Source organism: Ornithorhynchus anatinus, chromosome 1 (assembly GCF_004115215.2).
Source record: "Ornithorhynchus anatinus isolate Pmale09 chromosome 1, mOrnAna1.pri.v4, whole genome shotgun sequence".
Lineage (NCBI taxonomy): Eukaryota > Metazoa > Chordata > Mammalia > Monotremata > Ornithorhynchidae > Ornithorhynchus > Ornithorhynchus anatinus.
The window spans coordinates 62,450,505-62,738,862 of record NC_041728.1 but is presented as its reverse complement, the minus strand read 5'-3'; the positions used below and the strand labels follow the sequence as shown (position 1 = coordinate 62,738,862).

The following is a 288,358-nucleotide window of genomic DNA, read 5'->3' as shown; positions in this document are numbered from 1 at the left end:
GTTTTCCTAGAAAAGAGGGTTGAGTGCTCTTTAAAGTATATTTGATTTTTTTTTCCTTCCAGCTCTACAAACTATGTCAGTAGTGCCCAAGCAGTGAGTTTCCAAGTCATACCATTTAAGAAAATTTCAGTATTGTTTGCAGTTTTGTCTCTCAGGGTGTTAACGTGCACCTTGTGTTCAACACAGACCTTGTGCCAAGAGGGAAATGCTTCTTAGAGTCAGGTTCAGTGCCATCTCAAGGTGTCTAGTCTTCCCTAAATAAGTCCTAGTCCTCCAGAATCCTAGCTCGGTTCCAGGGATCCCCCAGCCATTTTGGAATACTCTTGAGGGGGCCCTGGGAACCCATGGTTTAGTCCGGGATTGATCTGTACCACAATGGAGTCAGACAATAACTCCCACCCCCTCCCCCCAACCCAAGCTTGGGAATATATGGGTGGATTTTGGGCTAAACTAGAGCCCCATACCATACTATGCCAGATTTAAGCCTCAAACATAGCCTGTTTAGAAGCAGACTAAGATGAGTCCAAGGTCAGAAACTCCAATATAAAAATCAGGAACTCAGGCTTGTCTTAATTCAGAGATATTCTGCCTTGTTTTTGCTCCAAACAAATAGTTGAAGAAATTCATCATTAGTACTGTTGTATTAAGCATGCATTATGTGTTAAGCCCTGGGTTAATGGCTGGGGTAGATAGAAGATAATCAGATCAGCCATGGTGCCCGTACCGTATGGGGCTCATGGTCCCATAGGTTTTTCCCCTTGTAAACAAAATTTATAATTCTGTGATCGACTAGTGGTATTTCTTGAGCGCTTACTGTGTGCATAACTGAACTCACCCCTTGGGAGCTTCCAGTACAATACAACAGAGTTGACAGACACATTCCCTGCTCACAAGGAGTTTACAGTTTAGAGGGGGAAGACCGACATTAAAAGAAATTACAAATAGGAACACAAGTGCTGTGGGGCTGAGGGTGGGGTGAATATCAAATGCTTGTAACAGCATAGGTGATGCAGAAGGAAGAGGGTGTAGGGGAAATGAGGCTTTATTTGAGGAAGACATTTTGGAGGAGGTGTGTTTTTGTTCAGCTTTGTAGGTGGGCAGAGTGGTGGTCTGGCGTTTGCCCTTCTGTTTGCCTCTGGACTGGCCAGGCGACTGCTTGGTTGAGGTCTGACATTTGTGTCTTTTAATCCCTCTTTACCCCCTGTATAAAAGGAAATATAGACCAACGTAAAAAATATTTTTGTTTTTTTTTTTGTCTTTAGCTCAGACACCTTGGCAGTTTTTCTTAATGGCCTGTTAAAACCCATTGTGACCTCAGAAGTGTCAACTTTCCTGATATTGTTTGTGTTCTCACTTTTTTGTCCAGAGAGGCTTAACACTCCCTAAAAGGTGTGTTTAAGAGCCTGCTCCAGTGGTGCAGTGGGGGATGCCACTAAATACCACCCTGAAGATTGGGAATAGTCAGCATTTTGAAATGTAGGCATTCTTTTCACAGTGAGGAGTGGTTTTAAAGCCTCCTGGCTTATCAATTTGGAAGTTTTCCCCAATAATAAGTATACTCTGAGTTTTGTAACTTTAGTGAAGAGGCTCAAAATTTATGTGCAAATATTGTTCCAGCCAAGGAGCATCCAAAGAAAAGGTTCCCCATTTCTATACCCGTTTACCCTCTTATGAGACAAGTTACAGAGTTGCTAGGATTTTCTGGTTCAATAGTATAGGAGTCTAATAAATGCAAATTCATCTTTTCTTGGTCTTTGGGATTTAATCCAAATATGCTTACTCATCTTCTAATTGAAATTAGAAATTTGAGTTTGGCAAAACGGCTGCTTGATATACTTCTAAAACAATGAACAGAAAATGTTTCGCGAGTAGCCATTTGTTATATTTTGCAACATAGAAAAATTGTCTGGTATACAAAATTTCTGGCTTCAGTTTTCACCAATATTTGGATCAGCTCCTGACTGGGTTTTGATACTCATTTTCCCAGCTTGAGAGATTTTTCATTCACTGACTACCTGCCTTGTATTTCGTAGATACCATTCCTAATGTTTACTGGTGAAATCCATAGGTCTATTTTTCTGGGCATAGCATTCCATCAGAAGCCTAATGTAGAACTTCCATTCATTATCTCCGGATTCTGAATGATTAAACATCCATCAGTGGCTTCTTACTGAGCAGATTATTAATCTAAAATAAAGTGTTAACTTTCACCCTATTTTAACTGTCAAAAACAATCCATGTAATACTAATAGAGTTCTGTTTTTACAATGCAGATATGTATTTGGAATACATGTAGTTCTTGTAACTGTTTCATTAAAATAGAGTTAAAGGAATGAACCAACATTCATTTTCTAGGTTGCAGTTGTTAAAATGAAGAGCACTGAACGCATTTATGCAATGAAGATCCTAAACAAATGGGAAATGCTTAAAAGAGCGGAGGTGAGTACTGTATCCTAAGTTTTAAACATGTTCCTAAGGAAAAATTATAGAGACATACAAATGGTTGACTGTTTTGGCTTCATTTTTAGAAATAAATGAGCTTCTTTTAATGCAGTCAATTTGGACAGTCCCTTCCAGGCATTAAGGAGTATTCATTTACCAGACAGTCTGCCCTAGATTTTACTCTGAATTATATTGGTCAGATGTTTGTGTACTATAAAGGCAGATCCATGGAAACCTCGGATTTCTGTTATTGTGAACAATATGCAAAAAGGAGTATGGAAAATGGGTAGTTGATCCTTTCATTTGAAAACTATAAAGACATATACTTGTTTTAAAATTTCATAAATCTAATCTAATAATTGTATGTGATAAATATAATCAGTTGTTGAACAGAATTTCACAATTTTGAATTAATCTACAAATTTAGAAGTGAAAGTGGGAGCAGTTTTCTCTCATCTTAAAAAATGATTATTGCTGAAATTCTGAAACAGAAAAACACTTAAAAATGAACTGGTTATATTCCTGTGCTTGAAAATAATGGCATAAAGTATCAAACAACATCTGGGATTTTTGTTCACCTCAGAAGTTTATGCCTACATAGTAATTGCTGTGAAATGGCAAGTCTGTAAATCAAATGAGCTTTAGCATTTTTTAAACCTGAACAGCATGACTAAATGTAAACTCAAATTGTATAATCAGATATAATGTATTTTCAAGAATCGTAAAGGTCTTTGTAGAGATTGTTTTTATGCTGCTGTATGTCTCCAGTATATTTCCTTCAGCCCTTTCCACTTCTTCGCTGGAGCTCATGTTTTCTTTGGCGTATATAGTAGTTTTATTTAATGTGGAGCAGTAGAGAATTCTCTTTGGCACATTCAGACAAATCGTAGCGTATCTGTTATCCAGATTATCCAGAGAAAGTCAGCCCTGTGTTTTGTTATTTTATATTCCATTTATTTAATGAATCTGTGAAGTTATATTTTACAAACAATAATAGTAGTTTATGTAAAAGATTGGAGGTGGAGAGGGAATCAACATTAAGTAAACAAGGGTGGAGTAGTAGGAAAGTTGCTAGCCGGCCTCGGTTCTCACTTGAAAATAGATTTGTTAGACAAGACCAGGCGTGTCCATTTATCCATTGTTTTGTAGATTTAAAATTTAAGAATCTATTTCTGGCAGTTTAGTGCAGTGGGATAGTGTTTTTCAAAGAGCAAATCAAACTGTAATTGTAAACATCTTAATCTCTTAACCCACATGTTTGGAAACATTCACATTTTCAGCACTGAGTTATGGTAAAAAAAAAAAAAAGCAAGTGTGTGAAGCCAAATCCATTTTGGGTTCCATTATTTTAGGCACTTTAATTTTATTGGCTTGTCTAGTTTTTTTCTCTCGGAATTAGTCTCGGTTTAGCTAACTAGTCAACACGGAAAACTGGCATTTGGGTAATTGATTTGGATTTTGAAAATCTGGGTTGTGTGCTTCTTGTCCGTTGATCCACAGAAGTGGATGAAGCAGTTACGAAACTGTAAAATCCCAAAAGGCCACCATCCACCCGCATGCCAAATGAATCCAGTCGTATATTTTGGACTGGGAAAGATTTGCTTGTTCAGGTTTGCTTACTGGGCTGCAGCAAAGCTAACTTTCCTCTCCCCCTTCTTTACAGACAGCTTGTTTCCGAGAAGAGAGAGATGTATTGGTGAATGGTGATTGCCAGTGGATCACTACATTACACTACGCCTTTCAAGACGAAAACTATCTGGTAAGTTTGAATCATAAAATCTAACCTTAAAGTTATATTAAAATCATTCTTAATACTGACATAAGATCTTATTTTTAAGAAGATTGATATAACGTTGAGTAACCTTTTAGCTTTTCTGTTGCATTTTGTTCTTTGAGAGGTTCAACATGCTTGATAGAAATGCTTTCTCCCAACCTAAGAATCCAAGAAATCCCTTTTTCGAAGCAGATTAATGGTTCATCCCATCCAGTACTCAGTGGATGGCATATTTTTGGAGGAGCCTCGTGATGGTGGTTCTTTTTGACATGGATCCTAAAATTTAGGGATGTATCCCCTCACATCTCTTCTTAATAGTAATATAGACTACCTATCCTTGTTTTTATCCAATATTTCTTTCTCTAGGGCTTTAAAACCAGAAAATGAATATTCTTTTTTCCTTCCAATCTTAGACAAGCCAATAATATCTAAAGTAATCATATTTCTCTATTGTACTTTAAAGTTAGTTTCAGTAAAGTGTTTGTAATATTTTTCATACTTACACCCAACCATATCCAGAGTGCAGAATCATTAATCAGTGAAAATTAAGACATTACCAGAGAATAGGGTTTGTATTTGTATAACTTCCTTTGTTCAGAGCAGTGGACATGAGGTTGGTTGATAAATGGGTTTCTATGATAAATACTAATATGTGTCTTTATTTTGTTATATATTTGAGTTGAGTTGTCTGCACTTCCGAGTGGGTTTTTTTAAAATTCTTTAATAAGTAATTTTTCTCTCCTAAAGTGCTGTTAATGCCTAAATTCTATCCCTTATACTTGGTTCTCGTTGTCTTTTTCACTGGCACCTTAATTCTCTGTGACTTTGTTGTTTTCAAAGTTTTCCTTTGTGAAAACTCTTGTTAGTGGCTATGGGAATGAAATTCAGTTTTGAGCACCCAATTTTAATGGATAAATGATTTTTAATTAATTTCTGGTCCATCTGCACATCCACAATGTGTGTGGGGGGGGCACGTACACATACATGTGCTATATCTGTACACTCAGTGTGTATGTGAGTGCATGTGCTGTATATGTACCCTCACCAATTATAGTGTTATAATACGGTGTTTTTGTATTCATGTTTACCTACTTAAAATGGAAGGACTTTTTGTCTCTAGTGTGCATCAGATTTGCAGAAAACGCAAATCATTAGCAAATACCTATCGCACTTAGTTTTAATAAATAATGATTTTCCTCTATTTCTAGAGGAAAGCTTCCCAATGCCCCGGCAGTTAGAACAAAGAGACACTAACCGACCATCTGTTAGAGTTGTCCTTCGCTCCAGAGACAAAGCTGATGATAGGGAGACTGCAGAAGTGGTTGTATCGTAGAGAATTCCTAGGACACACTGTTCTTGAAATTGCAGCAGAGCCCTTTTTTTTTTTTAAGCCCTGCCCATTTGGGGGAGCACTGTTCATCTCCAGTGCTTAAGAGGGGAAAGGTATGGCCAGTCACCAATAGGCATGTTGTTTGGGCAGTATTGCATTGAGCTTTCTACGCTCTATGCGGATATGGCTTGGCAGCGGGCATCGCGAAACAGCTAATAGAGAGCGCGGGTGCACTTGGTATTATGAAACAGAGTATCTTTGAGATCTCAACTAGCTGCACTGTGCTCTTGCCTGTTTAAATTGCTAGGTATGTTACTCAGAGTGACTTGGGAACGGCCGAGGGCTCTTCTACTTCCTTGTAACAAGAGAGAGAAACAAGAGCGATGAAAAAAATCTGAAAAACTACAAAGTCTAGGCCAATGGCAAGGATTAAGTGGGTTTGGGGATTAAAGCACCTTTATAAACCACAGGCAGTTTCTTCCAGTCGGGGTTGAGACCCACAAATCAGGTATTGCGAGGAAAGTAGTTCCCGTGAGGATAGATAAATCTTCAGTTTGGAGCTGCCTATTTGTAAATAGGCAGTTATTTACAGTGAGGGGAGGGAAAGAGAAAAACTAGAGAAGTGTACTCAGAGTACATCAATAGTCCATTTACGACTGGAGAGTAGTACCCATCTGGCTTGGAGCAGAAAACCTTCCTGAGTATCGCGTTTTTTCTAGATTCGCCATTGATACCACCTGACAAGTAAATCCTCTCTCAGGATTCTACCTGTGCACCCCCAAACTTGGGGCTCGGTATTAAATTCAAACCGGTTCCACTAGTAACTCAGAGGGTGTTGCCTGATTCTGGGTTGCATGACAGAGGAAATGTTCGGTCTCTAGGACATTGAGTTCATTATTTCAAAAATGAGTTTCCACTTGCCTTTGTTTTAGGAGGCTTCATAGTGTGGTATTTCTAAATATATGATCATTTTCCAGGCGGTTATCATATATATTCAGAATCAAACTGAATCTGTCTCTTAGATATTCTTAAGGACAGATGAGGAGCCACTCATCAACAGGAACTCATTATGGAATGGGGCTGTTTATTACACTGTTGAGTAAAAAAAATCCCAGCAACTTTCCCCCCAGTATTTATTTCAGATTTAATGAGAAGCAGTGTAGCCTAGTGGAAAGAGCACGGGCCTAGGAGTAAGAGGACATGGGTTCTAATCCCGGTTCAGCTATCTGTGTGCTGTGTGACCTTGAGCAAGTCACTTCACTTCTACATGCCTCAGTCACCTTATATGTAAAATGGAGATTGTCTGTCAGCCATATCTGGGACGTGGACTGTGTCTAACCTGATTAGTTTGTTTCTACTCCAGCGCTCAGTACAGTGCCTGGCACATGGTAAGCATTTTGCAAGTACAATTAAAAAAGAAATTAGACATTCAATTTAGGAATCAACAGTAATTAGGGGTAGGAAGAATAGTATTAGTTGGGACCCTAAAAATGGGACCTGAAGGGGTCTGGGCACGTGAGTGGTCATTTCCAAGTGTCTTCAGCATTTTCCCTCACTGCAACAGATTGTGCTTTTCAATCACTGCCTGGTATTGGGAAGGGAGGACATGGTGTTAGTTTCCTTGGAAAGAAAAGGAAGGCTCATCCCTGACCCGAGGCTCCAGGTGGGGCACGTCGAATTGTAATACTAGAATAAAAGGGTGGTGTGATGGGGTGTTCACTCTCCCCCTGCTCTGCAGGTGAGTAGGTGGATGGAATTGGGGGAAGTGTCTAGCTGGCTTTGGGCTAGACCTATTGGTTTCTTCTCCCTTCCCCCCACCTTTTTTTTTTTGAGATTGATTTAAAATGCAGCAGAAGACTGTGAAGAAATGTGCAGAGGTTTAAAATTGGTAGATTTTTGGAGGAGGACCATATGTGTGGTTTTTGGTGCTGTGCTTTTAATTTATCAAATGTGCCTGGGACTGTGGAGCCTGGTTTAAATAATAACGATGGTATTTGTTAAGCGCTCACTGTGTGCCAAGCACTGTTTTAAGCAGTGGGGTAGATAACGTTATCAGGTTGTCCCACGTGGGGCTCACAGTCTTAGTCCCCGTTTTACAGATGAGGTAATTGAGGCACAGAGAAGTTAAGTGACTTGCCCCAAATCGCAGAGCCAGGATTCGAACCCATGACCTCTGACTCCCAAGCCCATGCTCTTTCCACTGAACCACGCTGGTTATAGTCAGCAGGGAAGCCTTTCGGCACCAGGGTTCAGGCGCAGGACCAGTTCCAGGGCTCCCAAAATAGGTACTTGGGTCAGCCCAGAACAGTTATGAAGGAGATGGGCTAGTAAAGGAAGTGGCTGGAGCCACAGCCCTTGGGGCTACTGAGCCAACAACCAAGGTAACTCCGTGACAGAAAGAAGGACCCAGCCTCTCCAGACAGACAACAGGCACAGCACTTCTGAAGGATGGTGAAGCGGCGAGTCTAAATCCGTGGATTTCTTGCATTTGCAGGTTTAGCTGTTCCATTGCAGGCTATGCACTCTGATAATCTAAGCCATTTTAAACAAAAATTCCCAATGTAAAAATAAGCTCTCTCCTAGCAATGGCTACAGTCCACAGAAACTCAGAAGCAAAATTCAGAAACTTTCATTGAGTTCCTTTTTTTAAAAATTGGGATTTGTTCAGCATTTACTAAATGCCAAGCACTCTAATGAACCCTGGTTGATATGGGTAGATGCAGACTATATGGGGCTCACAGTTTTAATCCCCGTTTTGCAGGTGAGGTAACTGAGGCACAAAGAAGTTAAGAGACTTGCCCAAGGTCACACAGCAGACAAGTGGCAGGGCCGGAATTATTATTATTATCATTATTATTATTAAGCACTTACTAAGTGCCAGGCAATTTACCAAGCGCTGGGGTGGATGCAAGCCAATTGAGTTGGACACAGTCCCTGTCCCTCATGGGGCTCTCAGTTTAAATCCCCATTTTCCAGATGAGGTAACTGAGGCCCAGAGAAGTGAAGTGACTTAGCCAGGGTCACACAGCAGACAAGTGACAGAGCTGGGATTAGAAACCAGGTCCTTCTGACTCCCAGGCATGTCCTCTGTCCATTAGGCCCCACTCTTTCTCAGCCATTGTTAAATGGCCGTTCCCCATTCTTATGGACCGTTAGCCCAGGATCTGGAAAAATGTGAAGGTGAAGTAAGCTCTAAATGGGAGAGACAAGTTGCACCTCAGAGTATCGACTCCTTCCTAAAACAGTGCCACGATAGTTTTTCGCTAATCACGGCTACTGGGGTCACTTGTCCAGCCGTCACACCACTGTTGAGAACTCTTATTCTTGTTGATAGTTCAGGGGTTTATTCAGTGTTGGATTTCTGTTCAGGATGTATTTGTTTCCAGATCTGACCCATCTGGAATTTTATTTCTTGCTTGTTCCTTTTAGCAGATTACAAATCAGACTAGTTCAGATCTTCTCATTGATTTTTCTAGGGAGCTCTCTCTGTAATTTAGCGTTACTAGGAATGCAGTGGTGATCACTGCAGCTGGCTTTTCAATAACTCCCTGAAGTCCTTACGTTCCTCGGTATGTCACTTGTCTTCAGGTGAAGGCAGTTTTCGCTATCGATAACATTTATATAGTGGGGACTGTAGCCAAGTGTTGTTTGGTTATCTGACCCATAGTGGCAAAAGAAACGTTAAGCTGGAAATTGATGGAGCTCAAAGGTATCTACTTTCAATTCTATCCAAAGTACCTTTTTCATAAACAGAATTTTTGTTTCTAGTAGCTTATTTAGCGTCGTGTATTTATCTCTTAATTGCCAGGCGTGGTTCTTGTGCGTGACTAAATCTTGCAATGTTTTTCTTCCCCTCTGCTATTTGTAGTATTTAGTAATGGACTACTATGTGGGTGGTGATTTACTGACCCTCCTCAGTAAGTTCGAGGACAAACTTCCCGAAGATATGGCAAGATTCTACATTGGCGAAATGGTGCTGGCCATACATTCCATTCATCAGTTGCATTATGTGCACAGGTAATGACCTCACTGCTGTCTCTGGAATAAGTGAATGTGCAGAATATGGGTTAAAAGGCTCCTTGTAGAACACTGAAGTCCACCGGGCAGGAAGGGACCTTGGAAGGTCATCAAGATCAGAACTTTCCCACATGCGTAAACCATCTCATTCAGAACAATGTTTGACCTGTTCCAAATAAATCATAGGAAGGGGATTCCACCTTTTGGTAGTCCGTTTCACACTCTTGGGCCCTTAGGATCAAAGGTTTTCTGTATTTATACCGTCCTCACTATCAAATTTTTAATAATTATACTCTTATCCTGCCTAAGGACCCATTAGGATATACTTAGAGCATGCTGTTCATCACATTAATGGATCTTAATATTAAAATAAGATAAGCTTCAAAATTTTTTTTTAATGCTATGATCTGAAGAATGACAAATCTGGGCCTTTTCAGATCAATGTAGGAAGGACATTCCAGATATGGGGACAGTTGATGGAAAACACCCTTTACACTTTTCCTTCTTTTTCCTTTGGTTTGATCTTCAGGCCCCGTTTCTGTCATCACTTCTGTCAAGGCTTATGCTCAGTTAGCTTTCCTGTTATTTTCCCCCTTCTTAATATGGATGTCCTATTTCTCCTTCTTTTCTTCTATCATTTGTTTTATTGGCCATGATTCCTGTTCATCTTGTGTATTGTCATTCTTTATTTTATTTATGCTAATTTTCTCACTTTCTTTCTGAAATTCCCTGCCTTCAGAGCCATTAGCGGACTTGAGTGTTTGTCTAGCAATGTCTAGCTTTTGCTTCCGAAACAGGTGGTTTTACTGTGACTCTGCAACTGGCTGAAATCCAGCCATCAAAGACATTTTTAACTTCCAGTTGCAGTTTAGACACAACAGAAACAGCCAATTCATTTTGAATTGGAGTGATTTTATCAGGGAACACAGGAAACATTTCAAGTGAAAAAAGTTAGTTGCAGAAACTGCCAGGTTTGGATCTAATTTTGAACAATGTTTTATTCAGTCCCCAATGGAGGTGGTCCCCATGGCATATGTCTTTCATATACAGTGTCCTGGAGATTACACCTAGGTAGATCACCCACCCAGAAGCTAAAATGTCTTAGCATGGATTTTGAAGTATAATATCTTTTTGGTCTTCGGTATCTTTCCGATCTTTTCAAAAAGATCACTGTCCATGGTGTAGTTGGTAGTCTCTTGTGAAACAAATACCACACAGAGTAACTCAGATTTCTTTTCAAGACCCCGAGTCTAGCTGTCCTTCATGGTGTTGGCCCTCAACAGGGTCGACAACCTTTTGATGTAGAAAAGCCTAACAGATGAATCGTTTGTGGAGTTGATGCCCAAAAGCCAGTCATGCCATTTAACTTACTTCATTGTGAATCTAAAAATTTTAAATGCTTCGTTCCCCCAGTCCACCCCGGTACGTTGCCCGTCCCAGGTGATATGTGGAAACTTTAAATCATGGTACGCAAAATGTAATGTGATGACACTGAGCCTCATGGCTGCTTCTTAGCAGCAACTGTTGCTGCCAGCGAGGAAGAGCAGAAGGTAGGGACAGGAAAGAAAGGAGAAGAGAAAGGGGTGGAGGAGAAGGAAAGGAAGGGAAGAGGAAGGTAGGAGCAATGTGATGAACTGTTTAGACTGTGAGCCTGTCATTAGGCAGGGATTGTCTCTTTCTGATGCCGAATTGTACATTCCAAGCGCCTAGTACAGTGCTCTGCACATAGTAAGCGCTCAGTAAATACTATTGAATGAATGAACTGGCAGAATTTAGCCTCTTTCTCCTCCCCTCTCCTCGACCCCACCTCCCTCCATCCTTTCCAACCTCTGAAGAGCAGCCAACCCAGTGGAAATCTCCAGAGAAGGCAGGGACCCCTTCCATGAAGGGCCAGGAATTCCCTCCTGGGTGGAACGAGGTGAGGATTCCCCGGTCCAAATGGTGCAGGTTGGGTGGTCCGAGCAATGTGGCTTGACCCCAGAGACAGCCAGGTTTATTGCGGCCCCCTGAAACCCCCAAGGTAGGGTCCCACAGCCATCCAGGTAGGCATTGACTTCCTCTGCCCCAGGTAGCAGTGGATTGGACGGTGGAGCCCAATGGCCTCGTGCCGTCTGCCACCAATTTAGGAAGGGTGCTGTAGAAATGCCTTATGTAGTAGCGCCATATGTTGAGGAGTGTTCAGGAGGGCATAATAATAATGATGGTATTTATTAAGCGCTTACTATATGCCAAGCACTGTTCTAAACACTGGGGTAGATACAAGGTAATCAGGTTGTCCCACACGGGGCTCAGTCTTATTCCCCATTTTACAGATGAGGTAACCAAGGCACAGAGAAGTTAAGTGATTTGCCCAAAGACTTTGGGAGAGAGGTGGCCCTCTCTCCCCTGACACCCTTTAGCCCAAGGCCCCGCGTGGCATCATCTAACACCTTGCCCTCCTCCTTAGCCCCAGAGCCCCATTTGATTCCAGGTTGGGCTCTCAAATCATAAATTGTAACCCCCAGCTCCCGAAAACGAGTTTCAGACTTTTAAACAGTGAATAGATAGTGCTTCTCCAGGGCTGGAATCATGTCTACTTACTGTACTGTCCCAAGCCCTCGGTACAATGCCTTGCGCACAGTAAGTGCTTGATAAATACCACTGAGGTTAAGACAAAAGTCTAATTAGAGTGAAATTTATGATCCTGTTGTCCTACTCGGTCTTCACAAGAAACCTGACACCGTCGCGCCTCTCACCTTTGCAAAGTCCAATAGAATCGTACCAGATGGGCATTTCTAAAGTGCATTTTCCAACTAGTTCAAATCTCCCTCCTCTCTTACGTTTCTTCTTCAGATCCCCTCTCCTAGACTTTGGATAGGAACTGAGTTGATAGGGCCACAGGGCTCTGTGTAGGGGAAAGGTAGAAACCTGACCAGGGAACAGTGTCCCCGGGGAGGTGAGTGATCTCAGACTAGGCGTTGCCATCTTTCAGAGGATGAGAAATGTTTGGCCTTCTTCTGCTTGACCCTTATTGGTCTTATTTTTGAGGAGGGGAATCCGTTAATTCATCAGCAAAAATGTTTCTGAAGGGTAGAGACTCCATTAAGCTCGTCCTCTAGACTGTAAACTCATTGTGGGCAGCAAATGTGTCTGTTATTTTGTCATATCATACTCTCCCAAGTGCTTAATAGAGTGCTTAGCACAAAGTAAGCACTAAATAAATCCCACTGATTGATATGATAGTGTCCCAATTAGAAAAGGGCAGGTATATGCAGTTTTTTGGGGTGTAGTAGCTTTTTCCAAATAACTTTAAACATCCAAAATGCTTCTGCAGCAAACCAGTTCTCACTCTAAAACCTTCCTTCCTCTCAAAGCCTGGGAGGAAATTACTCAGGAAGCAAAAGTACACTTTGTACATTTTTTTTTTAAAGAAAAAAAGTGCTTGGGCTACACTTAGAAATGTTTCTTGCAAAACACAGAACAAACAGGAGTGTGGTTAGGAAATAATACTCTTGTTTTTCTCAAAGTATGAATAATAAGGGCATAGTTTTTCCATTGGCTTTTCAGGCAGGAGGATTACATAGTTTAAAATGATAAATATAGATTCAGAAAGTCTTTGCCATGTTGTATTTTTATCCATATGTTTTGCTGAATTCTGGCATTCTCTGTAAGCTGATGTGGAGGACAGGGTGAATTTAAATTCCTGTGCCCTATCCAGGATGGATACGAGAGAAGTAATAGAGGGGACTGCCAACCTGGTACATCATATTTGTGGTAGCTGGTAACCCCATCCTTCAGCCTTCCCTACCACTGCAGATCCTGACAACTTCGAGGTGGGATTTTAGCCCCTCCATTTCCAGCCTCGATTCCCGGTGCTTCACTTGTAACGCAGTGGAACTCGTATACCATTATTCTTTCCTCTCTTCTGCTCCAATCCAAGACATTTACCTTAAGTGCCCCGAATACCATTTTTAGTGCCCATCTAGCGCCGAGAGCCCTCAGGGCAGAGGCTTTTCTGACCTCTGGTCCCCAGAGTTTTCAGGCCAGAGCAAAGAAGGAAAATTTGAATCCCCCTGTGGGCACATCCACTTATACCCCACTTTTCCAGAAGTAAGATAAGAATGCAGGGATGATCCTTGCCTCGTTCCCATTCAGGACTTCAGTTTGTATATTCTTGGTAGATTACCAAGCACCTATTACCGTGCCGGGACAAAGTAGATACTTAATCAACAGTAGTGGCCACCCCCAACCCAAGTATGTGGGATCAGCTTTGTGAACCCTGGCAAGCCCACTCTGAATCCCAGCTGGTCACTAATCCCTGACATGGTGTACTCTAGGGAGGAAAAGGTGCCTAGAAACTTTCCCACTAGAAGCAGCTTCACTTGGCTAATCAAGGATTTTTTTAAATCAATCAGTAGTATTTGAATGCTGTTTTATACTTACTCTCCATTTATATCCCTGAGTATTTTCAATGTGTTGCAGATAGTGTCCCAATTAGAAAAGAGGTATCCTATGTGATTTTTGGGGGGTGTAGTAGTTATTTCCAAATAGCTTTAAACATTTAAAATGCTTAAAATCTTGTGGATTTAAACAATCATTGTTCTATTTTTATGTGAATCAGTAGAATCGTTTTAGGATTGCCAGTTTTCAGTATCTAGAGCTGTCAGCATTAACACATACCGAAAGTTTCTATTTACGTCACTTGTTAAGGGAAAATACAAGCCAAACCAAATGAAGCAATGTCTTAAAATTGTTTTCTTTACATAGGTTTCTAAAATTTTCACCAAATTATATTAGCAACTCTTCAACAGATCAGTTACTGAATAAATGTTTTGACTTTAAGTTGTTTGTAGTGAACTGAATTGATTAATGTTTTTGAATCCACAGAGATATTAAACCTGACAACGTACTTTTGGACATGAATGGTCATATTCGCCTTGCAGACTTCGGATCTTGCTTGAAGATGAATGATGATGGCACTGTATGTAATTTGGTTGGAAATTTTCTGTTTTTTTTTTTCTTCTTGGGATGTTAGGGGAATTTGAATTTTGCAAAGTAAATGATTTTAGTGCAAGAAATTATTTTTTTAATCATAAGTAGGAGTGATCTAAAATCTACATAGGGGTATTAAGATCCATCAGAAGTACCTCCAAAATTCCAACACAATGAAACCATTGCTTACCAGGACTACCTTTTCTGGCAGGAATCCAGCATTAATCTTTGTTTTGTTGGGTTTTTTTCCCCCACAGGATTTCCTTAAAGGACAAAAATTTTGCAGTTCCCTAGAAACACTAAAAATGCACATTACAAAGCTTTACTATATATTTTATTCTTAATCATTTATGTCAAAGACAGCTCCTGTCACTGAAGACAATTTACTACTTATGTGACAGCTAAATGTGTCGATTTTGGTATTCAGACTCTTTAGCAGGTTACCATATATAAATGCAAGTGATTCTTTTATAGTTTCAAGACCCAGAAGGCAGGGCATTTGGTCATCCCGTAGGGGTTAATGCTCAGACTCTTAAAACACAAAATGATACCCTCCACACTTGTGCAAGACCTCCAAGTACACTTATGTCTTCTCTTATGCAGGGGTTGGATTATATTTTTAAATTTGTAAAATTAACTTGTGATACAGTACTCGGGCCTTGACTGGCACAACTGCTTCTTCCAGCATTGAATCTGCATTGACATTATCTGAAGAATTCTTCCTTGTGTCCCAAGTGCATGCAGTTCAAAGCACCCATTATGGGAAAACCGTGTACCACAAACCACACCAGCATGGTCCTTTTTATATAGAAATGCAGACTTTTGTCCAGCTACTTGTTACGAGTTTAATGCATGTTTTCAAAGGCAGATTTCAACCCTGTTAGTTTGGAAAGCAAGACCTTCCAAATTCAGAAGGGCCTTTTTTCATCCTCTTCCATTTGTCTAAAAATAATAATTTAGAAAACCGAAGCCTACCTCTTCCAGATTAGCTGTTCTTGAGTTTTTAATTCTGCTACTGGTATGTTGTAGTTGACATCCATAAGGCAAATGAATTCTGTTTTATAATTAATGTACTTTCAGAGCAGTATCATCCCTTTTCTCTGGTACATCCTGAATTTTAAAGGATCTGTAGAACCCCATATTCACTTCCAACAGTTTATCACATTTAACTTTTAAAACTGAGTAAAGGATTCATGACTGTCAATTCTTTCCTCCCCACCCTGGCTCCAGTAGCCCTTTAAAAAGTCCTGTGTACGCAACTCTCTTTGAATCTTGTGATGTGTGTACTTTTGATTGCATCACTGGTCAAGGCTGAGTCTAGAGGAAAGTTTCTATTACTCAAATTAACTTTTAATATAATGACAGATAAATGTTAGAGACCACATGTTTTACTTTGCTGTGAGATAAGGTTGATCAAATTAAAAATCATCCTTTGGTCAACTAATATCTGCTATGTAATATATTCCTGAATACCTAAGATTTACATTTTTCATATACTCTATGCTTTTAATGCTTTTTGAAATCAGAACCTGGAAAGAGGTTGGAGCTTTTGATAGTTTTTGTTTTTTAATAGTAAAAATGTGTATCCGGGGAATTGAACAAAGTTGATTTATTCTAGTTACGTTTTATTAACATGATCATTAGTTAATTTTAGGGCATGCTTAATGTTTCTTTTCCCTTTTATATAAGCAAACATTTCCTCCTGCCCCTCTTTGCCAGAAAGTAGCAGAATTGTGTAAAGAATGTTGAGTAAAATTGGAGGCTTTCCAAGGATTATCTGTAAATGTTTTTTAGGTTTTTTTTTTTTAACCCACACACTTGTTTCCCATAGGTTCAGTCCTCTGTGGCAGTGGGTACCCCTGACTACATCTCCCCTGAGATTCTACAAGCAATGGAGGATGGCATGGGGAAATATGGCCCTGAATGTGACTGGTGGTCTCTCGGGGTCTGCATGTATGAAATGCTTTATGGAGAAACACCATTTTATGCAGAATCTTTAGTGGAAACTTATGGAAAGATCATGAATCATGAAGTAAGATATTTGCACCTTCGTCTTATTCTGTAGAGTGTGTTTGTGGCAGAACCAGTAATGTCGTATTTATTTTTAGTGACTGCCTAACTTCAGGGAACTATATTTGGAGGAGGGGGAGGATTTATCGATGATGATGATGATGGCATTTGTTAAGTGCTTACTATGTACGAAGCACTGTTCTAAGCACTGGAGAGGATACAAGGTGATCAGGTTGTCCCACATGGGGCTCACAGTCTTAATCCCCATTTTACAGATGAGGTAATTGAGGCACAGAGAATGTAAGTGACTTGCTCAAAGTCACACAGCTGACAAGCGGCTGAGCCAGGATTTGAACCCATGACCTCTGACTTCCAAGCCTGTGCTCTTTCCACTGAGCTACACTGCTTCTCTAATCTCTAACTATTAATCAATCAGTCAGTGATTGATATTTATTGAGCAGGTTCTTAGGAGAATACAATACAGTCGAGTTGGTAGACATGATCCCTAAAAAAGGGCCATTTTCCTAATCCGATCAGCGAACAGAATATTTCTAATCCCAAATTCGTTCAAAGTCTCCCTGGATCATAGTTCGATCAAAGTCTCCCTGGATCAAGGTTTGGTCATTTGGGAAATGCCTTAACTTTTTCAGGCCCTCAGAATCCAATTTAGTGCCCCACAGAAATTAGTAGTGTACCAGTGACCTGAAACAGTTACGCTCCAAGAGATCCAAATTTTGCTTAAGGGCTAGCGTAGCCTAGGTTCTGGTTGATTTTTATATGTTTTTGATAGTGTGGTGAACTTAAGATGTCTTCATTTGTTAAATGTTCAGTATTCAAAGATGGGATTGGAAGCAATTTCCTGGGCTCTTTGGCAGGGGCAACATGGCGAAGTGGGTAGAGAACAGGCCTGGAGTCAGAAGGTACTGAGTTCTAATTCCAGATCTGCCGCTTGTCTGCTGTGGGACCTTGGGCAAGTCACTTCACTTCTGTACCTCAGTTTCCTCATCTGTAAAAAGGGGATTGAGACTGTGAGCTACATGTGGGACAGGGACTGTCCACCCCGATTTGCTTGTATCCACCCCAGCACTTAGTACAGTGCCTGGCACACAGTAAGCGCTTAATAAATACCAGAATTATTATTTTTTGTTGCATGCCGCCATCCTTGATAAGGTAAAATGTTTTGTGCTCTGTTTTAACCTTATATATTAAAAAATAAGCCTTCTGAATAGAGACATGTTTAAAATGTGTTCTTTAGTTTTCTTGGAAAAAAACTGTTTGCTAGCTCTTTTGAAAGAGAATGTAGCTTTATTGGGAAAAATCTAAAACCATGTTTCTCAAAGGGGTCCAGTACCAGGCTACTTTACAAGGACTAAAAGTCCTTCAGGCTACGTACCTTCAAAGTACACTTTCACCTGTGGCGGGTGGGTGATGCATCAGCTAACCTGCCCTGGAGATTTTTTTTACCTCTTGGGAGAAAAAAGGGGTAGGGAAGGTCATTCTTTGCACCACTGCACTGTTTCTTTGCCCAGATTTCCCCCCGATATCTCACACTTCTCCCAGCCAACAGTCTAATCTCCTGGATAGGGATGGAACTGGGGGAGGAGAAGGATTGAAAACCACAAATGGGGGGAAGAGCAAGGCAATAAGAAACAGACAGATCACTCTTTCCCATTCCGCTCTTCATCCTCACTCGCCTGAATCGCTTCCCTCCCTCTTCCTCCCCTCTTGGATTCACCCTCCCCTGCTCCTGAGCCTAATCCTCCACCCGTGAGTTCTCTCTCCCTCTCCCCCATTGTTCATCCAGACTCCTTCCTGCCCTTTCCTCCAAGGCTTTCTTCGGTCTTCACCTGCCGCTCCCTCCCTTTCTTTTGCTATCTCCTAGCCCTCCCAGGTTAATTTTACTTCTGCCCCCTTGGACTCATTTCTCTATAAAACTGAACTCCTCAAGGGCAGATGTTTTCCTTATTACTCCCACGTATTCCTTCTCACCCAGAGAAGGTACCCAGTTAATGCCGTTAATGTTGTCAGTGGCATCTTGCCCCTTTTTCCTCCCACAGCTTGCCTCCCTTCATGCTATGCCACTCCCCCGATTCACTTTCTTCTCTTACCCTGATCCTTTCCTGATTCAGCCCCAAAGTTTTGGTCTGGATTCCAGTCCTCCCCTGACTCTCTGGTCCTGCTTTTCTCCAACCTTTAGCCCTTGGCAGATTGGGTCTTACGGGCCCTCCCTTCTCTATGCCAGTCCCTTCCCCGCAGCTCCCCGACCCATTCTTCCACTTTGTGTCTGCTGCCCAGCCCTTGGCCCTCCAGCTTCTCTTTCCGGCAGTTGGAATTGCCAAGGCAGGTCTGTTGGATCGGCTAGAGTTGCACCTGTCTAGGAGAGAGAGCCAGCCTCCATTCGCCTTCATCTCTCAAAGAGGCAACAGCTGCAAGGGAAGGAAAGACAGGAGAACAAATAGCACCAAGGGTTTTCTGGGGACCACGATTAATCTGCTCCCCCTACTTTGAGAAATCTTTGTCTCAGGCAAGTAAAAACTGGTTTGGGAGCATAATGGCCAACACCAAGAATAATGGACTAATTGTATTAAAATTAGAGCTTTGGCTTTGGTGCTTAGGAGCACGTTGAGTAAATTCCTTGCTGAATCCAGCATTTTGAACTCGATCTCTTTTTAGGAGCGATTTCAGTTTCCATCCCATGTCACAGATGTATCAGAAGAAGCAAAAGACCTCATTCAGAGACTGATCTGTAGTAGAGAACGCCGTCTGGGACAGAATGGAATCGAGGATTTCAAAGCTCATGCGTTTTTTGAAGGACTCAATTGGGAAAACATACGCAATTTAGAAGCACCTTACATTCCAGATGTCAGCAGTCCTTCCGACACATCAAACTTCGACGTGGATGATGATGTCTTGAGAAATCCTGTAAGTGTAAAGACTGCTTTATTGGGAACAAGTTTGTGGAATTTTGGATTATGGACTATTCTGTTCCTACTGCTTATAGAAATCTGCGTATTGAAGAAAATCCCAAAATGCTTGGGATTTTCCAAGGATTATATTGGAAAATCAGAGTTTGACTTGACCACACCTTACTTTGGCCCTTAGCTTCCTCTGAAATAGTATGGATTCTCCTTGCACAGTCCCCTAAGTCCTGCAAAACTGTAATTGCTACTGAGCCTTCTAAAACCAAGCCCACATTTGACAAGACTTTGAGGTTTCAAAGATGTGGAACTGCATGTCAGATATGAAATGTGTTTCCTGGGGTGTTTTTCCATTGTGCATGCCAGGGGGAGGCCAATATGCCCAATAGAGCACATTCATGTATGTCCCCAGATCTGGGCCAACTGTTGTTATTGAATGCCCAGGAGGTGTGTGACCTCACCCATGACAGAAATGAAATAGCAACAAGTAACATAATGGTATGTGCTTTGAGCCCTTGGAGGAAAGGCTAAAGGTTTTGAGGCCAAATAGAAAATATATCCTTAATCTTCAAAGCAGGTCATCATTGAAACATACACCTATGTGTGTACCCTCATCTAGCCATCACCTGCTTGCACTTTTAGCTTTGAGAGACCTTTCCCCCCGATTTCAAGTAGTCTCTTATAATCAAAGTAGACGAGACTGTTCTCTTTGAAATGCCAAGAGAGTGCTCGCGGTACGTTTATAACGCGGGGGTCGCTTTTCTGTAAAGCCTCATGTTAAAGAAAACCGACGCTGTAATGGTCTTGGGTGCCAGACCGTTTCTTCGGAGACTGACTCGCTTTCTCCAAAGAGACCGCTGAGCAACATTCTAGCATAATTGCAGAGTGTAAATATACATTATGACAAAGTGAGTGTATTATTGTTTTGGGGGGGGTGAATTTTTAAGTTCCATGGCACCCTGGTGATATGGAGGAAGCGTACTACAAGGCAGGTATTAAAAATTACTTCTCTTCATTAATTTCAAACATGATTCTTGGTGTTTTGTGAATGCAGGAAATGGTACCTCCTGGTTCTCATACTGGCTTTTCTGGATTACATTTACCATTCATTGGTTTTACATTCACAACTGAAAGGTAAGTTTTGATTTGTCTGTAGTCATATATTGAGAATTCATAGTCGGGTCATTTCTTCAGGATTAAATAAAAAATTGTTCCTTGAATGGACCCAAAACACGCATTAATTTATGGACATGACGTGAACAATGGAATGTTTTCACTGATTGATATTGTTTCTCCTGCAGTGGAGAATTAGATAGGACTGTTATCTTTGGCAGTAGCCAACAAATTTCAGATTGCTTTCCTGAATTTCTCTTGGAACTAGATTACCCCTCCGTTAATTCTTCAAACTCTCCAGCTTCTCACAGCAACTCTCGAAGGCAAGCCATTAAGCGGATTAGGTCCCCTAAGAAAAAAATCAAGCTGTCAGAGCAAAAAAGTGGAAACCATCTTGGCGACCGCAACTGTTTCAAAGAATACATACTTTAGAACCTCCAGTGGCTGCCCGTCCACTGTTACGTTGGGTTGAAAGCACTCAGTCAACTCGTCCCCTCTTTCCTTGCCTCATTTCCTACTACAATCCAGGCCACTCAGTTTGCTCCTCTGTCTACTTGCCCACTACGCCTTGATCTCAGCTCTCTGGCCTGGAAGTTGCTCCCCACCATATATGACGGGCCGCCATTCTCCCCACCTTCAAAGCCGTATTAAAGTCACATCACCTCCCAGGAGGCTTTCCCCAATGAAGACCTCCTTTCTCCTATTCCCTTGCCCTTCTATGTCCCCTCTGAGTTTGGATCTGTAGCCTTGAAGCACTTGATAGTCACCCCACCACCTTCAGCCCCACAGCACTTATGTACATAGCCATAATTGATTTTTAATGCATGTGTCCCTCTCTAGACTATAAGCTCCTTGGGGGCAGGGAACCAACTGGGTGGTACTCTCCCAAGTGCTTAGTACAGTTCTCTGCACATGGTAAGCACTCAAGAAATACATTGGTTATTCGGCTGCGTATCAAAAGAATTGCACAATTCCCAAATCTGAGGCTCTTCCTTAGGAGAAGCAGCGTGGCCTGGGATCAGAAGGGCCTGGGTTCTAATCCCAGTTCTGCCGTGCCATGCGTCTGCTTTATGACCTTGGGCAATTCACTTTACTTGTCCGTGCCTCAGTTACCTCATCTGTAAAATGAGGGTTAAGACTGAGCCCAGTGTGGGACAGGGACTGTGTCTGACCTGATTACCTTGTATCTACCCCAGCACTTAGTACAGTGCCTGGCACATAGTAAGTGCTTAACAAATACCACAGTTACTATTACTTGTTATTATTCTTCACCTTCTGTTGCCCAAAATCTTTTGTCTCGTTTCCTCAAAAAGGATGGGAAGGGAGGATAAAGAGCCCTGCCTTGCAGTTTGCCCAGAGGAAAGCCCGCAGACCAGTGGCTGGCTCCCAGATAGATATCTGGTGGTGCCTGAGCTGATGAGGAGAGGAAGAGAGGGGAGAGAGGCTCTCCTACTTGTGGGGCCAACCCTCATTCCTTCCTTTGGGTGAATCAAAAAAAATCACTGGGGAAGAACTTGAGCAATGAGGCATCTGCCCTGGAGGGGTTACAGCACATTCTTTCTGGGAGAAACCGAGTGAGAATTTCAGTAGCTCTTTCTCTTTTGATGCTCTGATGCCCCTAGGCTCTGGAATTCTCTCTGCAGAGCCCAAGATGTGTCTCCCTCTTTTCCGAGTCAAGGATGAAAATACAGTGAAGGGGAGATGACCTGGGGGTGCAGAGGGAATAGGGTAGAGAGCCATCAGTTTAATAGGAAAACGAAGGATTCCCCGCTCACTAGTGACCAAGCGAAGGAGTTGAGTTTTAGGCTTCTAGTCAGTCCCAGTGAACATTTCTCCCCACAACCCTGCCATTTTGCTGCGGGTTTTGGCATATGCACACGTATACACTCACAAATGGAAATTTAGAAATGGAAGTGGTCGTTTCCATGGCTACTCTATTTGTGTTAGCACCCGACTGTCACCCTGATCCCAGCAGTGAAATGCACCATCTCAGGCTTCCCTCAGATTTCTAATAATCAGCAATAAGGAAATGTATTGTAAAAATTTGGCTCTATAAACAATAAACTCTTTGAGAAGTGTTTTTGTTTGCCAGTTTAAAATGGCATTTTTTTTCTAACTGGAATATTTTAAATGCTGAGAAAAGAACCGACTAAATCTTCAACATGTCAAAAAACCTCTTGTATTTTGCAGCTGTTTTTCTGATCGAGGCTCTCTGAAGAGCATAACGCAGTCAAATGCTGTAACCAAAGATGCGGATGTGCAGCGTGATTTAGAGAACAGCTTGCAGATTGAAGCTTATGAAAGAAGAATCCGAAGATTGGAGCAGGAAAAACTAGAATTAAGTCGAAAATTGCAGGGTTAGTTGTGGAAATTTTTCTGGATCAAGAGCACATTAATAAACATGATTAATTTTGTTTCGGATTAAGAACTTTTCTTTTCTCCTCCCTTAAAGAATCTACACAGACTGTGCAGTCCCTTCATAGTTCAACTCGTGCAGCAGGAAACACAAACCGAGATAAAGAAATCAAAAAATTAAATGAAGAAGTGGAACGTTTGAAAAACAAAATAGCAGGTACATGTTTTAATTTATAAGAAAGCTGTTCAGTTTTATATCTGGGCTGAACACTAGAATGCTGGATATTAACTATCTCAGTGAAGAAGCATTGCCAATAGAGTTTGGATAAATGAGAATGCAAAAGGAAACTTTAGCAATTCTGTTTGTAAAGTAGAGCGGTATTTGTCAGTGCACTTAAAAAAAAATTCCCATCTCAAACTCTCTTGGTTTGAATGACTTGGAATAAAAAATTCTGCCTCTTCCATTAAAATCTCAGAAAACTATATTTTGTTTTTGTTATTATAGCCCAAAAAGATTTGCCTTTCTGTAGCTCTGTCTTTGGGAAAGTTCAGTCAGAGGCTGTGACTATGAGACATTTAAAATATATACATACACACATGTATAAAATAGTTGTCTTCTCCAGCCATCTTTATTTCATGGCTTCCTCCTAAACTATAGCTAGGCCCAAAATGAAAAGCAATTTTCTGTTTATAACTAGTTTCTAAAAGAGGACAAAGATTTGGATCTTTTATTAGGACATCCATGGTATTTGACCCTGGCTCCACTTCATTCAGATGAATATCATCAAGAAAACCACAAATGGAAACAGGGAGCTACTTTTAAATAAATACCAGATAAGCCTATGTTAGGCAGGCTATACCAAGCTCATCTTAAGTAGCTGTTACTCTCCAGAACTGGAAGGACGGGGGTTGGTGGGGGGAGTCCTTAGGACAACTGACTTATCCAACTCTTGAACCATCTGGGATTTTGTATCAACCACATCGTTACTACTGATTTTCAGTCATCTAGTAAAATTTTCCAGTAGAGGCGTTTATGACGTTGATTTTCCACACGGTTTCAAACTCCTGTTTTCCTCTGCCTTTTCTTGTACCGATTCAAGTTCCATATTCTAAATATCTCCATCCTTCCCCCACCCCCAGCCCTGGGTTGGACCAAAATTCAACAAAACCAGTCAGTCAATCAGTGGTATTTATTGAGCGCTTATTGTGTGTGGAACACTGTACTAAGCACTTGGAAGAGTACAGTTCAGAAGAGTTTGTTAAAAAAAAAAAAAAATGTTCCCAGCCCACAGGGTGATACGGGGCTGAGGATGGGGTAAATAGAGAGTGCTTCAAGCATACAGATTCAAGTGCATAGGGGATGCAGAAGGACAGGGAGTAAGGAAAATGAGGGCTTAGTCAGGAAAGGCCTTTCAGAGGTTGATTTTAATAAGGCTCTGAAGATGGGTAGAATGGTTGGCTGTTGTATATGAAGTGGGGGGAGTTCCAGGCCAGAGGGAGGACCTGGGCGAGGGGTCGGTGGTGAGATAGATGAGGTTGAGGTACAGCAAGTAGGTTGGTGCTGGAAGGAGCAGACTGGGCCGACTGGTTTGTACTGATACTTGGTGTCGAATGTTAGTTTTTGGATCAATGCCATGTAATTACATTTTTCGTTGTTGTTTTTATTTTCTTAAAGCTGACAGATTTGCTCCCCTCTCCAGCCTCCAAAAAGGTTCTTTTGATGCTCATTATGGGCAGGGAATGGATCTGCTAATTCTGTTGAATTGTACTCTCCCAAACACTTAGTACAGTGCTCTGCACGTAGTAGACACTCAATACAATTGATTTATTCAGCAGTGATTTATAAAGCACAGAGCTAGAGAAACCTTTATTAGTGAGACTGGGCATACTTCCTGCCCAAGTTGGTGGGTTCGAGATTTCAATTGGTTTAAATTCAGAAATCCAGGATTATCAGTCTCCTACTGGGGGCTGGATGAGAACTTGATCTAATTGATCTTGATACTGGCTCAGTTTTTCCTTAATTTTTCTGAACAATAAGATAAGGCAGGGAAGACTTAGTTACATTGATTTTTCTGGAATGTGTCTGAAACTCCCAAATTTTCTAGTCTGAAAAATCTGCACCAATAATAGCGTCTGGTCCCGAGAAGAGAAATCTTAACGTAGACACTGATTTGTTCAGGGGAGTGTATTTGTTCATCTAGTTAGCTCACACAAAGGAGAAATGAATTAACTTTGATTTTCACCTAGATTCTAATAGGTTAGAGCGACAGCTTGAGGATGCTGTAACACTCCGCCAAGAACATGAAGACTCAACCCATAGATTGAAAGGACTGGAAAAACAATATCGAGTACTAAGACAAGAGAAAGAAGACTTTCATAAGGTTGGCAAGCTTCTGGTGACTGATACACTGTAGTAGTAATAACAACAATAATAATAATAATAATATTTAAGCGCTTGCTATGTGCCAAGCACTGGGGCAGATACAAGGTAATCAGATGGTCCCAAGTGGGGCTCCCAGTCTTAATCCCATTTTACAGATGAAATAACAGGCACAGAGAAGTTAAGCGACTTGCCCAAAGTCACACAGCTGATAAGTAGCAGTGCCGGGATTAGAACCCACGAAAGCTCACTTGGGCAGAGAACGTGTCTGTCCACTCGGTTGTATTCTCTCTACGCACCGTAAATGCTCAATAAATATGACTGATGGACTGATGAAGTGGGATGGGGGTAGTTGAACAGTCATTGGAGCCCTACGTTCCGAGGCCCTCCTGGCTCTGGTTGAGGCGGAGCGACTGATACTGATCCCAGTTGGGACACCTCCCCTGGGACTTGCCACTTCCCTCGGAGCCTCTAAACCCACCCCAGAGACCAACGGACTAGCGACCTCAGGGAAATGGGTTGATCAGGCGGCCTCCCCAGCAACTCGATCCAGGGCTGCTACTCAAGGGAGTCGTTGGGCTCGTCACCCACCTCGGGAACTCCTGGCTGGAACAGTCTCAACCTGGACCTAAGGGATGGGAACACACATAGACCAACCTTAGTAATGCATCCAATTGAACAACAGCTCGACCTACTGCAGGCAGCATATTCCGACTCCTGGTTTTTAGTCTTTACAAGTGGGACGTAAATGGTTACTAGCCACTCGAGATTGAATTTTTGCAATTCTCACCAACCATTTTTAAAACTTTTCTAGTTTATTATTTAATCTCATTTATCACCATTTTTGATAATCAGTTATGATCAGCGCCTGTGTACATGACATTATTATTACTGTTATTGCTAGCAGTTTGGCTCACTGGAAAGAGCGCGGTCTTGGGAGTCAGAGGTCATGGTTCGAATCCCGGCTCTGCTCCTTGTCAGCTGTGTGACTGGGCGAGTCACTTAACTTCTCTGTGCCTCCGTGACCTCATCTGTAAAATGGGGATTAAGACTGTGAGCCTCACGTGGGACAACCTGATTACCCTGTATCTACCTCAGCGCTTAGAACGGTGCTCTGCACATAGTAAGTGCTTAACAAATACCAACATTATTATTATTAGAATTATTGCGGTATGAAGTGCTTACTATATGTCAAGCACTGTTCTAAGCAGTGGGGTACATACAACTTAATCAGGTCAGACATAGTCCCTGTCCTTCATGGGGCTCACGGTCTAAGTAGGAGAGAGGACAAACATTAACTCCATTTTACAGAGGAGGAATATGAGGCACAGAGAAATTAAGTGACTTGTCCAAGGTCACACAGCAGACAAGTGGCAGAGCAGGGATTAGAACCCAGGTCCTGTGACTCCCAGGCCTGTGCGCTTTCCACCAAGCCACGCTGCTCCTCAGAGCCCTGTACTGGTTATTACATTTTAGCTGTCGTCCTGCTCTCCCGCTTTGGCCAAATGGCTCAGTCCCAATGCTGAGCAAGCACTCCCCACGGAGCACAGTTCTGAGTTCCCCCGGGCTCTGAAGGACATCAGGAGTTAGAGCCAATTTCCCTGTCCATTTCCTTCCCTACCACCCGCCTGCACTGAGTTTTTTCAAAGTGTGAAGGCCATGTTGCTGATCACTCAATCAGTATTATTTATTGAGCACCGTACTTGTGTAAGTAGAGCACTGGTTTTAGCACCAGTGGGAGAGGACAGTAGAGTACACAGGCAGAGTCCTTGCCTTCGGGGAATTTCTTGATTTATCAGGAGAGAGAGGCGGTGAAGGAAGCTGGCAGTTAAATTGTGGGTTAATCCCGACAGTATTGCCGCCATGAAGATTCCTTTTCAATTCTGCTTGTGATAAACAGCGTTCTGCTTGACCATATACTTATGCTTCCTTGGAAAATGGGGATTCAATTCACTAGGGATTCTCCCTCCCCTTTAGATGGTGAGCCCCATGTTGAACAGGAACTGGGTCCAACCTGATTAGCTTGTATCTTCCCCAGTGCTTGGCACATAGTCAGCACTTAACAAGTGCCGTACTTATAATTATTGCTGTTATATACTAATGCTGCTATTACTTTTACACAGAGAAGCAGCATGGCTCAGTGGAAAGAGCCCGGGCTTTGGAGTCAGAGGTCATGGGTTCGAATCCTGGCTCTGCCACTTGTCAGCTGTGTGACTGTGGGCAAGTTACTTAACTTCTCTGTGCCTCAGTTACCTCATCTGTAAAATGGGGATTAAGACTGTGAGCCCCACGTGGGACAACCTGATTCCCCTGTGTCTACCCCAGCGCTTAGAACAGTGCTGTGCACATAGTAAGCGCTTAACAAATACCAACATTATTATTACTTTTATTTGAAGTTAGAGAATGGGGGCTTGGACCTAAACACTCAAATAGTTAACCCATCTCTTCAGTCAGCAGTTGATGGGTGTACGGTTTTCATTTTCATAAAATCCCAGTTGAACATTTAAAAAATGAACTCGTTTTCTTAGCCAGTCTTCAATCAGTCTTATTTATTGAGCGCTTACTGTGTACAGAGCACGGTTCTAAGCGCTTGGACAAGTACAATATAAGAGTTGGTAGATCCATACCATGTCCACAGTGAGCTTACAGTCTTGGCCAGTAAGTACAGTACGATTCAGCTAAATAGTTTAGCAAATATGGGGTATTGCTGACTTCCATTCCTTTTCTGGAGCCCTTCTGTGCACGCATTCACCTTGTGCCTCTCTTCTCACTTCCAATAATGATGTTGGTATTTGTTAAGTGCTTACTATATGCAGAGCACTATTCTAAGCGCTGGGCAAGATACAGGGTAATCTGGTTGTTCCACATGAGACTCACAGTCTTAATTCCCATTTTACAGATGAGGGAACTGAGGCCCAGAGAAGCAAAGTGACTTGCCCACATTCACACAGCTGACAAGTGGCAGAGCCGGGATTCAAACCCATGACCTCTGACTCCCAAGCGCGGGCTCTTTCCACTGAGCCACGCTGCTTCTCTAAATCTCCTCTTCACTGTTCTCTTGCCACCTCTTGAGAATAGTAGGCCTGGGTGATTGGTACCTCTGGAGAGACTCCACATACAGTAAGCGCCCAATGAATACCAATGATTGATTTCATTCATTCAATAGTATTTATTGAGCGCTTACCATGTGGAGAGCAGTGTACTAAGTGCTTGGAGTGACAATTCGGCAGCAGATAGAGACAATCCCTACCCAGTGATTGGCTCACAGTCTAATTGGGGGAGTCAGATGAGAGAAGCAGAACAGAACGAAACAAAAGTAAGACAACATTATCATGATAAATAGAATTTATAAATACAATTTATCGTGATTGATTTGATATGTATATTTTGACTGGAAGGCCAATGTTGGGTCACAGCTTGGGCCAAGGAATCCTCTGTCGGGTCCCAAACTGAAAAGGTTTAAGAACCACTTCTTGAGCAGAAAATTTATTGTGTAATTTCACAATGGATCAGTGAGGGGTTTAAGGATTTATTTCCCCCCCAGTTGCTAATGCTCTCTTACTCTTATTGTGATGGTGGAATTATTAACTGCTGGATTTTCCCAGTTTTCCCCTTTGGGTTTGTCCTCCTCTGTTTAGATTGGGAGTCCCCGTTGACTAGTAACTGCATCTGCCATGGAGAAATAGTGTCCCAGGGCAGCGCTTCCTACATCTTAAGCACTTAGTACTAAGGAGAACAGTAAGCCGAGCGAAGTATAGTTTTCACCCTTCCAAATCATATTTCCTGTTGGTTCAAAGAACGTAAAACATGAATTTTTTCCCTTCCTTTCTTCAGCAACTAGTTGAAACTTCAGAGAGATTAAAATCCCAGACGAAAGAACTGAAGGATGCCCATCAGCAACGAAAGCTGGCTATGCAAGAGTTTTCAGAGCTCAATGACCGGATGGCAGACCTCCGCTCTCAGAAGCAAAAGATCTCTCGACAGCTCCGTGACAAAGAGGAAGAGGTGGAAGTGGTCATGCAGAAAATTGACTCGATGAGACAGGAAATCCGTAAATCTGAGAAGGCTAGAAAAGAGGTAAACCGGCAGGATGTTTCAGGAAACGCTTTGCTGTTGCCGCTTGCATGTGGAAGTTTTATATGCTCTGTAATAAAACATTTATGACAAACCAAGAATTCTAAGCACCGATGCCTTAAAAATGTGCTTGGTTTTCCCAGCAAGCAAGGTAAATTGGCCTTGCTTGGCCAATTATTGGCCAAAATAAATATAATCATTTGCGATTCACTTCTGTAAAACATATTTTTTTAAATGGAATTTAAGCACTTAGAATGTTCAGGCACCATACTAAGCTCTGGGGTAGGTACCCGATAATCAGGTTGGACACAGGTCATGTCTCACAGAGGGCTCACAATCTTAATCCTCATTTTACAGATGAGGTAACTGAGGCACAGAGAGGTGAAGTGACTGGCCCAAGGTCACAGAGCAGACAAATGACGAAACTGGGATTAGGACCCAGGTCCTTCTGACTCCCAAGCCTGGGCTCTACTAGGCCATGCTGCTTTTCAGTAGTTTTTTATCCTGCCATTAACCTTAGAGGTGGTGGCTCCTAAGTACTTCAAGGTTCAGTAAGTTGTTTCAAGAAATAAGAGGTACAAATTTAAACTGTAAGGCTAAAGCCATTTCCAGTCCGGTTAAATGAAGTAATCGGAATAAACAGAAGTCTTGAAGTTAGTGTATAATTTCCAGAAATGGTGTCCAAGTGATGTGAAGTGAGTTGGCTTCTTATTTCTCATCAGGTGCAACCTCAGTTAGCAGCAGTGGTGATCCTCCAGATTTTTGACGAAGCACCCCAGGACACTCCTTTTCCTCCTCTCCTTTGATTCTGTGCCTTTTCTGTGGCAGTAAATTTCAACTTTAAATACTTACTTTTTCCTCAGTTCAGATTTTAGTTTAAAAATCTCCTAATCAAGTTTAGTGAGACACTGAGCCACCAAGCAAGTCCCACCAGAAACCCTGGGTTAAGAATCCTATTCTCTGGCACTGAGGGCAGGTTGTGGTTTTCCTGAACTCTAATGCTTCTCTGAAACCTAAATAGTAATCAAATTTTTGATTTTAAAATTATAATCCCCCAGTGGATTCCACTGTTGGTCCGCCTTTCGGGATGAAAGGAGGTTGTTTGATTCATGATTTTTGGCTTTTGCCAAGTTTGGGAGAGGGAAAAAGAATTTCAAGATTGTCATTACTTCAAGGATTCCTGAGAGCGAACGAACTAGAATCACCAGGATTGTTTGGCGAGGATTACTAATGTGTGTGTGTGTGTGTGTTTTTTTAATAATTTTATTTTGCAGCTGGAATCTCAACTGGAGGATGCAGTGGCTGAAGCATCAAAGGAACGCAAGCTTCGAGAACACAGTGAAAGTTTTTCTAAGCAGCTGGAAAATGAACTGGAAGTCCTTAAGGTGGTGGTTGTTTGGGGGGTGTTTTGTGTGTTAATGACTTTTTCTTTTCTTGTTCATTTGCAATAAAACAGATGATTATATCAGTCAATGCTAGCAACATGACAACAGGCCTGCTAGGTAGCACCTCCTATTGGGCAAATTCAATTAAAGAAATCTAGTCACAATTTTATTTTCTTGGACAGTTTTCTGCAACCGTGTGTCTCTTCTAGGAGACGTAATCATTGCATCTGGAAAACTAGAAGATGTTTGTATGATCTCTATTGTGTTTCTTTTCCAGATAAAGCAAGGAGGTCGTGGACTAAGTGCCACATTAGAGCATCAGCAGGAAATTTCCAAAATCAAATCGGAACTTGAGAAGAAGGTCTTGTTTTATGAAGAGGAATTGGTCAGGCGTGAGGCCTGCCATGTCTTGGAAGTGAAGAATGTGAAAAAGGAGGTGCATGATTCAGAAAGCCTCCAGTTAGCCCTGCAAAAAGAGATCATGATGTTAAAAGATAAATTAGAAAAGTCGAAACGAGAAAGGTAACCTTCTGAAAGCTGACTACTGCATCAGCCTCCTCTCTGACCTATCCGTCTCCTGTCACTCCCCACTCCAGTCCATACTTCACTCTGCTGCCCAGATCATTTTTCCGAAGAAAATGTTCAGCCGATGCCTCCCCGCTCCTTAAGAACCTTCAGTGGTTGTCCATCCGCCTCCACATCAAACTCCTTACCCTTAGTTTTAAAGCATTCAGTTAGCTCACCTCCTACTTCAACTTACTGATTTTCTACTACAACCCAACCCACACACTTGGCTCCTTTAACACCAACTTACTGTACCTTGGTCTCACTTATCTCACCGCCAACCCTTCCCCTATCCTCCCTCTGGCCTGGGGCTCCTCCTTCCTCCATATACACCAGACCACCACTCCCCCCACCTTATTAAAATCACGTCTCCCCCAAGAGGGCTTCCCCAGTTAAGCCCTCCTTTCCCCTCCTCCCTTTCCCTTCTTCATCACTTATGCCCTTGAAGCATTTGATATTCACCCCACCCTCAGCCCCACAGTACAGAGCCATCAGTGGTATTTAGTGAGTGCTTACTATGTGCAGAACATTGTACTAGGGTCTTGGGAGAGTACAGTACAGCAGAATTACCTGATACGTTCCCTGCCAATAATGAGTTTACAGTCTAGAGAATGAACTTATTTATACCGATGCCTCTTCCCCCCTTTAAAGTGTAACCTCCTTGTGGGTAGGGAACGTGTCTACAACTCTCTTGTATTATACTCTCCCAAGTGCATAGTACCATGCTTTGCCCACAGTTAGCACTCTATAAATACCATTGATTTATTAATTGAATAGAGTGGTATAATTTGAAAACATGATTCTCTAAAAGCATGGGCTTACATTTTGACGGAATTCCTATTGTGAGCCTTGTTCCCCTCTCTTATTCCGTAGGCACAGTGAAATGGAGGAAGCAGTGGGCACAATAAAAGACAAATATGAGCGAGAGAGAACTATGCTATTTGAGGAAAACAAGAAATTAACCACTGAAACTGAAAGGGTAATTATATAACCATTTGCGCATAATTACTTTTCATGGAAATTAATCATTTGAGTGAGTGTTTGAAATTTAATGGGCTCAATTTTCTTCTTTCTAAAGGACTTGCTCTGTGTAATTGTCGAGCGAGCATCAAAGGACCTAGCCTTTGAAAAAGAGAAATTATCTTTCTATCAGGAATAATTCTGGTGATCCTACTGAAGAGTTAAAATAAGGGAAACATAAAATCAAGTTTCACGTTGTAGTTTGAACTGGAAAATAAAGTTTTGTCTTTCATGAATCGGTGGGAGGGTTAGAACCTTGGATCGTGGAGGTCAAGGGGAGTTCTGTGTCTAAAATGTATCAGATGGGCAGGTGACATAGTAAAACACTTTTTTATTACAGCTTTGCTCCTTTGTGGATAAACTGACAGCACAAAACAGGCAACTGGAAGACGAGCTTCAAGATTTAGCAGCGAAGAAGGAGTCTGTTGCCCACTGGGAGGCTCAGATTGCAGAAATTATTCAGTGGTATGTGGTAGGCAGAAACTTCAGATCAACCAAACAGGCTTTCTCCATCACTAAAAATGATCATTATGAACTTAGTCTAAGTACTTAATAAGCCTTCTAGGCTTTATTTGCTCCTGTTTAAGCTTTATCTCTCTAAGTAAATTCATCCAATGCCATCTACTCTTTGCAGCCCTAGTTGCATCTTTAAAATAGTGGGCTATAAATCTCTCTCCAACTTTCGCCATAGCTGTTTAATTGGAAGTTGTCTGAGTATCGTGGTCCAGCATTTAGTGCCCTGAGCTCTGTCCCAATTCTGATTTGCTAAATGGTCTGGATCGAGCTCCATATGCTGGCCTTCAATCCCTCCATCTGTACGGAGGTGATGATAGCTTTTCTCTACCCACCCCACATAATGATGTGGGAAATGTCGTGTCTTGGCACCTTTGGGTGACTACTTGGGTTGGCAGTGTCGATCAATAATGCCTCTTTTGGATGTCCTGCTAGGGTAAGTGACGAAAAAGACGCTCGTGGATATCTACAAGCTCTAGCTTCCAAGATGACAGAAGAACTTGAGTCACTTAGAAGTTGTAGCCTTGGATCAAGAACACTGGTAAGCTTTTCTACATCAGTCAGTCACTCTGAGTGGAGAACACTAGATTTCAGTCACTTCAGTTTTCCCCAAGAACTGTTTCGTAACAAGGGTGTAATTCACTTACTTATGAATCCCAGGTGAAATCTTCCTCTAGTGGTTGCGCTCTGGCATTTTGCCAAGTCCTTGGTTTTATTAGGAGCGATGACTGCTAACTGTAGATTGAAAATGAAGCAAAGGAAGCACTTTCATTATTTAATGAGAATCTGATCAGGTCTTAACAATGATGACTTGGTTGGATTCTGAAATTCGGAATTGATACAATTTTAGTTTTCTTTGTCTCATTAAAGCCATAGCTTATAACGATCAAATTTGATAATACTCCAAATTTATCAAATTATTTTAAGGTACTTCACACCCAAATTACAAATTAGAAGGCTGCTAACATATTATCCAATGTGTTTTTAAATCATCCGTAACTGTTCAAACCAATTTCTCTTTTACCCTCTTTAAAAATGTAAAATGGAAGCAGCAAAAGAGCAATTTCATTCAATTTCCAGGAGATGGGTTCCGAATCTAAAAATCGCACCTTTGAAGTTGACTCTTGCAAGTGAAAGATAGGGAAATTTAATATGAAAATGGTAATAGTAATTGTCATGGTTAAGTGCTTACTATGTGTAAAGCACTGTATTAAGTGCTGTGGTTGATATCAGACACAGTCTCTGTCTCACCTGGGGCTGTCAGTCTGAGTGGGAGGGAAAACAGGTATTGAAGCCCTTTTTTTCAGATGAGGAGACCGAGGCATAGAGAAAGTAAATGACTTGCCCAAGGTCACATGGCCGGCAAGTGTCAGAGCCAGAATAGAACCCAGGTCTTCTGACTCTCAAGCCCATCTTCCACTTACTAGGCCACACTGCTTCATTGATACTCTGGAAATATAGTTGTGTGGTTTCCAGTACTTTGACTTTATTAATTTTTAAAAAAAGATCTTATCCATGGGTTAAGCTTTGTTATTTTAAGTGAATTTTCTCATGAATTCCACAAAGAATATACATTTTTCACTCCACAAAGAATATATTTTTTGAGTGTGCAGAGCGCTGTGCTAAGCCCTCGGTATGGATCTGCTAATTCTGTTGTACTCCCCCAGTCACTTAGTTCAGTGCTTGGCACATATAGCGAGTGTTCAGTAAATACCACTGAGTGATTGACTGATTTGGGAGAGTTAATAATAATAATAATGTTGGTATTTGTTAAGCGCTTACTATGTGCCGCGCACTGTTCTAAGCGCTGGGGTAGACATAGGGGAATCAGGTTGTCCCACGTGGGGCTCACAGTCTTAATCCCCATTTTACAGATGAGGGAACTGAGGCACAGAGAAGTTAAGTGACTTGCCCACAGTCACACAGCCGACAAGTGGCAGAGCTGGGATTCGAACTCATGAGCCCTGACTCCAAAGCCCGTGCTCTTTCCACTGAGCCATGCTGCTCAAACAGGAGAGTTGGCAGATGCTCCCTACCCTCAAGGAGTTTCCAATCTCGTCAAGGAGCTTATAATATCATTTGATACTTTTCACAATCAAATGCATAATCAATGTTGTCTGTTGATTGCTTACTCTGGGCAGAGCACTGTACTAAGCACTTGGGAGAGTACAAAACAACAGAGTTGGCAGACACTTTCCCTGCCTACAAGGAGCTTAAAGTCTAGCCCGAAAGTGGGAATTATAGTATTAAATCGGTGGTATTTGAGTGCTTACTGTGTGCAGAGCACTGTACTAAGTGCTTGGGAGAGTACAAAACAACAGCGTTAGGCACGTTACCTGCCTACATTTAATTTGCAATTTAGAGAATTGTCAGTGACATTTGTTTTAATTTATTGCCACAGGATCCACTGTGGAAAGTGCGACGAAGTCAGAAGCTGGATATGTCAGCCAGACTTGAGTTGCAGTCTGCTCTTGATGCAGAGATACGCGCCAAACAGCTTGTTCAAGAGGAGCTAAGGAAGGTCAAAGACACAAACCTGTCCTTTGAGAGGTACCAGATATTAAATCCCTGTTTTCTTTTTCTGTTTTTATTCACGTGAAGTCAGTAATGTTTTGTATATTTTAGCAACTTAAAAGCATGAGAGTCTTTTGTAACTGTATTTAATTTATTGGGCTGTTTTATAAGGTGTCAATTTAGTTTGCAGTAGCATGTAAGTCACATATTTCATGTTGACCATAGCAAGAGCCTGCAGCAGCGTTCTCATCTTTTTCCTACATGTGGAATACACCCAGTGATTTTTGCAATACTTGGGACTCCTTTTATGTCATGCTGCCGCACACCAGGATTTTTTTATAGGGTTGTTGTTTTTTTAATTTGCCCTCGTGCACCTATAAAAAAATCAAATCTGAAAATGCAAGCTGAACATGATCAGGTCTTTCCCCAAAGATTTTTTCCTCAGAACTTCAAACGACCATTTTTTTTGGTTGGTTTAGGATGGGATAATGGTAGGTAGAAAGAAAAACCCAGGTGCAGCTATCAATCCATACTGGGGTCCAGATCCATCACTCACTCTGTGCCAAGCATTGTGTTAAGCCCTGGGGTAGATACAAGCTGATCAGGTTGGACACAGTCCGTCTCACATGGAGCTCACGGTCTTATTCCCCCTTTTATAGATGAAGTAACTGAGGCCTAGAGAAGTGAAGTGCTTGCCCAAGGTCACACAGCAGACAAGTGGCTGAGCAGGGATTAGCACCAGGTCCTTCTCACTCCCAGGCCCGGGCTCCGTGTGGTGAAAGCTGGGCCTCCTAACAGCAGGAGAGGATCTAGAAGAGGTAGTGGCGGTGACAGGACGTTCACCCATCCCCCGTCGTCCACTGCCAGTTCCAGTTGCCTCCAGGCCCGTTTCCTTCCTTAATGCTGATCCCCGCAGTTCTGCCTTGGAAAAAATAAACTGCCATCTTGCTACTTGCACTTTACCCCCCTCCAGGAAGCAGAAGGCAAAGGCTGGGGGAAACAGCCTTGCATCTGGCTGGCACTCACGGAGGAACCCGGCACGGGCTCGGCTCAGCTCGGCTCCCGGGAGTCGGGTGGGGGCTGAGAAAAGCTTGGTACAGTTGAGCCAACCCTGATCCGGCAGCCCCCTAAGCCCCTCCTCTGCCACATCTGTTAGGACCAGTTGTCGACTGGACCTGGCCCGTGGTCCCTCAGGAGCCACAACTGTGGGGGGTCAGGTTAAGACACCCCTGACCTGAACCAGTTCCCTTTCTCGGCCCCAGCTTCCTAACCCCTAGCACCTGGAAAGGGAAAGATTACATGGAAATTTCAAATAGGCTCCTTTGTTTTGGCCTCACCTCCTTTAGGGTCAGTGTTGGGGAGTGGGCACACAGGAGAGGGGAGGTGTATCCCCTGACTTAAACTAGGGAGGACTTATCCACATGCAAGTGTCTTGCCGTGGTTATGAGAGAGTTAAGTTAAGGCCTTTCTGCCTCCTCAGCCACAGGTACTATAACATTTAAAGGGCCACACCCTCTTTAATATAGTATGTTGGCCCTGCAGCCAAGAAAGTCTTCTATAGTCTTGATGTCTGGGTGGGCTAGAGTCCAAATGTTTTAATCCCTTTCTGGTTTGGGCTTCATTGGGCCCGGACCTAAGACTCCAACCCATCAGGGCTGGCTATTGTCACTGGCCAAAATCTTGTTGTCTAGATGGCAGGATTGCAGTACATCATTCATTCAATCATATTTATTGAGCACTTACTGTGTGTAGAGCACTGTACTAAGCGCTTGGAATGTACAGTTCGGCAACAGATAGAGACAATCCCTGCCCAACAACGGGCTCACATCCCTCAGTATTTCCTAGTATCCGGCACGAGGGAGAGATTGAAAGGTGCTGGATAAGTCTTTACATCACCATTACATCGTCGTCATCATCGTGGATAGCACCCCCATCTTGAAAAGTAGAATTTGATCAGAGAGCCAGCACACTGTGAATTAAGGGGACATGTGGTTTTAAAATTTGAGTTTTAGGTGGGCCAAACCCCAGGCTTTACATTTTCCATCTTAGGCAGTCGAAGTTCATCCCTCAAATTTAGACTCTTACGGCATGAGGATGACAAATGAGGAAGGACTCTTCTCTGTTTTTTGTTTCTCCCCTTATGGTGTTTCTGGTGAAGTAGCCCGAAGCAAGATGGAATGGAGCCCTTTCCCTCAGAATGCTAAGCTGTGAATTTTGTGCCTTTCCACTAAATCGTCTAAGTATAGTTTGATAGGCTTGACCCAGTGTAGTCTGGCACTACCTGTGTCGGGTCACTGAATCAAAAGTGGCCAGAAACTCACTTGAGCGAGCGGAATGCTCCCAGGCCGAGTATGGTTTCCTGTCTGCCCAGTTAGTCCATGGAGGCTCAGGTTCACTGGGATGTGTGAGTCTCTTCAAGTCCACCCCAGGACTGTATTGTGCCACATGACTTTACTTTGCCAATAACAGGGGGTAAGAGGTACTGATTTACGTTATGGCGTTATTACGTGAAGTAATATTTAAGCCGAATTTGTTCAGTCAAATTTAAAATGTATCTAAGTGTCTGAGACAAATTGGCAGTGTACAGAGTCAGTCATCCTTCACTGGCAAAGCCACTGTACATCGAGGGTCTTAGTCACAGAATCCCTAAGAACTTTTTTGTATCGTTTTAGTAAACTAAGGGAATCTGAAGCAAAAAACCGAGAACTATTAGAAGAGATGGAAAATTTGAAGAAAAAGATGGAAGAAAAATTTAGGACAGATGCAGGTAAATGAAACAATAGCCCCAAATCCCAAATTATTAAAAATCAGCCTGTCATTATCTAGTCATTAATTCTGGTCATTATTTTTCTCTCCTCTTAGGTCTCAAACTTCCAGATTTTCAGGATTCTATTTTTGAGTATTTCAACACTTCACCTCTGGCGCATGATCTGACATTTAGAGTAAGTGCCTAAGCTGACTGGTTCGACTGCAAAAATAAGTGACAGAAGGCTTTTAAGTTTGAAGTATTATGATGGAATAACCTAAGGTTATCTGTGGAAAAGATCAGCAAATTAACATCCCCACAGAGGTGGGCAGCATATATTTACCCCCATAGCACTGATTTGTAGCTTAGAGTTAAACATTTATAGCATTACAGGGTGCTTGAAAAATATTTCAGAACTAAATCTCTTTAAAGTAAATGGAGATAGATTGAGATCATGCTTTCTTTCACAAGCAGAAATTGACTATCCACCTCAGAATTTATGATGCCTGAAAGAAAGAAAAATACACCTCCATTTAAAAAAGATGGTAAATTATACTAGCCAAGGGAAAATGCCTCAAGTCAAACAAGTGATTCATCTAGCCAATTAAGATTAACCATTTTCTTTGAAATTGGTTAGCCATGTTCATTTGAGGAGAGAAGCGAAAGTACTCCTGTACTAATGCTGTCTTGCGATTTTCTTCGGCTATAATTGATACTTGGCTGTGACGAGGAGGTTTTGTAATTTTATTAACTTGGGTTATGTTGGTTTCACCACTATTGGGGTTTCCCTGCTTGACTCGAACCAGGAAGTAATGGATTGATCATGAGATGTGAAGGAACAAGGAAGGTTGGGAAGGGGGTGTGGGAAGGCAGGAATGGTGAGTACTTGGAAAATCTCATGGAGCTTTTTGGATTGGATTGGGACCCTGATGAAACATCCCTTTTCGTTGAAATAAATAAATCATGTAAGTAACTCAGAGGAAGCTTTCCAGTGTTAATAGATGGCACATCCACTGAGGAAGCAGCTGCTAGGTCTGAACATGAATCACACTTCCTTACTTTATATGCGGGAGTTTCTTAATGGATTTACATGGAGTGGTACATGGTTTTCGTACATGTTTCTCTCCCCATCTCCCTCCCAACATTTAAAAGGCCCCTGAAGAACAAGAGGTGACAAGCCACAAAAAAATTGAACATTACCCATCTGGAAACAAACCTTATTCATGGGGACTTGGGGTCAATTTTTCCTGTCAAGCCCCATTCTGGACACCGTTAATCGTGGCATTTGCTAGGAGTTTACTGTGTGTCAATCATTGTTCTAAGCACTGGGGTAGATACAAGATAAAGAGATCAGACCCGGCCCATGTCCCACATGGGGCTCACAGTGAAACAGGAGGTAGAAGAGGTATCGACTCTCCATTTTTTCACCTGAGAAAACTGAGGCACAAAAAAGTTAATTGCCTTACCTAAGGTCATGTAAGAGACTAATGGCATAGCCAGGATTTAGTAGCCAGGTCTTCTGACTCCGAGGCTCCTTTTCTTTCCACTAGGCCCCATTGCTTCCCTCATTGGGATGTGCTTTTCTAAAACGATAGGCTCTACAGAATAAAAAGTCTCATGACTTACCATTGGATGTAAGCCCTAGGAGGTGGCATGGTGAAACGCCAAATTGGGTTCCAAACCCTTTGGACTGGGCACTTGGAGACCACCAGGTGAGTTCGTGGCAGCCACGGGCACCTGATCCTGCTCCCAGGCACTGCTGGACCTGCCATCCATTCCAAGGAAACCTGAGGGACTTGAGTGGTCCCAGGTTTAGAGGTTAAGGCGCTTAGTCACGGGCTTTGGGATATGTAGTCACCTAAACCAGGGCGCTACCCACCAGGACAGCTGCAAAACTTCCCCAGCTACAGGAGAGTCCCTGAACCAGGAGTCACTCCAGCTCAGAGCAGGTCAGCTCAGAGCAGGTCATTGCCGTAAACCTCTATTGTTCTGGGCGTCCCCCAAGATGCCACAGGGTTTGTACCTTGTCCATGGATTTATTTAACACTGCATAATGAATGGTGTGCCCCTCCCTCTCCCTCCATTACTGGCAACTGTGTGAGAAAGGAATGGGAGGGAAATTGCCTAGAAAGTGAGACTTGAAAAACCTAGATTGTCAACACGGGGCAGATTGTTAATCTCGGGGGCGGGAGGGCGCTTTTATTCACAATCACTAAAGGAAACTTTAGAACTCTCTTCAGTCATGGGTCAATTAGTGAACTTTACAGTGTCAGTAGCTTTGAGTGAAGTACTTAGTCTGTGCCTGCGCTGTACTCCCCACTGACTGCCCTGCTTCCAGTCTCTTTCCCCCCTTCGCCCCATTCTCTGCTTTGCCTCAGTAATTTTTGTAGAACACGGTTCCACACACATCTCCTCACTTCTCAAACGCCTCCAAGCCTTGTCCATTCCCTTCCTCTCCCCATCAGACATAATCTTTCGACCCTTTGGTTTTTGAGGCACTCTATCAGCCGCCTCCCCCCACCCCCGCCCCACCCTATTTAATCTCTTTTCCACTACACCCCCACTTGTGTATCTCGTTACTCTCAAACCTGTCTCTCCCTGTGCCTCGTTCTTGTCTCTCCACCATGACCCTCTTGCTCGTACCCTCCTTCACATCCAGCGGACCACTTCTATACCCGTCTTCAGAGTCCTTCCAAAATCATCGCCTCCAGGAGGTCTTCCCCTGTTACCACCATTTGAATACTTTCACAGCAAATAAACACTTGGATAATCACACACTACTCTCCGCAGTCCCTGGCTCCTTGGATGATTTTTTTTTTCCCTTTCTACTTCTAGTGCTGATACTGAGTCTGAATTGAAGTAGATGGGTGGGAAGTTTCTATTACTTTAAAAAAAAACATTTGACAGCAGCCTGTAAATATGATAGTATGTTTACAGAAATTTAGAGCATGTTTTCCAAAACATCTCCATTTCATGTGCCCCCTTCTAAAATTTGTCAGACTGCAAAATGAATCATTATCGAATTTGCTACGAGGCCCTCTTTGAGAAAGTTCTTTGTGTAGATAAATGATCATTTTTATCCCTCCTATTTTGTTACCGCCAAGGATTCTGTTTCTTCTTCGTCTGCGTCTTCTCTACTAGCCTTTTGGGAAGAAGTAAGTCTCTGCTGATAGTTTATGCTTCCCTAAGCTTTCTGCCTGTATTAGTAAAACTATTATCCTAAACTAGTGAATTTCCTGCTCCTTAATTTTTATCCCTTTTGTAAATTAATCCATTAAATATAACAAGCACTCTTCTACCTAAATTAAATCATGTAATAGTCTTTTGTGGTTTAGTCATTTGAAAATAGAGCACCTTAATGATTTTAACGAACTTGATGTTTAGAAGAAAATTCCCACTTTAGCCGTAAAATGTCTAACAATCTGCCACTCTCCATCTGAATCTGTGACTCTTAGATATGTACGTGATCATATATTGAGTTACTTTTGCCATCGTCTGCAGTAAATTTGGGTCCTGTTCAGGAACCTTGTCAATGACCACAGTTTTAAACCATTGAACTGGTTGTGTTGCCTTCATGTTTTCCAGAGAGTCGTTTCATTTTGGAATATCCTTGCCTAGCTGTTGGCAGTGTCATTTTGGAATTGTTGCGTACTACCTCTGTGTGTTAATTAGTACTCAATTAGTATTGTAGAAGTAGCCTATCAATTATAATACTAAATATTTGGGATGGAGTACTCCCTTTCCCAGATTAGTAGAAACATTAAATATAGCAGACTGAGGTGGTTTGGGGATTTTCATAAAATTAAGGACAATTCAATACCAATTTAGCTTAAATGGGTGAAGAAAAACAAGTGGCTACCCTGTTCCGTACACTTTCCTTGAACTTGGGAACTGGCAGTTAATGGTATTCAGTGGGGCCACTTCTTCCATCAGTTTTTCTCCCGGGCGCTCATGCCTGGTTCCCAAGCAGGGAGGGTACGGCAGAGGCGAGGAGGGGTGGGTTCTCTTTGTTGCCCTCAGGCACCTTTTAGAGCTCAGCCTTGCCAGGGCGGGAGAGAGGTTTCCCAAGCCAGTTTAGCATAGTGAAAAAATTTCATCTAGGCACCTCCCCTCCCCCCCCCCCCCCCCCCCCGGCTTCCTCCCAACCACACCCCTAAGTAAGATATAGGTAACCATGGCTGGGGCTCTCCAGCAACAAGAGGGTCCGAATGATGGGTTCAGTTACTTGGGGACCAGGCCACACAGCCTGTGCCTTCAAGCCATTTGCTGTTTACGGCTAGTAGTTCCCTGGCAAGTTACAAAAATGAAATACTCTGAATGAGTTTCATGGAAAGGTCCCTTTTCCTGCTTTTCGGCTTGAATTGAATTTTTGAAAAGCCATTTCTACCCATATAGATTGGTCGTCATTGCCTGGTCATCTTTCATTGCTTGCAGAGTTTTAAAATGATCTCTTGGTAACCTTTAGTCATAATCCTTTCATCATTAAGCTCTGTCTCTTGGTAGACCGTTTGAGAGCACTCTACCTTCCCAGGGTCCATCCCCAGTGGAATTCACTCATTCAGTCGTATTTATTGAGCGTTTACTGTGTGCAGAGCACTGTACCAAGTGCTTGGAAAGTACAGTTTGGCAACAGGTTGAGACAATCCCTACCCAACAATGGGCTCACAGTCTAGAAGGGGGCGACAGACAACAAAACAAGTAGACAGGCATCAATAACATCTAAATAGATAAATAGAATTATAGATATATACAAATCATTAATAAAATAAATAATAAATATGTACAAATAAACACAAATGCTGTGGAGCAGGGAGGGGGGTAGAGCACAGGGAGGGAGTCGGGATGATGGGGAGGGGAGGAGGAGCAGAGGAAGAGAGGGACTCAGTCTGGGAAGGCCTCTTGAAGGAGGTGAGAACTCAGTAGGGCTTTGAAGGGGAGAAGAGAGCTATTTTGGCAGATGTGAGGAGGGTGAGCATTGCAGGACAGAGGTAGGTGGGCCAGGAGTTGACGGTAGGACAGGCGAGAATGAGGCCCAGTGAAGAGGTTAGAGGCGGCAGAGGAGCGAAGTGTGCGGGCTGAGCTGTAGAAGGAACGAAGGGAGGTGAGGTAGGACGGGCCAAGGGGATGGAGAGCTTTGAAGCCAAGATTGAGGAGTTTTTGTTTCATGCGAAGGTTGATAGGCAACCACTGGAGGTTTTTGAGAAGGGGAGTGACAGGCCCAGAGTGTTTCTGCAGGAAAATGATCCAGGCAGCAGAGTGAAGTATGGACTGAAGCGGAAAGAGACAGGAGGTTGGGAGATCAGAAAGGAAGGAAGGGAAGGTGGGGAAAAAAACACTGATGAGGGCTCCTTGGATCTCCCAGGCCCAAGGAGGGGTGTACATTCTTGAATTGTGAACCCATACTTTAGGAGTCAGGAGTCCTGGCATAGTGCTCTTCACAACTTTGTTTCTCACTCTTTTCTCAGACCAGCTCGACCAGTGAGCAAGAAACCCCGGGTCCCAGACCCGAAGTCTCACCCTCCACCTCCGTGTCTCTCAGTGCAGAGCAGCAAGAAGTAAGACAGTTGGCATTTTCTTATTCTGGGAAATTCCCCTGAGCCTCTTTGCCCAACTGGTGGGTGGTAGATGTTTATTGCCGCCAGAGTCCTTGTCGAAGAGAGGCCCAGTCATATTATTGGCAGATCTACTTCATGCCTCTAAGAACAGTCTGCATATGAAACTCTTTCCCAGCCTTTCTTTAATGAGCGTATTGACGTACTTGATCTTTGTACTAGATTTTGACCTGCTCGGCATGACCTGTGAAATGTTGATGAGTGCTTTGAGAAGGGTATCTACGGGTGTAGTGAATCCAGAGTGAAAGTGGAGTTGAAAGTGACTCATTATCTTGATAGACTTTGCAAGGAAATCTATCTTAGTCAGTTCAGAAAATTAAAAGGAAAACGCACAGACCCCAGCCTCACTAATCTTGTAATTTACTGAAATCCAGGGAACGACTCGACTTCAGCAGAGGGTGCCTGCTACTCCTTCCCCCGTCATTCAGTCCATTTCACTAGCTGTACCAAAGGTGAGCTCTTACTAAATTTTGTGACTTACAGTGTTGTTTGGGGGGACAGGGAGAGAGAGAATGTACTTAATGCATTACTGAACTTCTGTATAGAGTTGCAATAAATCCTCATTAATCCAATATCAGTTTATTCAAGAAAATGCATCATTTGAAGCCGTTTCTGTTTAGTAAATTGGGAAAAGTTTTATTGTTAAAAAAAAAATCCCAACTTGGTTCATTGAAATATTTTTTTCTGAGCTCCTGATTTTCCAGTGAACAAAACTTTTTTCCAGACTTTAGGTTTATCAAGTTTTGAGTCTTTCCTCTTTCAGTGTTCCCAAGTGAAAGCACTTAATACTTGATGAGGAAATATAATCTAAGTATAAATATAGGTGATAAAGATTTGTGCAGTTCATTTGCAGGTGAGTTTTTTAGGCTAGGTCAGGGCTGGAAACCTATGGCTCTTTTTTTTGTTTGTTTTAAATTTCTTTAAGTGCTTATTGTGTGCCAGGCACTGTATTAAGCACTTGGGTAGCTACAAGCCAATCAGGTTGGACACAGTCCATGTCTCACATGGGGCTCACAGTCTTGATCCTCATTTTACAAATGAGGTAACAGAGGCCCAGAGAAGTGAAGTGACTTGCCCAAGATCACCCAGCAGACAAGTGGCAGAGCTGGGATTAGAATCCAGGTCCTCTGGCTCCCAGGCCCATGCTCTTTCCACTAGGCCACCCTGTTCTTCCTTGATACCAAATGTGGTTTTGAGCATAGGTGCCCACTCCGTAGACTGGGCACCCTGAAAGAAATGCTATCAGCTCTGTCCACATACCTCCCGGGGCAGGATGTAACTGGCCCATTCCTGCCCCTTTGAGCCAGGAAGGGGCCGAGGTAGAGCTAAGATGGTGGCTCGACTCCTTTACCCTTTGCCTGCTGGAGGCAATCTCACCTGGTCTGGGGATCACTGGAGTTCCCATTGTCCTCATTGGATGGTAGGCAGAACTGCACACCAGCCAGGGGCAAGAATAGACCCTGTGCCAAGGATCACACATATGTGTCTTGGCTCCTATGGTAGGAGGAAAGTCACCCCATGGTAAAGGGCAGTGGTGTAGAAGGAGAGGAGGAGAAGGTGGTGGTGAGTGAGACGGTGATGAATCCTCTGTCTCCTGTCCTCCTCCCTTCCCACAGGAATAAGTTTGTTCTTTCTCTTTGTCTCTCACCCCTTCTCTTTGCTCCTCTCCCTCTTTCTCTTGCTGTCCTTTCTCCTCCTCCTCTGCCTCTTTTCTCTCTCTCCCTCTTACTTTTCTCTTCTATAGCAATGTAAGTACAACATTCACTTTGTTATTCTTTGAATCATTTCACACATCACAGTGATGTAAACTACATTTCCGTGTGTCGGTAAAAGCATTCGGCTCTCTGCACGCCAACCTCTCGGGTGACGTTTCATTTGGCTCTTGCACCAAAAGACAACTGATCCCTGGGTTAGATAATGGCTTGTTATTTTGATCTAGACTTAGAAGTGTTAATCTGGTCTTGACGTTACTCTTAAACTTGTCTGCAAGTAAGTTGATCGATATCTTTTCTGTTTCAGCCTAAAGCTCACCAATTCAGTATCAAGTCCTTTTCAAGCCCAACTCAGTGTAGTCACTGCACTTCCCTCATGGTGGGATTAGTCCGACAAGGCTATGCCTGTGAGGGTGAGTAATTTGGATTTGGGTTGTTTTTGAGACCACGTAAAAGGAGTTCATTACTCTGAATAGCCTCTTTAATAGTTTTAAATAAGAGCATCCTTTTTAACTATGGTGAGGCGTTTCCATCCCACACGCTCACCACAGCATGCCTGGGGAGCACAGAGGAGGGATGAGAGTGCATGAAGTGGAGGAGAAAGTGCTTTAAATGAGCAAGACTGGCCAGAAGCCCGAGCACAAAGCCAAATGCCTGGGACATACGGTCGTCTTATATGGTCTTTTGAAACATTCAAAAAAAGATTTTTAAAAACCAGCAGGAAGAACCTGAGACACATCAAAGCCCTTAGAGAGAAACTCAGTGGGATTGGGCTTGGAGTTTGAAGACCAAAATAAGACACGGATATTGCTAGAGTGGAGAACCGAGACAAGGATCTAGCAAATCAGGGAACTGTCCATTGCTGACACATCTCAGAGGCTTGGGGGAAACCGGGAGAGACGGAGGTTTGATTGAGGCAGCCCCAGAGATAAGAGAAAGAAACCTCAAGAGCCTTTGGAATTGCTGGGTGATGGAAACCAGGAGGGACAAGAAGTGGGGCAGACAGCCCAAAGACACCATCAGAAGAGGAGATAAGAAACAGATATAACTGGCGTATGGCCGACTCCTCGGTAAACCAGTGAGACATGGGGTTGGAGCAAGAAATCCTTAAGAGAAACAGGGAAAAGCTTCTTTAATCCTTCTTAGTCTTTGATGGTTCTCAAAGAGGCCACAAGTTCACGTGGCTCAACTCATCACATCCAGACATCCAAACTACCTCGAAACAGTCCACGGAGTTGTCGTCAGACCGGATATTGGTGATGTTAGTTTTTGGGAGAAGTGGCCATTTCCAGTGGCTGATGCTGACCTGTCTCGGGCTGATACTGACTTGTTTCGGATACCGTTAGCTAACATTTTGTCAGAGGGTCACCAGCTAGGAACCCTTAGCTAAGGATCACAGAGGTACCACCGCTTTGATTTTTGATATTTTTTTCAATTTTTTGCACAGTGAAAAAGAAGAGAATTTCCATTGGCATTGCATATTTTTTACAAGTGAGAAATTTAACCACAGGACCTTAGCAATAAGAGTGAAATACAACTGACTTTTTCAGTCTGGTGGCACCAAAGCATTTTGGCTGGCTTGTCATTGTTATTGGGGATGAATACTAATTACAACCCTCTATTCTAAATGACAGAAAGAGGATCTTTTTAAACACTCCTCCGATCATCCTCTTTGAGGGGTTTTCTTGCTTTCTGCTGGGGCAGGCGGGACGAGGGAGTGAGTGTGGTTGGCTCCTTGCAAACCAGGTCCGCTACTGGGAAATCGGTTAAAGCACGTGACCTATGAAGAATGAGATTCCTCCTACTCTTAAACCAAAGTTCTCCGGAAGTCTTGGTAGCTTGAGATATTGTTTGGGGGATCGATTATGAGGGAGCAGCATAAGGCCTTGGGTGCCTGAGCTGCCCTAGTGAGGGGTGGATTGCTCTCCCTAAATGGGTAAGGTGGCTAGAAAAGGTGCCCTAGACATTTGCCTGTCTCCCCCACCTCAGTATTTGCATGCAGAGATGTGACCTCATTGTTAATCACATCTTCTTCAAATAGAAGAAATATTTGTAGATGTTGTACATATTTTTGTAGTGTGCATTTCGTACAGCGTTCTGCACCCAGTCAGCACTCAATACCATTAACGATGATGAGGACAGTGACGGTATGTATGCCGTAGTCCCTCTTGGTCCAAAGGGAAGAGCACAGGACACCTGGGTCCTAGAACTGGTTCCGCCTGTTACTACTGGCTAATGTGGGTGAAATTCTTGTGTGCACTTGGCATTGTATTACACTCCTTCCTGCCTATGTGCCTGTTGCACTCTCCACCCAAGCAGGAACAAGAGACAAGAGAGTCTGAATGGTAATATGCAAACCCCTAACACTAGAATTAATTCTTCTGGTGGTTTTTGGTTCTGGGGATCTTCTGATTAAGTTCTCATCCATCATTCCAGATGATAAACTCCATATATGTATGTATGTGTGACAACGGCATTTTTTATGTGTGTATTTCCAGTGTGTTCATTTGCATGCCACGTTTCCTGCAAAGAAAGTGCACCTCAAGTCTGTCCTATACCTCCTGAACAAGCTAAAAGACCTCTTGGAGTAGATGTGCAGCGAGGGATAGGAACTGCCTACAAAGGTTATGTCAAGGTAAGCCTCTTAACAGTCAGTCGTATTTATTGAGCAGCTCCTGTTTTCAGAGCACGGAATTAAAACCTTGTGAGAGTACAGTAGAGTTGAGACGCAGCCCCTGCCCTCAAGCCATAACGTGGCAGGGAAGACAGGCATAGGAAGAGTAATAATAATTATGACATTTATTAGGGCATTTCTATATGCTAAGCATCAGGGTAAGTACAAGGTAATCCGATGGGGCACAATCTCTGTGTCCCACACAGCATTCAGTAAGCGGAAGGGAGGGAGTGCTCAAATAGAGGAATGAAAACATAGGATCTCTTTCTTCCCAGCGAATCACAAAAAGGCCTATTGAGGCATCATTAAAAATGAGTTGTTCTTAACCTCACTGAATTCTAGCCTTCTGGATCTTTTGTGTAAATGTAAACTGAGAAGCAAAATGAAAAGGATTTGTTGTTATTTTCACAGGAGGATTCACATTGGAAAATGAGAATCAGAAAATGTACTGTCTGTGGTCCAAATATGCATTATAAGTAAACCTTAAAATATGTAATCAAATATTTCTGAGCAGGTTCCAAAACCTACAGGGGTGAAGAAAGGATGGCAGAGAGCATATGCAGTTGTCTGTGACTGTAAACTCTTCTTATATGATTTACCCGAAGGAAAATCTACCCAGCCTGGAGTTGTTGCAAGCCAAGTTTTAGATCTCAGGTTTGTTTTCTTAATTGCTTAAAAATATTATAGTATTTATTAAGCACTGTGTGCTAAGCCCTGGGGTAGATTCAAGATAAATCAGATTGGATACCATCCCTGTCCCACATGAGGCTCGTAGTGTTTAAGAGAAAGAGAGAATAGATTTTTTTTTTATAATCCCCATTTGCAAATGAGGAAACCGAGGTGCAGAAGAGTTAAATGACATGCCCAGTGTCACACAACCGGCAAATGGCAGGCCCAGGATGAGAGAAACTCAAATACAAATGCTGTTTTTGTTTATACAGATAATTTTCTAATCAAAATGGGAAATTATTACTTGGCGGCAGCCATATTCTGTCATTTCATATTTATTTTTTGTAATTGTAAACAAAAAAGATTAAAACTCCATCATTTAAAATTTATAGCTTCTCTTCCTCAAATGCTTTTGGGGGAGAAATGACCAGATGAACATGTGGAAAAGAGTTCTCTGCAGGCAAGAAACCAGAGGAAGTGATGTAAAGAAGTGGGCTGAACTTACTGAAATGAGAACGTTATGCTTGTCCAGTTGCTCTAAGGATAAAGAGAGCATTTTTTCCCTCAAAATAGAGATTCTGGAGTATCCATATCTTGATCCAGGTCTACCTCTGAGGTAGGGCAGTGGAAGGAACTGTCGGCCCCAGATACTTGACCTGGGAAGTTAGCAGTTATCGAAACCTCCCTCCCCTTGCCTTTTCCTAGCCCAGGTGTTTGCTCTCCTATTTGGTCAGTTGGATGCAATTCTCCCACGCGTGTCCTAGAATGCCCTGTGCCTGCCAGAGATACAGACCCAATGGGTATTTGGTGGTTAGCTCATAATGGAGTAGTTAAGGGCTGCTTGGAATAGAATGTGTCCAAAACATCCATGAAGCAACAGCTTGGATGTCATTTATTGCCAATTTATGCTTAAACTGACAAGAGTTTACCTCTTCTAGTATATTCTGTGGGTTCAAAAAATAAATGACCCTTTCCAGAAAAGAAAGTAAAGTACATAAAAATAATCAGAAAGAGAATGTGCCTCCTCTTTCCCGAGAAAGTCAAATTGTCCTACTTTTCTGTTTCTTGCAGAGATGAAGATTTTTCTGTAAGCTCTGTCCTAGCATCAGATGTAATACATGCTACCCGCCGGGACATCCCTTGTATATTCAGGGTATGGTCATTATACTTTCTTCTGATTTTAAGAGATAGTTCCAAGTGTGATTCTTTTTCTCACTGTAGAAAGTGATCACAGACTGGCTGACAAATGTACATTTTAGAAGCTTTTTCCAGAAGTTTTCTAACAAGAGAAGGTGTTTCAACACATTTCTAAACAGTTATGTTTTCTCCAACTTGGGAAATGTGATTAAACCCACCTCATTGAAGTTTTGGCATTTTAATGCTTCATTTATTGCTTTGTTAAAAGAGATCTGATTTTCCAACCTTCCTTTCTTGCTCCAGATTCCTTGTGCACCTTGCGTGTGTCCATCCCGCTTTCCATCATCACCACCATCACCAACACCACCACCTAGCAGCCGCTTCCTCTCTCTTTTCTCACAGCCTTATCACTGTTGGTGTGGAACCTTCTGTGCAGCTCCCGGCATCTGAAGCAAACCTCCATTTCGCCACCTCACAGCTCCTCTTGTCTCTTTTCAAATCACTCCTGTACACCACTTTCCTACGTGGTTTGCATCTCAGATTACTCTGTGCTTTCTCCTTATTTGACCTTTCATTGAGCATTTCGTTCTGAAAGAAATCTGGGGATGGGGTTGACACTTTTCTTTCTTTAACAATTAGAGCATTTTGCCATACTTCACAGTGTGATTTTTTTTCAACTCAGTCGAGTGCCAAATTTGCCAACGAAGTCTCTGAATCACGTTTGGTATCGAATCCCTTTTCTCCATTCAGAGACCACTAAAGTCCCTAATGCAGAAAGCGAATTGTAATCATTTCACAACTAAACAGCAAGCAAAACGATCCAGGTTCTCATAATGAGTGCTTAGGGAAGATTTCACCCCATTGGCAATATCGTTTGAATTGAAATTAAGTGCTTCTCCATAAAGAGTATTGTCTCCCTTGACAGAATCTGAGACTCCGTTACCACTGCTTTCACCGAAATAAACATTCTCAAAATATGCTACCACACCAAATTCACAAGGAACCTAAATGCTAGTGAATTAATGGGATTTCTCACAGCCGTGTCTGGGTTAATGTTGTAGTTACCTTGTTATGTATTTGGTATGAAAACCTGAGGGGAAGGCTTGAAGGAAAGTGGCCTAGGAGACTTCATTTTTGCCAAACCCTTGACTAAAAAGGAAAAAAAAAATTAAAATGGCATTTTAGCTCAAAGTAGAAAAGGGTCGTATTCTACAGAACGTAGTTGGATCCGTTTGTGCCGCTTGGGGAAAAATAAGATTTCTGCTCTTTGGAAATGATCCACTGTCAAATCAAATACTTTTTTTGTAGTAGGACCTTTTAGCTTGTCTGTATTCAGTCTAATTTGATGTCTTATAAGCTGGTTTTTTGTTTTGTTCTTTTTAAGGTGACAACCTCTCTCTTAGGATCACCTTCTAAGACTAGTTCACTGCTGATCCTGACAGAAAACGAGAACGAAAAGAGGAAGTGGGTTGGAATCCTAGAGGGGCTACAGTCAATTCTGCAGAAAAACAGACTGAAAAACCAAGTTGTACATATTCCACAAGAAGCCTATGACAGCACATTGCCTCTGATTAAAACTATTGTAACTGCTGCTATAATCGGTATGCTTATGGGGAAGACTGTTTAAACCAGTGCGTGCTTTCATACAGCTTTGCGTGGTTTGGTCAGGACGGTCTGTCCGGGATCAGCCTCTGCAGCCAAACTCAGCCCCCGTGGGTGTGCGTCAACACCGAAGCGTCTCCTGCAAACCCCAAGGATGGTGCTGTACACAGCCACACATACCTACATCTGCAAAGCAGAATGTTTGCCACTGCTGTAACACGTAGACCTTTATTTGAAAAAAAGAAAGCCAATCGTTAGGAAAGCACAAGCTATTTTAGACCTTAAGTTACTTTTGCCTAGGCTTCGTGGTAATCTGACCAAAAGCCAACATTTTGGTTTTTAACGTACAGTCCCCGTTTTTCACGGTTCTTCTCATTCGTCACCCTCTTCTTTTATCCAGATCGGGATAGGATAGCTGTCGGTACAGAAGAAGGGCTGTATGTGATAGAAGTGACCCGTGACGGTATGTTGCTGGCGGCGGTCGGGGGCGTGGTGTGGGGGAAGGAAGGGGGGTTTATTTAGCTCATGCTTGAATGGTTATTTCTCAGACAGATTTGGGATAGAAAGCGCCTGTATTCACACACACACACACACACACACACACACACACACACACACTCTCCCTCCCTCCCTCCCTCCCTCACTCACTCACTCTGAACTAGGGGGACTTTTAAGGACCATCTATTCAAGTGAGTAACCAATACCCTAGGCCTGAGAGGAAAGTCAGGCTACTGGAAAGCATGCAAGAGCGTTTCAGTGCTCCTCTTGCCCAAAGCCCTCCTCTTAACTAAGTGGAAGGTGAGAACTTCCCCATTTCACCCCCAGACTTTACCTGAGCCAATAAAGGAATAGTCCTTGAGGTGCCCACCCAGTCAGATAACATGAAATAGCTTCTGGTAGGATTGCACGGTTCAGTTGCCGGCTCAATTATTCTGTCTCGGTCAGCCCTGTGCTATCATACAGGCTTTCTCAAAATCAGTCTTCCTTTCCTGTTTGCTCTTTTGACCCAGTTGGGTTAGGAGAAATCCGAGAGCGTCCCCGTCTCAGCCTGAGTTATCTCATTCTTCCCTGAGAAGAAAGTCAAGTGTTTCTCCCCTGTACTGTTTGGTGGACTGCATGTGAGCATGTGAAAAATCCCCAAACAAAATTGGTTTGGGTTCCTTCCTTGAGGGAGGTGGCAGGGTTCTGTGTGTGTAGTGAGTTAGCCTCCACCCCAGAATGAACAAGAACATCTTTCTGGACTGAGTAGCTTCAGATTGTATTTCCTTTCACTTTGCTGTACAAACCCCAGTGGTTTAGCCCAGAGTTGGGGAGCACCACAGAATCGATTTCAGCAAGGCCTGTTGCCATACCCCGGCCTTGCCCCTTCACAATCCATTCTGCCCTGGTTTCAGCCACGGAGCAGTGGCCTGAAAGTCGCCTTGGGTCGTGCCCGAGCCAGAAAACCTGGGGATCTTGGAGCAAAGCTAGGGCCCGTCAGCGTAGGCCTGGAACTGCTACTTAGCCCTTGGGAATGGGGAGGAGCCACACCAGAACCACTCCTAGACCCTCTCCAGACCAAACATCCACAGTAACTGCAGTATGAGGTCACTGCAGAGTTCTTCTTGGTTGTTTCCCTGAGCCCTGACTGAGGGGCCCCAAGCATAGCTCTCCTGCAGGCACTCTCCCAGGGCTAGAGAAATGTCTGACTATTTTTTGCTGGGGATTTTAGAAGCCCTTGGCCTCAGACTTTACATTACAAAGGGCCTTTAATGTGCTTGTCATATCTGCCCAGGGAGCCTGTGGATTCTGTACGAAGGTCTCCAGTTTGTAGTTGAACCCACCCTCCCTCTGGCTCTCTGCCAACCTTCTCACTGTACCTCGGATCTCATCTGTCTCACAGCTAACCTCTCGCTCTCGTGTCCTGCTTCTGGGTCGGAATGCCCTCCTTCTTCATATCCGACAGAGAGTTAGTTACTCTCCCCACCTTCAAAGCATCTTTGAAGGCCTGCCTCCTCCAAGAGGCCTTCCCTGACTAAGCTCTTTTTTCCTTTTCTTCCACTCCCTTCTGCATCACCCTGACTTGCTCCCTTTATTCATCCTCTCTCCCTTCCCCCCAGTATTTATGTTCATATCTGTAATTTATTTATATTGTCTGTCTCCGCCTCTAAACTGTAAGCTTAATGTGGGCAGGGAATGTCTGCCGTGCTCTCCCACGAGCTTAGTACAGTGCGTTGCACACAGTAAACATTCAGTAAGTACGACTGACGGACTGACTCTCTGGCTAGCTGCAAATGGGCATGACGGTCGGATGCTGCTTCTCTCCCCTCTCCCACCCCCCAAGGGGACAGTTGCCAGTGAGATTTTAAAGGGCAGTTGACTGTTGGCTGTTGACTGCATTTGGGGGTGGAGAAGAAAGAAAATCTGGATTTCCATGCCTGCATTACATATCTAACGGGTTGGAATTTGATACGTTTCCACAGCTTTTGTCAACCCACCCCGCCCCAAGAACAGGGACTTTGTCCAATTCCCACCTGTGTTTTCTCTCTCCACGCTTAGTACAGTGCTCTGCACACAGGAAGCATTTAATGAATATCGTTAGCCCTTTATTGTGTTTACCTCAGAAAAGGAGAGCAGTCCGAAGAAGGCTCTTCTTTTCCGGCCTTCTGTCCCCAGGGTAATTTGGGATTAATGTAACTAGGAATCATTTAGACGCTAAGCAGTCCCTGCGCGTTCTCTTTCAGTAATCGTCCGAGCTGCTGATTGCAAGAAGGTGTACCAGATAGAGCTTGCTCCCAGAGAGAAAATCATCATTCTCGCCTGTGGGCGGAACCATCAAGTTCACCTGTATCCGTGGTCGTCCTTCGACGGATCCGAAGGCAACTTTGACATTAAGCTTCCGGAAACTAAAGGCTGCCAGTTTATAATCACCGCAACCCCGAAGAAGAGCGCCTCAACGTGTCTGTTCGTGGCAGTAAAGCGACTGGTTCTTTGCTATGAAATTCACAGAACTAAACCTTTCCACAAAAAGTTCACGGAGATTCTGACCCCAGGAAATGTACAATGGATGGCAGTGTTCAAGGACAAGCTCTGTGTTGGCCACCCATCTGGGTTCTCTCTGTTGAACATCCAGGGAGATGGACAATCTCTGAACCTGGTAAATCCTAATGACCCCTCGCTTATGTTCCTCTCACAGCAGTCTTTTGATGCCCTCTGTGCTGTGGAGCTCAGTAATGAGGAATACCTGCTTTGCTTCAGCCATATGGGATTGTACGTGGATTCACAAGGTCGGAGGTCACGCATGCAGGAGCTAATGTGGCCTGCAACTCCTGTTGCCTGTAGTATGTATATGTTTTTCTGTTGCCATATCCCTGTTGCTGCTTTTCTCATCAAAAAATCAGCATGTGTTCTCTATTCTGCTCTGGTTTGTCTTACAGTTTCTCCAGTTCAGGTTGAAACGCCAAGATCGGTTTCTCCTCTTCCCTGCGCAGTAGAAGTTCCTGCTGGTAGAGATGTGGGGTAGAAAGGAGAGCACAGCTCTGCCCATCCTTTTCTTGAGGCGCGGGGCAAGTCACTCTGAGCCTCACGCTCCTCGGGGTCACGGGCCTCTCTTCCACATCCTGCAAGAACCCCTCCTGCCGGAGATTTTCAGCAGAAGTCGGCTGGAGGTTTATTCTTCTCACGTAGAGAACAGTTGCCCAGTGATTTATTTTTTTTAATAGAGATACGAAACAGCCAGAAATATTTGAGGAATGTAAAAGTCAGCTCTCTAGATTTTTAAAGGACTCATTCCGAAGGGAGGTAGCCAAAGCCCTTCTCCTCAATGTTCATCTTTCTCCCAGTGATTGTATGTGTGTTGACTTCTGGATAGTTGAACTGATTATTTTTGAATTTGATGATGATGATGATGATGTTTGTTAAGCGTTTACAATGTGCCGAGCACTGTTCTAAGCGCTGGGGTAGATACAAGCTAATCAGGTTGTCCCACGTGGGGTTTGCAATCTTAATCTCCATTTTATAGATGAGGTAACTGAGGCATGGAGAGGTGAAGTGGCTTGCCCAAGGTCGCACAGTAGACAAGTGGCAGAGTGGGTTTCAGACTCCCAAGCCCTTGCTCTTTCCATTAAGCCATTCTGCCTCTCTATTTGAATTTGGTTCAAAGGGATTAATTAACATATCAATGTTTTGCTTTAGGGAGGAAGTATATTGTTTGAGAGCCAGTTCCAAGCTTGTGATGAATAAAAAGAGGCTCTAATAGGATAGCCCATGAGTGGATTCATTAGTTTATGAGGCTCTGCTGCACAGTCTGCTATATAATAAAACTTTAAATTGTTTGCTTATTTAGCAATGAGAGTGGCATACTGAAAGAGCCATAATTTTTAGGACAATGGTACTAAATGAATAGAAAATGAGAGCATTTGCTGTTAAGGACCTTAAATTAATAACTTGATTAGCTGCGAGTTCATTTCAGGTTTTTGAAACCGGAGAGCCAAAAAACATTTAGGCTCGATTCCATTGTTAGTTTTACTGGGTCGATGCAGCACCTAAGGGTTCGAAGCAGGAACCGAGAGCCGGTGTATTCACCCCGCTTCTAAAATGCCTTTAATTTCCTTTATTCCCTCATACAACTCTACCTACATACTCAACCAGTCAGATGTGGGGGTTTGTTGGAGTGCTCTTTGGTGTTTTTGAGAATTAGGTGCACATTCTAAACTGAAAATAGCTATGGTGAGGGTGTGGGCGCGAGGAAAAACTGGTTCTCTACTTGGTTTTGATAAATGTACTTTTAATGTACTCTTTAATCAGCCTGCCAACAGCACTGTGTTCAGATCATCACCATGCTAGTGCTGCTTGATCCTAATAGCGAGACCCACTTTTTTCAGGGTACCAACCTCTGGAACTTCCCATTTTAAGAAGTTCAGAGTTTGGAGAGGTAATCCGCCTCTCAGGTCGGCCCAGGTTCTCCACACTCCTCCAACAGCCATTAGTGGTCCAGTCAGGGTTTCTGATGCCTCTGGATGTTCTCCCACCCTCTCTTCCTCCTCCTCGTCCTGCCCCCCACCCCCAAGGGGTTTGTCCTCTTCCTTGTTGCTGCTCATAATATCAAGTCGGGGGTCTGAGAAATAGCTAAGAAGCACGTCCCTCGGTGTCCTCAAGTGCTGCCCTTAAAGCAGTTTATAGAGCCACATCTTGTGGCTTCGTCTGCAGTGACTGGGTTGGGTGAGTTGGGGAACATATAAAAGGATACAGTCTCTCTCTGACTGGAAGCTCTGTGGGCAGGGAACGTGTCTACTAACTTCGTTTTATAGTCCTCTCCCAGGTGCTTAGAACAGTGCTGTGCACCCCATAAGCACTCAGTAAACACCCTCGATTGAAGGAGAAACGTTCCAATAGAAAACCCATAAAATGACACCCTTTAAAGAGCAGCCAGAATTGGCTGGAAAACCCTGACCTTGTCCAAGCAGGGCCCCTGACCACGGTATCCGAATCGGGTCCAGGTCCAGAGGGCACCCGAGAGAGGTCAGCCAGGCCAGGCGAGGACCCGAGCCTCAGGTGCAGCGATTTCTGTTGCCAGTGGTTACTCCGGAAGGCACTCAGTAGTCTGGCGGGCTACTGTGCAGTTGTGAAAGCCTCACAGGAGGAGCCCAGCATCACCACAGGTACCAAAACCACAAGCTTCACCCCATGGTCAGGAGCGGATTAAGAGGGACTGTAGGAGTAGCCAAACCAAGCAGGGCTGGGCCACAGACTCTAAACTGGGGACTAGGACTAGGGCCGGCTTCAGGCGTCGGCCACCCTGGGCTGGGGAAAAAATTCACCAGGTCCTCCTGCTCCTTATGAAGGCCGCTTGGTCCAGAGCCCTTGGGTTCCCCTCCCAAGTCCCTGCTCGTGCAGGAGCGGAGGGAGGCTGGAAGCTGTTCCATTTGGAACTAGTGTCTCCCTCTCTAATGGGTTGCCCTCGAGCGGCTGCTTCGCTCGCTTAGCATCTGCACCCAGCGGTGCAGGGGCTGTCACTTCAAGAAGCCATAATGAAGTTTTAACTGAAATGGCCTGAGAGCAGAGATCACAGCCATATTCCGGAGGGAATTTCCCCCCAGAAAATGGAAATCCAGGGTAGATCAGGGTCCCGTTCTCCTGGAAGGCACCCTTCTGCCTGGGAATGCCTTTTCAGTAAATTTCGTTTCCAAGAGCTCCCACCACGACTTCTCAGTGACTGGGTCGGAAAAGCTTTGAAAGTCTGTTGTGACTTCTGTAAATGCCTCCCCCTCCACCCCACCCCGCCTCCGCCAATTTGACTGACTTGTGATCGAAACGTAATTTCACTTTCTGAAGAGTTTACCTCAGGTTTGCTTATGCACAGCCAGTAGCACCGCCCCTGCCCATTGGAAATGAATTCCGTTGGAAGTGTTTTGCCTAGATAATTGATGTTCCCTCTTCAAAAGAAAGTTGGCTAGTCCTGGGAAGGAAAGTTCTCTTCGGTGGGCAGAGATCTGAATAATGGAAGTGAAATTTTCACCTAGAAGAAGAAAGTTGAAAAAATGAAAACAAAAACTGAGCCATACCCTTAGGCCTTTGACTCATTCCTGAAAGTGCCTGCACTGCCTGTGCCTGATTAACAGGATAAGGCACAAGATATGGTACACTCCCTGCCCAACCCAACCACTGTAGGATTGGCAGGACATTTAAAATTCATTTTCCTGCCTTAAGCACTTTTCACTTCTTTTTATCTAGTTCTCTTTTCTTTCCCTTTTTTTTTCTGAGAATGTCAATTTTTGGAAAGCGGAAAATTGCTCCTGTCTTTCCCTGGATTGCCAGGTTCAGACTTAGCTTAACTTGAGCAGTTAGCTTTTTCAGGAGAATCTTACCAAGGGCCTCGATGATGTTTAAAGTATGGGTTCTGTCTTTGAGGAAAATCCTCAGGGAGGTAGAGATTTGTGGCAGCAATTTTTCTTTCACTGCCTGAGTGAATGAGCATTTTTACAGTGTGCAGTTAGGATTGAACTTAAGGAGCTGCTCCAGTTCTGAAGAGGGGTGAGGAGGAGTGTGTATCTTTTGAAAACCGTTTTTCACGCCGATCAGCTCCTTCCAAATATACTAATCTGAGGAGCTCCCACTCTGATTTCTAGCTCCCGAGTCTCCCACTGTCATCTCTGAAGGCTTCCAAATTTTGAACAAAAAAATTTTGGCTATTCATCTTCGCTGTTTCTCAAGTTTCTGCCGTATTTAAATCCTGTCACATCTTGACTTCTTTTGGTTTTGTCCTTATCAGGCTGCAACTCTTCCTATGTCACAGTGTACAGTGAGTATGGCGTGGATGTCTTTGATGTTAATTCAATGGAATGGGTTCAGACTATTGGTCTCCGCAGGGTAAGGAATCCCACTCTCCTTTAGAGATTAGCTGAATCGATTTGCCGAGGTTTGGAAAATGGACGGCGTAACGGACGTTGCCCTTTTATTTCCAATCCAGATCCGACCACTAAACGTAGAAGGCACACTGAATCTCCTTAACTGTGAGCCTACCCGACTAATATACTTCAAGAACAAGTTTTCAGGTAAGCAGTCTTGGGGAAGAGGGCAAAAGAATGCAGGAAGACCTGTAGTCCTCTGTTCGCTTTAGGACCTCATTTAAGGTATTGTGATTGAACCCATTCGATTCAAACCAATGCCAGAGATGCTGTGGGGTGCCATTTTGAGTGCACACTCTAGCTGGTAATTACTCTGCATTATTTATTTTTCCTGTAGGAGCTGTGCTCAGTGTGCCCGAAACTTCTGATAATAGCAAGAAGCAAATGCTTCGAACCAGAAGTAAAAGACGATTTGTCTTTAAGGTTCCCGAGGAAGAGCGGTTACAGCAGAGGAGGCAAGAATCTAGACATCCGTAAAGCGGGGTTGGGCTGATTTCAACGGACCGGGCCAGAATATGGAGTTTCAAGTAGTTGACTGCGTTTTCTTTTTTCCCAGAGAGATGCTGAGAGACCCAGAACTACGATCAAAAATGATATCGAACCCAACGAACTTTAATCACGTGGCTCATATGGGACCAGGAGATGGGATGCAAGTTCTGATGGACCTCCCTCTGGTAAAATAAAGCCACGACGGTCTGTGTGCCTGCGTGTCTGTCTGTGAGAGAGCATGTGCTGCAGGGAGCCTCTATCCAGTAAACCCAGCCCGTCTGGCACGCATCTCCACAGCTTGCCCCTTATCTGACCATGCATAGAAGAAAGGAGCTGTAAATGTACAGTGCTTGCTGCTCTGAATCCTCCTCAAGGAGGATTTCCCTTTTCAAATGGAAAGCTGCTTCTGAAAAGATAGGGAAATGTGCACTGCCTGGCGCTGGATAGGGCTTTATAAATAACCTGTCTCTCTCCTTCCTTCTCTTGTTTGTCTAAGTAGAATAACAGAATGAATTTCCTTCCCCCTCATCCTCTGACACTCGGCTCTGATACCTCCTTCCACAAGCTTTGAGCAGCCTATCTCACTCCCCTAGCTTTACTGAAACCTTTCTCCAGAATGACCATTTCTCTCTCCAAGGCCTCCCTCTGCTTTCTTCCTCTTCCTGCCTCTCCGCCATTTCCGGAGCAGGCCTAGGAATAGCTGTTAACCTTTAGAGATTAGTCTGCTGGGCAGAAGAAGCTCTTTGCCTTCAGTGTCCATCAGAAAGAAAATTAGCACCTGTTTCTTCCCATTTTTTGTCTGTGACCACATCATCATCAGTGGTATTTATTGAATGCTCACTATGTGCAGAGCACTCTCCTGAGCGCTTGAGAGAGTCCAATACCACAGAGTTGGCAGACCTGTTCCCTGCCTACCAACTAGAGAAGAGCACATGAGAAGCAGTGCAGCTTAGTCGAAAGAGCACGGGCTTGGGAGTCGCAGGTCGTAGGTTCTAATCCTGACTCCGCCACAAATCAGCTGTGTGACTCTGGGCCAGTCACTTAACCTCTGTAAAATTAAAAAATAAAAAAATAAAATAAAAAATGGGGATTAAGGCTGGGAGTCCTATGTGGGACAACCTGATTACCTTGTATCTACCCCAGTGCTTAGAAAAGTGCTTGGCACATAGTAAGCACCTAACAAATACCATCATTATTATTAAGTATATTCAGATTTGCAGTTATTGTCTTGTTAATATCAGTACTTCCCAACAAAAACGAAATGGGACTCATAATTTTTTTCCTAAATGGAAGTTCCATATAAATGAATATGATTGTTTCTTTGCCCTCCCTTTCTTTAACAACAACAAAAAAAATCCGTGGAATTTGAATGCACCTTTAACAGGGAGAGAAAACAATCTTGCCTTTCCTCACTTGTCAATAACAGTAACCTTGGTCTTGCTGATAAGAAGGGAATAAATTGCTCCTGTTGTAGAGAGACCTTTTAGCTGCTGTGGTCCTCCGAGCCCCCTATAGTAATAAATAACCTTTTGAAAAGGCAGTGCTTGCTCGGGGGCAGGGCCGCCATCAGTAGCCCTGGTACTGGTGGGCCTAGTGGTCAGCAGCCCCGAAACCTGTAGCCCGGCCAGTCCCGAGCCCCATCGTTTCCGAGCTCGCCATTTCACATTACGAGGCCGGAGCCTTTCACCGTTGCTTACTGTGAGCCCAGGCAACTTTTTTAATTACCGATTCAACACTGAATTTGCTCCATTGTCACCGGTGGGAATGGCCAGTAAGGTAGCCATTAACAAATGGCCCTGCAAAGGCTTTGGACGCGTTAACAGGATTGCCTCTCCTTCCCGCAGAGCGTTTTGCCTTCCTCGCAAGACGAAAAGACCGGCCCTCCCCCGACCAACCTCTCCCGACAACCGCCGTCAAGGAACAAAACCTACATTTCGTGGCCCTCTTCAGGTACCAGCTGAAATGCTGCAGCTCTTGTGAGTTCGGGTCATGTCAGTGTTTCTGCTGTGAAGTGCTAACCTGTCCTTGTCCTCTAGGGCCTGGGGATTTGGGAGTGGCCATGCCTTTAAGAAGTATGTCAGATCCCGACCAGGATGGCGATAGAGAGGTAAAAAGGGGTCTCGTTCACCACACGTACATAATGGGGGGGACGGGGAGGAGGGGTTACAATGTACAGTCTTATAAAAGTAATCATAACGATGGTATTTACTACCTCCTAACTCTGTGCTAAGCATTGGGGTAGATAAAATATAGAACAGGCAAAGCATGATCTGGATAAATAAGGTAATTTTATAGAAAGATGGTTCCCCTATATATGCCCTGGAGAGGGTCTTTTCCAGCAAGGGGTTGTTTGCAAAGCCGAAAGGCCTCAGCCTCAGCTGCAGCAAGGGGGCTTCAAGGAAGATTATACGGTGGTGAGGGATTGATTGCTGAACTGACTGAAGACTGCTAGGCAGATGACCATGGGCCCATCAGGGGTGGGAGGTAGCCTGCTGCTCCAGGGTGGAGCCACGAAGCCCATCGACCACTCTTGCGGCAACCTCGATCACCAAAATTCACGAGTCTCGTGAAATTCAAAAGCTCCAGTTTTAACTCCAAATGACATGGCTGGCTAGTTTCATTCAAAAAAAAAACACAAAAAAAACAACCAAAACAAAACTGCCTGTTATGGATCACCAGATACTCCTTTTATGGTTTCTGGTAAGAAGTTCTTACCCTAACATGGCGCCTCTTGGCATTTTACTCATCTTTGCCATCCAGGACTCCCAATTCCCTACCGACCCAATATTATCAGCCCTCCAAGGTAGTGACAATTGGCCACAAACCAAACTACTAAGGAGGGATGGAGTGGATAGGTAGTGGCGACTCGGTCCAGCAGCAGCTGCACCACCTGCTTGTCAGTCAGTCGTATTTATTAAGCACTTACTGTGTGCAGAGCACTGTACTAAGCACTTGGGAGAGTACAATATGATAATAAACAGATACATTTCCTGCCCACAGTGAACTTGAGCCTCCAGCTCCCTGCTGCCTGCTGGTGCTCGGCCCTGCCACTGATTAGTGATGGTCTTGCCCCTTCAGAGTTTTCCACCCAGTTTTCCTCTCGGCCACCAGGCCCCCGTCTAAACCCCGGGTCAGCCATTTCTCAGGGTTGCCATCTTTCCTTAAGCCAGCCAGAAAATCGGGTACTTTTTTGTGATAGAATTGCAACTGTGGCTTTACAGAAATATTCTACTGGAAACTTTCTAAATGTTTCTAAGGAAACATCACTTCTGTTGAGTTTGCATAAGTGCCAGGGGACCTGACCCTTGGAGATACTTGGTTATCTCCAGAGCACAAGGCCTCCAATCCCCAGGGCTGGGTGTGAATGTGCTTCTTCGCAAAGTGGGAGGCAGCTCCCTGGCCTAGGACTCCACTCCCATGAGGAGAGAGGCCCGGGAGTGTCTGTGCAGGCTTCTGGCCAGGAGAGGAAAGGAGGGGGAAACACATCCAAAGCCTGCCCTTCCTGTGAGGGATGCCCGTACCCGAAAAGGGAAGGAAACTTTCTGCCGCGGGGCGTTCCTTCCTCCGATGGGTTTCAGGGAGGGCCCCCTCACCCAAGTTCTCCAAGGGTCCTGGGGCCGCCATCGGCGACAGAGTCCTGGACGGGCTGGGCTAGGAGGCGTCAACCATAACGTGGGGTTCTGAAGTGGGTCCTTTCTACTTCCCCCACCCCGCGGCCATGGGGTCAGGTCCTGGCCTTTGGTATTCCTTGCAAGGAATCCAGCAAACTATCATCTCTCCCTGCTAACGTTGATTCTCTTTCTTTTCCCAGCCCGATTCGGATTCCACCAAACACTCGACTCCGTCTAACAGCTCCAACCCGAGTGGTCCCCCCAGCCCCAACTCCCCCCATAGGAGTCAGCTCACACTAGACGGGCTGGATCAGTCGAGCTGTGACGCATAACCCTCCAGCCGGCGCCAGCTTCTCCTCCGCACCTCCCCGTCCCGCCCCAGGCGGGGCCGGCCCAACTCCTGCAATAGGGCCCAGCCGCCCGCTTGACCCCACTCTAGTGTTGCACAAGACCAGCTGTAGATCCAGACTCTTAGATGAGAGATTCGGGAAACGATCACGGGAGCCGCGGGCTGGTAGGCAACGTCGCTCAGTGGTGATGCATTCATTTCTACCTGGCTGCGATAGGTGAAACGTTAAAGGCCACCAAGAAATAATCCGGTTCGTATGCTGAGAGATCCAGAGTTGCTGGTAGCATTAATGCTAAACGGTATCCGCGATGTTATTTTTCTATAGAATGAGGTAATGTCTCGTGAGCAGGAAATCCTTTTAGACAGAATACCGACCCCTGCGTAGGAAGTGCAGGCAGGTCCGGTTACATCCTCAGCTGAATGTCCTTGTCCCCGTTTCCTAAGACCGTAGGAGAATGAGAGGAAGCTCGCCGTTGCTCCCGGCATCACCAGAACCGGGCAGTCGGATGAAAGCTGGGGTTTGTTTGTGGCCTTTTTACTCATTTAGCCATTACGCATCCGGCTGCAAAGAACAACCGTCTAGCAACTTTGTAGTCCTGTATATAGGCCGTACCGGAAACGCTCCCCCGTCCCCTCTTCCCTAACCCCGCTAATCTGCTGCTTCGTCCTCTTCGATCGTGACCCACGGTCAGGGCTTTTTAGACATCAGTAACTACTACTGTGAAAACCGGTTTTACTCTCTGTGTCCTGCTTCCCTCAGCGGAGAAATGGCTTTACGTCTTTTGACGTAAAGATACACTACACTTTTATCTAGCCAGGTTCCTCGCAGCCCATAACGGATGGGGCAACGGCCTCATGCTAACGGTCGGTCGGTTTCTCAGCTTCCCAAGTGGAATGGGAGGGAATCTGTCAGCGAGGGTGCTGCTTTCTCCTTCGTTGTATCCTCACCTGCATGAAGACCCCATGATTATGAAGTGTTGATCATGTAGAAAGATGCCACCACACACTCCTGTATATTTCCCTTGGGACCGCGTGTATATTTAATCTCATGCTTCCATGTATTATACGTTTAGTAATCAAAGATTTGTGACCACGTTTCATTAAAAGCTTGTAATTAATTCCATGGCTGGCCTATCCAGTTTGTCGTTGTCACCCTAGTGTGCCTTGTGGGCCAACTTGTTGGATGACAGTCGGATGTCACTTATTTAAAATTTGGTTTTCACGGGCTAAGAACGATCCAACCATGGTTAATGTTCTTTTCTGAAACACTGTATAGGACGTGCACTTATTTTTAGTTTAAACGGAGGGTTCTCGTCAACGTTTAATCCCGTTCCATTAAGCGTTCGCCCCGGGCGTGCGCGTTGCTCAGATTATCGATAAGGGGGTGGGGGGCTCAGATGGAGCCGGACACTACTGCTTGGGGGGGGAGGGGGGTGGTTCTGGTTTTTACTTTTTTAATGTAAGTCTGAGTCTTTGTAATTATTGATTTGTGAGAACATTTTTGAACAATTTACCTGTCAATAAAGCAGAAGAGGGAGGTTTTAAAATTCAAAGTGGTCTGTCGTGACATGTGGAAACTATGTCCCTGACTGTCTATGGATGACCCGACTACCTTGGACGAACCCTTCCTCAAGAGCAGAGGGAAAACCGGGTAAAAAAGCATCTTGTCCCTTTTCTGTTCTGTTCTGATCCTTTCATGCCGAGGGCCTGGGCGGGATAGGATATTTATAAAGATGAGGAGTCTGGGATGGGTCACTAGAGGGGACAGGTGTGCAAGCTTTGGGTGTTCTATCCCTAACCCCTGGGGGTGGGAAGGGAGGGGTCCAGGGAGGGTGACCAACACAGGACACCACCCCTCTGGGCCCAAACCCCGGGCCTGACCTAGGATGGGGGTGGGTGGATCCCGGGCTTTTTGTCCCTCTAGCCTGTAAACTCACCTTCTAGGCTGTAAACTCGTTGTGGGCGGGGAATGTAGCTCTTTATTGTTATACTATACTCTGTCAAGCATTTCAGACAGTGCTCTGCACACAGTAAGCACTCGGTAAATAGAATTGATTTAGAAGGGAGAGTTCAATCTGAGGAGTGGGGTGCCTGGTGGTAGTTCTGAAGTGAGGCAGGGAGGAAAATTAGGGAATCTTAGCAAGGCAATTGCAGACTGCCCAGAAATGGAACCAGGGGTTTTTAGGTGGAAAAGGTCTGGGGAATTTTCAACCTGAAATAAAGGACGGCTCAAAGTTGAATCTGACACCACGATGCAGACGTTGCACTGACCTGAGGCTGACTGTGCAGGTCACCTTCGCGCAGCTCTGCCTTTGCCAGGGAATCCGAACTTAACTCGGACCTGAGCGCAGAAGCGATGCCGTGGGGATTTCCGTCTCCCCAGATTTGCTCTGGCCCAGGCAGCCGATAGGAAGGTGAGCCCCCATAGGTGGCCAAAGGACAAGTTAGTGTCGGTTCTTACCTGACCTCAGCTCTGCATCTCATTACCCAGCAAGAGAGAGGTGGGAGGGTGGAGGATGAGGGCGTGGGGAAGGTTACCAGACTAATGGCAACAGACAGATTAGCCTGAGGGATGGTAAAACTTCCCCCTCTCTGCTGCAAGCTTTCTAGATCGAGTTTTCGGCATCTCTGACTGGTCCTGAAACTCCAAAACCCACCTGTTAACCGGGAGCACAGACCACACGTGCTTCCCCCTTAGCTCACCCATCTGGGCTGGAGGTATAATTCCCTGATTTAGAAGTCCTTGCTGCTATTACATTGTCTGAGGCAAGAATTCAATCCCAGGAAACTAGCTCCATCTACTCTATCTGGCCTGGGTTAGAACTCGGCACGTGCCACTGGGAGAAGGCTTCGCTTCCTTCATGACAGAAAGAGGGCTGCTTCCAGAGAATGGGAGACTCTTTCCAGGCTGGAGGTGAGGAGGGTCCCTTTCCCATTGGGAGCTTAAAAAAAACCTTCCCCACTCCTCTACCTCCCAGCTCTCGGGGGCCCAGGCCACTGAAGCTGTAACTCCTTGTTACTTACTGTCGCATACTGGGGGTTCCACATACCCCCGATCACCAATCACTCATCCAGGAGGGGGTCTAGAAGGAAATTCAACTTTATTGGAAAGCTGGCTCCGGCTCCCAGGGAAACATCTGGCTCAGCCCCACTGGCGGCTGCTCCAACTGGACAGAGGGAGAGGAGCTGGCTTTCTCAATGGATAGGCCTGGGGAAGAGGGGGAGTCCAACACAGCCTCCAATGCTCTTCTCCCTTCACCTCTTCCCCCTCCCCACCCCCCCATCTTCCCTCCACTGAACAGTGACTAGGTTTGCGGTTGCTGTGCTGAAGGGTATGGAAAATGTGGCCTACAGAAAGAGCAAGTGCTTGGGAGTCAAGAGACTTATCCTAACTGCTGCTGGGTGACCTTGGGCAAGCCGCTTCACTTCTCTGGGCCTCGATTTTCGGAGCTGTAAAATAAGGATAAGCGCTCAGCTGTCTGGATTATGAGCCCTGTGAGGGACTAAATCGATGGTCTTGTATTTACCCATGTAATCATAATAATGGTGGTATTTGTTAAGCACTTACTATGTGCAAAGCACTGTTCTAAGCACTTGGGGCATACAAGGTGATCAGGTTGCCCCTCGTGGGGCTCACAGTCTTCATCCCCATTTTACAGATAAGGGAACTGAGGTGCAGAGAAGTTAAGTGACTTGCCCAAAGTCACGCAGCTGGCAAGCGGCAGAGCTGGGATTACAACCCATGACCTCTGACTCCCAAGCCCGGGCTCTTTCCATTGAGCCACACAGCTTCTCAGTGCTTGTACATAGTACTTATCAGTGCTTGGCACATAGTAAGTGCTTAACAAATTCCATCATCATCATCATTATCAAACACTTAGAAGGAGGCCCAGCCAGGACAAGAGAGGAAAAGTGAAAAGCAGGGATAGAGACAGTGAAGCCAAGAGCCACCTGATGCTGCATCTCTGACCACTGCACCACCCCTACCAGCACCGGCTACACGCCGCATCTCCCTTTGGCAATAAAGAAAAGCTTCTCTCCCTGCTCCCTCCCATCACATCCCCCGTGCCTTACTGGGGTGGGAGCCTGTTGTGACTGAAGACTGGTCCTCTCCCTTACACTTCTAGCTCTGTGACATCAAACACAGGGTTAACAAAGTAGCAGCCGCTCTCCCTTGCCCCCTGAGGCTCCTGGGAGACCGGATCCAGTTCTGACACCTGCAGAGAGAAGAGTGGGAGAGAACAGTGCTTGGCACATAGTAAGCGCTTACCAAATACCATAATTATAAAGTCAGGGAGCACATGCTCAAGGAAGCAACATCCCAGCCAAGGGCCCTGCTTCCCCCGGCCTGCTTTTCCCTCCCCACGCCCCGTCCACCACCAGCCCCCACCCACCCCAAAGCTTCACGGAGTCAATGCCAGCCCCCTCGTGGATCAGAGAGGGTGGTGGGTGCTACTTACGGCCAGCGGTGGCGTGTCAAACATTGGGTTGTCGAAGCCTTTAACCACAGTATCTGCCAGGGTAGAGGCCCGGCGGCCCCAGGCCATAGAGGTGGGCAGGCTCGGGATCCTAGGAGAAAGTCAGTGCCCCAGGGAGACTATACAGTTACCAGTCTACATAGAGGGGCCTGGGGGAAACGGGAGGTCTTGGTTCATTCCATCGTATTTATTGAGCGCTTACTGGGTGCAGAGCACTGTTCAAAGCGCTTGGTCCCCCCTGAACCTAGGTTGATTCCCATCCCACCCCTGCCTGACCCAAGCCCTTCTCCTGCGGGAAGCCTTCTGGGGACTCCCGTTACGGATGTACAAGGGAGTGCGTAAGAGTGGACAAGTGCCTGTGACCGAGTATCCCGGCAGCCGCACGATTCCCAACTAGGAAGGGCTGCAGGGGAGGGAACAGGTCGTAAGAAGCGGCGGGGGCCTAGTGGTGAGAGCCCAGGCAAGACAGGAAAGGATTGGCAGAAGGGGAGGGGGTCAGTGACCTGATCAGCCCCTTCCTCTGCAGCAGCAGGAGCAGGCCGCCCCCGACAAGCAGCAGGCCCAGGAGCAGCCCCGCCGAGATCCCGGCCACCAGTCCCGCCGGGCGGGCCCTGTGCCCCTCAGCCATCTGGCTGCCCGAAGAAGTCTGCGCCTGCCCGGACGCGATCCCGAAGGCCTCCCCTGGAAAACAGGAAAGACAAGGACAGTCAGCCGTCCCTCCCCCACTGCCTTCAAACTGTGCCCCCCCCAACCACCTCCTCCAGGAAGTCTTTCCAGATCAACCCCACCTGACTCCCGCAGTGCCTGCCCTTCTGTCACCCATTGGCCATGATGAATTTCAGCCAATAGTCTTTACGCCGCTGGTCTGGGCCTTCTGGCATAGTGGATAGGGCCTGGGCCTGGGAGTTCTAATCCCAGCTCTGCTACTTAGCTGCTGTGTGACCTTGGGCAAGTCACTTCACTTCTCGATGCCTCAATTACCTCATCTGAAAAATGGGGATTGAGATTGCGAGCCCCATGTGGGACAGGGTCTGGTGTCCAACCGATTTGCTTGTATCCGCAACAGTGCTTATTATCATGCCTGGCACATGATAAGCACTTAAATACTGTAATAATTATTATAATTATTTCCCATGCAGGTCTGTCTCTCTCGGTGCATCCAGTTTCCCCATGCTGCCTGGCAGCCCCTTGAGGGCAGGGCTGAGTGACCCCCCCCCCATTCCCTTCCCCGGCTCCAGCCTAGTATCCAGAAGCAGCCGGGGCCCGGTCACCGTGCTGGGCGATGTCTCCCAGGAGATCCTGGCCTAGCCGCTCGGCCGCTCGGCCCGCCTCTGGCCCGACGAGGGCGTCCGCTAGCACGATCTGGATCTCGGGCTCTGGCTGGTGGCTGCGGGGCTCCAGCGTGGCAGGGGGTCTCTGCACCTTGGAGATGGCCATCTGCACCCCGGCGTGCTGCGGCTGCCGGGACACGGGGGACCCCAAAGCTACTCCAGGCCGGGGCTGGAAACGGGCAGGCCTAGTCTGGCCACCCTGGCCTTGCGGGCAGGGAACACATCTACCAAATTACGCTGTCCTCTCTCAAACACCCTTAATACAGTGCTCTGCTTAGTACTTAGTGCTTAGGACAGTGCTCTGCACACAGTAAGCACTCAAAAAACACGATCGAATGAATGAAAAAACAGGTTCCTCAGCTCCTTGAGGGTTGCTTTAGAGGGGCGTGTATGCAGGTAGGTACACGTGCGTGCATACACACGCACAGTCCCCCAGGTCAAGGTTCAGCATCCCAGCCAAACTGTGGTCATTCATATGGCAACCCGGAGTGACCTCTGACTTCTGAGTGCCCGGGTCATCCCAGAGGCAGAGCTGCGGCCTTAACCCTCCCTCCCTCTCCCCTTTCTCCATCCCTCCTCTGCCTCTCCCTCCCCTAGAGGGTAAATCTGTAGGGACAGCAGTCTTTCCTCACTCTTTCTGGGCCCTGGAGGGAAAGTAGGTCAGGCCACTGTCAGAGAGCAGGAGATGATAGGACTGGGCTGAAACCCTCCTGCTCCCAGCTGCCCCTGCCCCCTCCCTGCCACGAGAGTCCTGACTCTGCCCCAGGACAAAACCAAGGGCCCTTCCCAGCCTGGAAGACCTTACCAGGTTCAGGAAGGTGTGGAGGAGGCGGGCCCGGTATCTCTCCAGGTCAAAATCCGTTGTGTACTCCAGGGTGAGCACAGCACCTGTTGGGAGGAGAGGAATGAGGCTGGCAGAGCCTATGGGGCCCTGCAACTGGGCAAGGCCTGAGGTCACCTGTGCCAGCCCCCTGCATCTCGGCAGGGGCATGACTACTGTGGGGCTCTGTTCTCTCCTCAGGGACCTGCAGCTTCCCACTGGCCACCAGGACCGGGGCCGCTGTGGATCAGGTTGGGCCCTGACATAAATCTCAGTGGTCGTGCGGGGTGGAGAAGGGGGAGCATGGACGGACAACCAGACGGCAACCGGACCTGCTCGGCTCTGGGACTGTCCAAACAGCCACCCCCATTCCTTCAGAGGGACCCACTCCCAACTCCCCCTCCCCAGGCACAGCAACCTCCACCCCCAGTGAGGTCTGGATCACTCCCACTTTCCCCTTTGAGATTCTGGAGCAGCACGGGCCCGGTCAGTCTGGGGGTGTCCACTGGGTGGGGGGGCACTGGGGGAGGCCTGATGAGGTGCTGCAGGCAGCCTGGGCCTCTGCCGAACCAGAAGGTAGAGGTGGAAACATCCAATCTGACCTCTTCCCTGGGGGCGGACCAGGGCCCCCAAAGATCAAATAATCTTGTCCCGGGTAGGGTCCCTCACCCCCACTCGTGACCTGCCAGGAATGAGGGGCTCCTCGATCCTGGCAGAGACAGCGCAGGATGGGTCTTCCTCCCGCCTACCATCCCTCCCCCGGCAAGGCCCACCAGCTGCCCCTCAGCAGACGGGGGTCCTGGACCCCCCTCCTAACCCCTTCCTCACAACCTGCCGGTGGGGGGACCAGCTTCCGGTCAGTTCTCCTCCGGAAGCGGTCCCCCCCGGAAGAGCAAAACAAGACCAGGTGAGGCGGGGGGCGGGGAGGGAAGAGAGGTCCCTCCCCAGGCCGGGTAGACTCACCACACATCTCGCAGCACTGGCCCACTGGCATCAGAGGCACCTGGCAGCTGAGTCGAGGGCAGGGACCCCCAGCATTGGATTGGAGTAGGGCCGCACAGATCTGGGGGCGAAGCTGGAGGGGAAGCACCCGGTCAGAGACCCCACAGCCCTCTCCCTTTCCAACTCACCGACCTTCAACCTTCCCTTCGCCCTGCCTTCGACCCGGGCCTCCTCTCCAAGCCCCGACAGGCCACTGGAATCCCAGCCGGGCAAGGACTGGCCCGGGGCCAAATCAGGGTGACGGGCTGGTGGTGAGCAGGGTGACGGTACCACAGGACTCCAGCCTTTCCTCATTATCATCAGTGGTATTTACTGAGCGCTCACCTCGTGCAGAACACTATACTACGTGCTTGGGAGAGTACAATACAACAGAGTCGGCAGACACATTAATAATAATTGTGGTATTTGTTAAGTGCTTACTAAGTGCCAAGCACTGTACTAAGCATGGGTTGGATACAAGCAAATCAGACTGGACTCAGTCCCTGGCCCACATGGGGTTCACAGTCTCAATCCCCATTTTACAGATGAGGTAACTGAGGCACGGAAAAGCAAACTGACTTGCCCAAGGTCACACAGCAGACGTGGTGGAGCTGGGATTAGAACCCATGACCTTCTGACTCCCGGGCCTGTGCTCTATCCACTATGCCATGCTGCACATTCCTTGCCCACAACAAGCTTACACTCCTGATCTGTTTCCTCCCTCTGCAGAGACCGGGATTCGAAAGTTCACAAGCCATCCCTAGCGCCAGCGCCTTGGGTCCGTTTTTCATCTTCTCCTTCTCCCCCTTGCTTTTCAATCAGAGCACTGTAAAGAGCACTCAGGAGAGCGCAATAAAGCTATAAACATGTTCTCTGGCCTAAAGGAGCTTACTACCTGAGGGAAGGAGGAAGGGGCAAGACAGATACTAAAATAAATCCCAGGTAGGGGAAAGGATCTGGGTATAAAGCTCCATAAATAAATGCCGATGAGGGGGATTGTGAGTACTTAGTTGCTTAGGTGACACTGAAGTGCTGGCATGGGAGTTGGGGGATAATAAGCGGGGGCCACTAGTAATAATTTGGGGAAGGCCCCCTGGAGGAGATGAGGTTTCTAACGGGTTTACCCTCTTCCTCTGCTTTGTCTCAGAATTTCTCTCTGTCTTTGCTTATCTTTCTGCCCTCTAGACTGTAAGCTCTTCCTCTAGGCTGTAAACTCGTTGTGGGCAGGGAATGTGTCTGTTATCTTGTTCTATTGTACTCTCCCAAGTGCTTAGTACAGTGTCCTGCACACAGTAAGCGCTCAATAAATAGGATTGATCGACTTACCCGACTCTGAACCGGACTCCCTGAAGCCAGGCCGCCTGGTTTCCCTTTGTCTTAAAACTCCTCTGCTAAATTGTCAGCTTTTTGAGGGCAGGGTCAGTCTATTTTATTACTTTCTCCCTCCTACCTTACCTCACTGATTTCCTCCTACTACCCAGTCTACCCACTTGGTTCCTCTAATGCCAACCTACTGCCTGTACCTCGATCTCATCTGTCTAACCGCGGACCTTTGCCCACATCCTCCCTCTGTCCTGGAACTTCCTCCCTCTTCATAACCAACAAACCACCACTCTCCCCATCTTCATAGCCCTTCTAAAATAGCATCTCCTCCACGAGGCCCTCCCTAAATCCTCACTTCCCCTATTCATCCTCCATTCTGCATCACCTATGTGCTTGGATCTCTGTGCCTCAGTTCCCTCATCTGTAAAATGAGGATTAAGATTGTGAGCCTCTCGTGGGACAAACTGATAACCTTGTATCTACCCCAGCAATTAGAATGGTGCTCTGCACATAGTAAGCACTTAACAAATACCAACATTATTATTATTATCTATAACCCTTAAACGCTTGGATATTCTCAGCCCCACAGCTCTTCTGTACTTCTCCTTACCCTCTGCCATGTTTCCTATCTGTAACTTCTTTTCATGTCTGTCTCCCTCTGTCCCAGGTGACCCTGGGGTACCGACCATCTCGTGACCTCCTGAGCCAGCAGGCAGAACTCGGAAGTGAGGGTGGGATACCGCCCCCACAACCCAAACTGCCAGATTGACAGCCCAAGCTGGGAATACAGAAGGTGCCCCTTGCCCCCATGCCAATCAAATTAGGAATGGAGGAGGGGGGAGGGCAGAGATTGGATAAACTGAGGCTGGAAGCTGGAATGGCCTAAGGGCACAGGTGATAAATACCTGCCGCCTCTAACCTTCTGTGCAGAGGAATGGGACTCGCAGCAGCCGGCTGCAGGTCCCCTCCGTCCAGAGCTCGAGAAGGCGGCTCTGCCTGCACCATGTGAGGACCCGTGGGATGGGTGAGTGTCCTCTCCTGCTGAGAGCTCGTGGGGTTGGAAGCCAGATGCTTCACCATGGGTACGTAACGTTTGAAATGGATTTGATGTTTAAGTGGCTGCCTCCCCAGGGGGACGTGAACAGGGTGGGAGCTAGCCGTCTCACCGAGTGCAGAGTAGCACATAAGTGGATTTGATGTCTAAGTGGGTGCCTCCCGAGTGGGACGTGAACAGGGTGGGAGCTAGCCGCCTCACCAAGTGCCAGTAACCATAACTGGGTAATGCATAACTGGGTTTAACGCATAAGTGTATGTAACTCATATGTGTATGTAACTCATTAGTGTTTAACGCATAAGTGTATTTAACGCAAAGGTGGATTCCTCCTGGGTGGGGCGAGCACATGGGTGGGAGCCAGCCGCCTCACCACGTTGTGAGTAAATCATAAGTGGGCCCTGGTGTTCGCCCACACACGAGTAACATATCAGTGTATTCCCCCCGTTAGGGAAGCTCTTAACACCATATTCTTCCCAGAGGGGAAGCTTTAACACCATATTTCCCCCAAAAGGGAAGGCAGATTGTCGCGTCTAAATAATTAGTCAATCCAATTCGCCCTGTGGAATAAATTCTATACAAAACTCAGTTTTTCCATCCCCGGCCTCTCTTTCTCTCGCCATGCCGATTCCAAAAGAACCTGTCCCCGGCGACGGGTGACACCCTCTCTAGACTGAACACTCACTGTAGGCAGGGATCGTGTCTACGTGAGCCCCAAGTGGGACTACCTGATTACCTTATATCTACCCCACCGCTTAGAACAGTGCTTGGTGCTTAACAAATACGGCAGCCTGGCTCGGTGGAAAGACCCCAGGCTTGGAAGCCAGAAGTCATGGTTTCGAATCCCGGCTCTGCCACTTGTCAGCTGTGTGACTGTGGGCAAGTCACTTCACTTCTCTGGGCCGCAGTTACCTCATCTGGAAAATGGGGATTAAGACTGTGAGCCTCATGTGGGACAACCTGATTACCCTGTGTAGCCCAGCGCTTAGAACAGTGCTCTGCACATAGTAAGTGCTTAACAAATACCAACATTATTATTATTATTATTACCAACTCTATTGTATTGTACTCTCCCAATGCATAGTACAGTGCTCTGTACCCAGTAAGCACTCAATTATCCCCCTTTATTCATTCAATCATATTTATTGAATACTGAGCACTTATTGTGTTGCAGAGCACTGTATTAAGTACTTGGGAGAGCACAATATGACAATAAGAGTACAATATAACAAGAGTACAGTTTAACAGGCGTACAGTATAACAATAAGAGTACAATATAAGCTTGTTATGAGGAAGGAACCTGCCTTCCTTTTCTGTTTTACTGTACTCTCTCAAGCACTTAGTACTGTGCTCTGCACATAGTAAGCCCTCAGCAAATACTGTTGATTGAATAAGCAGCGTGGCTTAGTGGAAAGAGCCTGGGCTTGAGAGTCAGGGGATATGGGTTCTAATCCCAGCTCTTCCACGTCTGCTGTGTGACCTTGGGCAAGCCACTTAACTTCTCTGTGCCTCAGTTGCCTCATCAGTAAAATGGGAATTACGACTGTGAGCCCCATGTGGGACAACCTGATTACCTTGCATCTACCCCAGCACTTAGAACAGTGCTTGGCACATAGTAAGTACTTAGCCAATACTGTAATTATTATTACCATTTACTGATTGACTTGATTAGTACAATGCTCTGTAAAGAGCAAGTGCTTAAGACCATTATTGAGAAGCTTTGCCTCTCGAGTGGGAAAAACACAGACCTAGGATCCTGGAGACCCATAATCTAATCCTGATTCTACCACTTTGCTGCTTGACCTTAACTTCTCTGTGACTCAGTTTCCCCATCTATAACAAGGAGGATAAAATACCTGTTCTTTCTCTTAGACTATGAGCCCCATGTAAGACAGAGACCTTGTCCAATCTGCTTACATGGTATCTACCCTAGCACTTAGCATGGTTCTTGGCAAACCCAGTAAGAGCTCAATAAATACCACCATTCATTAATTATTTAATTCATTCATTCAATCTTATTTATTGAGCACTTAGCGTGTGCAAAGCACCATACTGAGCGCTTAGGAGAGTACAAAAACAAAAACCACAATTATTTACAATATAAAAATAGACACATCCCCTGCCCACAACAAGCTTATAGTCTAGAGATTGATTGATTGATTATAGACAGATGGGCCCCCCCACCCTGGGAAATGTTTGGGGGCTCAGCTCCTGGGTCCCGTCAGCACTGACCTCGGTGTTCCCGCACAGGCAGCCGGACGGGTCGGAGCAGGGGGTGGGATCCACGCGCAGGGACCCGCCTCCCCAGAACTGCAGTCTCCCAGAGCTGGTCCCCAGGTACTCGCTCAGGTCTTCCTCCCGGGTGAACTTCTATCAGCCAGGACACAGAAGACAAAAAGCCCCACCCCCAGCCCCACCGTCTGAGCCTCACCGTTCCCCAGCACCTAGAATGCTCTCCCTGCCCCTTTTCTCCCAACCACATCCTTCCCCTTCCAGAAATTGTGGCCAAATAGTGCTCAGCGATCAGAACAGTGTTTGGCACGTAGTCAACGCTTAACAAATACAAATCATTATTAAAGACGCATCTCCAAGGCACCGGAAAGAGTGCTCTGATGGGCCTGAGGGGCTCCTCCACCCTCCAGCCGGTTTCCCAGGTGTCCACTGCCTTCCGTCTATGCTGCCTCTGTCCCAAGTGTTGGGTCGCTTGATAGTGACCCGTTTAAGAGAAATCTGCCTTCCTGCTTGGGACCTTAACTGCCCCCGGCAGCCCCGTGGTCCCACATTTCCCATCCAGTCACATCCCACCCAATAAACGTGTGGGCTCTGGCCCGGTCCCGAGTGTCAGTTCACTGTTTTCTCCCCAACTCTAAATCCCCGGGACTAGTCCAGGGAGGGAGGGAAATGGGGAGAGGAGAGTGAATGTGTGAGTTGAGGGCAGGGAAGGGGGGAGTTCTCTGCATCGTTCATCTCTCCCCTGCCCAGCCCTTTGGGAGGTCATTAAATACCCCAAGCTAGTTCAGCCTGGAAAAATGACAGTCTCTCCTGGGTAGACTGGAGAGGCACCTCAGCGTCTCCAGGTCCCCGGATTGTGACCTCTCCCCAACCCTCACTCAGGAGGCCCTTCAGTCTAACTGAAATCCCTCCCTCTACCATTTAAACATTCAGCTTTGTTCTAAGTTGTCCATCCTTTATAGACATCCCCCACAAGACACCAAGAGTCAGAGGGTTTGCCTGAGACTGCTACGGCCAAACCGAACTAGGGGTCCGGTGGGGAGGTCATCCCAACTGCACGTACCTGACCCAGGATCGAAACGCTCCTGACCTCGATGGTCCGTCCCGCCGAGCCCACGTCCACCCGGAAGGAGGTTTCGGCGGGGAAAATCACATCGTCGTGACGACACGGGATCCGCTCCTCGTCCACGGAGAAGAGATGGGGACCTTGCTCCAGGTCGTCCAGACTGGAGGCCGAGAGCCAAAGCGTGGGATCCAACCAGCTGTGCCGTCCCGCCCCCAGGAACCGAGCCACCGAGCCTGCGGAGGGTGAGGGGAGCTGGCGGCTCCGGCCGGGGCCATTCCGAAGGCCTGGCCTGGGTGAGCAGTGCCAAGGCCTGCTGCGGCTGCCAACTCCCCCCAGTCCTCCCCCTTATTGGTGGGGGACTGCAAAGAACCGACTACCGGCCCCTGAATGCCCCTCCTCCCATGGCGGGCCAGCCCGGTGGTCCATCCAGTCCAGGACTCTGTCCCCAACAGGGACAGCAGGATTCCGGGTGGAACGATCACTTTGATTTGCTCCCTTTGTCCATCCCCTCTCTCAGCCTCACAGAACTTATGTACATTAATCTATTTATTCCTATTAATGTCTGTCTAGGTCTTAGACATTAGATTAATGTCTGTCTCGACGTTAATAGGTACTACTGTCCTCTGGACCGTAAGCTCGTTGTGGACAGGGAATGTGTTTATTGTTGTAATGTAGTCTCCCAAGTCCTTACTACAGTGCTCTGCACACAGTAAGCACTCAATAAACACGATTGAATAAATGAACGAATGAACGGTGTGTGCCGGTTATTCCCTTAGACAACACCCCCATGATCACCTTTCTTTTTAGCTCACAGTTTCTCTCCATGTCTTTGGACCTCCATCCGTCAGCCCCTCCCCACTTTGTGACCTACTCTCTATCCACCTAAGACCATCAGGACAGCCCTCCGAGTCTGCCCAACATCCATCCAGCCTGGATGGACAGGGACAGCAGAACATTTGATGCTTGTTCCCTTCATGACACCCCTAATTCTCCCCTCTCCACCCCTGACTCTCTGTCCAGTGACGGAGCACAGACAAGCCAGCACCCCTAACTTTCCCTTCTCCATCCTTGTCTCTCCTTCCAGTGACCAGCACGAACCATCCAACACTCCTAACTTGCCTCTCCACCCCGACTCTCCCTAAAGTGACCCAGCATGGACCAGCCAACACCCCTAACTCTTCCTCCTTCCATTCCTGACTCTCCCTGCAAGTGGTCCCGGATGGACCACTCATCCATGGACCTATCCCAACCTCTCTGATGTTTCCAGTTGCACAGCTCCCTGTAGAAACTGGCGGTGTGTGTTCACCCCCTGCCGGGGGAAGGGGTGATTTTTCTTTTTTTTGAAGCTGCCCCCTCCAGCTCCAGTGGGGAACAAAGGCGGTGATTCATCTGCTTTTCCTCTCCTCATTCCTCTATGCCTGGGTGCCCAAATTGCCCAGAAATTGCCACGGGGCTTCCCTGTTACCTGGGTCGCAGCCCGGATCAAATTCTCCATCGAATGCTCCAAATCCGGCGCCAGGTCCCAGGATGAATTCTGCATCCAAAGGCAGGTACTACAGGAAACAGCAGAGGGGAATCTCGGCTCCAGAATCCCCACCTCCCTCCGGGGGCACCGGCACGGGGGGGAACTGGGGAAAGCAGTGGGTTGGATGCTGAGGTCCTGGATTCTGGTCCCCACCAACCCTTGCTTATTTGCAGGATGATCTTAGTCGGTTCACTTACCCTCCCTTGGCCTCAGTTTCTTCATCTGTACAATGGAGAGACTCCTCATCCCCCAGGAGGGAGGGGGAGGGCAGAGAGAGCCCCCGGAGGAAAAACCAGGCTCTATTATTGTTATACCTGCAGCTGGGCACTTTGGTCCGGAGATGGGATAACCTCCTTCCCAAACTAAGGGAAGAGAGAGCCTGATTTCTGGGCCCCCTAAGACAGCCCCCCAGTCTGGGCTAGGTTCAAGGCATCGTACCTAATGTCCCGCGGGAGGGAAGACCTGCCTCGTAGCATGAGCTACACTCAAAAGCTGGCCAAAAGCAACCCCTGCCAACATCTACCAACCAGGGCCAGCAGCGGGCAAGGAGGGAAGGCTGCCCCTTTCAACTGGGAAGCAGTGTGGCCTGGTGGAAAGAGACCAGGCCTGAGAGTCAGACGACTTGGATTCTAATTCCACCGCTGCCACTTATCTGCTCTATGACCTTGGACAAGTCACTTCATTTTTCTGTGCCTCAGTGCCCTTATCTGCAAAATGGGGATTCAATATTCATTCTCCCTCCTACTTAGACTGCAAGCCCCATGTGGGATCCGATTGATCTTGTATCTTCCCCAGAATTTAGTACAGATCTTGGCACATGGCAGCACTTAACAGATATCACGATCATTACTTATTATTATTATTTAATAAGCAACAGGGGAGATTTAAGTTACAGTTTCAGAAGAACTTCTGCACCAGGAGGGTAATAAAACCCCTTCCGTTATTCATTCATTCACTCGATTGCATTTATTAAGCGCTTACCCGATTAAACTGTAAGCCTGTCAAAGGGCCAGAGACTGTCTCTATCTGTTACCGATTTGTACATTCCAAGCGCTTAGTACAGTGCTCTGCACATAGTAAGTGCTCAATAAATACTATTGAATGAAATACTATTGAATGAATGAAAAGCACTGTACTAAGTAAGCACTTAGGAGAGAACAATATAACAATGAACAGAAACATTCCCTGCCCACAATCAGCTTACAGCCTAGAGGGTCTGACTGTAAAGGTCTCAGAGCCCAGGGGTGATTCCTTCTTTGGTTAGGATGGTTTAAGAATCGTTCTGCATGCAGGCAGAGGGATGGAGGGGATGATGATGATGGCATTTGTTAAGCGCTTACTATGTGCCAGGCACTGTACTAAGCACTAGGGTGGATACAAGCAAATCAAGTCGGACACGGTCCCTGTCCCATGAGGGGCTCAGAGTCTCAATCCCCATTTCACAGATGAGGTAACTGTGGCCCAGGGAAATGAAGTGACTTGCCCAGGGTCACATAGCAGACAAGTGGCAGAGCCAGGATTAGAACCCATGACTTTCTGACTCCCAGGCCCTCGCTCGATCCACTGAACCATGCTGCTTCTCCAGCAAGTGGAGGAAGGGGTGGAGGAGATAGAGAGTGGGAGAGGGTTGGCGGGGGATGGCCGCTCCTTCAGTCAGCAACATGATGTGGGAAGTGGCACGGCATGGTGCCTAAAGCCCAGGCCTGGGGGAAGTCAGAAGGTCATGGGTTCTAATCCGACTCCGCCACCTGTCTGCTGTGTGACCTTAGGCAAATCACTTCACTTCTCTGGGCCTCGGCTCCCTCACCTGTAAAACGGGGATTAGGACTGTGAACCTCACGTGGGACAACCCGATGACCCTGTATCTCCCTCAGCGCTTAGAACAGTGCTCTGCACATAGTAAGCGCTTAACAAATGCCAACATTATTATTATTATTATCATTATTATTATTATTATTAAAATTATAAGACCGTGAGCCCTATGCGGGAGAGGGACTGGGCCCAACCCGATCTGCTTATATCCACCCCAGCGCTTAGTAGGGTGCCTGGCACATAGTAAGCGCTTACTAAATGCCACCATTTATTATTTATTTATTATTATTGTTGTTGTTATTATTATTATTGTTCAGTTGGAAGGAAGTGTAAAGCTGTAGTGGGGCAGTGAGGCCTGTAGATGGCGGGCAGCAGCAGCAGCAGAGAGGCGGCCCGCTCCCTGCCGCAGGACCGGTGGGCACCAAGCCTTGGCTCCAGGGTGGGGGCATCTCCGGGGGCATCCCCTGCGGGATTCGGGGGGCTGACTGCAAACCGGGGGCCCCCTCAGCCCTCCCAGGAACACGCCCAGTGGCTTAGTGGCAAGGCCACGGGTTTGGGAGTCGGAGGACGTGGATTCTAATCCTGCCACCTGTCTGCTCTGTGACTTTAATAATCATAATAACAGTGTCGGTATTTGTTCAGCGCTTACTATGTGCAGAGCACTGTTCTAAGCGCTGGGGGTGATACAGGGTCATCGGGTTGTCCCTCGTGAGGTTCACAAGTTAATCCCCATTTTAATAATAATAATAACGATAATAATAATGTTGGTATTTGTTCAGCGCTTACTATGTGCAGAGCACTGTTCTAAGCGCTGGGGGAGATACAGGGTCATCAGGTTGTCCCACGTGAGGCTCACAGTCTCAATCCCCATTTTACAGATAAGGTAACTGAGGCACAGGGAAGTGAAGTGACTTGTCCACAGTCACACAGCTGACAAGTGGCAGAGTCGGGATTTGAACCCATGACCTCGGACTCCCAAGCCCAGGCTCTTTCCACTGAGCCACGCGGATGAGGTGACTGAGGCACAGAGAAGTGAAGTGACTTGTCCACAGTCACACAGCTGATGTGGCAGAGTCGACATTCGAACCCATGACCTCTGACTCCCAAGCCTGGGCTCTGCCCATTGACCCACGCTGCTTCTATTTAGACAAGCCAGTTCACTTCTCTGGGCCTCGGTTACATCATAGGGAAAGGATGCTAGGGGCCAGTCCATTTTAGGGGATGGGGGCCGTAGTGTGCGAAGCCAGTGCTGGGAAAATAATAATAATGTTGGTATTTGTTAAGTGCTTCATAATAATAATAATAATGTTGGTATTTGTTAAGTGCTTACTATGTGCAGAGCACTGTTCTAAGGACTGGAGTAGATACAGGGTAATCAGGTTGTCCCACGTGATGCTCACAGTCAATCCCCATTTTACAGATGAGGTCACTGAGGCACAGAGAAGTTATAAGTAAATTATGGTATTTGTTATGGTAGTTGTTATGGTATTTGTGAAGAATGGGAGCCCCACGTGGGATGACCTGATCACTTTTAGTGGAAAGAGCACGGGTTTGGGAGTCAGAGGACGTGGGTTCTAATCCCTACTTGGCCACCTGTTTGCTGTGTGATTTTAGGCAAGCCGCTTCACTTCTCTGGGCCTCGGTTACCTCATCTGGGAAATAGGGGTGAAGACTGGCAGCCCCACGTGGGACAACCTGATCACCTTTAGTGGAAAGAGCCCGGGTTTGGGAGTCAGAGGGCATGGGTTCTAATCCCAGCTCAGCCACTTGTCTGCTGCATGTGACCTTGGGCAAGCCACTTAACTTCTCTGGCCCTCAGTTACCTCATCTGGAAAATGGGGATTAAAACTGAGCCCCACGTGGGACAACTTCTTTGCCTTGTATCTACCCCAGCACTTAGAACAGTACTCATCCCGGCTCTGCCACTTGTCTTCTGTGTGACCTTGGGCAAGCCACTCAACTTCCCTGGGCCTCAGTTGCCTCATCTGAAAAATGGGGATTGACATTATGAGCCCCACGTGGGACAGGGAACTGCCTTCAACCCGATCTGCTTGTATCCATCCCAGCGCTTAGTACAGTGCTTGGCACATAGTAAGTGCTTAACAAATACCATGATTATTATTATTACTATTTCTCGGCACATAGTAAGCACTTAACAAATACCATAACAATAAGAACGATAATACCCCAGTGCTTAGAACAGTGCTTGGCACATAGTAAGCACTTAACAAATACCATTATTATTATTATTGTTACTATGCACAGGGAACAGCGGGCAAGGTGGGGAGGGAAGAGACCACGACAGAGCAGCAGGGACCAGTACCCGCTCCTTCTCCCATCTCTCTGTCTCTCTCCCCCTTCCCCACCCTCTCCTCCAGAGCCCTCCCCCCGCCCCCTTTATTTGCAGATAATAATGATGATGATGATAGTTATCCTAATAAGATATTTGTTAAGCGCTTACTAGGCGCCAAGCACCCCAGGGAGGGTTCAATTCCTCCCTGTGGAATATGGAGGAAGGGGAATTCTGGGCAGGAAAAGTGAGGCCCAGAGCTGTTAGGTGACTCGCTCAAAGTCACCCAGCAAATCCGTAAGGCAGAGTGTGGGCAGCAGAAAGGACGGGCTCCCCGCGTGCCGGAAAGGACGGGCTCCAAGCTCATCCAGAGTGGGTGAGCTGGGGTTGGGGGTCAAGGGGAGGAGGAGGTTGGGTGAGGGCCTGGGGAGAGCTCTTGTTCCAACCAGCTGAGGATCTGCAACGTTTCCTCCAACATACACATGCAAATCTTGGCTTGGCCCTTCTGATGGCTTTGCAGCTTTCCCAGGGAAGATTTCCTCTCTCAATTCAGTATGGAAATGGGAGGGGTGGAGAGGGGAGAGAAGGGGGTTTGGGAGGGAAGAGGGGAGGGGAGACCCACAGACTAAAGAGGCAGACGAGTTTCCCCAGGAAGGGAGCCTTTGGGAAGGAATGGGAAAAGAAGGGGAAATTTTCCAGGACCCTCAAGATGGAAAAAGACATCAATCAATCAATTATTGAGCACTTACTAAGTGCGGAGCACTGTACTGAGTGCTTGGGAGAGTACAACAGAATTAGCAGACAGGTTCCTTGCCTACGGTCCTCTGCACACAGTAAGCACTCAATAAATACCATTGATTGATCGACTGATGTAAGCTTCTTGTGGGCAGGAATCGTATCCACCAACTCTATTGCATTATACTCTCCCAAATGCTCAGTACAGTGCTCTGCACACAGTAAGTGCTCTTATAAATTCCACTGATTGATGTATCGACACAACCGGGTCCTACTTGTTGTATCCCTCTCCCCCTGGGACTCCCCTGGGCCCCGTCCCCGGATTCTGGAAGGAGAGAGAAAGAGAGAGGGGAAACAGTGATGGGAAGAAGGGGCAAACCACATCCATCCCCCATCCCCTCAGCTCTTAGTATAGTGCCTGGCACATAATAAGCACTTAACAAATACCATAATTTACTTACTTTCCCAGCACCCGCTTCGCACACTTCGGCCCCCTATCCCCTAAAATGGCCTGGCCCCTAGCATCCTCAGCCTCTCCCTGTCGCCCCTACCCACGTCCCCCATCCCGGCGGGGCCAGGGTAGGGTGGCGGGGTAGATAGGGAGCTGTGGATAAAGTCACAGAGGCAGCCCCACAGCGGGGAAGCGGGTGAGACAGAGGGAAGGACAGAAGAGGGTTAAAAATGCGCATTCCCTCTGCAGGAGCCTGGCAACGGAGCTCAATCCCAGCCTCCTTCCCAGGCACCAAGAGGGGGCTACCTTTCTCCCCCTCTTCGGTCTGTCTGCCTCTCTCTCCCCACTGCTTGTCTGCTTACATAGCCGTCTCTCGCCGTTGTCTGTCCAACCCCTCTCTTTCCCCTCCTCTCCCATCCCCTGCCTGGCCCCTGGATGACTTCCCCTGTGTGTCTGCTATGTCTGCCCATCTCTGCCCAACCAGAGACCATCCCCTCACTCCCCCAACCCACTTTCAGCCTTCCCTGACCCACAGGTCCCAAAGCAGGTGGAAGCGAAGCCCCTTCCACGCTCCGCCAACCCTCTTTCCCCCTCCTGACTGCAGCACCCAAGGACCCCCGGACTCTCCAGCCAGGGGGTGGATCCAAGCTTCCGCCAGTCTAGACATAGCTCCTGTGCGCTGTCGGGGTGGGGTTGCCATGGCAATTCCTCCTCCCCCCCCCACCCCAGACCATGTGATTGGAGGCAGCGGTCGCAGTGCTCCCCCCACCACCCCAAACACACCTCCGCTTCCCCTCCTTGGTGACTCTAAGGATCGGTGCCGGGGGAGAGGAGGCGAGCGCTTCTTAGACATCTTGAGCCTGGGAGGGGTGGGGGTCACTCAGGTCATCAGATCCATCCGCTGTCTTGCCTCCTGCTAGGCCCTCCCTCTCTAGCCATCCCAGACAGAAGGCCTCCCCCGCCTATCCAACCACCCTGAGAATCTTAAAGTCCTCTCACAGCTCCCACATGTGCCCCTCCCCAGTTGGGGGAAGGAGTCACTGTCCCCCACCCAGCCTCCAGACTAACCTCAGGCCTCCGACTGTAGGTTCCCACTCCCCTGGGGCCTGCCCCAGGTCTCGCTTCATGGCTGCTTCAATCCCTCAGTTGTATTTATAACAGTGCTAGGCACATGGTAAGCGCTTAACAAATATCAACATTATTATTATTATTTATTGAGCTCTCTGTGTGCAGAGCACTGTAAGTGGTGGTATTTGTTAAGCGCTTACTATGTGCAAAGCACTGTTCTAAGCGCTGGGGGTAGACAAGGTGATCAGGTTGTCCCACGTGGGGCTCATGGTCTTAATTCCCATTTTACAGATGAGGTAAATGAGGCAGAGAAAAGTAAAGTGAGTTGCCCGAAGTGACACAGCAGGCAAGCGGCAGAGCTGAGATCTGAACCCATGACCTCTGACTCCCAAACCCGGGCTCTTTCCACTGAGCCACTCTGCTTCTCTAAGCGTGTAGACCTTTTCTCTACTGTTCTAAGCACTTAGGTTGGGGTAGAATAGCAATAATAATAATAATGGCATTTGTTAAGTACTTACAATGTGCCAGGCACCATACTAAGCGCTGGGGTGGATACAAGCAAGTCGGGTTGGACAGAGTCCCTGCCCCACAGGGGCTTCCAGTCTTAATCTCCATTTTACAGATGAGGTAACTGAGGCACAGAGAAGTAAAGTTTATTCACTCATTCAATAGTATTTATTGAGTGCTTACTATGTGCTGAGCACTGTACTAAGCACTTGGAATGTACAATTCAGCAACAGATAGAGACAATCCCTGCCCGATGACAGGCTTTGATTTGCCCTGGGTCACGTAGCAGACAAGTAGCAAAGCCAGAATGAGAACCCATGACCTTCTGACTCCCAAGAGAGGCAGGAGTGGAGAAGGCCTGACTCTGGTGGAGAAGCGACAGGATTCTAGGTATGAAACCGAGTCCAGCCCCGAGTTTTCAGAACCTGGCCTGCAGGAGGGCCCCGATTCCACCCTCGCCCCTCAACGCGAGGGCCCCGGCGCACGCAGGTGGACACCAACAGAGGCAACTCCCTACCCGGCCCAGAAAATGAATTTCCCATCCCGAGCACCCAGCCTTCTGCAGAGATCCAGGATCCAGAAATTAATTCAACTTTAAAGAGGGAAAATCAATTAGCTTCCAGAACAGGCCGCCGGGCGGAAAATAATTACTCTGGCTTGATCCGCATTGGAAATCTCCTGGAAAAGCCGTGGGGACAGACCGTGGAGCGGGTAGGGGCTTTGTGGGGAAGGGGCAGAATGGGCTTCTTCTTTTTTTAAAAAAATGGTATTTATTAAGCTCTTACTATGAGCCAGACGCTGTTCTAAGCGCTGGCACTCTTTCTGAGGGGATGGTGGGCTCCCCTTTCTCCCAATCCCAGAGCTCTGAATCCCTTCTCCCCTCAGTCTTCTCTTATTAATTCATTCCTCTGCCCCAGCCCTGGGTCTCCCCAGAGACTGCGGACGGGCACCTGCCCACCCACAGTAGAGGGTCACAGGCAAAAAAGTCAAATCCCTGGGAGGCAGCAACAATTTGGGACCCAAAAGGACAAGGCCGGCAGGGGGTCGCGGGCAGCATGGAGTAGGACACCCGTTCTTCCATTCCTGCCTCTGCCACAGGAAGCAGGGAAACCCTGGTCCAGAGAGTTGAGTGGAAGGTTTTGAGTTCTAGAGGAGGAAGGGATCTATAGATCTTCCAGCTCTCTCATTTTGTACTATCCCAAGCTCAGAAAGACCTGCATGCTCTGCACACAGACAGATTGATTGATTGATTGACTGCAGCCTTAGAGGCCCCGCTGTGTGGACAACCAGCTCAGAAAGATCTGTCTGACACCAAGGTCTGCAGTCTGCACCTCCATGGGCCTAATGACTGGGTGAAAAGCAAATTATTGGGAACTTCGGTCCTGCCAACTGGAAATAGAGAAGCAGAGTGGCTCTGTGGAAAGAGCACGGGCTTGGGAGTCAGAGGTCATGGGTTCAAATGCCGATTCAGCTGCTTGTCAGCTGTGTGACTGTGGGCAAGTCACTTCACTTCTTTGTGCCTCAGTTACCTCATCTGTAAAATGGGGATGAAGACTGTGAGCCCCAAGTGGGACAACCTGATCACCTTGTATCCTCTCCAGCACTTACAACAGTGCTTTGCACATAGTAAGCACTTAACAAATGTCATCATCATCATCATCATCATCAAATCCCATCCTCCTGCCACAGAAACCAAAAGCTTGGGAGAGATAAGTAGGTGCTGGCTTCTCCCCTGGCATAACGCTGCCGGGAGGCAGCGGGGTGTTCTAGTTGACCCCTCTGGGTTACTAGAAGCATCAGGGCCTAGTGGATAGAGCACAGGCCTGGGAATCAGAAGGTCCTGGATTCTAATCCTGACTCCACCACTTCTCTGTTGCGTGACCTTGGGTAAGTCACTTTATGTCTCTGGGCCTCAGTTACCTCATCTGTAAAATGGGGATTAAGACCGTGTCCAACCTGAATTAGCTTGTGTGATGATGATGATGATGATGATGATGTTGGCATTTGTTAAGCGCTTACTATGTGCAGAGCACTGTTCTAAGCGCTGGAGGAGATACGGGGTCATCAGGTTCTCCCACGTGAGGCTCACAGTCTTAATCTCCATTTTACAGATGAGGTATCTGAGGCACAGAGAAGTGAAGTGACTTGCCCACCATCACACAGCTGACAAGTGGCAGAGACAGGATCTACCCCAATGCTTAGAATAGCGTCTGGCTCATAGTAAATCCTTAACAAATACCATTTTAAAAAAAACAAAACACAAGCCAAAAAAACCCCAAAAGCAATCTTCTAACTTGAAGATTCTGTGACCATAATGATGATGGTATTTGTTTAATGCTTACTTTGTACCAGGCACTGTACTAAGTGCCTGGGGTGGATACGGGCAAATCAAGTTAAGACCTTAAAGATCCAACCTAACTTCTCGCCACAAACTGACTATTAGTTTCTAGCTTCTAATGGACTCCAGACTTGTAAGCTCACTGTGGGCAGGGAAGGAATCTACCAACCCTTCTGTACCGTCCTCACCCAAGACTTAATACAGGGCTCTGCACACAGTAAATCCTCTGTAAATACCACTGATAACGTCTAGTTCTGCCTTCGACAGTCTTGGCTGGACTGGACTGCCCCAACGGGTAGATCCCTAGCCACCTGGGTTCCAGGTTTGAAGGAGGCACATAAGGACAGTGAATGTTTGCCCAACAGGCAGACAGTGAAACGCAGCCTCAGACGACACGGTGTCTGTCCCAGGAGCCAGACGTCGGCTCCGAAACAGAACTTCTCATCTTTCCACTCGAAACCTGTCCTCCCCCAGACTTTCCCATCACTGAAGGCAACTCCGTCATCCTCCCAGTCCCCCAAACTCATTACCTTGGTGTTATCGTAGATTCATCTCTCTCTTCTGAACCTCATATTCGGTCTGTCACCAGATCCTGTCAGTTCTACCTTCACAACATCTCTAAAACCCTCCTTTTCCTTTCCATTCAAACTGCTACCACACTGATCCAAGAATTTATCATATCTCGCTTTAATTATAGCATCAACCTCCTCGCTGATCTCCTTGCCTCCTGTCTCTCCCCACTCCTGTCCATATTTCACCCTGCTGCCTAGATCGTTTTTCTCCTCACTCACCACTCCTCAAAAAAACCCTCCTATGGTTGTCCAACCATCTCTGCATCAGAAAGAAACTCCTTGCCATTGGTTTTAAGGCACTCAATCATCTCTCTCCCTCCCACCTTATCTCAGTGATTTCCTACAATTCGTCCTGTACACTTCGCTCCTCTAACATCAACCTGCTCACTGAGCCTCCATCTCATCTGCCTCACCACCAACCCTTTGTTCATGATAATAATAATGTTGGTATTTGTTAAGCGCTTACTAAGTGCCAAGCACCGTTCTAAGCACTGGGTAGATACAAGGTAATCGGGTTGTCCCATGTGGGCCCCACAGCCTTCAATCCCATTTTACAGATGAGGTCACTGAGGCACAGAGAAATGAAGTGACTTGCCCAAAGTCACACAGCTGACAAATGGCGGAGCTGGGATTAGAACCCATGACCTCTGACTTCCAAGCTCGGGCTCTTGCCATTAAGCCACGCTGCTTCTCTAGTACCCTGAACCTCTGAAAGAAAACAATAATAATAATAATAATTGTGGTATTTGTTAAGTGCTTACTATGTGCCAGGCACTGTACGAGGCACTTGGGTGGATACAAGCAAATTGAGTTGGACCCAGTCCTTGTCCCATCTAGGGTTCACAATCTCTATCCCCAATTTACCGATGAGGTAACTGAGGCAGAGAGAAGTGAAGTGACTTGCCCAAGGTCACGTAGCAGACAAGTGGTGGAGGCGGCATTAGAACCCAGACCTGTGCTCTACCTACTACACCATACTGTCTCTTCAAAGTCCTATTAAAATCACTTCTCCTCCAGGAGGCCTTCCCCCACTCACCCCCCTTTTCCTCTACTCCTCCTTTCTGCACCGCCTATGCATTTGGATCTGTTCCCTTTAAGCCCTTTGATGGTTAAGTGTTGTGGGGCTGAGGGTGGGGTGAATTACAAATGCTTAAAGGGAACAAATCAAAATGCAAGGGTGACACAGAAAGGAGAGGGTTGGGGAAATGAGGGCTTAGTTGGAGAAGACCCCGCTTGGAGGAGATGTGATTTTAGTTCAGCTTTGAAGATGGGGAGAGTGACCCGTTTGCTGTGTATGAAGGGGGAGAAAGTATCCGGCCAGAGGGAGGACGTGGGCAAGGGACTGATAGATGAGGTAGAGGTGCAGTGAGCAGGTTGGAATTAGAAGAGTGACGTGAGAGGGCTGGATTGTAATAGGAAATCAGCGAGGTAAGATGGGAGAGAGAGAGCTGATTGAGTGCTTTAGAGCCATTTCAAATTTCTGTTTGATGTCAGAGTGGCTGGGCAATCAATGGAGGTTCTTGAGGAGTGGGGCGACATGGACTGAACATTTCTGTAGAAAAATGAACCGGGCAGCAGAGTGAAGTGTGGACTGGAGCGGGGAGAGACAGGAGACAGGGAGGTCAGTGAAGAGGCAGATGCAGTAGTCAAGGCGGGATATATTAAGAGCTTGGGGGTAACAGTAACAGTATAGTAACAGTTTGACCCTCACAGACTTGTGCTGGCCATCCAATCTCATCTTTCCCAGCCATCTCTCATGAGATCTCCTCCCCGCTTTCAAAATCTATCTCCTCCACCTTCACCTTGACCCCATCCCATCACACCTTAGAAAAACACCTGCATTTCCCCTTCTTCCTTCCGTGACTGCTACCTTCAACCAATCACTACCTGAAGTTCATTTCAGTGTCTGTCTCCCTCCCTGGGTTGTAAGCTCCTCGAGGGCAGCGATAGCAGCTACTGACTCAATTTGCGTTGTCCTCTCTCAAGTGCTCAGTACGGAGCTCTTTGCAGATTAAGTGCTCGATAAAGACTATTAATTGAGGGATTGTGGCCGTTCAGGGAGAAGATTTGTTTGATTGTGGCACTGACACAGCACTAACGTGATTAATGACTCCTCGGTAACCCCGCAGACTCTGTCCCTCCTCCCACAGACCCCCGCCTCAGAGAGACCCCTGCCCGGAGCCATGCCAGACTCGCCGCTGGTGCAGATGGTGCTGCGGATCGCTGGCCACCTGACACCCCGCAGCCACTCTGGGCCGTTCACCGGGGAACCACGTCCCGTCATGTGGGTTCCTGCACCTCTGCCTGTGGGCCTACTCTCCCCGAGGTCAGTGTGAAGCCTGGTTGAGGCAGCAGAGTTTGGCACCGAAAATCAAACGCCAGACAGAGAAAGGTCCCTTTCCCTGCAACCCATACCGGGCACCATAACCGGAATTTGCTGTCTTATGGGTACTGTTTACCTCGTCCCTGATCTGGTAATGGCCTTTCCAGCCCCATGTAGGCCCATAGGAGAACTCACCATCATGGCGCCCGCTCCAATTTCAGGGCCACTTATGTAACTGGGGCTTCCCTTCCCTCCTCCCTGAGCCTGGGGGGCTCGGCCGGGTCATCCTAATGCTGTTTGCCTGCTCAGCCCTCTAAATCCACCCACTATGGGCCTGTGGGGAAGCCAGCTCTGAAGCAGTCAGGTTTGCCCCATACTACTGGCTACTGCCCCACGAGGACGCTCAGCCCCAAAGCAGTCTTGCCCCATGTCACCAGCTATGATCCCATGAGGACGCCAAGCTCCACAGCGGTCAAGCTTGTCCCATGCCCTCGGCAGGACCCCAGCAGGGGAAGCTTACCACATCTGCCAGCCGGTGGACCTGCCGCACGTAGACCGACACCTCCTAAGGGGAGAGACGCCCAGCGGGTCACCATCCTCGGGGAGGAGGCAGAAGAGCCGCAGGCCCCGCGGAGAGTTCCCCACCCTTACCCCCTCTGCCCGCTACCTCCTGGGCCTCGAACCGGGCCGTGGCTCCCACACACGGGGTCTGGTTGCGGTCCCAGTTGGATCCGGTTTCAAAGTTGGTGTTGGGTATCCACTGCTTGAAGAGTCCGTCGATGACACCTGGCAGGGCCAGTAGGAGAGGGGAGACAGTGGCTGAAATCCTGCGTCCCAGAGCTGAGAGAGGATTTGATGGAGAGCGGGGATGGGGAGGAAGCCAGTCAGCCTTGCCTCTGAGCAGAGGTTTCAGGGATGGTGGCTTCCTCCTTTCCTCGCTCTCCCTTCCCCGGTTATCCCTTCCATCAGCCTGAAAGGAGACTAGTCCGAGAAACAGCATGGCCTACTAGAAAGAGTCCAGTTTGGAAGTCAGAAGACCTGCGTTCTAATCCCAGCTCTGTTGCTTTTCTGCTGTGTGGACCTTGGGCAAATCTATTAACTTCTCTGTGCCTCAGAAACCTCATTGGAAAAATGGGGATTAAATCCTACTCTCTTCTCTCTAGGCTGGGAGCCTTATGTGGAACAGGGACTGTGTCCAAACTGATTATCTTATATCTACCCCAGTGCTTACAATAGTGCTTGGCACATAGTAAGTGCTTAACAAGTACCACAATTCTTCTTCTTCTTATTATTATTATTGTGCTCACAGAAAAAAACAATCTCCCCTGCCATTCACACTAAAGGGACTCCTGTTTTCCACTTACCATGACCCACCATTAATCAACCACACTGAAGCACTTCTCCTGGTGTCTTGTCATGTCTCTCCCAAGATTACTGGGAATCAGCACAGTAGCAGGGAGTGGAGCTATTGGACATTTAGGCAGGCAGGGAGATGGGAAATAGTGAGGGAGGAAAGTGGACTCAAGATGAGGGAGTCGGGGGAGTGACGTGGCTCAGATCCACCTCCTCTCAGCCGCGCCTAAAGGGGTTCTCTGCAGCCTTCAGCAGAGATATGGCAGGGCAGATATAAACCCCAAGGATTTTTAGTATGCACTTTAAGCGTGTCCAACACACTTCCATGGGTATGTGGATTTCCTTCTTTCCTCCTGCTGTCCTGGTGGGGGACAGGATTAATGATTCTGGTCTTACAGGTAGGTAAACGGGTTCAGAGAGGTTGAGTAACTTGCCCCAGGTCCCATTGCTCATCCGGGCAGAGTGAGGACTGGAACCCAGATCTCTCAAATCAGTCACAGACTCAATCTGCCGGATCCCATGGCAGGACTGGGGAAGAGGCAGATGGCCTGGATCAAACACAGCCTGGCCAATTAGGGGGCTTGTACTTGAGGCCAATGCATTAAGCCAAAATTCCTTTCTGAACAACCAACCATCAGAGTAAGCCCTTACTCTCTCTCTCTCTCTCTCAGGGGAAATTGGAGTGATTTCCATCGGTGTCTGGGATGGAGCGGGGTGAGAGGGGGACTTGTCTGGACTGTCCTGAAGCAGGAAGGAGGATTTCCTGATGGGAGAGGGAACCACCTGGAAATCATAAACAGGAACTTCCAGAACCTGGAGCTCAATGTGGTAGGTCCCTCAGAGTTAGGATCCAGGTAAAACCTAGACTGTGAAGCCCCAGGTGGAACAGAGACTGAGCCCAACCTGATTATTTTAGTAATGATAATGATTATAATACTACTTCTAATAATGGTACTTGTTTAAAAATTATGATGTTCCAGGCACTGTACTAAGCTCTGGGGAAGATACAAGCAAATCGAGTTGGACACAGTCCCTGTCCCAAATGGGGCTCACAGTCTCAATCCCCATTTTACAGATGAGGTAGCTGAGGCATAGAAAAGTGAAGTGACTTGCCCAACGTCACACAGCAGACAAGTGGTGGAGCCAGGATTAGAACCCATGACCTTCTGACTCACAGGACCATGCTCTATCCACTATGCTATGCTGCATCTGTTGTCTTTATATACCCCAGTGCTTAATACAGTGCCTGGCACTTAGTAAGCACTTCACAGATACCATTTAAAAACAACAACAACAAAAACCCCTCAAACAGTATCCAAACAGGTTTTCAATCAGCTCTGCGGTTTCAGACATGGGCCTGTCACCAGGCTGGGACCGGCCAGTCATAGGATGCACAGTTTCATTTTGGCCACCTGGAACCGGCTGGGGGAAGGGGAGACTCTGGGATTTAACTGCAGGGCTAGCAGAAGCCAGATTGTGAGAGCCAAAATTGGGATTGGCAGGCTCCCGGAGGAGCTGGGAGATATTGTGCAAGTGGCAAAGATAGGAGGAGGAGGGATAGGAGGAGGGCTAGGGGGAGGAGGAGGAGGAGGAGAACAAAGAGGAGGAGGAGAAGGAGAAAGAGGAGGAGAAGGACAGAGAGGAGGAGGAGAAAGGAGGAGGAGAAAGAGGAGGAGAAGGAGAAAGAGAAAGACGAGGAGGAGGACAAAGACAAAGAGGAAGAGGACAAAGAGGAGGAGGAGGAGAAAAAAGTGGGAGGGGGAGGAGGAAGAAGGTCTGGCCCCGCAGTAGACTCCTCAATCAGTTGAACTGGGCTGTTAGCCAGGGAGGGATTGGCCGAGGCGGCATGCGAATTCAGGGCTCCAGTAGGACAGCAGGCATCCTCCTCCCTACCCATCCTGCCAGTGACTTCAAACAAACCCCTAACCCCCCACAACTTTATCCGTCAGCCAGGGCCACCCTTTCTTGTATCCACCAATTTCTCTGTTTAGGAGCCTGTATGCTCTCCCCAGAGGCAGAAAGCAGACAACCAAAACAAACCGGATCTAGGCAGGGACCCTCATCCAGTCTCATAGACCACAGGGAAAAGAGCCTGGTTTTCCATTGGCATCACTGCTGAGTCCTGAGTCTCTAACAACCAGTGATCATCTTCCCCGGGGCCGGGGGCACTGCGGTGGATGTTACTGCTGACAGGTCTGGCAGTCAGCCCTCCAGGCTGCTCGGGAGACCACCACCGATCCTTTGTATAGATGGGGAAACCGAGGCCTGGAGGAGTAGATTGTTTTCTCGGTTTGGGTGCCCCCCGACCTCTGCCGGCCCAACTCACCGGAAAGCAGAAGGCAGAGCAGAAGACCAAGTGTGAGGTGGTTTTGAGGTTCCATCTCTCCGTCTCGGGCTGGGGCATTCGCCAAGTCTCACATCAGGTTCCTTGGAAACTTTGGACCCTCCGGATAATCCCAAACCCACGTGACTGGCCATCGAGTCCGTGGGGGTGTGAAGAGCCAGGGAGCGGGGGAGGGGTGGTGGTGGCGGCCAGGAGTGTTGTAAACCATGAAGCCTTCAGAGCCTGTTACACATTTACATCAGAGATGCCTGGTCAGCTCCAGAGTACGGAGGTCCGGAGTCCCTGTCGGGGAAAGGCTTCTTTCCTGGAACATCAGCCCCACGGCTCGGGTCATCTCCCAGTCCCTGAGAAATGTCACTGGGGGAAACTCTTCAATCACTCAATCAATGTCATTTATTGGGGCTTACTGTGGGCAGGGAACTTGAACAAGCACTTGGGAGAGTACAATAATAACAATAATAATGTGGTACCTGTTTAACCTTTACTGTGTGCCAGGCACTGTACTAACTGCTAGGGTGGACACAAGCAAATAAGACTGGACACGGTCCCTGTCCCAAATGGGGCTCGCAGTCTCAATCCCCAATTTACAGATGAGGTAACTGGAGACCCAGAGAAGTGAAGTGACTTGCCCAAGGTCCACAGCAGATAAATGGATTAAAACCCATGACCTTCTGACTCCCAGACCTGAACTCTATCCACTATGCCATAGTTGGGGGACACAGGGAGAAGAGATGAGACTGTAAGCTCGTTGTGAGAAGGGAGTGTATCAGTTATATGGTACTCTCCCAAGTGATGATGATGATGGTATTTGTTAAGTGCTTACTATGTGCCAGGCACTGTACCAAACACTACTTACTACAGTGCTCTGCACACAGTAAGTCCTCAATAAATACAACTGACTGACTGACAACAATCAGGGAAGGCCACCTGGAAAAGATGTGATTTCAGACAGGTTTTCAAAACAGGGAGAACTGTGACCTGCCAGGGGTGAGGGGAGCGGGAATTCTAGGCAGGAGGGAGAGTGTGAGCAATAGGGTGGTTGAGGAAGAGGCGAGAACAAGGCACAGTGAACAAGCAAGGCTATCTTGAGTGGGATGAAGAAGGTAAGATGGGGTATAGAGGGAGAAGAGAGAGGACAGGTAGGAGGGAGAGAGCTAATTGAGTGCTTCAAGGACAATGGGAGAGACTCCAGAAACCCCTCCAAAATGTAAGTTCATTGTGGGCAGGGGACGTGTCTACGAACTCTGTTATACTGTAGTCTCCCTAGTGATTATCACAGTGATCTGCATCCAGTAAATGCTCAATAAATTTGACTGATGGATAAACACAGTTTGCTGTGGCCCACTGTGGCCCTGAAAGAGTGGACCAAGGCAGAGGATTCCCGTGCCCGAGATCAAGGAGGCCGACTTCTAAGGAATCTGACTTCTGGTCTACTTCCCCACATGGCTCCCGACCTCCTGTCCCTGAGTGACAAGACCCTGGATCAATCCCGTGGTTAATCCAGGCTCAGGCCCTGTCTCTGAGAAGGGACTCTTGGAGGAATCATGTGCAGGTTGCCATCCTGGACCACCGCCCTCATGGTTAGGGATGGACCATCCCTGACTCTCCCCTCTCCAGCTCCGACTCTCCCTCCAGTGACCAGCGTGGTCCACCCAACACCCCTAAGCCTCTCCTCTCCATCCCTGACTCTCCTTCCAGCGATCCAGTATGGACCATCCAATACTCCTAACTCTCCCTCCTCCATCCCGATCCTCCCTCCAGTGACCCGGCACGGGTCAAACTTGTTCATGGATCAACCAAAGCGCTCTGAACTTTCTGCTATTCCTAATGCTTCAACCTCCATCCCTCATTTTCTGAGGCTGGAAAAGGTAGAGGCGGGAGCAAGGTGGAGAGGTGTGTTGAAGCAGAAGCTGGCTCGGGACCTGTCCAGGGGTGTGGGCATAGGTGGGAGGAGATAGCTCTGTGAAGAATCCATCTAGCTCTGCTCCCTTGGGAAACAAAGGAAGATATACACAGGCCTGGAATTCCAGCCAGGAAGGGGGAGGAATTCCAATCTGAATTCCTGTTGGCAGCTAGCAGCCTCTCCCACCCAGCCCACCCAATTCCCACAGGCCAGGGCCCTGTCCCTCCTGAGCTAGCTTTGGCCCGACAGTTCCTCTCCTGGATCCTATCTCACACCCCTCCCCGTGCTGGGCCAAGTTCCCATCGGTCAGGGCTCAGGACAAATGTGTGTTAATCAGAACATTCCAATCTCACACTGGGAACACGGCGGGGGTGGGGGGAGGTGGGGAGGAGCGGGATGGCAGTCATGGGAGTAGGTGCTGGGGACTACACTCCTCTAGACTCTAAGGTCCTTAATAATGATAATTATAATAGTAATAATTATGGTACTTGTTAAGCACTTACTATGTGCCAAGCACTGTTCTAAGCACTGGGGTAGGTACAAGTTAATCAGGTTGGACACAGTCCCTGTCCCACATCGGATTTACATCCCACATCAGACTCACGCTCTTAATTCCTGTTTTCCAGGTGAGGTAACTGAGGCCCAGAGAAGTGAAGTGACTTGCCTAAGGTTACACAGCAGACACATAGCGACTCCAGGATTAGAACCTATGATCTTCTGATTCCCAGGCCTGTGCTCTAGCCACTAAACCAAGATCACCTTTGGTGGGGTGGGGAATATGTCTTCCAGCTCTCCTATATTGTACTCTGCCAAGCATTCTGTACAGTGCTGTGCACACAGTAAGCTCTGAATAAATACGATTGATTGATTGACTGCAGATCGGGGCAGTCCTCTGACCATCCTCTCACCACACATTCCCAATCTGGGCCATGTCTCTCAGGAGTAGCTTCCCTCCCCTCCCATCCCTCCATAGCACCTACTGGTGCAATTACCCCGGAGTTCCAGCCCGCCCCCACCACATCCTTCCCAGGCCGATGGTTGAGGAGTAACAAAAATTCAGCCCGTCCTCGATCTCCTCGTCTTCCTGTTCTCTGAAACCTGGGAGTCAGAGTAGTCCAGAAACTTCCTTTTGCTTGAGCTTCATCTCCTCCCATCTCCACCCAACCTGTCCCAGGGCTGCTGCCCAGGGTGTCCCTGTGACCGTCTGAGCCCCCTCGGGTATTCATATTTATATATTCATATTTATTTATACAATTCATATTTAAATGAATAAATATGATTCATTTAATCATATTTACTGAGTGCTTACTATGTGCAGAGCACTGTACTAAGTGCTTGGGAAGTACAATTTGGCAAAAAATAGAGACAATCCCTGCACACAACGGACTCACAGTCTAGAATGGGGGAGACAGACATCAAAACAAGTAAGCAGGCATCAGTAGCATCACTGTAAATTGAATTATAGATATATCAATACTCATCATTAATAAAAATAGCGTTATAATTATATGTACGTATATAAACAAGTGCTGTATGATGTGGCGGTAGAGCAAAGGGAGTGGGTCGGGGCAATGGGATGGGAAGGCGAGCAGAGGAAAAGGGGGGCTTAGTCTAGGAAGGCCTCCTGGAAGAGGTGAGCTTTCAGTAGGGATCAGATGTCTGTGAGATCCAGGGGAAGTTGGGGGCAGAGGTGGCAATCAATCCATCAATCGATGGTATTTATTGAGCGCTTATTATGTGCAGAGCACCATACTAAGTGCTCGGGAAGAGTAGAACACAACAGCAGATATGTTCCCTGCCCATAATGAGTTTTCACTCTAGAGACTGCAGCACATTTCCACTCACAGCAAGATTTCTGCTGGGGAGAATGGAGCTGGGCCGTGGCTCCGCTGGGCCCCCTAAATCAATCATCAATCAATCAATCATATTCATTGAGTACTTACTGTGTGCAGATCACTGTACTAAGCACTTGAAGAGTTCAGTGTAACAGAGATGGTAGTCATGTTCCCTGCCCATAACGTGCTTATAGTCTGGAGGGGGAGACAGACATTAATATAGGTAAACTAGCAATATGAACATAAATGCTGAGGTACTGAGGGAGGGGTGAATAAAGGGAGCAAATTCAAGTTCAAGGGCGATGCAGAAGGGAGTGGGAGAAGAGGAAAAGAGGGCCTAGTAGGGGAAGGCCTCTTGGAAGAGATGTGCTTTTAACAAGGTTTCGAAGATGGGGAGAGCGATTTTCTGTCAGATTCTAGGAGGGAATAAAGTCAGAAATCCCCCTACGGCTTCCCATCCCTTCCTGGGGCGAGCCTCCACTCCCCCAGATCTCTCCCTGAACTGAACTCCAAACAGAGGCAGGTAGACAGCCCCCTCCCCCTGTCTCCCACCCCTTCATGCCCCTTTCCACCCTCCTCCCCCTTGCTTGCAAAATTGCCAAAAAGCCTGACTCACTGTAGGCTGCTGGATCCAGCTGGGGCTTGGTTAGGGAGAGGAGCAGGATGTGCGGGACAACTTTCCAAGCTGTGGGTGCCCAAGAGAGTGGGGGCCGAGACCTGGTCTTTCCCTCAGGAAAGATCCCCACCTTTACTCTGCTGTCCCACAATAGAAGTGCAAGTAGTAATACTGGCTTATTAAGCACTTACTGCGTGCCGAGTACCATCCTAATAATAACTGTGGTATTTGTTGAGTGCTTGCTATGTGCCAAGCATTGTATTAAGTGCTTGGGTAGATTTGATATACGCAGATCGGACACTGCCCCTGACTCACACAGACCTCGCAGTACCAAACACCAGGAGAGAATATACAGGTGGGAATTAGACACAGCCCCTGTCCCCCGGGGGGCTGTTCAAACCTGCCGGGATCCCTCTCTCTGCCTAAGGCGCTCCTTCCGCAAGGAGTAGCGCCCTCACTCCAAACTCCCATTTTACAGATGAAGTAACTGAAGCATAGAGAATTTAAGCAACTTGCCCAAAGTCTCACAGCAGACAAGTGGCAGGGCCAGGTTTAGAACCCAGGTCCTTCTGATGTCAAGGCCCATTCTCTAGCCACTAGGCCATGCTGCTTCTATTCCTTGCTTCTTATTTTTCGGTTTCCCTCTGGTTTTGCCAGGCAAGTGGAAAAGAGATCCCTCCACCCACCTCTACTCAGTTACTCTGAGCATCATACTGAGCTATGGCTTTGCAAAGGATGAGGGCAGAATGCCTACCAGCTGGGAGAAGCAGTGTGGCCTGACAGACCTGGGAATCAGATCAATCGATGGTATTTACTGAATGCTTACTGTGTGTAGAAAACTGTACTAAGCACTTGGGAGAATACATCAGAGTTGGTAGACAGGTTTCTTGCCCACAATGAAGCAGCACAAGAAACAGCATGACCTAATGGAAAGAGCACGGGCCTGGGAGTCAGAAGGAACTGGGTTCTTACCTCGGCTCTGCCAGTTGTCTGCTGGGTGATCTTGGGCAAGTCACTTCACTTCCCTGTGCCTCAGTTATCTCATCTGCAAAATGGGGCTTAAGACTGTGAACCCCATGTGGACAGGAACTGTATCCAACCTGATAAGCTTATATCTTCCCCAGGGCTTAGTACAATGCTTGGCACAGTCTAGGTGCTTAACAAATGCCATTAAAAAAATGATCTTGCAATCAGATGGCCTGGGTTCTGATCCCCACTCCATCACTTGCCTGCTAGGTGACCTTGGGCAAATCACTTAACTTTTCTGTGACTCAGTTTCCTTATTTACACAATGGATAATCTATACCAGTTCTCCTTCTCCCTTAGACTGGGGGACAGGAACTGTGTCTGATCCGATTACCTTGGATCTGCCCTAGCATTTAATAGAGTGTTTGGCCCATGGTAAGCTCTGAACAAATACTACAATTACAATTATCATCCATCTCCCAGTGTGAGCCTATTTCACCACTGACCTCTCACAGCACCTGCCTTTGACCCTTCCTCTTCATATCTGACAAACAATTACTCTGCCCCTGCTTAATAATAATAATAATAATAATAATAGTAATAATGGTATTTGTTAAGGACTTTGTATGTGCCAGGCACTCTATTAACTGCTAGGGTGGATATAAGCAAATCAGACTGGCCGCAGTCCCTGTCCAAAGTGGGGCTCACATTCTCACTCCCCCTTTTACAAATGAGGTAACTGAGGCCCAGAGAAGTTAAGTGACTTGCCCAAAGCCAAACAACAGACAGGTGGCGGAGCCGGGATGAACCCATGAACGTCTGACGCTCAGGCCCGTGCTCTATCCATTGCACCATGCTGCTTCCTCTGCTACTTCAAGGCTGCTTCAAAGCCTTATTGAAGACACATCTCCTCCGAGAGGTCTTCCCTGATAAAGCCCTCTTTTCCTTTTCTTTCTCTCCCTTCTGCATCACCCCGAGTAGCTCCCTTTATTCATCCCCCATCCCAGCCCCACAGCCCATCCCAGCCCCACAGCACTTATGTATGTATCTGTAATGCATTTATATTAAAATTGTCCTTATATTTATTATATTTATATTATATTCCCCTTTTCCTCTGCTCCTCCTCCCCTGCCCATCACCCCTACTTCCTCTCTCTGTTCTACCCCCTTCCCCGCCCCACAGCACTTGGGTATATTTGTACATATTTATTATTCTATTATTTTATTAATGATGTGTCTATATCTATAATTCTATTTATCTATTTTGATGCTGTTGATGCCTGCCTACTTGTTTTGTTTTATTGTCTGTCTCCCCCTTCTAGACTGTGAGCTCATTGTGGGGTAGGGATTTTCTCTATCTGTTGCCGAATTGTACTTTCCAAGGGCTTAGTACTGTGCTCTGCACACAGTAAACGTTCAATAAATACGGTTGAATGAATGAATGAATAATGTCTGTCACCCCTGCTAGACTGTAAGCTCGTTGTGGGCAGGGAGCGTGTCTGTTCATTGTTATATTCTACTCTCCCAAGAGCTTAGTGCGGTGGTCGGCTCAGAGTGAACGCTCAATAAACACGATTGATTGACTGACTGACTGGCCGAGCCTGGACTTGTGGTGAGGAGATTAGAGGACAGAGCAGGAATAAGGCCTGGGCCCGATGCCCTGAACCGCTCCTTGGCGAGCGCTTGGGCAGCTGACCCCACGGGCTCATAGCCCAGGCAGGCCATCGCTGCCCAACGGCACGTTCGATAACTCAGTGCAAGATTGGGAGCTCGTTGTGGGCAGGGAATGTGCCTACAGAATCTGCTTTCCCAAGCGCTTAGTACAATACTCTGCACACTGTAAGCACTCAACAAATACCATTGATTGAAACCACACGAGGACTGTAGCAACTGCAGGCAGGGAAGCCGGTCCCCTAGGCCAGCACCTTGCTTGCATTCATTCATTCAATAGTATTTACTGAGCACTTACTATGTGCAGAGCACTGTACTAAGCGCTTGGAATGTACAATTCAGCAACAGATAGAGAAAATCTCTGCCCAATGACGGGCTCACAGTCTAAATGGGGCTTCTTCAGCTTTTGGGCCCCCTAGGGAGGGCAGCACTCTTTGGAGGGAGCTCTGGAGCTACAAGACTGTTGATTGTAGGGGACACTGGATCTCCTCCCCGTTCCACTCATTCATTAATTCAATCTTATTTATTGAGCCCTTACTGTGTGCAGAGCACTGTACTAAGTACGTGGGAAGTACAGTTTAGCAACAAAGAGAGACAATCTCTGCCCACAACAGGCTCCCACTCCCACCAATGGCCCCACATTTTGTGTGGGGAGAGGAAGGAAAAGGGGGGAAGTAGAATTTTTAAAATCCATACTTTCCAGGGTGACAACAGGGAGTCAAAAATCCTGACGCTACTCTGGCAGGCAGTATGGTTCAGGGGGTAGCACCTAAGTCAGGAGTCATGAATCCCAAGTTTAATCACAATTCTGCCATTTGATTCATTTGACATTCGCCCTACCCCCTAAAACACTCAAGTACATATCTTTAAATTACATATAATAATAATGGGTTTTGTTCAGTGCTTACTATGTGACAGGCACTGTAATAAGAGCTGGAGTGGACACAAGCAAATCAGGTTGGACACAGTCCAAGTCCCACGTGGGGCTCACAACCTCAAACCCCAGTTTATTGACAAGGTAACTGAGGCACAGAGAAGTGAAGTGACTTGCCCAAGGTCACCCAGCCGACAAGTGGCAGAGGCAAGATTAGAACACATGACCTTCTGACTCCTAGGCCCATGCTCTATCCACTACAGCGGGCTGCTTCCCTATAAATGATTTACTTATATTAATCAATCATTCACTCAATCAATCATATTTATTGAGTACTATGTGCAGAACACTGTACTAAGTGCTTGAGAGAGTACAATATAACAGACACTTTCCCTTCCCACAACATGCTTATAGCCTAGAGGGGGGGACAGACATTAATATAAATAAATTACGGATACGTACATAAGTGCAGTGGGGCTGGAAAGGGGGATGAATAAAGGGAGTAAGTCAGGGAGACGCAGAAGGGAGTGGAAGGAAAGGGAAAGAGGGCTTAGCTAGGGAAGGTCTCTTGGAGGAGATGTGCCTTCAATAAGGCTTTAAAGTTGAGGAGAGTAATTGTCTGTCGGATATGAAGAGGGAGGGCGTTTCCAGGTCAGAGGCAGGACGTGGGCGAGAGGTCGGTGGTGAGATAGACAAGATCGAGGTACAGTAATAAGGTTAGCATTAGAGGGGCCAAAGTGTGCGGGCTGGGTTGTGTGGGAGAGTAGCAAGGTGCGATAGGAGGAGGCAAGGTGACTGAGTACTTTAAAGCCTAGAGTGAGGAGTTTCTGTTTGATGCAGAGGTGGATGGGCAACCACTAGATGTTCTGGAGGAGTGGGGAAACAGGGCCTCAATGCTTCTGTTAAAAAATGATCCGGGCAGCAGAGTGAAGTATGGACTAGAGGCAGGGGGCAGGGAGGAGACAAGGAAGCTAATACAGGGAGGGATAGGATAAATGCTTGGATTAACACAGTAGCAATTTAGATGGAGAGGAAAGGATGGATTTTAGCAATGTTGTAAAGGTGGTACCAACAGGATTTAGTGATAGATTGAATATATGGGTTGAATGAGAGAGAGAAGTCAAGGATAACGCCAAGGTTATGGGCTTGTGAGACAGGAAGGATGGTGATGCTGTCTAGAGTGATGGGAAAGTCAGGGAAGGACAAGGTTTTGGTGGGAAGATCAAAGAGTTCTGTTTTTGACATGTTCAATTGAAGTTGGTATTCCCCCTCTAGACTGAAAGCTTATTTCGGGCACAGAACGTGCCCACCAATTGTTGTATTGTACTCTCCTAAGCGCTTAGCATAGTAAGCGCTCAATAAATACCACTGATTGATTCATTGCGACCGATGTGCTGTGTGAATTTGGAAAGGTCACTTAGCTTTTCTGGGCCTCTGCCATCGTTTATAAAATAGGGATAATAATACTTGCCTCTCCCTTCCTTGCAAGAGCTTAGTGAGGACAAAATGGGCCAACTGATCGGAAAGCATGGTCGAGTCCTAAGAGTCAGATTATAGTTTTCATAAACCACCCCACCCTTTCCAATGTGAGTTTCCCAATTACTCACTTCTTGGCTCAGAAATGGGAGCCGGCAGTCAGAGCAGCGAGGAACAGGGCCGAGGCTCCTGGAATTTTCTCGCTGGGAGAAAACTGGAGTTGGAGTAGTTTGAGAGAGGAGTCATTTGCAAAGGGCCCAGAGGCCTCTGGGGAAGGAAATCTTGCAGGAAGCGATTTTGCTGGGTCCCCAGCCCCACAAGACAGACTTGACTCAGTCTCTTGTCCATAAGATATTGAGACTTCATCTTTTCCCACTTCTTGCAACTCAGGGGCAAAGGGGAGAAATCAGCCTGCTCCTCATCCCTCAATACTGCTTTTGCATGATTCCCCCAACACGTCTTCTTTTTTTTAATGGTATTTAAGCACTTACTATGCGTTGTTCTAAGCACGGAGTTGATGCAAGTTGATCAGGCCAGACGTGAGCTCTGTTCCACACGGGGCTCACAGCTCAAGTAGAAGGGAGAACAGGCTTTGAATCCCCATTTTGCAGTTGAGTAAACTGAGGCACAGAGAAGTTAAGTGATTTGCCCAAGGTCACACAGCGGGCAAGTGGCAGACCTGGAATTAGAATCCAGCTCCTCTGGCTGAGTCTTATCATCATCATGCCATCTAGAGATGGCATTAAAGCAGCAGCATAGTCCAGTGGCAAGAGCAAGGGCCTGGAAGTCAGAGGACTTGGGTTCTAATCCCAACTTTGCCACATGTCTGCTGTATGATCTTGGACAGGTCACTTAACTTCTCTGTGCCTCAATGATCCCATCTGTAAAATTGGATTAAATCCTACTCCCTCCTACTTAGACAATGAGCCACATGTGGGACAGGGACTGTTTCCTACCTGATTCACTTGCATCTTCCCCAGTGCTTAGAATAGAGCTTGGCACATAGTAAGGGCTTAACCAGTACTAATATAAATACATATGTACATATATACACAATATAGAGAGATGTAGATCTATATCTATATCTCTTTATATACAGAGATACAGATTGATATCCTAAAGGCTTATACAGTGCTCCGCACTCAGTAAATGTTCAACAAATATGATTGATTCATAGGTATATTTATCTTATATTTGCATATATAGAGATAATGCACCCCATCAACTCCAAATAATTCCCCTGCAGCCACCACCTCCTAACCTGCCAGCTCACCCACAGCCTCCCTCCCCACGAATAATAATAATAACTGTGGTATTTGTTAGACACTATAAGCACTGGGGTGGATACAAGGAAATAGGGTTGAACACGGTCCCTGTCCCACATGGGGCTCAGTCTTAATCCCATTTACAAGTGCTTAGTACAGTGCTTTGCACACGGTAAGTGCTCAATAAATACAACTTAATGAATGAATTTTACAGATGCCTCAGTTAACAAGGAATTGAAGTGACTTGCTGAAGGTTACATAGCAGACAAGTGGCAGAGCCAACATTAGAACCCAGGTTCTCCTGACTCCCAGACCTGTGCTCTATCCACTAGGCCATGCTACTCCTCTTTCTCTCCATAGACCTTCTAATTTTTAGGCTCCTCCATTTATCCCAAGCCATTAGGACTCCCTATTAATCATCCCCTTCCTGGGTGCATAAATCCATTTCCCCAACACTACTTTTCCACCAATCTCAACTTTCTTGCCCTTCCTATCCCTCTCTGTCTCCTACCTCCCATGTCCACCCCTCCCACCCCCAGAAATCAATCTTCCTAAGTTCCCTTACCTCTCTGGTCACTCTCTGAGAAATAGCGTGGCTTAGTGGAAAGAGCACAGGCTTGGAAGTCAGAGATTGTGGGTTCTTATCCTGACTCTGTTGTGTGACCTGGGCAAGTCACTTCACTTCTCTGTGCCTCAGTTCCCTCACCTGAAAAATGGGGACTGAGACTATGAGCCCCACATGGGACAATCTAATGACCTTGTATCTACCCCAGCGCTTAGAACAGTGCACTTAACAAATACCATCGTCATCATCAACACTCTCAGTCTCTTTCTCTGGCTCCTCTCTCACCTCTCATCCTCTGTGGGTACCCCTCAAGACTCTGCTCTGGGTTCCCCACTAATTAATCACTAATATTCATTGAAATCCTGTGGGCAGAGTACTATAAAAAGTGTTTGGGGAGATTACACTAGAATTAGGAGACATGATCCCTGCAGTCAAGAAGTTTACAATCTGGGAGACAGACACTAAAATTGCAAACAAGAGGAACCGACTAGAGTGTATAGGTAGCAATCAATCAATCACTGAGCAAGCATTTACTGAGCTCTTACTCTGTGCAAAGCATTGTACTTAGCACTTGTGAGAGTACAACAGAATTAGGGGACACATTCCCTGACCATAACGAGTTGACAGTCTTGGAGGAGGGGAGGAGGATGCTAAACATTTATATAAATCAATGATATATAATATATAAATTAAAGATATGAGCATAAATTTAATGGGGGTGGGGATGGGTTCGTTTGGGAATGGGCGCCATGAAAGAGAGAGCGGGGGAGAGACTGGGGAGAGAAAGGCCTGAGATTTATACAAAATCTTTGATGATTTTGGACGCAGCGAGTTGAATTATTTGATGATTTTGGATGCGGCAAGTTGAACCTCCCTTTAGGGAGGAATATGATTATTTAATGATATTAGACCTTCCCTATGGGGAGGGAAATACTAATGTGTTACTCACGCATGACAGACACCCAGGTCCCATCCAGGAGGAGTTCACTTACGGTCCATTGGCACGTGGTGAAGCAGCTGCTTCCCGCCCACGTGCACTTGCCAGTGGGGAGGAATGGCCTTAGCCGTTAGCCCCACTCCAGGGGGTGTGTGAGCGATCTGGTCTGCAGCCCCCTGAGCGTGGCTTCCAGCAGGCCGGACCCCTGCGCTCTGCCCTGGCTCCTTGCTGGGTGCAGGCAGCCCACCCGCCGCCCAGGCATAATGGCCTTCATGCCTCCTGCTCCGCAAGGGCACAGGCCGGGCCCATCCACCGACCCCACTCCACCTTCAGCTCTCAGTTTCTCCAATCTCCCCCCTCCCTAATTTGATTGGCAGGTGGGTGAGGGAGGCCTTCTGTATTCCTGGCCCTGGCTGTCAATCTAGAGGTTTTGGGTCATGGGGGGGTGGTATCTCTCCACCTGCCTCACCCCCCCCCCACTTCCCAGTTGCACCTTGCTGGCTCGGGAGGTTACGAGATGACATTTGACCTGGTGACGGTGGGTACCCCAGGGTCACCTCTGGACAGGCTGATATGGGGGAAGGCCTCTGTTTTGAACATAAGTGCTGAGGGGGCGTTGGGAGTGCTCAGGTGCCGCCAAAATGGCAATTGGAGGAGTATAGGTCGGGGAGATGAGAGATTAATCAGGGGAGATCTCCCAGAGGAGGTGTCCTTCCCAAAGGGCCTTGAAAATAGGAAGAGCTGGGCTTTGCCAGAGGGGAAGGCAGAGGAAGTTCCAGTTAGAAGGGAGGGTATGAGAGGGTACGAGAAGGAGGCAAGGTGAGTAGGTAGGCTTGATCCTTCTCACTTTACACTCACTTACTCGGCAGCTCCCTTGGCTTCAGCTCGTACCTCTCTGTAGATGACTCCCAAACCGATCTCACAATCACATTCTGCAACCTCGTATTCCCTTTCACCTCCACAACAACTCCTCTGGATGTTCTGCCGGGACATAAAGCGCTATAGGTCTTGCATTAAATTCTTTGTCCCACCCAATCTACTTCTCAACCTTACTTTTCTATCAGAGTTGGCAATTCCCCATCTTCTCTGTCTCCAAAGTTCCACAGTTCTGATGACATCCCTGACTCCTCATCCTCTTTCAACTCTCGCATTTTTTCCCTTACACTATATTCCCAGAATCCATCCCTTTCTTTCCAATCAAACGCCCAACACCCTTTTCCAGGTGCTTATCATATCCTGATTAGATTACTGAATCAGCCTTTTGGCTGGCTTCCCTGCCTCCGGTCCATACTTCACTCTGTTGCCCAGATAATTTTTCTAACATCTCATCATCATGACCATCATCATCATCAGTATTTAGCGAGTGATTATTATGTGCAGAGCACTGTCCTAAGCACTTGGGAGCATATAATCTCATACCGTCCATGTCTCACCACTTCTCAGAAGCCTTTAATGGGTACCCATTCCTCTCTGTAGCAAATATAAACTTCTGACCGGGGCCGGATTCTATCTGTTAGGCTACACTGCTTCTTTAGGATTGGCAGGGGCCCGTATTTGGCTCAGATTTCCCTCATGGACTTTTATGATGGGCAAAGAGTCACATAGAATGGAGGTAGAAAGCAGAGTCCCTGCAACATGTCTAGAGAGAATGTACAAGGGAATCTATCCATATCTGAGGTGAGCTGGATTAAATAATAATAATAATAATGATGGTATTTGTTAAGCGCATACTATGTGCCAAGCACCATTCTAAGCGCTGGGGGAGATACAAGGTAATCAGGTTGTCCCACATGGGGCTCACGGTCTTCATTCCCATTTTACGGACGAGGTAACAGGCACAGAGAAGTTAAGTGACTTGCATAAAGTCACCCAGCTGACAAGCAGCAGAGCTGGGATTAGAATCCAGGACCTCTGACTCCCAAGTCTGGCCTCTTGCCACTGAGCCACGCCGCCCCTCCAACGACAGGACACACGCAACCCTTGGGCTCTATTAAGTCTACCCCTTACTTGAACCGAGGAAATGGCCACAGGAATCAGAGTGCTATCCCGGTGCCCAGTTCTTGATTCAACTTCTGGCACAGTTGACCTATCAGCATTTCGGGGCATGGAAATCCAGCGGCTGGATTCTGAGAGGAGAAAATACAAAGCATTTCAGTTTGAAAGTTTGCCAGTTATTTTTCTAAAAAGGGCAGGGGAAGATGGGCGAAACAGGTGCAAACCTCTCACTCTGAGTATGGGGATTTGGGGTGAAAACAGGGCAGGGATTGGGGGGAAGGGAGAGGGATGGAGAGGAGTCAAAAAGGCCAGAAAGCCACCATCTTGGGTGTTTGCCTGGCATCTCAGGCCTGGTCAGAGTTCTAGGAGGAGCAAGAGTGGTTGTCCTGCTTAGATAGCTGAGGAGGCCATCACCCCATCACCTCTGAGAGTGAGCACCTATGGCTAAAAGAGATGTTAAGCCCTTTCCACCTCCATGGCAGCAGGTGCCCCGGCCCAGTCGGGCAGCGGGCCCAAGGACGCAACTAACAGAGCTGAAAAGACCCTGTTCGTGTGTCTTCAGCTAACCACCTTCCAGTCTTTCCTGATGTAGAACTGCTGCAGAAACTTCTGGCATCGAACCCTCCGGCAAATCAGGTACCACCGAGCAGCGGCCCCGAAAGCCAGAACTCTCTGGAACGGCAAAGCGGTTTTTAAAAAAACAATCAACCAGTGCAGGCCTCTTGGTATGATTGCTTCGGAGCTCTGGCCCGGGGACTCCACGGCAGAGCGGGGGACTTTGCTGGCAACCTGCCCCTCACCGGTAGCCCCCAGCTGCTCTGTGCCAGGCAGTCAGTTGGCCTTTTGCAGCACGGTCCGCTCCCGCAGTGAGCTGGCTTGGTTCCGAGCAGGGGATGGAGGCCATTCTAGGAGATGGGAGAGAGCCATGCTTTTGCTGTTCCGCTTTCAGCTGCCAAAGGGGCACCCTGGGAGCACGGGCTGCAGCCCCGTGTCCCGCCCCCAGCCCACGTTCTAGTCTGCCCCTTCCCTGTCGCCTCAGCCCCACTCTCTCCCTTTTTTATTTTTGCAAGGATCTCACATTCCCGACCCCGAGGCTTTAGGTCGCGCCCCTACTGTTTGATACGCCTGACATCTCATCGCTGCTTCTTCCGGGGCTACCCTTTCGGCTCCTGCCTGGGTGTAGTGCTACAGCAAGTCGGAAGGGGACCAGGACATGACCTCCAGGGACAGGCTGAGCAGCCTTTTACTCTACTGCGAAGACTGAGCAGAGGAGTAGTCATGCCTGGACAGGGAAGGATTAGAGGTTAATCTGAGCAGAGGCGAGGGGAAGGAGTTTTCCGAAATGTGCCCAACCCCTGCTCGAAGTCACCTCTCACCTCCACCATCCTGGCCCACTAAAAGGATGATTTTTTTTTTCATTTCGCCTCTGCACTGAGGCTGTGAAGACTACTTGGGACTGAAAAATCTCTTCTGACCTCATAGTGTGGCTGCAGGCCAGCTGTTGCCCCCGGAGCATCTTGGAGGAGTCTCCTGCTCAATTTTGGGTGACCTTGGGGCCCCGGCTTGGAAACCCAATTCACCTTTCACCAAGGGACAATGTTGGGGGGAAGGTTATTTCTCCTCCTCTAGATCATTCTCCCCCTCTAGATTGTAAGCTCATTGTGGGCAGGGAATGTATCTGTTTATTGTTATATTGTACTCTCCCAAGCACTTAGTACAGTGCTCGGCATACAGTAAGCGCTCAATAGATATGATCAAATGATCAGAGACCCAGAGGTAAGTCCTAAAAGGGGTTTTATACCTAATTCCACATTATGAAGGGCTTTGAAGTCAACAATATCTAACGGTTGCCCCGGCTTGAGAGGGATCAGCAAGGCTGATTCCACCTTTTGCTTGGCCCTGGTAGTAATTTCTTAGCGTGGGAATGAGTTCTGTCTTGTGGTTGACATGTTCCACATTGACTGATGGGCAGTCAAAGGGCCATACCTAGACAGATTCCCCACCCAACCTTACCTTTCGCTCCCTCTCTAGATCCCTGCAGTGATATAGCTGGTGGTAGAGAAAATTCTGCTCGGCAAACGGCTGACAGGCTGTTTCGGTCCCCAGAGTGCAGGGAATGGACTCCCTCCGTGACGGCTCAAAGCCAGCCCCGTGACCAGAGGAAAGACTGCCTTCGCCTCAACTACGGCCGCTTCCACGGACGAGCCACATTTGAGTGAAAAGACGTTTCTCCCTCAGCAGTAAATCCGTTAACAAATTCCAACACATTGGCTCGTTACGTTTTTTTATACAAAAAATGAGATTCCTTATTTAGATTTATTTTTCCTCTAATAATAGACAGTTTAGCATTTCAAAGTTTTGCATTCTACACTCTTACAAACTTTACTTATTATCAGCATTAAAAACACAAAGGACATTGCAAGACCTCAAAACACAAATAAATACCAAATAAACCACACACATTATACAACAGAAATACAAAACAGAATAATGCTATTGGAAAATTAAGACATGTTGCTAAAAACCATTAACAACATGATTATTGCTGAGCAATAAATTATATTAAGTTTGTTTTTAACTTTAGAAGAGCAGAGAAACACAGTACAGGAACCACTGGTTACCAGATCACTCGTACTGTCAAAAGTATCCTTATAGCTAATGGTTACTACATTTGATAATTTGTTAAAACAGGCAGATTAAAAATACACAGTCAAATGAGGTTGGCCTTCTTTGGTCTTTGTTTTTAGATCATAAAACTGAACACAATAGGTGTACCATCAGTGAAGAGAATGCAAATAAAGAAATGTCACACAATTTTATACATTGATTTATACACTATATTTTGTTACTGATGTTCTTCTACAGATATTTCTTACAGAAATCCTTGGAAATAAATGTCAGTTTGTTTTTTTACGCTTTCATTTCATTTGTTGTTAAAGGTTATCCTACTTGTCTAAGGGGAGTGAGTTCTAAAAAAATCAACCACTACTAATTACTGGAGGGTTTTTTTTGTTTGTTTTTTACATCACAGACATGGTGAGGAAATCCTGAACTGTAACCACTTTTTCACGTAGACACTTGAAAAGGAATAGCCTCCTAATCCAGCAGCATCAAAGGAAATAAAAAGCGAGAATTGCATGGCTGCGTAAACCCAACTTTGCCATTTTCCCAAAGCAGGTGCCACCCCTGCAGGTCACCATTGGAAAACCCGCCTTTGCAAGTCGGGTCCGAAACTCCCTTTGAGACACTATCCAACTCGGGAGGAGAGTCCTCCGGTGATTTAGGTTGGCTTCGACTGACGTTATGTTGGCCTCAAGCCCGAGTGACCCTTGGATGGCCATATGCTCTTGTCCGTGTCCCACTAATGACCATGGTGTGTGTTGCAACCAGCATTACTAAACAATTAGACAGTAATGGTTTCCAAATAAACTGCGTTCAGTATTTCCAAGATAAAGCAAGCTCATTCAACTGACTTCAGCTCTTCCAAACTAACACTTCGTTGGAAAAAACACATCAGATGTCAAGAGACGTTTTGAAATGGAAGACAAAAGCTACAGTTATGGGTCAAAAAACAAGAGACTGGAACAGATCCCTCATTCATCTCCCAACTGTTCAAAATTTTAAGGGAGTTCCCTGAATTCTCCCCAGCTCTCCTTCTGATTGTCTAAGAACTGAAGATTTGGACTAAAAGACAAAAAAAAAAAATTTGCAGCTAAAGTTGAGCCCTTCTGCCATGAGAGACTTATTTTTAATGGGCAAACATTCAGTTTCAGCTCTAAAGGCTGGAGTCTGAAATGTTTTTATTCTTAATTCTTCCCTTGCTGTGACCTGAAGAACCAAGGAGGCCGAGTTGAATTGCCTTACTGGGTGCCCCAACTCCAGCAAGTGAAGAATTGGAATTGGCGATGACCATGCACAGAAGTACAGTACCTAGAATTCACCGTCCCGCTTCCGACTCCCCTCGCTAATGGGCGGAGGGAGGAAGAGGCCTATGAGTTCAGGTAGTCCTCCGAGGACTAGCTCCAGGTTAGGGGAAAAGACGGAAAGCCCCGGTTTCAGTCCGACAGCCTTAATGGCGTCTAACGTCTTCCATGATCTCTCAGGATATAAGGACTTATGGGCCAGAGTCTTCGGTTGGTGGCTCAAGGGTTTGGATCTCATCTTGATCCTGCTCAATGTGTTCCTCCCCAGAAGTGTCTCCTGAGGTGGGGTGGGGGCTCCCAGGAAAGCCCCCAGGAGCCAAAGTGTCACTCGGGAGAACAGAACTGGAGGGATACCACAGTAGGCCATTCTCTTCCCAGCAGACGGAAGATGGGCATTGTTTTTCTCTTGGTCAGCCCTTCCCAAGTGAGAAGTCAAAAGAGTGGCACTTGTTCTCCTTAACAGCAGCACCGGGTGCTTCTCTCTCTCTAGGAGACTGTGAGGCTCTAGGTGGAGAGTCTCACCTAATATCACCTCCACTGTGCTCTTAGGTCAGTGCTCTGCACACAGGAGGTACCACAGAATGAAGGAAGGTAGGTTTACCTGGGGAGATATTCCATGGCCCCCCACTGTAACATCACCAAATGGTTTGAATCTACCGGATTCACCCGGGCGTGCAGAGGATGGGACTCGAGCCTCGGCCATCAGCTGTAAGAGAGAATCTAGTCCTCCACCTGTCTGTACACTTGCATAGATAACACGGTTCAAGGCATCAAAGCTTTAAGAGGGCTGTCCTGGGGGTGGTTTGGAGGCTCTAGCAAACTCTTCCCCTCTAAGCTCATCACAGGCTGGGAACGTGTCTGCTAATTCTGTTGTACTGCATTCTCCCAAGCGCTCAGTACAGTGCTCTGCACATAGTAAGCGCTCAATAAAAACCACTGTTTGACTGTTCCAAAGGTTTAAGGGTCATTTCCATGCATTTTCACCTCTGCCACCAGACCCATGAGCTCGCCCTGTCAAAATGATTTCTAGTAATGCCCGCCTCCCCCCAAAGATTGGAGTCGAGACTGGGGCTGTTCTCCATCCTCATCTACTTAAAATCAGGACGTTTGGCCACATGGCTTCCCAGGCGGTGAGTAGATAAGACAGCACCCCAACACTTATACATTCAATATTTCAAAATCCTAAAGACGACAAATCCTCCCCAGTCCCTGAATCTGTCTGGTCAGCCCCGCCCTATCTTCCACTTGCTTTCTAGTGTGTAGGCTGGAAAGCCGATTTTGAACTACGTCTGCTTCTAGGTTTCAGTCTTTAGGTGTCACTTGCACCAATTACAGGACAGTAGACACCAAAGTTTAATTTCTCACACGTAGAATATAATGTCTAGTTCCCCATCACCCACTCTGGTAATGAACGAGAAGCCTTCAGAACCTGAAGGCTGAATCCATGCTGAATTCAAAGTTCCGATCCAGTCGGGGAGGCAAACACCAGTGACTGATGATAATGGTGTTGCAGTACGATGCCATTTCAAATAGTGATGGGGAGTGTACTCTTCAGATCAGAAAAGACGGAGGTGGGATGTAATATGCTCATTCCTTGTGTGACTCCGATAAAGAGAAACTCTATGCCCAGCCACCGGTAACTAGTAGGGATTGTCCCATAATACCGGCTTGTCAGAGAACCTGCCGAAGGTTTTTTGAATCAACTGGGAGACCTTGTAATTTCAGACAGTAAGGTCAACAGAGAAATTAACAAATCCTGCCATAGTTTTATCTTTCTGGGAATACATTACTATTATTAAAGAGGAGAATGGATGTGTACACACACACATGCACACACAAAACAGTGGTGCATGAAATTTTCAAATATTAAGTTTCTAGAAGCCTGCGGTCTTTTGCAGACGTTTAAAGCTCTATTTCTATCAGAGCAGACAGATTCTCTAGGGAAAGAGCATTTGGCTTCGATATCAATTGTGAGCACTACATTACAGATCAACAGAGGAATCCTATTGTTGAATGGATTCTAGTTATGCTAACTTTTGGCAACAAAACTTAAATATACTGCGAATTACGTAAGAGACTTCAAAACGGCTTCCAACAAGTTTTGAGCACTTGGGGGAGAGAAATGCACACGGAACCAAATTCAAAAGGCATACAGGAAACAAAATTGACGCAATAAATAATAACTAAATTACAGAAGAGTACAGCACAAACCAGCCATCGTCTCCTCGTCCTGGAAGATATTTCAGTTTTATGGAAATTAAATGCTCTAGCCTTCTTTTGTTGAAAGGCTAAGGGAACGGGTTTCTACCTCATTCGGCCGATAAGCTCAGCCCAGGGAAGTCTATTTAGAGAATTCTACCATGAAGGGAATGGTTGCTTTACTTTAATGCTTCCAGCGAGCTCTGAGCCAGGACTCCAACTGGAAGGAGGAGGAAAATGGGCAGGATGTTTCTTTACAAGGCCACAAATGTTTCATTTATTCTCTCTCTTCCTCCCCAGTCTCCCCCCCCACCCCCCGCCCCACCCCAAGTATGGGTTTGGTTTTGTATTGGGTAGATTGCTGGGGGACCCCCCCCGGGTTGGAAACGATCCTCCTCGGTGGGAGCCAGAAGGCATGAACCAGGACTGCCGGGGACAACAATCGAGCTTTATGAACATGGGCAGGGCCCTTCCCGGTACCAAAGGGGTTTCTCAGTGGGCAGCCTGCAGAACACTGCAGTTGTCAGATCTATGTCGAGAAGTTGTTCCCATGGGGAGCGTGCCCGGGGTTTTCCCTAGCGGGCCCGTGGTTTGGGGTAAGCAGCCCAGCCCTAAGGGTTCCCACCCAGCGGGTGGCGGGAGGAGCCGTGCGGACCGAATATCAAGGTGGAAGTGGGGGGCTGGAGAGGGTTGAAGGAGTGCCCATTACCCACCAGGGACAGCACTGATTGTAACATAAACATACGTGACTTCTTAAACCAGGCCATGGCCGAACGGGACCCTCCCCCCCCCACCCCCCCGCAAAAATAAATAAATCAATACCGGGGCAGCGGAGAAAGAGAAAGGAAGACATAATACAATTGGGCTTGCTGGCTGCTAAGACGACAGGCTGTGTTGTAGCAGGTGCTTGAAAAACCAATGAAGACCACTTATGGTGTGCACTGAATATCCGTTTGGATTCGGAAAAGTACTTCTTGCAGGCACTGTATTTTGAAGGCACGCCCAAGACAGACAATAGCACCAGAGACAAGGTGAACTACAGATGCATGAATTCAACCGTCCCCATGCTACAGATTGTAGTCATGCCCCAGGAAGAGGGCAGTCTGAGGCACCCAACCCCATCGGCCAATGGAGGGGCCAGTTTCCCTTTCATGCAGCACCAACGCAGTAGTTCGGACATATTGGTTTTTGCCTAAGAAGCACCTAAAAATGTTTAGCACCCATAAATGTTCAGAAGCACCCATAAAGCATGGTGCATAGTCAAAGGTAAAATACAGGAGATAAGTCACCAGACTCTTAGTCACAGTCTGACCGTTAATAGGAGAAGGTCAACAGTGGATTGGAGAAAAATACCTTCTGGTCAAGCTTGGGCCAAGATCGCATAGAAACCTTAAGCGATTTCCCTTGGAAGGAAAGGGACATGCGGGGATGTCTGTCAGCCTGCCCCGACGAGGCACCCCCAATGGGAGAGGCTCTCTCCGCTGGAATCGTCTGTGCAGCCGTCTCCCACGCGTGAACGTGGAAGAGGATTCGCAACGGCCCAGGGGACGAGATGGAGCCCTCGGTCCAAGCTCCATGGGAGCAGCGTGGATCAACTAGCGGGGCCAGAAGCAGATTTGGGTTCCAAGACCAGTGGGCTCTGGAAGCTCCAGTGGCCAGAGGCGTAGTTTGGCTCCTATTCAAAACATAGCAAATTGCTTTAGGGCTCTAGTGTAGACACACACAGACAGAAGTCCGTATACCAGAAGAGGAAAGTCTAGTTCAATTACCATTCCCTAGAATCATAATTAAACTGAGTACAAATCTATGATCTAGAAGCAGCATGTCACATCTAAGGCACAAGTACAGTATGCCACCATCTCTCTTTAAGACATTGCTCTCTGAGCTCTTTGAACAAGATGCAGCAATTATGACAGAATGAATAAATATCTCTTAAATGGGCACTTTCAGCACTAATCACCTTTCCCACCCCAGAACGCTAAACAGATTGGAGACCGAAGATTTGCGTCGTCAGTGACGGATAGTTCATTGAAACACGTCGGGCAGAACTTTAAAAACCTACGGGATTTCTTTTAGAACTCCAAAGTTCAACAAATGCCCTATTTTAGGGTGAAAACAATTATAAATCTGATAATGATGCACAGCATCCAAGAGCAATTTTTCTTTCTTAATCATTTTGAAGTAGTGTCATTAACTACAACATATATTGTAGGTTTACATTTCTAACGAGAAATAACAACAGATTGAATAGTTTTCTTTTCTATCACAAGTGATAACCAGTGTTTGATATTGTACATTTTTTCTTCCAAGAAATATCAGTCTATCAACGTTTTAAAATAAAATGTTTGCAGTAACGACTATCGATTGAGCTTTAAATTAAACAAAACAAAACAAAAAATGATTCTGAATTTAGAGACTTTCCGAAGAAGACCTGGCTATACCTTGGGGTCTTCAGACAAACAAATTATTAAAACAGAGACCAGATGAGGCCTTGAAAATAGACAATATACTGTATTTGAGACAAGATTGCACTTTTAGTTTTTGAGAATGAATATATAAGGAACTGTAAAATGATTTCATCATTTCTTCTTTTATGTAACATGCTGACACGTCCAGCTATCCCCACAGGTGAATTTTTTGGTGTTCTAGTTTAAGGAAGAAAAATCACATCTGTTTCTTTTGCTCAGCACATGGATCTTTCCACCTCAAATAACTAGACCTTGAAACACAAAAAAAAACCCTCCCCCTCCCCGCCCGGCCCCGACTCCGACAGAAGTATTTCCCCTAATGGAGGATAAACAATCCTTCAGCATTTAAGAGTCGCTAGTTCTATTAGAAAATATACCAAGGTATGATTTCTTAATGTGTGACTGCTTCTCCGTTGGCCCCTATGCAGTTATGCCTTCAGACTCCTCCTACTGTTCCTCAAGGCCCTCTTCTTTGCTTTAGGACCTCTCATTGAAGACAGACTGGTTCAAAACCCCCAAATGCGGTGTGGGGGGGGAGGGGGATTTTCTGCTTAATTGGTCTCCCTGCTTCCTGGTCAGGGGTCTGGTAGATCCGACGTATCCACTATGACTTTAATAAAAATAGTATCGTCTTTAATATACGTCCCGTTCTCTAGAACAGTTTGGGCCACGAAGACCGGACAACCGGACGCAATGTTCATCTCTCCAGTGGGCTTCTTGAAGCTGCTGCTGTTCGGGTCGGGTTTGAAAGCATCTCCTAAGTGGCGGCGGGAAGATCCCTGATCCATCAACATGAGAGTCACTTTCTGTTTAAACGGCCAAGGAAGCAAAGCATCGTACTCACCCCGCATTATGACAAAAAACAACGAGAGGTGGGTCCCTTTCCCCATCCCATCCCCATTAAGATAAACCCTGGCGCACATCTTGTAGCCAAAGTAGCCCGTGTAAAAGGGCTGGCTGTACAAAGACAGAGTCTTCCCCATGACCGCTTCTTGCTTCCGTCGCTTATAATCTCGAATTTTCCAAATCAGTACTCCGTTGTAGCTGGCGGTTTCTAAGACTTGGAATCGGAGGTCCATGTCAGCCAGGCGAATATCATGGACGCTCAGCATCTGATCGTGTCTACTTAGCTGGGTCTCAAGCATACCTAGGCAAAGGGGAAGGGAGGAAATCATCTAGGCGCTTAGGGATACGCACACTCTCTCTAGCTTTTCGGAGCAACATATACAAGCCTAGAGATACAGCTAAAATCTCTCATTTTCATCTAATCATCCTCCTGGAGCTCTTGGTGCAATCCAGAACCCATTACTTGGGGAGTAGGCTAGCGGTGGAGGTGAAAGAAAAATGATGCAGACTTCTGGAAACATCGGGGCAGGAGCCTCCTGACCCTCCCTACTCCAGTCCATATTTCACTCTGCTGCCCCGATCATTTTTATATAAAAACGTTCAGGACACGTCACCCAACTCCTCAACAGATTCTATTGGTTGCCCACCCACCTCTGCATCAAAAAAAACCTCCTCACCGTCGGCTTCAAAGCACTCAGACACCTTGCCCCCTCCTCTATTGCTAAACCTCTCAATGTACCTCAATCTCATCTATCTCGCCAGTGACCCTCCGCTCATATCCTGCCTCAGGTCAGGAATGTCCTCCCTCTTCAAATCCGATAATTACGCTTCCCCGTTTCTCAGCCTTATTAAAGGCACACCTCCTCCAAAAGGCCTTCTCTGAATAAGCCCTCCTTTCCTCTCCTCCCACTCCTTTCTGCGTCACCCTGACTTGCTCCTTTTATTCATCTCTCCACCCGGACACACAGCACTTCTGTACGTATCTAAAATTTATTTATATTAATGACCGTCTCCCCCTCTAGATGGTAAGCTCAGTGTGGGCAGGGAATGTGTCTGTTTATTGTTATATTGTCCTCTCCCAAGTTCTGCACACAGTAAGCGCTCAATCAATACGATTGAATGAATGATCACTCCACACACAAGACATTCCTTTAGCCTGTGCCCTCAGTTCCTTTTTCTGCACCAAAAAGATTCCAAACAACTAAAAGAAGAACTTCCCTGAAGGAATTTTAGCAGGAGCGAGTGGAAACAGTATAAATAGGCTGTAGGAGCTTGCTAGGTGGCCCTTGGGGCCAACCCTGTCATGGAGAATATTCATTCGGAGAAAGTCGAATATTGTGTGCCACTGTGCCTAGAATATGGCCAACCCACGTGTCTAAAAGGTGCCTAGTCAGGATCGGAAATCCCATCCAGGCATCAGGGCTGACCCAACATATCCCAAGAAGCCGGTGATAAAATTGCCATTTCTTGTATTCCCCGGCTTTGCCTGAATCCCAGGAAATAAAATGGAAATGGGAGTCGAGAGGTTCTGCTCCTAGTCCCAGCTATGCCACTGGCCTGCTGCGAGACCCTGGGCAAGTTACTTCAACTTCTGTGAGCCTCAGTTTCCTACACTGTAAGATGGGAATAAGATCCCTGCTCCCCAAACTATTAGAAAGTGTCTCCTGTATGAGACAGGAGCTGTTTCTACCCCTGCATTTAGCTCATTCATTTTTTCAATCATATTTACGGAGCGCTTATTGTGGGCAGAGCACTGAACTAAGCGCTTAGCACTTGGCATGAAGCAGGCTCTTCATAAATGCTGAAATTGCTACTATTAGCAAGGTGGGATGCGAGGTACTGAATTGGCTGGGCCGGCTACCTAGAGCCCAAGTGGAGTCCGCCTGTTTTCCCACATCAGAGCTCAGGAACCAGTGACACTGTTTTCCTTCTGAAAACACAGTCGACAAGCTAGCCGTGCATCTGCCTCCCAACTGCTCTGTATTCTCCGGATTTTCTGGGCAGTCCTCCTTCCCTCTTCCCTTACGTGCTGTCACTCACCTGTGTTGCGAGCCGCTTGCCCTGCGTTCTTGTCGACGCTCTCCAGTTCCGTCACTCTATTCTGGAGAGACTCCACGCTGCTCTTCATGCTGTCTGCTTCTTCCCAGTTCTGTCGGAAGGGGCGGATCTCTTTGTCCAGTTCTTTTAGTTTCTCCGCTTGACTGTCTATGACTCGCTTCCCAAGAGAAGAGGCATCAAGAAGGGAAAACATAAACGGAATTGAAAGGGAGGAAATGTATTCAAAACAAAATCTATTAAACAATATTTTTAAAGAAAAGAGCAGAACAGACCAGTCGATGAAGTCGATGAGAGGATACAACTAGCACTGGGAGATCGTAAAAAGCTTGGACAAATTCACAGAGCAGAGATCCACAGGGAATTATTACAAGGTAAAGGTAGTGATAGTAGAAAGGACATCCACGAAGGATGAACTTCTAGAAGGGCAACCATGCCCAGGTTCCTCCAAATCTTGGTCAAGCTCAGGATACTGGGTTGGGTGGACCCTGGGTGAAGAACATAAAACACACTGTTCCTGGGTCAGACCCAGTGTCCATCCAGCCTGTCTCCAACAGTGACAGCAGGACATCCAGAAGAACGCTAGGATAATCTGCCTTCTGGGCATCTGTCCTCATTTGTCTAATTCTTCCTCTTGACTTCATGTCTAACTTTCCCCTTTATTAATTCATTATGGATTTAATCCATTGAACATCTTTTGAACAGGTGATATGTTTTGCCTGCCCAACTTCCTGTACTAAAGAATTTCACAGGCTCCTTATGCAAAGAAGTTTTCCTTCTATTATTTTGGACCTTCCACCTTCAGGTTTCAATGGGGACATCTTTATCCTGGTGCTTTGGGAATACGTATATATCTTTATATATCTGCAATGTATTTATCTATTTATTTATATTAACGTCGGCCTTTCCCTCTAGACTGTGAGCTCGTTGTGGGCAGGAATGTGTCTGTTGTTATACTGTACTCTCCCAAGTGCTCAGTACAGTGCTTTGCACACAGTAAGTGCTCAACAAATATAACTGAATGAATGCTTACCTTAAAACACCGCAATACAGAGAGATACTAAAATCCCTATTACACTATCGGCTGCAATTCCTAATTTTCATACAATCAGAATCGGGCAATTTTTACAGTCCTACTGCACGCTACCTTCTTCCCTGTTAAAGCTACCTTAGGAACCAGTACGATCCCTGCAAGCTTAGATCACCTTGAAGAGTTCCTGGCTCTCAGAAACCAGATCTCAACAGGGAAAACAAAAAGACTGGAATTATCTGAAAAACTTCCAGGAAAATGGTCTTGGCTTTATCCGAGATTACTGCCAAGACTATTTCCACAGGTCAAAGAAAATAAACGGTGGAGAGAATCAGTCAATTAATTTAGGCCAAAGAGGACTCTGTGCCTGAATTACCCCTCAAAAATCCCCCAGGCCCACTTGCTAGAGGCAGGTTGAAAGTAATTGGGTTTTAAATCTAGGGTTTCAGTTATTAGTACATACTCTTCCTCTAGGCACCAACAGTACTAATCAAACCCTCTCCTCACCCCTCTGGAAAAACTCATACATACTCCCAGAGTGGAGTTTGGGTCATACATATTTCACCTCGCTTTCTGAAACCCTAAACTATATACAGAAAGAAGCATTTACCAAGCAAACTGCCTCCAATAAAAGAAATGCCTTTTCTTATACTTTCTCCATTCAATGGATTTGGCAGAAGTTTTAGTCAGAACCACATTCAGTCTGAGACTTCAAATGACTGGAAAAGTAATTTGGGAGATGAAAGTAATTTTGCTAGCAGCTACAGTTAAATTCTAATTCTGTTTTAACAGCTTCAGACAGCAGATTTATTTTAGCAACCACCAGAAACATGAAAGGGTTTTTCACCTAAGAAAATTATTTGCATTTTTGTAACAAAGCGGGAGAAGCCCCAAGTTAATTTTGATTTATGCCTAGTTGTGATATGAGTGACTGTCATTTGGGTAGTAGAGTATGACATGCAATGTTTTTGAGGGGATAACCCCCCTAAGAGTCCCCTTGGCTTCACTTCTCCTTTTAGAAATGTATTTTTAATCATTTAGGTTTCAGTACCTACTGTAGGTTGGAAATAACTAACAGAAGCAGAAAACATGAACAGATCTTAAGTAATTTTCTTTGTTTAAGAAGTGTCTCATTCTTCCTGTTCTTTCCAAGAAATTCTGGCTGTATTTATACATTGAAAAATGCCCTAGTTGTTACTCAAAAATATTTATTTTTTCAAAAGCCCATGATGATAATACCCATAAATCAAGCTGGGTAACAACTCAGAAACCTTGGGACAAGGGATGGAGAGGCAGCGGTGTAATCAGTTCTACAACTTTGAATTTCATATATGGCTTAAGTAAAACAAAACCCATCCAAAAACATCCCAACTTTGTGCAACCCATAAGTGATGAAAGGCCAAAATAATTTACTCACAGTAGATTCTCACTCGGCAGGTAAGAAAAGTATTTGTTTCTTAAATTGACCTTTTAATTTGTGTACATGACACCCATTCAAAGCGGAATACAACAATAAATCATGTCTCCTAAGTAAAGTGCAAATGTTATTTTGCTCTTGACAGGCTGTCTGGCAATGGAGTTACTACCATTCTTCAAAACCTGAAGGTTCTGTGCCTAAGTGCACTTCTTAAGAGGTGATTTAGAAATCAAAGCAGTCAGCACATTAAGCACCTTTGCAAATAAATCCCTAGAGTGAGATTCACGAGTAGCAAATCTCAAGTGACTCACTCATCAGTCTCACACACTGTCCCTTTCTAGATTCCCATCCTCCTGAGTGAGAGACAGGTCTTCTCATACCTTCATGCTGGCAGTGTCACCGGCAGTCAGGCCTGGGCCTGGCTGAAAGAGAAGGCAGTCAGTTGCTGGGGTAACCTGGACTTGGCTAGCAGAGGATACTGTGCCAAGGGCAGAACTAGGATGAAGCGGCAGCCAAAATCCTGGTCATTCTACTCCCATCAGCTCCTTTCCAGAATGCCAGGGAAAACTCTTGGGAGTGGCACTGCCATGGGGGTGATACAGTTCCCACACAGAAGAGCATTTCTCCCCACGATCGGGGGGACAGGAGAACGCCTAGGTGCTCCTTAATTGGGTCTGGGTGGAATGGGGTGAAATAATTCCAATTTCTCTACCTTTAACCCCCAGTCTCTGTCATCTGGCCCCGATTAAATCCCACCGAGGCAAATCCACAAACTAAATGGCTCACCATTACGAATGTTATCAGAAGTATGAATAATCTCTGATTGCTTCGATACATTCCCAATTCCTCCACAACGAAGTGCCAAACCCATTCTAGCACAACTTTTCCCTGACTACGACCATCAGCTTGCATCTTCTGGCCCATGTTTGGCTTTAGGGCCATGGAGTGGGGGTTGTTACTTCATGTAAGAGGTGGCACTTCGTTTCAGCCTTCTCTGACTCCTTAGAGAATGAGGTTTTTTTATTCTTTCTCTATTCCAACTACCAGTCCGTCAAGAGACCGGGACAGGTATGCAAGCATGGATTTCTCACAAACCCATGTAATTAGCATGCTTCACTATCTCCCTCCTCCTTCCCTCTCGCTGATGTTTTTTTTTTATTCTACTGCTGGAGAGGAGCAGCCTTGGGGTGGGGGTGCAGGGGGGAAGCCAGGACACTGTGTCCAGGCCTAGGAGTACGTGAGGGGCTTGGGTCTCGTAGTGGATGAGGCAAGGAGAAAGCTGTGGAAATTTAGAGGGTCTGTTGGACCCCCCCGAGGCCGGGGCCTTAGACGCAAGAGGAATGTGCTGTGGAAGTTCATGGCAAGATCTGGGAGTCTGAGTAATTTGGGACACTGGACGTTGGTATGAGAAAAAGGTTTGAATTCAGGGGCCTCCATGAATTTCATAAGAATTTATTTTCTATTCTTTCACAGCCGATCGAGTGTTTGTAGGTGAGCATATGTCTATATACACACACAAACACCTGGCCGTGGATCTGTGTCTCGAGAAGCAATGTAGCTTGGAAGAAAGAGCACAGGGCTGGGAGCCAAGAGACCTAATGCTGGCTTTGCCACTGGCTGCTGTGTGCCTTTAGACAAGTCTCTTAACAACTCTGTGCCTCAGTTTCTTCATCTAAACAATGAAGATTAATAATCATTCTCCCTTCCCTTTAGACTATGAGCCCCACGGAGGCCAGGGACTGTGTCTGACCAGAACCTCTTTCATCAATACCAGAGCTGAACAAACACCTCTATTAATACTATCTAGACTTTTCCATTTTAATTAGCCTCTGCTGAAACAAGATGTCACCTGAAGTGTCACAATGTAGAACCACTTCAACAGGGGCCTAACACTAGCTTTAGGAGCCAAAACACACTAGAGGTGACAACTGCTACATAGGATATATATGTTCACATGTGTTTTCATGGACATATGAGAAGCAGCGTGGCTTAGTGGAAAGAGCACAGGCTTGAGAGTCAGAGGTCGTGAGTTCTAATCCCGGCTCTCCCACTTGACTGCTGGGTGACCTTGGGCAAGCCACTTGTGGCTCAGTGATAAGAGCCCAGGCTTGGGAATCAGAGGTCATGGGTTCGAATCCCACTCTGCCACTTGTCAGCTGTGTGACCGTGGGCAAGTCACTTAACTTCTCGGTGCCTCAGTTACCTCATCTGTAAAATGGGGATGAAGAATGTGAGCCCCACGTGGGACAACCTGATTCCCTTATATCTACCCCAGCGCTTAGAACAGTGCTCGGCACATAGTAAGCGCTTAACAAATACCAACATTATTATTATTCTCTGTGCCTCAGTGACCTCATCTGTAAAATGGGTATTAAGATCGTGAGCCCCACATGGGACAGCGTGTTTACCTTGTATCTACCCCAGCTCTTAGAACAGTGCTTGGCACATAGTAAGCGCTTAACAAGTACCATATTTATTATTATTATTACGATACGGATGGGCATGGCCAGAATTTTGATAGATGGCTGAAAAAACTTGAAGGTTCTGCAGGAGGGACAGGAGTGTTATAGCTCAGCGTTTCTCTTCCTTTCATTTCAGAGTCTTCTTTCTTCCTGGTACTACCCAAGCCCCTCCTCCACCCAGAGCCCTGTGAATTAGTAATTCACTACAAAATCTTTTATAGGAAAGGTATAGCGTAGGCAAGGATTACAGGCAAGGAGTAGGCAACAATATTTCAGTGGGGAGTGAAGAGATGCCTTTACTCTATAGCAACTGAAAGAGGAGCACCATGACATAGTGGTCTGGGAATCAGAGGACCTGGGTTACAATCCTGGCTCTTCCACTTACCTGTTGTGTGACTTGGGAGAGTCACTTAACTTCTCTGTGCCTCAGTTTCCTCATCTGTAAACTGAGGATTAAATCCTATTCCCTATTTAGACCGTGAGCTCCATGTGGAACGGGAACCGTATCCAACATGATTAATCTGTCTATTCCAGGGCCTAGAATGGTGTTGGACACATAGTAAGTGCTTAACGAATATCATTAAAAATAAAACTATGGGCTTGGCAGAGAAGAGATATAAACAAGAACACGAGGACTTCAAATACTCCAGGTGTAAAAATACTCATCTAACCCCCAAATAGCATGTCTGACACATTTTCAAAAAAGTGATACTGAATCTTAATGCCATGATGAATTTGTAATTCTCTCACTTCACTGCAAAGTTTGCTTTGGCTTAAGCAATTTCCTTCTCAAGTATTTTGACTTGATAATGACAACTATTTAGCATATATAATGGCAGCAGTTTGCCCAAGGTGCCTTTAGCTGAATAGGAGAGGAAAGATAACACTCTGAAAATCAAGCTGTCGTTTCTGCTAGTATTTACTGGGCATCTAATGGATACGAAGCCCTGCATTCTGAGTTTGGGAGAGTACAGAAAATGGAATTAGTAGGCATGATACCTGGGCAGGAGGAATTCCCACTCTAGTCGGGAGCCAGATATTATAATCATTTACTGACAAGAGGAAGAATGAAAAAAACTAAAAGGGGATATGTTAGCCAAGTTAGTGTTTAAGTAATGGGGACCGTAAGATACCTAAAAATCAACTTCTATAAGAGGCTGAGAGTTCTGAAGTGCCTCGGTGACATGGAAGAGCTGAAGTACCATTTGGGAGGGAAATAAATTGGGAAGACGGCGACATTCATCAGAAAAGACCTCCTGGAGGAAATGTGATTTCAGAAGGGCTCGGAGGCTGAAGGGAGCTTTGGATTGTTGCATATCCACTAGACTGTAAGTTCCTTGATGGCAGAGATTGGGTCTACCAATTCTATTGTAGTGAACTCTCCCAAGTGCTTTGTGGGCTCCTTGTGGGCTTGTCTCTCCCAAGAGCTTAGTACAGTGCTCTGCACATAGTAAGCGCCCAATAAATACTATCGACTGATGAAGGGGGAAGGGAGTTCCAGGCAGTGGGGAGTTGTGTTTGTGAAGAATCTCATACCATCGGTAGACTGGGATACAGTAATCAATAATTAATCAATAATTAATTCAATAGGAATTGGTGGGTTACTCAGTAGTTGGTTCACAGATATGACTAACATTTTCCGATTCAAATTCCTATTCAGGTTATCCCAAGTTATGGCCACTTCACAATATGTGCAATTCAGAGATATGTCATGCACTAATTGCCCCAGGATCTTAAGCCCTGCCTCTAATGTTTAATCACTGCCTGAAAATCATGTCCCTCCTCTCCCTGGTTAACAATAATAATAATAATTAAAATGATGGTATTTGTTAAGTGCTTACTATGTACCAAACACTGCTCTAAGCGCTGGGGGAGATGCAAGGTAATTAGGTTGTCCCACGTGGAGCTCACAGTCTTAATCCCTATTTTACAGATGAGGTAACCGGCACAGAGAAGTGAAGTGACTTGCCCAAAGTCACAAAGCTGAGAAGTGGCAGAGCCAGAATTAGAACCCACAACCTCTGTCTCCCAAGCCCGGGCTCTTTCCACTAAGCCATGCTACTTCTCTGTTCCGACCAGTCCTCGAACTCAATGCCTCCAGTCTCCTCCCTCTTCATTATTATTATTATTTTTTTTAAACTAGTAATATGTGCGTGCTGCATCATCACAAGTATGAGGCGGGGCAGTACAATGTTACTAGATCCCAGCTAGGACCCTCCTGAAGACCAGACATCAGAGGTCACTGAGCTCCATTTTCCAGGCAAAGAGCACATGAGGTGTGGGCTGGGGATTGGCGGGAGGTGGTGAGAACCGTCCAGAAAGTAGTGAAAGGTGCCGACAAGCTCAGAGGTGTTCTCAGTGGCAGGCAGAGAGCGGACAAGGAGGCAGGGAGGGGTGGACAGAGGAAAGGGTGGGGTGGAATGGGATGGGAATGGGGGGGAGGCAAAGGGGGAATGGGGATATTGGAGCTCCTGGGGGATGCATAGGCTGCAGAAGCCCCTAGAAGCAAGGAGGCGGGACTCAGATACCCAGCCACTGGGGCCCTAGTCACATTAGACTGTAAGCCCATCAATGGGCAGGGATCATCTCTATCTGTTGCCGAATTGTACTTCCCAAGCGATTAGTACAGTGCTCTGCACATGGGGTAAGCGCTCAATAAATGCTATTGAATGAATTTTCTGGCCTACCTCCTGCTGGGGGTGCATACCCTGAGCGGGGCCTGTGTACCCTCAAAAATAATACTGGAAGGCAAGAAGTGGGGAGGGAGGCTAGGGATACAGGAGAGAAAGGTATTGAATTCAGAGTATAGGGAGGGTCAGAAAACCCTACGGGAACACGGGAGGAGAAGAGGATGAGGGGAAAAGGGCTGGATGGTTAATTATGTTTTTTTTTGTTGTTGTTGCTGTTATTTTAACTTACCTGTCAGGATGGGATGTCACGTTGAGGATGTTCTGGAATGGGACCTAATTAATTCTACGTAAGACTATGGGAAAACATCATCTGTGACACAACCATTCACAATACAGCTATATTTTCAGGGAATGTAACTTGGCTGCATTGTGAGATATACCTGGAATACTGTTATGTCCAAGTAACAGTTTCATACTCTTGGTATTCACCGTTGTTTTACTATATTAAATGGTATAAATCACGAAAATACAAAGCATTGCATGGCACCGTACAGTGGTTGGGAAGCACAGCAGCATCTCGTCTTGACCAAGACTCTGAACGCATGCATAACTCTTTCTTCCTGCACAGAATCTACTTGCATCAATCTGTGGATCATGTCATACCATGTTTGGGGAAGAAGGTTCCCTAAGTTTTCCATCATACTATATCCATATCATGCAATGTAAGCATGTGTAAGAAGAACTTAATATATTTGTACTTACCTTGGCACACACACACAAAAAATCTAACCATCGATTTCATTATTGGTACATATTTACAATGCTTTTGGATTGAGAATTACATTCAATGTGTTTTTATTCCTGGTTCCTAGTGCAGTCATATGTTTTTCATCTTTTTTTATCTTGCTAATGCATTAGCACTCTTTCTTGCCAATGGGAAACTATAGTTCACTTAGCACTCCTTTTGCTTAATTCTGTATTTTCATGAAACCAATTCAAAAATGCAAACTGGGGTATAGGAAAGTCTATGAAGAAATTAATGCTACAGGATAGATCACTATTTTACGTGCTGAAGCCCTAAAAAGCCAAAATAAGGAGAAAAGATATGAAAAAGAATTTATATTTCACTTGTCAATAAGTTGTTTTCAAACTGGCCACTTGCCCATGTCTGGCCAGGGTTCTTAGAGCAGGGTTTGATTAATAGGGTGAGGGAAACAGTTATAACCAAATTGTTTAGATTTTATTCATTTTAGAAGTGAAAGCTTGTAAGCAGTGCACTTTCAAAGCTGATGAGTAATTCAATTTTCTAAATAATAAGTACAAAGTATCTTTTATGTAAGACTCTTGAGGACTTTACTAGCCCCAGTTTTACAAATGAATGAGTTCAGTGACTTGCCCAAGAAACCAGGCAGGGCACAAACTGGAACTCCTAGACACCAACTCTTGTTCTAATCAACAAACCGTGCTTCCTTTCACTGTTTTCTTTAAAACCATACCTCCCTATATTTTTAAAAAAGAAAGGACTATTACCATTAAAACACTGTGAAAATCTTAAAGCAGAAATGGAAGTCACAATTTTGACCCTAACTTTCAAATCTGGTTGGGTCCAAAGGTTTTACCTGTAAATGAAGTATTTTGGATTCATTATTCCGAAGCATTTCCTTCTGTCTTTCGATTTCTATTTCAAAGCTGCAAATTTGATTGTGTAAACTTTGAATACTCTTGTTTTTTTCTACACTTTCATTCTGCAGCAGGGATACCTGGAAAATAAATGCTAAAAATTACTCCAAGCCATATAATAACAGTAATAACAGTAAAATGTCGATTGCACTGAATATGCCTTTGACTAATCTAGGAGATGATGGAATTCTGAAATATTTCTAGTTATCAAGAGAGAGACCAGGAATTCTTATACTTCTTTTGGATTCCTGGGCCTTGTTTTGGGAAGATTTACTTCCATAAGTGAGATGAGGCAGAGACAATACACAATTCTATGTCTAAATCATTTTGTAGCTTATTTAGAAGTTCTCAGTCATTTAATAATCCAAATCTTCAAACTCCTGAGCATTAGCAGGCTGAATGTACAAAATATTAGAGACTCTTACTTAGTGTCCACTGGGGTCAAAGGAATGGATATGTTAACACTTCCACTCAAAAATAATGGCGAGGGGAAAAAAAGATTCCTAATTGCCTGTTACTGAACAGGTTGGAGGAATGTCAGAAGAAATACATTTATGGCAAGTCCACAGAATAGAAGCTAAGAGAGTATTCCTCCAAACTTTATCTAATTTCTGTTCCAAAACTTTCATTCAATACCTCACTTCCTACACATCATCTCATACCCGAGGGCAATTGATTTTAGGGGGAGGGTTTTGAAAGGCGGCCCCAAATTGTTCCCATACATTACTGTAAATCAAGTTTCCGAATTTTTGTAAGAAAAATTTCCAGGATGCTTTGATGCCTTACGGACCGTGGGTAAGAAAATATATCATCTTCATAATGAAAGACCATCATCTTCGTATTCAAAACACATGCTACTCTTTGGATATTGCTTTCTGTTTTAACCATATCAGCTAATGAACAAGCCAGTGAAACAACTTTCTAAAACCACTTTTCTACCCTACTGTATAAAATGATGTGACCAGTAGGAACTACAGTTATTAATCAATGTTCTTGTTTTTATCCATACTTCAGGCTATGAGTCCAATGCACATGCATTATTTTTCTAGCCAAAGGAAATACAGACTAAACTAATCACATTCCTGACCACGTATTTCAAACACAAACATTTTAACCCAGCAGTGCAAGCCCTCAGTCCCTTCCACAGTACACAGGATTTCAAATTAATTGATAATAATATTTAATTCATAGTAAACTTCAATGAAACTCAACTTCATAAAATGGGCCAAAAAAAGCAATGTAGGTTCTTCAAGGGCCAGGCTTCAGTACGCATTTTCTCTGGTGCCATCCAGTACGATTTACATCAAAAACTTCACTTTTCATCCCTGAAAGGAGCAGCTAACACTAGCCCCTGACGATGCTTGTGGGCATTTAATTTTGGAATGGCAAATTCCACCAAGGTCAAACTGTTATGAATAGGTTATTCTCAATAAGAATCGCTCTCTTAATGATAGAGCGGGACTCAAATGGTTTAAAAGCAACTCTATCCAGTAGCCGTTTCCAAGATAACAAGTGAGAGAACAGTTTCAGCCTCCTCGGATACCCAGAAAAAAAGGAACCCATATGGGAACCTCAGAAACCTCAGAAAAAGCAGTCAAAGAATTGTGAATGTTTCCTGAAACAAATACGGCTATGAGAACTAGAGAGGTGGCCATAGGACACCTGCAGAGGATTTTGTTTGTCCTCCAAATGCTTTAAAAAAATTGGTACTGCAGGTGAAATGACTTTACATGGTAATACTGAACATTGTTAAATTCCTCTCATTTTTGGAACTGATCTTACTTGAACAAATATATTCTTATTACTGAATCAGATCCCTTCAAGAAATTAACCTTGTACAAACAGAAGGCAAGGCTGGAAGGCATTATAATGCGCTGTATAGATTCTGTGCAACTTCAAGTGTACACGAGAAACACTGATTCCCTGAGATCTTATTTTACAAATACTATGCAAGATTCTCTTTTTACATGGTTTCACGGGCCTTTTGTCAATCTGAGTTAAGATCTTTTTATAAGGATTGTTTTCTGCAGCAGCATACTTTACCTTTGCTTCCATACAAATTTTTTTGAGCTATTTTTGGACAGGTTCACCGTCTTCACCAACAGATCTAATAGGCCGCCAACCTGTCACAATCTAACTGCAATCTAATTTAAGGCTGAAATCATCTCTTCCGAGTTCAAATTTCTACAGTCACATTGCAAAGACAGTCAGTTTAATTCTCCCTTCCCCGCCATGGGAGCGTGGAGCACCAGAAGTGACCCAGACCATTAGACGTGCAAACTGGTTCTCTCTCCCACTCGGGACCACATTTTCCAAGCAGTTCAGATAGCAGCCACTTCTGATACCTATGAAAGCCACCTCCTAAAAAGAGAAAAACCCAGGAGGGAGTGAAGAGTTTCTCATCCCTGGCCCTGGATGGGGAGGGAGAGGTACCTTATTTGACCAGCCCAGGTATGAGAGGGAGAATCAGGTTTAATATCAGTAACACTATTGTTCTATCAAATCTTTACTTCGGAGTTGATGAAACCTAGTAAAAACAGAGGAGCATAAACACTAACATTCTGACTCTATATTAGAACTTCATGACAAAGAAGAATCTATCCCAGAATGAACAAGGAATCACTGTGTTGAAGGGGTATATTCAGGTGTTTTGGAAACTTCCCAACTCTGAGGTCCTGGAAACTCCTTGGGATTTAGTATAAGGTAACACTTCCACATTTTCCTACCAAGGCCCGCAACAGCTCTTTTCATTTATTACCTCAAGACTCCATATTTTGGTGATATTTACACTAAATGGAAAGGTCACTCACAAAACTCTCTGAAAAATATCACTGGTGTATGATATGTAAACTAAGGTCATCCCAGTAATCTGGTATGCCCTGGGATTTCCAATGATTCAACCATTTGTTCTGAATTAGAAAACAACAAGAAGGCAGGAAATGAAGATGACAACAATGATAACTGATAATTATGTCCTCAGCAACTTCCTTTCGGTAGCAACTGGAAGGAAGACTTGAAAAACTAGAGACAGCAACTTTTACAAGAGCCTGCTTTGGAAATCAGGCCAATGACCAAAGGAAAAAAACAACCCATCCTCTACAACACAAAAAATGGCCAGGTACTGCTTAAGTCACCCAGATTGGACTGAACTGCCCCGCCAAATGAAAGGCCAGCTTTCAAAAGGTCATGAGAGCATTTATCCAAGTTGATTATCTCTGAGGATACAAATCTGAAGATAAACTATGAATTCGCTTCTCTCAATCATCAAACTCAAGAATCGGCTGTGTGCCAACTGGTTCCCTCTCAGAGTGAACGGCTCTACGAATGTTAAACACATGAAAACTGTGGCAAAATCAGAAAATCCTTATCGTTAGCCCAGCTTTTTTTAAAAAAAAGAAATGTACTAAAAGGCATCGGAGGGGAAACTACAATGGCAGGAAATGGACAATCAAGAATTTTGCTCACCGAACTGTGGAGAACGATCTCTTAGACGAAGGGATAAGTTATGTTACCTCTTTAATCGTTATGCACTTTACTTTGCTATTACATTAGCCTATTTCACCTCTTGCCCCAAGGGCACATGCATACAAATGAACCAATTCAATTTAACCTTAAGAGGTTACTGTTTTGTTTTTGCTTTTGAATCTGGGGTTCTTCCAAAACAAATAACTTAGGAAGATGTTTTGGACTAAAATAAATCATCCAAGTAATCCTTTCGGTGAAAATTTTGGATTTCTTAGAGGATGTGCCCCTTTCAAACCTTCTCACTTGGTCGAACTTGGCTGGAGGAAGCACTCACATGAGTTTTAAATTCAAAATCGAGAGAGGGTTTAATTTTAAAATCTCATCTCCTCGGTTAAATGCTTATCTGAAAAAATGAACTCCTTCTGAGGAAATCCGGTGCAGCCAATCTCTTTCTAGAAATTCTCGTTAGCTTCCAAATTTTTCTCCTGGAAAAAGGTACCATGAAAACGGAAGCTGCACGCTCAGCATTAGAGGCAGGTCTAGTTAACTTTTCTTTGGAAAATGCATGTGAAAAAATAAACCTATTCATAAAGTAAGCCTGCTGGTGAACTCTTTAAAGACCCCAGCTCAGAAGGCCTTAATGGGAGAGTCTTCATTCCTGAGTATATCTCCCTCTCACAACCATGAAGAACTACAAAAACTAATTCACTGTTAACCGTAATGACTTCACAAGGGTTATGATATTTAATTAATAATAGTGACTGAGGGAAAAACATTACTTAAAAGCTACATTAATAAAGGTTTGATTTGATTAGGGGAATTTAATAGCTTTTGAGCTAGCTAGAGGGCTACCTGATTTTTGCTCTCCTCCAAAAGTGGCTAAACCAAAGTGTTTTCCCCTGTTACTTAATTGGAAGAAATGAATGAAAACTTAACATAAATGAGTAAAAGATGCATGTATATACCTTTTTCTCTAGAGAATTACTCCACTCTTTCAATAAGTTAACATGCTGCACTGCTGAGCTGGCCTCATGTGCTTTAATTTGCTGGTTTGTTCCCTGTGAGAACAAAGAATTTAATACATTAAGCCAATTTATTTTTAAGCTAGACAAAAAGACTGTAACACACGACTGTAAAACCAGCACATTTTTTGAACATAAATGCAGGCTCTGAAACTATGAAGTGAGGGATGTCTAGTGGTATAAAAATCAACAAGGGACCTCCAGGTTAGAAAATTAGATTTCTGTGGCTTTCTGATGAAGGTACTGGTAAGGTTTTAACATATATGGGAGGAAACTGAGAAAAAAAGATCCATTTAAAATGAAAAATACTCCCCCGTCCTACTTGGTACTAAGGTTTCGAGTGTGACTGATCCTTACTATCAAGCAATAACCCACACCTGTGATATCCTGGGCTGGATTTGCTATCTGGGCTCTTTTGTTACTTTATTAATCAGTCTAACAGTTCTTTCACAGAAAATATAAAAGGAAATAGTTTTGGAGCATTGAAGTCATGTCTAGTTGTTGCCAGAATAGCCTGCTGACACTCAAGGCCCAATTAGAATCAGAACAAATGGTTTACGGAGGTTGGAATCACACCATAAAATACTTCCTTGGAGAGTTAACTGTGGCCAAAGATTTGCTGCTTCCATGCAGCCTAAGGATATTGGTACAGATAGTTACTTAAGAAGCTACATACAAACATACACAATATACAGAGTATATCAGATGTAGATCATTTCAGATTTGGTTTTTCCATAGCTTTAATACTAATGTGAAGCCATTCTTTGTAAAGTCTGAATTCTTTGGAAACCCGATAATGGCAGTGCAACTGATAACATTTGCTTGATCTCCAAAACATAAACTCTGTATATAGAATATTCATGTGTATGTATATGTCAATATATGTAGAGCTATATATAAACATATAAATACACGTACACAAAGAGAATGAATGATAATACAGAAGACATAACAGTGGCTAAGGATCAAGATCAATTATATATAACAATAACACAGTAAGCGCCACTTCCGTATTCCAAAGGGTGAGTGAGGTAACGAAGGATTGGGTGGGGCAAAAGTGTCGCAAACCAGAATGTAGTAATATCTTTGTATTTCTACTACCTCTGTCCCCTGCGATCCTCCTGAGAGGAACTCCTGCACCGCTTTACACGAGAGAAAATTGAGTTCACTGGCTACGTACGGTGTGTCACTGTACTGTGGCGAACTATCTGAACTGATCCCGGGTTTTTTTAGTTCTACGACATTGCTGGAATCGAATCACATGTACGTGTTAAAAAAAACACACCGTACACATCTACATTTCATATGTTCGTCATACGTATACTGTTGGAACTGAAGGGCTCGTTAGAGAGTTCAATATTTAGAACAATGAAAATTCCTTTACCAAACTGTCTTGGAAACCCAAAGATGTGGTTATGTCTTTTTTTTTCTTATTTTTCAGAAGAAACCTAGGATATCTTCAATGCAGATGTTCCTACAGTAAGAACATCTTCTGGCTCCCCAAGGAGTCTCTCTCAATGAAATCTTGAGGCACCACCAGGATGGAGAGAAGTGCACACATCTGCTGCACCCAGCCAGTGTCAATCATGCCAACTAGGTGGTTCTGCTTCTTAACCCAGACTAACGGAGCCCCCAGCCTGCATGTTAAACTGTCAAAAGAAATGGCTTGAATTGGGAAGTATAATCATCATATACTGACCTGAAATGTGCAGCCATAACGCTTAAAACTACACGTACTTGGGGCATTAATACATTCTGACAAATGTGCATTCAACTGCAACGGGAAAAAAATGTGAGTTTTGGAACAAACGATTGCATGATAATGCTCAAACATTAAGGGCACAGATAATCAGGGTTGTATTACTAAGTATGGTGTTAAGTACACAGGTGTATATATTATCTGCTTTCTAGACGAATACAGTAAATATACTGTACTATGAAACTATGTGTATACACACAAATATGCAAATATAGAGAAATACATTCAATATAACATTATTTTCCTAACTGAAGGTTTTCTAGAACAAATATTTAAAATGTGACAAGCCATATGCAAATTCATAATTAAACACACACACACACAAAACAACACCCACACACAAAGACCAGAAACAAAAATTGCATGAAACACACATAAAAGGTATTGTATAAAGGATGCAGCTGAATAATACATTTAAAATATAGCCCACAAGTAAAGAATAATTTTAGCAAACTTGCATAATAAACAGCCATGTTTCATTATTTGAAAACAATCAGAGATGAGTTTTTGCTCTTCTGAAAATACCTATTTCTTCCACACGGTTTGTCTTGAGACCATTCATTTTTTTTAACAACTTTAAAAACAATGGCTTGGTTTAATGTGTCTTTAAGTATTTCCACTGATTACAAAAACCTAAACAAGGAAAGAATACTAATAGGAGTTGGGAAAGGAAAATTCATCTTTCAGAGAAATTCCTAGTTCAGTTAAAATGCTCTTGAAATGAAGTGAAATTCATCTATCTAAAAAGGGTATGAAAATACCAACATTTTAAAAGCACATAATACTATTTGTTTCGATGGCACATAATCTTTTTAGGGATGCGTAGATCTAAATATAATTACCAAGCACTCGTCCCCCTAACCATAAAAATGGCATTAGAAAACTCCAGGGATACATTTCACTGAAGGAAAATAATTATGCCACAAATCAGAGTAAATGGTGCACAAATGTGCAATAAAAGAGTCACAATAAGGTGTTTTGCTCTGTTTACCACAGCCCGGATCCTAAGCTAAGCATGTTGTCCATCATACATGCTAGCCAAGTGAACGTACTGTTTTAAACAAACTAATGAGTCGGCTGAAACAAACTTGTCGGTTCCCTATATGTTTGTGTTTACTTTGGCGAAAACCCGTTTTGATCAGACAATAGTATTTGGTCACTGGGTCATTTTCTTCTTTAACTGCTACTGGGTAAAGAGCTGGTGTTTTTTGGAAGGTTCCCCATATCGGTTTTGAAAATCCAAAATAACAATCAATTTTCCCACAGAGTACAGAGCTAAGTCACCCCTGGTGAACTGGAAAAGGAGTCACCGGCAAAGTTGTTGCGATACTCCTTATATATGACCAAATATTAATGAACTGCAGGTTCACAAAAGCGGTGGGGAATTCCATCGCAAATGACCAACTTGGTTTGTGAATCAGAAAGCCCATGAGCCCAGTAGCATTTCTCGCACTTTACATTAATGTTCTTCATTTTCTCTTCAGCAGAGAAAATACCACACTTCCTCTGACATTAGGTGCTCCCCTTCAGCAGCCAAAAGACTGTTCAGTTTCAGTGAATCGGTGGCTCCTACTCTAAACTGTAAGCTTGTTGTGGGCAGGAAATGTGTCCGTTTATTATTTTGTACTCTCCCAAGTGCTTATTACAGTGCTCTGCACACAGTAAGCGCTCAATAAATGTGACTGGATAAACACTGAGCTGTTTTCCTGACAATATACTACCCTGTCATTTCACATGAACCCTGCAGAGCTTCCTCTGATTCTCAGGAGCTAGTCCACCAAAATCCAAAAGAGAACAGAAAGAAATAAGATAAAAGTTTAATATGCACAATGACAATACTAGAGGACAGTAAGCATACAGAAAGAGCAAAATAAATGCCCCCAAACTGTAACAGGACAACCAGAGAAGGGGTTAATTTTAATGATTTGGATTTTTTTAAATATGGAAAGAATGTGAGGCAGGAAGGAAGATTTAACAGACAATTTTTGGTGGGAAAAGAAAATTACTTCGAGATTTTGAAACAAAGCATGTTCAGTACACCACCCCTCACAGAAACCTTATGCACTGTCCTACCAGTGGAAACACTAATGCAGCTAAGTTTAAAACAAAAACTACCACTCATGTAATTTTCTCAGAACAAGAACTGTACTTTCTCTTGGGGTTGGATACCCTGAGAGCTCTCAAGGAAAAAGCAAGGCGACTGCCATAACAAATAAGCAGCCTGTCATAGCGGACTGAGGACAGGCTTGGGAATCAGAAGGTCATGGGTTCTAATCCCGGCTCCACCACGTGTCGGCTGTGTGACCTTGGGCAAGTCATTTCACTTCCTCTGTGCCTCAGTCACCTCCTCTGTAAAATGAGGATTGAGGCTTTCAGTCTCACGTGGGACAGGGCCTGTGTCCAACCCAGTATGCTTGTACCCACCCCAGCGCTTATTACAGTGCCTAGCACACGATGAGTGCTTAACAAATCCTACAATTATTATTCTTATTAGACCACTGAACCCCACAAGTTACTAGCCTGTTTTCAATAATGGCAGATATAAGATTTGCAAAGTAACACGGAAACTATCTCCACCCTACATCACTCCCTGTGTTCAAATTCACCTGGTTTAATACTACCACCGAAAATGTATTTTCTGCCTGGCCCTGACTAGCGACCTGTCTGAAGTACAAATGTTCCCGGTCCTTGTTATTTCACCTAAGCCTGGCCTTTCACCAGCCAAATAAAATATACTTCAAGACACACAATTCCTGAGCAACACTGAGTGAGGACCCCCTGGCAAATTCACCATTGTTCAATGGAGTCATAAGGGAAACCTGATAAACGGCTGCCACTGAAATGAGATTGTCAACACACCTCTAATTAACAATCCCACCATGTTCTTATTCTAAATGTGCTTTTGACTACTTCTCAAAACTATTTTGCTGAAAGTAAATCTTGCAATTCATTATACATGACTTCCAACCTGACCTTGTTCTAACAACCAAAAAATTTTTCTATTTTATTTTCTGAATTGTGACCATCTTTCCTAGCCCTTCTTTTCAAATCAGTCAGTGGTATTTACTCTGTGCAGAGCACTAAATTAAACACTTGGGGGAGAAGACAGTAATGAGTAGTAGATACAATCCCTGCCCTTCTTTTTCAGGTTTTTTCCCTTACTGTCAAAACAGTAGATGTATTCTGAAGTCTCCGATCTTACTACTGTTCTTTGGGTTTTTTCTATTTTTTGGCATTTCATAAAGATCACTGGCTTGCAAGGGTTTTTGGGGTTTTTTTGGTTTAAGAGTGATTGATCAAGATGGGAGAGGCCTCTCATCATCAGAATTTACACTACCAGCACGTGAAATCTAAGCTGCTAAATTTATTTTAGCATTCTACACTTTTCATAGTGTAGGTTCCTTGGGCTGTCATTTAAATGGAATCCAAAGACTAAGGAAAATTTGAATTTTCCACACTACTCCAAATCTCTGAGAGTTATTTTTTTTTTAAATACAAATAAGTTCATGGAAGAGACAGCTAGAACGCAAACTTCTTTGGATAGTATTTTGGGCAAATTTTCATTGGCCATTTCCCCTCCGTGAAATACATTTACTTAACAAATCCACTTACAGTGTAGGCAGCAAAAAACGTAGTTATACTCCATTGTAATACTCAAAAAATTCTTTTGATATCACACATTAAGGAGAAAATGGATTTGGGGACAGCTCTGAAGACAGCGCATAATGAAACTTTTAAACCTAATAGTAGTAGCTAGTTAATTTTCAACAGGTAGAAGGGCTGGTCAGACATCTTACCTCACTCCTCAAAAGTGTTTGAACACTACACTTATGCGGGCATGAGACTACAACACATGGACACTCTGTATCTTCATGTTTCTACAGAAAGAAGGGAAAAATAATTATTCCTTAACTTTTTTATAGTCACCAATTTTCCATTCTTTTTTAATAACTACTCCCAATTAGCCACATATTCTCCAGGACTGCTCCACCATACAGTCAAATTTTTATATTTACGTTTTCAAAAAAATGCACTCATTTGACACAATCCTTTGAAAGGAAATAGTCTTAATATAGCATTTCAATGACATTTATCCCATAGCTCATTATATTTTAGCTCTTTGGGAAACAATGTTTCTGATCCTCTCCCTCCATCCTTATTCTCCTGAAGTGACAAGCATTATAATCACTCTGACCCATGGAACAAAGAAACTGAGCCTTATCAGAGTCCAAAAACCACTAATCACTGAATGCTATGAGGTTTTAATCACGGTCAAAAAAAAGAGTTCTTCCTGTTTTCTGATTAACACCTTTATTTCATATTTTGAACCTGTATGTGGTAATGCTTCCACAAACTAACTTTTACAGAACTCAGAATCTCAGAGCCAGGTAACTGCACAGAGAGCTATGTCTGCAAGTAGCCTAAGGTTTCTTAATTTACAGAAGATGTGTTTGTCCTAAAGTTGATTTCCCCCCACCTTTGTTTTAATGGTCTTTCACACTTTTTAAATCCCCAAGCGACTGATTTCCTTTTGCATACCTCCCTTCTAAACTGAGTTCTTCCTGGCTTCTTGTGGTTGATTCTTTCTTCTCATACATGTTTATAAAGCTCTCTAGGTTACAGAAATGTTTTACCTAGTTTCTCTCAGCAAGGCAAAAACAATAGTAACATGCAGGTTTTACTGAAAAAACAATAATGGACTTAAAACAACAACAGTAACACACTCTTTACACATACTGAACAAATCTATTCTGAAACTAGTTTTCTAAATCCTGATTTATTCCTGGATCAAATGATTGGTTAAATTGACTTTTTTTTTTTTTTTAGTTATTTGACCTTCCCAACCGTAGCTTTTAAAAAACATTTCTAAAAATTAGAGAGTCAACATTCTGAAAATTAAATCCTCAAGTTTAATAAAAAGAAAAAAATACATAAAAGTGATGTTAGAATTCAATGACAAGAAACATCATCCTGTAGAACTTCAACTACAAAGTCACTGAGCAAGGAGGAAATTAATTTTCCTAATCCCCAAATAAACTAAAGACGTGTATAAAAATTCATTATAAATGCAATAAGATTAATCGATAGACTGCAGGACAGTTCTGCCTTAAATATTTTTTGACTGATCTGATTTAGCTCCAAAGCTACAGATTGTTCGAGGCCAGGTCAGTACTAGGGCAAATGCATCAATCTTAATCCAAGACAATTTGAAATGGGGTCAAGAGTAGTATGAAAAAGAAGGGGACCCATCCCTAACGGTTCACCCCTTTTTCGTCACAGTGCTAATTTTAATTAACTACTCACTTTAGCAAATTCAGTAAAATGACATGGTGTACCAGTGGTCTTCTTCATGCTTGCTAATGAACTCATATCGATGAGATAATTGGATTACTGCATAGAGAGTGTATGTGTAAAATACTATAACCGAATTCTATTACTCATGGTCTCAAAATCCAGTAACTTTAACAGGTTAATTTTAGGTACATAGTCATTACTATTCAAGCCAATTATATTATGCTCAATTAATATTTGAGGGTCTCCTTTTAAGGTAAAATAATTTTTCCTCAAGGAGTTCAATGGGCCTCCAACCCATTAATATCCTTTTTGAAGTAAAGAAAGGGAAAGAGGGAGAAGGAGAGAAGGGGGAAGGGGGCTAGAGAAAGATGGACAAAGTCTATCTTTTCATTTGCTGGGAAAATAGAGAGACAACTGAAAAGCAGCATTGCCTAGTGGATACCGCATGGGCCTGGGAGTTAGAAGGACCTGGGTTCTAATCCCAGCTCTTCCACTTGCCTGCAGTGTGTGACCTTGGGCAAGTCACTTAACTTCGCGGTCTCTCAGATTTCTCATCTGTAAAATGTAAAACTGTGAACCCCATGTGGGACAGGGACTGTGCCTAACCAGATTAGCCTGTAACTACCCCAGTGCTTAGTACAATGCCTGGTACATAGTAAGCACTTCACAAATACCATAAAACATTGTTCTTAATCACTAGAAGCAACTAAGAGCCATCGTTTCTAAGAAATGGAAGCAGTTCGAGGATTACCCAGAGGAAATGAGGAAAACCTAGCCATGGAAAAGCACTGAAAGAAAAAAAAGTAGAGTGACTAAATATGCAGATTATGAAACAGAGTCATTTAATTTTACAGTTTTGTAATGTAGGATCAATACAGAGACCTAGAGAGACCATGAATTCCTCCAAAATGTCTATACACCCATATACACATCCAGGCCTCTCTCCTAGCCTTAATTTTTAAGTCACTCTTATTATTCAAATGCCTACTTCGATGTCGTAATGACACAAAGAATGATCTCAGTTCTAATCAGAGATTTCATCAGTAATTTATTACTGCATCTACTGGTGGATATTAGTTGGTATTTCTATCAACTGATTTACTCTGCTACTCTTGTCCCTCATTTTTTTTTAGCTTCTCTTCATATGGCCACGCCTAATTGATGTCATGTGCACATGATGGAAGTTGTAGCTGAATGATTTAAGTAGTCAGGACCAAATAAAACATGATAAATGGTACTTCTGCAAAGTAATTTCTGGCTACAGAGCAAGGTAAAATATGAGCCACTCATCACAAGCATTCCTGAGGATCCCTCCAAAATCTTATTTCATATCCTTGACAACTAAGTTTCTTTTTGTGGCTGCAGGAAATAATGTTATTTATATAAATCCAAGTGGGAAAAGCAAATTTGGCATCATAAACAAAACCTGACAAAAACTCCTAAATCTCTAAGGCATTCAATCTAGTGGCTAGATCTAAAGAATAAGAAACGCTGATTCTTGCATGAAATCTGAACTTTAGCGAAGGTCTGATTTAAAGAAAATGGAAAAAAAATACTACACCTGCAATGTAATCATTGGAACTTGACTTGTACAATATTTACATGTGGCCTCCCGGTATTTACAGGATTTTTCTATATGGTCAGGTAAGTCTTTTCTCAGCACTTTTTCTTTGCAGTCAGCACGAGGACATGAAAGTTCTTCAAATTGACAATCACTTTTTAAATGTACCTGCAGAGACAAACAATACCAGTCCTTAGCTTGCCATCTCGATTACATCTGAAGCACAAAAAATCAAACAAGCGTCAGATTCTACTCCTGAAAGTACACCACCACACAAAAGATTTCCAAAAACCCTGCTGCCTTTTCTGTGTAAGACTACACACAGTACATATTCACATATATATATATATATATATATATATATATATATATTCATAAAATATATATTCACCAAAAGACCTCACTTCTCAGACTGTGTTTGGAGATTGCAATCAGATCCTTAAACTAAACATTTTTTTTTTCATGGATGGCTGGAGAATTGAACTGCTTGAAAACTTACAATTTAGGTAACCTCACGAGATTGACCTGAGGATAATGAAAATCTGAAATAAATGACAATACTTTAAGGGACCAAAAATGTAGCTAAATAAAGAAGAAAGCATTAATAAGAAGCTTTTAATGTAACTTTAAGATTTTAAAATCAATTACGATAGAGGTATACAAATTCATTTTCTAAGAACCTGAAAATTGTGAATTTCTTAGCAATAAAATACTGTGAAAAATAAAGTCCCGCCTCTGCGTTTCATTTCTCCCTCTTCCCTGCTTTCCCTCAAAAACCATGAAGTGATGTCTACTCAGCCTTATTTTAGGGTCATATGTCTTTTTCAAATAGACTGACATATTTGCTCCAAAAAACAGGGTAACTTAAAGCAATTTTGAAAGTCCAACATTTTGGAAACACTACTGAAAGGCAGATGTGGCCTTATAGCCAAATCATACACATGACTGAACTGGGGAACCATTTCAATGAATTAAAACATTTATGTTTTTAAAAATTCATAGTAGGGCTATTCTGCTCACCAGCAAATGTCCCAGAGTTAACTGTTCTGTGCAACCTCTGTTTTCATTTCTACAGTATATTTGAAGAGCAAGTATTTCTCGCTTGCAGCAATTGTCCTTAAACACCTGCAATGGAAACGACACTTATTTTAGAAGATTAGCATTGCTTAAATGCTAGGACACGCTACCTTGTGTGAAATAAAAAATTTAAACAGAATCACGAGACATCAAGTGAAAGAGTTACAAATCATCTGGGCCTCTGCAGGCAGAGGGAGGCACAGAGTGGCACTGACTATGAAACACAATTTAAACTGCTTAATTTTGGACATCTGGATAAGACTGGCCACAGAAAAAGAGTCTAAAGTCTATACCCACTCCCTTGAAGACTTCATTTGCTCCCATGGCTTCAACTACCACCTTACTACCACCTTTATGTGGGTGATTACCAAATTTCTCTCTCCAGCCCTGACTTCCCTCTCCTCCTCCTGCAGTTTCCCATTTCCTCCTGCCTTCTGGACATCTCCACCTGGATGTCCCACTGAAGCTTCAAATTAAACATGCCCGAAACAGAACTCCTCATCTTCCCACCCAAACCCTGTCCTCCCCTTGTCTTTCCCAACACTGTAGACAATACCACTATCCTCCTTATCTCACAAGGCCTTAACCTTGGCATTATCCTCGGCTCATCTCTTTCAGACAACCCACATTTTCAATCCATCACCAATTCCTGTCAGTTCTGCCTTCATCACATTGCTAAAATCTGATTTTTTCCTCTCCTACCACATTAATCCAAGCACCTATCCTATCAACAGCCTCCTTGTTGACCTCCCTGCCTCTAGGCACCCCCCTCTCCAGGCTACACTTCCCTCTGCTGCCCGGATTATTTTTCTAAAAAAACATTTAGTCCATTTCTCCCCCCTGCCTCAAAAGCCTTCAATGGCTGCCCATCCACAACTGCATAAAACAGAAACCTCTTACCTTTGGCTAGTAAGGATTTAATCACCTTGTCCCCTCCTAGCATACCCCCCTGATTTCCTACTAGAGCTCTGAGTGCTCACTAGCACCCACCTACTCACTTTCACCTTAATCTCATCTACCGCAACGCTGATCCCTTGCCTACATCCGACCTCTGGCCTGGATCTCCCTCCCTCTTTACAAACCACAAGGCATCACCCTCCCCACCTTCAAAACCTTATTAAAACCACATCTCCTCCAAAAGGCCTTCCCTGAGTAAACCCTCATCTCCTCTACACCTTCTCCCTTCTGCGGTGCCCTTACATTTGGGATCTGTATCCTTTATTCACCCCACAGAACATATCCTGTCTATCTCACCGCCAACCCTTTTCCCACGGCCTCCCTCTGGCTGTAAAATATTCAATCACCTTGCACCCTCCTTACCTCACTGATTTCCTACTGCAGTCCAGCACGCTCACTTTGCTCTCCTAACACCAACCTACTCACTGTACCTCCAACTCATCTACCTCGCTGCCGACCACTTGTCCACGTCCTCCCACTGACCTGGAATTCCCTCCCCCTCCATATACGCTAGACAACCACAACACCTTCAAAACCTTAAGGTCACATCTCCTCCAAGGGGCCTTCTCCAAATAAACCCTCTTTTCCCTGGCTCCCTCTCCCCTCTCTCTGGTCTATACAGTTGGATCTGTGACCTTTGGGCAATTGGAATTCACCCACCCTCAGCCCTACAGCACTTATGTACATAGCTATGAATTACATATTATAAATTATTCATATCTGACTCCCCCTCTAGACTTTACATTCACTGTGAGCAGGGAATGTGTCTACCAACTCTACAGTATTGTATTCTGCCCAGCACTTAGTACAGTGCTCTGCACATAGCAAGTGCTCAATAAATATCATGGATTGATTATGTACAGATCTGTAATTTATTTTAATGCCTCCCCCTCTAGACTGTAAGCTCTTTGTGGGTAGGGAATATCTTTACTAACTCTTATAGTTTACTCTCCCAGGTCCTTAGTACAGTGCTCTGTACACAGTAAGCGCTCATAAATACAACTGATTGACTCATTAATCCCTCCTGCATTGTCTCCGCATTTGGATCTATACCCTTGAAGCACCTGATATTCTCCTCACCCTCTACCCCACAACACTTGTGTTCATATTAATCCTTGCCTCCCCCTCTAGACCGAAAGTTCATTATGGGCAGGGAATGCATCTACCAACTCTGTTGTATCATACTCTGCCAAGTGCTTAGAACAGTGCTCTGCACACAGTAAGGGCTCAATAAATACCTAAATGTCATTAGCTGATGGATAAAACAATATCTCAAGAGTGGTTTTACCATCGACGTTCCTCCCAAATTTCTCAGTACTTAGACCTATTTTACAGCTGAGAGTCATACGACAGGAAAGAAATAGGGTTAAATCAAATTTGGAGGAGGGAAGATGAACTGTAAAATCTCTAACATTTTCTGCAAATCTCAAACATTCTAGACCAACTCTTTAGCTAAATGCTAAAAGTAAGCAGCATGGCATAGAGGATAGAACATGGGCCTGGGAGTCAGAAGGTCAGCATAGGTTCTTATCCCGGCTCTGCCACGGCCTAGTGGATAGAGCACAGGCCTGGGAGTCAGAAGGTCATGGGTTCTAATCCCAGATCTGCCACTTGTCTGTTGTGTGACCTTGGGCAAGTCACTCAACTTCTCTGTGCCTCAGTACTCTCATCTGTAAAATGGGGATTAAAACTGAGAGCCCTGTATGGGCTGCGTCCAACCCAATTATCTTGTATCTACCCCACAGCTTAGAACAGTACATGCCACATAATAAGCGCTTAACAAATACCATAAATATTATTATCATTGTCTGCTGGGTTGCCCTGGGCAAGGCACTTCACTATGCCTCAGTTACTCCATCTGTAAAATGGTAATTAAGACTATGAGGCCCATGTGGGACAGGGACTGTGTCCAACTTGATTTGCTTATATCCAACCCAGCGCTTAGAACAGTGCCAGGCACACAGCAAGCACTTAACAAATACTATTATTATTACTATGAGTGTTTCCTAAAAAGAAATTAAGGAAGTTATGGGGCAAATCAACCTCCTTAGGGACAAGGGTAACAAGAAAAACCAGTATGCACAAAGTGAATACATAATCAAGCAATTTGGAAGCACTAACAGGACCTTGGCAAGAAGCAAATTTCTTATACCAATATTTCTCCAGAAGAGGCAGCAGTCTACCTACTACAAAAGTACTTATTAAAGACATCAAAGACTAAGTCTAATCTGATAACACAACTAAGCTTCTACTCTTGAAACGTAACGTCTCCATCCCTTCTTTTTAGTTTTCCCTAGACTGATTTTATTTTCCACTTACTGACGCACTGGGAAATACCCTTACTTCCTGGTGATACCATCAACAAAATTTCAGTTGGCAAGAAATTCCAATAAACTTCCACCTCTTACTATTCTAAAGCAATGAAAAAACATATGTAGAATCTGAATTTTCACAGGTCCAGATTTAAAAGGGAAGTTCTTTTATTTTAAGTATTGCCAATATTTTTAATTAATTTATTAAAATTAATATTTTAAAGTATTTGCCAATTAGATCTTTTTAAAAAACAAATTTTACTAAAATTCCCAAATTATTCAGGAGGTTGGTTTGGAAAACAGTTTTATTTTTCACAGAAAATTACTTTTTGCCTTCAAGAAAAGCAGGTGTGGCGTAGTGGATAAAGCACAGACCTAGGAGTCAGAGGATCTGGGTTCTAATTCCAGCCCTGCCACTGGTGTGCTGTGTGATGTTGGGTAAGTCACTTATTTTTCTGGGCCTCAGTTACCTCATCTGTAAAACAGGGATTAAGACTGAGCCTTATATTATGGCATACAAACTGTGTCCAAGATGATTTGCTTGTATCTAACCCAGCAGTTTAGTATAGTGCCTGGAACATAATATACGCTTATCAAATACCCTAAAAAAGCTCAGTCTTCTCTGTAGGGTGTTTTATTTTTTTTTGAAGAGGATACATCAATCGTTCATATTTATTGAGAGCTTACTGAACACAGAACAATGTGCTAAGCGTTTGGGAGAGTCCAATACAACAGAATTGGTAGAGAGGTTTCCCTGACTACAAGGAGAATAAGCATGGCCTAGTGGATAAGAGCATGGGCCTGGGAGTTTGAAGGGCCTGGGGTCTAATAATAATAATACTTATGGCATTTATTAAGCGCTTATTATGTGCAGAGCTCTGTTCTAAGCACTGGGGTAGATACAGGGTAATCAGACTGTCCCACATGGGGCTCACATTTTTTCAATCCACATTTTTTTTTTAACAGATGAGGTAACTGAGGCACAGAGAAGTTAAGTGACTTGACCAAAGTCACACAGCAGACAAGTGGCGGAGCGGGATTAGAACCCACGACTTCTGACTCCCAAGCCCGTGCTCTTCCCACTAAGCCATGCTGCTTCTCTTAATCCCAGCCCCGCCAGGTGTCTGCTGTGTGATCTTGGGCAAATCACTTCACTTCACTGGGGCTCTGTTACCTCAGCTGTAAAATGGGGGATTAAGACTGTGTCTACTCCAAAATTTAGAACAGTGCTAACAAATGGCACAATTATTATTATTATTATTAATAAGCTCAGAATTTAGAGGGACTAGTACATTGATCATTCTCTGCCCACCCCCCCAATCCAATTCAAGTACTGTAGCTGACTGAATTATCCAAGTTAATGTGTGTTACATATTTAAACAGTTTTTGTCTTTTTGTAAATGGCACTCACTGTGCATATGTGGCTGAAAAGTCTAAGGCAAGACTAACTGCACTACCACTCTGCATATAAAGACCATCTCCTGTCCTACTGTGTTAATATATTTACAGCCCTTGGCATTGTTTTAAGGTTGTGACTCTTAGTTTTTTTTGGCCCTTTCAAAGCTATTGCACAAAGAGGAACATTGATAAATGATGCTCACCAAAAACCTCATCTTACCCAACAGCCTTATTTAGCCTTCTCCATTTCCACTACCAAAATTCTTGGTAAAACTGCTAATAAAGCTCCCTGTGGACAGGGAACTTGTCTACCAACTTTTTTGCCTTGTACTCTCCCAAACACCTGTACTTTGCCCACAGTAAGCACTCAAAAAACACCACTAATTGAGAAGTAAAATTGACAGTGTTTTACTTCTGACTTTTTAAATTTTCTCCTTTTTTCCCCTTTCCTACTGTATTTGGTGAATATGTTGATCACCAGCCAAATGCTTACATGGTAAGCAGTTTAAAGGAGGAAGAGTCAAGGTGAGGAGCTAGACGATAATAACAGTTTGTATAAACCCCTTTGGAGAGTCAGCTGAATTAGAAAACTTGCTTTTAATTGTTAAACATATGAAATAATGTAGGAACTTAATTTGGGAACCAAGATCAACAAAGTTTAACAACTTTCTCTCTGGCTTTCAGAAGTTAAACAGTGGTAAAAAGCTACCACTGAAGATTCTGTTTTTATTGTCAACTTCCTGAGAGTCATATTTGATGTGCTAAACAAGCTTTCTATAATCAGTATTCTTTATTACTAATCACAGATCCATACTTTTTGGATGATTGATCATTTCAAAAAGATCAGATTCAGGGTTTCATGTAATTCAAATACTTCCCAGGAAGATATCAAACTGGAGGAGCACAGGAGAGAGAAGAGAGGCCAAAATAAGCAAATGAGATAAACTAAACAAGTCTGAGAATAAATTAAGGATGGCATTTAAGTATAAAATAAATTCTGTTTAAAAGGTTTAACAATAATTAGCCTTCCACAGAAATCAGACTTTCACTTGTTTTTAGAAACCTCAAGATATACACAGTTTAGAATCTCTGCAGCAGAAAAAACATTCCAAACAGAAAGAAATTCTGAAGAAAATTTTAAGACTACCTTATCTTTAATGACGTTTTCTTGACACGCCGAACATTTTGGACTTGAACTGAGAAACAAAGCAGACACATTGCATTACACAATAACCATGGAACTTTCTAGTTAGACTTCCAGGTGGTATCAACCATTAAACTCATTAATCAAAATTTCCTTATCTTTGATTATAATTGCTCAAGCACCTCATAAAATGTTTCAAGAGTTTCAGTAAAGTTTACCAAAATGAAATTAGAATAAAATGAGGGGCCAGGGGGTTGAGAGGAAATATATATTGCTGAACAGAATTCAGTCATTTGCTAAAGCAGTTCCTGAATGGAATAAACAATTTAGTTCAACTCCCACTTGCTATGGAAAGTCCCCTTCTAACAGAATGAAAAATGAATTTTTTTCCAAGCAACTAAATCTGCTCAACTCTGTTGGCATAACTGTATTTATTTAGGTAAGCATTAGACTCACACCATTTTATGACGTTGGTCTGAAATCACCCTACACGTTAAAGTAAGGACTGCTGCATTCAAAAGTTAGATTCCTTTATAGGACACTGAAAAATATAACTCCATAGATTCTACTGAACCATATACAGAGAACACCACTATCGAAAAGATCCCTGGGCTCTTCTAAATCACTCCATCTCCAGCAGTGGCCATAATTAGATCCATAATTTTAAGATCCCTGCCCCAAGAAGGTCCAAGGAGTCACCCAGCATAATAGCCCCGTCAATTAGCATTAATTAATATTACCAATAGCTGAGATATTAGCAAGCTTTAATAGTTGGGGGAGTAGAGGATATTAATTTTGGGAATCTATCAGTCCCTGCTGGGCTGGGAGAGTATAAGGAGGATGGTGCCGGTCAAAGCGTGTGGGGGTAGGGGAGGCTTCTCAACGGGCCTGGATTCAGAGTAAAGCTGAGGTGACAGTTCCATCCTTAGAGTGATGTACTGATGCCACGTCACCCCCACAAAAAACATTATACTCGGGCCCACAGATGTGGAAGTTCATTCATTCAATAGTATTTATTGAGCACTTACTATGTGCAGAGCACTGTACTAAGCGCTTGGGATGAACAAGTCGGCAACAGATAGAGACAGTCCCTGCCATTTGACGGGCTTACAGTCTGATCGGGGGAGACGGACGGACGAGAACAATGGCAATAAATAGAGTCAAGGGGAAGAACATCTCATAAAAACAATGGCAACTAAATAGAATCAAGGCGATGTACAATTCATTAACAAAATAAATAGGGTAACGAAAATGTATACAGTTGAGCGGACGAGTACAGTGCTGTGGGGATGGGAAAGGAGAGGTGGAGGAGCAGAGGGAAAAGGGGAAAAAGAGGGTTAAGCTGCGGAGAGGTAAAGGGGGGATGGCAGAGGGAGTAGAGGGAGAAGAGGAGCTCAGTCTGGGAACGCCTCTTGGAGGAGGTGAGTTTTAAGTAGGGTTTTGAAGAGGGAAAGAGAATCAGTTTGGCGGAGGTGAGGAGGGAGGGCGTTCCGGGACCGCGGGAGGAGGTGACCCAGGGGTCAACGGCGGGATGGGCGAGACCGAGGGACGGTGAGGAGGTGGGCGGCGGAGGAGCGGAGCGTACGGGGTGGGTGGTAGAAAGAGAGAAGGGAGGAGAGGTAGGAAGGGGCAAGGTGATGGAGAGCCTTGAAGCCTAGAGTGAGGAGTTTTTGTTTGGAGCGGAGGTCGATAGGCAACCACTGGAGTTGTTTAAGAAGGGGAGTGACATGCCCAGATCGTTTCTGCAGGAAGATGAGCCGGGCAGCGGAGTGAAGAATAGACCGGAGCGGGGCGAGAGAGGAGGAAGGGAGGTCAGAGAGAAGGCTGACACAGTAGTCTAGCCGGGATATAACGAGAGCCCGTAACAGTAAGGTAGCCGTTTGGGTGGAGAGGAAAGGGTGGATCTTGGCGATATTGTAGAGGTGAAACCGGCAGGTCTCGGTAACGGATAGGATGTGTGGGGTGAACGAGAGAGACGAGTCAAGGATGACACTGAGATCGCGGGCCCGAGAGACGGGAAGGACGGTGGTGCCATCCACGGTGATAGAGAAGTCCGGGAGAGGACGGGGTTTGGGAGGGAAGATGAGGAGCTCAGTCTCGCTCATGTTGAGTTTTAGGTGGCGGGCCGACATCCAGGTGGAGACGTCCTGGAGACAAGAGGAGATGCGAGCCTGAAGGGAGGGGGAGAGGACAGGGGCAGAGATGTAGATCTGCCTGTCATCTGCGTAGAGATGGTAGTCAAAGCCGTGAGAGCGAATGAGTTCACGGAGGGAGTGAGTGTAAATGGAGAACAGAAGAGGGCCGAGAACTGACCCTTGAGGAACTCCAACAGTTAAAGGATGGGAGGGGGAGGAGGCTCCAGCGAAGGAGACCGAGAATGACCGGCCAGAGAGGTAAGAGGAGAACCAGGAGAGGACAGAGTCCGTGAAGCCAAGGTGAGATAAGGTATGGAGGAGGTAGTATTAATATGTTATAATTATTAGTAGTATTAATATGTTATAGTGTAATTAATTATTAATACTAATTAATACTAATTAGTATTAATATTAATATAGCCCAGTATGTGGCCAACACTCAATGATGACAAACTTTCTGGGCCTACCTTATGCCACGCCATGGCTCAATAGAAAATCCAAGAGCCCATGATGACACTTCTTCCCATCATGTCCTCTCCAGGCATATCCTTCTCCCATTAAGATCCTTGGATGGATTTCCACCAGAAAGATGGCAGTGTTAATACAGCCCACTGTGTGGGCCTTCAAGAATGACAGCAAACTTTCTGGGCCTACTTTACGCTATGATATGGCTCAACAGAAAATCCAAGAGTCCATGAAGACATTTCTTCCCGTCACGTCCTCTCCAGACATATCCTTCTCCCATTAAGATCTTTGGATGGATTTCTACCACACAGGTGAGGCGGCAGCTGGCTCACTGAGAGTGCCAAGGAGACATAGGCTCAGCCACAGGCCTGGCCCAATTTTCAAGCCTGAGATCATCTTCAGCCCAAACACCCTGGGAGTAAGCCTGGTCCAATTTCACCTCTCCAATCAGTGGGTAACTAGTCTGTCCAATCTGATTTGCTTGTATCCAGCCCAGCACCCACTACAGTGCCTGGCACATAGTAAGCATTTTACAAATACCATAATTATTATTATAAGTATTATTATTTTGTTCATTTTTTTTGGTAAATCCCATGGGGATTCAGAAAGAGCCATGTTAGGCCTGGAGGGATAGGGGCTGTTCTGAAGCCCACCTATCAACCCAAGTTTCTTACAAGGGAAACTACAGTGACACAGGCTATCTCTGGGAGGCAGCAAGGACCCATTATCTTTTTATCCTCTGAGGGTTCCTTAGCTTCACCACTATTCAAGATGCCCACAATGAAGAAATGTCTTCATGGACTCTCGGGCTTCCTGTTGAGCCATATCATAGTGTAAAGTAGGCCCAGAAAGTTTGCCATCATTCTTGACGGCCCACACAGTGGGCTATATTAACACTGCCATATTTGTCTGGTGGAAATCCATCCAAAGATCTTACTGGGAGAAGGGATATGCCTGGAGAGGACATGATGGGAAGAAGTGTTGCCATGGGTTCTTGGCTGGCTTGAATAACTGGGGGATAAATCTCATCTGATGACCAAACAAAACTGGACCCATGACGATCTGTTCAGTTACCCAGCTTTTGACTATAAGCCCGTTATGGGCAGGGAACGTGTCTGTTAATTCTGTTATATTGTACTTTCCAAGTGCTTATTCTTCACAAGAGTAAGCACTCAATAAATACCATTGATTGATTGATTAAGTAGCCTCAGTCTCAATTAGCATGGCTTACTTGGATAGTTTCATTTTCTATTCTTTACAGAATTTACTGAAAAATATTACTAAGCTTTGTTTAATCCTATCTTCAAGTCAAATTACTCAGAATCTGAAAGTTCTAAGTACACACACACACAAAATCAATTATGTGTCACACTTGTACCTAACGCTTACAGCCAGTCAGTCCATGATATTCATTGAGTGCTGAATGCACAGAGCACTCTGCTAAGCACTTAGAAGAGTATAACAAAACAGAGTTTGGTACACATGATCCCTACCCACAAGGAGCATATTACTATTATTACTACACTGCTTTCTCCTAACTGTAATTTATTTTAGCATCCGTCTCCCCCTCTGGAATTTAAGTTCCCCGAGAGGAAGGATCATGTCTATTAATTCTATTACATTCTCCCGAAAGCTTAGTTTAGTAGCCCTCTGTGCACTGTGGGTCCTTACTAAATAAGAGTGATTTATCAGAAAAGTTTTTTGAAAGAATGATTCCAGAATAAACTTTTATGGTAGCCAATAGACACTTGCGTCTAGATTGGTTTCTGTTCCAAGTATGGAGATGCCCAGTCCTTTCACTAACATATTTTTCAAGAGGATTAATAATAATCCTGCAAAAACTGTCACCCACCAGAGGACATTTTCTTCATCATAAAAATAATATTCTAAATTTAGACATCTTCATTTACTTTAAATACTTTAAAGCTACAAAAAAATCAAACCAAAGGCATTCCGAAATGATGTAACTGCATAGATCAAGATGAAGAAAATCCATGTTATTAAAAATGTTTAAAGAAACAAGTTGCCATTACATCAGTCTTTTGTTTACGCACTCCGTGTTCCCAGAATGAAGACTTACGCCTTGTATTTCAAAATCTAAACTTCTATCAGTGAACAAAGTAATTTTCCCACTATTGCTGAGGAATTTCAGGAAGAAACAACAATCCAATGAGATATGTAATTAAAAATTGGGCACTTAGGAAAAAAAAATTAGTATGTTCTCATCTGTGCTGGCACAAATAATTTTATTTCTAAGAGTTCTAAGGAATACTACCCAAAATACTCATATAGTAGAATTTAGAAATTTTGCTTCAAAAGTGTTTTAAGTACCCAGGAGCAGGTGGATTCATTAACAAGAGATGGCTAAATGAACAGGAGAAATTCAGAAGCTGGAAAATTAATCTAAACAGTAGTCTTTCAAATAATGCATTTTATAACAAGCACGCACCTTAACAACATATTCATGCAAGTTTCACAGAATCGGTGTCCACATTCCGTCTGCTTGGGGTTGCATAATATCAGATGACATTTTTCACACTTATACTTGTCTTCCACTGTTTTCACAAATCTCTCTTTGTAACCTCCTTGTTCCGGGACATAAATTGACGCTCCAGGACCGCGATCAGGATTGCCCTTTGGTGGTACATTTTGCTGTACTAAAGAGGGGTCCATCTTTTTACTAGAATCCATTTTAGACTAGACAGATCCTATAAAGGGAAAAAAAAAGAGAAAATTGAAATGTTGGCATCTTCCTCTATACATACATTCAAATATCCAAAGCACTTCTGTATGTATGTTATTACAAACATCCACAACATATTTGCAGCAAATGCTACATGTGGTTCTGACCACTGCTTCTCAAGAAAGTCATGAGCAAACTATAGAAAATGGCCAGGTGGGACAACCCAACATCTGAATGAGGATAGATTAAAAAAGATTAGGACATCAAGTCAGAAGGGTTGAAGGCTGAGAGGGAATTGAACTGAAGCCTACCGAGTTGTGAATTTGATAGTAATCACTGATCAGTAAACACCAATTCCTCTACTTGCAATTATGTCACGTCTCTCTCTCACTGGAATGAAAGATCCTTGTGGCCAGGGGTCGTATTTCATCCTTTCACTTTAGCACACGGCACTTCGCTCAGTGGATAATCAATAAAACACCACTACTACCCCACCACGAAGTGTGTGGCTGGTGCTAACAAGGAATTTACTAGAGCCGGGATTAGCAGCGTGGCTCAGTGGAAAGAGCCTGGGCTTGGGAGTCAGAGGTCATGGGTTCGACTCCCTGCTCTGCCACTTGTCAGCTGGGTGACTGTGGGCAAGTCACTTCACTTCTCTGTGCCTCAGTTACCTCATCTGTAAAATGGGGATTAACTGTGAGCCTCACGTGGGACCACCTGATTACCCTGTATCTACCCCAGCGCTTAGAACAGTGCTCTGCACATAGTAAGCGCTTAACAAATACCAACATTATTATTATTAATAAACCTCCACAGGTTGTCTATCCATGAATTTATCCAAGTTCTTCCTGAACCTTCTGATATTTTCTAATTGCACAACTTCTTGTGGTAAAGAATTCCATATTAACAAATGTAATCCATAATAACCTCATGCAAAGCGGGACGGAAAAACTGGCCTGAATCTAGCCCACTGTGGAAAAACTTTCCTGAAGTAGATATAGGACCTATCATAAGTTCACTCTTTCCAGAAAAATGCTACAACTTTCTAGAAAGTGCAATTCCCTCAAAATTAATAACCAAGGATCTAATAAGTGCATATTAAAAAGAGAAACAATATGTGCAGAAACATTATGCAATATTCTTGCTGAAGATCCTATTAGTCTGTTTTCTTCTTTTTTTCTAAGAGGAAATAAAAAGACCAGAAATAAAAGTAGAAATCATTATACTTTGAGGATTTTCATTAATACGATCTAATTTGAATCTTAAGCAACATAATGTGACTATGAGGCCGATTAGTGAACTGAGCAATTTTTACTCCTACAGATGTACAGAGATGAACTTCGTATGCGCTAAGTCGGCTTGCTGCTCCTACCCCTATCCTCTCGACTTTCCCGGGTAATATCTCAGCCCGCTCCCCTTCTCTCTCGGACCATTTCTTGCTATCACTGCACCACTTCTGCCCATCCTGCCTCAGTCCCATGCGGGCTGTGGTGTGGGGAAGCGACAGAGCACCGGTCTAGAAGGTGGAGGACCCGGGTGTGAGTTTGAGCTGCTCTGTCAGCCTGGTGTGTGACGGTGGGCGAGTCACTTAACTTCTCGGTACCTCAGTTTCCCCATCTGTAAATTGGGGATAATACTACCCACCTCGTCTCCCTACTTCCCAGGATTGGGGTGAGGTTGAAATGAACTAATTAATACGAGGACGCTTTGGTAATACATGCGCTCTAGAAAACCAATATATGTAATTTATTTGTTTTTATTGTCTATCTCTCCCTCCTCTAGACTGCAAGCTCGTTGTGGGCAGGGAATGTGTCGGTTTATTGTTGTATTTACTCTCCCAAGCATTTACTACAGTGCTCTACACACAGTAAGCACTCAATAAATATGACAGACTGAATGAATGGTGTATTCTCCCTTCCATTCAGACAGGTCCCCGATCAGTATGATCCACCTGCTGCTGCTGTTCTGGGATGAGATCCCAGTTCTGTCTGACGAGCGCAAGCTGTTGCAGAGCTGTTATACAATCAGGGAGGGGGTAACCACCTCCAAGGCCAACCTTCTTCCCACTACTGCGCTCCATCTGACTACGCACCAGAATGAAGTCTTGTCCTATGCTGTTGAGTCGTCTCCGACCCACAGCGACGTCATCGACCCATCTCTTCCAGAACGCCCCATCTGCAATTGTTTTGGTAATGGATCCATAGAGTTTTCTTGGTAAAAATACGGAAGTGGTTTACCACTGCCTCCATCTGAGCAGAAAACTTGAGTCTCAGGCCTCTACTCTCTCCCATGTTGCTGCTGCCAAGCACAGGCGCGTTTTGACTTGTAGCAGATGGCCCCCCACTCACTAGCCACTGCCCAAGCGAGGAATAGAATGGGTAAGCCTCTGCTGGGCCCTCCTTCCCATAGTCGAGACCGGGAGAGTACTGGAAACTATACGTGCAACCCTGAGAGGGGTCCAGAATGAAGGCATTCTGCCAATTTCCCTGCTTTGTCTCAAAGAAACACCAAGGTTCCTTCCTATCCATTCCTGGCCCAGAACTCATGGGAAAGATGAAGGCTAAGAAGGTGGTCCTTGTAGAGTACAATCTTGCAATGCCTGCAGCCCACCAGGCCAGGTGGACACGGCTCCCAACCCAGTCGGATGTCAGCTGGCTTGACGGCTCCCTGCCCCCTCTCTCTTCAAAACGTACAAAGTCCCAAAAGTTCAATCCACAAAGGGAGGCCAGACCACCCTAGCAAGTACTCACTCCGGCTCTCCGGGTGCCCGTGATGGGTTTTGCTACACGTACAAGAGAATCAAGCCGTTATGCTTTAATATATGCTTGCATGTGGTCCTAATATTTTCTCACCAGTCATGCCCCCTACCCATGTATTTTAACAAAGTGTTCTGTCACAGATAATTTTATTTCCTCTTTAACTTTATTTTCAAGTAACTGCAATGACGACAGGACACAAGATCGGCATGAAATCCTACCTTTCCATCCCTGAAAAGAAATCGGGTTTCTGTCTGAATAGGGTATATCACTTAATCAGGCTTCGTTTTCTGTCAGGTTTGAAAAGGAAACTTTCAAAAGGCCCCACAAGATAGACTGGATCCAAGTGTGCTCTCTCTCTTTTTTTTTCGGGTTTCTGCCTATGTGAAAATTGCCCCTCAGAAGTGAGAGCAGAAGGATCACAGGCTCAGGGCTACATCAAGAAGGAATCCTAGGTCTGGCAGTCTTTTGACTTTAATTCTCTTCTCCCAGCATTCACACACTGTCAAAATTATTTCTTTTATTGCCAGAACTCCTGCAGTCCTTTATGCCTGCTACCTAAGAAACATAATACAACTTTCAGAATTTCCCACAGAAAAGGAAACTATCAGCTTTCTCTATTAATGTTTGAGCGGAGAACAATCTAGACATCTTATTTACAGATAGTTTCTCTACAGAAAACTAGGGTTTCAAAAAATAATGGATGAGAATTTAAATGAACTCAATAAAAGCAACACTAATGGAAAACAATCAGCTGCCCCTAAATATCATAAAATGTACATTTTTCATAACTTCCCTCATGGAGGGATCAAAGAAAATATTTATTAAGAGTTTGTACTAGGCATTGTTCAAAATGAGCTACACACATCTCCTGCTGTTCCAGAGTTTTGGGTTTTTTTAAATGTATTTGTTAGGCACTTACTACACGTCAAACACTGTTCTAAATGCTGGAGATCCCATGTTACATATGAAGGCAGTACTGACAATGCCAGACATATTACAGTCAGACAATCATATTAATTCACAAAATGGGTTTACTAAAATGTGTGCAGGAGGCTATTTAGTTAGCTAATGTGAAGACAGAGACTTGGTGATTACACGTTAGACAAGATGGAGTCAGGGAAAGTGACTCTTCCAGTCAAAAGAGAGAAGTCTTCACTGAACCGTCAATGGGCAGGGACTGTCTCTATCTGTTACTGATTTGTACATTCCAAGCGCTCAGTACAGTGCTCTGCACATAGTGCTCAATAAATACTATTGAATGAATGAAGGAGGACATTTTACAGGGGTGAGCCAAATGAATAATAATAATAACAATAATGAGAGTATTTGTTAAGCTGTAAGTGCTGTTCTAAGCACTGGGGTAGAGACAAGCTAATCAGATTGGGCATAGTCCCTGTCCCACAAGGGGCTCACAGTCTTAACCCCCACTTTACAGATGAGGGTAACTGAGGCCCAGAGAAGTGAAGTGACTTGCCCAAGGTAACACAGCAGACAAGTGACAGAGCCAGGATTAGAATCCAGGTCCTTCTGACTCCCAGGCCCATGCTCTATCCACTAGGCCGAGCTGAATGCTAAAAAGGGTGAGATGGATGACGAACATAGTCTGGGAGACGGCTCAGGAGACAGAGTGGATGGCTCAGTATACTCTTTCCCGAAAAATGACAACTTTCTAGAAAGTGCATCAAATAAACATGCTGGGGGAGAAGAAAGGAATCAAAAAGGAGTGCATCTAGGGAAGTAAACTTGTCTGGAGTAGCCTGATGAAAGGTTTTTAAAGCAAAAGCCGAGTGCCTTGGTCCAACTCTTCAAGGTGGCTCAAAGTCTTTACCCAGCTCTGGGTGATGGCACGGTTCAGGCAAGAGCACGGAAGGTCATTTTACACAGCACCATTGGGAATCAATTGGAAGGAGGTAGGGCACAGGACAGATAACCTGAACAGTAGGAGGCTGCAATGATTGAGACAAAAGACGATCTGAGCCAAGAGAGTAGGGGGTAAAGGAAGAGAACGGATTCAAGAGCTATAGGTAAGTGACTAGACATGAGAAAGTGAAAGGCAGGGATGAGTAGCATTTCATGCTTGGGAGGTGGGCTGATAGACTGGAATTGCCCATTGTGATGTGAAACTGAGCATTTGGAAATACATCTCTAGATTGAGATATCTTGCAGGTCAATCATCTTGAGAGACTGGACCCAAAGAGAACAGGAAGCTTTAGGATTTCTAGTGATCAAAATATTTTCCTCCTCTAAATTTTGGAAGAAGATCAAACAGTGGTAATTACTGCCTACTAAGTGCTAAATACTGACTGTGGTAAGTGCTTGGCAGAGTATAACAGAAGACAGACATACGGTCCTTGCTCTCAAGGAGCTCCTAATCTACATGAGGCAGAGGGATAGAAAGGCAGACCAAATTGACTTAAAATTATGAAAGACCGTGAGCAGGAGGAAAGACGAGGATATAACAGAAAGTAGTTCAACTATACCAAGATGAACTAGCAAAAATGACTGAATATACAAGTGAAAATTCAGATTAAAATATACTTTTGCATGCAAGAGTTGAAGGTAAGAATAAAATACATAAATGCTAAGAATAGCTAATGACAAAACTGGAAAAAGCAAAAGTAGCAAGTAACACTTTACTTGTGAACTTTCTGTAAACATTTAATTGTAGGAGAGTAGAGAGGGGTCTATTTTGATAACGCTGTAGAAATATCTATTTAGAAACTCAACGTTTCTCCTTACTCAATGAAGACAAGTCAGTGCCAACTCTATATACTCCGAGGTGCACTGAATCCACCCCTGACCAAAGTACTTTGTTACTGGATCTGTCAAGCATGTCCCAGTTTCCTCAAATTTTTTTTATTTAACATTTTGAGGGCCCAATTTATTAGGCAGGAGTTCATTTGTTGATCATCTGTGCGCTCCAGGACCCCTCATTTCATTCTGTAAGTGGTTTACATAATAATAATAACAGTAATTGGTAAGCGTTTACTATGTGTCAGAAACTGTACTAAGCGCGGGGGTGGATACAAGCAAATCAGGTTGGACACAACAGTCCTTGTCCCATCTGGGGCTCACAGTTTCAATCCCCATTTTACAGATGAGGTAACTGAGGTCCTGAGAAGTGAAATGACTTGCCCAAGGTCACACAGCAAACAAGTGGTGGAGCCAGAATTAGAAACTACGATCTTCTGACTCCTAGGCGCTATCTACTACACCACGCTGCTTCTCTTCTACATCCACATCAACTGGGTGCTGCCCAATTTCTTTACAGTTCTCAGAGCTACATTTTGCACCTGCTGAGTTTAACCATCTGATTTTAGATGAGAAGAGGTGATTGCGGGGCAGTGGGGCATCAGGGCAAGAACCCAGGCTTGGGAATCACAGGAATTGGGTTCTAATCCATGCTCTGCCACTTGCCTGCTGTGTGACCCTGAGCAAGACCCTCGCTTCTCGGTGCCTCAGTGGCTTCATCTGTAAAATGGGGATTCAATATATCTTCTACCTCCTATTTAAATTGTGAGCCCCATATGGGACAGGGACCATGTCCAACCTGGTTAACTTCCTGTATCTACCCTACCGATTAGAAGAATATTCGATACCTAGTAAGTGCTTATTATTACAATTATATTTTATCCATTTTCATTACATTTGTCATCTATTTTAGATTTTCACTGCCAATAAAATATTCCATTTTGGACCACTCTCGATTCTTCAAACTTTCTGTGATTTTTATGACTTTCAACTCAATCAGTGGCATTTATTAAGTGCTTACTGGGTGCACAGCATTGTACTAAGCACTTGGGCAAGAGAGTGCAATATAACAGAGTTAGCAGAAACATTATCTGCCCATGAGCTTACACTCTGGAGGACTGCATTGCCTGACACTGTATTAGCTGTTCTTAGAATAAGCCTTCTGCTTGTAAAACCCCACCTGGGCCAAGTAAGGACCCCAGCTTCTGAGCTTGAAGGATGGGACCAAAGTTAACCCGTCAGTCAATCATATTTACTGAGCACTTACTGTGTGCAGAACACTGCACTGAACACCTGGGAGAGAACAATATAACAATATACTATTCCCTGCCCACAATGAGCTTACAGTCTAGAGGAGACAGACATATAAATAAAATTACAGATATGCACACATATGCTATGGTGCTGAGAGGGCACAAGAATAAAGGAAGTAAGTCAAGGTGACACGGAAGGGAGTGAGAGAAGAGGAAATGAGAGCTTAGTCAGGGAAGGCCTTTTGGAGGAGATGTGCCTTCAATGAGGCTTTGAAGGAGGGAAGAGTAATTGTCTAGCGGAAATGAAGAGGGAGGGCGTTCCAGGCCAGAGGCAGGACAAGGGTGAGAACAGAGAACACTCATGGGGTTTAGGCAACTTGGTCAACCATGGTGTTTATTAAACCCCTCCTGAGGGGCGGAGGGAGACTATACTAGGCACTTGGGTAACAATATTAAACCAAGACGCATAAATCCATGCCCTTGGGAAGCTGACACTTTGATGGTGAGGATGGGAGTTGACAAGAACTTCATAGAGGCATAGCCTAGTGGAAAAAGCATAGGCCTGGGGGTCAGAGAACCTGAACCAGAGCTCTGCCACTTGTCCCAACACTTTAGAGATTTTAAAAATCACTATCTGTGCAAAGTTTCCTTTAAGCCTCATCCTTTCTTTCGGCTTTCACTTATAATCTTCTTGCCATCACTGTAACATCTCCTTCTGGACCTTTGGTTTCTTGTTGCTGTTTTCACTCCTGCTGTACTCGTTGATGCAGTTATTTGTGTAGGGAATACATCACAATCATTAGCTATCCCCCCGGCGAAGTCTGATATATGAAAGGCTCAATGTGTGTGATTCCTCCGCAAACACTTCTTCACTATATTGGCACTTCTATGTTCTCTTCTGAGTGATTTCAATTCATTTTTCTTGGCAGTGACAGATTTTAACCTCAACTGCAGCATCTGGTGGTACGAGCTGAGCGCAGATGTCGTATCGGGTGGGTACTGTGTGCAGAACCCTGTACTAAGCGTTGTCCGTCTGAAGACAGCATTCAATTCCCTTGGAACCAAAGTATGTCGACCTCAGTATGTCATTTTCTTTAGATGTTCATCTTCCATTTCTTCAAAGAATCTTTCAGTTTCCTTATCTGTCTGCTGCACTGAGCTACATGGTTGTAACTTCTCGCTGCGTTGCGATGTCTAATGTGCTGGGTGTGTGGATCATATTCTGAGAAATGATGATCACAATTTTCTACCCATACTATAACTTCCTACACAATAAATCCAAGCCTCGGGGATTGACTGTTTTCTGTTTTACAGAGGAATACTTGATCATTTTTATTTACCATTTGTTCCACTGGAAAACAAGCCTCATTTTGCAAATGCCAGCGTTATTTGCTTTAGCATTCTTCATTTCCCTGAGATATACATCAAAGATCATATCTCAAGTTTTGCGGTTTCTCATGTAGTTTGATGATCCTTCTGGCCTTTATCCTCTATGCAACCTGGCCTGTATGAGAGATGTCGTCGCAGAAACAGACATTTGCTCACATCTTTTCTCTAATGGTATTTAATAAGTGTCAGTGAATCAGTCAGTCATATTTACTGAGCGCTTACTATGTGCGGGGCACTGTACTAAATGTTTGGGAGAGTACAATATAGCAATAAACAGGCACAAACTCTGCCCACAACAAGCTCACAGTCTAGTAGGGACTGGCTCTGTGCTGATGACACAGTCTCCATACCATATCAGGACTCGCATTCCTAAGAGGGAGAACACAGCAGGTACCTTTACCCATATTTTCAGATGGGGAAACTGAGGCGCAACACCTGGGCCATGGAACCAGTTCTCCAAACTCCAATCTCACACACTTCCCAGTAGGCCCCTTGGCCTTCCCCACATCCACATAAAACTGTGAGGAGGGTAGAAGAATTTTAGGGAAAATGGAATTCCTTTATTTAATGGTAAAAACCGGGCACCACCACCACAGAAATATCCAAAAATACATTTTAAAATAGAATAACCCTCTTTTCTGTTGAAGGACATGTAAATTCATGCGGGGCGAAGACGGTGAACTACAGTTTAGTGATTTGCTTGGAACACCTTTGCTGCTCTAGGCAATCCTGGAAAGCTGAACTCTTTACCCTCTTCCAAATGATGGAAAATAGAGCCCAGTGAGGAATATTATTCAGTGACGAAACTACTGTGGAGATTGCTTATGTGCGATTTCAGTTCATAAAACCTGTATGTGAGGGGGAGGGGAAAAAGGGGTGTTCCTTCTTTTCCTTTCACATCTTTTGCCAAAATTGCTCTTGTCGTATTTGCTACCAGCAGTTTCCAAGTGCCATTGTGGATTCTGTTTTTTGAAATTACAATACTCTCTACATTATTTCTTCGAGAGCTACCTTAATTTTACGTACTTGCACCCCAGACTCATGTCTCTGCTTCTGCATCTTCTAGGTACCCACAGCTGGGTCATATTTCAGATCTTTCGCTTCATTTATTCTCAGAGAAGCAGCGTGGCTCAGTGGAAAGAGCCCGGGTTGGGAGTCAGAGGTCATGGGTTCGAATCCGGATCTGCCACTTGTCAGCTGTGTGACTGTGGGCAAGTCACTTCACTTCTCTGGACCTCAGTTACCTCATCTGTAAAATGGGGATTAACTGTGAGCCTCACATGGGACAACCTGATTATCCTGATTTCTCCCTGATGCCTCTGGCGTACCACCCACAGAATACAGAATATTCTGCGGTAATCCACTGTCCTTGCATGTTTCATCCACTAGAACGTGAGAAGCGGCATGGCCTAACGGAAAGGGCACGAGGCCTGCGAGTCAGAAAATTTGGGTTCTAATCCCAGCTCTTTCACTTGCCTGCTGAGACACCTTGGGCAAGTCACATGACTTCTCTGTGCCCGTTTCCTCTTCTGAAAAATGAGGATCCATTATCTGTTCTCCCTCTCACTTAGACTGTGAGTCCCATGTGGGACACGGGCTGTGTCTGACCTCATGTTCTGCACGTCACTTAAATTCTCTGGGCCTCAGTTCCCTCATCTGGAAAATGGGGATTAAGACTGTGAGCCCCACGTGGGACAACATGATTACCTTGTCTCTACCCCAGCGCTTAGGACAGTTCTTGACACACAGTAAGCGCTTAACAAATATCATAATGGTTATTATTATCATCATCTACCCCAGTGCTTTGTTCAGGGTTTGGCACATTGCAAGCACGTTACAAAGAATGCAATAATTATTATCAACCGTGGTGCGACCAGCTCTGCTTTAATGCTGGACGACTGAGAGCTGCAGGACCTCATTACTACCAACTAAATAATAAGGTACTGGAATTCAGTCCTCCCGAATGAAAGGAGAACTGTTCACACCACCCTGTCCAGTGGCTAGAACTTGCTGAGAGAGTTGTTACTAACTAACTAAACAGTACCACACACACTTCACTGCCCATCTGGAAGCAATGCAGAGACCGGAAGAATCGGCTCAGTCTTTTTTCCTAGCCATTTTTTGAAAAACTGGTTTACTTAAAAAGAAACGCTCCACTGCCAGGAAAATAAACTAAGAAAATGTACAAGAATAACGTCAACCCTAAGAGAGCCGGCTATCACCCAACCACTGAATCTGAGCGTTTGGGTTTCAACGGAAATCTATTCCCATTGAAGAGGGATGAGCAATTATTTAGGCTGGAGGACCGCTTAATGACTTTTATCAAACTATCGAGGGTCACCCCTGGGTGCTGCACTTACGAATGGCGGAGGGAGGAGAACAGGGGAGATCATAAGAGGCAGAAGCAGCTGTTCTTTTTCCCTCCCTATGGTGTAATGGGCATCGAGCCTGACGCACTGTCGATCAGCTGCCCTCAGAGCTGTGGGGCACGGTGGGGGGCTGCTGCGTCAATCTACTGGTGGCCCAGAGTGAATCACGCGACTGGCTGGATCTGGCCTGGATCCCCTGTTGCAATCGGCGTAATTGTTATGACGGTACTTGTTCGGCACTTACTCGGCGCTGGGGTGGAGACAAGATAAGCATCTTGGACACAGTCCCTTGTCTTAAATGGGGTTCGGAGTTGAAGTAGGAAGGAGTAGAATTTAATCCCGCATTTTACAGGTGAGGCGGGTGAGGCACAGGGAAGGGAAGTGACTTGCCCAAGGTCACACACCAGACCAGGGGAAGAGCTGGGTTTAGAACCCAAGTGCTCCGTCTCGGAGGTCTGTGTTCTTTCCACTAGGCCACACTACTTCCCTAGAGTCCTACTGCTGCCAAATAAGTCTTTTTCCTCACTTCTCCACAACCCTTCTATTTCACTCCCCCATACAGCCACTCCCTTCTTTAAACCCTACTTTATTTTTGACATTTCTAATAACCCATTAGGAATCTTTTACCCCCAGGGTCGCAGTGCACTTCAAAAATTACGAAAACATAGAGGATTGTCATCAATAAGGAGCAAACAATCTAGTCAAAAGAAAAACAAACCTAAGATGGCTAAATTCAAACACACTTATGTGGGTCAATCCAACCAATTAATCTCTTTCCTTAAGAGCATATAGGAGGGGAAAGATGGTCTTAGAGTCTTAGAGGACAGGAAAGATGGTGCCTGGTGGATGGGGAAAAGAGGAAAGACAAGTAAACTGAAAAACAAAACAAAGCTATACCAGGAAGGACCATACATACAGAAAAAATTACATAAATTGGTCTAATTACAGAGGGATACAGGTGAAGCTATTGCAAAAGGCTAAATGCCACTGCTTGATTAACTGACAAAGAGATTGGGGAACAAAGTAAACAAAGCCAAGCAAACCATATTTACTGAGCGTTTCCCGTGTGCAGACCACCGTACTAGATGGCCGGGGGGGAAGGAGGGCAGGTAATGAAATGAGTCCAAGATGGATATGCGCAAAGGCATGGGGGCAAACACATACTCACGTGGAAAAATGTCAATTCTTTTCAGGAATGCAAGAGCAGACAATGCTCGAGATTTTCTTACTAAACACAGTAAGCTTCTTTAACTTAGGCACTCAAAATCAGGAACTGTTCTGACCTATAATTGGCTACACTACATTTTAGATGTTCCACAAAAATAACAAGTATATGCTAAATATAAAAAGGGCTACAGAGCCAGATTCTAAATGTTTACTCCAGCCATATGGGACAGATTAACCACTAGAGGGTTTTTTTAAAATCAACTCCATAAAAATGCCTCCCTCCACAATCAAATAAGTCTCTCGCCTGACCTGCATCCCTGAAGATAATTATGTCAGTGCCATGATCTTCAGGGAGAAAGGGGTAAAGAGCGCTAGGAGTTTCAAAGGCCAGAAACACTGGGTAAGAGCAAGGGAAGCAAAATGTAGAACGCCATGCTGAAAGTGGAAAACACATTCTTTCACACGTTATAGGAGGAAGGAATCCAGAATCGAGTTAAGGAGAGCCGTTGAGAGTCCAACGTTTACAAGAGAGAGATAAACAGTTGGTTTCAACAAAATATGGAAAAGCAAGAAAACTCCCCAAAATCCCCAAACAAAATGCAAAGACCAAACAAACCCATAAAAGGGATTTGTGCCTTATGCAGTTTTTGTACGTGGGTTGCACGTACGGTTTCGTCACAGATGTCTTGAAATGCTGTAAGGGGATGTCATTTGCTTGCTCTACATGACACAGATTTTTACAGGTGTTCGAGAAATAGTGCGTCTCAGTAATACTGAAGGAAAATGACTCTTGAAAAATACCTATCGCTCCCTTAAAAATATCCCCTTTCCTACAAAACCTTTAGTAGAAAAAGTAAAAGTATTCATCTTAATTGTAGACTGCATTTATGGCTGTGTCTCTAGGCTTTATACTCAGGTATTCTTAAAATATTTTGTCCCTGTTTCAGGTGACACCCCTACTGACCTGCTCTTCCTGTGAGACGGTGTGGCCGAAGAGACTGAATACAACTGCATTTCTTTCTGAAGTGCAGAGATTTGGAAACTGGGTTTGCCATTCTGGTTTCTATTTGCAAGGTCTATTGCTATTAGTGACTGAGCCTTTGCACCTGACAGGTTGCCAGAACGCCTCTGCTGAAAATCAACCCTTTCCGTTCAACGGCTCTTACCCAATTTGGCCTATCTACTGCTGTGGTTTTCTGGCTACCTTATCTCTAACTACGCCACATGGCCGGGAGGTTGGGCTTCACAAAGTCTTCATGAGATTTCCCCAGCAGAAATAAATGGATCCTTCGTCCGCATTTTGCACCCCTTGTTCATTTCACTCTGGACCACAGCCGGAACCAGGCTGGTAAGGCGAATGACATAGGGCAAATCAATAATCAATTCTTTTCTGTGGGCTCCGGGTCCCGAGCTCTCAGGATGAAGGTTCGTTTGTCTTTCTCACGGGGAGACTTTGTCATCGCAAGGTTTCCTCTAACCATCCTGCGGTTAATACAGGGGCTCTGCACAGAGTAAGCACTCAATCAATACAATTAATGGATTGATATCGGGCTGATCAGACTACCAAGGGAAAACCACCCTGCATGCGGCAATCCATCTTCACAATTATCATCATCAGTGGTATTTATTGAGCGCTTACTGTTGTGTAGAGCGCTCTACTGAGCTCTTGGGAGAGTACAGTACATCAGAGTTGGTAAAGTTCTCTGCCCACAGTGAGCTGGCAATGGAAGCTGTTTAGCAGCCGTTATGTCTTCCCTTGTGTCCCAGCGCCCGCGTTTCACGTCAAGTACTTGAGGATCGCAATGTCAATGATCCTCTCTTGCCTTTTAATATTAAGTTTGACTCAAAGTTAATGTGCTAGAGATGTCTTGCATATTTAAAGTCTACGACTGACTTCCAGAAGGTCAGATTCCCCTTGCATGAAAAAGAACACATTAGCCAACGACTCCTTTAGCCAAACCCACACCTCGCAAACAAAACAGCTCGTCCTCTAGACTGTAAGCTCACTGTGGGCAGGGGACAGGTCTGTTATATTGTACTTTCCTAAGTGCTTAGTACAGTGCTCTGCAAACTGTAAATTATCAATAAATACAATTGACTGATTGACAAAAGAGTTTACTGCAGACAAGGAGAGACCAGCAGCAGATAAAGTCCTATTCAGTCTATAAGACGAAAGTGATCAATGTACGGCAGAAGGCTGGGTGGCTCCAGTATTAATAAGAATAATAATAATAATACTGTTGGTATTTGTTAAGCGCTATGTGCCGAGCACTGTTCTAAGCGCTGGGGTAGAGACAGGGTAATCAGGTTGTCCCACTTGAGGCTCACAGTCCTAATCCCCATTTTACAGATGAGGTAACTGAAGCACCAAGAAGTCAAGTGACTTGCCCAAAGTCACACAGGTGATATGTGGCGGAGCCAGGATTAGAACCCATGACCTCTGACTCCTAAGCCCGAGCTCTTTCCACTAAGCCACGCTGCTTCTGCAGTTTATTAGTGGACCCGGAGAAGACTTTGCACACCTGGATGAACTCCCACTGTTGTCAGCATCATCTTGGATAACGAAGGACACCCACAAATGTCATTTCTGTTCATTTCCAAGATGCCTCTGCTGCACTAAATTCTCTACAAGACACTGGGGAAATTATAAGGAAAACCTGTGAGAGGTCCCTGAGCCTCACCGGAAGCTGAAGGGTAAATTAACATGCCAAGTGAGAACCTATAAAGAGAGATCCGTGATCCGGAATCTCTCGACTCCGAGGGTAAACCGGTAAAAGGCAGCCAGCTATTTTCCAATACGAAGTGGAAAACCACTTCCTCCCACAACTGGAAAGAAAAACAAAACCAGTTGAAATAGGGATGCCGGGTCCACATCCCCTGGAACCCAGAGGCACTTGCTTGGGGGAGGCAGTCATCTAGGCCAAAGCTGGCTTTGCTTTAGTTTTCAGGGAAGAGTTAGCCACGCAGCATACTCTATCGCTGACTAGTATGCTGCGATCAGAAGAGATTCCAAGTCTCTTTCAGAGACAGAAAATGCTGCAATAAGAACAGTGCCCCTGGAGAATACCCGGGCCGTTTAAGCTCTTTGAGGTCAGGGACTGTGTCTCCTAAGCGGTTAATACAAGGGCTCTGCACAGAGTAAGCATTCAGTCAATATAATTAATGGATTGAGTATCATGGGCTGATCAGCCTGCCAAGGGCAAAAAAAAATCCTTACCTGAGCTAAACTGGCAAAATATCCCCCTAAAAGACTTCCTGAGAAACAAAATTCCTGGTCTTGGAACACTGGGAAGAGCCAGGTTTACGGGACAATACGAACCGGGGGTCACTATTCCTCTCGCTGGCTTTGTTCCCAGTACCCACTCGATAAATATTAATCAAGAATGAAAAGGCTGTCCTATCCTTATGTTTACCAGATCAATTAATTGGAACTTCTCTCTGTTCCATCTTTTAGACCAATTTAATTCCACAGTACTTCATATGGTTGAGTAAATGGTTTGTTTATTGTTTTTATTAATATAAGGAGATGTAGAGAAATTAGGAGGCAATGCAGAAGTGATCTTAGGGGAAGAAATGTTAACCCAGGCAGTATTAATGAGGATTAATTAAATGGTAGGGAGGATCATTTCCAAAACTAAATATGGAACAGAAATTGATCGTCTTTTTTTTTTTTTAACTGCAGTTGGTCACTGCACTGCAGCTGAATCATTTCCTGATCTGTAGGCTCCACCAGCCCAAAGTTGCAAGGGAAAATCAACGCGTAAAAGATAGGAGTAAAACTCCTCCAAAGGGAGCTATCAAATCATCTCTGCAGGCCAGTTAGAGTCGATTCGGAATAGCCATGCAGCTTTCGAGCAGTTCTCTTCCACAAAAGATGCAAACCAATAGTCAGAGTTGTGAAAACAGGGGGCTAGATTTTTCGAAAACTATCTGTGCCAGTCACGCCTAATTTGTAGTTCATCTGGGCATTTGGATCCAAAGCATACTGGGATGAGGAAATCATCAGGGCTCCACCCTCCGTGGAATCACTGGCGTGGGCCGAGAGTCCAGTGGGACCCGGTTAAGTAGACGGAGCCAAGCCCAGATGGATGGGAAGCAGCATGGCTCAGTGGAAAGAGCATGGGCTTGGGAGTCAGAGGTCATGGGTTCGAATCCCGGCTCTGCTGCTTGTCAGCTGTGTGACTGTGGGCAAAGTCACTTCACTTCTCTGTGCCTCAGTTACCTCATCTGTAAAAAGGGGATGACGACTGTGAGCCTCACGTGGAACAACCTGATGACCCTGTATCTCCCCCAGCGCTTAGAAGAGCGCTCTGCACACAGTAAGCGCTTAACAAATATCCACATCATTATTATTATTATTATTATTATTATTATTTAGGCTGGGCTCAGACAATACTCCCTCGGTTCTCCTCCAAAACTTCTGCCGCCTAACCGGGGCTGTTAAACGAAGGAAGAGGTGTAAGGGAAAGGCAAAGGGACGATTTCCCTCTCTGTAATTTATTTTCACTCACTCACCCACTCACTCACTCATTCATTCATTCAATAGTAATTATTGAGCCCTTACTGTGTGCAGAGCATTGTTCTAAGCGCTTGGAGAGTACAATATAACAATAAACAGACACGTTCCCTGCCCACAACGAGCTTACAGTCTAGAGGGGGAGATAAACATTGATATAAATGAATTATAGATATGGGTATTAGTGCTGAGGGGTTGGTTGTGGGGGGATGAATAAAAGGGAGCAAGTGGAGGTGAGGCAGAAGGGAGTGGGAGAAGAGGAAAGGAAGGCTTGGTCAGGGAAGCCTCATGGAGGAGACGTGACTTCAACGAGACTCTGAACTGGGGATGAGTCTGGCATCCCTTCTAGACTGTCAGCTCCTTGAGGGAAGGGATCCTATCCACCAACGTTACTGTTATTGCACCCCACCCCCCAAGTACTTAGTACAGTGCCCTGCACACAAAAAGCACTCAATAAATGCTGCTGATCGACTAACTGACCGTAGCATCGCCTTTAAATACCTGCCCCGCCAGGCAGGCAAATGAGACAAAGATTGGTTTAAACCCCCAAATTTCCCCCACAAAACTCAAATACGGCAGAGTGAGGCTTTAGTTGGGAAAAGTCAAGGTCGGGTCATGCTCCAAATATTGAGCTCTTACTTAGTTCTAAGCTGTGATCTCAACAAGAAAGAAAGGATTAAACAAAGCCATCGGTATCAAGAAGTCAATTGAGAGGTCAGAGTTCAATAAGAACTTGGCTCTAAAATGGCCAGATGTGAGCACTTAAAACCCTGGGTTAGAATGCCATTAGAGATCACCTCCACTTTACCTGTGCTCTTCCTGCCCCCCTGCAGGCTTGTACTTGGGGAGAAAACACCCCCAAAATGGCTTTTTCTAAAAGCAGCATAGCTCAGTGGAAAGAACCCGGGCTTGGGAGTCAGAGGTTCAAATCCCGGCTCTGCCACTTGTCAGCTGTGTGACTGTGGGCAAGTCACTTCACTTCTCTGGGCCTCAGTTCCCTCATCTGTAAAATGGGGATGAAGACTGTGAGCCTCACGTGGGACAACTTGATTACCCTGTATCTACCCCAGCGCTTAGAACAGCGCTCTGCACATAGTAAGCACTTAACAAATACCAACATTATTATTATTATTATTATTAAAGTAGTTCAGAATATGCACATTTTGGTCTCGGTCAGGGCAGATTCAGGTGGTGTTGACTCAGCTTGGGCTTCAGACGTGTTGGCACAACCTTGAGCATACACAGTCAGTTGAACTGGGTTTCAAGAGGATTTGGAAGAGCTTGGTTCTGAGCCTTAAATCCACTTCAAAACATGGCCAAATGAGCCCTCCCCAATCAATGAGTGGTACTGACTATACGCTTACTGTGTGCAGAACACTGTAATAATAATAATGGTGGTATTTGTTAAGCACTTACTATGTGCAAAGCACTGTTCTAAGCACTGTTCTAAGCCCTGGGGGGACACAAGCTGATCAGGATGTCCCACGTGGGGCTCACAGCTTTAACCCCCATTTTCCAGATGAGGTAACTGAGGCCCAGAGAAGTGAAGTGACTTGCCCAAAGTCACCCAGCTGGCAAGCGGCGGAGCCGGGATTCAAACCCATGACCTCTGACTCCCAAGCCCGAGCTCTTTCCACTGAGCCATGCTGCTTGTCTGTGTAGCTGTACTAAGGCTGTACTAAGTGCCTGGGAGAGTACAATCCAACAAAGGTGACAGACACATTTCCTGCCCATTAGGAGCTTACAGCCTAGAAGATTGACTCTGACTCACCACTCTGCTGTGTTGAGGACTGACTCTCCCAAATCCTCCCTGTGAGGTAGCATGGCCTAATGGACAGAGCACGGCCCTGGGACCTGGGTTCGCCACTTGTCTGCTGTATGACCTTGGCCAAGTCACTTAGTTCTCTGAGCCTCAGTTCCCTCATCTGTAAAATGGGGATTAAGACTGTGAGCCCCCCGTGGGACAACCTGATGACCTGTACCTACCCCAGTGCTTAGGAAAGTGCCTGGCACATAAGCGCTTAACAAATACCTCAATTATCATTATTAAGACTGCTGAACAAACCATGCACATCTACAGCTCTTTGAGCTTCCTAGTCTACCTTGGCTTCCCCTGTCCCCCCTCAAGCAGCGGTCAAACTGAGCAGGCACAACCACGGCATGGCTGAGCCCCCTACAGGGCCCAATTTAGGTCACGGGGGGGGGGGGGGGGGTGTCTTGGCTGAGATGAACTTCCTCAAATCTACCCCCAGCCGTGACCAAAACAGATGGTAGACACGAGCACTGCTGAGGCTCCCGGAGCAGGCTCCAGTTGGCTTAGGCTTTTAATAAACTGGACAAATTCATGATGGTCAGCCTGGAGCACCCTCCCCCTTCACATTCCACAGACGATCACTCTCCCCACCTTCGAAGCCTTATTTTGAAGCACGTCTCCTCCAAGAAGCCGTCCCCGACTAAGCCCTCATTTCCTCTTGATAACGATTAATAATCATGGTACTTGTTAAGAGCTTACTATGGGTCTGGCACTGTTATAAGCACTGGGGTAGCTACATATGAAGTTAATCTTCTCCCACTCCTTTCTGTGTCACCTCTGCATTTCGACTGGTGCCTTTCATTCACCTCACTCTCAGCCCCACAGCACTTAGGGGCATATCTGTAATTTATTTATATCGATGTCTGCCTCCCCTCTCGACTGTAAGACTCGTTGCGCTCAGGGAACGTGTCTACGGACTCTGTTGCACTGTCCTCTCCCAAGCGCTTAGTACTCTGCACAAAGTAAGTGCTCAATAAATAGGACTGATTGATCGGTGTGACTGAGGAGAATGGGATTTGGGGGCATTGATATGTAAATTCCAATCAGAAAGTTCTGATCTGTGGCTAAGTCACAGCTGAAAGCTTGACTCTGAAAATAAAGGTCTAAAGGCCTGCCATCATAAAAGCCCACCTGTTTCTGGAGAAGCTGCAGGCTGGTTATGAAGATCAGAAGCCACTGGCTGCTGCAGGAATAATATCAATCAGTCGTATTCATTAAGCCCTGGCTGTGTGCAGAGCATGTACAAAAGGGCTTGGGAGAATACAACAAAACAGAGTTGGTTAGACATGTTCCCTTGCCCACGACGAGCGGCGAGGTTGAGAGTCAGCCATCAATTACTCCCGCTACTAATTAACACCTGGCATTTCTGCATCAAGTTGTTGCTGTGCTTGATGTTATCTTGCCTTGATGGGAAAGGCCCTAGAAAGGGGAAAACAACTGATGGTATTAAGCCCTGATACCTCTTGCAGGCACCTGGAGGGCTCAGTGATGCTGGGGGAAAACTGGAGGTGGTTTGTAGACTTCCAACGGCAGCCCCTCCAAAATTGATGAAGACTGAAGGGGCATCCAGAGGCTCAATCCTTTCACCTTTCATGAAGATTGTGAACCTCACGTGGGACAACCTGAGTACCCTGTATCTTCCCCAGCGCTTATAACACTGCTCTGCACATAGTAAGCGCTTAACAAATACCAACATTATTATTATTATTATTATTAAAGTAGTTCAGAATATGCACATTTTGGTCCCGGTCAGGGGAGATTGAGGTGGTGTCAAAGTGGTGCAGGGCGGGGGGAAGGAGAGTGGAAGGAGGAGCTCTTGTTCCCAGTACTGGAGTGGGAGAGTTTAGAGGAGGGTTTTGTCTAGCAGATGGCTGGAGTGATTTTTTTTTCCTATCTTCCACCAAATTCTGAAACTTAAATCTACAGTGTTCGGTGCAATTAACCCCAATTATTGCAGCAAGACATCTTTGTGCCTCCCAATATGAGCTGCTTTAATGAAGGGAGCATATATCTATCTACCTATCTAGAGGCACAGCATGGTGTACGGACAGAGCACGGGCCGGGAGGCACAGGCCGCTTGGAATGTGCAATTTGGCAACAGATAGAGACAATCCCCCTGAACAATGGGCTCACAATCTAAATGGGGGAGACGGTGTTTGGTGTGGAGGAAAGGGGAAGTGTGGGGAGGTACTGTCTACATTGTTCAGTTCATCGTACCCTTCAGTCCCACACTGCATCTATGGCAGCTACAGTTATATTAGCCTTCCATGGTGTTAGCTCTGGGGATAGACTTCATTTTCATTGTTAAGGGTGTCGTCTTTGAATAAAAAGGACAACTATATCTATACCTACCTATGTGTGCATAGGTAGGTATAGATATAGTTGTCCTTTTTATAATTATATATATAGATATATAATTAATAGATAATAATAATAATTATGATATTTGTTCGGTGCTTACTATGTGCCAAGCTCTGTACTAAGCGCTGGGGAAGATAAGCAAACTGGGTTGGGCACAGGGCTCAGTCTTCATCCCCATTTTAGAGCTGAGGGAACGGATGCACAGAAAAGTGAAGTGGCTTGCCCAAGACCACACAGCAGACAAGTGGGGGAGCCGAGATTAGAACCCATGACCTTCTGCCTCCCGGGCCCGTGCTCGATCCGTACACCATACTGCGCCTCTAGATAGGTAGACAGATATACTCCCTTCATTAAAGCAGCTCATAGTGGGAGGCACATAGATGTCTTGCTGCAATAATTGGGGCTAATTGCACCAAACACTGTAGATTTAAATTTCAGAATTTGGTGGAAGATATGAAAATTCACTCCAGCCATCTGCTATACAAAACCCTCTTCTAAACTCTCCCACTCCAGGTCATCTACGTTGAGCAAGGAAGGGTGGGGTGTGGCGTCTGGAAAGGGTGGATAGAGCACGGGCCTGGGAATCAGAAGGTCATCTGTTCTAATCCCGGCCCCGCCGCGTGTCTGCTGTGTGACCTTGGGCAAGTCACTTCACTTCTCTGGACCTCGTTTCCCTCATCTGTAAAATGGGGATTAAGGGTGTGAGCCCTATGTGGGACAGGGACCGGGTCCAACCTAACTCATATCTACCCGAGCACTTAGAACAGTGCTTGGCACACAATAGGGGCTTAACAAATAAGTTCACGGTGCTGCCTTTTCCGACATTTCACTTGTCGAGCGGGTTAGGAGTGATAACATATCACCACTGAAGCAGCATGACTTAGTAAAGCAGGGTGGCTTAGCGGGCAGAGCACAGGCCTGGGGATCAGAAGAACCTCAGTTCTAATCTCGGCTCCGCCACTTGTCTGCTGTGTGACCTTGGGCAAGCCACTTCACTTCTCTGGGCCTCAGCTACCTCATCTGGAAAATGAGGATTAAGAGTGAGAGCCCATGTGGCTCAGGGACTGTGTCCAACCTGATTAAGCTGTTCCTACCCCAGCGCTTAGCACATAGAAAGCGCTTAATAGGTACTATTACCACCATCACAACAGAGAGCCGTTGGCTTTTGGACAACCGCAACAGATAACAGCAGAAGCTGTGTGAACATGGAATCCTACAGCCCTCTGTACAAGCCGTATCGCCTCTACCCTGGACATCAGAATGGAACTTCCCGACCGGCGTGCCATGATTCACAGGTGTGCTGTGGGAAGCTCTGAAGTGAATACAAAGGTATTTCCCCTCCTCTCCATTTTGGATTTCCCCTCGTAGGCATGGGAAAAACAGGGATAAGGAGAAGGAAAAAAGGGCTATCCCCTTCGTCTCTGCCCTCTCCTGGTGCCCTTTGACTTTCTGCTCTCTACTGGGTATTCCCCTGACCTAAAACTGCTGGGAATCACCACCGTTTTACAATCAAGGATAGGAAAAAAGCAGGTCAGAGTACCAGCACATTCCAGTTTCCACCACCACTGCCAGATACCAATTTCCACCACCACAGTCGCATTGGTCTGAACAACCCTAGGGTCAGCCCTAATACATATGAATTTCATACAGTCAGTTATTAATTCTGACACTTCATCCTGGCATCCGCATTATCTATTTTATCCTTGCTCTTCCTCCCGTTCCACTATTTTGTTTGTCTGTCCCCCATTAGATCGTAAAGTCCAGAAGGGCAGGGAGAGTATGTCGGACTTCTGTTGCACATTCCTAAATGCTCTGCACCCAGACGGTGCTCAAAGAAAACCACTGATCAATGCTGACTCTTTCCAGTCAAGATTAACAATAGCTTAACTTTACTGTTAGATGCTTACAAGAAGGAAAAGAATAACACACCCATCTTCTAAGTGCATGGCTTTCTCTTGAACACTGCCAAACAGATAGGCTGCCAAAAGTTTCTGAGGCTTGAGCATACCCTGACAGAAAAGAAGGTGGTAATCACTGATAGTTTTACTGCTTTCTAAATAATCAACAGTACTTAGTAAACATTTACTCTGTGCACTGTACTAAGGACTTGGGAGAAAACAACAGTTAGTAGATAGGATCCCAACACACAGAGGAGCTTACAATCTCCTTTTGTTAGGAGACAGGCAGAAGCAGGGGGGAGGTTTATGTGCATTTCTGCATCTATGTGGAGAAATACTTTTTGTAACTGAACTCGATTTGGAACTTAACTGTAATTCAAACTCAAAGCAAAAGTACATCTGCTGACCAAAGGGTGTTCCTAGAACTGGAAATCCCGGGGAAAACCAAAAAAGGGAACAATCAATAAACAAAGAAAAAGGCTCCTGTCAACATGAAAGAATTTCTAAATAGACATTTTCTTACTCGTGACTATATGAAGAAACACGGATTAGAAATCAGGGATCAACAAGGAAGTGAAAAGGCCAGTCATTTGAAGGTAGCAGGGAATTGGTGGACAATAAATACACCTATGAAGGAGAGGTCTGCAGTTGAAGGACAGAAGAAGCTGAGTTCTATTAAAAGTTAATACACTTTTATATCTTTTCCCCAAAATAAACTAACAACATTATACATATGATGCCTGCCCCTTCCTTCTCCTAAAGAAAAAATTCTGTGCCTAAAGGTGGCTCAGGATTTAGGTTTGCTCCCTGAAGTATGTGATCCACTCCTAGGGTTCTGAGCAGTTATATTTAGGAAAATTACTGTTCACCCTGATGTTGCTTGCCTTACTCTTCCTGTGATGGGGAAGCAGCATGGCCTAGCACAAAAAGCCCGGGCCTGGGAGTCAAAAGACTTTGGTTCTAATCCCGGCTCTGCCACTTATCTGCTCTATGACCCTGGTCAAGTCACTTCACTTCTCTGGGCCTCCGCAACTGCAACTGCAAAATGGGGATTAAGGCTGTGAGCCCCATTTGGGACAGGGGCTGTCTCCAACCTGATTTGCTTTTATCCACCCCAGAGCTACAGTGCAGAGTGTCTGGCACAGAGTGCTTAAATACCACAATTATTATTACTAAACTCAAAATTGGCTCACCGGAGGGCAGAGCCTCTTAAACTTCATTACCAAGAGGTGAGCTCGACAAAGTCAGGCTGTGTCCGCAACTGACCCACTGGTGCGCCCATGGCGTACCTTTACCGGCAAACAATGCGGAAGGGAGAAACAGGTGGACATCAATCTTTGCAGACACACTCGTTTAGAACCATGACTAGGTACTCATCATGAGTAACCCCACTTCTGAAATCAAAAGACACCTATGTATACGGATGATAATAATCAGTAATAATAACTGTGGTGTTTGTTAAGCACTTATTAGGTGTGCCAGACACCACACTAAGCATTGAGGTAGATGCAAGATAATCAGGTTGGACACAGTCCCTGTTCCATACAGGATTTAATCTTTATTTTACAGAGGAGGTAACAGGCACAGAGAAGTTAAGTGACTTGCCCAAGATCTCACAGCAGGAAACAGAATTAGAACCCAGGTCCTCTGACTCCCAGACCCGTGTTCTTTCCACGAGGCCACGTTGCCGGACTCAATCTGTGTGTGTGCGTGAGTGAAGTTTTACTTCAATAAATCAAATGTAAACTGCAAAACACCTCACCTCATACACTAACGTTCAACATACTGACAAACTTCTCCAGCTCAAGGAAAAGGTACCCCGTGACCAGAAATTATAAACATGAAATGAGTACTTTTGCTTATGACCGCACTTCAAAATCCGGGGATTTTTTCAACAAAACAGTGCTGCACAGAATGACTGATGGTAACTAAAACCCTGAACTTATTCCTTTCCTTCAGAACTCCTGATAAGATTCCAAGAGGAACAACATTTTGACACATCTGGGATCCACTACTGTACTTCTGCAGGTCTTCATTTCCATGCAGGAGCCCTGCTTAGTTCAACAGAAGCCCAGAACTCATAAAGGGAAGATACCCATCACGCTAAATGGGCCCTGAAGTAAGGGGGAGGAAGAGAAGTCATCATTATTGATGCTCAACGTGCATCCTTCAAAGATCATCACACTTTTAGATTGTAATTACCTGGGCAAATAACGATTTTGAAAATAAAATATTAGTTTAAAATACTTAAAAAGGAAAAAGGAAATAAATAAGACTCAAGGCTCATTACGTGACGTCGGTAACGGAAAGAATTCAGGGGAACAGAATGCCCTCTTTCCGGGAGTTGAATTTTACTACCACTTGGGGTATTTGCAGAATAAGCTATTGATGATTTTCCATTGACATACCTGTGTGTCATAAGCAAGAAGATGTTTAGCTTGATCAGGGAGCAAGAGACTTCATTAAAGAAATGAGCAGGAAAGCGGTCCCAACCTTATCTTTCTTCAAATAATGCAGTGAAGCCCCTTATCTAGGAAACAAGCAGAAATTTTGCTTTAAGGTCTCATCTTGAAATGTTTTTTTAAAATCCTTATGAATGACCTTTCACACACGAAAACCCATCTGATAACTAGGAAATGAGGTTAGTCAGTAGAGGAAAACAAGTCCAACAACTTTTTTTTTTTTTTTTTTTACCTCAAGAGGCAGTTGGGGCTTTGAGCCCACCTTGATTGAACTCCATGTATCAATCAAGTGGATTGAAGGTCTTTATCGGTTCTCTGCTATATAAAATGATTGTTTCTCGCCCGGTCAAGCAAATTTGTAAATCCTTTTATTTAATCAATCAACGGCATTCATTGAGCACTTACTGTGTGCAGAGTACTACAGGAAGCACTTGGGAGAATACCTGTAGACACAGCCTCCACCTACAAGAAACTTACAATGTACAATCCCATTTGAAAAATTCAAAAATCTGTTGAACTTTCATCGAACTAATACGAAAGAAGGCTGGTAAAGATGTAATTACTGTACAATGGCTGCTTTCCCAGAAGTTTTCCTTTATGCTTTTATAAACCTTATATTTCCCAATGCAGGCCTCTGGGAACATTAGCGTAATTAAAAGAAAGTCATACAAACTTCATTTCCTGGACTTGCAGAATCACCAACCTTCTGAAATTGACCTATTAATTTTGTACATACGGCCCACTCCCAATCTTTCCTAATAAGATACTTACAGAACTTAATAAGAGCAACATTTTCATGCAAATCAAACCAATCTGCCCATAAAACAAATAACCATCCCACTTTCTATCCCCTTTATCTTATTCTCCTTGTTACAGATGCTCAGAGCTTTCAGAAGAGTGTTACTTTTTGCTTCGCTGAATTAAATTTGCAGTTGGGAAGAGAAGATCAAATTCAGTGGAGAAAGGAGAAAACTTAATTATAAAATACAGCTGAGTCTCCTACAACTCCTGGAGGCAAATTTAATCCGAGCAATAAAATCAAGAGTTCAGAAAATCAATTTATTTAAAACCGGGGGCGGGGGAGAGTATCCTGGTTTTGCCTTCAGGAGTCAAGAACATTCCAACTGTTGGGAAGATGCTTTGGGAGATTCCTGAAAATCATGGTCCTCAGATGGCAGGCAGCAAATTTGGGGGTGCAGGACTGCAGCCTTCCATTTTTTGGGGGGAGAGGGAAGGAGATTGTAAAATTAAATAATAATGAAGGTATTTGTTAAGCATTTACTATGTGCCAAGCACTGTTCTAAGCACTGGAAAGTTGCTTCAATAGGACTTTTTCCAGGGATGTTTTCTGCAGTGGCAATTCCATGGGGAAAAAGCCTGAGAAGCAACTAAAGGGGAAAAAAAAAATCTACCAGGTCAGACCCCCTCCCACTACACCTTTCTTCAAATTTGCTGCTATACACTGGAGATGATGGAGTTCATAGCTCTGTTCTCCAGTAGGGGATTTAACCTGGCTCCTTCCCCTCAAACTGTACGGGCTTTTTACAACTTTAGAAACAGGTTAAAAAAAAAGCTGCTATGCCAAAAAAAATCTGAATTATCAGTGACTCTTCACGCTCATGACCTCAACACCAGAAAAATAAATATTATTCATTTCCTCAGTATGGTCTGAGCGAGTGCGTTTCAAACTTCCCCAAATCAGCAACAGTGTAAACGAAATGCAGCTTTCCTAAACCTTCAGCCAAGTGACTTCCTTCAGCATTCTGAAGCTCAATAGCAGGGAAATTATCTGAGTAACCCACATTAATCATTTCCCTTGGAAGAGCATATTCACTGACAGTATGTAGCCAAGAGGTTCCAATATTTCAGAACGGACTAAGACCATTCCTTGTGTCACTGACAGCCTGCACCAAGACCATTGCATCTCATCTCCTCCATGTGATCTTAAAATAATTAATTTGATTTGCTGAAATTCTAATTTAATCTGGCAAACTATTGGGATTAACTATCTTGGTATATTAGTAATATCAGAAACTTTTTTTTAATCAATCACTACCCCAGGAGGCTGTAAAATATTTGAAGTTATTCTAGAAAACAAAAGAAAGAGCAATGCTTTATACCTATTCTGGGATGGGAATGTTTGGGTCTTATAAAAAGGTACTTCTGAAGTCCTAATAAACTTGACCACTAAGAGAAGCAGCATGGCCTAATGGAAAGAGCCCAGGGCCTGGGAGTCAGAGCACCTGGGTTCTAATCCCTGCTTTCCCATCTGTCTGCTTCGTGACCTTGGGCAAGTAATAAAAATGTTGGTATTTGTTTAGTGCTTACTATGTACAGAGCACTGTTCTAAGCACTGGTGTGGATACAGAGTAATCAGGTTGTCCCACATGGGGCTCACAGTCTTCATCCCCATTTTACAGATGAGGGAACTGAGGACCAGAGAAGTGAAGTGACTTGCCCATGGTGACACAGCTGACAGGCGGTAGATCTGGGATTAGAACCCATGACCTTTGACTCCTAAGCCCAGGCTCTTTCCACTGAGCCACGCTGCTTCACTTCACTTCTCTGGGCCTCAGTTTCCTCAACTGTAAAATGGGGGCTAAATGCCTATTTTCCCTCCTGCTTAGACTGTGAGCCCCATGTCTAACCAATTTAACTTGTACCTACCCTAGTGTTGAGAACAATGTTAGACACATAGGAAGCACTTAAATACTATAAAAATGACTAAATCCCTATAGGGACACATCTGCATCACCCTCGGACATTTTTGCTTTAAACTCCCAAAAAGGACAAACATCCAACATGATTTTGCATCTGAATTATTACAACCTTTGTGCTGACCTCTCTGACTCCGACTTCTCAGTCCATCAAGAGGATTTATCTAGCATCTACTGCATGGGGAATAATGCACTGAGTGCAATTAGTACACATGATCCACGCTCTCAAGGAATTTACAATCTAAGCAGAAGAAATGGATACTTCAAATACAGAGACAAGTAATAGAAAATATGCAACAGGCACATAGGTACTTCGGGGGAGTTGCTTATACTTTTTATGGTGCTCGTTAAGCACTCGCTATGTGCCAGGCACTGTACTAAGCCCTGGGATAGATACAAGCTAATCAGATTGGACACAATCCCTGTCCTACATGGGGCTCACGGTCTCAATCCCCATTGAACGGATGAGGTAACTAGCACAGACAAGTGAAGTGATTTGCCCAAGGTCACACAGCGGACAAGTGGCGGAGCCAAGATTAGAACGCAGGTCCTTCTGACTTCCAGGCCTGTGCTCTCTCCGTCAGGCCATACTTAAATGCTTAGGTGGCCTGCATGGGCTGAAGTAGCAGACAGAAGACATAAAAAGGGGAGATTTAAGATGAAGCGGGGAAAGCTTTCTGGAGATGTGATTTCAGGTCTTTGAAGATGAAGAGAGCAGAGATTTTCAGGGTATGAAAGGGGCAAGCAAGGAGGAAGGAGTGAGCAAAGGTCAGCAGAAGGAGAGACAAAAAGGGGGCACAGTTGTAGCTTAGTGCTTTGAGAGGAACAAAGAATGTGAGCCGGTATGGAGTGGGAGAAGAGATTGGCTAGGTGGGGAAGAGAGCTAACTGAATTCTCCGTAGCACTGGGGCAGGACTTGCTCGTCTTCTAAACTGTAAGCTCATTGCGGGCAGGGAATGTATCTGTTATATTGTTATACTTTATTAATAATAATAATAATAATGTTGGTATTTAAGCGCTTACTATGTGCAGAGCACTGTTCTAAGTGCTGGGGGAGATACAGGGTCATCAGGTTGTCCCACATGAGGCTCACAGTCTTCATCCCCATTTTATAGATGAGGTAACTGAGGCACAGAGAAGTGAAGTGATTTGCCCAGTCACACAGCTGACAAGTGGTGGAGTCAGAATGAGAACCCATGACCTCTGACTCCCAAGCCCGGGCTCTTTCCACTGAGCCACGCTGCTTCTCTGGTTCTACTTTACTCTCCCAAGTGCTTAGTACAGTGCTAACTGTACTTTCCAAGCATTTAGTACAGTGCTCTGCACACACTAAGCGCTCAATAAGTACGGCTGAATGAATGCTCTGCACACAGTAAGCCCTCGATAAATACGAATGACTGACAGAGGAAAGGCAACAATTGGCGATTTTTGAGATGTGGGAAGACGGGCATAAGAATCACGTTTCAGAGAAACGACACAGGCAGCCGAGTGAAAATGGACTGGAGTGGAGAGACTGGAGGCAAGGATGTTGACGGAGAAGTCAATCCAGGATATGACAGGGGCCTGGGTCAGCGGGGTGCTCACCTGAATGGAGGGGAAGGGGTGGGTCCCGCGAATCGTTGCAGAGGAAGAACCAACAGCATTTAGTGAAAGGCTGAATATAGGGTTTGAGAGAGAAGGAATAGACAAAGATAATGCCAGAGTTGGATTAGGAGATGGGAGTGGTTTCAATTGTGATGAGAAGGCTAGGTGGGGGAGAAAATTCATTAATTAATTCATTCAATAATATTTACTGAGCACTTACTATGTGCAGAGCACTGTACTAAGAGCTTGGAATGTACAATTCGGCAACAGATAGAGACAATCCCTGCCCACTGACGGGCTTACAGTCTAATCGGGGGATGTAGGAGAGAAGCTGGTTTGGACTTATTGTATTGCGCTTGGGGTGCCAGCAGGACATCCACGTTAACGTGTCCTGGAGGCCGGAGAAATGTGAGCTTGCAGAGAGGGAGATATGTCAGAGAAAGGGATAATAATAATAATGTTGGTATTTGTTAAGTGCTTACTATGTGCCGAGCACTGTTCTAAGTGCTGGGGTAGATAGAGGGTAATCAGGTTGCCCCACGTGAGACTCACAGTCTTAATCCCCCTTTCACAGATGAGGTCACTGAGGCACCAAGAGGCTAAGCAACTGGCCCAAAGTCCCACAGCGGACAGGTGGCGGAGCCGGGATGAGAACCCATGACCCCTGACTCCTAAGCCTGTGCTCTTTCCACTGAGAGGTGGTAGTTAAAGCCACGACTCTCCAATCTAACCGTCAGTCATATTTACTGAGTAAATACCGTGTGCCAAGCACAGTATTAGGCGCTTGAGAAAGTATAATACGATAGAGTTGACACAAGTAATAAAGTACAACACAATCCCTTGCCCCTAAAGGGCATTAGTCTGTCCGAGGGAGTGTAAATTGAAATGAGAAGTGGATGCAGGACAGAACTCTGAGGGACACCTACAGTGGGAGGGTGGGAGGCAGAGGAAAAAACCGTGAAAGAGACAGAGAAGCACTGACCAGAGAGAAAGCAGTAGTCCGTGGGGACCAAGAGGTCAAGGAAGATTAAGGACAGAATCTGTCAGATTCGGCAAGATGGAGGTTACTGGTGATCTTGAAGAGAGTAGTCTGGGGGGAGGGCATTCCAGTCTACCCACCACGCAGAATGGCAAGAACCCCTTTTTTCAAGCATCTATGTCACACCCCTACTCTGATATCTACAGGGGTTCCCAAGTGGCACTTCCCTTCACATAAAACTCTTAACCGGGGACTTCAATCACAAGACAAACTCCTGGGACCTGGCCTGCATCTGAACCAGCCCAACCTGACTTCCACTGGAGAATTCTACACGCTTATCTTTAGCATACAGTGATGACTCCACTGGGTTCATTAGTCTGTCCAAAGCTTGCACAGTTAGGAATTTTATCTAGGGGTCAGACATAGAGAGGTTTATCTGGCCCAACCTGACCCTAAATCCTGGAAGTCCTGGCGGGAGGCCTGAGAAAATCTGATATGGGAAAAATACAGGCCATTATAATGGGGCTAGAGTGTATTCCATTGACTAGGTCACCTATTCACTGCCCTGCCTATCCCATTTATAGCACAATTTATCCCATTTACAATATAAATCCCACAATTGGCCACTATCCCACAATCCCCCTTGACTGTGAGCTTGTTGTGGGTAGGAATGTGTTGTTATATTGTATTCTCTCCAGTGCTCAGTACGTTGTTTTGCACACGGTAAGCGCTCGATAAATGACTGAATGAATTTTTAATAATAATAATAATAATAATGTTGGTATTTGTTAAGCGCTTACTATGTGCCGAGCACTGTTCTAAGCGCTGGGGTAGACACAGGGGAATCAGGTTGTCCCACGTGGGGCTCACAGTCTTAATCCCCATTTTACAGATGAGGGAACTGAGGCACAGAGAAGTTAAGTGACTTGTCCACAGTCACACAGCTGACAAGTGGCAGAGCTGGGATTTGAACTCATGAGCTCTGACTCCAAATGACTTTTATTATTACCACTATTATGATTAATTGTTTAGATCTCTTCCATTAGCTGTCCTCCTCACCATTTAACTGCCCTCATCTCCCAGTGGTCTTTTCATGCCAAGCCAGCCTACAACCTGTCTCTGCAAACACTCTCCCACTTTTTGCCTTGCATCACCACAAAGGGTTGGGGAGGGAGCGGGGGAAGACAGAAGCAGCCTAGCAGGTCTCCACATGGTTTCGAGTGTCGGGTAGACTGAGGCGGCTACTGCAGCTACGGGTCGCCGTGGCTACCGTCGTCACAGCTGGACCTTGAACCACAAAGAGCCCCAATCCCTGCTCCTCTAGCCACAGTAACCTACTGCTTTGGTTGTCGTTACTTTGCATCTGTTCTTATTTTATGTTGTTTTAGTGTTTCATCTCTCTCTCTCTAAGTCCGTCACCAGACCCCTCTCTTCCCTCATACACAGACCGTGAGCCCCTCAAGCACTAAGGACCATGTCTAACTCTCACCCAGGTACTCTTTTCGCATGCTTCGCACAAAGAATATAGTTGTTAAATACTATTAATATTACTAATGCTTCTCTAAGCCACTGCACACACTAATCTCCTAGTCTGGAAGTTTCCCTCTCTACCACCAAACCACATCCCTCTCCTTCTTTCGTATTCTATTAAAAACCCATCTCTTCTAGGCAGCCTTCCGAGAGCACGGGCCCGGGAGTCAGAAGGTCATGGATTCTAAGTCCGGCTCTGCTACTTGTTTGCTGTGTGCCCTTGGGCAAGTCATTTCACTTCTCTGTGCCTCAGTTATCTCATCTGTAAAATGGGGACAAAATTTTACAGGGACCTTGTCTAACTCGATTTGCTTGTATACATCTCAGTGCTTAGTACAGTGACTGGCACAATAAACTCTTAACAAATGCCACTATTATTACTGTTAACAATCCCAATTGACTCTAGTCAATCGGACCAATCCACCTCACCCACCCTAGTATTCTGTCTGCTTATCAAGTGGATGTATAAGTTGTTGAGATTTGTTTTTTCTTACCTACCTTTTACATTCTACCAGCTAACAGACAAGACAGTATTTTCCAATTAGGCAGACTCATGCTGAACATTCTCACATTAAATAAGTGTCATGAGCCTAAAATTGCCTCCAATTAATCAATGCTATTGAATGAGAGCTTACTCAAAAAGCTTGGATCTATCCCACTGCTTAATGCAGTGCCTGGAACATAGTAAGTGCTTAAATACCTTAAAAAAATAAGCATGCAGAGCACTGTACTAAGTGCTTGGTAGAGTACAATACCACAGAATCAGTAGACATGCTCCATGCCCACCAGGAACTTTGTCTTAATCTCTCATTATAAAAGTTTAATAGGTGAAATTGTCTGCTTCTATTGATGAAATTGAAGTTATCACATTTAGGTTATCACATTTCTAAACTGTATCAAAATGATCTGTACTATTTAACTCAGAAATGTGGTATAAAATGTACTGACTTTTTCCAGGTCAGTCCCCCAAATTCCATCTAATAATTCCTTCAAACAAGCTCTTTATCCTGCATTGTTAGTTTTCACTGAATTGCTCTAAATCGTTTCACTTCACTCAGTGAATTTAAATAAATATTGGTTATGCAGGGCCAACTCCCTTATCGCATCAAAAAAACAGATCAATATTTTAAACTTAAAACAGTTCACTGACACCACTTTTAAATAAATCAAACTGCTCATTTAAAAAATTCAGGAACAGTATTGAAATAAATGCTTAAAATGGCATGAAAAAACAGGAAAAGCATTTTCCTGCAGCACTTTTAACAGCATGAACACAGTGACAGAACAAAAAGGAGGACCCCGTCACTTGGGGAAGACTTTAAGACTCTAAGTTTACTGTGGGCAGGGAATGTGTCTATTTACTGTTTTACTGTACTCTCCCACTTGATTAGGAGAGTGCTCTGCACACTGTAAGCGCCCAATAAATACAATGGAATGAATGAATGAATGAAGCAGGGGTAGAAGACGTCTATACGCGGTCACCCCACCCTAAAAACAACCTCCCTTATTAAGATCCCAAGAACTTTCAAATCTGGTTTTCATATCAAATTTCAGGTCACACAAGGAAATAATTTACCTCACAGAGGGATGGCAGTACAATGAATACCAAAGAGGCAATGTGCTGATCTTGAAGATTACCTGTCAAATTTCTAATAAAGGTAAGAAATATCAGAGTCTTTCATAGAGGCACCATTTTGTTATCAATCCATGGTATTCACTGAGCACTTACTGTGTGCAGAGCACTGTACTGAGCGCTTGAGAGAATATGATACAGAAGAGTTAGTAGACACCCACAAGGAGCTTAGAGTCTAGAAGGGGAGACAGACATCAATATAAATAAATGACAGATATCGACATAAGCACTGCGGGACTGAGGATAAGGTGAATATCGAGTGCCCAAGGGGAAAGACCCAAGTGCACAGACAGGGAGTTAATGAAAGAGAGCAATTAGTTATCATATATTTCCTACATTAACCACTCTTGCCTTTCCAAATCTCCTTTGATGTTTAAGTTTTATTCACTCAAACATTTGGAGAGCCCGAGTGGGGAAAGATTGTAGGGGGGAACATCTCTTTGGGGCCTATACTCGGCCTGGAGTTTCTTCTTTAGGTCATACTCCGAACGGCCTAGCCTCACCTCTAGGATTGGGGAAGGCAGAGAGCTTTGCGTGAATGGTCATTCATGGAAGCATACAGTCTTCCACAAACAAGGAGGGTAGCGCACGGGAGTACAGAGGTGTGGTTACTACCTGGTGGGCGGGGAGGGGTGATCCTGAGGGCCCAAGGAGGCCTGAAATGAGGAAGGAGTGTGGGGGAAGAGAGGTGACACTCTGGCCCCACACCTAGCTCACAGCCCAGTTCAATTCAAGGCCTACGGGCCAGAACCTGGTTTGAGAGGTGTAAATCAAGTGACATGCCTGCCCAGCTTTGTCAGATGAAAGGCGCTTGAAGGACCGGTGGTCGTTCATCTGGTTTTATACCAGCCAGTCCAGTTTCTTGAGTATGCTTAAGTGCTGTCAGCGGTCACTTTAACGAAGTCACTGACCCTACATCACTTAGGGTTGTTTACGTTACACCACACAATTCTATAAACGGGGCTGGTAGAGAGGCGGATAAACAGTACGCCAAGGGCTCTTATTTTGCCTACGCTCCGTGCTCTCTGACGTCCACAAATATCTATGGATTTAGAGGGGGTGTTCAGTCTTCTCTTCTCCTCACAAGGCTCCCGAAGCAGCTGTGTCATTTGATCACTAACAGAGGGGGCAAGGACCTGTTGGGGGAAGAAGATAGAGAAGGGCAATGCCGGTTTATGATATGGCAAGGGATTCATTTCTTCTGATTTCCTCCTGTTTGGTTAATATAGGGAGAAAAAGGAACTACCCAAAAAGCTGCAGTGGTAGTAAATGAGTCACGGAACTACATGTCTGAGCTGATCAAGACCAGGAAGGACCGGAAAACTTGTGAGAAAGCCTGGTAAGGGCCAAAGGTCAACCAGAGCATCACAACTACCATAAAGGAAAACTCTACTGGCCTACATACTTTATGAAGAGGTGGTTGTTTCAGCAGGCTTATCTTTTCAAAAACTTACACACTTATTCACCTACAAGTCCCATAAGAAAGAAGAGTAATAAAACACCCGTCAGGGTTGAAACAACTATTCGACATATCAAATACCCCACGTGCTATCCCAATATAGTGCAATAATAATTGTAGCCTCTCTTTCAAAGATAGCAGTGCATTTGAAAGAGTCAAGGTGGTCAAAGATATTACTCAGTTTAGAAGACTACATCCTTTCTACAATGAAGCAATGTGGCCTGGTGGAAAGAGTACAGTACTGGGAGTCAGGAGACCTGGGTTCTAATCCCAGCTCCACCACTTGCCTGCCGTCTGACCATTCATTCATTCAATAGTATTTATTGAGCGCTTACTATGTGCAGAGCACTGTACTAAGCGCTTGGGATGAACAAGTCGGCAACAGATAGAGACAGTCCCTGCCGTTTGACGGGCTTACAGTCTAATCGGGGGAGACGGACAGACAAGAACAATGGCAATAAATAGAGTCAAGGGGAAGAACATCTCGTAAAAACAACGGCAACTAAATAGAATCTAGAATAAAACTAGAATCTAGAATAAAAATAGAAAACTACAAAAATACACACTGGCTGACAAATATGCCCAAGGTTAATATGTAATGAAGTCAAACATATAAATTCTTCAATATATGTTAAATAACTTAAGAGGAAAAAAAAGAGGTTGAGAGCGGGAGAGAGAAGATGCCCATACTCAAAAGAAGACACCTGCTGGTGAGATTCACCAAAAAAGGCCTATAAATGATGCTGATGGCCTGGCTGAAGGAATCATCTCTCAGGTATCTGGTATCCACGATCTACTCGTCCTAATTTCAGAAATATATCTGATCTGGTGGAGTGTCTGTAGTGAGCAAAAACTGGCCTGAATGGACCATCAGTCTGACCCAAGGGGGCATTTGTGGCCTATTAAAATAATTTACTTGCTTTTCCCTTTACATTTCTTTAAACTCCAGGTTATCTGATGATGTCCTTACTTGAGACCTGATTAGCTAATCTCTCAGGTTACAGCATGTAAGGTACCTTCTTCTTGGTTCTCTGTAAAGTACAATTAGGCTCTACCTTCACAAATCTAAGAGTAAAACCTTTCTCAATAGGCATGGCTTTTAATAAATCGCTTTTAAAGAATACCTTTTGCATGAGATAAATGAAAAATAAACAAACGCGATAAATTCTTCCATAACACGTGTTTTAACTTTGCATTTTAAAGAGAATTCTGTTAAGGAACATTCTCCTAACCTCTGCATATATGTGGATAGAACGAGGTGTGTTTTCAGAAGAAAGAATTGTAGACACAGTAAGCTAACTTTAAAAGCAAGACTGGTCAGGAATGAGAACTCCATATAGTAGGAGAACAGCGTGTATGGAATAGCCCATGATTCAATGTCGTTACCTTCCTCGAAAATGTAGGTTTTTTTGCAAATGTCTATGTCATGGGTATGTTTTCCCATAGACCTTACAGGTCATAAATTAGCACCTGATTCAGAACCTCTGAAAAAATAACATGAAATCCCTTTACACGCTACATACTGTAACATAAACATTACTAAACAACTGTTAAATTTTTTAAAAACAGCTCAAAGCATAACATCACAACATGAGCTCCTGGAGTTATGATACGATTACAGATCTTTGCAGGAGACTGCGGAAGTAGAATCCTGTTCTGCTGTTATACAGACTTTTCAACTTCAGTGAAGAATCTATCCAACTTAGACTGAACAGCAGCCTTCTTTACTTCAAAAACCCCCTTACAGCAGACTAACAATCAATTAATGGCATCTGTTGAGCGTCTACTGAGTGCAGGGCGCTGTACTCAGCGCTTGGGAAAATACGATACAACAGAGTTGGTAGATGTGATCCCTGCCCACGAGATGGCTTATCTTCTGCACCTCTGAATTCCTCATGGAACTCACTGCTAAGGGCCTCTCAGGATATTCCACACGAGCTTGTAGGCCTGGTGTTCTGCTACCTACAGCAGCCTGTCTCGGAAACTCACCTTCAGTCCTTTAGTACCTCCATCTCTAAGGCACCACAATGGGCCACATTTTGCTGAGGAAGGAAGCTGTTCTCACACTGTGAATTTGGTGAGTAGTACTGCCCCTCAACCCCCTCCTCTCACCCTCCACTATTTCCAATTTCTTCCTCTTCCCTCCACCTACCCATAACTCCATTTTACTTAACTGTGTGGTCACATTCCATTTTCGGAGGTGTTTCTACCCCCCACCCCCGACTTTTAATTCTAACCTTTAGCATCCGCCTTTGCTGCCCCAACATTTCCCATTCGTCAGCCCAAAGCCCCAGTTTCTTGGTCATAGGACAGAGGCGGGGACACATCAGAACTGGATGGATGGGAGTTCATTCATTCACTCATTCAATCGTCTTTATTGAGCGTTTACTGTGTGCAGAGCACTATACTAAGTGCTCGGAAAGTACAATTCAGCAGCAAATAGAGACGATCCCTGCCCAACAATGGGCTCACAGTCTACAAGGGGACAGACAGACATCAAAACAAGTAAATGGGCATCAATAGCATCAATATAAGTAAATAGAATTACAGATATATACACATCATTAATAAAATAAAATACAATAATAAATATGTACATATATACACAAGTGCTAAGGGGCGGGGAGGGGGGTAAAGCAGAAGGAGTGAGTCGAGGAGATGGGGAGGGGAGGAGGAGCAGAGGAAAAGGGGGGGCTTAGTCTGCGTTCTTTTCCAAACTGCTGCTCAATGGTACTGACTGAGAACTTCCTGTGTGCAGATGACTGAACTAAGCACTTGGGATAGTGCAGTATAACCGAGTTGGTAGACACATTCCCTGTCACAAGGAGCTTGCAGTCTAGAGGGGGAGACAAACATTACAATGTTTTGTGGATCTGTTCACAAGTGCTGAGGGTGGGGTGAAAATCAAGTGCTTAAAGGGTACAAATCCAAGCGCACATGCAACATGGAAGGGAGTGGCGGAAATGAGGGCTCTTAGGGAAGACCCCTTGGAGGAGATGTGATTTTAATAAGGCTTCGGAGATGGGGATGGTGGTGGTCTTTCCCTGTGCCTTGATCTCACCTGTCTTACTGCCGGCCCCTGGTCCACGTATCACCTCTGGCCTGGAACGCCCTCTCTCCTCACATCCGCCAGACAATTACTCTCCTCCCTTTCAAAGCCTTACCGAAGGCACATCTCCTCCAAGAGGCCTTCCCAGACCAAGCCCCACTTTTCCTCATCTCTCACTCCCTTTGATCTTCCCACCTCTCTCCGCCCCACGGCCCTTCTGCATATATCTGTAACTTTATTTATATTGATGTCTATTTGTACTGATGTCTGTCTCACTGCCCCAGACTGTGAGCTCTTTGTGGGCAGGGACTGTCTCTCTATTGCTGTATTGTACTTTCCCAAGGGCTTAGTATATTGCTCTGCACACAGTAAGCGCTCAATAAATATGACAATGAATGAGTAAAGGGGAGAGTTCCAGGCCAGAAGGAGAGCATGGGCAAGGGGTTAGGGGTGAGACTGACTGAGATTGGGGTACAGTGAGTAGGATGGTGTTCGAAGGGGGTAGTGTGCAGGCTGGGCTGTCTGAGGAGACAAATGAGGTAAGGTAGGAGGGGGTGGGCTGGTTGAGTGCTTCGAAGCCAGTGGTCAGGAGGCTCTGCTTTGATGCCGAGATGGATGGGCAGGTCTCTCTCCCCAACAGGGAAGTGAAGCTGAGCTACAAACTAATGACTGCTTAGTGGGGTAAAATGGCTGGGGGGGGGGGGGGGGGGGGGTGGCCGCTGCTGGAATTAAAGGTGAAGGGCTAAAACATTAAAACATGGTGTGACGCAGCAGGCTTCAGCACAAATGGAGTGTTGGGTAGGGATTGTCTATCCGTTACCGCATTGTACTTTCCAAGAGCTCAGTACAGTGCTCTGCACACAGTAAGCGCTCAATACATATGACTGAATGAATGAATGAGTGTGGAGGTAACCATAAAGGGTGGGGAGGACACCAACCTACTGCAGCTGGATGTAACACTTGGGACTGAGCTGACATATTCTGAGGCATGCCCCTAAACACGGTTTAACACTCTCCTCAGTTACCCAAACTGTGGGGCATTCATAACCTGGGGCATGCTAACATTTAATTATTTCCAGCTTCTTACAAAAGCTCCTTTCTAAATTGCATTTTCATCCATTTTCTCGTCGATCTTATTATGATACTATAACAGGGACCCCAACCGTGACTGGGTCTGCCGGTCTGGTTTTACACATCCTCCATAATAACCCTCACATTTTTTGGGACAGATCTCTCCTCCAACCACAATTCTCCTGGGTCTGTTCATTCCAACCCCCAGCTTCCCCCCGACACGTTGCTCCCTAGCTGAGAGCACTGCCCCAGCCCAGGCCTAGATGGCTAAAGCCAAGTGGACGAAGTGCAGGACCTGGGTTCTAATCCCGACTCCACCACTGGTCTGCTGTGTGAACTTGGGCAAGTAACTTCACTTCTCTGGGCCTCAGTGAGCCTCATGTGGGACAGGGACCGTGTCCAACCTGAATGACTTGTATCTATCCCAGCGCTTATAACAGTGCTTGGCATAGTAAGCACTTAGCAAATACTATTATTATTATTGTTAATATTATTAGATCCTGCATGCCATCTGATACCCCAAGGGGGCCCAGTGGAGCTCAACACTGCTCTGGATGGCAATAGGCTCCGGCCTGCACAGGGCAGCAGATGACCCTGACTGATAATAATAATAATGTTAATGTTGGTATTTGTTAAGCGCTTACTATGTGCAGAGCACTGTTCTAAGTGCTGGGGTAGACACAGGGGAATCGGGTTGTCCCATGTGGGGCTCACAGTCTTAATCCCCATTTTACAGATGAGGGAACTGAGGCACAGAGAAGTGAAGTGACTTGCCCACAGTCACACAGCTGACAAGTGGCAGAGCTGGGATTAGAACTCATGACCTCTGACTCCAAAGCCCGTGCTCTTTCCACTGAGCCACGCTGCTTCTCATAATTATTATTACATTATGATTATCCCTGAGGACAATGCTGCCCCTGTGAGATTTTTTTTCCCGCCCCGACAAGTATACAGCTGCAGTACAGCCAGCAAGCCAAGCTTGGTCCCCATCGTTTCTTGGTCCTCATGCAAGTCCAAGCCCTGGAGGACACTTCCCCAACTCCCTCCCATTCAATCCCAACTCCTCCCTTAATCCCACTCAGACTAGGACAGCCAACCCTTTGGGTTTAACCTGGACGCTTCTGTAATTTGCTGTCATTCCACCGCCCCCGTCCCCCCGCTCCTGACCTCATTTAAAGGGTTCACGGGAGGTAGGAACACCATATAAATACCCAGAGAACTAGCACAGAGAGGATGGGGGAGCAGGTGCTATGAAGTCCTGTATTTAGTTGCTTTCATTTCCCCATTCACTCTCCTTTCTGCATCACCCTTATACTTGAATCTGAACCTTTAAGTACTTGAAAGTCACCAGACCCTCAGCACTTGGGCACAGAGTCCTATATTCGTCTATTTCCCCTAGCTATATTATATTTTAATTTCTATCTCCCCCTTTAAACAGTAAGCTCCTTCAGGGCAGGAAACACGCCTTCCAATTCTATTATTATTGTACTCGCTCGAGCGTTTAGTACAGTGCCCAGCACACAGTAAGCACTCAAAAATATAACTGATAGACTCAAGGGAAAAGGAAAGACCTAATATAATAACAACAATAATAATAATAATAATAACTGTGGTATTTTATAAGTGCTTACTATGTGCCAGGCACTCTACTAAGAGCCGGGGTGGATACAGACAAATCAGGTTGGACACAGCCCCTGTCCCACATTGGGCGGGGGGGGGGGGGGGAGGCAGTCACAGTCTTAATCCCCATTTTACAGAAGGGAACCGACTTGCCCATGATCACAAAGCAGACAAATGGCAGAGTCATGACTAGAATCCGGGTCCCCTGACTCCCAGGCCTGTGCTCTTTCCACTAGGCCCGCTGCTTTCTATATTTTCCACCGCCAGTGCCCAGCACAGTTATGTACCCCATGATGACATTTAATTAAGGCAGAACATGAGGTGTTCCCTGACTCCCTAGCCAAGGGAGAAAGGTGCAGTTAAACAGGAAGGGTTTCAGTAAGGGAGCCCAGCAAACCGGGCCTTTCCGAATGGGGGCCGGAATGGCACTCATCTCTCCCCCCTACCAGTACCATCTGATGCCTTCCCTACTTCTGGGGATCCAACTTACTTCTGCTGCCCTCACAGAGATCTCCTGGCGGGGGGGGCAGCATAGAGAATGTAAAAGCACATAAAGCGCCCCAATATTTTAGCGTAATCTGCCTTTACATGATACTGCTGCCAAGGTAATCGAATCACTTATCCTCTCCCGCTTTGAATACTGTATCAGTCTCCTTGCTGACCTCCCTGCCTCCTACTCCAGCATACATACTGGAGAAGCAGCGTGGCTCAGTGGAAAGAGCACGGGCTTTGGAGTCAGGGCTCATGAGTTCGAATCCCAGCTCTGCCACTTGTCGGCTGTGTGACTGTGGGCAAGTCACAACTTCTCTGGGCCTCAGTTCCCTCATCTGTAAAATGGGGATTAAGACTGTGAGCCCCACGTGGGACAACCTGATTCCCCTATGTCTACCCCAGCGCTTAGAACAGTGCTCGGCACATAGTAAGCGCTTAACAAATACCAACATTATTATACTTCACTCTGCTGCCTGGATCATTTCTCCACAAAAACGTTCAGTCCATGTTTTCCCACTCCTCAAGAACCTCCAGTGGTTGCCCATCCACTTTCACGTCAAACAGAAACTCTTCACCATTGGCTTTAAAGCAGTCAATTACCTTGACCCCTCCTACCTCATCTCACTACTCTCCTACTCAACCCAGCCCACACGCTTCACTCCTCTGATGCCAATCTACTCACTGTACCTCCATCTCATCTCTCTCACCACCGACCTCATGCCCACGTCCTACCTCTGTCCTGGAACGCCCTCCCGCCTCATATCCGACAGACAACTACTCTCCCCAGCTTCCAAGTCTCATTGAGGCACATCTCTTCCAAGAGTGCCTCCCTGACTAGCCCCTCTTTTCCCTTTCTTCAACTCCCTTCTGCATCACCCTGACTTGCTCCCTTTATTCATCCCCTCTCCAAGCCCCACAGCAGTTATGTACACATCTGTAATTTATTTATTTATATTAATGTCTGCCTACCCCTCTAAACTGTAGTAAGGTCGTTTGCAGGGAATGTGTCTGTTATATCGTTGTACTGTACTCTCCCAAGCACTTAGTAGATTGCTCTGCATATAGTAAGCATTCAGTAAATACGACTGACTGAAGCCAAAGTGAAATATAAACACCTAAGCAGGATGGATCATGATCTCCTAAATTTTAACGATGGCTCTCAAATGAAATTGAATGTCTTTTCGGCTCTGAGCTGGAAAATCCACTTAAAATGCCACAGGGTTAAGGACCTATTGACAAGCTATTGAAGGCGCCTCGGGAATGTAACACTAGGATCTCCGAGGAAGTACAAAGGCATAATCGTCTGGAATGCATTATTTTCCACTGATTTACAATAAACCAAAAACCTTTTCTGTTCTATCACTTATACTTGAGCAAGAAATAGCAACAGGTGGCACTCATACATTCACCAGTAATGAAAACATAAACTCCACACAACTTACATATATCTAGAAAGCAAAATCAATCCTGGAAAAAAAAAATCTAACAATCCCTAACTCTTCTGATGAGAAGTAAACCTCAACATAAAGGGAACCTCAAGGCAAGCATAAAAATTATCCAAGGCCATCTGCCATTTTTCCATTCCAGGTTACAGAAAGATATTTTAATGCCACAGGTTACAACTCTGAAGCTAAAGAAAATAGGATTACTACAGTTATCCAAATTCAATAGGTGCCTTTCCTGAATCAAGTTCAAACCTTTTAAACTGTCCCTAACAAGAAATCAAACTTGGAGTTTTTAATCTTCCTCAGCACCGAATTTACATGACCTTTCCAAGAAGCTTTAACAAATATTAAAAATTACAAGCTGCAGAAAGTCCCTTACCTTATCTTCTGCTATCCAAACACAGAGCTGAAACGCAATTATTAGACCCAGACTGCAAGAGGCACCTTCTGAGGAAACCCCATTGCACCAGTAACTTTAACAGTTATGCTGCAGGACATGCCCACGCTAGCTGTAGGGTACCAAAAAACTGTTTATCTTCCTTTGCCTAAATGACCAAATCTTTCAACTCTGAAGAGGGAGAATCGCCGTCATTATTTTCCATTTCTAACTGCAGAAATCAGTCAACAGTTCTGGGGTAAAAAAAAGTAGGAGTTATTACAGGTTGTTTCCCTATTAATAGCAACCTTTACCAATTACTGCAATGCAGTCTTTTTGAAGGCTACACAACGGAGGAATAAGGAAAGAACCCGAAGGTGCATGGAGCTGCTCTGCAAACACAATGATCTAAAACATTTTATCTTAAACACTGCTGCAGAAGGTTCACTATTGGAATCTTTCTATCCCAGGTTTCCAAGGAGTTGTTCGTTTCACATTTTTTCCTAGGGAATGGATTTGATGCAACTGAGAAGGTTTGGGGGGAGAGGGAGCTCAGAAGATTAAATTCTCCCGCGGAGGAGGAGGAAGGAAGGAGTGGTGGGGGTGGGGGAAAGAGACACTGGGGGAGCAAGACGGGGCAGGTGACAGGAGGAGGCTGGAAGAAGGAAGAGAAAGACTGGGGGAGCAAGAGAGGGAAGGTGAGGGTAGTAGGGTAGGAGGGGGAAGGGTCTTAGCAGGTCCCGCCATTCCAATTTGCAAAAGAAAAAAGGCTAAATCCCTAACTGTGGAATTACTTTGCCCGGGGTTCTCTCCTCCAAGTTCATGTGATGAGCAGCATGTAAAATGGGCCTGTCAATCCTCTCCCAAGCCCTTAGTATGGTGCTCTGCCCACAGCAAGCGCTCAATCAATACGATTGATTCCAAGATAGATATAATCGCACTAAATCTTCTGATTCCACTGTGGGCCAGCAGAGCCTTGACTACACGTGTATATGTCTATATAATAATAATGTTGGTATTTGTTAAGCGCTTACTATGTGCCGAGCACTGTTCTAAGCACTGAGGTAGACACAGGGGAATCAGGTTGTCCCACGTGGGGCTCACAGTCTTAATCCCCATTTTACAGATGAGGTAACTGAGGCACCGTGAAGTTAGGTGACTTGCCCAAAGTCACACAGCACAGAAAGCGGGCATGATGGGCAGGCCAAAGAGGTGTGGAAGATTTGACCGTCGGGCACAGGGGGAGCTGGGTTTGTGTTATCCGAGAGGTGGGTTTGCCAGCCAAGTCTCACGGTGGCAGAGCTCATGATAATAATAATAACGGTATTTGTAAAGCGCTTACTATGTGCAGAGCACTGTTTTAAGCGCTGGGGTAGACACAGGGTAATCAGATTGTCCCCCGTGGGGCTCACATTTTTATTTAATCCCCATTTTTACAAATGAGGTAACTGAGGCACAGAGAAGTTAAGTGACTTGCCCAAGGTCACACAGCAGACAAGTGGCGGAGCCGGGATTAGAACCCACGATCTCTGACTCCCAAGCCAGGGCTCTTTCCACTAAGCTATGCTGCTGGCAGTGCAGGGAGGTGCTGGTTTCAAATTTAGGTTTCAAGGCTGCCATTTTCATGTGTAGAATCCAAGAAACAGGCAGATCTCCAGGGTCTCATTTGGGTAGAAGGCCCATGGCACAAACGATGCTGACATCTCCCTGAGGAACTCTGACAGCCAAGTAGAATCTGTAGCATGGTGTGGTGGACAGAGCATGGGGCTGGGAGTCAGAAGATCATGGGTTTTAATTCTGACTCTGCCACTTGCCCACTGGATGGCCTTGGGCACGTCACTTCACTGTGCCTCAGTTCCCTCATCTGGAAAATGGGGATTAAGACTGGGAGCCCTATGTGGGGCAGGGACTGTGTCCAACCAGATTTCCTCATACCCACTCCAGCGCTCAGTACAGTGCCTGGCACAAAGTAAGGGCTTAATAAAACCACAATTGCTATTATTACTGTCCCCCTCCCCCGCAAGTTTTTAAATGTAAAAACTACTCTTTCAATTTTTAACGCCAGCATTTTGGTGCTGTCTTGGTACAGGATTCCAAGCGGTCGGCGTTAAAAGTTTAAAAGGTGATTAGAGTAGTTTTGACAGGAAAAACCTGCAGGAGCCAGTGAATGTGGAAAAGTATAAGACCCGGAGTGACGTCTACTAGGAGAGAAGTAACTTGAAGGTGTGTGGGGGCTGAGGGTGGAAGAACAGTGAGAGGCAGAACAGGAGGGGAGGGGACGAGACAAAGAGAAACTTCATTTTGTGATTAAAAACTCTACCTGATAATTCTCAAGATTTTGTTGGTGTCTGGCTGTCATCAGACAATGGATCAATGATTTGAGAGAATCAGTAGTGACTCCCAAGATTTTTTTTCCCTGACATGACTACTAGCTCAGAGTTCTTCAACAGGTAATTGAATTTTAGCCTATGATACTTACCAAAAAAAATATTCAAAACTTAAACTATGGATTATATTTCCCTGAATAACTTTATGCTTGCTCACACTGACTTCAACAGAGATGACACCACTATTGAAAATAGGGTAAGATGTTTAGAAAAAACATTAGGTTAATAACCAACCAGAGTACTACGGTAAAGATTATTTGTTTATAAAATCTTTGCCACTCTGCAGGCAGAGCTACCTTATTAGCAAGAAAGAGCCCTAAATAATTTTATATAATCAAATGCCTGTGGCCATTTTCTCTTGTGGCAAGAGAATACAGTTTTTGTATGGTAAATTTTAGAGGAGAGAAGCCCAGAGGAGCACAGAAATTAGTCTTTGAAACATTTTTTTCTTTCAAGAAGGGATCCTCCATTGTAGGGATTTTCAATAATCTTGCCTTAAGGGTTCTAACGCTCACATTGTTACCATTGCTCACCCTCCTCCAACCTAGGATTAGACATAAACCTGATTTTTGCAGAATGTTCAAGGAAAAGATCGAGACCTTGAATCTAAGGAGATTTATGAGCAAACCGTCTGGGTGAAAAAATTATTTTCTAAGTAACCTGCAAGATACAAAAAAAAAATAAATCTTTCCCCTGTGGACCAGCTGCACATATAAAACAATGAGTCATAATCACAACACTTTACTGTGTCCTTCAGGGGAGTCGTCATTTCCTTGGATTCAAACCTCAGTAGGTTATCTGAAGGGGTTTAATGCCTACACTGTTGCCTTTAGTTGACCTATCAATCTCTATTAGGGAGTCCTTCTAATTTCCAGATTTAAGACTGTCCCAGATGATTAACCTCATTAATAATCCTCCACCCTGAATGACTCGAGTCGCTCACACTGATGAGTGGGCAGGAGGTGAAAGAGTCACAGTTTGTATGTATTTGTGTCCTTGGATGAGACTGCCCTTGTACCTAAGTAATCACAAACCCATGCACACGAGCTGGGTGGGTGGGAGCTGTTAGTACTAGGTTTGGGTTTGGGGAGAGGAAGCTATTCCTGGGTGATGGGTTGTAATGCCGAAAATGTTAAAGCCAGACAACACTGTGCAGTGAGCTGCTCGGAAGAGACAATGCCAGCCCAACCACACTGGCAAAATTTTTATTTAATTCCTTTTTGGGGTTGGGATGGGGAGGGAGCTCAAATTTTTCACTGGCTTTCAAGTGCATCCCAAGCTTGGGCTGGGTGAGTTCAGACCCGGAAATCTATCCTAGGGGAGAATGTTCGGAGGGCCCCCCATTATCAGGGAGTAGATTCATTAAAAGAGCATAAGACTGGGAGTCAGGAGAGCTGGGTTCTAATCTCGACTCCGCCATTTGCCTCATGCGTAATCTTGGGCAAGTCCCTCAACTTCTTTGTGCTTCAGGTTCCAAAATTGTAAATTGAGGATTAAATACCTCTTCTTCTCCCCCTTAGACTGTAAGCCCCATGTAGGACAGGGACTGTGTCCAACCTGATTTGCTTGTATCCACACCAGTGCTTAAAACAGTGCTTGGCACATAGTAAGCGCTTAACCAATTCCATGATTATTATTAATACCATTATTGTATCTACCTCAGTGCATAATACAGTTCTTGGCACAAAGTAAGCGCTTAAATTACCACAATTATTATTATTAGGGAGGAACACAGCTCTTATGCACATAGCTGTCATTTATTTTAATGTCTGCCTCATCTAGGCTGCAAGATCCTTGTGGGCAGGGAAGAGGTCTACCATCTCTGTTGTACTACTCTCCTAAATGCTTAGCAGAGTGCTCAGCATAGAGTGAGCGCTCAATAGATACCACTGACTGGCTCACTCTCCTCTCTAGCCCTACACGGAAAAAAACCAAAGAAGGTACACAGAAACAAGGATACAAATGAATTCAGCAAGGATTCTCAGGACTCAAAGTAAGAACATAAACAAGGTTATTAGAGGGTCAGTCTCCATGATTTATACACTCCAATTATGTCTCCTTTCACCCTTTGCCTTTCCAGACTGAAGAGTTCTTAGGATTCATTCAATTGTGTTTATTGAGCGCTTACTCTGTGCAAAGCACTGTACTAAGTTCTTGGGAGAGCACAACAATAAACAGACATCCCCACCCACAACGAGCTTATAGTCTACAGGGGGGAGACAAACATTAATATAAATAAATTACAGTTACGTACATAACACTTGAACACAACAAGAAGGATATCTGTCTCTCCTCTAGTGGAAGCTGCCGTTTTCCCCCGGGGTCATTCTGGGGGCTTTTCTTTATATCTATTAGTACCTAAAAGTGACCTTGTACAGACCAATTTTCTGTGCTCTGTGTGACCCACATATAGTTATCCCTGTAATATTAGTAGCCTTTGGGGGCAACCATGAATTTATCAGTCAATAGTATTTACTGAGCACTTTCTGGATGCAGAGCACTGTACTAAATGCTTAGGAGAGCACTTACAATCTAATGGGGGAGACAGACACTAAGATAAATGACAGAAAAGAGGAAGTAATAGAATGTAACAGTATTACATTAAGTATTTCATTGGGGGAAGGGAGGGAGTACCCAAGTGTTTAGGTGGTGTGAAAGAGCTAACGGGGGATATTAAAAGTTAATTAGGGAAGGTCTGTCAGTAGAGATAGGATTTTCGAAGGGCTTTAAAAATTGGGAGAGCAGTGGTCTGCCAGATTCAAAGGGGGATGGAATTCCAGATGGGAGGGAAGGTATGAGCAAGAGGTTGTCAGCCGGAGAGTTGACAAGATTCACCGAGTGGGTTGGCTTGAGAAGAATGGAGTTTGCAAGCTGAGGTTTAAGTGTTAGAAGAAAATGGTTAAATAAGAAAGCAGGGGAGCTGGCAGAGTGCCTCGAAGCCAATGGTCAGAAGGACTAGCCACCACTGCTGGTATCCGAGGACAGCATACATATGTGCAGAATGGTATTTTAGAAAAATCACACTGGCAGCAGAGTGAACTATTGCCTGGGAACCCATTCGTTCCATCGTATTTATTGAGCGCTTACTGTGTGCCGAGCACTGTACTAACTGCATGGGAGAGTACAATATAACAATAAGAGACATATTCCCTGCCCAAAACGAGCTTACAGTCTAGAGGGGGAGACAGTAACAGAAATGAACAAATTACAGATATGCACATAAGTGCTGTGGTGCTGAAAGGGGGTGATGAATAAAGGGAGCCAGTCAGGGCGACACAGAAGGGAGCGAGAGAAGAAGAAAGGAGGGTTTAGTCGGGGAAGACCTCTACCCATTCCATCCTGGACGGCAGCCATTCAAAATGGTGGCGGAAGAGATGGGGAGGGCTCTCAGGCTGGACTGAGCCCAGCTCCCACTCGGACCTTGCGCTCCAGTTCAGCCTAACAGGCCAAGTTTGGCCACGTAAGGAGGCCAAAGGGTATATAAGCACTATGACTTAGACTTAGGACGTGAACTAGTCACATGTCTATATTTAGCCCCCCTCTCCTCTCGTAACATAGGTTAACCAAACTACTCAATACGATTTGGAGCTCCAGCTCGCTGCATTTTGTAGTGGTGGGTTGATGGGGGAAGGTGCTGATAACTAAAGTAAACTGAGTACCCAGCCACCTAAGCTAACTGAATAGAATCAAATTTGGAGAGCTGAACTTTCAATGATTTCAATTAGCCTTTGTTTCCATTAACCTGGAGAATGAGCTTTCCACAATGCATGGTTTTATGCAAACGCTCTGGGTGGCTCTTGTATCTTATACATCAAAAGAGGCTCTTGGCAAATTCTAATGCACGTTACTTTCAAGACATTTTGGCCTCGCCAATAAAAAAGGCAGCTTCTCGGGCCTTTTTAACCTTAGAAAAATGACTTGCATTCAGTCTTCTCCCCTCTTGGCCCACGCATTCTGATGGCTCCTTCCGCTCTTCCTCGCGTCTCCACTAACCTTAAAAAAAAAAAAAGGCCTCTCTCTGGCTCAGTGGAAAGAGCCCGGACTTGGGAGCCTGAGGTCGTGGGTTCTAATCCCCGCTCCGCCACTTGCCAGCTGTGTGACTGTGGGCAAGTCACTTCACTTCTCTGGGCCTCAGTTCCCTCATCTGCAAAATGGGGATGAAGACTGTGAGCCCCACATGGGACAACCTCATTACCTTGGATCTACCCCAGGGCTTAGAACAGTGCTTGGCACATAGTAAGCGCTTAACAAATACCACCATTATTATTATTATTACCACACTAAAATCCAGCTATGGCTCCAGCTCCCTCCTCCCATTCTTGTCCAGAATCATCCAACACAGCCTCCACTATTGGTCCTCCAACTCCCTTCTTGACCTGCTGCAATCTGGTTTCCATTTCTCTAGCTCTGCTGAGACGCCTCTCTCCAAGGACTCCCTCCTTGCCAAATCCTCAAAAGATTCCAACAGTTACCCATTCCTCTCCACATCAAGCGGAAATTCCTGACCACCACCAGATTTAAGGAGCTCTTTCCCTCGTATTTATCCTTCCTCTTCTCAGCATGGCTTAGTGGAAAGAGGCCCGGGCTTGGGAGTCAGAGGTCATGGGTTCTAATCCCAGCTCCACCACTTGTCAGCTGTGTGACTCTGGGCAAGTCACTTCTCTGTGCCTCAGTTACCTCATCTGTAAAATGGGGATTAAGTCTGTGAGCCCCACGTGGGACAACTTGATTACCTTGTATCTACCCTAGTGCTTAGAATGGTGCTTGGCACATAGTAAGTGCATGGGAGAGTATAATATAACAATAAACAGACACATTTCCTGCCCACAACGAGTTTACAGTCTAGAGGGGGAGACAGATATTAATAGAAATGAACAAATTACAGATATGCACATAAGTGCATAGTAACAAATACCAGCATTATTATTATTCTCCCATTTCACCCTTGTTCGCCATTCCTCTCTAGCCAATTTACTCTCTACTTTGTTCTTATCTCTTCCCCAGCTAATCTCCTGCTCACACCCTTCCTCCCACCCAGGATTCCCTCCCAACCTGAAGAGTCTTTCTGAAGCCACATCTCCTCCGGGATGCCTTACCCAGCCTATATCCCCCAATTTCCATTTTAGCACTTCTATGTCACTTAAGGATACTCCCACCTCCCCCCCATCTCCAACCAGGCTTGCTGCTGCTACAACTGCAAGCGAGATGAGTTATCAGTGCATCTTGAATAAGGTACCACAATGGCTGTCTATTTTTTCAATATGAGGGGCTGGAGTAGGGGGTTCAGGAAAGGAAAGGCACTACATCAGGAATATGGAGGGGGAGGAAAACTGCTCAGAAAAGTTAGGGCAGAGATTGAACGATGTGAGGGGAGGATGGGACGGGGAGGGAATGAAACTCCCTAAACTTGTTGGATGGGATTTACGGCGCCTGGGCTAAATTATCAATTAGTGCGTGACATGTCTCCAGTTTATGCCCACCTGTACTCATATTATTTCCTCCTTCTCTAATTTCTTTTAGCATCCATTTCCCCAACTAGACTGTAAGTTTCTTGACGGCAGGGATCGTGTCCACTCATTTTATTGTATTTTACTGTACTACCCCAAGTACTCATTACCGTATGTATGACTGAATGACGGAACCAAAATGAGGCTCTAAGTAGTGGCGTGCATTCATTATACTAAAAACCATGAAATCCCTTGGACTGTCTCTTTGGAAATACAACAGAAAGCTGGGAGGAGGAAGAAATCGTAATAAAGATGAAAAAAAAGTCACAAGACTGGCCTGTATATAACCTCCAGAAAGTCAAGAGCTTTTTCCAAAAATCCAACTGGGAATTTTTTTTTATTAAGACAAGATTTAAGGTCTGCCACTAGAGGTGAATCAATTCTCTGTAATGTTCTTTTTCCCCTAATGTTTCCCCCGGGGAAGGACGGTCCACAAAACGCTGCTTCCCACAAGATAGGAACCGGAAGGAACGGTGGGAGAACAAGGCTTGTAAGGACCTTCCCACCACCGGTCTGATTCAAAAGATTGAGAATAAGACCCACCCAGCCCCACCTGCTCCCACCAGCTGTCACAGTGGAAGTGCTCCCTTGAGAAGAAACCACCCTCTGCTCCAAGTCTAAGGTGCAAAGGCTGAAGGAAACGAAGAGCACAAGTTTCTCTCTGTAGCGTCCAAAGTTAAATCCAGGAGACGTTCTCTTCTGTCTCTGGGAATCGATTCTAACAACAATATATCCTTATCAGGGGAAAGCACATTCATTTTAATTTTTAAGATTAGCCTTTTCAAAACCATACACATCAGCCCATAAACCAGAGAATAATATGAAAAATTCATTACAGTAGGCAGCATGGCCTAGTGGGAAAGGGCATGAGATGGAGTCGAGGCTTGGATTCTAAACCCAGCTCTGCAACTAACCGGCTGTGGGACCTCGAGCAAATCATTTAACCTCTCTGAACCTCAGTTTCATCATCGGTAAAATGGAGATGATAACTACTCTCCTATCTCCTGGACTGTGAACCCCACATGAGAGAGGGACTGTGTCTGATCAGATTATCTCTATCTAGCCCAGCACTCAGCACAGTGGTAGGGCACACAGAAAGTACTTTAATAATAAAAATACACACGGCAAACACATGAGGTTGCAAGTCATTCATAAAGAAAAAAATTGTGGAAATGAGAACCTCTGCTACCGGTATACAAGGTCATCGTATGTAAATTAGTGTGTGTATAAACAACTACCTATGTGACAAAACCTCTATAAAGCAAAACTATGAAATGAGTTACGAGGCACAACCCTGAATTTCCCTTGATTAACTTTCTAGTTTTCCCGCTAATGAGAGTAATTTTTTGCCAGCCAAGTATCAGATTGGATTTCTAAAGTCAACTAAAAATAGGATTTGAATCAAATGTGCTCTATTAACATTCAGGCACGATCACAATGAGACAACGTAAAAATGAAGGACATAAATACACACAGTCCACCAATTTACCATACTTCGTTCATAAACTGTCACAAACAACAGAAACTGGATTTTCTATTTTTAAAAGTGGCAGGTCAAACTTAACATTATCTTCTCGATAGACTATATCCGCTGAACTCAGTGACTGCACCTAAGCAAATCTCAACTGCCCTATTTAGTGTCTCTTCTCAAACTGCCAAAAACTGAAAGTGACTTGAAATTTTTGAATGGTCGATTTAATAACTACCTGACAACTTGGTAAATCACTAAAAGCTTCATTAGAATAAGATATGTTTCTATTTTCTGCAGGAAGAGATCATGTCTACTCACAATTTACAATGAGTCAACCAATGTGCAAGATGTTTTACATAATGGGAAAATTTAGAATGACCAAAAAGTTCAGAATGTTCTCATTAAGTTACCAGAAATTGCAGATGTGAAGATACTTCTTGTTACTCTGAGCCAAAACCAAGAAAAGAAACCAGAGATATGCACACTTTTTTAGTTCGGCAGCTCTAATTCTTTTAGCAAATCTCATTCTGTAGTTCAAATTACTCAGTCTGGCAAATTTACCCTTTAAAACTGAGTAAATATGATTTGAAAGTTAAATGGGTGATTTTAAACGACGTTTTGAAATGGCATAAATACTACAGGATGATCCCTTCACTCTGAGATGAAGAAGAGATGAATCTGAAAAAATGCTGAGCCTGAGAAACTATTTGTTACTACAGGAGATGACCAATTTCGCCCAGGTTAGAAATGCGGCTGCTGCTTTCCTCTGTCTCTGTTCCCTTCCTACTTTACTGTATTACCTCTCTGTCATTCATTTCTTCAACCTGTTACCCTCCTCCTCCTGTTTTCATGTTATTTGTTAAGCATTATATGCCAGGTACTGTACTAAACACTGTACTGGTACAAAATAATCAGGTTGAACACAATACTTGTCCCAAATAGGGCTCACAGTCTTGACCCCCATTTTAGAGATGAGGGAACTGAGGCTCAGAGAAATGACTTGCCCAAGGTCACCCAGCAGACGAGTGGCAGAGCTGGGATTAGAACCCTCCCCTCTTCCTCCATGGCCAGAAATTAGTGAATCGGTCTATCTTTCTGTATCTTCTCCCCTGTTGCACGTCTCTCTTCAACTCCCTTGGTTTCTATCTGTGAACTCTTTGGGCTTTGCCTTTTCTCATTTCTCTCTATCCCGGCAGTCGATTTTCGACTTGATCTTCCCCAACCAGTGGTATTTACTGAGCGATTACTGTGTGCAGAGCACTGAACTAAGCGCTTTGGAGAGTACAATTCAAAAGAGCTGCATCCCCATTCCTGCCAACCTTGGTCCTTTGAGTTTCTCTTCTTTTCTGATACTTCAATTGCTTTGCAGCCTCGCCCCGACTCTCTGTCCCTCTCGCTCTGCTTGTAACTTTTCCCAGTCCCTCTGACCTTCTTCCTGTCTGCCTTTATCAGTTTCTCTCTCCTTCCTCTCTGTCCTCCTGTTCACTGGCCCTTCTTACTTTTGTCCTCTCTTCCTTCCGCCTTGTTCTCGTTGCCCTCCCAACCCTGAAAAGAAAAATAGATTCAGTGCCCTCTGCCACAGTGTGCAGGAGGTGTACAATGAGATAGATCCTTCTCCCAGGAAGCAGAACCTAGCGGGCACAAAAGAGGGTTAGGTCAGGCCAACAGGCCTTCCTCTGGGGATCGCCCTTCCTGGGTGTAGAAAGGAACAAGTGGATGTATGCAGGTCCAGGAAGAAAGTCGCCTGTTTAGATTCCTATATCCTGAGGCAACGTGCCTTTCATTTAACAGAAATGAAAGAGAAACAGCTGAAATTCCAGCTAATCAAGTTCTCGCATATTTCCCTAGGAAAATAATACCTAAGGTATTTGTTAAGCATTTATTACGTGCCAAACACTGTTCTAATCACAAGTTCATCAAGTTAGACCCAATCCATGTCCTACATGGGGCTCACAGTCTAGGTGGGAAGGAGCAGGATTTTATCCCCATTTTCCAGATGAGGTAAGAGGGGCACAGAGAAGCTAAATGACTTGCTCAAGGTCACACAGCAGACACGTGATGGAGCCGGGATTAGAACTCAGGCCCTCTGACTACCAGACCCGTGCTCTTTTCACTAGGCCACTCTTGTTTCTCACGCTGCTAGGATGAAAAAAAAATCAAAATGCAAAATTGTCGTATATTTTGTATGTTTTGGATAAAATGTTGTTAAGGAATTAGGAACATTCTTCCCACAACACGTCTTCAGGGATAAATTGTGAGACGGTAGCAGAAAAGAAAAGCATAAGGAAAGAGCGGTGTGCATATGTCCAACACCGGAGAGGGCTCGTATACAATAACACAAGTTTTTATTAATGCTGGGTTTAGCAAGAATGTAGCCTTGATGTTATAGGAGAACTCAACGTCATTGTCTCTGTTGCCGAATTGTGCATTCCAAGCGCTTAGTACAGTGCTCTACACATAGTAAGTGCTCAATAAATACTATTGAATGAATGAACATACTCTTCCCCATTTGCTGTTTACCCAGCTTCTGTTGTAGTAATAATAATCATCATAATAACAGTGTTTAATTTTGGGCCAAGCGACGTGCCAAGAGCTGGAGTAGAAACAAAGTAAATGAGGATAGACACAGTCCCTGTCTCTCAGGAGGCTCGCAGTATACAGAGGAGGGAGAACAGGCATTTAACGCCTTTTAACCCATTTTACAGTTGAGGAAACTGAGGCAGAGAGAAATTAAAGGACTTTGTCCGAGGTCATACTGCAGGCAAGTGGTAAAGCCAGGACTACACCTCACTCCTAATTCCTGGTCTTGGGCTCTTTCATTAGGCCACTCACCCTCCCATGGGCAGACAATGTATCTGTTTATTGTTATAGTGTACTCTCCCAAGTTATGGTACAGTGCTTTGCACATAGTAGGCGCTCAATAAATACAATTGAATGAGTGGATGAATCCCATATGCCTGCTATTTCAATCCTCGACTTCTCCCACTTATGGAAGGGAGATGTAGCACTGATCGTTAATAATAATAATGGTATTTCTGAAGCGCCTACTATGTGCCAGGCACTGTACTAAGCACTGGGGTGGATACAAGCTAATCGGGTAGGACACAGTCCCTGTCCTGTGTGGGGCTCACAGTCTCAATCCCCATTTTAGAGATGACGTAACTGAGACCCGGAGAAGTGAAGTGACTTGCATAAGGTCACACAGCAGACAACTGGAGGAGATGGGATGAGAGCCCATGGCCTTCTGACTACCGGGCCCAAGCTCTTTAGAAAAAAAAAAAGCTATTTGTTAAGCACTTACTATGTGCCAAGCACTGTTCTAAGCACTGGGGTAGATGCAAAGTAATCAGGTTGTCCCACTGGGGCTCACAGTCTTCACCCTCATTTTACAGATGAGGTAACTGAGGCACAGAGAAGTTAAGTGGCTTGCCCAAGGTCACACGGCAGATGAGCGGCAGAGCTGGGAATAGAATCCATGTCCTCTGACTCCCAAGTCTGGGTTCTTTCCATTAAGCCACGCTGCTTCTCTGCTCTGCTCTCTTCACTGTGCCATGCCGCTTCAAAACGAGAGATAATTAACCAACGAGGGAGAAGGCCTGAACTCAAACTGAGGAGAGAGGAGACTGTCTGGAGCGCGGGAGTTGGCATCCCTAGGTGGATGATGCCATGAGAGAGAGCTTGTGGCCCATCCTGCCGTTTTGGCTGGGTGAGAGGTCAGAAGAAGAGGGCTTATGCACGCTTCATACTATTTTTACAACCCCAAGTCCAAGGTCCACTAAGAAGCCATAAACCCATATAACTTTTTTCGCATGTAAAGTATACATTTCCAGTACTTTGTATAGCACACAGAGCTCAGCTCTTCCAACTTTTCAAATGAACATCCACGTATGGTGCTCTAACTGCAGATGGGTAAAAAAAAAAAAAGACTAGCTTTATCATTCTATCTATAATCCATAGAGCTTATTAAAAATTAAATTTAATTGAAAGAGCATTTTGTGCTTTTGAAGCAGCAATATCATCTTCAGGGTATAGAATTTCATTTCTCAGGTGGTCACCCCCAAAAAGCAAAAAGGAGATTCTATTTTCAATATGTCACATAGCTACCAATTCCCCATTAAGCACTGTTCTTTGAATGCTTTTCTGCTACTGCACTCTTGAATTCTAATGCTGGTATTCCTCCCAGCTCACTTGCACTTCACGAGATTGTTCCAGTTTTGCTGGCCGGGCACTGTGAATGGCATATCTGTGTTCTCTGGACTGGGCAGGGGGGAACAGATAATTAAGTTCCCCTCCAAGCAGACACAAAAGAGTACACCATGATCTCATAGCCCACCTCACCTAATGCAACATATAGACCCTCTGTTGGGAAGCAACAGACATATTCATTCAATCATATTTATTGAGCGCTTACTGTGTGCAGAGCACTGTACTAAGTGCGTGGGAGAGCACAATACAGCCATAAGCAGACACATTCCCTGCCCGCAGTGAGCTTACTATATGTAGCCATAACCTGACGTACAGGAATCAGATGGCACTTGGTGCAGAAGTGTTGCAAGTAGAAAAACAGAAAATAGCTGAAATCTGACAGGTTCATCTGACATGTGGACTCTGGTGAGCACAAAATCCACCCATGTAAGCATCTGGCGAGAAAAATTACGATCTTATGTGTACACCTATAATAATATTTAATTGCTTTTTTATGGTATTTGTTAAATGCTAAGTGCCAGGAACTGTACATACGCACTGATGTAGATACCAGATAATCGGGTTGGACACAGTCCATGTCCCACAGAGGCTCCCGGTCTTCATCCCCCATTTTACAGCTGAGGTAACTGAGGCACAGAGAAGTGACTTGCCCAAGGTCACCCAGCAGACAAGTGGTGGAGCCAGGATTAGAACCCAGGTCCAGGTTCTTGGCTCGAATTCAGAATCTTTCAGCAGTGGTACATGTTTACAGTTATTTGATCAAATTAGCTATCACCTTCTCTGACCAGACAAGATACCAACAGTATTTCTGTAAACACCAACTTCATAATTTACTACTTAGGCATTCACTCATATCTACACCTCTTCTTCCTCCTCTCCGTGAACTATTTTATGTCTCCTCCACTGGACTGTAAGCTCCCTTCGGGTGGAATTAGGACTGCTACCTCTATAGTCCTCACCCAAGTGCTTACTACAGTCCATAGCACCCAGCAGGCACTCAAATACTGACCGACAGTGATAACTACACATTTTACCTCTTTAAAAATATGTTCATGTCGTTCGGATCTACTTTCTGGATTCTGGGAAGGCATCGATGCACTTCACATTATTTGCTATGGGAAATGACACCACGTTTAGCACTTTTAACTCTATTTTCATGAAACTAATTAAGACTACCACACAGGATTTTTCAGGATCCACCTATAATATATGGTTATGCCACTGTGTTCTTTCATCATCACATGGCTGCCTTAAAGATAACTAGAATTTGTTTTAAAGGAAGTTATTAAAATGTAAACTATCACCTCTACTTGAATGACTCCCAAATTTATCTCACCAGGCCTAATCTGTGTCTTCTCTGCAATCTCGTCTCTGCTCCTGCCTCCAAGGCACCTCTATCTGGGTGTCCCTTCAGCACCTCAAGCTCAATCAGGTCCAGAAGAGAGGCAGAGTTGCCTAGTTGAAAGAGATGGGACTGAGGTGTCAGGGGATGTGGGTTCTAATCCCGTGCCGCCACTTCTCTGCTGTGTGACCTCGGGCAACTCGCTTAACTTCTCTGTGCCTCAGTTACCTCATCTGTAAAATGGGGATTAAAAGTGTGAACCCCACATGGGACAACTTGATTACCCTGTATCTATCCCAGCGCTTAGAACAGTGCTGGGCACAGAGTAAGCGCTTTGCAAATACCATAATTATTATTACTATTACTCCGGCTCTGCCACTGGCCTGCTGTAGGACCTCAGAGAGGTCGCTTCATTTTCCTGTGCCTTGATTTCCTCAACCGTAAAATGGGAACCCATGCCTATTCTCCCTCCAACTTGACTGTAAGTCCCGTGTGAAAGAGGGATGGCATCCAACTTGATTAACTCGCATCTACCCCAGTGCTTAGAACAGTGCTCTAAACCTAGTAAGTGCTTAACAAATAACATAAAAAAGCCCCAAACTGAACTCAGCTTCCCTCCCAAACCCTTTCCTTCTAACTGTCCCATCGCTGTTGACGCCAACACCATCCTCCTCATCTCTCAAGCCCACGACCTTGGCATTATCCTGGACTCCTCTCTTTCAACTCCCAATTTCAATCAGTCACCACGTCCTCTTGGTTCTTTCTTCACAATGTCTCCGGGACACACTCTTTTCTTCTCCGTTCATCCAAATGGCCGCCATACTGCCCAAGCACTTGACGCGCCCCGACTCAACAACTCCAGCCACCTCGCCATCCAATTGCCCAAGGATATTTGAGCACTTACTGAGTGCAGGGCAATCAATTATATTTTCTGAATGCTTACTGCGTGCCAAGCACTGTGTCACGCACTTGGAAAAGTACAACATAAGAGAGTTGGGAGACACATCCCCTGACCACATCGAGCTACAGTCTAGAAGATTATATTAAGTGCTTGGGAGAGTAAAATACAATCCCCGAGCCAACCTCCCTACCTCCAGTCTCTCCCCTCTCCAGTCCATACTTCACTCTGCTACCCAGATCATTTTTCTAAAACATCATTCCACACGCACATACCCACAACTTAGAATCATCCAGTTGTCCATTCCTCTCCACATTCATTCATTCATTCATTAGTATTTATTGAGCTCTTACTATGTGCAGAGCACTGTACTAAGCACTTGGAATGTACGATTTGGCAACAGATAGAGATAATCCCTGCCCAATGACGGGCCTACATCAGGCAGAACTCCTGACCGTCAGCTTTAAGGCACTCAATCAGTTCTCTCCTCCCTACTTATCCTCTTCACTCCTCTCCCACCTCACCCCAGCTCACGTTTCCCTCTGCTAAAGCCAACCTACTCACCGGGCTTCTCTTTCTCTCTCTCTCACACACAGTCAACCGCTTGTTCACGCTCTCTCTCCTGCTTGAAACTCCCTTTCTCTTTATGATCAGCAAACTACCGCTCTCCCTATCTTCAAAGCCTTTTTTCTCAAATCACATCTCCTCCAGAAGGCCTTACCCAACTCACTGCTCACCTTCCCATGCCATTTCCTCTTCTTCTACCACTTCAGCGGCACGGAGGTGCTCGGCTCCTCTCCGCTTCCTCCTCTCTCACACTTATGTGCACATAGTTAAATTCTGTTGTTACCCCCAATTTGTAATTTCCTAGAGTCTCTGTCTACCCCACAAGATTGTAATGGCTGGAATCGAATCTATAGCTCTCTTGCGACTCTCCCAGATGCTCAGTACAGTGTTCTGCACAGAAGGAGCACTAAGTAAATAGTACTGACTGATAAACTGGGTTCTCAAACATCAATGTCTAAAACAGACTACTTTGAAATAGGCTAGGGTCACATACCACTTCTGAAGTTGGCAAATGGCGATCTGCTTCTGACTCAATGTCAAGGGTCATTAAAACTCAAGTCAAGTATTTTGTACTAACTCTATAATTACACCAAAAAACACAACTCATGACATGTTATTCCAATATAAATTTCCTTATGAGAAGCAGCGTGGCTTATCGGAAAGAGCCGGGGCTTGGGAGTCAGAGGTTGTGGATTCTAATCCCAGCTCCGCCACTTGTCAGCTGTGTGACTCTGGGCAAGTCACTTCACTTCTCTGTGCCTCAGTTACCACATCGGTAAAATGGGGATAAAGACTGTGAGGCCCATGTGGGACAACTTGATTACCTTGTATCTATCCCAATGCTTAGAACAGTGCTTGGCACATAGTAAGTGCTTAACAAATACCATATTATTATTAATACAAAATTTAATAGTTATTCTTACAAATGTTATAACAGGTACCTAACATTCTGAGCTGAAACTTTACAAGAATTTTCATATCTGAAATTGAAAAAAAAGTCACGCTCTTTCTTTGCAGTATACATGACAGATTTCACTTCAATCCAATGTTTTCTGGCTTTTTTTTTAAATGGCATTTGTTAAATGCTTATTATGTGGCAGGTACTGTTCTAAGCCCTGGGATAGATACAGGCTAATCAGGCTGGACACAGTCCATGCCCTACATAGGGCTCACAGTCTCAGATCCCATTTTACAGATGAGGTAACTGAGGCACAGAGAGGTGACTTGCCCAAGGTCACGCAGCAGTCAAGTGGCAGCATCAGAATTAGAACCCAGGCCCTTTTCACTTCCAGGCCCATGTGCTAATCACTAGACAATGCTGCTTCTCAATGACTGCATCAACATTTTAACTGCTAAATGTTTGTGCTCTCCCAAAACAAAGCCATACATATTTTTAAGATTTGAATCTCTATCAAGAAAGAAAAATAAATGCCTTTTTAGGAAGTCTTGGGAAAACCTGAAGAATCTGAATTATACATCGACATGGTCGAAGCACTCATCTATAGCTTCAAAAAGCACAGAACCACTTTTCTGACACTACAGTCAGGTGATTTAAGTAGCCCCTATAAAAGAAAGTTTGCTTTCTTGTTTTAAGTTTCAGAAGGGGAAAGAGAAAGTGTGGACAAAGCACTAAATTAAGAAGCAAGAAACCCCATGGTTTTCTTCACTGGTTAGCAATGTGAAACAGTGTGGCCTAAGGGGAAGAGTATGGACCTGGGAGTCAGAAGACCTGGGTGCTAATCCCAGCTCTACCACTTGTCTGCTGTGTGACCTTGTGCAACCTATTAACTTCTCTGTGCTTCAGTTAGCTCATCCATCTGAAAAATGGGGATTAAGACCATGAGCCCTGGTGGGACAGGGGCTGAGTCCAACTGATTATCCTGTATCTACCAGCACTTAGTACAGTGCCTGGCACATAGTAAGCGTTTAAATGCCATTAAGAAAAAAGAGTTAATGATTTGGACAAAGTCATTAATAATAATAATGTTGGTATTTAAGTGCTTACTATGTGCAGAGCACTGTTCTAAGCGCTGGGGTAGACACAGGGGAATCAGGTGGGCCCACGTGGGGCTCACAGTCTTAATCCCCATTTTACAGATGAGGTAACTGAGGCTCAGAGAAGTTAAGTGACTTGCCCACAGTCACACAGCTGACAAGTGGCCGAGCTGGGATTCGAACCCATGACCTCTGACTCCAAAGCCCGTGCTCTTTCCACTGAGCCACGCTGCTTCTCAAATACTAATAACTAATAGTTTAGTAAGTAAACTAAACTAAACTAGTTTAGTAACTAAACTAAATAGTTTAATAACTAAACACTAATAACACTGTTTCTCCATTCGGGTATATAAGAGTCTGGTAAGCCTGTAATAGTTTCTAGACTGCAAGCGCTTTGTGGGCAGGGAACATTTCTACAAATTCTATTATATTGTACTCTCCCAAACACTTAGTAGAGTACTCTCGATATAATGTGTTCAATAAATAAAACATTGATAAATCATTGTTCTAAAAGAAGCAGCACGGACATCATCGTTCTAAAAGCAGCAGCACCACGACTAGACGGAACACGGGCCTGGAAGTCAAAAGGCCCTGCATTCTAATCCCAGCTCCACCACTTACTAGCTGGGTGACCCTGGGCAAGGCACTTCACTTCCCTGTGCCTCAGTTATCTCAGGTGTAAAACAGGGATTAAGACTGTGAGCCCCTCGTGAGATGAGGACTGTGTTCAATATTATTATCTTGTATCTACCCCAGTGCTTAGAACAGTGCCTGGCACATAGCAAGCATTTAACAAATACCATGAAACAACAAGTATTTTCAGTATGCGGTTTGGGTAGAAGAATTAGGAAATTCTTTCCACAGTGCACATCTATCTAGAGAGAAAATGAGGCAGTGCTGAAATAGAGGCTGTGCTCATGTATGCAACATCTGTTAAGGTGTATTCAGTGTGAATTTTCCTTCCCTTGGGATTCTTCCACAATGACACCCTGTGCTGTAGAACTGACTACTATCTTTTCTTTACCAATGGACAGGAAAATGACTACCAGTTCTCTTACACGGTGAGCTGCGTTTTGGGGAAACTCCATGTTAAGGAAAACTTGCACTATAGTACTCAGCATGCCCGATGCTGCTTACGTAGGCTCAAGCCACTTTTTCCAACGTAGCCACATCCTGTATCCAAACCGGTTCACACTGCAGGACAAATGTTCCCTAATCTCTTACAGTGTTCTACTACAACTCTGAGTGAAGATATCCGTTCTGGCAGAAACAGATGCCTTTAGAATCCTTTTCATAAAAGGGTTTTCGTTGGAGAAACAGCTTTTATAATCATCGCAAAACAGCCTGGGGTGTATCTGAAGGCTCACAAACAGAAACCTGATATGTCAGAGGTCAAAAATCCTCCCCCCTTTTTCTCTCTCTCCTTTCTGGGCATCCTGATGCCTAGAATCATCCTTGGGAGGACACAGGCCTGGTTCAGTTATCCACCTGTGGGGTTATATGGAGCAAAATCCAGAGTCTCAGTTACTCTTACTCTCAGGATGGTCCTGATGACCAATCTATCATCTTTATTGAGTGCTTCTGTACTGAACGCTTGAAAATGTACAATTCCACAGAGGTGATAGATACAGTCCCTGTCCACTATGAGTTTACAGTCTAGAGGAAAGCTTACACAGACTAGAGGGAGCTGACGGACCTAAAGGGACCCCCGCTCACACAGGCCTTAATATATATAATAATATAATAATTAATAATAATTGTATTTAAGTGCTTACACTCTTCTAAGTGCTGGGGTGGGTACAAGCAAATCAGGTTGGACACAGTCCCTGTCCCACATGAGGCTCACAGTCTTAATCCCCATTTTACAGATGAGGGAACTGAGGCACAGAAAAGTGAAGGGACTTGTCCAAGGTCCCACAGCAGAGGTGGCAGAGCCAGAATATTATTTTCATTCTATAACCACACATAGGCACATAATAATAAAAAAAAAATAATGATGATACTCATTAAGGGTTATATACCGAGTACTGCTCTAAGCGCTGGGATAGATACAAGTTAATCAGTTGGACACAGCCCCTGTCCTACATTGGGCTCACACTCTTACTCCCCATTTTTTACAGATAAGGTAACTGAGGCACAGAAAAATTAAGTGCCTCGCCCAAGGTCCCACAGCAGACATGGCCAAACCACGATTAGAAGCCAGGTCCTTCCGACTTCCAGGCCCGTACTCTATCCACTTAAGCCACACTGCTTCTCATCTGTAGCGAGGTTTGATATGAGACTCCAAACTAGTTCCAACTATAGCAACATGACACAGACTCCCACATCTACTAGGAACATTCTCTCATTCTCCTCAAAGGTCTCTGGGGAGACGAAACTTCCAAAGTTAGGAACTTCAAAGAGGATTTTAACACAGTCACCTTATTTCAAACTCCCTTCTGAGAGGGTACCTCTCAGGAAATGAATAGTAGCTGTATGGTTCAGGCTTCCCTTACGTTTTATTACAGGAAATACCATTTCACTTGAGCCCAAATGCCTTCTGCTTTCTTGTACCAGGATGTCGCATTAAAAGAGGGAACCGACAACCTACTCTTGGGGAAGAAACCACAGCTCCCTTCCCAGCACTGAAATAGCCCATCACAAATTAGGCCAGATGGAAAGTGATTTCTAACTTGGAAAACTTTATTTGCCTCCAGGATTGACGCCTACGTTTCTCAACCCTCTATCAATCAGTGGTATTTATTGAGCACTTACTATGTGCAGGCTACTGTTTTAAACGCTTGGGAGAATACAATACAACAGAATTAGCAGACCCGTTCCCTGCCCACAATGAGCTTGTAGTCTAGAGGGGGAGGCAGACATTAATATGAACAAATAAGTCATTTATAATAAATAATTTAAAGGTATGTACATAAGTGCTGTGGGATGGGAGGTGGGGCGAACATCAAGTGTCCGAAGGTCACAGATCCAAGTGTGTAGGTGATGCAGAAGGGAGAGAGAGCCAGGAAAAAAGTGGGCTTAATCAGGGAAGGCCTCATGGAGAAGATGTGACCTTAATTGTGCTTGAAGATGGAGAGAGTGGTGGTCTGGTGTATGAGGAGGAGGAGGGAATTGCAGGCTAGTGGGAGGCTGTGGGAAAAGGGTCGGCGGCGAGACAGATGAGATCAGGGCACAGTGAGCACGCTAGTGCTGGAGGAGCGGAGTGTTAGGTTGGGCTACAGTAGGAGATTAGTAAAGTGAGACAGGATGGGCCAAGCTGAATGAGAGATTTAAATATGGTAGTAAGGAGTTTCAATTGGATGTGGAGGTGAATAGGTAACCACTGGAGGTGCTCGAGGAGTGGGATGACATGGACTTTTTATTGAAGGTTTTTATTGATAGATGATTCATATAGCAGAATTCCACCCCTCTCTACCCTACCTGATCAACTGGAGCAGACATGCACACATTAACCACGGTAATTGCCTGGGAGGGGCTCATTCCTGGAGGCGGGCTTGGATAAGTGTTTGGATCAGCATGACAGCAGTTTGGATGCAGAGGAAAGGGCAGATTTCAGCAGTGTTGTGACAGTGAGACAGACAGGATTTGGTGACAGATTGAATATATAGGTGGAGTGAGAGAGATGAGTCGAGGACAACGCCAAGGTTGTAGGCTGGAACAAAAGGTCCTTGTGGCAGGGAATGTGTCTACCAACTCTGCTGTATTGTACTCTGTGTTGCTTAGTACAGTGTTCTGCACTCAGTTAAGCACTCAATAAATACCACTGACTGAATGATATGGAGGGCACCAGAACTGTGAGCCAGAGCACAACAAATGATTCTTGATGATGATGATATCAATGATAAAGTCCCATCAATAAAGCTATCTTTTGCCTAATGACGGAGGAGGAAATTCTACTTTACTACAACTGATGCATTTCAACAGTCAACTCAAAAAATTAATTAGTATTATCAATCATGTTAATTAACATTAACATTATCCCCATTTTTAAGTTGAGGATATCTAGACACAAACATGGGGTAGGTTTTACCTCTAGCAGGTTTTTCATAACACACACAAGGGCAATTTTGGAAAACAGACTCCTGACAATTCTTTCCAAAGCAACAAGAGGCTACAGTAGTTTGGTATCCAACCAGACTGTTCCACACAAATTAATTTTAACTAGACCCAGGAGATTTTTTTCAAAGCACCTAGCCAACCGCTGAAATATCCATTCAAATATTATGGTACCCACTCCTTTCCTTCAATGTTTTAAAAACAGTAAAACTGTTACAGGGCTTTAAGAATCCTTGCCGAGCAAAATGTTACTATTAGGAGACACAAGTTTTTTTTTAATGGTATTTATTAAGTGCTTACTATGTGTCAGGCCCTGTACTGAGCATTGAGATAGACACAAGATAATCAGGTTGGACACAGTCCACATCCCACATGGGGCTCACAGTCTTAATCCCCATTTTACAGATGCGGTATCTGAGTAAGGAGAAGTTAAGTGACTTGTCCAAGGTCACACAGCAGGCAAGTAGCAGGCCCGAGATTAGAACCCAAGTCCTCTAATTCCCAGGTTTATGCTCTGTCCAGCTGGCCATGCTACTTCTCTTAAATGCTGCTTCCATCAACAGGCAAAGGGCATAACGAATATGAGAAATATAGTTTGAATTTTTCTGGATAAAAGTAATCTGCATCTGGTTTTGTCCCTCTTTATGACCACCCTTAATGGTTCTGGAAACAACAGTAGTGCTGTGAGCTGTTGTCCCTGGTGTGTCCGTCCTAAAAGACGCACTTCAGAAGAGAAAACAAACAACCGGCCAGTTTGCTTTCTTTGTTCTTCCCAAGATAGTCTTCGGTCTACACCTCGTTCTTAACTGTCCCACAACTATTCTCTCACTTACACTGTCCCCCAGCCTGGAGCTTCCTCTCCTCTCCCAACCCTAATATGATAGACCGCACCTCTCAGAGAAGCAGCACAGCGTGTGGAGAGAGCACAGGCCTGGGACTCAGGTCATGGATTCTAATCGCAGGCCAGCTGTGTGACCTTGGGCAAGTCATTTCACTACTCTGGGCCTCAGTTACCTCATCTGGAGAATGCGGATTGAGATTGTGAGTCCCACATGGGACAGGGACTGTGACTGACCCAATCTGCTTGCATCCACCCCAGCGTTTAGTAGAGTTCCTGGCATAGAGTAAGCATGTTTAACAAATACCGCAGTTATAATAATAATGTTGGCATTTGTTAAGCGCTTACTACGTGCAGAGCACTGTTCTAAGCACTGGGGTAGACACAGGGGAATCAGGTTGTCCCACGTGGGGCTCACAGTCTTAATCCCCATTTTACAGATGAGGGAACTGAGGCACAGAGAAGTTAAGTGTCTTGCCCACAGTCACACAGCTGACAAGTGGCAGAGCTGGGATTCGAACTCATGAGCCCTGACTCCAAAGCCCATGCTCTCTCCACTGAGCCAGTCCTCCTAAAATCCCATCTCTTCCACCAAGTTTTCTTCTAATAGTTCCCACCACCACAAGCCGTACAAATCCACCAATCATCTCCAGCACTTCTGCATTTATTTATGCTCATCCTCAGCATTTGGATTTATATGTCTCCTCAATTACAAAATTTAGTATCCTTTGGGAGACTATCAGAGTGTGGGGGTAGAGTGCTATTAATGGCATGTATTGAGCACTTATTATATGCACAGCACTGACTGTACAACAATACATGACAAAAAGTATGTTCCCATCAGGCTCCAGGTCAAACTAAAGGTCTACAGAGTTGTAAGATTGTTCAACCTTCTCTTCGGCTGCGAAATTTGGACACCTGGCACCACATCTGGCTCCATGGAGGTTCCACCAGCATCATTTACGGGCCACATTCAACATCAAATGGCAGGACAACATCATGAACAATGAAGTTCTAGAACAGAGCCGGTCTCCTAGCCTTGAGATCCTTAACGCAGCTGCTGTGGGTGGAACACATTAGGAGAATGACTGTGAGCTCGCTGTGGGCAGGGAATGTGTCTGTTAATTATTATATGGAACTCTCCCAAGAGCTTAGGACAGGACTTTGCACACGGTAAGTGCTCAATAAATGACCTAATTAATCAATGACAGCACAATACCCTGACAACTGCTGCATGTAGAACTGAAATTGAGAAATCTAAAGCAAGGAGCATTGTAAAGAAACTGTAAAACAGAGTTTCAGACAGTGCTACATCCCAGCTCAAAACTAGGAGTCAAAGGCCCACTGCCATCAAGAAGATGTGCTGCCATCACTAAGGGAGAGGCTTCTTTTGAACAAAACTTTTGTAAGGAAAGGGAGAGAAGGAGGCAAAAGAGAAAAGAGCATTAGGCATTACGAACACTCAGCGCAAGAGTTCGAGGAACAACCTTTTTTGGGATACAATGTGGCCAGCGTTATGATTTCCACATTACCCTCTGTGACCACAGACACACTCTCATAGAAGCACATCGCCATCAGTGAGTACACCCAACAGTGATAAATAAAATCAATTACTTTGATTTCTTTATAGTTTTAGATCCATCTCCCCCATTAGAATGTAAACTCCTTGCAGGTAGAGAATGTCACTTCCCCATTTTACACTTCCCAAGTGGGCAGGGAATAAGTCTATTTATTGTTATAGTGTGCTCTCCTAAGCGCTTAGTACAGGGCTTTGCACACAGTAAGTGCTCAATAAATACAACTGAAAAAGTGAGGCACTGCAGAATTTCTCTTACTTTCCTTATTCCAGCCCAGGGATTTTCCTTTGCTTCTGACAAAGGACTCCTGGAAAGCTAACTTCTGGGATGTCCACATCAGTGTTACATGCAAACTTCCCTCCATCCCTTAGAAGAAGTGACTAATAATAATGTTGGTATTTGTTAAGCGCTTACTATGTGCCAAGCACTGTTCTAAGCACTGGGGTAGACATAGGGGAATCAGGTTGTCCCACGTGGGGCTCACAGTCTTAATCCCCATTTTACAGATGAGGGAACTGAGGCGCAGAGAAGTGAAGTGACTTGCCCACAGTCACACAGCCGACAAGTGGCAGAGCTGGGATTCGAACTCATGAGCCCTGACTCCAAAGCCCGTGCTCTTTCCACTGAGCCACGCTGCTTCTCGACGATGTGAAGTAAGGTTGAGCAACATGGGAAACAGGAGGGTCAGAATGCCCCACTAATTTTCCCAGATAGAATTAGCCAGGTAGGAATTTACATCAGGAAGCACACAGCGGAGACATAGGAAAATGGAAGCTCTCAGGAACTCCGGACACCCAGGCTAACGAAGGGAAGCTTCGGGTATCATTCGGCCTGACAGCTAGCTGGGAGATAATTCTTCAAAGATTGGAAATAATGCCAGTGTGTCAAGGGGAACTAGATCTCTAAAACTAGAAAGGAAAAGTATAAATCATGAGGAACTGAAGAAATTTTCATCCTAACAAAAAAAAAACTTGTGGGGGAGAGAACAAAGCAGCTAAAATATCTGGGTCCATCAAAGCCAGGGAGGTGGAATAGAATATAGTTCATTTAGAGGCTGACTTTATTTGTGCAGTTAATGTATTTTGGTGGAGAGGTTCCGTGGGGTTTCGCTGGATATGGCGTCATGCAGTATTTCTTAATACTGGGTCTGCACATTACCATCAGAAAATTCACACTTAAAATTGTGTAACAGCGTGGCCTAGTAGAAAGAGGACAGGCCTTAAAATCATCGAACTGGCTTCTAATCCCTGCTCTGCCACTTGTCTGTTTTATGACCTCGGGTAAGTCACGTAACTTCTCTGTGCCTCAGTTCTCTCATCTGCAAAATGGGGATTCAAAACCTGTTCTCCTTCCTAATTAGACTGTGAGTCCTGGGTGGGACCCTGATTATCTTGTACCTATCCTAGTGCTTAGTAGTGGTTGACACATGGTAAGCACTTAACAGCTAGCACAATTATTATGTACAGCAGCCTTCAGAATTCAGAAGTGATGCTACTGAGAATGAGATTTTATCCATGTTGCGGGTTTAGCTGATGAGACCAATGTGGAAGCGAGAATCTCTTCCACATCCTGGGCATGTAAAGATCGCCCCTTGTGTGCTATAGCGACTGCTACTCACAGCACCTGATGCTATTTTCATTCTGCCTCGATGTGTCACGATTTTCTCGAAGCCTCTGCTCTGAGAGAATGTTCCTATTTCTAATTGCTGAGGGCCAGGCTTCTGCTTTCTCCTTGCTATCTATAACTATGGCCCATCATCTGAGGTTTTGCTCCCTCAGGACTTTAAAATATTTAGGGTCACCACCCGCTCCCGTTCCCCATATAGCATTGTGAGTACTCTGCTGCCATCCATTCTCCTCATAAATCCAAATGAGTTAATGTCTGAAGTGATGAGCATTCCTTTAATGCTGATTGACTGACTCAGAGATTAAAGAGCTAGTGGTTTAAAAAAAAAACCCAAACAAATCAATAAATGGTATTTATTGAGCGCTTACTATGCTCAGAACAGTCAATCATATTTATTCAGTGCTTACTGTGTGCAGAGTACTGTACTAAGCACTTGGGAGAGTACAATATAATGACAGAGTCTCTACCCACAATAGGCTTCTAGGCGAGAGGATTGTACTAAACTCTTGGGAGTGAACAACAGCAGAGAATTAGCAGACAAGCTTCCAGCCCAAAACAAGCTTACAGTCCAGAGGGAAAGACAGGCATTAGTATGAATAAATAGCTTATAATATATAATTTAAAGATATGTACGTAAGTGCTGTGGGGCTGGGGTGAATATCAGATGTCCAAAGGTCACAGATTCAAGTGCCTAGCAAGCAATATATCATCAATACATTGCGGGAATTCATGAACCAGACAAAAAGGGTGTTTTTCAAAGCCCACATCGTGACATATGGAGCAAGCTAAAAAACATATGTGACGAGTGCAGTACATCCAAGCTGAAGAGGCTCTACAAACCAAGGATTTCTATGCCATCCTGGAAACTGACTATAGGTTTATATATACCACATAAAAGAGGGGCTCCAGCCTCAACACGGATCTTAAAAGAATGGCAATAACTCAATGTGCCAATTTCCTAATCCATCTTCCACCATATATTAGAAGATATATCAACTCAGCGCTACAAATTGGGGAGGAGGAAGTGTTTACATGCCCACACGGAATTGCAATGATATCACCAAGAGCACTGCTTCAAGAAGAAAGGAAAAAAAAAGCCTGACTGTAGAAGCTCACTTGGAATTGCACTGCTCTTCACTGTTGCTCTTCCTTGACCAGCTTCTAAAGATGTGTCGATCATGTACTCCAGAATCACAATGTGGTTTCATCCAAGAGGAAATAATCTCTGCTGCTATTCATATGCAGACAGCCAACACTAAAATCACTTCAACGTGTTTTTAGACGACTGCAGCGTTTGACACCCTCAGATGTCCCTTCCACCCTTCTAGATTGCAAGCTCCTTGTGGGCAGGGAACATGTCTACCAACTCTGTTATTCCGTACTCTCCCAAGCACTTAGTACAGTGGTCTGCAAACGGCAGACACTCAATAAATGCGACTGACTAATCTGCCAACATTTACTCCACCTACTCTGAAAGGTTACTCCACAATGATAAGGCCAGCCACATCAGAACTGAAGGGACCATGCCTTGTCCTTTCTCCACGACCAATAAAGCAGTGCTGGGCATTAGGTTCCATATTGTTCAACCAATTCCATCCAACCATGCAATTCACCAAGGAATTGGGTGTAAAATTACAATTCCAGCCTCTATGAAACCCTTCCAAATCAACAGCATAAGAGGCTCACTGAAAGTCCTTCAATCAGACCTCCACCTAGATGCACGCAAAACAACAGGCCGAAGATTATGAGTAAAAAAATAAATGCATCGTAGAACTGTCCTTCAGCCTTCTGCAGGCCTATTGGTCTTAGCTCTTCTGTAATAAGGAGTATGGGGGAGCCCTACTGAAGCCTCAGCAGGCTGTTACTCTGCTCATTTCCTAGAGTTCCTGAACTTTGAGGGGGGTGAGCAGAGTAACCCACCCTAAAGTTCAGGAACTTTAGGAAATACACTCAATTCTAATATAACATATGTTTTCACTACATACTTCGGTGAGAATACAATGGCAAAATTAGGGAACGTTCTTCCAGGAACGTGTCCTCTGTTGAAGTAGCACAAGAGCAGTGCATATGTGCAAAGTGTTGACTACAGAATGGGTATCACAACAAAGTACTACAGGATTCTGCAGAAACCCAATCTTGCATTATAGGATAATAATACTAACTGTGGTATGTGCCAAATGCTTACTATGGCGCTGGAGTGGATACAAACAAATAGGGTTGGACGCAGTCCCTGTCCCACGTGGGGCTTGACCCCCATTTTATAGATGAGGGAACTTAGGCCCAGAGAAGAGAAGTGACTTATCTGTCCATCTCCCCCGATTAGACTGTAAGCCCATCAAAGGGCGGGGACTGTCTCTATCTGTTACCAATTTGTACATTCCAAGTGCTTAGTACAGTGTTCTGTACATACTAAGTGCTCAATAAATACTACTGAATGAATGAATGAATGACTTGCCCAACGTCACACAGCAGACAAGCGTCAGAGCTGGAATTAGAACCCGTGACCTTCTGACTCCCTAGCCCGAGCAATAACCGCTACGCCATGCTGGTTGGTTCAGATTCTCGGTGCTGATGCAAAGTCTGCAAGGCCACAGCTCCCCAGTGCTTCCCAGCCCGACCCTTCAGCTCCTGTTGCTTACATAGAAGGAAGTCAAAGGCATCGGGCCAGAAGGTGTCCCGACTCCGTGGGCTTGTAGGCTTTGGACTGGCAACATGGTTCTGAAGCTCCGACTCCTGACTCAACCCTGGAGAAAGTCCCACGGGGGGAGCAGGCTGGCGTGAGAGGCAAGCAGGCAGCTTGTCGTCACAGGACTTTGGGGCCGGGAGCACTTTGGCCTGGTGGAAAGAGCACAGACTTGGGAGTCAGAGGACCTAGTTTCTAATCTTAGCTCTATCACTTGCCTACTGTGTGACCCTGGGCAAGTCACTTCATTTCTCTGGGCCTCAGTTTCCTCATCTGTAAAATGGGGATTCAATATCTGCTCTCTCTCCTGCTTCGTGTGAGTACCATGTGGAACAGGGGCTGTGTCTGGCTTGATTAGGTTATATCTGCTCCAGGACCTGACACACAATAAGTGCTTAATACAATAACAACAACAACAACAAGTGGGGCAAGAAGTTTCCCCAACTCCAAAGCCCCACAAGGATGAGAAAAGTAGCAGCAGTGAGCTGTCATCCTCCTCCTCCTCATACATTCAATTGTATTTATTGAGCTCTTACTGTGTGAAAAGCACCGTACTAAACGCTTGGGAGAGTACAACATAACAACATCCAGACATATTCCTGCCCACGACGAGCTCACAGTCTCGAGGGGGAGAGAGACATTAATTTTAAAAATACAAGCATAGATAAATTACAGATATACACATATGGGCTGTGGGGATGGGAGGGAGGATGAATGAAGGAGCGAGTAAGAGCGGTGCAGAAGGGAGTGGGAAAAGAGGAGAGGAGGGCTTAGTCAGGGAAGGCTTCTTGGAAGAGATGTCCCAACCTCTCCTCCTCCTCTTGACATCAGGAGGAGTCGGCATCTCAGCTCCAGCTTTGGTCCCTTTTCCAACTCTAAGAAAGAAAGCAGCTCTTCCCCACCACCTCCCCCAGACCTCTAAGCTATAGGAACAAATTTACTGGCATTTCCCCCTCAGTGCCAATACTATGAGATCACTTGCTCCCTTGTCTCTATTCAGTTGGCACCTACAACTGGTGACAATAAAAGACTAAATAAGTGCCTGGAATAATAAACACAGAAGTAGCAAGAGTAGCTAATACTCTCATTTGGAGTCACCACTGAAATCTTACAAAGGTGCCAGCCATGTGATACTTCCTCTAGGTGGGTGGTGTCTTCTGTTTAGTCTAAGAACTAAACAATTAGGATTAAATGAGACACAGAAACGAGGAAGGCTTGAGGAAAACCAGGCCGCGATGCCCAAGGCTCAGAAGTGTAAGGGTGGACCACCTGGAACGGGGAAACCTGACAACGGGTGGTGACCGTGTTCGGATGAACCAGTAATGAGATGAGTTGAAAGAAGACACCACTCCTAAATCAAGAAACAAAAGTCTGAAGGTGAACCCAGCAGAGGATTGAAGAATTGTCTCATCTGAGAACTGGCAGTGACACAATCACATGGTGATTTCCATCCTTGCCCAAGATTGAGTTGATTTCAACCAAGAGATTAGAGTCACTGGGAGCATGCCAAGCACTGACTGGATGAGCATACCAGTGGTGAGAACATTTCTGGGGATTGCTGCTTACCATCCCAATGGGCAATAAGCAACCAGAGGATGAATGGGAGTGAGTCAACCTCGAGTGAGGCATTGGCTAACTCTTTTGTAGACCGTTACACTGCATGCATGAGTTTCCTTGGATTTCTGTGCATAGCGGGAGGACTCAAACGTGGGGCAACTCCCTGGAACTCAGCCAAGGGAGCTGCCAAGACTATTGCTGATCCTCTCCCCCTCAGCAAATGCCCTACGTGGTGCGGAAATCTTTGGCCCAACCCATACTGGCCTATTCCCCAGCTTGTGCCCAAGTACTGTCCTGAATTACAGCATCCAAGTTTGGTCAGGCATCGCGACAAACACCAGGTGAGATCGGGTGAGCTGAAAATGGCTCAGGTCTCATTTTTTTGTGCGGAAGGGGGACTTGAGGGACTCCCCATGCAGGCTTCTGAGAGCGGTAATCCCAGCAGTCAAAAATATCCCCCTTTCATAGGCAAAAACCTTGCAAATGGGCAGGGACATTTCTCTCCTCTCCCCTGAGAGTGAGGTTCAAGTCACCCCCAGGTCACCTCAGGCTCCATCCTGGTCTAGCAGTGCCCTGCACACCAGTTGTGCGGCACCCACTCGCCAAAACACTACCAACCTTAGGGCTTCGGGAGCGTCGGGTGAGTGTCCAAACTTGGTCTGAAGCAGATTACATTTGGCTTTGGGCCAGCCTAACCCAGTGCATGCAGGGTTTTAACCCTCTCAAGACTTCCCCTACCATCTCTCTGAAGTGGCCACATCTCTCAGTTGACCCTTTGGCCACATACAGTGAACCCATATTCGTTTTTATGGGACTGCCAATACCCTCATTCAGGTGGCACCAAAGGCAGGTTCCCATCACACATCCTCTGACGAGTGGGAGAAAGGGGTTGGGAGAGACTTGAGAGGCCGCTGGCAAGGAAAGCCACATAAACACCTGAAGTGCTCTATAAGGCAGGGAAGACATTGTATCTGGAAAGCCTGCCAACTCGCTGGGAATAAAGTTACCATCTTCCTAACTCTGCATTTGACTATGCATATGCCTGTTGAAAAGACTTATAAAAGAAGCTGTACAGAACATTAACATCCCACCCCACCACCACCATCTTTCCAGCTACCAGTACCTAGGAATGCACCAGGGAGATTACTGAAGTATGGGCTGTGGTTCCCCACTGTTCCAGATCAGGCTCCTTAGTACAATAAATGGTCCCCAAGAAGTTAATCTCTAGATTGTGAGCTCGTTGGGGGCGGGAATGTGTCTGTTGCTATACTGTACTTTCCAAAGCGCTTAATACAGTGCTTTGCACACAGTAAGCGCTCAATAAACACAACTGAATGCATGAAAGAATGAATCCTTCCCCAAGAAGCTTTCTTCAGTAGGACAGATGAATGGGAGAATCATCACGGCTACTCTACGACCGCAACCTGCCCCGTTTCACTTTGCCCAGCAGACAGTTTGCGTTATGCCCCAGGTCTCACCTGCAAAGCCCAGGCACATTCAGAGTACGGTGCATCGCTACAGTGCTTCACTGAGTCTGTGTGAGATGTGTATAAACAGCCCCCTCCCCCTTGAGTATATAGAGAGTATCTGATCCACTGGACATACGGTGTTGATGGAGGACAGTTTGCCAACTTTGAATGTATTTTAACCGAACTTCATGAAATTTTTCAGAGAATTTCTTTTGGCTGAGAAACCAAAACCCCTTTCATAAGATGGAAACAGTATTCAAATAGGCTCCCGGCGACCTGTTCCCAGAACTGATTTGCATACTGGGCTACACTATTTCAATTCCAAATGATTGTTTGACGACTCCATTAACGATAGGAAACATGGTGGAGCTGCAGCCATTTGGGGGCCCGGAAAGGGAAGAAAATGAAGGTGTACACTGATGGGAGGACTAGCTAAATAAGTCCACTTTGAACTCAACTAGCTGAAGGACCACTGACCCTCCTCCCCCCCCCAACCCCCCAAAAAAACTAGTGCTACTGAGCTCCCTAGCAGGTAGGGCCAGGGGTGCCCCCCTCATCATCACCACCACCACCACCCGGTATCTCAGTTTGTTTCATATGTGAAAGGTGAGGAAAAAATAACTGAGTCAAAAATCCCCTAAAGCAAAAACCCCCACTCTGCAGGGAGGTGGGTGGGTCACTGTGAATCATCTACCAGTACAATTTCTGAAATATATAAATAATGGCAGGTAAGTGATGTTCTCCTCTCCAGAAGACTATTACTGCTCTGAAGGGAATCACACTGTATGGAAACAGGCAGAGTCCATGTGTCCGCCTAAACAACATGGTAAGTCACTATTAAAAATAATGTAAAAAGGCCCAAGTGTGATTTTTAGAAAGCATCTCTCTCACCCTGTTCTCTGTCTCCACCTTAGACTGTGAGCCCTACATGGGACAGGGACTGTGTCTGATTTGATTGTACTGTTTTCCCTGCAGCACTAGTACAGTGCTTGGCAGTGCTAAACCAAACTTAATAATTATCTCAATTAACCAAACAAATGCACGATATAAACGATATTCATTATGAATACACATACTGTACTGACAGGCACTAACGAGTGGTGTTTCAAACAAGTGAAATAGCTTTATTTTTTTTAATAGACCCAACTAATGATCGTGGTTATTTTCTTTTAAAAACACAGGGTGCTGAGTTCAAAAACCATCCCAGAAATCTCTCTGATGACAACCTTAAAAACAATACTGTGAATCCATAGAGTGCTTTTTCAAAAGTTCTTATTTTAGTCTCACAACATCTCTTTGAGCTAAGAAAAAAGCAGAAATTAGAATCTGCTTTTACAAATGAAGAAAATGAGGGCCAGAGAAGTTAAAATGATTACGTGAAAGCCCACAAGCTGGCTACAGAACCAAGCATAGAACTCGGGCCCCCAGACACCCAGATCTGTGCTTTTTCCATTAGACCAACTAACCTTTCAAATCAAAACTGAAAATGCTACAGGCAGAGAGACCTTAATATGACTTTTTTAACTGGAGAGCTAGCCAGGAACAGGAAAGAGAAAGACATTCCAAAGTCCCTTTTGATTCCTTTAAAAATGATCTCGTATTCAGCCACCCTAGGTGAGTAAGCACCCAGCGGAAGAGGAAATTGGATGGATCTTCTAAGAACATTCTTCACGTGAAATTTGTTACATAGAAATTCTTGTTCATTTTTGCAAGACCTCAGGGAAAATGTAAGGGAGCCAAAGGAAACATCAAGGTCACGTTTGGAGAAGTGTTTATGATATTTGTTAAGTGCTTACTATGTGCCAGGCACCATAATAAGCGTTAGCGGTGATATATGATAATTGGGTGGGACACGATCCCTGTCCCACATGGGGCTCACAGTCTTAATCCCCATTTTACAGATGAGGTAATTGAGGCACAGAGAAGTGAAGCAACTTGCCCAAGGTCACACAGCAGACAAGTGGCACGGCCAGGATTAGAACCCAAATCCTTTTGACTCCCAGGCCCATGCTCATCACCACTGAGCACACTGCTTCTCGTGATGAATTTTAGGGCTCCTTAAGAAGCCACATCTTTCATGTGGTTTAGGGTGGATCACTCCCTACATGCCAGAGAGTGGCACAGCAGGCCATTTTGCCTGGAACAGCAGCTTTTGGCCACAACACCAGGCTACCACTTCCAGGATTCAGCAAAGGTGTCTGCTTATTGTTATGCTGTACTCTCCCAAGTGCTTAGGACAGTGCTTCACACACACTAAGCGCTCAATAAATCCTATTCACTACCTAAACGAACTCTTGGTTTCCTGCCTTCCTGGGCCCCCAACCTTTATCCCTGCCTATTACATTTGAGTGGAAATGGAAAAAAGAGGAGGAACTTCAAAGCATCAGAGGCAGCCATGGGACAGTGACACCCCAAACTTGCGCTCAACCCACTCCTAACATCTGGATGAGACTACCGTACCTTAACTCACTCAACTAAATAGAGCATTTGCACTCATCCCACCCTCCACCCTGGCAAAAAAAATATTCCAAGTGTAAAACTTGAGTACAGTGATACTAAATAGATCATGATTACCTTAAGACAGAGATGAAAGCTATTGTCCACTGGGCACTGAGAAGAATATGAGTGGTTTGAAACCTTTTTTTTTTAATGGTACTTGTTAAGCGCTTACTACATATTCTAAGTGCTGGGACAGATACAAGTTAATAATCAGGCTGAATAAAGACCCTGTCCCACATGGGGCTCAGTCTAAGTAGGAGGGAGAACAGGTCCCCATTTTGCAGTTGAGGAAACTGAAGCACAAAAAAGTAAGGTGACTTGCCCGAAGTTACACAGCAGGCAAGTGGCAGCACCAGGTTTAGAACCCAGGTCCCCTGTCTACCAGGGCCTTGCTCTTTCCAATAGGCCATGCTACATTCTACTAGGCTGTGGAAGAAAGAGATGTAGGCATAAATGCTGAGCACAGCAGCTCGCCACACTCTTATTTCCTCTGCTTTATCCCCCAATGCCCTTACCAATAACATAGGGGTGATTAAAGCTTGAACCAAGTCAATTCCCTGGAATATTTTGGCTCTAATTTCAGCACTGTCAACGTTGCTCCTAACAATGGTTTATCTACATTCCAACACGAGATCTGAAGATATAAGCGTGAATCCATGATCAGCTTCCTGTTTTCCTGTTCAGGGCATAGGTCAGCCAAGAAACTCCAGTTTTCTCTTTGGTGAATTCTTAATGGAGATAAAACCTCAGTATAGCAAGAATGTCCTTCATAAAGACCTTGATTATGGTGAAATGAAATATCAGCACTATTGTTTTGCATGGTCATAATAAGCATTTAGGGGATATAAATTCAGATGGTAGTAAAATTTCACTTGCACACAAATCTTCGTTAGAAACACAAATGTTCTTCGACTTTCTTTGGGGGCAAAAAAAATGCCTTTCCAAACTCTTAGGAGTCACCAGATGTGGCAGATAGATAAGTCTACCAGCTCCATCGTAATCCTTACTGAAAGCCACTGCGGAAGGCAGAACATAAAAACGGAATCTAAAGGACTCTCTGCCGTCTTCAAAGGAACCAACTTGAAGCTGGTATTTCCTAGATCAAACCTCCTCAGGATGGAGTCAAAAAACTGCTAACAAAAGGCCTATCTGTACTCCGAGGGCATCGGCCAGTCCAAGCAAATCACTGCTAAGACACAGAAGCAAGTGGGGATCAGAACGAAGATGACAGATTTCAGGAGTGTCTGCTCCCAATACAGATTACTCATTTTGCTGGAAGAGGATCAATTTTTGCCTTAGAGGAGAAGATGACTTTTTACCTTTGTAGCCCTAGAAAAACATTTCAAGTGTCTTCTCCTGGGGGCTGGAGGTGAACAACTCCAGATGCACCTCCCTTGGGAACAAAAGTAATCCCTAGTTCCACTGGAGATGAGAAAAATCAGAAGAGCCACATAACCCTGGCTTTCTGCCCTGGCTTTCTGGCTAAGGTGCCACCTTCATGAGTTCTGCTTCTTAGTGATTTTCCTTCTACATCTCGCTAATTGTTTAGATGTAAAGTCCTTGAGAGAAAAGAACAAGCTTTTGTATTGTTTTATGCCTCACTTTTAGCTGTGCGCTGCTTGTTTAATATATTTTATGCAATCAAATCGACTTCTCTTATCCCTGAACATCATGAGAATTAAATGAAACTAGGTAGCTGCTTTGGAATAAGCCAGACCCACTCAAGTTAAAAATACCTTGTATGAATGAACTCTTTGCTCCAGATGGCAGCATCCTTTCATATGGGTAACGGATCAAAGTGCTCAGGCTCTTTCTTGCAATCATTTGCCTTAGGCTCATGTTGCTCCTGGAAGGAACTGAGGCATGCTACACCATGAAGGGAGTCAACACATCCTCTGTCTGTTTATTGTTATACTGTACTCTCCCAAGCTCTTAGTACAGTGCTCTGCACATAGTAAGCGCTTAATAAATACGATTGAATGAATGAATCTTTCTGCTTAAAATCCCTTTTCTTACACCTCTACTCCCAAATATGTCCAAGTGTTAAACGGGCAGAACCCCAGGATTCTAGATTATGAAAGACACAAGAAGAGGAAGGCTGGCTGCACTAAAAGAAGGGTAGAGGGAAAATCTCCAGGAATCAGAAAGGAATTCAAATTTACTAACCAAAGGGTCACCAGTGAAATTACAACGGGACGGTACCAACACACCAATGAAGCAAAACCACCGAGAACGTCGAAGGCCCAATCATAAGGCAAAGCCCTTCCAAGCCCTGACGCTGGATAACAGTGGCATTTGTTAAGCGCTTACCATGTGCAAAGTACTGTTTTAAGCGCTGGGGTAGATACGAGGTAGTCAGGGTGTCCCAAGTAGGACTCACAGACTTCATCCCCATTTTACGGACAAGGGAACCTAGGCCCAGAGGAGTTAAGTGACTTGCCCAAAGTCACACAGCTGACAAGTGGCAGAAGTGGGATCACTGGGCAGCATTAAACAGGCGAAACCTGGGAAGGTTGCCTAGGAAAGGAAACCTCCCCCTCCCCACCCCCTCCTCCGCACCCCCTCCTCCCCACCCCCCAAAAAATCTTACTCTGAGGATCATTAAGCTTTTTTTTTCTTTTTTGAAACTGACTAAAATCCTACACATACCACACTAAAGACCAAGTCCTGTCTGACAACCACAACATAAGAAGTGTGAAAAACAAGAATTGCAAAAGCTCTTCACTGCCTCACTGGTAGTTGAAAGGAATGAATATTTGGTAAACAGATCTACAAAAGACATTCCTTAACCCGTGTGTCTCCTTAGAAGTGGGCACAGGGGTAAAATATGCTAAAACCAACTATGTTTAACCTGGAATTCCAGAAAACATATCACCTTGAGGTTTAAGCCCTTTGATTCTTCTAGCCTCAATGAAAATGAAGAAACGCTCCTTAATTGGGGTGAAAGAGCCTTTTGCTTGCTTGCAGGCAATTGTTAAACTGCCTTCAGCCCTCTCTTCTGGCTAAATAATCCCAGTTCCTTTAACTTTTCCCCATTCCGGAACTTTTCCCCATTCCTTTAATCATCTTTATGACTCCTCTAAACCTACTTCATGGTCTCCACATCTCTCCCTACTTCCCTACATTATTATGCTGTCAGACATGTTCTTTTTTTAATGGCACGTAAGGACTTACTATGCCCCAAGCACTGTCCTAAACACTGGAGTAGCCACACGCTTATCAGGTTGGACCCAGTCCCCGGCCCACCTGGAGCTCACAGTCTAAAAAATTCACATGGAGATAGGTAAGTCGCATCTTTCAGTTGACCTCTCCAGCTCCAACAGCTCCCTGAAGTAGGGCTTTGCAAACTGTTTCATAAACTGCATCCCTGTGGTCAAGGTTACGCTGTGGTATCCCCTATTCTCATCTTCCAGCTTCCCCCATTCATTCGCCCCACCCACCCTCATCACACCTAGCCAAAAAAAAGCAGCTTGGGAAGTGTAAAGTCCGCCCTGCACTCACCGAGGGCCAGAGTCAAGGAAAGGAACGTGCAGCCTTTGTAAAGTCCGCCCTTCACTCACCGAGGGCCAGAGTCAAGGAAAGGAACGTGCAGCCTCTGAAACATGAGTAGAAAAAATTGCTCCTACTGCCACCAGCTCCAGGGACTTCGCTCTTAGGAAAACTCTTCTTAATAATGTTGGTATTTGTTAAGCGCTTACTATGTGCAGAGCACTGTTCTAAGCGCTGGGGGAGACACGGGGGAATCAGGTTGTCCCACATGGGGCTCACAATCTTAATCCCCATTTTACAGATGAGGTAACTGAGGCCCAGAGAAGTTAAGTGACTTGCCCACAGTCACACAGCTGACAAGTGGCAGAGCTGGGATTCGAACTCATGACCTCTGACTCCAAAGCCCATGCTCTTTCCACTGAGCCACGCGGCTTCTGGCCGAGGCACGAACTTGGGAAAGTGGTGGTGGCGGCACCAGAGAGGAGAGAAGCAGTTTCTCTTCTCACTCACCACTCTACTTCTTGTCGGACCAGCCAGAGTTTTCTCCTCATCGAGGACCCCAGCAAGAAGGAGCTCAGCAGGGACAGCCACCACAACAACCTAATACTTGGACACAACCCTAAAATTCCTTGTCCCTTCGTCCAAAGTGCCTACCCTAGGACATGCCTTCCCCCCAGCATCTGCTTATAGAGCACAATAGTTCTCATTTCCCTTTCTCCAATTCCCATAACCTCGACATGCAATTTGCTTCCTTCTTGGCAGAACAAATAGATCAAATAGCTAAAAGGGAGCAGAGCTGCCATTTGGGCATGGTAAGGATTATATACACCCCATCTTCCACACCACTCGATGCATAAGGAGCGGGTCCTTCCTCCATGATTTTTGGCAGGGTGGGCACACATACCCATCAATTAAAATCGATCGTTTTTAATGAGCATTTACTGTACCCAGAGCAAGTACTTGGGAGAGTACAATATAAGAGAGTTCGTAGACAAGTTCCCTGCCCACCAGGAGCATGCAGTTTAGAGGGGGAGATGGACATTAATATAAATAAATGGTAGCAAGAGGGAAGGTTTCCATCTGGGGTACTAACCTCTTCTTTCTCCTCCTCCTTATGGTTACAACTGTCTATATTTGTGGAAATTGAGTGTTTACCATATGCCAAGCATTGGACTACGCGCCGGAGCAGATACAGATCAGGTTCCTGTCTCAGAAACTGTGAGAAGCAGTGTGGCTCAGTGGATGGAACACGGGCCTGGGAGTCAGAAGGACCTGGCTTCTAATCCCAGCTCCGCCACGTATCTGCTGTGTGACCTTGAGCAAGTAACTTCACTTCTCTGGGCCTCAGTTACCTCACCTGTAAAATAATGATTAAGACTGTGAGTCGCATGGGGGACAGAGACTGTGTCCAACATGATTACCTTGTATCTATCCCAGTACTCAGAAGAGTGCTTAGCACATAGTAAGCGCTAAGCAAGTACCATGATGATGATGATGATTACTTATTTTTAGGACGTTCTCTATAGTACTGTTAGGCATAGTAGGAAGAGAGGGCTCTTGTGGAAGAGCTAGGAAGAATAGAGGATGCTAGATGATGTTGGCTTCAGGACCACCTAAATCATTATCCGGATTGGGGGTGAAGTGCTACAAAAGAACACAGAGTTGCGCAGATGGCAGGAGTATGGGAATGCCCGGGCGTGATCCAAGGAAGGAGTTCAGGGAGGAGGCCCATCCAGGAAGTGAAGGGCGATGGGTTCGCCTTATTTATATTGCCCAAAGTTTGCTTCTGCCATAACAGACAGCTGGTGAACGCTCTGCTGCTCCAATCTCTGCTGCCGTCTCAAAACTTTGTGAAACTCTACTTTGAGAAACGTTTTGAGTTAACCCAGCCACTGTATTTTTCTTCAATAAGAAAGAAATAATAACCGTTAGGGGAATTTGTCCAAATGGGTCAGGAGAAAAGGAAATTAGGCTTACTAATTCAATCACTTCCCCAATGAAAATGCTTTTCCAGAATTCAGGGAAATACACAGTTAAAGTCCTGGCTGAATTTCAAAATGAAAGTGAAGGTCTCATGTATTCTTTTTAAAGGAGACTATTGGGAAGGGGTAAATCTGGGGGGGGCCATAGCCCCGTATATGAATCAGTGCTAGACTGTAAGAGATGCCCACTGGACTGTAAACTCTTTGAAGGAAGGGATCGTGTCTCTCAACTCTATTGGACTCTCCTAAGTGTCCGGCACACAGTAAATACTCAATGAATGTCACCGATTGAAAATATCATTGCTTAATTAATAAATACATTGATTCAGAAAAAGATGAGGATCTATGCAGGTCCTCATACTGTATTTCTTATTGCCTACTGCTATGTTCTCTAACGCACTAACCAAAGAAATACAATCGTTTTTCAAAACGTTCAAAGAGAAGCAACACTGTAGCAATACATACCAATAGCAACAGGCAAGAAGAATTTATACAGAAAGTTTGGATATGACTTGGATGGACACTTCCCCACCCATTCCTTGAATGGTGAGGGGGGCTCCTTTGCATAGAACGCTGTGACATTTAAAAAACCACTTTGGAAACCTGGCAGTAGAGCCAGATTTTGGCCAAGTCGATTTTCCTCTTACTGACCTGTGGCAACCATCCCTGAACTTTCTGGATGCTGGATAGTACCGAACTATAGAGTTCGGAGGAGCAAATTAAAAGGAGCAGAAGAGCGAGGCTTGTACCTGTGAGCAGAGAATACAGGAACCGTTCTACTGGCAGTGAGGGAAAGGCTCATTAAGATGTAAGACTATTTTAATTATACCATTTTTTTCAATAATGATCATTCAGCACTGCAGTAAATAAAACTGAGCAAAGTCATAAACAACAAGAGGAAAATTCCCACAGGTTAAGGAGTTCCTATCAGTCGTGAATCCCAAGCATTACTATTTCATCTCCCCTGAGCAATGTTCAGATATCTGTCCCCTAGACTTCAATGGAGTAAGCTTATTAATGAATGGTAGTCTGTGGGAAAAAAAAAAAATCTTTTTCAGTCTTTTTTTCCCCCCAAATACAGAAACCTGGTTAAACCTGGCTTTCTAAAATATCCCCACTATAGATGCAGATGCCATCTTTAATGTCATCTGTTCTTCTGGTAGGTTGCCAGGTTAATATTTTATTATGCTAAAAAAAACTTCATTTGAAACTGGTTTTAATTTTGAACAGTGTGCATATTACATAAGCAATTGCACACATCTCTATTTTAAATGCAAACTTAAAATAGCTATCATTTTGGGGGGGGGGATTAGGAGAAATCTGAGATAAAAACAGACTCCTTAGGTCCCACTGGCTCAATCACTTATATAGCTGCATCATATGTAACGCAGAGATTTTCGCTATTACAAATGTGTTGATATTTCTATGAAAACCTCAACTTTAAGGAAAAGGATTTGTAAAGAGACCTTTGGTTGTGTTACTAGGCGGAACACTGTTTAAAAATAGTAAAATGAGCATGATGAATTTTAGCATGGCATGATCATTCATGAACGTGAAAATGAAAATTCCTGAATTAGAATCTTGCCCACTACCCACTTGGCTCCAGTCAAACTCTTCCTTTCTTCCAAGTTCACTGTCCTGTCCACCTAATCTATTTTACCCTGGGAACCCTGAAAACAAAACACAACAAAACAAAAAATTAATAAATCCCTGAAATAGAGCTGACGCTACCCAATCTTGCTAAACCCTTCTAAATTTTGTCTCCTCTTTCTTGGGAGTTCTTTTCCAGCCACTCTCGCAGGAATATGCGGAGTGCTAGAATCAAAAACGTTATGCTACACTTACACGATACAAGGGTTGGAATCACACTAGCGATGGCTCCATTCATCAACAGATTATTATGGCTTTAAAAGATCCAGGATCAATTATTTTTCCCCAAAAAATAATCTACATCATTTTCTTTCTAATTGGGGAAAGGTTTTTTTTCTTTAAAGCAACTCTATTCCCCCAAGTAATCTGTAGTTATAATTGAATGCCAAAATGGATGAAGAGAATAAAATTGTGTTGGGGTTTAACCATAATGCTCCTTGTATGCTCCAAATGGACAGGCCTCGGGGGCACACTCTCAATTAACAAGTTAATGTTTGCAAAATACTTCAACAGTATAAAGTGCTATATCATAACTATTACAGTAATAATACTCTTGCTAGGCCACGAGAGAAGAGAAGAAGGGAAAATGAACAGTGTGAGAGGGCTACACTTATAACAAAGAACTCTGGTTAGGGAGAGCCATTTAGTCAGGTGTTCAACATCTGTAAAAGAGGGGAGAAATAGTATGCTAATTAAATCTGCAAAAAGGACTGAATGGAAAGATGCTGCTCAAAGCGACATGAGAAGAGGCATCCAATCCACATATAAACAAAATAAGATTTCGCCTGGAAAAATGCGACAGGCTCAGGTGTACACCGCATATTCAGTAAAAAGGGAAAGTAACAAGAAAATTAGATTTGAAAATGTACGACAACGTGGTCACGCAACCAAAAACCTAAGATTCTGAACAGCAGCCACTGATGGAGGAGGCCATGCCTTTCCATGCATTTAAACCATCAGGTACAAAAATATTCCCAATACATTTAGCTTGGGAGTGCTTAATTTATCTAGTACCAAATCAAGGAAAGGAGCAGAGTTGATGTAAAAACAATACACTGTGCCAATGGAAGAACATTAATAGTCTTATGAATAATACATTTCTTAACCTTAGCTCAGTACCTCAAATACACTGAAAAAGCTGAGAGTTAAAATAATTGTTTCATATCCAGGTGCTGAACAAAATTAATCCCCCAAAATTCTGACATAAAAATATGCATCCGGCACACGTGTGGTCTCGTGGAGTCCTAGGTGTCTACCAGGTCTTTGGACATCTACTGGGACTTAGACTGTGATGGAAATGCAAGACAATAAGGCTAGGTAAGCAAATAATGAGAACCTTATTGGGTTTGGTTCCCAGTTCAGATTCATATTTGGCCCAGAGCCAAGGCTATTTACCTTTCAGATACAATTTCAACATCTGAGGATACTAATTGAAGTGATCACCAAGGTCACTGGTTTTCAACAGATATCCTCAGTTCCACAACACGAGGGCACGCATTCTTCTAAACCTCCCGTTAAGAAAAACTCAGGCTTGAAGTACTCACCTGTTCCAACGCCGCGTGAAGTGGTACAAGCGGTTTCTTCGACAGAAGGGGACGTTGAGCCCAAAGGGGCTCGTGTCAGAAGAATGGTCCTTTCCCCTATTGCGTCCTAGCTGAAACGTGTTACTGAAAACACACACTACGGCAGAACTGAGCTTATGGCTACAGCATCTCTGTCACTGCTGCACGGCTTCTTAGGAAGAGAGTTCTCTCCTCTCATCTCCCCACCCTCTTCTCCCTCCTGTGTGCCCTCTGCACTTCAGTCCAAACCCGCTAAGCATTTTGATACCCACCCCAACCCCATAGCCCTTATGTACATAGCCTTACACCTCGGTGCTTCCCCTATCTTGAATTTAACCTCTGCCCCACCCGCCGACCACCACAAGATTGTATGCTTCTTGAGGGCAGCGACTGTGCCTTCCCAAGGAAGTGTTCTGTACACGGTTAAGCATTCAATGCATACCACTGACTGACTGGGAGAGTTTTAAGCCGCAGCAGCATGTAGACTCCACCCATTTCAGAAGGTCCCTTTACCACCAGCCTTGTTGGGCTTTGTACTTTGATGTGATTTTTGTCTCCCTATTATTTCACCTTTCCTACTGCGTCTGTTGCCAATCCCGGCCCCGCTTTATTTTTAAGGCCAAGGGAGCATGCTCAACTCTCACTTACGAATTTCTTCCCAGTGCTCCGTACAGTGTTCTGTGCACTAAGTGCTTAATCGATACTATTACTACGGTTATCGGGAGAGAACTTGGAAGCGTCCAGGAAGAAACAGCTACGGGCAACCACAGCAGGTGAGAAGAGGCATGGATGCTCTGACTACAGCCACCACCACCTCCCTCAAGGTGTTCACCTTTGTGGGAACCTCTGCCGAGAAGCACAGCAGGAAACGTCCCAGCAGCCCTGCACTGGGGAACGCTGCAGGAAGCAGCAGCAAGATGGGTTTCTCATCTCACCCGCTCTGGCTTTTACTGTTCCCTCGATTCTGGCTCCTCCGGGTATTTCTCTGCACAAGGGGGAATACGAAGGAAAGAGTTGGCGTGACAGAGGCTGGATATTTGAGAGAACCCAGTGGGGGGGGGAGGGAGAGAGAACGAGAGACAGACAGAGAGGGGGGAGAGAGAGAATGTATAAATGGTGGGGGTGGGAGGGTGAGTCCTCAGGTGAAAGCTTGAGAGCAGTTTCTAAAAAAAAAAAAAAAAGTTGAAAACATCTCATGTAGATGGTGGTTAAGTTTTTCTCCTTTGCTTTTACTTTCCTTAAAAGTCGACTTGAATCCACTCCTCGGTCCATTTTCCTTACTATCTCTGGATTTTAAAACTCAGAATAATTTAATTTGATGAAAACAATGGGATCCAGAGCTTAAATGGAATGGAAGGGGAGGGGGACATGGGGGGAGGATGTCACAGGATCTCAGATCCAGTGCCTTGTTTTGATAAGCACCAAAAAGAAGTTGGGAAGTACCTGAGTACAGTTTATGATCTCAACTTTCATGGGAGGGAAGGTTATCTGGCGCCTCTTTTTTTAAACCATTAAGGCACTGCAAGGAAAAAAAAAAGTAGAAATAGATCAAAGCACAGCTGCCCTGAATTTTTATTTCTGCATGAAAATAGATTTTTAAAAGCTTACATTTCAACCATGAGATGCAGTCTGACTAGGCTGTATTCATGGAAACATTCCACCACCTCTGAATTATGAACTCCTGGTCCACCTAAAAATCAATCAATGGCATTTATTGAGCGCTCACCCTGTGCAGGGCACTGTACGAAGCACTTACGGTACAATATGACATAGTTGGGAGGCATATTCCCTGCCCACAATGAGCTGAGAGTTAGAAAACCTTTGAAGTGTTTTCTCCTTTCCTCACCCCCACCCTATTTTCTGCAGATTTACACTGCAACTCCTTTCTGGTTTCCCTTTCTGCTGACTCTCTCGGCTACCTTCTCTTTCTTTTGCTTGATTTTCTTCTGCTGCCTCATTCTGATCATCATCCTAGGCATTTAGTCCTTTGGCTACCCATCTTTACATCTTTTCCTTCACATCCTCTTGCCTCGCTTTCTCTTCCTTTACACCTTCCTTTCTAGTCTCCCTTTGCACTCAGATGTAAAAAAAAAAAAAACTCGCTAACATAAAAAAGCCAAAGTTAGGTGCTCTCTATTTCCCCAAGAAATTTTTCCAGGAGTCTATTAAATAGGAAGGCCTGAGGAATTCTGCCTTCTAGGTTTTCAGCCAAGAGAAGATTCAGAACCTGGGCAAACACTGATCAGAGCAAGGAAGCAGATTCAGTAACCTTGGATGCACTAACCAAATCCAGGTACTGCATCACAAATGATAAGTCAGATCACATACTGTTCTGAGATTTTTTTGCTACAGCCAGCTACAAAAGAGAGAAAAATACTGACAGGGAATTTATTCTTGATTAGGTTGGTTTAACTCAGACTCGCAATATCTTGGTTGCCTCTAACAAGGATATAAAGGAAATTATTTAAAAGGGGAACTATCATTTGGCGTGTCTTCATTATTCTCATCTTTCAGTTCATTAGCCGATCTACCCTTTTAATTCCCAAACCATGCCCCCTTATAATATATCGTGACAGAGAAATAAAGAAAGGCTAGCAGAGCTTTAAACAATTAACAATTATCAGGCCTAATCAACAAGCATGTTTCTTGGGGGGGGGGGAGTGTCGAAACCGTTCCTGCTTTAATATTAATAATGGAGCGATGCTATGATGGTGTCTAGTGGTGGATGGGAAAAGGAGTCAGGAAAAGCTCTTCAGCTATTTCAGAGGGAAAAACAGATCTTTCATTTATTTTAACGAGTGAGCTTATTTGGGGGGCTTTTAAGTGATGAAACTGAAACAATGGGTCTTTGATATTTTCTATTTCCCCTGGATGCCCTTTATGCCCATCTCAAGAGTAAGGATCATCAGACTAATTAATTCCAAAAGAAACTGGAAGTCAACCAAATAAAATAACTGGAGAAGAGTCTCTTACCCCTGCGTAAGAAAATGCCATATTTATATTCATAAAAATATGAAAACTATCCTGGAATTCGTGTTGGCTGCCATTTGCTTGTTTTCATTTTAGATTGTGACAGCTGGAAAAAGATTGCTCTTCAGTAAAATATCTTATGCTTTCAACCTCAACCAAGATCAGATTTGATTTTATAACCATGTTAACTAGTGATGTTAAAATTCAAGGTCTGTCAGCATTTCCATCATAAACCTTGACTCTCTTGGGCTTCTACTCTGGCCATAAAAATTTTCATTTGGGGGCTTGAATGTGGCTTATTTTGTGTTACTTGGGAATGTTTTTTACCACACAATTAATTTTGTAAAATAATCGCTCTGTTACTGAAATACCAAGATACTTAAATATGCCAACAGTTGTTTTTCTCCTCTAAGTAGAAAAAAATGGCTTTACTGCATGTGATGCAGTCCTTTTAAGAAAGGCATATTTTAAAAGGCTCAATATATGGAATGTGGGATTTTACCAAGCAGTGACTCCACTGATTTTAAGACAAGGTGGGATTTGGACTACACATATAAGAACGCAAAATCATAATTTGCAGAAGCTTTTCTACTTACTGCAAGTGTGCATTCATGGCATACACTGAAAAATAATGGCTCCTCTTCAGTTCTATGCTGTGAATGTAAATTAAGAAAAGCAGGCAATACTGCTAAAAACAGCTCCACTAATGACTCTCGGGTACCAGAACGCCTCTATCTTTTGCTATGAATTTATTCTCAGCAGAATATGCAAAAATCAAATGAATCTTTCCCTTCAGAAGACTGTTAACTGAAGGCTTCTGAATTCCAAAACACATCTACGGCACCTCACCCATCTTTATTTCATTGCTACTCTGATAAGAAAAATTAGTATCTACAACAAACACTTTGGAAAGACCTGTGCAAAACAGATCTCTAAAAAGGGGGTGACGCTCCTAAAACAGGGGATCAACTATGTGGCCCCCCGAGATGGGGGAATAAAATAGGGGGCTGGGGAGAACTCCGGCTCTCTCTGCTTTGGGGCTTTAAAATCAAGCCACTAATATGGCCTGAAGGTAGAAATGTTTTTTTTTATATATATATTTATAAATGCACTGCTCTCCTATCTTACAGGGCACTGCAGTTTTCTGATTATGAGTCAGGGGGTTCATCTGCAGAGGAATGACTCAGTGTAAACTTTTAAATAAAGGCTATTTTTTTTTTAATTTTAACCTAAAGCCGATTCATCATTCTAAATTCTCCAGAGCAGTATCTCCTTGGCACCGTGCATGGTTTTTTCAAATCAATGGGAAGCGACCATAGTGAAAACACCCATAAATAAGCTCTTTTCTGGAAGAAGAAAATAAAAAGAACGCACGGTTCCCCTCTGTCTTGGACCAGCCGCAATTAACCCCCCCTGAAATGCGGATTTTCTAGCTCCCATTAGTCGGAATTCATTTTCCCGACCACACTAGTGCATTTTTCATACGCCTTTACACCCCAAGCCCTAACCAGTTGCACACTGGAACCGTCACCCTGCGTCATTTTCCAAAGGCCAAAACCGTTTCTTTCTCTTTTTTTTTGCCACCTACAAAGTTTCCCAAAGTTGCAGAGAAGTGAGTCGGCCACCTATAGAAAAGGAATACCTCTAAAAGGGGGAGGGGGAGGGAAAAAAAAAGGGGGGGGGGGAAGAGAGGGAAAGAAAAGTGGCTGCTCCTTTAAAAGTCCCACGGCCCGCCCACCCGGCTTGCATATGGAGTGGCAGAAAGGGGTTTGAAGAAAATAGAAGCTAAAGCTGGGGCAGGAAACTTTGAAAAAAAAAAAAAAAAGAATATATAGGAGGCGGTGTGGGAGGAGAGGGGTGGAAAGGGGGTACTCACTGAACCATCTTCTGCAGCAGGAGGAGGTGCGACTCTTGGGGGGGGGGGCGCGGGGGGGAGGCTTGCAGCAGAAAGCAGCCGCAGAGCTGGGCTGAACGGAGCGTTGGGGGGAGAGTCTGAGCCTGGGAGAGGTGAGGGGGAGCTGAGAGAGGCCAGTCCCGCAGCTAATACCGGGTCAGGGAGGCCCAAAGCGGGCGGGAGCCAGGGGTCGAAACGATGAAGAGGGGAAGGGGGGCAGAAAAAGCCCCCCCCCCATTCATTCAATGGTATTTATTGAGCGCTTCCTAGGTGCAGGGCACTGTCCTAAGCGCTGGGAATGGACAAATGGGCAGCAGAGTCCCTGCCCCCTGACGGGCTCACGGTCTAATGGGGGGAGCCAGACAAAAACAAGAGCGATAAATAGATAATATTGGTATTTATTGAGCGCTTCCTAGGTGCAGAGCACTGTCCTAAGCGCTTGGGATGGGCAAATGGGCAACAGATACAGTCCCACAGTCTAATGCGGGGAGAGGGACAAAAAGAAGAGCAATAAATAGATAATATTGGTATTTGTAAGCGCTTCCTAGGTGCAGAGTACTGTCCTAAGCGCTTGGAAAGGACAAATGGGCAGCAGATAGAGACAGTCCCTGCCCCCTGAAGGGCTCACGGTCTAATGGGGGGAGCCAGACAAAAACAAGAGCGATAAATAGATAATATTGGTATTTGTTGAACGCTTCCTAGGTGCAGAGCACTGTCCTAGGCGCTTGGAATGGGCAAATGGGCACCAGATACAGTCCCACAGTCTAATGGGGGGAGCCAGACAAAAACAAGAGCGATAAATAGATAATATTGGTATTTATTGAGCGCTTCCTAGGTGCAGAGCACTGTCCTAAGCGCTTGGAATGGGCAAATGGGCAACAGATACAGTCCCACAGTCTAATGGGGGGAGAGGGACAAAAACAATAGCGATAAATAGATAATATTGGTATTTATTGAGCGCTTCCTAGGTGCAGAGCACTGTCTTAAGCGCTTGGAATGGGCACCAGATACCGTCCCACAGTCTAATGGGGGGAGAGGGACAAAACCAAGCGCGATAAATAGATAATATTGGTATTTGTTGAGCGCTTCCTAGGTGCAGAGCACTGTCCTAGGCGCTTGGAATGGGCAAATGGGCACCAGATACAGTCCCACAGTCTAATGGGGGGGAGCCAGACAAAAACAAGAGCGATAAATAGATAATATTGGTATTTGTTGAGCGCTTCCTAGGTGCAGAGCACTGTCCTAAGCGCTTGGGATGGGCAAATGGGCACCAGATACAGTCCCACAGTCTAATGGGGGGGAGAGGGCCAAAAACAAGAGGGACAAACAGATAAGATTGGTATTTGTTAAGCGCAGAGCACTGTCCTAAGCGCTTGGAACGGACAAATGGGCAACAGATAGAGACCGTCCCTGCCCCCTTGACGGGCTCCCGGTCTAATGGGGAGGGGGTGGGGGGGGAGCCAGACAAAAGCAAGAGCGATAAATACCTTCCCCGTCTCCTTCTCTTACCCGAGGTGGTTCCTGCTTCTTCGGGGGGTGGGAGGGGAGGGCTAGGGGAGGCCATGGGATCCTCCTCCCCCTTCTGCACCCTCTTCCTCCCCCTTCAGCCCCATCTCGGCGGGCAGTGGCGGGGAGAGCCGGGGGGGAGGAGGAGGAGGTGGAGGAGGAGGAGGCGGAGGGAAGGGAGCCGCAGCCGGCGGGGCTGGAAAGTCCCTTCTGCGCTGTAATCCTTCCCTCCCTCGCTCCCTCGCTCCCCTCACACACACACACACACACACACACACGCCCCGCACTTCCTCTAGCAGGGCTGGAAATCCCCGGCTCCGGCTCCGCACTGGAGGCGGCTGTCAGCAGACCCCGCCCTCTCCGGCGGCGGCTCCTCCCCTCCCTCCTCCGCCCCCTGCACCTGATGCGCCCGACCGCCCTCCTCCTCCTCCTCCTCCTCCTCCTCCTCCGCCGCGCCGGGCCGTTTTCCCGCCCCTCCCGCGCGCGCGCCACTGCGCAGGCGCGCCAGGCCCGGCCTCGCGCCAACCCACCCCCCCCTCTCGTTGCTAAGGGCTCGCGCCTGGCGCCAACGGGGGCCTTAGCAACAGCCACCCCGGCGGGAAGGAAGGGCGGGGAGCCGCTCCCGCGGGGCTGTTTTCAGGCCCCCCCCCCCCCGCTTTCCGCGGCCCCGGCCTCCATTTTGGGGGATTTACCTCAGGCGCCCCCTTCAGGCCGCCCTGGGAGCTGCGCTCCCCGCGCGGCTCTGCGGGATCGGGCCCCTTTCCCTCATTCATGGAGCGCTTACTAGAATAGTGTTGGCATTGGTTAAGCGCTTATGACGTGCAGAGCACTGTTCTAAGCGCTGGGGGAGATCCAGGGTCATCAGGTGGTCCCCATTTGACAGTCTTCATCCCCATTTGACAGATGGGGTCACTGAGGCCCAGAGAAGTGGAGTTGCCCACAGTCACACAGCTGACAAGTAGCAGAGCCGGGATGTGCAGAGCACTGTTCTAAGCGCTGGGGGAGATCCAGGGTCATCAGGTGGTCCCCATTTGACAGTCTTCATCCCCATTTGACAGATGGGGTCACTGAGGCCCAGAGAAGTGAAGTTGCCCACAGTCACACAGCTGACAAGTGGCAGAGCCGGGATGTGCAGAGCACTGTTCTAAGTGCTGGGGGAGATCCAGGGTCATCAGGTCATCCCACGTGAGGCTCACAGTTAATCCCCATTTTACAGATGAGGTCACTGAGGCCCAGAGAAGTGAAGTGACTTGCCCACAGTCACACAGCTGACCTTCCAAGCCCAGGCTCTTTCCACTGAGCCATGCTGCTTCCCCTCATTCATTCATTCAGTCGTATTTATGGAGTGCTTACCATAATAATGTTGGCATTTGTTAATCGCTTACTATGTGCAGAACACTGTTCTAGGCGCTGGGGCAGATACAGGGTCATCAGGGGGTCCCATGTGAGGCTCACAGTTAATCCCCATTTGACAGATGAGGTCACTGAGGCCCAGAGAAGTGAAGTTGCCCACAGTCTGCACATCCTGGCTCTGCCACTTGTCAGCTGAGCACTGTTCTAAGCGCTGGGGGAGATACAGGGTCATCAGGTCATCCCACGTGAGGCTCACAGTTAATCCCCATTTTACAGATGAGGTCACTGAGGCCCAGAGAAGTGAAGTGACTTGCCCACAGTCACACAGCTGACAAGTGACAGAGCAGGGAGTCGAACTCATGACCTCTGAGGCCCAAGCCCAGGCTCTTTCCACTGAGCCACGCTACTTCCCCTCATTCATTCAGTCGTATCTATGGAGCGCTTACTATAGTAATGTTGGTATTTGTTAAGCGCTTACTATAGTAATAATAATGTTGACATTTGTTAAGAGCTTACTATGTGCCAAGCACTGTTCTAAGCGCTGGGGGAGATACAGGGTCATCAGGTCATCCCACGTGAGGCTCACAGTTAATCCCCATTTTGCAGATGAGGTCACTGAGGCCCAGAGAAGTGAAGTGACTTGCCCACAGTCACACAGCTGACAAGTGGCAGAGCCAGGAGTCAAACTCATGACCTCTGACTCCCAAGCCCAGACTCCACTGAGCCACGCTACTTCCCCTCATTCATTCAGTCGTATTTATGGAGCACTTACGATAATAATGTTGGCATTTGTTAAGCGCTTACTATGTGCAGAGCACTGTTCTAAGTGCTGGGGGAGATACAGGGTAGTCAGGTGGTCCCACGTGAGGCTCACAGTCTTCAACCCCATTTTACAGATGAGATAACTGAGGGCCAGAGAAGTGAAGTGACTTTTCCCACAGTCACACAGCTGCCAAGTGGCAGAACGGGGAGTCGAACTCATGACCTCTGATTCCCAAGCCGAGGCTCTTTCCACTGAGCCACACTACTTCCCCTCATTCATTCAGTCGTATTTATGGAGTGCTTACTATAATAATAATAATGTTGGTATTTGTTAAGCGCTTACTATGTGCAGAGCACTGTTCTAAGCACTGGGGTAGACACAGGGGAATCAGGTTGTCCCACGTGGGGCTCACAGTCTTAATCCCCATTTTACAAATGAGGTAACTGAGGCACAGAGAAGTGAAGTGCCCACAGTCACACAGCTGACAAGTGGCAGAGCTGGGAGTTGAACCCATGACTTCTGACTCCAAAGCCCGTGCTCTTTCCACTGCGCCACGCTGCTTCTCATAATAATGATGGCATTTATTAAGCACTTACGATGTGCAGAGCACTGTTCTAAGCGTTGGGGGAGATACAGGGTCATCAGGTGGTCCAATGTGGGACTCACAGTCTTCGTCCCCATTTTACAGATGAGGGAACTGAGGCACAGAGAAGTGAAGTGACTTGCCCACAGTCACACAGCTGACAAGTGGCAGAGCCGGGATTCGAACCCATGACCTCTGACTCCCAAGCCCAGGCTCTTTCCACTGAGCCACGCTGCTTCTCTAATGTGCAGAGCACTGTACTAAGTGCTTGGAATGGACAATTGGGCCACAGATAGAGACCATCCCACTCATTGACGGGCTTACAGGGGGAGACAGACAAAAACAAGACAACTTAATCGCAATAAAGAGAAGGGGATGTACTCCTCATTAACAAAATAAATAGGGTAATACCCTCACCGGCCTTTTTTATTTTATTTTTCCGCCCCCCCGCGTGCTTCCCTCCCAACCGTCTCCGTGAGGAAGCAGTGCAGACCTGGGTCTGGGCCTAGAAACGTTTGAAGGCCTTGGGGGTTTTCCCAAGCAAGTGGGAAAGGGCCTTGACATTGGTCCCGTGCCTCGGGGATGTCAAGAGGTTTGAAGAGGTCTCTCGACCGATCACTCCGTCACCACCAGCACCAAAAACCAAAACGCAATGAAACTTCCCTCTGCTTCCCCATATCCCTTAGGAGCCCTTTCATTCATTCATGCATCCTATCGTATTTATTGAGCGCTTAGTCTGCACGGACTGAAGTCTTGGAAAGGAGAATTCAGCAATAAAGAGCGACAATCCTTGCCCACAGCGGGTTGCCCTAGAGGGGAGGGGGGCAGACATCAAAACAAGTAAATAGAATTAGAGATAGATGCACATCCAAACAACAGGCATCGATATAAATAGAATAATAAGTATATACACCTCAAAACAAGTAGGCAGGCATCAATAGAAATCTCCCCCTTCTAGGCCGTGACCCCGTTGTTAGGTAGGGATTGTCTCTGTTGCCGAATTGTACTTTCATTCATTCATTCATTCGATAGTATTTATTGAGCGCTTACTATGTGCAGAGCACTGTACTAAGTGCTTGGAATATACAATTCGGCAACAGATAGAGACAATCCCTGCCCAATGACGGCCTTACAGTCTAATCGGGGGAGACAGATGGGCAAAAACAAGACGACATCATCACAATAAATACAATCAAGAGGATGTACATCTCATTAACAAAATAAATAGGCTAATAAACTTTCCAAGCGCTTAGGACAGTGCTCTGCACACAGTGAGGGCTCAATAAATACAAGTGAATGAGTGAATAAATAGAATTATAGATCTAGGCATCTATACATTGGTGCTGTGGGGCGGGGAAAAGGGGGAAGAGCAAAGGGAGGGAGTCGAGGGGACAAGGAAGAGAGGGGAGCGGAGGAAAAGGGGGGCTTAGTGTGGGAAGCCCTCTTGGAAGAGTTGGGCCTTGAGTAGGGATTCAAAAGCAGGGAGAGTCATTGTCTGTGGGATTTGAGGAGGGAGGGTGTTGCAAGCCAGAGGCAGGATGTGGGCCGGGGTCGGCGGTGAGACAGGCAAGATGGAGGCCCAGTGAGGAGGTTAGTGGCAAAGGAGCGGAGTGTGCAGGGCGGGATGGAGAAGGAGAGGAAGGAGGTGAGGTAAGAAGGGGCAAGGCGATGGAAAAGTTAAAGCCAAAAGTAAGGAGTTTTCACTGGATAAGGAGTTTTCAGTGGATAGGCACCACTGGGTCGCTTCATTGGGCTGGGGCGGGGGTAAGGGCGAGGGAGACGTGAGGTGGACCTGGGTAGGGGGCTTGAGGCTGAGGGAAGCTGGCTCTGGCATGGGAGGTGCCTGGTGGGCTCGCTTCTCTTTTCCTCCCTCCCTTTTTTTCTTTTGAGACAAACACAACTATTCTATGCTCCCCCATCTCCCTCTCAAGCCAATTCACTTGCCTGGGCCTCAGCTGGCTCATCTGTAAAATGGAAATGGAGACTGTGAGCCCCATGCGGTGTCCAAATCTATTTACTTGTATCCACCCCTAGTAAGCACTTAACAAATACCATCATTAACATTATTATCTCCCACTTCTTTCTGCATCACCTTGACTTTCTCCCTTTGCTCTTCCCTCCCACCCCCCACAGCCCATAGCACTCATGCATATATCTGTCATTTATTTATTTGTAATGATGTCTGTCCCTCGTTCATTCATTCAATAGTATTTATTGAGCATTTACTATGTGCAGAGCACTGTACTAAACACTTGTCCCTCCCCACCCCACCCCCCTGCTAGACCTGCTCATTGTGGGCAGGGAATATGCCTGTTTATTGTTGCATTGTACTGTCCCAAGTGATTAGTATAATACTCTGCACACTGTAAGCGCTCAAAAAATACAATCGAATGAATAAATGAATATTCCAGAAAAAAAAGCCTGGTTTTATACCCGGGAGAAATATGGGTGACTACATTTGCACACTAGAAAAATAAGATTCCCATGCAGAAGATTGGAAACCAGAAAAACACTAAGATGCCACAACACAACACACTTAGAGGGATTACCCAAATGGGTTAGTTTTTAAACCTGACTAAAGCAATAAACATCTATTATGAGCTAGGCAGAATGCTGCATGGATGCTAGCCCCAATCACTGCTGTGAAGAGCTTCACAATCAATAGAAGGCAGAACAAATGAACCTGGATACCCATGCATATGATAAAGTGTTTTGTCAAACGCCTTTTAAAGAGATTTCTTCTTTTGCTTTTACCCACACAAACACATTACTGTAAATTCTTGGCTGCCACATAGGAGAAAATGTGAGGAGAATGAAGAGTTACATGAAAGGGTCTGATAAAAAAATCTGGCAATATTTTTTGTTCTTTTCCAATGTGTTCCAGCAGAACACAGCAGAAATAAACAGGGTGCAGCTTTATTCAGATGGGTAGAAGCATCCTAATGGCAGCTAATAGCATCCTACATCTGCTTCTCACCTCATCCATACTTCCTTTCTCTCCTTCCCGGACATTTCTTTTAGCCCTGCTGCTCACCTGAGCACCACTGGTAGTGATGAAAATGATGTCCTGGGATGCTTTTATCCCAGGGCAAAAGAAGGAAATTTAAAAAGCACTGCTCATCTCTTAGGGGAAAGCTGGCTCTGGCAGAATCTCGTCCAGGGTTTGCCTTTTACTTTGGCACTCTGCCCTCATTCTGCAGGGCCAGATCTCCTGGAGCTCCCAGCTTCTACTCTAAGCATTCTGAAAATTCTCACAGCCTGGGCTCACAAGGACCAATTCCAAGGAAGAGCAGCAACTATTTCCTATTCCTGCCTACACTGAGACAAGAGGGAGTAATTTCCCTCCATGGAAAGTATCTGGGGACATATGGCATAGGATATGAGAAGCAGTGTGACCTAGTGGAAAGAGCACTGACCTGGGCATCAGAGAAACTGGGTTCTAAACCCAGTTCTTCCACTTGCCTGTTGTGTGTCCTTGGGCAAGTCATTTAACTTCTCTCTGCCTCAGTTTCCTTATCTGTAAATTGGGGATGAAATACTTGTTCTCCCTCATACTTAAGCCCAGGGCCTCTTGTGGGATAAGGATTGTGTCTGACCTGCTTGTCTTTATTCTACTACAGTTCTTGGCACATAGTAAATGCTTATCAAATACAATAATTACTAATAGTGTATGAGATCAAAGATTCGACAGAAAGGATCCACAATCCCTTAAACTGGGAGATGTCTGGTCATCCTAAAAATAATGGCAAACTCGGAAATTGCAAGGTAGGACTGAGGCAATTACCTTTTAGGCTTGAATAATTCCATACATGGGTCTTTGGTTCCAGATCCACCAGATAAAATGTGTCTTTTCCAGTACCGTCAAACCCTTCTCCCAGCATTTACTCTCCCAGGTACTGCTCTGGGCCGGTGGCCCTTCAGAGGAGAGACTGGGGCCTGGAAGACACTTCCCAGCCATTCCTGCCCCAGCTAAACCCCCAGATGACTTGAGGCTTAGTCCAGATATCAAGCAGGCATCATGCATTCTTGGACCGAATGGGCCTCTCCACATAAGTCTGTTAAAAAATTATTAAACTCCTTGGCCTGTTTCCTGAGACTGAAGAACTCTAGGTTTCCTAGGCCTCCTGTCCTTTTCATGTTTGAAAGGTTACGTATTATGTTTTTCATTCTAAACTTTAATTGCCATGTGCAGAACTCTTGTGGTCGGGAAAATCTTTCCATTACAGAGCAGAGGGAAGGAAACTAAACATAAAGAAATCATTTGCTAGTAAGAGGTATAATCCTGATGATGGCTAGACATACATGTTAATGGTATAAATAGGCCTCTGGAATGTGATAGATCTCCTGGGGTGGGTATCAATGTTACATTGGCATCGTCAGCTCTTGTTGGCACACGGAGTGCCCTCCTTCAGTGACTATAGATTGCACTGGTGCATCTTGCCAGCCATCTCACTATGGCCAGACCTTCTCAGCCCAGGCTTGATTGGCAGTTATCCAGTGAACCCGGTTTGGATAGGCTCCTTGATTCTACTCCAGCGCTTGGCACATAGTAACGGTCATTCAGGACCGAGGAACAGTGGATTCAACCTGATTGATTGTCTACCTGGACTAAATTTGTGTGATAATCGCCCATCCTCTGTCTCGTGTGTGCTGCTGGGGAGTCCTGGCCTATGTGGGTTCTAGGACCACAGGGAGGTGATCAAGTGAGAGCAAATGGAGCAGCATAAACCACCACTGAGAAAAGAGTCTGCCACAGGAAATAATACTATGAGCAGTTTCCTCTTCTATTACAAAGGATAGTGAACCAACTGAACAATTAAGCACAGAGGGAGACTACTAATGCAGGGAATCCAGAATCCAGGAGCCCCCTTCTCCTGGAAAAATTACCCATCCTCGGCTTCACTGACACTGTCCTCTCCTGGTTCACCTGTCTCTCTGGCTGCTCGTTCTTAGTCTCTTTTGGGGGGCTCTTTCTCTGCCTCCCACCTCCTAACTCTGAGAGTCTCTCAAAGTTCAGTTCTGGATCCCCTTCTGTTCTCCACCTACCTCCACTCACTTGAGAACTCATTTGCTTCCATGGCTTCAACTACCACCTCTATGCAGATGATTCCCAGATCTACATCTCCAGTCCTCACCTCTCACCCTCTCTGCAATCTAGTATTTCCTCCTGCCTTCGAGACAGCTCCACTTGAATGTCCTGCCATCACCTCAAACTGAACATGTCCAAAAGAGGATTCCTCATCTCCCCACCCAAACCCTGTCCTCCTTCCGACTTTCCCATCACTGTAGAGAGCACCACCATCCTTCCTGTCTCACAAGCCCATAACCTTGGCATTATCCTTTACTTCTCTCATTCAACCCACATATGCAATCTATCTCTAAATTCTGTCACTTCAGCTTTCATAACGTCACTAAAATCTGTCCTTTCCTCTCCATCCAAACTGCTAGCATGTTAATACAATCACTCATCCTATTCCACCTGGATTACTGCATCAGCTTCCTTGCTGACCTCCCTGCCTCCTGTCTCTCCCCACTCCAATCCATACTTTCATTCATTCATTCAGTCGTATTTATTGAGCGCTTATTATGTGCAGAGCACTGTACTAAGCACTTGGATTGTACAATTTGGCAACAGATAGACACAATCCCTGCCCAACAACGGGCTCTCAGTCTAAACTTCACTCAGTTGCCCGGATCATTTTTCTACAAAAGTATTTAGGACATAACACCCCACTCCTCAAAACACTTCAGCGGATGTCCATCCACCTCCGCATCAAATAAAAACTCCTCACCATTGGCTTTAAAGCCCTCCACCACCTTTCCCCCTCCTACCTCACCTCGCTTCTCTCCTTCTACAACCCAGCCCACACACTTCACTCCTCTGGTGCTAACCTTCTCCCTGTGCCTCCATCTCACCTATCCTATCGCTGACCCCTGACCCACTTCCTGCCTCTGGCCCGGCATGCCCTCCCTCCTCAAATCCCACAGACAATCACTCTCCCCTCCTTTAAAGCTTATTGAAGGCACATCACCTCCAAGAAGTCTTCCCAGACTAAGCCCTACCATTCCTCATCTCCCACTCCCTTCTGCATCACCCAGACTTGCTCCCTTTGCTCTCCCTCCTGCCCCACCCGACACCACAGCACTTCTGTACATATCTGTAATTTATTTATTCGTACTGATGTCTGTCTCGGGGAATGTGTCTGTTTACCGTTGTATTGTATCCTCCCAACTGCTTAGTACAGTGCTCTGCAAACAGTACTCAATGCTCAATAAATACAAATGAAAGAAGCCCAGCCAGGGAGCTCTGTTGTAGGATGGTGAAGGGAGGGTGAGGGAAGAATGTGGCGTAGCGCCTCTCAACAGAGTTCAAATATAGCCCGTATGCCCATAGTTTTAACCACCGCTGGCTTACATAACTTTATCCTGGCATTGAGTTCGGCACTTTGAGAAGAGCTTCTTCTCTTTCAGAACAACAGGAGACCCTTTAGTGCTTTTCAGCCGTTTGGACCATGCTGCATTCACATTGTATTCAACAATCTCTTAGTGGCCTGTAAAAACAATACTCTTCCCAGAGTGCCGGAGCTCCCTAACAGGGAGGCTCTGGGAAAACTGAGTCTGTGATTGATAAAAGTATAAAAGACCTCTAGACTGTAAGCTCACTGTGGGCAGAGAATGTGTCTATTATATTGTTATATTGTACTCTCCCAAGCACTTAATACAGTGCTCTTGCACACAGTAAGTGCTCAATAAATACCATTGACTGGCTGACTGAAATTTGATAGGATGGTATTTTCAACAACTTAGCTCTTTCTCCTTGGGTAATGTTTTGTGCTGCTGTCCGTACGTTGTCATCTTTTGACTTGCATCCATTTGCAGCATGGCCAAACTGCAGTAATCTAAGGAATGGTAAGAATCCAGAAATTGTCAAATGGTTGGGTATTTAAATTCTGAATCATGATGCAGCAAGTGGAGTTTTTAAGAGATAGAGGATGATGAATGATTCCATTTGAAATCTATTAGCCATGAGGCTAGAAATAAACAAAAGAAAAATGAAGCTTCTTCTCACAAAAGGGGTTAAGCCAAAAAGGTTAGTTGTGACCTTGGGTTACACCCACCCTGTGATATTATCAACCTGGGGTTATAATCAGTGTTATTTGATGTTTTAAAAAGTGGAATTATTTGCTAGCCTCCCAGTTTGAAGGGGAGAATGAAGGGCAAATTTATTTTGAGAAATGTAGAAATACCAAGAATTAAGGGATGGTGGACAATCAACAGCAGATATACCAAACAATGCATGAGAATCAGTTTGATCGTTCCTCACAAATCATCTAAGCAGAGGAACTCTCATAAACACAGGTGTAGAAACTGGTTCTATGTGCTATGGTTTAGAACACTGGAGCAACTAATTGATACTCCCATACTGCTTTAACATGGCCACCTGTTCTGAAGTCCTCCCTGTCATGGGACTTGGATAATCAATCAATCAATGGTATTTACTGAGCACTTACTGTGTGCAAAGCACTGTACTAAGTGCTTGGGAGAGTACAGTACAACAGAGTTGGCAAACACATTCCCTGCCAATTATGAGCAGTGAGCAGTCTAGAGGAGTAGAGAGGCATTAGTATAAGGGCTTACTCTTTGTTTCGGTTGGCCGGCTGTCTCTCCACAACAGAGCAAGAGCTCCAAATCCATGATTTTAAGCCAATTTGGAGGGGATGTAGGCATAGGGCAGAACTCGAACCTCACACATGACAGGCAGATGACAGTAGACTTCAATGGGTAGAGAGCCCCGATCTCCTTTTTGCCTCTGTTGATGAATTTCTGTGTAATGTGTGTTTAAGTTGTATGTTTTGTCTCTACCCAGAAGTGTTGTATCATTTGGCTCTTCTGCACAAAGACGTTGCTGATCCCTGCCCTGGAAGAACTGGGACATCCCTTGCGATACACTGAAATATGACCTCACCCCATGCTTCAGTCCACCGTCATGCTGGAGAAAATGTAAAGCACACCTCGATGGTCATGGGCATAGGCACAAGATTCCATCTTTCCGGGTAAGTAAAGAAAATACTTAGAAGTCTCCTGCACCCTCAGCCAAAAGACTTGCCAAAAAGAGATAGGTGCCAGGCTGGTTATAGGCCCCAAGTTCAATGGTCTGCCTATCTGTTGACTGGCAACGCTGACGAAAATAAAATCAAAGTGATATTGCTTCCCCAAAAAAGGTTTTCTCTCAGGCAATTATGCAGTCTTTGGGCTGTCAAACTGCTGGCTAGAGTCAGTCATTGTTGGCATCGAAAGCAAAAAAACATTAAGTGAAGCACTGGGCAAGGGTTTGGAAAAGATGAGGTTAAGTAGACTGGATTTGCCCAGAACCTATTCACAACATATAGGGCAATGGGGAAACAAACTCGGGGTTTTGAGATTAAGGTAGGACTAAGCGAAACGATCAGACCCGTTCAACTGCCTGTCTTAATTGGATTTTCTACCCCAGAAAAGTGCCCTTGGGTTTGCTTTTGGCTGATCCGGGCACAGATGCAACCCAGCCAGACTTTACAGGGGAGATGAATGGGTTTGGAACAGCTCATGTGGAATGATTTTCCATAGGCCCCACTGCCTGGGTTTTCTTTCATTTTTAGAGTCCCTCCAAGGGTTAAAAGTTCAGAATCAGAGAAAAGAAAAAGCAAGAGAAGTGAGGGGCAGCATGGAAGAGAGGAGGTAGAAACCCAAAAATCAGTTTTCTATCACCCCAAATTATCATTGTAAGGCCATTGCCTAGGGTGAATAGACTCTATACCAACTTTAGTACCGTTTCCATGGGGGCAGTGATACCTCATTAAGGAACAGTCATTCAGTAAGATCCTCTGGGGTCCGAACAGAGGGGCTCGAGTAAATGTAGTGATGGCCCTGCTTATTCAGTTTCTGCCTGTTGAGTTGCAAGATGAGGTGCCAAACTGCAAAGAGTGAAATCCCCAAACCAAAGAGTTCTAATACCCAATTTTGGTTCCTCTACCAATTGACGGGGAAATTCCACAGCTTGCCCATATGCAGGATAACTGGCGATCACATAAAATGAAATAACTAAAATCAAAACGCTTAAAGATCAAATTGGTCCAACTCTGGTATATTGTACTCTCCCAGGCACTCAGCGCAATGCCCTGCACACAGTAAGTGCTTAATAAATACGATAGATTGCTTGCTTCCTGAAAGAGAAATAGCAAAAGAAGGTAAAACGTAGCTTTGTTCCATGCAATCAATTGCTACATCCTGCTGATTCTTCCTCCAAACATTCCCTGGATTACCACTATCCTCCCTGTCTCCCAAGCCCATAACCTTGGCACTATCCTCAACTCATTTCTCTCATTCAACCCACATATTCAATCCATCACCAATCAACCAATCAATTGATTGGTTCTACCTTCACAACATCATTGAAAGCTACCCTTTTCTCTCCATCCAAATTGCTGCCATGTTGATCCAAGCACTTATCCTAACCTGCCTTGACTAGTGCAAGGCAGCGTGGCCTAGTGAATAGAGCACGGGCCTGGGAGTCAGAAGGTCATGGGTTCTAATGCTGGCTCTGCCACTTGTCTGCTGTGTGACCTTGGGCAAGTCACTTTGGTTCTCTGTGCCTCAGTTAATTTATCTGTAAAATGGGGAATGAGCTTGTGAGTCCCATGTGGGACAGGGACTGTGTCCAACCCCATCTGCTTGTATCTACCCCAGGGCTTAGTGCAGCACAAAGTAAGTGCTTAATAAATTCCATATTATTACTATTTTCTCTACCCTCTTGCTAGATTCCCTGCCTCCCTGCCTCCCCAGTCTAGCCCACACTTCACTATGCTGCCCAGATCATTTTTCTAAAAATATATTCAGTTCACAACTCCCCACACCTCAAAAACCTCCAATGGTTACCCACTCACCTCTGCATCAAACAGAAACTCCTTACCATTAGCTTTAAAACACTTAGTCAGTTCTCCCGCATTACCTTACCTTGCTGATTTCTAATTACAGCCCAGCCCACATACTCCATTCCTCCAACGTCGACTACTCACTGTATATTGATCTTGTTTATTTTGCTTCTGACACCTTGCCCACGTCCTCCCTCTGGCCTGAAACTCCCTCCCCACCTTCCAAGGCGTATTGAAATCACATCTTCTCCAAGAGGCCCTCTTCAACTAAGCCCTCGTTTCCCCAACTCCTTCTCCCTTCTGTGTCACATATGTACTTGGATCTGAACTCTTTAAACACTTGCTAGTCATCCCACCCTCAGCCTTAGACCATCTATGTGCATGTCTGTCATTCCTTTTATTGTCTGTCTGCCCCTCTAGACTATAAACTCCTGATGGGCCGGAACGCATCTACCAACTCTGTTGAATTGTATTCTCTCAAGCACTTAGCATAGTGCTCTGTACACAGTAAGTGCTCAGTAAGTACCATTGATTGATTGATTGATTTGCCCCTTCCTCTCCACCCAGACAGTGACCATCCTACTTCAAACACTCCTCATATCACCATCTCATCATTGTTCCACCCTCCAGTGGTTTCCCGGCCTCCGGCCTTCTCCATTCTTCTTCAGTCCATACCTCAAACTGATGCTAGCTGGATCGTTTCTCTGAGACAAGGCTCAGCCCAAGCCTCTCCACTCTCCAGAAACCTCCAATTCTTGCTTATATCCTGCCACATCAAGCAGAAACTTCTGGCCATTTTCTTCGAGGCTTTCCACCAGTTCTTTCCATTTTACATATAGCATTTGCTTCACCTGCTACTCCCCAGCCTTGTACTCTAGTCCTCTCAAGCTATCTTGGCTTACACTGTTCCTCCAGTCAAATCAGCCAGATCCTAGCCCTATCCATCTTCGAAGTCGTTCATTTTAAAAAATCGCTTCCTCCAGGAAATCTTCCCTGATTTATTCCCATCCTCCTAAATTAGAGAGCTGTGCGATTCAATCATTTATTCTGATTTTTCAGATGTTGTGTCATGGGCATATTCATTCTAATACTATCTGATCATTTTTCTTCCTACTCCTCCCACTATTTGTAAACATTTTGCTATTTGTTTTTCCCATCAGATTTGGTAGCTCCCTGTGGACTGAGACCATACCCTTTGCTTCTGTTATACCTTTTCAAGTACTTAAAAGTGCACTGCAGTCATTAGGTACTCAATAAATACCATTACCATCACTTCTCCTAAAAATAATGATAGTATTCATTAAGTACTTACCATGTTCCAAGCACTGTGCTAAACAGTGGGTAGATAGAAGTTAATCAGATCAGAGGCTGGCCTAGCCTAGATGAGGCTAATAACACTGCTGTATTGTTATATTGTACTCTCCTAGCCTACATGGGGCTCACTCACAATCTAAGAGGAAGGCAGAACAGGTTTCCTCATTTTGCAAGTTAGGAAACTGAGGCAAGGAGAAGTTAAGTGGCTTCCCCCAGGTCACATAGCAGGCATGGAAGTGCTTAACAAACATCATTTTAAAAAAAAGAAGTGGCAGACCAGGACTAAAACCCAGGCCTCCTGAGTGCTGTTCAAGGGACTCTTTCCATTAGGACATAGCGTCTCCTATCTGACTACTTTCCGCTGCTCCTATAGCATCCTACATGGCTTTCCGACAATGTCTGGCTTTTTTAGTGGGACTAATTTTGATTTCTAGCGTCTCCAAGAATTTCAGAGACATTTGTTGTTTTGATTTAGATGATATAATTAGATGTTCCTGTGGGTTTATATGGAGATGGACAGCTTCCAGGTCTCCATTCACTGGTCTAGCCAAGAAAGCTCAAAAGAAAATCACATATCTGGCAGCCCAGAGTTTGCCACTTCAACCACTGTACTTTTGGAAGATTTCATGTAGTGTGGGATATGGCAAGCACTTAGGTAAAATTGCACACAGACGCTCTTCAAACCATGTGGGCAGGGAATGTGTTATATATACTGTTATATTGTTACTGCCAGATATAGCACACTGTACTGCTATATTGTTATATTGTACTCTTCCAAGTGCTTAGTAGAGGATTTTGCACACAGAAAGCCCTCAATAAAAATGATTGATTGATTGGTTGATTGATCCAGCCATGCACAGTCTGGGCAGCAGTTCATGCGTCTTTACTCTGGGAACACAGGAAAGTTTTCCATCCCTTACTCCTCTGATACTTGTATGGGAAGATCTTACCTTGAAGTCACAACCTCGATCTTTTCATAACTTGTCGACTAAGGAAATTTGGAATTGCTCTGGATCCTTTTCTTTGAATTTTCTCTCTTCTTAAAATGTCATTCATGCCATCAGAACCATAGTTCAGAGTGTCAGAGAGGGTAACGATCTTAATCGATATTCCTAACTTCAAACCGGCAGCAGAAAAGACACTTTTGCTTCTAGATGCCCATCTGTTGGAGCCTCTGGTGCCTCTTTTGAATTTTTAGGATCTGAGACAAATATATAGTGGATGGGAAAATCTATAGGAAGAAGCAACCTGCTAAAATCAGGAAAGGTTGGAATTGATAAAGCCACGGACGCGTTGGATTATACTCCCAGAGAGTTCACGATAGTGGTGCAAATTGCCTAAAGTCCATTTGATTCTATTTTGGCTGTCCCTGGGTGGTCCTCCAGGGTTGATTTATGACATTCTCATGAGCCGCATCCTCAGATTGGTTCCCTTAGACTGGATCTGATTGATTGGAGAATCTCCCGTAGATCAGAATGACGACAATCCTTCCTAGCCTCACCCTGAACCTCTGTGTGATGTAGGAATGTCACTTGTGGGTAACTCCGTTTACCCCTTCTGTAAACTGAAGTTAATGGAACGGAAGAGGCTAGAGTGAGAATCAGAGTTCGTATTTGTAAAGCATCTTTGAGGCTCTGAGATGAAAAGATGCAAAAGTAATTCAAAACCAGAAAGACCCTTTGACCGTTTAATTCTCATTCTGTTTACAGGAAACTCTTTATTCTCTCCCTCAGTGCCCTGTTTGAAGAAATGTGGTGATTTTTTTTTCTATTTTTGAAAAAAGTCCTAAATCTCTATTTTTATGGGATACCTGAAGAAACTGGCTGAAATAAAAACATTTCAAAGCCTAACTTTTCTTAGCATAATAAAGGATGACGTGTAAAACTTTGGGAGGTAGTTATATGCTTTATGATTCAGACTGGGCATACTCTGGAAACAGAGCCCTAACTGTCTATCTGATGTTTGAGCATGTATGCTGCAACTTCCCCTCAGAATTGAACTTCACCTCACTAATGCTTCACATATTAGAGGTGGGCCGTCTGTCTTAAAAGGATTTACATTTTTAAACATCAAAATGCCATTCGTCCTTGAAATTTTGTTCCTGATGAATCTCAAACTTCAAATTAACTAGCCCCATAGTTGGAGGCATAAAAAAAATCAGTAAAATTATAGTTTGATCCTGAGCTTTCTAATTTTGTAGTTACCTCGAAAATGCCTAAAATGATTTTTTTAAACTTTTCATAATTGAAAAATCCCAGAACTAGCTCAATATGTAGTCATTAGAATAAAGGTCAAAACAACCCTTATAGCCAAGATTTAGTAATGATTTCACATTCAGATGAGCAGGCACATTATAGAAGGTCAAATAGCAAATAATCAGCAACAATTATTAGCAAAAAGAAAAAGAGAAACCTCCAGAATTGCAAAATGGGCTTTCTTCATTTGGAAGGGGGGAAATCCGTTTGGTGTCAATCATTTTAGTGCAGTTTGGAAATGTTTGCTCTGGGGGAAGGCATCATTTTTGTCCTGTGGGGAGCAAATATCTTTAAAAGCTGCTAGAAGGAATGGACTATTAGGGGTGAGATAAGGGGTGGGTTAAGGGTGTGGCAAAAATCTCAATCCGAAGGATACCATCTCAACTTTTTTTAGTGTGGTAGTCAATTTGCCCCATTTGGATCAAGGGATCAAAGGCTCAAAGAGGATAGGTCTGTGAAAGGAGTCTTTGCAAGCATTTAGGACAGTGCTCTGCACACAGTAAGTGCTCTATAAATAGAACTGAATGGATGAATAAAGGATTTCCAAGTCTAATGCTAATAATAAGAAGAATAATTTTATTTGTTAAGCACTCACTATATAACAAGCACTGTGGTAAACACTGGGGTAGATAGAAGATAATCAGGCAGACTGGCCTAATGGATAGAGCTCAGGCCTGGGAGTCAGAAGGACCTGGATTCTAATCCAGGTTCCGCCACTTGTCTGCTGGGTGGCCTCGGGCAAGTCACTTCACTTCTCTGTGCCTCAATTACCTCATCTGCAAAATGGGGTTTAAGACCATGAGCCTCATGTGGGTCATAGACTGTGTCCAACCTGATTACTTTATTTCTACCCTGGCACTTAAAACAGCACCTGGCACATAGTAAGTGCTTAACAAATATCATAAAAAAGCAAAAATCCCCAAATGGAACTCACAGTCTAAGTAGGAGGGAAAACAGCTATTGAATCCCCATTTTCAGATGCTAGGCACCAATCTTAGCACCAATTTAACATTATCATAATAAAAATAATTGTGATATTTGTTAAATTCTTTCTATGTGCCATGTACTATACTAAGCACTGGAGTACGTAGAAGATCATCAAGTCAGAGTGGTCACTAATGAGGATTACTGCCTGACAGTGGGCAAACCTAGGCCCATTTGGGGTCAAGCAATCTACCAGATGGATTCGCAGATATTACCGGCTGCCCCTCCCACCCCCAGTCCAGACCTTCCCACTGTCGCCCTGAGGAGCTATGGGACAGCCTCCACTTTTGAGTAGGCTGGCAATAATAATGATGGTATTTGTTAAGCATTTACTATGTGCCAAGCAGCATTCCAAGCACTGAATAATAATGGTATTTGTTAAGCACTTACCATTTGCCAAGCACTTTTCTAAGCATTGGGGTAAATACAAGGTAATCAGGTTGTCCCACCAAGGGCTCACAGTTTTAATCCCTATTTTCCAGATGAGGTAACTGAGACACAGAGAAGTGAAGTAGCTTTTCCAAGGTCACACAGCAGACAAGTGGCGGAGCCACGCATCAGCCAAGCCTAGTGGAAAGAGCACCGGTCTGAGACTCAAAAGTCCTGGGTTCCAACCCCGCCTCCGCCATGTATCTGCTGTGTAACCTCAGTTACCTCATCTGTAAAATGGGGATTGACTGTGAGCCCTATGTGAGGCAGAGACTGTGTCCAACCCGACTATCTTGCATTTACCCCATTGCTCCGTTCAACTCCGGGAACACAATATGCACTTAACAAATACCATTAAAAAATGGGATAAGGAGGAAAGTGGATATCAATCAGGTGGAGTCCCAGGTAACTAGAGGGAGGCATGAGATGCTAAAATCACCTATCCTCACAACATCACCAAACTTGTGGTTTTCAATAGTATCCCTCTTAGACTGTAAGCTCCTCGTGGGCAGGGAACATGTCCACCAACTCTGTACTCTCCCAAGTACAGTGCTTTGCACACAGTAAGTGCTCAATAAATATCAGTGACTGACATCGATTATCAGGCTGAAATGAATATACAATTATTCATATCAGAGATACTCATCCTGATGGTTCATGAATCACAAATCACTAGCTCCACTTGGACCTAGACTGAATCTGTGAAGTGTTTTCAACCTTTGTACCTTGTAATTAATAATAAAAATGATAACTGCTACCATTATTATTATGGTGTTTGTTAAGCAGTTACTGTGCCAAGCACTCTTCTAAGAACTGGGGTAGGTACAAGGTAATCAGGTTGGGCACAGTCCCTGTCCCATATAGGGCTCACAGTTTTTTATCCCCATTTTACAGATGAGGTAACTGAGGCACAGAGTGAGGCACAGAGAAGTTAAGTGACTTTCCCAAGGTCACACAGCAGACAACAAACATCACCGTCATTATTATTATTAAGTGGCAGAGCCAGGATTAGAACTCGCATCTTCTGACTCCCACACCCATGCTCTTGCCAGTAGGCTGTTGTTAACATGGCCCATGACCCAGAACGTGAGGTGCTGCATCAGAGGGGGTGAGTGAGGTCAACTTTCAGTCAGAAAGAGCTTCGTGTTGAAAAACAGGGCCATTATTCATTCATTCATTCAATAATATTTACTGAGCACTTATTATGTGCAGAGCACTGTTCTAAGCGCTTTGAATGCACAATTTGGCCACAGATAGAGACAATCCCTGCCCAGTGACTGGCTCGCAGTCTAAACGGGGGAGACAGACAGCAAAGCAAAACAGAACAAAACAAAAACAAGACATCATCAAGATAAATAGAATCAAGGAGATATACACCTCATTAACAAAATAAACAGAGACTAGTTCTGACTGCAGAAGCTGAAAGTAGCTATCTAAGAGTTTGGAAAGCACTCTTTCCAAAATTTGGAAAGCAAAATTTGATTCCTTCATCTCTACTACCACCTCCATTTTCTCTCTGCAGAAGGATTTGTGAGAATAGCTGCAGAGCATGTGGTTCTTTTAACAGTTGTACATTCATCATTTTATCTCTGCTGCTGCCTTCCCCTATAAGAAAATCAAGTTCGCTGTAGGTAGGGACAGCTCCTAAACTACTCTGTGTCCACTGTGCATCATTATGAGATCCCAAAATAGATGAAGTTGTCAACTGCCAATCCCTTCTCCTTCTTATTCTCAGACCGAGTGCCCCTTAGGAGCCAGGACTGTGTCTGTATTTCACCTGTATGCTTCTTTCCCAGTGCTGAGTTCAGTGCTTTGCACACAGTAGTCTGTCATTATTACTATTACCTGATTGGCTTATATCTACCCCAGCGCTTAGAACAGTGCTTGGCACCTAGTAAGAGCTTAACAAATACCATCATTCTGGTCACTATTGTTATTATTATTATTACTACTGCTACTGTTATTATGGTACTTGTTAAGCATTTACTATGCACTAAACACTGTAGTCAACACTGGGGTAGATTCAAGATAATCAGGTTGGACACAGTCCCTGTCCCACTTGGAGCTTACAGTCTAAGTAGGAGGGAATCGGATTTAATCCCCATTTTACAGATGAGGCAACTGAGGCACAGAGAAGTCAAGTAACCTGCCCAAGGTCACAACAGCCGACAAGTGACAGAGCTAGGACACCCAGACCGGTGCTTGTTCCACTAGGCCACTTTGCTTCCTCCAAGTTATGGTCTCTCCGCCACCAAGTAAGATTTTGAGATTTAAAAGTCTTGCATCCCTTTGAAAGAAATCAAAGTGATTTATAAAATTAATTGCAGAAGACCTTGATGTAGGGAGATGTTCGAAAGCATAAAGGAGGTGTTCAGAAAGAGCTGACTTGCTACAAGGAACTCAATGAAGACAATTAATCAGTGGTATTATCAAGATGAGAAGAGGCCAGGTCCTTCTGACTCCCAGGCCTGTGTTCTATCCACTAGGCCACATGGCTGTTCCAGCAGGATGGACCAAGGCACTGTTTGTGCAGTAATGTGGGTTTGCATCAGCACCCAGGAACTCAACTGAAGTCATACCTTGTGATATTGTCCTCTCCCGAGCATTCAGTACAGTGCTCTACACACAGTAAACACTCAGTGACTACCACTGATTGATTGCTTCCTTTGGTCCACTTGGAAGTGGAGGGCAATGTCTCCTCCATTAGATCATGAGCTCCTCGATGACAGGGACCATTGTATTTTATTTCTGAATGTCCAAGAAAGGAGCTCAGCACACCTTTAAGGGCAGTCAATCCTGGCGAAAATGATGTAGAAGAAACTATTTCCTGCTGATAATCAGGCACTCCCTCCAATCAGAGGTGAGCTGCAGAAGGGTCAGGCAATCCGTCTCCAAGCTGGGGACAGCGGTCACTGGATTGTGAGATCTCTGATGGTGAAGAGAGAGCTTCAGAATAATTGGCTTCAAAGCAGTCAATCACCTTGCCCCCTCCTACCTCACCTCGCTACTCTCCTACTACAACCCAGCCAGCGCCTTTCACTCCTCTGATGCCAACCTTCTCACTGTGCCTCGAACTCCTCTATCTCACCATCAGCCTCTCGCCCATGTCCTGCTTTGGGTCTGGAACACCCTCACTCTTCATATCCTACAGACAACTACTCTCCTCTCCTTCAAAGCACATTTCCTCCAAGAGGCCTTCCCTAAGCCTTCCTTTCTTCTCTCCCACTCCCTCTGTGTCGCCTTGACTTGGTCCCTTTGTTCATCCCCCCACCCAGCCCCACAACATTTATGAACATAGTTTTAATTAATTTATTTATATTAATGTATGTCTCCCACTCTAGACTATAAGCTTGCTGTGGATAGGGAATGTGTCTGTTATATTGTAACATTGTGCTCTCCCATGCACATAATACGGTGCTCTACACCCAACAAACACTCAGTAGATGCGATTTACTGACTGACTGACTAGTGAAGGATTTAGGAAGAAAGAAAAATCTCTCTGCTAAGCCCTGTGCCACAGAGAGAGAAATTCACACCCAGAAGCAGATGGGGGTGAAATGCAGGAGGTGAAATCTGAAGTGGAGGCAGTAAGATCCAAAGAAAAGTGAAAAGAGAGGAAGAGTGAATTGTTCCTTTGGGTCACATAAGGAAACTCAGATAAAACCTCTTCCCTTCAGAAGTCGAAATCCCCCAATTTGAAAGCGGGGGATTACTTTAGTAAAAACGAAATTAAAAGGCCTCATAGTTGTACTATCAGACGACGGATGGGTTTCTGCGTCTTCTTGGCTGTTGAAATGACTGCCACCCACGATTTCATCCTTCGAATCGGTCTGACCTTCAGAGTACAAGGAATGAGCCGAGGACTCAAACACACCAGTACATTCGGGACTTGCCTCTTCTCATCGCTAATCCACGGATACTGCAGTTCTCAAAATCCTTGAAGCCATCCGGACTTTCCCAGCACAGATTTGTGAAGATGGAACAGCAGAGACCTGCATTTGGAGCTCACTTGATTAAGAACTCGGTCCTCTTTCAAAATAGCCCAGTAAAGTATTACCTTAAATCATTAAAACCCGATTTCACTTACGAAAGTGAAGGGGAAAAGTATATTTCGGAGTTGCAGTATTCTCAATTAACATTTTGAAGATTCACTTGGCAATCTGCAGTAACTTTCTCCTTGGTTAATGAGGATGATATGAGCCCTTGATTTTCTTTCCTTTTTTTTCTAACTTCAGAAGCCACCATTTTCAAAGCCTCATTGCCCAACTGAGTATGCCTTCCAGAATTACTTTCCTCCAGACATGTAAACAGAGACAAGTAAACATGTACCCATTTGGAGTGGACACTGATTGGACAATCCCAAAATAATGATTTATATATATTTCAGGAATGCTCTTAACTATACTTAGGATTAGGAATTTAACTTCACTGGATGAGGGTGAGTTCATCACCTCCAAAAGGAGAAGCCCAGACCTTAGAACCTCTGGCAAAATTATTATGTATCACGTTGATATCATCCATAATTGCCCACTACATTCAAGGCACTCAGTGTTGAAGCTTCTATTTTCACAAAAAGCTGGGTATGCCAAGGTCAAACTGTCCTTCTCTTCCATTATCGATCAATCAGGCAATGGAATTTGCTGTTTGCTTACTGTGTGTAGAGCAGTGTACTACTATACCGAATGGGAGAGTCAACACGACATGTTCCCTGCCCACAACAAGCTAATTATGAGAGTAGAAGTGGTGACTTTTCATTTTGAGCGAAAATGAAAAGGAGGGAGTGAAAAGGGACAAAGATTTTGGAGGAGGACGAGGACTGGGAGGGGACTGGCTTCAAACTACCCATTGGCCTGAAAACCGCAATTTTGGCTCTTTTTGGTTCGCACTGTAAATTCCCAGGTGTTATCAGAGACCTGAGATGAGCAAGTCTGGAAGACACCTTTTTAAAATAATTTTTAATGGTATTTGTTTAAGCACTTTCTAATGTGCCAGGCATTTTACTAAGTGCTGGGGTAGATACAAGGTAATCAGGTTGGACAAGGTCCATGTCCCATGTGGGGCTCACTGTCTTAAACCCCATTTTACAGATGAGGTAACTGAGGTACAGAGAAGTAAAGTGACTGCCCAAGGTTACGCAGCATGAAAGTGGCGGAGCTGGGATTAGAACCCAGGTCCTCTGGCTCCTAGACCTGTGCGTTTTCTACTAGGCCATGCTGCTATTTTGGGGGTAGCATTTTCAACTGCTCACTCTCCAGTGGCTTTTCCCCCACAGCTTTAAACATGCTCTTATCTCTCCTAGCCTAACAAAACCCTCCTTTGACCCCATGGCTCCCTCCAGTTATTTAATAGTATTTATTGAGTGCTTACTATGTGCAGAGCACTGTACTAAGCGCTTGGAATGTACAAATCATTATCTATATCTATCTCCCTCCTACCATTCCCCACCAAACTCCCTGAGTGAGTTGTCTATACCTGTTGTCTCCACTTCCTCTCCTCCAATTCTCTCCATGACCCTCTCCAATCTGGTTTCCACCCCATTCGCTCCATAGCAAGTGCTCTGTCAAAGGTCTCCAGTGATCTGCTTCTTGCCAAATCCAACAGCCTCTATTTCACCCTAATCCTCCTTGACCTCTCAGCTGCCTTAGACACTATCGGCCCTATCTCCTGGAAACACTCTCCCACCTCGGCTTCATCGACACTGTCCTTTCCTGTTTCTCCTCCTATCTCTCTGACTGCTCATTCTCAGTCTTTTTTGAGACTCCCCTGCCTCCCGTCCCCTAACCCTGAGAGACCCTCAAGGTTCAGTTGTGGGTCCCCTTCTATTCTCCATCTATCCACTCCCTTGGAGAACTCATTCACTCCCATGGCTTCAACTACAACTTCTATGCAGCTGATTTCCAACTCTGCATCTCCACCCTTGATGTTTCTCCCTCTCTGCAGTCTCAAGTTGCCTCCTACTTTCAAGACCTCTCTACTTGCATGTCCCGCCAACACCTCAGACTGAACAGTTTAAAAGAGGATCTTCCCACCCAAACCCTGACCTCCCCCTGATTTTCCCATCACTGTAGTCAGCATCACCATCCTCCCTGTTTCACAAAACCATAAACTTAGAGTTAGCTCTTGACTCATCTTTCTCATTCCACCCCCATATTCAGTATGTCACCAAATTCTATCAGTTCAACCTTCACAGTCTTTTCCTCTACATCCAAACTGCTAATGTGCTGATCCAAGTATTTATACTGTCCCACCTTGATTACTGCATCAGCTTCCTTGCTGATTTCCTAGCCTTCTTTCTCTCCCCACCCCGGTCCACCCTGCACTCTGCTGCCCAGATCATTTTTCTACAAAACCATTCAGTCCATTTCTCCCCACTCCTCCAGAACCTCCAGTGGTTTCCCATCCACCTCTGCATCAAACAGAAACTCCATAACATTGGCTTTAAAGCCTTCAATCACCTTGCCCCCTCCTACCTTACCTCCCTGATTTCCTACTACAATCCAGCCCACACACTTTGCTCCTCTAATGCCAACATACCCAACTAGACCTTGATCTCATCTATCTTGCCTCTGACCTCTTGCCCACATCCTGCCTCTGGCCTGGAACACCCTCCCTATTCATATCTGACAATCATTTTCCCCACTTTCAACACCTTATTAAAAGCACATCTCCAAGACTAATCCTTGACTAACCCTCATTTCCTCTTCTACCACTTCTTCTGTGTCGCCCTTGCACTTGGATTTATTCCCTTTATTCACTCTTCTCTCAGCCCCACAACACTTACGTACATATCCATAATTTACTTATTTATATTATTGTCCGGCTCCCCCTCTAGGCTGTAAGCTCACTGTGGGCAGGGAATGTGTCTACCAACTCTATTATACTGTACTCTCCCAAGCGCTTAATACAGTGCTCTGCACACAGTAAGTGCTCAAGAAACATAATTGACTGATTGATACAGTACTCTGCACACAGTAAGGGCTCCCTAAATTTGATTGATTGCTTGATTCTGCTCCCTTACTCAGATCCCTTAGGGGCCCCAATGACCACTGGGTTATGTAGCTGCTCTTGAATGGTCATTCATCAATCAACTATTCAGTGGCATTTACTGAGTACTTACTGAGCACTGTACTAAGCGCTTGCCAAAGTAAAATGCAATAGAGTTAGCAGATGCAATCCCTGCCCACAAGGAGCTTACAGTCTATAGGGAGAGACAGACATTAAAATAATAACAGTAATAGCTGTGGTATTTGTAAAGCACTGGCTATGTGCCAAGAACTGTTCTAAGCACTGGGGTAGATGCAAGGTAATGAGGTTGGGCACAGTCCTTGTCCCACATGGGGGCTCACAGTCTCGATCCCCATTTGACAGATGAAGTAACTGAGGCCCAGAGAAATTAAGTGACCTGCCCAAGGTCACCCAGCAGACATGTAGCAGAGCTGGGATTAGAATCCACATTCTCTAACTCCCAGGTCTGTGCTCTTTCCACTCGGTCAACCTGGGGGAAATAGTGAAGTTGATTTCCCTTGGGGCCAGGGTTTAGAATCGACGAACCCTGGAAAGAGAACTTGGTGCTTCGGCCAGGGGGGAGCCGACGCCCAAGAAAATGACTAGCCATTTCCTCCTCCAGTCGGCCATCTCAGCTTTCAGATTGTGGGGGGACTGTACGCTCCTTATGGCCAGGAAACGCATCTACCAACTCTGTTGTACTGTACTCTCCTAAGGCTCTTAGTACAGCGCTCTGCCCACAGTAAGTGCTCCATAAATACCAGTGTTTGAGGGATTGATTCACTGCTGCTGGCTCTGGTCTTCCCCTCCCAAACCGGGCATATGGGCATTTTCTCTGGGACTCTCCTGATCTGTTACGACTGATACATCATCTTAAAGTACCAGAAAGACTACAGACCACTGTTTAAGTTGGAGACAAACTACTTCCACCCGAAAATGCATATAAATCAGACCTGAACAGAGCACCACCCTCCCCCACTGACTATTCAACCGTGGAAAGAGAAATAGCTGACAGTCCATTAATGGGGAGAGAAAGATTTCTCTTAAGAGATGGAACAAAACCCACCCTAATGCATCGTACCTGGTCCTGCTTTACTCTAACTAGGCTGAAAGCCCCAATTATTTCCCTTTTCATCCCAATTTATTCTTTTGATTTGAGCAGCACACTTTCCACTTTAGGTTTTAGCTGTGTGTTTCGCCCATAAAGCCCCTACTTTTTCAGAGTTGATTCAATTCTCAACCTTTTCCATTTGCCCGGACAAGACTGTAAGTGGGAGCTTCAGTACATCTTTAGAGAATGGTTTGAAAGGCTCCTGTGGCTTTTCACTCTTGCAGGCTACCAAAACACCGCTGGTTTCTTGGGATTTTCCCATTGGTCAGCAGTGGCCCCAGGGCATCCTGATCTCTCACTTACTGCCCCCTTAAAATCAACTCTATTTAATGGGTCAGAGTCCCTTTTAATCAATCAGTGGTGCTTATTTAGTGCTCACTGTGTACTGAGCACTGGTCTAAGCTCTTGGGGGAGTCCAATAGAGTTGGTAGGCATGATCCCTGCCCATGAGTAGCTTATTTTCTATATAACATCAAGGCAGGTGCTATTATCATTTGGACTAAGGTCATTTGACAGTTTTACTGCTTCCCAGTCACTTCCAGCATTCCATTAATACTACTACTACTAATAATAATGTTAATATTTGTTAAGCACTTACTACATTTGTTAAGCACTGCACTAAGAGTGTGGTAGATACAAGATAATCAGGTCCCACATGGAGCTCCCAGTCTAAGTAGGAGAGAGAACAGGTTTTGAATACCCATTTTGCAGACGAAGGAACAGAGGCACAGATAAGTTACGTGACTTGCCCAACGTCGCCCAGCAGACAAGCGGCAGAGCCAGGATTAGAACCCAAGTCCTCTGGCTCCCAAGCCAGTGCTCTTTTCACTTGGTCATGCTGCTTTTTGGGGCCTAGTGCAAATGGATTGAAATATGCTCTGTGTCTAAGTAGTGCTTTCTGGCCTCCACAACCAGTCAGCCAGATAATTCAGGGAAATTCCTCTGTTTACCAAGATCACTCAGGGGGAAGTGGGTATTCCGGGCCTTCTGTGTCTGAACACTTGAGCTACAGACAGAACTACTGATCTGATGGCAGCATATCTACCCCATTGCTGAACACAGTACTTGGAACAAAGTCAGTGCTTAACAATACCACAAATGGTCCCAAGAAGGGCAGTGTGTCTCAGAGAAGCAATGTCACCTAGTAGAGCAAGGGCCTGAGTCAGCAGAACCTGGCGTCTAATCCCTGCTCTGCCACTTGTCTTCTGAATGACCTTGGGCATGTCACTTACTTCTCAAAACCCCAATGATCTCATCTGTAAAATGGGGATTAAGACTGTGAGCCCCATGTGGGATGTGGTCTGTGTCCAACTTGATTATTATTATTATTATTGTTATTGTTGTATTTGTTAAGATCTTACTATGTGTCAGGTACTGTATTAAGGGCTGGGGAGGATACAAACAAATCAGGTTGGACACAGTCCCTGTCCCATGTGGGACTCACAGTCTTTATCCTCATTTTACAGATGAGGTAATACAGGCACAGAGAAATGAAGTGACTTGCCCAAGGTCACACAGCTGACAAGTGGCAGAGCCAGAATTAGAACCCAAGACCTTTTGACTCCCAGAGTGGTGCTCTATCCTCTACGTCACACTGCTTATCCTGTATCTACCCCAGTGCTAAGTGCTGGTGCATAGTAAGGGTTTAACAAATACCGTTTAAAAAAATATGAGTTTGCAACTTCTTTTCCTGCCAATTCCTAAAAGCTGAGTTTGAGGAATGAGCCATCTAGCAGAAAAAGATCAGAGTTCAGGCCGGGATCATTGGTCTCAAACTGGCCCTCTTGAAGCAATTCGATACGTGATTAGTCACTGACCACCAGACTCTGCCATATGCTATTTGGGCACAACAAGGAGCAAGCGGAAAGATCTGGCGGTCGCTCCTTCTAGTGTCTTTCCTTTAGACATCAGCTCCCAGCCCCCCACTTTTTTTTTATGATATTTGCTAAGCGCTTACTATGTGCCAAGCACTGTTCTAAGCCTTGGGGTAGATAGTCATATTTATTGAGCACTTACCATGTGCAGAGCACTGTACTAAACATTTGGAAGAGTACGATATAACAATAAACAGACTCAATCTCTGCCCACAGTGAGCTTACAGTCTAGAGGGTCCTTACGGTCTACAACCTAATTAGGTTGGACACAGTCCATGTCCCACATGGGGTTCACAGTCTTAATCCCTATTTTACAGGTGAGATAACTGAGGCACAGAAAAGTGAAGTGACTTGCCCAAAGACACACAGCAGACAAGAGGCGGAGCTGGGATTAGAATCCGGATCCTTCTGAATCCCTAATGCTCTATCCACTAGGCCACGCTGCTTCCCCTCTGAATCTCTTCTTCCCACAGCTCCTGCCGATTGAACTGGCAGAATGTGCAATAAAATTGCCATGAGAATTGCTAAGGAATCCGTGAGCATGTGCAAAAATCACTGCAATAAACTCAATCTTCCTGTTAAAAAGCTTGAAGGAGCATCCCCAGCACAGATGCTTACTTAATTCCGAGTTATCATTCTTGTACGTTTCTGATGGTTTATTGGGATCGTGGCCCCTGACACAAATAACATGGGTCACATCTGTGAGAACCGGAACTTCTGTTTTTAGAGGCTTTCAATAAAATTGCACTAAGAATTGTGGCCCCATTAAGGCCTCTCAATAGCGTAATGAACAAGAGTCATGTACCCCGATGCCACCGGATGATAGCTTTGTAGAAAACAGAGCTCAATTTTATCGATGAATCTGGTTTAAAAAGGGCGTCCCCTTGGCACCTCCTGCTCTCCAAGAGAAACTGCTGAATCAGGAAGCTGGGAATCCAGTGCCAATTCCTGCTGTGTGGAAGGGAGAATTCTGCAGGAAATTTTTACTGATTTTCCTTCTGTCCTTGAAGTAGCCAATGGCAGCCTGAAATTGCCCCAGCCTCAGGAGCTACCTTCAAATCTGAGACGGGAAATGGTGGGGGACAGAGGGGGCACTTGGCGAGGGAGGGAGGGAGGAAAGAAAAAGGAGAGAGTGAAGGAGGAGGCAGCCAAAAGAGGTGGGTTTACAGAGGCCGGGTGCCTGTCTCCAACGTGGCAGCCTGATGAATAAAATGGTTGCGAAACAGAAAAGAAACAAGGCCCTATCCACTGAAAAAGGCAGCACTCTAAAATCTCCAGGAAAAGTATTCTTCTGTCAGAGGAGTCTGCAGGGGACAGAGCTGACTGAGGTCCGCATGCAGTGGAGAAACAGACAGAGAGAGGCAGAGGTGCTAAGTCCTGCTGTCATTTCCTTCTGATTGAAAACTCTCCTAAAAGAAAAAAAGAGCATCCCTTAATTGGACCGATAACTTAGTCGGAATTAGGGTCCCCTGTAGGGAAAACATCCTCTCCCCTAATGCGGTGTAATTCTGTTTGACAACTAGATCATGTTTTCAAAATACCGCCTCATGACTGCTCCCAACCAGAGCCAGCAAAGGGTTTTTTTGTTTTCTTAATATTTCTATTCTTTAAATAATCCAAAGTCTAGCAACTGGCTCCAAGATAAACAAGAGGAGGCAGACACCCGGAGGCCCCTGAGATGGAAGAGGACGGTCCAGACTTAGAGAGAATCCACTTTGGCTCAGCCTTGATCCGCCAGATATCCAGTGCCCGGTGACTGGTGCCCAGTGCTCGGAGCCATCCGGCCTGAGAGACAGCGTCTCTCTGCTAGAGGATGGAGACAGTTCGGTCAGTGGTGCTTTCTGCAGCTATAGGTCAAATATGACATTTTGGGTGGGGAGCCAAATTGCAATCTTATGCTGAAATATGCTATCAATCATATTTCTTGAGAGCACTGTGTGCAGAGAACTGCACTGTTTGGGAGGGCATAGTAGAACAGAGTTGGTAGATATCTTCCCTGCCCATGACGAGCTTACACTCTAGAGGGGAAGACAGATATTAATATGAATAAATTAGGGATATGTACATAAAATACTGTAGGACTGAAGGTGGATGAATAAAGGGTGCGAGAACAAAAGAACTCCATTTAAACGTTTCAGTTTTTTTTATCTCCAGAAATCTCTCCCCCATCTGCTTGACTTTTCTACCCACCTCGTCTAGGCATCCATCACCCTGTAAGTATTAGAGTCGGGATAATAATCATTCAAATCAGTCAATCAATGGAATTTATTGAGTGCTTACTGTATGCAGAGCACTGTACTAAGCACTTGAGAGAGTACACTAAAACAGAATTGGCAGACACATTCCTTGCCCACAACAAGCTAATAATAATTCTGTTTAATGTTTATTATTTGCCAGGTACTGAACTGAATGCTGGAGTAGATACAAGATAATCAAGTCAGACACAGTCCCTGCCTCACAAGGGACTCACAGTCTAAATAAGAGGGAGAGCAGGTATTGAATCCCACTTTTACTTATTCATTTATTCATTCATTCATTCATTCAATTATATTTATTCAGCGCTTCCTGTGTGCAGAGCACCATACTAAGCACTTGGAAAGTACAATTCAGCAATACGGAGAGACAATCCCTGTCCACGCCGGGTTTACAGTCTAGAAGTGGGGAGGCAGACATCAAAACAAGTAAACAGGCATCAATATACATAAACAGAATTATAAATATATACATATATTCATAAATGTTGTGGGGCAGGGAGGAGAGGGAAGAGCAAAGGGAACGAATAGAGGTGATGCGGAAGGGAGTGGAAGCTGAGGAAAAGGGGGGTTTTACAGATGAAGTAACTGAGGCGCAGAGAAGTGAAGTGACTTACCCAAGGTCACACAGCAGGCAAGTGGTGGAGCCAAGATTAGAAACCAGATCCACTGACTCCCCAGGCCCAGGCTCTTTCCATTAGGACATGCTGCTTCTGCGAAGGCCCTGAGGGCTGTGAATGAATCTTTTTCTTCTAGTGGCTGCCCCAAGCACTCAGTACAGTTACAACCCCCACACACAATTCACGGCTCATTTAACACTATCGAATGAATGAATGACTAGGGTTGGTATCGCAAAGTATCTGGATTCTTGACCTGCAGCCGGCCAGTCAATCTATCATTCAATTGTATTTACTGAGCACTTACTGTGTTCAGAACACTATATGAGGTGCTTGGGAGAGAGAAGCAGCGTGGCTCAGTGGAAAGAGCCCCGGCTTGGGAGTCAGAAGTCATGGGTTCGAATCCCGGCTCTGCCACTTGTCAGCTGTGTGACTGTGGGCAAGTCACTTCACTTCTCTGTGCCTGTTACCTCATCTGTAAAATGGGGATTAACTGTGAGCCTCACGTGGGACAACCTGATTACCCTGTATCTATCCCAGCGCTTAGAACAGTGATCTGCACAAAGTAAGCGCTTAACAAATACCAACATTATTATTACAATATAACAGAATTGGGAGGTACATACCCTGCCCACAACGAGCTTCCAGTCTAGAGGTCCTGACCATGCCATAACGGAGATGGCCGCGGTCCCCTGGAGGAGGGGTCTAGCCTGGCTGTGGGTAGAGCTCAAGCATTCATTCATTCAATAGTATTTATTGAGTGCTTACTATGTGCAGAGCACTGTACTAAGTGCTTGGAATGGACAATTCGGCAACAGATAGAGACAATCCCTGCCCAGTGATGGGCTCACAGTCTAATCGGGGGAGACAGATGGCAGAGCAGAACAGAACAAAACAAAAACAAGACGACATTATCACGATAAATAAAATCAAGGGGATGTACACCTCATTAACAAAATAAGCATCTCAGCTCTTGGGTCTCCCAGAACATTAGCCTGTAGCTGCTCCTGGAACAGAGAAGAACTGAGGTGTGGCCAGGGAGGCAGCATGATGGAGGAGAAGGTGCCCGACTGGAAACCACAGGGCCGTGCTCTGAGTTCGAGCTCGGCCACTGGCCCACGGGACCTCGAGCTAGCACGTCACCTCTCCGTACTTCAGTATCCCCTTCTGCAAAATGGGGATAGTGACATCTACCTTTCTACCTACCTCAGAGGGTTGCTGTGAGGGCAAAAATCAGATCAGTAATGTGAGAGCACTTTATTATTATTATTTTCATAAGGTAATAATAATCGTATTGATTGAGCCCTTACTATGTGCAAAGCACTGTCCTAAGAACTTGGGAGAGTACAATATAACATCAGACACATTCCCTGTCCACAACGAGCTCACAGTCTAAAGGGGGAGACAGACATCAATATAAATAAATAAATTACAGATATATATATGAGATATATAAACAATAATTCCCAAATATATGTATTCCCAAAAAAAATCAATTTATAAATAAATATACATTTGGGAATAAATGTCCTGGATAAAAACTCAAGTATTATATGTTGGTATTTGTTAAGCGCTTACTATGTGCAGAGCAGTGTTCTAAGCGCTGGGGTAGACACAGGGGAGTCAGGTTGTCCCACGTGGGGCTCACAGTCTTCATCCCCATTTTACAGATGAGGGAACTGAGGCACAAATAAGTTAAGTGACTTGCCCACAGTCACACAGCTGACAAGCGGCAGAGCTGGGATTCGAACTCACGAGCCCTGACTCCAAAGCCCGTGCTCTTTCCACTGCGCCACGCTGCTTCTCTTATTATTATGTGGAGGATCTAGTAATTGTCCAGTTGGTCTGCACAACACGGGGAGCTGAAATGGATCAATCAGGCCTCACTGAGTTTCTCTATGGAACCAATCTATATTCAATAGCATTTATTGAGTACTTGCTATGTGCAGAGCAATGTACTAAGCGCGTGGAATGTACATGGAACAGATCCTGCCTGGAGACTGTAAGCGCATTGTGAGAAGGGAATGTACCTAAGAACTCTGGTATATTGTACTCTCCCAAAGCGCTTAGTACAGTGCTCTGCACATAGTAAGAGTTCAATAAATATCACCGAGTGACTGAACTGGAAAACTATCCTGGCCTCCAGCACGGGAGCTGGAAAAGGCTGCGGAGACCCGTTGTGGCCAGCAGAGGGAGCCAGGTAGTTAGATGGCTGCATTCACTCATTCATTCATTCATTCATTCATCCATCCATCCACCCATCCATCCACCCATCCATCCATTCACCCATCCATCCATCCATCCATCCATCCATCCATCCATCCATCCATCCATCCATAATAATGTTAATAATGTTGGTATTTGTTAAGCGCTTACTATGTGCCGAGCACTGTTCTAAGCGCTAGGGTAAACACAGGGGAATCAGGATGTCCCACGTGGGGCTCACAGTCTTAATCCCCATTTTACAGATGAGGTAACTGAGGCACAGAGAAGTTAAGTGACTTGCCCACGGTCACACAGCTGACAAGTGGCAGAGCTGGGATTTGAACTCATGACCTCTGACTCCAAAGCCCGTGCTCTTTTTCACTGAGCCACGCTGCTTCTCTGCTTCTCGGAGCCATGCTGATCCATCCATCCATCCATCTATCCATCCATCCATCCATTCGTATTAAGCGCTTACTGTGTGCAGAACACTGCACTAAACTATTGGAAAGTACAATTCAATAGTATTTATTGAGCGCTTACTATGTGAAGAGCACTGTACTAAGCACTTGGAATGGACAATTCGGCAACAGATAGAGACCATCCCTGCCCAATGATGGGCTTACAGTCTAAGCGGGGGAGACAGACAGACAAAAGCAATAGCAATAAATAGAATCAAGGGGATATACACCTCATTAACAAAATAAATAAGGTAATAAAAATATAAACAAACGAGCAAATGAGCACAGTGCTGAGGGGAGGGGAAAGGAGGGGGGAGGAGCAGAGGGAAAGGGGGGAAAGGTGACTTAGCTGAGGGGTGGTGAAGGGGGGGCAGAGAGGCAGCAGAGGGAGCAGAGGGAATAGGGGAAGCTCAGGCTCAGCCTGGGAAGGCCTCTTGGAGGAGGTGAGCTCTCAATTCTCCACAGACAGTCCCCTGAGGTGGCAGGAGACAAATCAATCAATCAATAAGTCGAATTTATTGAGAGCTTACTGTGTGCAGAGCACTGTACTAAGCGCTTGGGAGAGTACAGTACGATGTAAAAGAGTTGGTAGACATGTTGCCTTCCCATAACAAGCTTACAGTCTAGAGGGGGAGGCAGACATTAATCTACGTAAATTATGGATATGGCCATGAGTGCTGGGAGCTGAGGGGAGGGGTAAATGAAGGGAGGAAATCCAAGTGCAAGGGCAACGCTGAAGGGAATGAGAGAAGAGGAAATGAGGGCTTAGTCAGGGAAGGCTTCCTAGAGGAGATGTACTTTTAATACGCTGTACAAAGTATGGAGAGTGATTGTCAGATATGAAGAGGGAGGGCGTTCCCAGCCAGAGGCAGGATGTGGGCAGGACAGGTCGGTCGAGGGATAGAGGAGATCGAAGTACAGTGAGTAGGGTGGTATTAGAGGAGTAAAGGGTTTGGGCTGGGCTGTAGTAGGAAATCAGGGAGGTAAGGTAGGAGGGGGCAATCAATTGTATTTATTGAGCACTATGTGCTGAGCACTGAACTAAGCACGTCTAGTCATTTCTATATTGTTACATATGATCAATTATTCCATCAGTGGTATTTATTAGACACTTCCTGGGTATAGAGTACTGTACTAAGCACAAGGGAGGGTACAATAGAGTTAGTAGACCTGATCCCTAACCTCTAGGAGCTTACCATCTAGTGGGGCAAACAGAGACCAAAATACAGTACTGATAGGGAAAGCGGCAAAGTATGAGCAGATGTACATAAGTGCCGTGGGACTGGCCGAGTATGGACCCAAGTGCATAGACGGAAAGAGAAGGGAAGGAGAGTAGGGTGGGGAGACGAGAGGTTAGTCAGGGAAGGCTTCCTGGAAGAGGTACGAATTTAGTTGGGTTTTGAAGGAGGGGAAAATGGCGATCTTTTGGAAATGAAGGGGGAGGTTGTTCCAAGCAGGAGGAAGAACATGAGTCCTGAGGGGTGGATGGTAAGGTGGATGAGAGATCAAGGCACGGTGAGTAGGTTGGCATTAGAGGAGCGAAGCATGTGGGTTGGGTTGTAGTAGGAGAGTAGTGAGGTGAGGTAGGAGGGGAAGAGCTAATCCAGTGCCTTAAAGCTGATTGTGGGAAGTTTATTTGTGATGTGGAGATTGCTCGTCTCTTTCACATCTCCTTGAGATTTAAAAGCTTGGTAAGGCTGGGCCCTTTAGGCTGGACCCCAAGTGACTTGGTAAAATGCTGGGACCCCACAAATTCTCCCAGACTTCCACCTGTCTCTGAAGGGACCCTGGGGGAAGGAGGAGGAGGTGAGGGAGAGTCGGTCTCCTGGACCTACTGATAGGCTGAAATAAGCCACACTGCTTCTACTTACTGAGCACGACACATAGTAATAAACCCTTGGGAAGTACAAGAGAAGCAGAAGATACATTCCCTGACTATAAAGAGTTCTCACTCTAATGGACACTGAAATATTCACAAGCAATGGGATCTGAATGAATGAAATTGAATGTTCATTCAAATATATCAATCGAAGATATTTATTGAGCCCTTACTGTGTGCAGAGCACAGTGCTAAGCGCTTGGGAGAGTACATCAGAGTACGTAGTGGATAGAGCACGACCCCAGGACTCAGAAGGTCATGGGTTCCAATCCTCGCTCTGCCACTTGTCTGTCACTTCACTTCTCTGTGCCTCAGTTACCTCATCTGTAAAATGGGGATTAAGACTGTGAACCCCATGCGGGACAGGGACTGGGTCCAACCCCATTTGCTTGAATCCACTCCAGCGCTTAGTACAGTGCCTGGCACATAGTAAGCGCTTAACAATTACCATAATTATTATTATTATTATTGAGCTTACAGTCTAGAAGGGGAAAGATGGCAGAAGTAAAAACATAAGTGCAAGGGGCAGCTGAAGGTTGATTAGATTTGGTGTCCTCACAACTCACTAGGGAATCCTGTTTGGACACAATAGAGCTCTGGAAACAGTAGGCACCCAGTACAGGACTCTGGATTTTATGATTTAGTACACAGTAGGAGCTCTGTACACCATAGGCGCTCAATTCAGCACCCCCAGAAAGAGGCTCGCTCAGTACCGCTGTCGTCAATGACCACAATGTGGGTAACAAGACCCATGGTCCATAAGGAAGCAGCTGAAATTGTCCAAGTTTTACGATTCAAGAGGTTCGGAGGTGTGTTGCCTGGAGAGCACTTGATTCAAAATGGCCCCAGTCATTTGCTCTTTCCAAAGCATCTCTCTTCCTGAGTCGACTGTCAGCCAGTCGTAGTGACTGAGGGCCAGCTCTGGGCAAGGCCCTGTGGGGAAGCTGCTGAAGACACCCCATCCCTGCTCTCCAAGGGCCTATTAGTCGGCGAGGCAGAACCGAAGTCATAAAGAGCAGCCGTGGGCAGAACCTGGACGTGCAGCATTTCCTGGATTTGTGTCATGTCGCTTTAGAACCTCAGTTGAGCTGGGCCAGTTCTCGAGGCTAGAGGAAGCCCCACTGTTGGTCTGCTGGAAAGAGATCTGCTCTGGGATCCAAGACACCTGGGTTCTAGCCTGTTTGCGGAGGTGAGATCACAAGTGGGGAGGGTTTCTGACAGAAGAACCATCAAGGGAGTTCTGTGAGGTGCACTGGCCTGGCTGGAATTCTGGAAAACAGCTGGTGAAGGAGGGTGATTATGAAAAAGCTCCCCCGGGGGACTCCCATCAAAGAATAAGGTGGGTGAGGGGGACTATCAAAAGACCTTAAAGGGAAAATTGAAATGATAGTGCTTCCACAGCTTCCTGGCTGGCAAGGACACTACGTTTTAACAAACCACTGTTGAGAAGCAATGCGGCTTAGTGGCTAGAGCACAGGTCTGGGAGTCAGAAGGACCTGGGTTCTAAAACTAGCCCTGTCACTTTTTTTTATGGTACTTGTTAAGCGCTTATTATATGCCAGGTACTGTATATTAAGGGCTGGGATAGGTACAAGTTAGACTGGACACAGTCCATGTCCTACATGGGGCTCACAGTCTTAATCCCCATTTTACAAATGAGGTAAATGATGCAGAGAGAATGAAGTGACTTGCCCAAGGTCACAGTAAAGTGACAGAGTAGGGATTAGAACCCTGTTCCTTCTGACTCCCAGGCCTGTGTTCCATCCACATCTTTACTGTGTGACCATGGGCAAGTCATTTAACTTCACTGTGCCTCAGTTACCTAATTTGTAAAATGGGGATTAGAACTGGGATTGGGACCGTGAGCTCTATTGTGGGACATATGTCCAAACTGATTAGCTTGTATTAACCCCAGTGCTTAGTACAGTGCCTGATACATAGTAAATGCTTCTGGGTTCTAATCCAAATTCTGCCACTTGTCAGCTGTGTGACCTTGGGCAAGTGTCACTTAACTTCTCTGTGCCTCAGTTATCTCATCTATAAAAGGGGATTAAGATTGTGAGTCTTATGTGGGATATCTACTATTCAGACCAGATTAGCTTGTATCTACCCTAGTGCTTAGTAGGGGTGCCTGGCACACAGTAAGTGCTTAACCAAATATGATTTAAAAAACCCAACAAAATTACCAATACCATAAAAGAGTCACTTTCTTAAATCTAAGAACCCCCCCACACCCAAACCCAAGAAGAAATGGGGGAGAGTGTCAAAGGTGGAGGAAGCTCCAAGGAGGTTTCTTGCACATTTCTACTTGTGCAAAATATGATCTTAGGGTACTTGATGTCCTGCTGAAGCTCTCAGACCTGCTTTATGAATCCCAGTTTGGCATTAGCCTGACCTTAGGGTCGGAGCCCCCTTAAACTGGTCCAGTGCTGACTACCAGTGTCCAGGCTGAGTCTGACAGGCTGCCGGTTCTCTAGAAAATGACAGCCCAAGCCAAGAATACCTCAGTGTGGTCTAATAGAAAGAACACGGGACTGCGCGTCAGTGGATGTGAGTTCTAATCCTAGCTCTGCCACTTTTTTTAAAAAAAAGGCATTTGTAGAGTGCTTACTATGTGCCAAACACTGTTCTAAGCACTGGGGTAGATCGACTTGTGGCGATCCCACAATAAGCTGCCTATTAATGACTGTTTGTGATCCCGCGAACAACAAAAAGGAAAAGATTGGCAAAGGCACTGATGCGTTTTACTCAAGGTAGGTGACTGTGGGCCTGTGTGGGGGCAGAGCATGGAGGGATGTGGCGCTTTCTCTCCCCGTTTTACCCAATAATGAACCCAGGCCAATCAATGACCGCACGCAGAGCCCCAGCTGCCACGCCTAGGGCAGGTAAAAGGTGGTGGTTTTGAATGTTGGGGGCATCTGCAGGCAGCATGGAGGCTGGCAGAGGAGCAAGAAGGAAGCACGCTGAGAGCAACACTTGGAAGAAGCATTGGCAGAATGGGCTTCTTTGACCACGGACTGATATTGGGTCCTTGGGTGGTGGGGTGAGGGAGTGTATGTTTGCGTCACTCCCTTGCACGCTGGTAAAAGCAAGTAAAAGCTTTTCACATTAACCTTGCTGATCAGAGGTGTGTTTTGACTTCTATTAGGTGTCACTAAGGCTTCCCCGGTCCAGGAAAGCATGGTATGAACTGGGGCGTCTTGTGACAAGACTAAGCACACCCCCTTTTCCTCTGCTCCCCCTCCCCATCACCCTGACTCCCTTTGCTCTATTCCCCACCTCCCCCTTTCTTGCCCCCAGCACTTGTGTATATGAATGTAGATATATGGAGAAGCAGTGTGGCTCAGTTGAAAGAGCCCGGACTTGGGAGTCAGCGGTCGTGGGCTCTAATCCCGGCTCCTCCACTTGTCAGCTGTGTGACTTTGGGCGTCACTTCTCTGTGCCTCAGCTCTTCTGTAAAATGGGGATTAAGACTGTGAGCCCCACGTGGGATAACCCAATGACCTTGTATCTCCCCCAGTGCTTAGAATGGTGCTTGACACATAGTAAGTACTTAACAAATACTATCATTATTACATATTTATAATTATATCAATGGTGTGTATATCTATAATTCTTTTTATTTATATTGATTCCTGTTTTGATGTGCATCTGCCCCCTTCTAGACTGTGAGCCCGTTGTGGGCAGCGATTGTCTCTATTTGTTGCTCAACTGTACTTTCCAAGCCCTTAGTACAGTGGTCTGCACACAGTAAGTGCTCAATAAATACAATTGAATGAAGACTAAATCCCCCGTTTCTTCATCTCTCCCTCCCCTCTGCGTTACCCTAACTTGCTCCCTTTGCTCTACCTACATCCTTGCCCCACAGCATTTGTGTGTGTGTATATATAGATTATAGATATTTTTCTATAATTTCATAGAAAATATCTATAGATTATAGATATTTATCTATTTTATTTATACTGAGTGCCAGTGGCACAAAGGGAGAACTGAGTCATGGACATTCTTCCCGATCTCCTTCGCCAAACTCCACAAAGTCTCCTCCAAACAAATCTCCTCCACAAGGCCCTTATTTTATTTTTTTTAATAGTACTGTTAAACGCTTGCCAACATATCCAAAACTGAGCTCCTTATCTTCCTTCCCAAGCCCTGTCCTCTTCCTGACTTCCCCATCACTGTGGATGGTTTGACAATCCTTCCTGTTCGACAATCCTTCCTGTCTCTCAAGCCCGCAACCTCGGTGTCATCCTTGACTTGGCTCTCTCGTTCACCCCACACATCTAATCCGTCACCAAGAGCTGCCGGTCTCCCCTTTATAATATCGCCAAGATCCGCCCTTTCCTCTCCACCCAAACGGCTATCTTACTGCTACGGGCTCTTGTAATATCCCGGCTGGGTTACTGTGTCAGCCTTCTCTCTGACCTCCCTTCCTCCCGTCTCTCCCCGCTCCAGTCTATTCTTCATTCTGCTGCCCGGCTCATCTTCCTGCAGAAACGCTCTGGGCCTGTCACTCCCCTTCTTAAAAACCTCCAGTGGTTGCCTATCAACCTCTGCATGAAACAAAAACTTCTCACTCTAGGCTTCAAGGCTCTCCATCACCTTGCCCCCTCCTACCTCTCCTCCCTTCTTACTACTGCCCACCCCGTAGGCTCCACTCCTCTGCTGCCCACTTCCTCACCATCCCCCGTTCTCGCCTATCCCACCGTCGACCCCTGGTCCACGTCCTCCCACTGTCCTGGAATGCCCTCCCTCACCTCCACCGAACTCTCTTCCCCTCTTCAAAGCCCTACTGAGAGCTCACCTCCTCCAAGAGGCCTTCCCAGACTGAGCTTCCCCCTTTCCCTCTGCTACCTCTGCGGCCTCTCTGCCTCCTCTTCACTTCCCCTCAGCTAAGCCCCCTTTCCCCACCTTTCCCTCTGCTCCTTCCCCTCTCCCTTCCCCTCCCCTCAGCACTGTGCTTGTCTGCTCATTTGTATATAGTTTTTATTACCCTATTTTGTAAATGAGATGTACATCCCCTTGATTCTATTTATTGCTATTCTGTCTCCCCCAATTAGACTATAAGCCCGTCAATGGGCTCTGTCTGTTAAGGAATTGTACATTCCAAGCGCTTAGTACAGTGCTCTGTACATGGTAAGCACTCAATAAATACTATTGAATCTGCCAGGCACTGTATACACTGGGGTAAGAGAATCGGGTTGAACACAATCCCTGTGTCACATAGGGCTCAAGGTCTAAAGTCAGAGGGAGATGTGATCCCCATTTTACAGGTGAGGTAACTGAGACCCAGAGAAGCCCTAAAAGTTGTACTCCACTTGTTTCTAGTCATTGCCTTGATGGAGAACTTTTAGTATTTGTACTTACATTTAGGTTTTTAGGTCTGTCGCTTTTCGCATTGACTTGTGTGTGTCTCTCTCTCCCACCTCCCTCACCAGACTTGAGACTCCTGGAGGGCAAGTGACTTTCCCCAGCACTGGGCACAGGAAGGGCTCAATAACTGCTGCTGAATCATTATCTGAGGTTCCGTCATAAGGGCTTAAAATCAAGGTGAGACACACTGAAGAAGGGAGTAAGATGGGGGAGAAGCTATTTCTCTTCTGGATCTGGTAATTTCCCATCCCCCTATGAATGAAGCGGTGTGGCCTCACAGAGAGAGGACGGGCCTGGGAGTCAGAGGACCTGAGTTCTGATCCCGGCTTCACCACCTGTCGGTTATGTGGCTTTGAGTAAATCGCTTCACTTCTCATAATAGGTTATCTCATCTACAAAGTGGAGATTAAGTCTGTGAGCCCCATGAGGGACAGGGGTGGCATCCAACCCAATTATCATGTATCTACCCCAGAGCACTGTATAGTGCCCAAAATAGAGTAAGCACTTAAACACCATAAAAAGCAACATCAACGACAAAGATATAATCAACCAAAACCCGAGCAATTCCCACCCAACACAGGCTAAGAGGGAATGTATATTATAAGTCTGTGTTTAAGGAAAACATTCCAGAGGGCCGGGCAGGACTGGAAACTGGAGGTTTAATAATATGGATCTTTTGTTATGCACTGAATTTCGACTTGGGCCCGGAAGGAGGGAGAACACATTTCACAAGCGGCGTCTCAACCAAATTACAGGAGACCGCTGATTCGGAAACCGACCCCTATTCGGAATAGGTGATTTTTGCGAAAATAAATCTCTCTACCATTTGTTCTATCAATGGCTTGAAAAATTTTATTTCATGTCAGCAAACATGGGAAATCATAGAAAAAATGAATTATGCAGAATTCACCAACGAACTGCCGAATTTCCACTATAATTTCAGTTACAGTAAAATGATAATCAGAAATAAAACAGATGTTACCTTCCGATGGCTAAAGCGATTTCATAATGCTATGAACATTCATCACAGTAAGTGTGCTGAATAATACAAAACCGGCCAAAGAGACAGTAAAATATTACTTACAACAGCATTATTACAACATACTTTCTTCAAAATTCCAACATGTATTTCATCACTTCAAAAGCTATACAGCATCTTCCATTATCTTTGCAAACTTAACCTTATACATCTTTTGAAAATCTTGAAAAACTCGAAGCCGTCTAAAAGCACTTAACAAAGTTGATAAAATCTACATAATGGAATACTATACACTCCAGTATAAATTTTAATCTTAGGAGAATATGACTGTAAACACTCATTATTATACAACATGCATAGACTATACTGACCTTCCTTCCTTCCTTCCAAACTGTAACTTGATTGCAATTGTGCTTTCCTCTCCACAGAAAAAGCGGCAGGAATCCAGGGGGGCGGTGGCGGGGAGGACCGTCTCTGTTCTGGGGGGCCCCAGGGTGGGGGGGACCTCAATGCTCAGCCCTGTCGAGGCTTTCGGATGGGGGAG

The 288,358-nt window shown here is 45.0% G+C and overlaps 3 protein-coding genes and 1 long non-coding RNA gene across 10 annotated transcripts in view; 2 read left to right on the top strand and 2 right to left on the bottom strand.

Moving 5' to 3' along the window:
• The window catches only part of CDC42BPB (CDC42 binding protein kinase beta), a 99,682-nt gene extending 34,763 nt beyond the window's left edge, over positions 1-64,919 (top strand). The window contains exons 3-38 of one of the 4 annotated variants that reach the window (XM_029070789.2): positions 2,356-2,439; positions 4,106-4,201; positions 9,415-9,563; positions 14,430-14,523; positions 16,366-16,566; positions 19,218-19,466; positions 20,517-20,596; positions 22,766-22,932; positions 23,028-23,147; positions 25,178-25,311; positions 29,145-29,387; positions 30,659-30,769; positions 31,047-31,291; positions 32,207-32,312; positions 32,694-32,818; positions 33,302-33,407; positions 35,268-35,416; positions 38,053-38,147; positions 38,243-38,322; positions 41,231-41,281; positions 43,592-43,681; positions 44,113-44,190; positions 45,758-45,863; positions 47,949-48,085; positions 48,639-48,778; positions 49,865-49,946; positions 51,315-51,531; positions 51,933-51,995; positions 54,256-54,852; positions 58,782-58,879; positions 58,980-59,064; positions 59,255-59,372; positions 59,474-59,591; positions 61,251-61,356; positions 61,443-61,513; positions 63,218-64,919. In XM_029070789.2, the coding sequence (XP_028926622.1) occupies positions 2,356-2,439; positions 4,106-4,201; positions 9,415-9,563; positions 14,430-14,523; positions 16,366-16,566; positions 19,218-19,466; positions 20,517-20,596; positions 22,766-22,932; positions 23,028-23,147; positions 25,178-25,311; positions 29,145-29,387; positions 30,659-30,769; positions 31,047-31,291; positions 32,207-32,312; positions 32,694-32,818; positions 33,302-33,407; positions 35,268-35,416; positions 38,053-38,147; positions 38,243-38,322; positions 41,231-41,281; positions 43,592-43,681; positions 44,113-44,190; positions 45,758-45,863; positions 47,949-48,085; positions 48,639-48,778; positions 49,865-49,946; positions 51,315-51,531; positions 51,933-51,995; positions 54,256-54,852; positions 58,782-58,879; positions 58,980-59,064; positions 59,255-59,372; positions 59,474-59,591; positions 61,251-61,356; positions 61,443-61,513; positions 63,218-63,349 (4,923 nt within the window). In that variant the 3' untranslated portion in view covers positions 63,350-64,919. Of the gene's footprint in view, positions 1-2,355; positions 2,440-4,105; positions 4,202-9,414; positions 9,564-14,429; positions 14,524-16,365; positions 16,567-19,217; positions 19,467-20,516; positions 20,597-22,765; positions 22,933-23,027; positions 23,148-25,177; positions 25,312-29,144; positions 29,388-30,658; positions 30,770-31,046; positions 31,292-32,206; positions 32,313-32,693; positions 32,819-33,301; positions 33,408-35,267; positions 35,417-38,052; positions 38,148-38,242; positions 38,323-41,230; positions 41,282-43,591; positions 43,682-44,112; positions 44,191-45,757; positions 45,864-47,948; positions 48,086-48,638; positions 48,779-49,864; positions 49,947-51,314; positions 51,532-51,932; positions 51,996-54,255; positions 54,853-58,781; positions 58,880-58,979; positions 59,065-59,254; positions 59,373-59,473; positions 59,592-61,250; positions 61,357-61,442; positions 61,514-63,217 lie in introns of those variants that run through there. The other 3 variants (XM_029070807.2, XM_029070798.2, XR_003761537.2) reach the window with 3 other exon arrangements.
• A 1,529-nt stretch (positions 64,920-66,448) lies between these two features.
• Positions 66,449-94,064, bottom strand: AMN (amnion associated transmembrane protein). Of its 2 annotated transcripts, none has more exons than XM_029074784.2 (13): positions 93,949-94,064; positions 90,937-91,055; positions 90,790-90,834; positions 78,114-78,201; positions 76,646-76,881; positions 75,583-75,720; positions 70,959-71,070; positions 69,981-70,063; positions 69,116-69,302; positions 68,348-68,525; positions 67,827-67,935; positions 67,441-67,583; positions 66,449-66,574 (listed from the first exon to the last, which is right to left on the bottom strand). In XM_029074784.2, exons 1-12 carry the CDS (start codon positions 94,001-94,003, stop codon positions 67,482-67,484), a joined length of 1,452 nt encoding a protein of 483 aa, XP_028930617.1. In that variant the 5' UTR covers positions 94,004-94,064; the 3' UTR covers positions 66,449-66,574; positions 67,441-67,481. The 2 variants fall into 2 exon arrangements, with proteins under 2 accessions (XP_028930617.1, XP_007662911.2); XM_007664721.3 differs by lacking the exon at positions 66,449-66,574 and adding an exon at positions 66,601-66,816.
• A 22,297-nt stretch (positions 94,065-116,361) lies between these two features.
• TRAF3 (TNF receptor associated factor 3) lies at positions 116,362-246,863 on the bottom strand. Of its 3 annotated transcripts, XM_029059655.2 has the most exons (12): positions 246,479-246,863; positions 178,736-178,857; positions 153,818-154,076; positions 148,772-148,820; positions 142,901-143,005; positions 141,881-142,048; positions 138,822-138,902; positions 134,965-135,039; positions 133,209-133,301; positions 128,718-128,858; positions 119,545-119,719; positions 116,362-117,805 (listed from the first exon to the last, which is right to left on the bottom strand). In XM_029059655.2, exons 3-12 carry the CDS (start codon positions 154,057-154,059, stop codon positions 117,234-117,236), a joined length of 1,701 nt encoding a protein of 566 aa, XP_028915488.1. In that variant the 5' UTR covers positions 154,060-154,076; positions 178,736-178,857; positions 246,479-246,863; the 3' UTR covers positions 116,362-117,233. The 3 variants fall into 3 exon arrangements, with proteins under 3 accessions (XP_028915488.1, XP_028915518.1, XP_028915525.1); XM_029059685.2 differs by lacking the exon at positions 134,965-135,039; XM_029059692.2 differs by lacking the exons at positions 133,209-133,301; positions 134,965-135,039 and having other exon boundaries at positions 246,479-246,862.
• LOC114810084 lies at positions 131,409-135,207 on the top strand. The gene is made up of 2 exons (XR_003757817.2): positions 131,409-131,481; positions 134,707-135,207. It is a non-coding gene; the product is annotated as an uncharacterized LOC114810084 (long non-coding RNA).
• Positions 246,864-288,358: the final 41,495 nt, after the last annotated feature.

What these genes read in the sequence shown, in the direction of transcription:
- TRAF3 (XM_029059655.2), bottom strand. Translation starts at nt 154,059, where the DNA reads ATGGATTCTAGTAAAAAGATGGACCCCTCTTTAGTACAGCAAAATGTA. An exon ending in TGCATGAATATGTTGTTAAG is followed by an intron (nt 148,821 to 153,817) that starts GTGCGTGCTTGT and finishes TTTGTTTCTCAG; the next exon opens with TTCAAGTCCAAAATGTTCGG. An exon ending in TTCCAATGATTACATTGCAG is followed by an intron (nt 138,903 to 141,880) that starts GTGTAGTATTTT and finishes TTCTTTCTGTAG; the next exon opens with AAACATGAAGATACAGAGTG.
- AMN (XM_029074784.2), bottom strand. Translation starts at nt 94,003, where the DNA reads ATGGAACCTCAAAACCACCTCACACTTGGTCTTCTGCTCTGCCTTCTG. An exon ending in GCTCTGCCTTCTGCTTTCCG is followed by an intron (nt 91,056 to 93,948) that starts GTGAGTTGGGCC and finishes TGGCCCTGCCAG; the next exon opens with GTGTCATCGACGGACTCTTC. An exon ending in TGATCCGGGCTGCGACCCAG is followed by an intron (nt 76,882 to 78,113) that starts GTAACAGGGAAG and finishes CACCCTCCGCAG; the next exon opens with GCTCGGTGGCTCGGTTCCTG.